Raw genomic sequence first — 281,075 nt, 5'->3', positions numbered from 1 at the left:
TCAGTCAGTGGGCAGCTGATAACTGTTATTGCTAAAGCTTCTGGTATAATTTCTTAAACATTTAAAATTCTATTAAAAAAAATAAAATCAATATTGATAGCATTTAGATAATTGGCCAGAGAGCTGAAACCATTCAATTGCGCACAAGTTCAAGATCATTTGTGGTTTATAGATTGCCCATGTGAAAGAGAGGTGTACATGCGTTTTCTGTGCGTTAATTCATTCTATGAATCACAGGTACGCACATTTGAGAGATGATCGTAAGTTCAAATTTAGTATGGTTTCTGCACAACATTTTATAAATGAGGCCCTACATGTCTCTGGGAACCACTTTTTGAGAGAAAACCACCGACATCCTGGATTCGGACGGCATTAAAATCACCAACTACCTGTAAATGGTGAAAATCACTTAGCCTACGGCCACCTGAGAAACAATTACCGTCCGAATAGGGCTTAAGACAAAACTGCACTTATTACACACTGTGAACTTGTGTTCTGTTATAGTAGGCTACAGCATATGTTAAGCATTTCAGTATCAGTGTTGGGAGTAACATTACAAAACAGTAACATATTACTTTTTGCTGTAATGCAGTAGTGTAAGGCATTACTAATCAATTTTCAGTAATATTTTACTCGGTACATGTTCAGTAAAGCTTGCGTTTCAACACACTTTTAGACCCCAATTAAAAAAAAAAAAAAATTAATTTAATTTAAAGTCGGGCTCCGACTTTTTTATGTCCCTAGGGCCGGGCTTCGGGCCAATATTCACGTCATAGTTCAGACGCGGGCCGGTCCTGTTTTAGGCTTCTCCTTATCTTTATATTTTAGACATCCATCAATTATTGATGAAAACAAATTGCCGCGCTGGTGGAAACAACATGAGTCCGTGCTGCCGCGACTGTCAAGAGCGGCTCGACGGTGTTTAGCAGCAGCGAGCCGTCAGCGCAGCTGAAGAGTTCTGCTTCAAATACACCAATAAAGCAAAAGCCCCAGCAAAAGTAATTACCATGAATGTGTCTGCGGGGAAATAGTAAGGATTCACCATCTCCTCCTTAGACGTGCCTTTAGAGAGAAGTGCATCTTCACGGATAACATTATATTAAATACTTTTTGTTTTTATTTATTTCGTTAAGTGGTAGCCTACTATTTGAAAGCTTTCTATAGATATATTTATCATGTCTGTGAGGCATGTATTCGCTAACTTTTGGTTCATTTTTGTGAAGCGCTCCTGTTCAAGATAAAAGCAGACGTTTTGTTGATATTGTGAGTGCACACAAATAAAAGTAGACCCTTTACAGTTACAAATGATGTAGCCTATTACTCTTACCTTTATGATCAAAAATTATGGCGTAAGTTGTTTCCATTGAAAAAAAAGTTGCAGCTAAATGCCCTGCGCTTTAGCTTTCACTCTCCGCACAAACTACTGGATGCAGCGCACATTTATCTAGGTTTAACGTTTAAACATTTTTATATGCTTGAACTGTTTTAGTATATCTATAGATTTTATTTTAGGCAAGTCATGATGATTTGAGAAGGCTAAATTGATCAAACATGGCTATGATCAGCCTGCCGGTCTGCCGCTGTTACTTTAAGAAAGAAAAAACGTAATGAACAAAAAATGCTCCAAACGTTTTTTCTAAATGAACTTAATAAAAAGCCGGAACGAAATATAAACACTTTGTCATTAGGGCAGGGCTCTAGTACATTTTGTCATTTTAGTATGTTAAGTTCTACTTCTGTAGATATTTTGGTGAAAGTAACTCAAAAGTAATACTGGAGTCATTACAATTCTGAGACAGTAATATTGTAAGGTAAAGAATTACTTTTAAATAACAGTAATAAGTAATCTGTAATGTATTACAGTTTGTAAGTAACTTGCACAACACTGTTCAGTATTATAATAATTGTAAAATAGTAGGCCTATTTCAATTTAAAATAGTTCTTTTAGTTTAGTTTTTGTTTTTTTTAAGAACAAATTGTAATGAAAGATATGGTGGATGTTCTGTTTAAATGAGAATAATAAAATGGAATTCAATGGAATTTTGGTTACCTGCTGTTACTAAACGGTACTAAAGTCAGGTGTAAAACTGAAGGTTACACACCTGGTATGGGGAGCTGATGAAATAACAAACATAATATGGCATGAATGAGAAAAAGCTGAGTCACAGCAACAAGTCTTTGTTGACTTACGTTTGCTGACAGACTGAGAGTTCATACTGGTACAATATGCTTTGTCATTGTCACCCTAATGATTTTTTTAGATGCATTTACCAGGTGGAACACAGTGATGACATCACTGTTACATGATATTGCAGCACTGTCTCGTGATATTTGCCACATCACACAGGCTGTCGCTGTAGTATGCAGGGTCACATGCATCCTTGGAAACCTGATATTTGGTAATAAAAATAAATAATTAAATAAAAAAATTGCTTGATTGTCCTGTAAAATGCTTGAACCTATAAAATTAAAATGTAATGTAAACTGTTTTAAAACTGCGCTGACAAGGTTTTTATTTTATTTTTTACAGGAATCATGGGACCATGCCAGAATTGTGATAAACCCTGTCAAATCACCCAATATTTGAAAGCTGAGTTTGCAAAGTCTTATCGGTTTGCAACTGCTGCCGACTGCATATTAGGCCCATGTCCTATGTGACATGAAAAGTGAGTATCATCATAAGAACTGATATCACACATATAATTACACAAAGACACTTCACCTCAATATTAAGTAAATGCACAGTTGGGTTTTATTGATTTGTTTTCTCTAAGCTGACTTATTAAACTCTTAGGCTATATATTAGCTTATATAACATACTTTAACAGTAACATTTCCATAGACATTCTAGTAATGAGAAACGAGTGAAAAACAAATAATTAGCTATTAATTGTTCAACATTTCATTAGTTTATATTTTTGATTGCTCCAGCAACCCAAATGACCCTTCATAGGACAAGCGATTTGCTAAATGGATCAGTATTTATTCATTCATTTATTTAACTCCCATGTGACCTTGATGAAATAATGTAAATGCACAAATAGTTAATTTTAGGTTAGATAATACATTGTTTAATATTTTAGATTTAGATACACTGCATGCTTTCTGTTAGAGCATGCGTGGTGTTATTTTAAGTAACCTGAAGGACCATGTAGCCTACCATGCAGCAGTTGTGAACAAGAAAAAAAATCTCATGAATCTTGATCCTTGTTTGCTATCTTAAAGAATGACACAGCAGTGTCTCGTCACTTAATTATTCAGCTCGTTCTTTGATTGGCTGGTTTCAGTTTCACTGACTCATCGTTCGCTTATCATAGCCTATATAAGATAAAAGCGCACCTTCTTTTCTCTCATAGATTCAGGAGGATCTGAAGAGGTTCTTGCTTCAACAGTGATTGAACGGAACTTCGAGCTCATCGAAATTTCCCGTTTTTGTTAGTAAAACGATAATACCCGCCGAAATGGAGACTTCTCAGATCCGCCAGAACTACGACCGCGACTGCGAGGCTGTGATCAACAAGATGATCAACTTGGAGCTTTACGCTGGGTACACCTACACCTCCATGGCAAGTGTTTCTTTTGTTCATCTCTCTTGATCGGGCACTTTGTGGGGCATCGGTGTTTATAGTCAGAGAATGTGCTAGTGCTTATTTTTGGTCATTTCTCAGTGCTGCATATCTGGATTTAAATACATCGTATAAATATTGTATAGGGGAGAGTGGGGACGGTTGCAACACTTTTTGCATTTCCTTTAGTTTTTCAGCGACCGCTTGCATTCGAGCAGAAATTTGCATTCAGAAAACCATAACTTTAATACAATAAAGCAACATCAGTCGGCCACTCACCCACATTGCTGTAACACGTGCACATGACTCATATACGCAATTTATACTTGAATAGACAAAAGTTCAATGTTGCAATTGATCCCACAACAGGGGACGGTTGCAACATTCATGTAATTAAAAGCATTAAGTATAATTTTGCAGTTTCTTTGTGCATACATGGTCTTTAAGTTAAATTAGCTGTATAAAAACAATAGTAAATGTAAACTCAAGTAGCAACCTTGTCTTGTCGTAAATATTACAACACATTTGAACTACAAAATATGAATTTAATCAGAATCAAGAGTTCTGTTAACATCCGTGAAAGGTTACTGAACTAAGGCCAGTTGCATGAACAGTCACTGTCTTAAGTACTAGTTTGACCAACTAGCAGTTAACCAAGTGTATCAATGTTGTGGTAAGGGACGGCATGTTGGGATGGTTGCAACTGTCCCTACGCTTGACAGCTGTGATAAAACTTGGTATAAAAGCTTGAGGCAGTCTTTGACACATGCTAGCTATGCCTATTAGAAGCTAAGAAAACACCAATATAAATCATGTTATTGCATCTCTTGACGCAAACAACTTGGATCGTATGACAAATCAAATTTTTATTTTTTTAAAATTAGAAACTTATTCTATTTTTTTTTTTTTTTTTTAACCATATCTATTTTTTGTAAGAGGAATGGTCACGTGCCTGACTTCATCCAGGAAGGATAGGGGGCTGATTTAGTATGAATCATGTGCAGTATGAATATCATCACTGCAGCGCATTCCTGACTGAAGAAATAAGCCATGTTCCAACTGTCCCCCGTTGCAACCATCCCCACTCTCCCCTACTTATGTTTAACCCTTTTCTAAACTTGATTTTGTTACCAACAGGCTCACTACTTCCAACGGGATGATGTTGCCCTTCCTGGTTTTGCCAAGTTCTTCAAGAAGAGCAGCGAGGAGGAGCGCGAGCATGCTGAGAAGTTCATGGAGTTCCAGAACAAGAGGGGGGGACGCATCGTCCTCCAGGACGTAAAGGTGTTTAGTGTTTTGGGCAAAGTGTCTTGTTAGGAAGTGACCTTATGTTTATGTAACTTGCTCATTAATCTGATTGTGTCTGTCTACAGAAACCTGATCGTGATGAGTGGGACAATGGACTGACCGCTATGCAGTGTGCTCTTCAGCTGGAGAAGAACGTCAACCAGGCTCTGCTGGATCTCCATAAGGTCGCCTCTCAAAAAGGAGACCCTCATGTGAGTTCTGATGATTTACTTTTGGACATGCAAAAGACCCATCTCTGAAAAACCAATAAAAAAAGTGCAAGTCAGTTACACTTTTGGGAAGTTGAATATTTTCATAAATCCTGTTCTGATGTCTTGTCCAACAGCTGTGTGACTTCCTGGAGACGCACTACTTGGATGAGCAGGTTGAGTCCATCAAGAAGATTGGTGACCACATCACCAACCTTACCAGGATGGATGCTGGCAACAACAGGATGGCGGAGTATCTGTTTGACAAGCACACCCTGGATGGAGACAGCAGCTAAATGTAGCCCTGAGATCATTTGCGTATTCCAAAGTGTCTCTGTAATTTTTAAATTGGGGTTTTAAGAACACTGTTTTCATCACACGGCTTATATGCAGAATTTGTTTTTGTTTTTTTTTTTTAAACTTTATTTACGCTAAAAGGTAAATAAAGTTAAAAGTTGAGGGGGTTGTTTTTTTTTTTTTTCCTTAAAGCGAAGTCATTGCTTTCCTGTTAAGTGTACACTAATTGGTCTTAACCTGGTGAATGATGAATAAATGTTTTGGACTGCATTGACTTGGCTGATTAATTGGTGCCCCCATCACGTGCACCATCGAGACCATTCTGACTAGCGGCATCACTGTGGTATGGTGCCTATAACGCGTCCTGACTTTTTACTAAAACCTATTCTGAGGTTTTTTTTTTTTTTTTTTTTTTTTTTGTTGCAGTTACCTTGCTCAAGTTTGGGCTACAAAATGCTATTCTTACCAAGAGCTGCCATGACATGTAAAGCAACAAACCCTTCTCACTTTTTCGTACAATGATGCAATACAGACTAGTATACTACAAAATTGTGTTTCAAACATAACTAATCCCAATCCTCTCAGAATCTGCTGCTCAACCACTATGGAAGCCAAACAGCTGTTCCAAAACCTAGTGGACTTCCTTGCTATGTAATGCCTCTACAGCAAGCAGTGTCCAATTAATCCCACTTAAATATACACAATTTATCTTGCTAGGTTAGACGTATGAGGCCACCATCCTGGATGTTTTATGTATAGCTTGTCGCAATGAATTATGGGTCTGCTTTCTGTGATGCCTTACAACTTGTTCAGAAGGATCCTTAGATCCTCACGTGCAAATTATTTTCATGGTTTAATTCATTTATAACTTATTCACAATCAATTTATTAGTCATTCATATGATTTGATTATATTTATCAACAAGTATTTGTTTACTCATTTGTTTCTACATTTCAGATTAAATTTTTCAAAACAAACAATTTGCTTAATTGCTGTGTTTGTACTCGTATTCCTCCGGATACAGCTCATTGTCTGGTATGTTCACTTCTTGCTGACACAGACTTAGGGTGCATGTTCTGGTACAAAAATGCTTTGTCATTGTTACCTGACTGAATGCATTCGTGTAAGCAAGGGCTAGTTGACATGGAGAAGTTTTGCTGTGATTGCCATCAAGCAATGCTTTCCTGTTGAATGTGCAATGACTGACCTGGTGAATTTAAATAAACATGAGCTGAATAACCTTTTTTTTTTTTTTTATTTAAAATTGAAGGATGCATTTATTTGGCTGTAATTATATTGGACTGTATCTGGATTTTTCTGCCTGCAGTGGTCACAATAGTGTAATTGTTTAATGTACAAAACTACTGTAACAGCGACAACAAACCTCATAGATAAAGTGAAAATAGACACTCCCTCATCTCCATCCTGAAGTTTCCATCCTGTAAGGATGGTCACTGACACAACTGCACATTAGTATTTCATAAAATTTGATGTACAACTTAATATTATATACAGAGACTAGTAAATACAAAATACCAACTTACACCCTTTTCGTGTTCTATTGAATGAATAAATCTATTCACATGAATTTCCAAGGCACTACAGTTGTAGTATTTCATTTTACCACACGGAGGTGCTATGTCTAATAATCGCACATTGATCATAAACACTGAAGGATCAAGGCCTGTTGTGGTTCATAAGATTTTTTTTTTTTTTCAACAGGTCTCAATAATCGTCAACTATAATTGGTGAAGCCTTGTCCTCATTTCATAACCAGAATAAAGTTTACAGCCCCCTTATGCTATATCAATCATGCCTATTAGCAGCAGTGAACCACCGACTATGATCCGATTCTGGAGGGTCACTGAACGAAAATTATATTAGAAATTAGAATCGGATAAACAGCATGCAGGAGATTATATGGGATACTAGCAAACTGATAGACGGTCGTACGAGATGGATGAAATAAGACTGCCCCAGAGCACATAACTGTGGACAGAAGGGAGAGCATGATTAATCCAAGTGAAAGAGGGTTTGGCGCTTCAAATGCGCTTTGAGGAGAGAGAGGGACAGATGATAGAGTGGATGATAAGAGTACATTAGAGCAGTGTGTGAGAGGGCTGCTGCGTAACTGTGCTCTATAAACAAAGCACAGATTTCTATCCATTTTAGAGAGTAGGATCTATAGAACATCATCAGGTAAGTTGATTAATGTTTGCTTTATTGGCTCCACTTATTCAAGGAAATATCATACTTTCTTGGAATTTATTGACATGTAAAGCAGTGTAATTTAAAATTATTTTAAACAGCATTTCTAGTTATTTTATGATTATTATATAATGTAGCCTGTGCCATTAAATAGTATCATACACTGTAAAAAAAAATCTGTAGTTTTTACAAAATAATTCTGGCAGCTGTGGTTGGGGTTAGAAAAACTGTAAACACATTTACAGAACAAAACTGTACAATTTACAGTATAAAACTGTTATTTACAAACAGGGAAATTTGAATGTAAACCACTGAATTCAACAACACACACTGCTGTTAAAATCTGTTTTGTACTTGTAACATACTGACAACCACCATAATAATGCAGGTGGTAAAAGAGAAATCCACATGAAGAATCAAAGCTCGTCACAGGTAGCTTCCCCACAAGCAGAAGTATTTATTAATATATAGAAGGTGCATTCATGCAAACACAAAACACCATCGTGGTAACACACATGATACTTAAATAATGCAATAAACTTTCATTAAACAACAGAAGATGTAACATAAAGCTCAAATGTACATAACTGATAACAAAAACTATTAAAAAAAACATGAGTTTTTGACTGTAAATTATACATTGATTTGTTATTTTTACTTCTAAAAACTGTACAATTAACAGCATTTTACTGTAAAATTGAATGAATGAAAAGTCTGGTTAGATCTTTTACAGTTTTTCCCTGTATATAGTACAGGAACTCACTGTTTCAGTAGCGTTTTTACAAAATTTTACAGTTAAAATTACACTTATTTTTTTACAGTGTATTAATTAAAATACTACATTAAAGTTGTAACTACTTGAGTGAACAACAAAATAATAAACTGTCACTAAATTCACGGAGACTATAATAGGCTACATCACAGTCCACAGACAATGCAAAATGAACAAAAACCATTCACATCAAATTTCATGTAATTATAAGTGAAAGGTACTTAGAATCAGCCTATATGAGTGCCCACAGTGACGTTAATAAAACACGATTCGTTTTGAATTTTTTGTTCGCTACATTTTGTAAAACAGTAAATCTTTTTTATAAGCTCTCGCAGAGTGGGTCAGATGAATTTTGCTCGAATTGATGCTTTTGTGCGTAAATGCTCTTCATTCTTGGACAACTGTGTGTAGTACTAATCTTTATATAAAAAATAAATAAATAAACTGGAAAAGGGTGGCTGGATGAGATTTAGGTAATCCGAAAATACAGCAGTTCTTCCCGCTGGTGGACAAAGTAGCGATGAAGGAAAAAAACAAGGCCGTGTGACGCACTGAGCGACAGGCCCTCTTTAGCCAGATTAGTGCAGTCGTGTCTGGAAATGACACAAATTATGCTTTCTGAGCTCTCAGATTACGCACTTTCAATGTAGCCTATATCTTCTCTCTATAGAAAAGATGAAAAAATAAGAAATCACTTCATTCTTTCAACCCTCTGTTGCACAAGTTATAAAATAAATGTTAGAAATGTTTAATTCCCCCCTTTCATTCAAAAACTAGTGTAGAAAAACTTTTAAATATGTTGGAAGCTGTGTATATATTTTGCAGATGTCAGAATACTAAATATGAAAAACGGCAAAAAACTGCTAGGCCTACATGAATTAAGTATAGACTCCTGCCCTATAGCTGTCATTTTACCTAAATTGAAATAAATAATTAAATAAGCATGTATCTAATTAAAATAAAAACAAATATTAAAAATGGATTCAAAATAAAATAAATATTTTCTATTTAATTTTGTATGCTATTTACAATATTGAGGTTGAGGCACAGGTGAGGTAAATAAATTCAGCTGTAGCAATGATGCTTCTAAACAACAAACACATTTAAACAATGATATACCCCTAATAATTATATATGCACAATGTATGACTTTACAAAAATATATATTATATTATAAAATATTTTTTAATGGATTTAAAAATCAATTATAAATATAAAACAATCTGAAAATATCTTAAGTCATTCTCAAAGTCATTTTTTAACTATTTTATTGGTTTGGTATATATATATATATATCATGTGCATACAAAGTGAAGAAAATGGGTCAATCATGAATTAATCATGATAACCCAGCAAGGTCAATAGAGAAAATGAAGAATTTCATCTTTTTAACTGTGACTAAGAAAAAGGTTTATATTCATTGTCTTTCATCACTGTGGTGCATGTGGCTGACGTAGAATCATCATAAAGTCCTGTCATAAATCCAGTTTTTCTGCTCAATATATTCTTATATACAATTAGGAGTAGAGGCTACCTTAAGTCTTTACATGACGGTCTGGTGACAAGATGCCGTTGGTTGCGTAGGCTCAAGTGTGAAAGTGTGGTGGCAAGGAGAGGGCTCTGTTCCTAATTTACTTAAACCCAAGGATTTTTGGATTAGCTTTGGCAGTTAATCTCATTACGCATCTGCTGAGAGTGACAAGAGGTCAGTTCAACAGAGTAGACCAGGTGGACATATAACCATTGTGTGCTAATGTGGATGACAAATATCAGAGTTTTTGAGCACATTCTAGTGTTTGAACACATGGGCATTACACGTGCATGGTTGTGTTTTGACATGTCACAATTCCAGGATTAATAACGGACATGCTGAGCTCAAGATTTAGTTTACTCCATCAAAAGTCATGCCAGACACAAACAGGACAGAGCTGGGGAGGGAAAGAGAGAGAGAGCGTGGGCTTGAGACCAATCTAGGCAATATATGTGATTTGGGGCATTTAGTTTGTGTTATGTAAGGACAGTAACTGTCTGTTTTATGTCTGTAGCTGATCAGCCATGCGATTAGTCAGCATGCAGCATCGTGTGCGGAGGGCAGCAGAATCAGAGGAGGAGTCCGAACCTGCTCCACCTCCTCCGCCTCCTCCCTCTCAACACTCCCACAACTTCATAAATATGAAGAACAAGTTTTTCAATGAGCTTAGCCATCTACCTAGTAAGTAATAATTCTATGTCAATACATCACACTCGACTAATCATACTCCAGCAGGCCACCATCATTGTAAGACATGAGTGTTCAGTTGAATGTAAGTTCTGACATCGGTGATGGTGTCAGGACAACATCTAATGCTAATGTCAGTGTGACGCAGAATAATAGCATTCATATTTGGACGATTTTAAGCCATGGTATCATCTCATGCTAACATCATATTGACGTCCAACACCGACCTTTAGTTGTGACGTATGATAGCCAAACCCAACATTTGTTAAATGTGATTATCTTAAAGGTAAAGTTCACCCAAAAAATGAAAATTCTGTCCATTTTCTCACCCTCATGTTGTTACAAACTTGTGTGACATCTTTTCTTCTGTTGAGAGGATATCTTAAAAAATATTTTGAAGAATATGGGCAAACAAACACTTGCTGGTCCACTTTGACTTCAATGGGGACCAGAGACAGTTTGGTTACCAACATTCTTCAAAATATCTTCTTTTGTGTTTAAGAGAAGAAAGAAACTCATGCAGGTTTGGAACAACTTGAAGGTGAGTAAATGAAGACAGAATTTTCATGTTTGGGTTAATTGTCCCTTTCACATCCACACAATGTTAAATGCATAGTGTCATTAGACATTGATATGTATTAAGTAACCAAAATGTAATGGCTCTCCAGTGTTGGCTTTTCACATCAATCCTTATTTTCATTTTTAGCCAAAATTTACATCTATCCAATGCCTGTCTGGTCCCAGCTGGGATCATTCATATTTAATCATATTATCGTAACAAAACACACATTCCCTTCAATCTCTATGCATGTGTGTGTGTTTGTGTATGTGTGATCAATTAATTCCTCCATTTCTTCCATTTCCATACATCATGTTTTATCTGCTCCATCAACAGACCCCAAGATCAGAAGTAAGTTCCAATTTTCCAGTCTTTTTCTGTCAGCCCTCCATCCACCTATACATCTACTTATTAATTTAGCAGAGAGTGTAATTGGTTGAAATTTTCTTTTTTTTAACTAACATTAAAAAAAAAAAAAAGCTGATCATTGCTTTTCTCTCTCTAACTTTATTTCTTTCTCCATTGCACAGTGCCCATGTGGGCTATTGGTGCCATAGTTGTGGTCGTGCTTGCCCTGGTTGGCTGTTTTGCTTTCTGTATCTATAAGAAGTGCTTGGGAGGGAAGAAAAAAGCTAAAAAAGTCAGAGAGAGGAAGGGAGGACGAAGGAGGATGAAAAAGGAAGGAGCGGAAGAAACAGGCGAGGTAGGAGAGCCTGAAAGTTTAAAGCATGTGAAGGGCATAGTGTTTCAGATCTTGATCTTTCAAATTATTCATTTTAATCTAATTATTGAAAAGAAAAGAGATAATGTTTGTCTTAAAGTTTGTATACTATTTTAAATGTATACTGCCCATACTTAGGAACAAACCAAAGAAGGAGAGGGCGAGGGAGAGAAAGAATATTATGGCAAGTTGGAGTACTCTCTGGACTATAACTTCACTGACAATCAGGTTGGTTGTAGTAGATGTATAATATGCATTCTGATTGTGAGTTGATATGATTCATTTTATACACAAATCAAGAAGTGCTATTCTAAAATATGTGTGACTAGCTGCTTGATTTTGAAAACCTGACCCACAACCTTTTCTTCAACAACCTTCAGCTCATTGTTGGTGTCTTGCAAGCTCAAGACCTTCCTGCCATGGATATTGGTGGAACATCTGACCCCTATGTCAAAGTTTATATGCTACCAGACAAGAAGAAAAAGTTTGAAACCAAGATCCAGCGCAAGAATCTGTGTCCTGTTTTCAACGAGACATTCATATTTAAGGTATTGCAATTATGTTTTAATAAACATGGATTTTTTTGGGATTGGCGTAAAGAAAATTGATCATACACTTAATTGCTTAATTTCACAGTAGAATAAGTGCAACATACCTTTTTTTGTTCAAACAGGTAACATGCAACATGATTTTGTTTTTTTTCTGTTTCTAGATCCCCTTTAATGATCTAGCAGGGCAGACTCTGGTCCTGCAGGTGTTTGACTTTGACCGCTTTGGTAAACATGATGTAATCGGAGAGATCAAAATCCCTATGAACAGCATTGACCTGGGCCAGCCCATACATGAATGGAAAGACCTGGTCGGAGGAGAGAAAGAGGAAGTAAGGCTTTCCATCAGGCTGTTTTAATTTTTTTTTCGTCAGCTGCCATAATCTGTTTTTTAATGTTTTTAAACTAAACACTCTCCTCTTCCTCCCCAACAGCAAGAAAAGTTAGGAGACATCTGTATCTCGCTGCGCTATGTGCCCACCTCCGGTAAACTGACCGTCTGTATCATGGAGGCCAAGAACCTGAAGAAGATGGACGTGGGTGGTTTATCAGGTTAGTTTGGTGGTGTTAGTTTGTTAAAGTTACATTTCCTCTCTGTTGTACTTGATATTAAAATGATATGATTCTCTACACATCAAATGTGACTTTATTTAAATATAATTAGATTTTTATACTTTGAATTATCCTGGCTTTTCTGTGGAAATGTGGTGCTAAGCTACATTTCTTGTCTTTATCCATATAAAAATGCCTCTTCCTTACATTTCTCTTTACTTTTCTGTCTTAGATCCTTTTGTGAAAGTGGCTTTGCAACACAATGGAAAGCGTATCAAGAAGAAGAAGACAACAGTTAAGCAGAACACACTGAACCCCTACTTCAATGAAAGCTTCAGCTTTGAAATCCCCTTCGCTCAAATTCAGGTAAACATGTTTGAAACACATTTCCATGACTACTTGCATATCTAATACATTTACAGATTTGTATTTGTGGTCCTTTAATGCAACGAAATGCAATCTTTTCACTGTATAGTATGTTTAAAATGTTAATGTTACTACACTGTAAAAAATTATTTTTCAAAGTTGTAAATAAAACAGATTATTGCAATATATTTCATTCTTTCTACTTCAGAATGTTATATTTAACTCATTGTTAGTTTCTGTTTCTTATTTATGAATTTTACTAGCAAAATCTTGAATTTTGACTGTTTCTGATATCTGTTTCAAAGTAAATCCAATTTTTTTCAGCCTACTAAAATCATCTGTGTTTTCAATTGGAAGGTTTGATGAGAAAGAAGAAAGTGGATTAAATGTACATTGACCTATTTTTCTCTGTTCCTCTGCCTTCTTGTAGAAGATCCAGGTGTTGATCACAGTCTATGACTATGATAAACTGGGAAGCAATGATGCAATTGGGAAGTGCTGGATTGGGTTTGGTGCTAGTGGGGTGGGTCTGCGCCACTGGTCAGATATGCTGGCCAATCCCAGACGACCTGTGGCCCAGTGGCACACCCTTCAGCCTGAGGAAGAAGTAGATGCTGCCCTTAAAGCACCTATCCGCTAAATACCCCTCAACTGGAAGTTTTCACACATCTGGCAAAACATCATTTAAATTTCATTCATCCTTTCACTGAGGGGTTTCTGTCTATTACGTTATCGATCATCATCCTGTACCCTTCTTTTATAAACGTTAAGATGTATATTATGTTAATCTGGATTATGTTTCTTATTTAAATGTGTCTGTATGATGTGGATAAGTGTGTGGGTTTTGTTTGAAAGTGTTGTATGTATTTATTTTTGTTCTTAACTGTATAAGAACTGTCCTGATTTGCCGCGTCTTTTTTCTGTGAACCATGACTATACACACAACTGGATACATCATCCCAGTTTTTAAGATGTGTTTTTATTTCTTATAGGCTACAAATGTGACCCTGGACCACAAAACCAGTCATAAGTCGCACAGGTCTATTTGTAGCAATAGCCGACAATACACTGGGGAAGTCATGGCCTAATGGTTAGAGATTCGGACGCGTAATCCAAAGGTTGCGGGTTTGAGTCTCGGGCCGGCAGGAATTGTAGGTGGGGGGAGTGAATGTCCAGCGCTGTCTCCACCCTCAATACCACGACTGAGGTGCCCTTGAGCAAGGCACCGAACCCCCAACTGCTCCCCGGGCGCCACAGCATAAATGGCTGCCCACTGCTCCGGGTGTGTGTGTAAACTGCAGTGTGTGTGCGCGTTGGATGGGTTAAATGCAGAGCACGAATTCCAAGTATGGGTCACCACACTTGGCAGTATGTCACTTCACTTTTCACTGTATGGGTCAAATGTATTGATTTTTCTTTTAGGTCAAAAATCATTAGGATATTATTAAGTAAAGATCATATTCATTGAAGATATTTTGTAAATTTCCTACCGTAAATATATTAAAACTTAATTTTTGATTAGTAATATGTATTGCTAAGGACTTCATTTGGACAACTTTAAAGGTGATTTACTCAATATTTAGATTTTTTTGCACCCTCAGATTCCAGATTTTCAAATAGCTGTATCTCGGCCAAATATTGTCCTATCTTAACAAACCATACATCGATGGAATGCTTATTTATTCAGCTTTCAGATACCTCTATACATCTCAATAAAAAAAATAAAAAATTGACCCTTATGACTGGTTTTGTGGTCCAGGGTCATAAATAGACATACAATAGTTGTAAAATCCTTGGGGGTAAAAACTAATCATTATTGTTGATAAATATCCTATTTCATCATAATAGAAAATGATTTATTAATAAGGCAGCCATTATTGAATGTAAGCGAACCAAAAGCAATTGTCTGGATGTGTTCAGCAGTATTTAGAGCTGTCCAGTTGTAAGTGGAATCCTGGATTAATCTAGCGCCGTTTTCGGCGGTGTTCCAAGTGCAGTGCTGGACTAAGCCATACATGTGAGCAGGGAATTAGAGCCGGTGAAGGGCGGGGGTGCGGAGAGGATGAAGGAGACCAGAAAGGACACAGACAAAGTCATACAAAGTGAAAGGGAGAGCTTGGGGAAGGTTGGACAGATAGAAAGACAGCACTTTAAAGGGATAGTTCACCCAAAAATTTAAATTCCGTCATCATTTACTTACCCTCAAGTAGTTCTAAACCTGTATGAATTTCTTTGTTCTGCCGAACACAAAGGAAGATATTTTGAAGAAAGTTTGTAACCAGGCTGTTTTGGGGCACCATAGACTTCCATAGTAGGAAAAAAAAAACTACTATGGAAGTCAATGGTTCCCCAGAACTGCTCTGTTTCCCACATTCTTCAGAATATCTTTGTGTTCAGCAGGTCAAAGACATTCATACAGGTTTGGAACTACTTGATGACAGAATTTTCATTTTTGGGTGAACTATCCCTTTAATGATGTTTTTGCTCCAAATTCATTTCATAACATCAGTCCAGTGTTTGAAATAACTTCCTTTTGTGATCTGACGTGGTTTCATATCACAGAATGAGGCAAAGTCATTTGATAATATTCTATACAGTCGATTATTGCATTATAAATATACATTTATGCATATAAAAAATACCAGAGATGGCTTGAAGAACAGAGATTTAGTCACAATCGTATGTTTATTGTCTTCATTCTTCATCAGTTACAGTAAAACGTCCTATCTGCGTTTTATTCAGCTACAGCAGCATTTCCTCCAAGGTGATTTTTTTGTGAGTATGTCATTTTATGATTTTTTCACTCAAGGTTTTACTGTATGAGAGCGCCCTCCGGCTCCCAGTATGAATGAAACAGCTGAAGCATCTCACTACATCTTATTTGGGGTAAAAATAGGGAAAATAATACTTCTATGTTGTTCTCCTCTCACTGGATGCAATTACTGTTAATGATTTTTAATTATAATCATGTTGACTATTCATCCAAATTAGGGTGAAAACCAAAATATTGATGTGTTTAAAATAACATTTATGTGTTCAAAAAATAAAGAAATGCTTATATTACTATACTGGCCAGCGGAACAAACCAACCCCATAACACGCAGTGGTAGCTACTGCAAGATGGTGGCGCCCTTGCTCTAAAAGCTATGACAAAACATAATTTGTTTCTTTAAAATGGTTTCATTAATCGTGTTTGTTATATATTTTTTAATTAAAGTGGAAATCACTTTACTAAATAATGCAAACTTGACTGGCTGCTTCATTTCCACTTTAAGGCTGGAATACACTACACGATTTTTCCCAGGTTTTCCACAGATTTACAGTCTGGAAAAGTTGATGCTAGTTGCCAAAGATCAGAACCAGTCTGCAGATTTGAGTTGACAGAATCCATAGAAAATCGATTAACTTAACTTAAAGTGACAACCATCAGTTAATATGTAAAGTCTGTAGAAGTATTTACATAGACGTTCAATGTGGAAGAGCTTAAAGAGAGCACACTGAGCTTAATTGAAGCAGCAACAATTTTTTTGTAAATTCCATGTAATATTTAATAAAATGCCAGGATTTGTGCTAAATAAATAGTATAGGTGATGTATTAAGTTCATACATATTTTAATATGAACAACTTAATATCTATGAAATTATATTTTTTCTTATTAAAGTCACACTGAAGCTGTGTGATTTTCATAGTAGCGTAACACTTAAGCTCACCTTACAATAATATCAAATCTTTAAAAATTACAGTACTGTAAAATGACAGACCGGCAATAAAGTGTAAATTGATAATATTATGGATGTAAAAGTACAAGCCAGTAATGCCTGTGAAGTAATATGTTAGCGTAGCACAATCTTATACAGCTAGTCAGCTAACTGTGTTCTGTAGCACCAGCGCTGTGTTGCTAAAACTATCTTTTGGATCTAATGTAATTATTTCCCACATCCAAGTTCCAGGTTCATAATATGCAAAAGTCTGAACGTTAATCTCTTAATTTTACAATAAGTAGTGAAATTTACCCAAAATAAAGGCTTAAACGTCTAAAAAAAACTGCACATCAAGTAGGACAATATATATATTTTTTTCTTTTTATAATCTGATCTCAAAAATGGAAGTGTGTTTAAGTGAGCTTAATGGTTACGTTTACCCTAACAATAATCAGAATTATTAGTCATATTGAAATATAATTATTTATTTATTTTTAATTGTGCAGATCTACAAATAGGCACACTTAGTGTTCTATATAATTTCTGGCAAATAAAGAAAAAGTTTATGTGAAAACATTTCCAGGTACAGTTCAGATTTTGGAATTGAAATCAAAGAATGATAGAGAGATTGAAGTGAAATTGTGGTAGAAATGGAATCCAAATGGTATCTTTATGAGCCAAAAAAAGGATGTTCTGACTGCTATACATAATATTTATTGCTGTAGTATTAGTATTTGTTCTATAAATGCAATGATGCCCCATCACAGACAGACTTGTCACATGAGGGAAAATTAATTGCAGACCTGGAGCCAAATCTGAAATTAGTGACTTCACCTTCATCATGACCTCACAGAGTACATATAATCAGTCAGTGCAGAACTCAACACTTTTTTATTTTGTTGATACTGTTTATTTTATTTAGCTTTATCTATTTACTTTAATTTTTCAAACTCACTTGCACTTTGCAATTTTTTTTTATATATTTTTACATATACATGTTGGATGCTGTTACACTTATTACACATTTTTAATTATTGAAATTGCCATTTTATGTGCTTTGTCTTTACTCGTCAAATTTCTATGACAATTCTTTTACACTATTAGGGCCTATTTTCATTATCTTGCCTAGGGCCCCACAACCCTACGGGCCAGCACTGATTAAAAACTACAAAACAGGCAGATTAACACAAACCGAGGTGCAAGTCAGTGCATTGTAAAAAATTATAGGAAATGACCATGACTGCATCTAACGTTTAAGATATTAACATTTAGTAATACTTTAGAATAAGTTTTGGTTTTAGATTAATACTCTCACGAAAAATATTCTCAAAGGCTCTTGAGGTAGCTATATATTAACATGCTTGTTCACACAGCAAGAACATTGTAAAGATTTAAGTCTCTACTTGCCAGCAGGAGGAGTAGTGTTAACAATTTTTTCTAGTCTACTCATTTATTATGAACAAACATGTGCTGACGGCCACCAAATAGTTAATTATGTCATTATGCAAGTAATTATATAATATATATATATATATATATATATATATATATATATATATATATATATATATATATATATATATATATATATATAACCCACCCACCTAACCACAAAACCTGTCGCTGACCTTAAAGGGCCCACGACCGATCTAAAGTATTCAGATAGAAATTTGTAACCCATTCTCAATGGGAAAGTGCCCAAGCAACATTGCTCAAAAGCTGCCCTGTGTGCCATCATCTTAATAACCTTTACCTTAACTCGCCTCAGTATAGCAGCAAAAATGTTTTGCAATAAAACATGTAGTACAATAAGTATATTGTATATAGTACAATATAAGTATATTGTACTATACCTAAAATGAAGGGCAGTGGCTATTTGCACTAAGTGTAAATAGCGATAGACGCTATTTACACTAAGTGTAAATAGCAATAGATGCTATTTACACTCGGTGTAAATAGCAATTAGATGCTATTTACACCAAGTGCAAATAGCATATTTTTTTGGCAGCGGCTATTTGCACTAAGTGTAAATAGCGATGGATTCTATTTACACTAAGTGCAAATAGCAATAGATGCTATTTACACTATGTTAAAATAGCAATATTTTCTGCTATTTATACTACTTATTGCAAATAGTGGCAATTATCTGCACCTCAGTATTGTAGTACATTATAAAACAGTACGCAATAATAACGTACTGAGTGTAAATTATAATTTTAATTCAAATTTATTAAATGGATGCCACCTTATTGGGACAATAAGGCCATTCCCTACACCTACCCTAACCCTATCCAATACTTTATTTTCAACTTTTTGATTATTTCCTTAATTTTTATTGAAAATAAATGATATGAGATTTGAAAAGGGAGAAAAAAATGTTTGGCAAAAGGTGGGATCGAACTCGGGTCGCTCGCATCAAAAAGCATGCGCCTTACCATCTACGCCACTGAAACTGATGTTAAATAAAAGTGGCTAAATCAAAGCCACTTCTGTCTGACACACAACTGTAGCATCTACTTATGATCCTTGATGGTCATTGTGGCTTTATGTCTTAAGCGACCCCTTTTAGCATTTGACATTGGCTAAATAATTCACAGACCTGGCCCCACATTCTACATTTATATGGGTGCTTAATTGCCAGTGGTTGTCCCCCCACTGTTAGATGCTAAGCAGAATTGACTATCTGTTCTCTCCATCGGACTTCAAACACATTCCAAGAGAACTAAATGACCCTCGGTACCAGGCCTGGCTGACCAGTGGAGTACAACACACACACATAGAGATATTTCCTTTACTTAGACCATAATTATTCAGTTACTAAGGTATCTGGTATAGGTATGTGTTGTTTGTGTTTCCTTATTATATTAGCCTAGTGACCACTCGTTATTTGTATTAGTAAGCTCTAAATACTCATATTCGGGTGTATGAATGTATCTCTGGTTTAATATCTGCTAGATGTCTCGTTCTTGATATCAAAACGATCTGCTCTTTATTTGTAAAACAATGATGTACACTGTGACCTCGTGAAATGCATCACTCTATTCTTATGGTACTGTGGGAAGAATTACACTGATCGAGCAGAACGGTCATAAAACATGCAAATGAGGTGTCAAGTGAGACAAAGAAACACTTTCCCGCTAAAACTATGTGCCTTGTTATTGGTCGAACTGACCAGAAATGGGTGTAACTGGGTCAGATAAAACTTCTCCCACACCCAAAAGACGCTCTCTTCTCTTCACCTTCGGCGCCCTGAACAGGCACATAACCGTGGAAACCTCGCGACTCCCCTTTCGGGGGGAGTCCGAGCTTCTGGCAGTTTTGAGTTCAGTAACTTTGGCGAGTTAACTTCAGACCCATCAACCCATTGCTGGAATAACGAAGCTTTCACTCCTAAAGGAATTCGTCAAGAATTAAGAAACGCATTATACTTGCAGCAGGACACTTTATTCAGCATCAACAAACCAGTGCAAGTAACCGCTTGTTAACTGTTTAGAGGCTTCGACCCCTTTTGATTAAGGTGATGTAATTCTTTGATGGTTCTAACAGGTTGTGTTTAGCTGATGTGCAAATCTTCCCTCTCTTGCGCACGCTCTCTCTCTCTCTCTCTCTCCATGCCTTCCTTCCGTTGGCATCTATGTTTAATGTGTGTGTGTTTGTGTTTAGTTCAATGTTACATGTACCCCTGTAGTGTAGTTTAATAAACATCCATATGTATTCACACTTGGTTGTCTGTGTCTGCAGCTCACAGAAACGGGGTCACTTTAACGTTCCGGTTTTGTTACATGCTAATGAGCGATGTATTAATGAGGAAATTATTTTTTTCGTGACTAGAGAAATAATTTTCCTTAGAGTCAATAGATGATTGAAACTGTCCGTACTGCGGACGAACAAATCATTTTATTGTACTATTAATGCAGTTAATTCCTGAAGATGAATAATTGATAACAACCCGTTATGATAAATTATGTTCATCTCACTTTGAGCTAATTTGCTACACAACTTAGTTTCATTTCCTCAACACACATTTCCCTTTAAGAGGGAATTAGATTCTGATGCATTAGCAGTCTGCTTCGCAAAGAATAAATGATTCAGATGCATTTTTTTATTTACATTTATATTTACATTTTATTTTTTACTTTTTTATTAACTTAGCAGACAATGAAAATAATACAGAAGTGATTCATCTAATCCAAGCACATCAGATCTTAGAGGAGTTTCGAATACATTCAGAAATATTATTATTTTGCAGAGGCTGTGAAATTGTCAGAAGAGTCAAAAGTAAAAGCATCCATGGTGTCTTTTCATTATTTTCCCAATTTCTTATTTCCAGCGACCTCCAACCTTTCCTTTACCATGGACTTTTTTGCTGTGATAAAGAGAGAGGTGAGACATGAGCATAACTGAGACAGATTTCTATGGATGTCAAATATTTTTTCACTCTTTTCATATTAAGAAATAAGGGTTGGTTCATCCAAAATTAAAACATTATGTCATCATTAACTCCAAAACCTACATGATTTCTTCTTCTGTGAAACACAAAAGATGATTATGTTGGTGACTAAACAGTTTCCGTTCCTACTGACTTCGAATGTACGCACAAACACAATGGAAGTTAATAGTCAATATTCTTCTTTTGTGTTCAGCAGAAGAAAAAAAATAAATGCATACAGGCTTACTGGACAAAATAAGGGTGAGTTACAGATGACGGAATATTCATTTTTGGGTAGACTATCCCTTTAAGTTTGAAACACACTACACAACTTTTGCCTAGCTTTTTGCACTGATTTGCAGTCTGGTGGAGTCAACACTAGTTGACAAAAAGCAGAGTCAGTCCACAGAATTTGAGCAGTCAGTTTTTACAGCTTTCAGATGTCAGTTTTATGCAAACTGTTTTTTTCCCCTTTCACTTTGCTTTTAAAATTGATCATTTTCAGCAAGAAAGGGAGAGGAAGGGAGGGCAAGGCCCTTGAATGCCCCACCTTGGCGCCAGCCCTGGTGTAGTCTGTGATGACTCAGATTTTTTTAACCTCACACTATGATTTCATCTAGTCTGAGAATATCAAACATATGAGCTCATTTTAAAAATCATATTGTTTTCATTTGACTTCTTGTAGTGAGGCGCATTTTTCTGTGTGAGTTGTGTTTGGACTTGAATGTCTCTATGTGTGTGTGTGTGTGTGTGTGTGTGTTCATCAGCCATTTAGTGTATGATTCCCAGTTTTCTTGTTAACCATTTACAAAGTTACTTGCCAACTTTGTAAATGGTTAACAAGAAAACTGGGAATCATACACTAAATGCATCCGAGTGTTGAAAAATCTAATTTAAAAAACAACAACAATCTGCTAAGTAACTTAATGTGACTTACAACTTTTGAGCGTGAGAAATCCTGTTCAGCAGAACAACAATCTGTTGAAAAGGAAGCAATGTTCAGATAAATACGCTTTTTGGCGTCTTTTCACAGAGTTTTTCTCTAATTCAACCGAGCAGAAATGAATATTCGCCAAAACAAACCCAGACAGAATTAATACTGTATAGTTCTTTCAAACCTCAATTCTCTCTCAATGATTCAAGTCACCACACCTCATACTTCTGTCTCTTCATATGATCCAACAGGTCAAACTTCTCTGACTCCAGCTGGTAAATCCAGTTCCACATCTCCTGAGCTCGTTGCCTGTTTTGTGGGAGTAAGGAACAGATATGATGCAAAACTGTCACCTATTCATGGAGCAAGGGGGAAAAAAACATGAGAGTCTAAATGTGAAATTAAACATCCTGTGCACATCTTGAATAACAGTAAACATATGACTGTATTAGGATGTGTATGTGGGTGGTTACCTCAACCCATCTTCTCGCAGATTGTCGATGCCAAGAGGAGAGCGCCTCTCTGAAAGAGTCTTTCTCTTGATCTCTCGTCCAGTAAGACGCTTCCCCCGTTTCTGCTCTGCCTACAACACAAAAATGCATATGTACTGTACAAACATGTATTAATTTACATATGGTAAGACACACATACACAACAGTAACTTACCTTGGCTAAGAAGCCACCAAAGTTTGCCCCCATATTGGACAAAACCTTCTTCTTCTTGGCCTCGTCTTCTGCTCTCTTCTTAGCCTCCTCATCCTCTTTCCTCTGACGCTCTTCCTGATGAGAGCATAGATAACACATTTCACATCGATTTTTATCTTACAAGTGTTCTGTATTCAATTCCACATACGACTTAGAGAGAATTTGAGTATTTTATTTACTAAGTTTTGCGTTTCATTTCTGATTTACCGCAATCCTTGTCTGTCGGTCTCTTTCTTTCTCTGCTCTAAACCGCTGCTGCTCTGCTCTTTCTGCCCGCCGCCGCTCCTGATGGACCGAATGGCTGACAATTAGTGCAAAGCAAAGAGAAAATTGAGTACAGAAAGTTTTTTGAAAAAAACTGAGATGATCAAGATCAGGAATTACAATTCTCTCTTTGAGACCGATCAGTTCTTCCTCCTCTTTCTTCCTCTGCTCAAAGTGGACATCAATTAAAGTCTGCAACTCCAGAAAGTCCTTCTCCATCCTTTTTCTGTGAATATCCTGAGAGAGGAAATTTTATAGATTTTCATAAAGTCTAAACAGCTTAAAACTCACAATGGTATGTTTTCATGTCTTCATTGAACACACCATATAAACATTTACCCTGCATGGTGGAAAAAAGGGAACCGTGCATATTCTCAGTTTGCAGTTCCTTTTAAACAGATGAACTGAACTGGATTGAAATACTGCAGTGGATTGGTACCTACATCGAAATCAACCCGATCACCCTCTGGAATCTTTGGAGGGGCAAGCTGTGGAACCATGGGCCTGTGTGAGAGAGGGGAATTAGCACGAGATTGAGGGGAATGAGTGCTTGACGACATTAGGAAATTGCACAGTGTGCTTGTGAAGAGTCTGAACACTTACTTGGGTCGGGGTCTTTCCTCCTCTGCAAAAGGGTGCAAAGAACAGGGAAAAAGAAACAAGAAGTTCTTGTCAAACGTAGTCATAAAGCCCTTCCTATTGGCACACAACTGTACAATAATCCACTAGTCTTGCTGACATTTGTGGGGCGTCATACTGAATTACACTGGTTATATGAAATATGCTTTTCTGCCTCCTTTTGACATTTTCCCATTTTAAAAAATATCTGGAAATTCTTTTAAATAAAGCTGGTCCCTCTAATGCAACACAAGACTAAAGGACACAGCTGTCACAGCGGTGATTTATTACAGTTAATATAACATTCTGTGTTTGGAAAAAAAAATGTCAGTCTGGTGAGAAACACAAAAGTTAAATTTCCTCAGATATTTAGAGCCTGTTCACACTAATCTATAAAAAAGAGTTAAAGTAAATATTTTCAACTAAAATCCCTCACCTTCTCCCTGAGTCTCCTCTGGTGAAAAAAAATACAGGAACATATTAACAATAGAAGAAAAATGGTCGATGTGGAAATAGCATGTTCAAACATAATGCAAATCTATGAAAACAAATAAACATGGAAACAAATCAAACATAATATCTTTAACAGATACAGAGAATCTTGGCATTCAGTCCTCAGTAGTCCTTATCTGTCCTTATTTGCCTTCCTCTTGTTCCGTTTCTGTCCTTCTTTTAAACAGGATAAAAACTGAATGTGAATTTGGACTTTTTCAATTTTATTAACATTATTACATTACTCAAAAATATTGTGGAACACATATATTGATTAACCAGCATATAACTCAGAACTACGGTGGCCGAGAGAGCTCAACGCCCTGCAAATATTACAGCTACTATTTTGGCTGGTGTCGCTCTTGGTCAGCGTTGCTTGAGTAAAATGATATCTCATAGTATTTATTTTTGTATGGCCTATTATTTTCTCATCAACCTTAAGGAGACTTTGTTTTGAAAAATAATGAGGTATTATTTTACCTGCTCCTGCATCCTCTGCAGCCTCCTCCTCCTCAGCTTCTAACCAATAAACAAACCACAATGACAAGATGAAGGAAAAGGAAAACATAAGTGAATATCAATTCTGTGCCCAAGAGAGCACGTGAGGACAATCAGGAAAGAATATGAGAATGTATATAAATAAGTGTGTGCAAAGGATTATGTAAGTGGACACCATTTGTTAGGGATGTATGCCAACAGCAACATGAGATCAGTCTGTAATAATAACCCTTCCAGAAAAAGGCATTGTGAAAAGCCTAAGCACCCAATCAGACTCATGCATAGCTCTGTGAAACCATCTGAAGCTCAGCAGGCCCTCGAGAGACATCTATAACGGGCCTCTGGGTACACATTATGCCAAGGATTTACTGATAATCACTAAAGATAAAGTTTTAGAGGGCAAAAAAAACATAGAACAATTCTACTCACCCTCTGCTTGTTCACTAAGAGGCCATTTAGGAAAATAAAATAAAAGGTATGAGTAAAAATCACAGTAAATGTAATGCTTTATTCGTCCCTTTAATCAGTAATGATAGAAAAAAAGAAATATTACTCACTCATATTCCTCCTCTACATCAGACATGGTGAAACTGGAGGAGAGGAGGAGGAAGAGAAAGCGAGCGTGAGACAGACAGCACAAGGAAAAATAGCAGATCCACATAACTTAACATTTTGTAGCTTTAGAAAGAGTACGAGACAGCAGGACAGAGTGACAGAGCCAAAGTAGCATCAAATCTAAATTGTTCCATTGTCCTAAAGTGCTGACATCTGATTGAATGCTTCATATGAATCCTGATGGGGTGAGAACAGCTGGGAATGCGCAGACAAAGACAGGGTCAGATACGATTTCTGACACTTTCTTCGTTTGGGTCTTCCATTATTACAGTTTCAGACATGTTCTTTTCTCGTTTTGCTCTCTGAGAACAAGAAGCACTTATTTCTGTTTTGCACAACTGTCAAGTCAGTGGACAAGGCAGCAAATTGCTGTGAACCTGGCCTTGCTTGTTTTCCCTAACTGGAACTTCTGGATTTGATTGCAGGAACTGCAGTTAATGACTGTCATACACTGTTTAATTGCAGTCATTAACATTCTGCTGTGAGATTCCTTTCCCTGTGCCTAATAATTCACATCAGTGTCATATCATAACTGCTATTTGAAACAATTTTATACAGTGTCATCGCCAGAGAGAATTTATGAGGCATGTAGCTGTCACCACCCCTTCTTGTACTTTACTGTCTCTGGACAAATGCTTGAAAGCACATGCAGTGCCCATCTAAAACCAGCATCCTTTCAACAGTTTGCCCTGCTGCTACTTTGCTAATGAGATTCTCAGCATCTAAAGGGCATGAGTCTGGCAAATTCTGCAAAGGGAAACGATCAAATTACAAAAGGAAGATGCCCTCGCTCTGGATCGACCCAAGTAGGGATAGACGCAAGAGACAACAGGATGAAAAAGTGGTAGACAGAGAGGGAGCGTTTGAGGGGCATGCAAGGTTATGGGAGGTCATAGCGGCATTAACCACAGAATTTTGACGGGTTAAATTTAGCCAAGGATGCAGGGGGAGATTATAAGAGTTACGACAAATCCTTATTGCTCTGAAAGTGAATTTTATTCAGTTTCGTAAATCCATTTGGTCTAGGAAAAAAATCAAACACTACACAAATCAGTGCAGACTACTACAGGCAAGTATGCCAGGAAGATGTTATGACCATCATTGGTGAACTACATACTGTTCTGCCTTTAGTTACTTAATTACATGAATTTTTGAGTCCTAAATAAGCACGTAAGTCTGGTAAAGGACACTAAAACACAATAATGGATAGCTAGCATTATTATATTGCAACTGCACACAAGAACTATACTGAAAATTTGACAACTTTTCTCCAGATGGAAAGAAATAACTGAAAATGCAATTGTTTGAGAAGTTACAAAAAAGACTTTTACCTTTTGGTGATGGTAGGATGGGTTCACAGTGGATGAAATACAGGCACACAAAGGATGAGAGGAGAGTCTCCGTGAATTATGAGAGTTTCGTAATGCGGGACAATGGCTCGTTTTTATATGAGGACAGGAACAGATGGAGGGTGTTAGCAGCTACGGCACAGGACCATGGATGGATTAGAAATGAACCCTGGGACAGAAAGATGACCACCACGAGGGATTAGAGGAGACATGGGGAATGACCTCACACAACAAACACAGGGATATAAAAAGAGATAGAAAAAATCAAAGGGACAGTTGGGAACAAAAATAGCACAGGAGATTTAGACATAATTCTTCCCAGAAGACATATTTTCTATTCGACACAATGTAAAACAAGGTAATGGCTAAGTCAACTTGGAGGTAACTTCTCTGAAACGCCTTTGGAAACGTCTTATGGTAGAGAAATTAACATTCAATTCACGGGCAACAGCTCTGGTGGACATAGATCTTTGAGTTCAGCTCATGAAAAATGGGGGCAAAAACAAAAGTGTTGCGTTTATAATTTTGTTCAGTGTATTTACATTGCATTGAACTTCAAAGCGCTAACTAAGTTCTTGATTAAGAAAAACCCCAAACACATAAATTGTACCCAGTGGGACTGCACAAAACATTGAGCCTTTCCACTCATCAGAGCACAGAACGTCCTTCAACAAACTCTTAACATCTTTCTTCTCTCTCTGCTGTTTAAAGAACACAGTTCTATAATAATCCCTCGCAGAAAGTAGAGTGCAACAAAAGAGACATTGTCAGAAATGTATCTCTAATAAAACATATATAATTTGTTATATAATATTCAACCTTTATATAATTAGTAACCGATTAAATCTTATTGAGCAACACACATAACACTTTCTGTATACAAAATGAAGTTTATTATGAAATAATAGCCTTGCAAAAGTTTTTATGAAGACACTACTGGCATGGACACTGTGAGCGTCTGAAAAGAAAATAGGAAAAGACTGTATGAGACATACTGCAAATCCACACCAGCACCAATATTATGGGTCAAAGAGTGGTCATTGTGTAGCATTTAAAAACAGACAATACAATAAGACTTGAAATGGGCAAAGTATGCTATCCTGACAAGAACTCAACTGCGTATTTGTGTTGAACTGGGCAACACTGTTTTCTTGGTCAATAAGCAGGGGAAAGAAAATATCCAAGTGGAAAAGAGAAGGTCGAGCAATCAGCACTAGTCTGTCTTCTCCCAAATCCAGAACAAGAGAGCGAGCAGATATCTAGTGAAGAAGCTGGCAAAGCCTAGAATCTCATACTTTGTGTTAACATGTAGTTGAACGTAGTCCAAAACCAGGCCTCCATTACTCACCACTCCAGGAAGCAGGATCTCAGCGATCAGATGCTCTGCATTTCCACTTGGAGGCTCCACTAATAAACTGAACTCTGGACTGGAGTTGATGAAGCACAATAAAGGCATAAATTATTAAGTTGCAGGTAAAGTTCTGCCTCACAATAACCAATTATATATTTCACACTGAGCATAAGAAAAGGGGCAAAAGTAAGTCTTTGTACTCACATCTGGGTTGTCAAACATAAGTGACAGCAAAACACAAAACAAGAAAGGGGCACACCAAACAATTCACAAATGCATTTAAAAAAACTCCAAATAAACTTACCGTTTGGTTGATGAAGGCAAGGAGTCAGATTCCCTGTCCACAGAGAACAAAGGGATTAGAGGAATTCCAGTTATAGCTACTCAGCATGTCAACAATCAGAATGGGATCAGGTGCAGAAAAAAGCAATGAGCCACAGATGGACCGCACACACTGACTCACTCACAAATCACATGACACATACACATAGTAACAGACAGGAAAAGTGTCACTGATAACTAGGAACAGATCCAGACAGAATGTGTCAATTATTTTTGAACAAATTTAGCAGCATTCTGTGAAAAACTATTTCACTTTAGTAAAAAGTGTTAAACAGCAAGTATAAAAATCTTATTGGTAGCTGAAAGCATAATTATTAGACAAAATATTAAAGAACCAAACACACAAGGGGCTTGCGATGTGAGAAAATGATTATCTATAATTGAATTTTTCAACGGCCGAACTGTAAATATACTACTTACGCACTAATAGACAATGATTTTCAATGAGTTTACAAGGTCAGATGACATTTTTCAATGGCTGATGTCTATACAGATATCTACAAAACAGAAAAACCAAAACATTTTACACAAATTATCTTAAAATTCATGCAGAAACCGAATTCACAAAATGTTTACTATCTATTGACAGCTGATTGCAGAATGTCACTATTTTGGCCAATTCAGTACTAATAAAATACACATCTTATCTAACCGAATTGATTATTTTTCTTATTAAGATTTTTCAATACATATCAATTCTCAAATACTCGTTTTCCGCAGTATTGATACACAGATTCCAGGTGTGCTTTCTCACTCTCTCTTAAATCGATGGAGTAGTGAACCCCGTTATTTCATGTGCTGTGAGTTTAACATGCATTTGAAGGGAACTGATTGTCTTGAGAAAAGTTTTTACTGTAGCATTTTCTTTGTCTCAATACAGTGATATTTCTAGGCGCAGCACTAGTTTGTATACGGGGTAACCGCTGTATTTCTGCTGTCCCATAAGTGGCAAGTGCTTTTTACAAAACCTTTTGTTAGTGTGAAAACTTTACCTGTTAACAGTAAAGTAGGCTTCTGTGATAATGAGTATTATTTGTATTTCTTCTCACAACCTTATTGAGCACCACCCCAATCATTCCAAAGAGACTCATAACTCACTCTGAGTCAATTTCCTGGATAACTGGTTTGCTCTTGGTACGAATATTTTGTTCTGCTATGGAGCCCATGAACTTCCTGTTCTTCAAAATTTTAATATCTGAAAAAAAAGGAAACGATAGGATCAATGGACATGGCATGGAAGAGGCATTTTCTGTACTATACACATGAAGAGTACAGTCAGAAATTAACGGTGGCTTGGGGCAAAAATGGCCGCAAAATGACAGATAAAGGGGGAAAAAAAATGTCCCTACACAGTTAAGATAGACTTATTATGGCTGACACAATGAAAGTGAAATGAATGAAAATGCACCATTAAATTTACAGATTTGCTCATGTTTCTTTAGATTTCTTTTTATGCATGTTTTGCAAAGTTGAGCATTATAACCAATCACCCATGTTTCTGTTGAGCTTATGAATGCAATGTCCAATCAGAAGTGTTTTTTCACCCGAGTCTTTCAGTGCACTGAATGCTGAATTCTCTCATCATCATAAGATGTAAGTATTTTGCGGTGTAGACAGCAAAAATGCATATCTAACTTTATTTAATTTATTCCCAGTTTTACTAACCATTTTGTTTTTCGTGCTACTGAAACAACCAATGTGACATTTTGATTTTCTAATCTGTAAAAGGAAATAAATTAATTTCAGTTCTTAGCTTGTTTTGTCTGTAGCCAGAATATGACATGCTATCCCTCCACACCCCCTCCAAAAAAAAACAACTTAATATTAATCAACATTTATTGCAATATTAAGAGCAATAAGCAACAATAATGACTTTGTCATGATATTGCAGCTTAAGCCTCCTGTTTTTTTAACGGCTATTTCCATTACAATTTTTGTGTAAATACACACATGAGCAGTCTGTGTAGATAAATGCCATGTCAAATGCAGCTTCTGTTCCAACTCTCAGTGTAAAAAATTTTTTTGTTGATCAATTTTTTGTTGGTAAATATAATGTAATTGGTAACAGTCTATAGTATTGTGATGATTGAAGTAATTGGTTAAATTTAAGTAACTGAAATAAAAAGAAACACACAGATACATTTATTGTAATTATAAAACTTGCCCTCACAAAAGTAAAACAAAAAAAACGCACTGGAAATGAATTCCAGGCAGCAAGTATTGTCCCTTAATGAAGAAGTTAATTTTTGACCAGAGTAATACGTCAGATATGCTGTATTTAATCTGACCTCTGCTCAACTCAAGGTTGTATTTGTTTTCCAGTCCCTCCAAAGAAACTGCAATAAGAAACTGCTGGAACAGGGAATCTTTCTGTTGGGGACAGACATATACAGTGATAGCCATGAATGCAGTCACATATTTCTGAGGTACTTTCAGTGCATACATTCACATACAAGACACACACCTGACATTTCTGGAAGAACTCATCATTGATCATGACATCATACACAGTACAGCCTTGTGAGCCTGGCAAAAATAATATCTTAAATGCACTTTAAGAATATTTTAATTTGATACTTCCTTATCATATATGACAGTCATTATATGGCTTGTGTCCTTATCATTATATTTATTGTGGTTGGTGTCAACCAGATTAGACTACGCTTTGCATTAAAACAACATATTTCAGTTTGGATGTTGGGACTGATAATAAAAGGAGAATGGAGTAAATTTGAAAATGTGAATACCTCTCACTGTTGTCCACTTCTGTATGCAACTCGCCAAGACTCATGGGCACTCTGTAACTTGTCGGGTCCTCTGACTCCAGTAGTTCCACAAGCGCTTCCTGGGACAGATGAGGAGGGGGCGGCACCGCCTGTGACTGACAGATATTCAGAAAGACCTTTTTGTCTGACATTGAGGAGGTCTTCACGCACATGCCTGGCATAAATTCAGACAGGATTAACCACTTAATAAACACAAACATCACCAATGTCTCATAAATATAATGGTCCTGAGAAATATTTGTCAAATATCAGACTAACCTGGTTGTGGTCGGATTACTTTGGAAGGGGGACTTTCGCTTTGCACTTTTCCCATGGTCTGTAAGGTTGGATAAAACAGTTGGGTTTAGAGACCATAGCACATGAAATTTAATTTATAGCTTCAGAGATAAACATTTGTATCTGTGCAGATGTTAGATGCCTTTATCCAAAGGTATTTATGAAACATACAGGGTGGGAAAATAAAGGAAAACAAAAAACAATTTGAACAAAAGGGAGGTAATGAGAAAAATCAATGAAAAATACTCAATAATGCATAAAGGTAAACAGTGGAGGCACTAAGTACAAACAAAATTACAAATAAGTATTTGACTCCTTCGCAAAACATGACTTAGTACTTGGTGGCAAAACCCTTGTTGGCAATCACAGAGGTCAGACGTTTCTTGTAGTTGACCAGCAGGTTTGCACACATCTCAGAAGGGGTTTTGTCCCACTCCTCTTTGCAGATCCTCTCCAAGTCATTAAGGTTTCGAGACTGACGTTTGGCAACTCTAACCTTCAGCTCCCACCACAGATTTTCTACGGGATTAAGGTCTGGAGACTGGCTAGGCCACTCCAGGACCTTAATGTGCTTCTTCTTGAGCCACTCCCTTGTTGCCTTGGCCATGTTATGGGTCATTGTCATGCTGGAATACCCATCCACGACCCATTTTCAGTGCCGTGACCCTGACGGTACATGGCCCGTCCATCGTCCCTTTGATGTGGTGCAGTTGTCCTGTCCCCTTAGCAGAAAAACACCCCCAAAGCATAATGTTTCCACCTCCGTGTTTGACGGTGGGGATGGTGTTCTTAGGATCATAGACAGCATTCCTCCTCCTCCAAACACAGCGAGTTGAGTTGATGCCAAAGAGCTGGATTTTGGTCTCATCTGACCACAACACTTTCACCCAGTTCTCCTCTGAATCATTGGCAAACTTCAGACGGGCCTGTACATGTGCTTTCTTGAGCAGGGGGACCTTGCAGGCGCTGCAGGGTTTCAGTCCTTCATGGAGTAGTGTGTTATCAATTGTTTTCTTGGTGACTATGGTCCCAGCTGCCTTGAGATCCTCCTGTGTAGTTCTGGGCTGATTCCTCACCGTTCTCATGATCGTTGAAACTCCACGAAGTGAGATCTTGCATGGAGCCCCAGACCGAGGGAGATTGACAGTTATAGGGCAGTCGTGGCCTAATGGATAGAGAGTTGGACTTGTAACCCGAAGGTCGTGGGTTCGAGTCGTGGGTCCGGCAGGGATTGTAGGTGGGGGAGTGAATAACCAACACTCTCTCCACCCTCAATACCACGATTGAGGTGAGACCCTTGAGCAAGGCACCGAACCCCCAACTGCTCCCCGGGCGCCGCAGCATTGGCTGCCCACTGCTCCGGGTGTATGTTCACTACTGTGTGTACACTTGGATGGGTTAAATGCAGAGCATAAATTCTGAGTATGGGTCACCATACTTGGCCACACACCACTTCCCATGAGATGGATTGCACTCAGGCACTCAGGCAATCCATCTCATGAACACTTGACACGGAACACACAACTATTATACATTATTTATCCACCACACTTACTTATTTTTATTTATTTTTCTCATTTCAAAATTCCACATCAGACCTGTACATACATAATTGTCTATATTATATATTGTGTTTGTCAGAATGCTACTACAACCACTGCTACTGGGAGTCTTAAGACTGCCGCCACCAGACGTTGGATGTCTAGATGTTATACAGCTAGACTGAGTTGTACGTGAACTTTTGCCGTAGGGCCCAGGAATGATTTGCATACAGCAAAGGCAATCATTAGGTCCAAGTGATTTTTTTTTGACAGCTGTCTCGTCACATGTGCTCATACCAAAGATACAAAATAAACGAAGATAAATCAACAAAATACACAAAATAAACTTGTACAAAACATAAAAATAAAATATGCTGAGTGCAGCAACACAAAACCTGAACACTAGCTTCGAGGTACAACCCGACATGGCCGTCTCACATCAGCCATCAACATAGCTTCAGTATTTGGCTTCACAAACAATAGCCTACGGCCGCCCGTGGCCTGACTTCCCCTTCACACAGGCACCCTCGCATGTATATTCAACCCTCCTGCCAAACATCAGCAGAACATACCATCATCAGGGGTCGCTTAACACCCATGACAGGAAATACACGTTTAGCACAACTTCAGTATTCCCATACACATACAACTGCTAATCATGATCACGAATATCACAGTTAATCAAACATAAACAATACACACTTAGAATGAGACAATTACCATATCAAAACATTCAAATGAATCCCGTGCCCATAAATGGTATAATCATTAATTAACAAAGGAATTCCGAATATCACGTCATCAGAACGCTCCTCTCACAAATTCAGGATCACACCAGCAATTCATATTACAAAATGTATTACACAATAAACATATGCACAACAAAAGAAATATGAAACCTTTAACATCTCTTGTCCCCTTTTTATACTCCACTACAAGACACAATTTGAACCCTAGACATTGGCTCCTTACACATTTCAAATCATAAACATAAACAACAAATCCATAAACACAATAACACTGTGAACTGATGTTCACGAGACAACCTTGTTCATCATCACAGTGTTTTTGCCGTTTTGTACATTGCCTATTTGGATATTATTCTTTATTATCTGTGTCCTGTCCTGTTGCTGTCTTTCTGTTGCACTTTAGAGGCTTCTGTCACTATAACAAATTCCTTGTATGTGTAAACATACTTGGCCAATAAAGCTCATTCTGATTCTGATTCTGATTATTTCGTGTTTCTTCCATTTGCAAATAATCGCACCAACTGTTGTCACCTTCTCACCAAGCTGCTTGGCGATGGTCTTGTAGCCCATTCCAGCCTTGTGTAGGTCTACAATCTTTTACCATTAAAATTATAGACTGATAATTTCTTTGTCATTGGACAAACGTACAAAACCAGCAGGGGACCAAATAATTTTTTTTCCCCCACTGTAGTTATATTGTCTGTATAATAATGCAAAAGTAGAATATTGTTTGTTTAGAATGGAAAAGTGAGCTTAAGGCTGGAATACACTACACAAATTTTGCTCGATTTACAGTGAGGAGAAGTTGATGCTAGTTGCAAAAATCAGAGCCAGTCTGCAGATTTAAGTTAGAAAATTGCGTAGCGTATGATGGTCACAGACTCCGTTTTTTTGTGAGTTTGTGATCAGATCTTCTTCAAAGTCTGGTAGAGTGTGATCCTCAGTCTTTTAGTGTGTGATGGCCAGTTTTTCCTCTGTGACTGTTTACAAAGTCTGCAAGTCTAGTTCAGATTTTAAAAGTTGTTTAGTTAGTGCATTAATCAGACAGCAGAGTCCATAACCATTCTGTCTGGGATAGTTCACCCAAAACTAAAACTTTTCCTTTTTACAATCAGAAAACCAAATATAGCCATATGGACTACTGTTTAATTTCTTGGTGAATATGGTTATTAGGCAGAAAGTCAGTGACTGGCATAATTTCCATACAAAAAAAATGAAAAAGTGAATGGTGACTGAGTCTGTCAGTTCCTAAACTCTAACCTCCTAAACCCCTAAACAACTTTTGTTTTGTAAAAGACAGTCAGCTATACAGGTATAGTGCTGTCAAATGATTAATCACATCCAAAATAAAGGTTTTTGTTTACATAATATACGTTTTGTTTACATAATGTGTAATAATTTACTGTGTATTTGTATTATGTATATGTAAATACAAACACATGTATGCATATATTTAAGAAAAATATGTTATGTTTATATATTAAATATACTAATATGATATAAAATATAAGCATATGAATATATAAATGTAAAAAAAAACATGGAAATGTAAAAAAAAAAACATATATATATATATACTTTATGTGTGTATTTACGTATTCATAATAAATATACACAATCTACACATATATTATGTAAACAAAAACTTTTATTTTGGATGCGATTAATCATTTGACAGCACTAAAATAAGGACGAGAAAATGATGACCCCTTTAAATGTGCATTTTTGTTGCACATAAAATGAAGTGTTTAGCCTAGCCTACTATTCTGTGACACTCGACTTTTAAAGTGTAAGGTATTATTACACTGCTTCGAAAATACAGTATACATTTCCTATATAATACTAACTATAATTTCCTATATAAAACTTACTTAATATATATAAATGTAGCTGAGTAGTGTCAAAGCGGTCACCTGCAGCAGAAGTTGTTGATACAGCTCTTCTTGCTGTTTCTGCTCCAGTTCAATGCCGAGAAGAGACGCGTCTGCTTCCATTACTACACACGAGGAGCTACAGGACAAATCAGCACATTTTATAATAACACTTAAATTTGGAGTGTGTAATCTGAACAGCTATCTATCCAAAGTGTCACGGAGTACACAGACACAGCTAACTGCTAACGTATGAAGATAAACTAAGCACTTATGAATGCAGAACACGCGGATATGAAGCCAAACAGCTTGTTTACAGAATGATATACTCACTCAGAGACTTAGACATGCAATAAAATATATGCAATAATCATTTCAGCATGTGCGGTTCAACATGACGTTAGTATATGGCAAGCCGCTTTGACTTTTATTCCTTCTCAGGATATGAATTCTTGATATCAACGATTCAATTTTTACTAGTTAAAATGCTAATTCTTGATATCAGGAATTACATTTCTACTAGTAACAATGGCTATTTTTGATATCAGCAATTACATTTCCACTAGTAACAATGTTAATTCTTGATATCAACAATTAAATATTCACTAGTTAAAATGCTAATTGTTGATATCAAGAATTAAATTGTTGATATCTGTAATTGTAGTTTCACTAGTTAAATGTCACCATAGGCTGCCATTCAAAATCAGTTGTTGATATCAAGAATTAATTTCTTACTAGTTGAAATTCCAATTTACATATCAGAAATACAATTCTGACTAGTAAAATGTCTATTCTTGATATCAACAATTATCAGAAATTAACATCGTCACTAGTGACAATTAAATTGTTGATATCAAGAATAGACATTTTACTAGTCAGAATTGTATTTCTGATATGTAAATTGGAATTTAAACTAGTAAGAAATGAATTCTTGATATCAACAACTGATTTTGAATGACAGCCTATGGTGACATTTAACTAGTGAAAATACAGTTACAGATATCAACAATTTAATTCTTGATATCAACCATGTCATTCTTGATATCAAGAATTAGCATTTTAACTAGTGAAAATGTAATTGTTGATATCAAGAATTAACATTGCTACTAGTGGAAATGCAATTGTTGATATCAAGAATTAACATTGCTACTAGTAGAAATATAATTCCTGATATCAAGAATGAACATTTTAACTAGTAAAAACTGAATTGTTGATATCAAGAATTCATATCCTGAGAAGGAATAAAAGTCAAAACGGCTTGCCATATTAGTAGGCTATATGAGCCTTTCTTGTAAGTGTCAAAATATAAGTACCTTGCTTAGACCGACGGCTTCACTCCTCGAAGTACGGAAGCATATGTGTGGCAAAATTCAATTTGAAATGTAATATGCAAAATGGCAATGCAATATGTATTTCTGTATTTAAATTTACATTTTCCCGTACATATGTGTAACATTTAGTGCATAATGAAAATTCGATATAATTTAAATTTGCCATTTTATACAGTAGTTTTAATATGCAAATTGATTAGATATGTTGATTAGATATGTATAACATGTCCAAGCAAAAACTGTAGCAAAATTATTATTTAAATGCTGTTTGTCCTAAATGCATAGGGGTAGGACACTTGGGATCAGTGGCGTGCACAGGTGTGTGTGGGGGGGGGGCAGTGTTTTATTTTCAGGTACAATAGATATATTTTGTAGAATTTTCTGTGTTGGTTTTTTTCAGCAGGGTTGCCTCGTTTTTATATAATGCATTTTTAGTCAATTTAAAGGCTGTTGCTGGCTTAGGTCTGTGTTTATAACCACAAAAAAATATATATACATTATCTTAATACTTCTTTAATTATGAATGTAGCCTACCTGAAAGTGGCGTGCGGGCTTCGTTTTCATCTTTTTTTCGCGGATGCGGGAATGGCACTTCACGTTTGTTTTTTTGTTTGTTTTTGAGCAACTGGGATGGTGCTCATGCGAAACTGCAAAAAAACAAATACTCCAAAAGTGTGAAGTGGCACTACGCAATGCATCTGCCAGCAGCGCTTGAAAGCAGAGCGGATCAGTCACACAGCGCTGAAGAACGTGCCGAATGTAAAACGATAAACGGCGCAAGTCGCTTGATCCATTCAGATGTTACACAAAATTGTTATACAGTCGTGTGATAAGAGAACATTAAAGGTTCTGTAGTGATGCTGAATGCTGATGCTGAAAACAGCCACAACTATGTAAACTGGCAAAAAACGCTGATTCATAATTACTTGTCAATTCAGCACCGTTTAACTTGCAGACATTAACACTGTACAAATAGTCTATTGTGTTTTAGCTGATGTTATTATATTAAATATTGGGGAATTGGAGAAGTTGTTTTTGTAGTTTCTACATTTTTTTCATTTTTTATTACAAATTCCATAGTTTGTTATTATTATTTATTTTAAAAACCATATGGTAATGAGGACCATGGTTTTACTTGTTGTGACCAACACAGAACGTTCCCCTAACGTTCTCGTGTGGTTCCCATTTGGTTATTTTTTTTGGGAACCAAATAAGAACGTTCTAGGAACGTTCCCTGTAGGTTATTATATCAAATTGTATAGCTGAAATAAAGCCGAGGTTAAGCGTAGTCTGAAAAGCATACCATAAAAACCGGGTTCCCTGATAGCACACGTACATCTCTGAGACGTCTATTTGATGTCTGCATTTACATGTGCAAGATGTATTTTTTAGGGTGTTTGCTCATCTGCAATACGTCTATAGGACATTTCCTTTTAGATGTCAAATAGACATCTATTAGATGTCTTTAAGATGTTTATGATTTAGAATGTATGTAAAACTGACATCTGAAAGACGTCTGTCAGACGTTTGTAGACAGCAGATGCTTTCCAGATCAAGAGATCTTTAACACACATCTTGCAGACGTACGTGTGCTATCTGGGTTTGTTTGTGTTTCTTTACAGTGCGCCTCTGATCTGTGCTTTTCTCCTGTGTTCCATATAAATCCGCGCACTCGCATAATTAAAAAAATTAATGGTCATTTTGTTTTACTTGTCACTACTTGATCCGTACCGGAAACACGATTTGTACTGCGCATGCGCGGAAATGCGTCTACTTCCTGTCACAGTCAACGTTTTTACGACAGTCTGGCGATATGGATTCTTTTGCGTTTTATAAACAGCTTCAAAAATTTATCTTAAAAGGAGAAATTCCTGACAATTCTGCAAATCGTCGGAAGGTATGATGGGCGTCGACAAATTTCATGATCAAAGGTAACTATTAGTACCGAAAGATTTTATAATGAAAAAGAGAATTGACTGTCTGTTACAACCTGGGCCATGTGCTTAATTAAAAAAATAATAATAATATATTTTTTAAATATCAAGCTACGTTCACTGTACTTGTTTAGCTCCCATATCTGGATATGTAATTTGATCTTTTTACATTGAATTGCTGCTTCTTCTGACTTTTTCTTTTTTCCTATTAAAATAGATGACAGACTCTTCTACGTCGGCCCCAGTAGGCAGTACATGAGGCTAGTTGTCCTGTCAGAGGAAGAAAAGAGGTCTGTTCTTACGGAGTGCCACAATAACCCTGGTACTGGAAAACACAGTGGCGTCAGAGGCACTCAAAACAGGGTTATTGCTGGATACTATTGGCCTACAATTATCCAGGATGTGGAAGAATGGGTAATGTACTACAGATGTGGTACTTTACTTTCTTCTTTTTTTTTACTTTTGCCAGTTTTTTTTTTTCTATGCAAGTATCTATACTTAAAAATGTGTCTATTTTTACCACTTCTGATTGTTAGATACCTCATTGATTTAGAAGTTATATTTATTGTCATCACCAACTTGTACCAAGTGGCTGTTTTTCTTGACAATTTGTTCAAAATAATTGTTGCTTTTTAGATCAAATCCTGTCACCGCTTCCAGTTGAATGACCCCATCAAGACTGTTGTGCCAGTCTTGCATTCTATTAAGGTACCGCTTACAAGGTTTTAGAAAACTGATGAGACTAACAAGCTAATCTCAACCTTGTGTCTCAACCAGTTTTACCAGCATTTGGTTGATGCAAATTTTTTGCCATGCAGGTAAAAGAACCTTGGGAGGTGCTTGGTTTGGATTTGATTGGGCCACTGCCAGAAACACCACACAACAACAAGTATGTCCATACCATGACTGACCTGTACACCAAGTGGGTGATTGCAGAACCTATGAAATCTAAGACAGCAGCTGAGGTGTCTGCAATAATAACCGCAAAGCTGTACTTGTTCGGCATGGTTAGGAAAATCATTACATTACAATAAATATTCGAGAGTAAATATTGTGATTTCAGAGAGATTTGAAGACTTTGCCACATTCTTCATTAATAATATTACAAACCTCACTGCACAATTCTCCACACCACAATCTATCAAACACATCTTACCAGCAAACATACACTCGTTCACATCCTTCTCTCCACTCTCTGAGGCAGAAGTCTCTAAACTCATCCTTTCCAGTCATCCTACTACCTGTCCGCTTGATCTTAACTTGATCCTATTCCATCGCTTCTCCTTCAAGCCATTTCTCCTGCAGTTGTACCTGCACTCACTCACATCGTTAGCACATCCCTTCACACTGGAATTTTTCCCTCAGCATTTAAACAGGCTTGTATAACTCCACTTCTTAAAAAAAACACTCTTAACCCAGCTCTTTTAGGGAACTATAGACCGGTTTTCCTTCTTCCTTTCATTGCAAAAACACTTGAACGAGTTGTGTTCAACCAAGTCTCTATCTTTCTCACACAGAACAACCTCCTGGACAGTAACCAATCTGGCTTCAGAAGTGGACAGTCGACCGAAACTGCCTTGCTTTCTGTTGTTGAAGCCCTAAGACTTGCAAGAGCGGCTTCCAAATCTTCATTACTTATCTTGCTAGATCTGTCTGCTGCTTTTGATACGGTCAACGATCAGATCCTCTTGTCAACCCTATTGAGAAAGGGCATCTCAGGAACCGCACTCCAGTGGTTTGAGTCTTACCTATCTCTCTTGGCTCTCTGCGAAGGCGGACGCTTTTTCTCTCCTCTGATTAGAAATGATATAGAATATGATTAGAAATGATATAGAAACTATGTAAGTCACACTACCCAGGCGGGATCACCTCTCATCTCGACCAATCACGTGAATGAACGCAAGCAGTGTCGGTCTACTTCATTGTGTGGTGCGCGAGAGCATGTCAGGGGAGGTGCACGAGTAGTAGAATAATTAATTATTGATTACTAGTTTGAATCAGTACTTTATAATGAAAATATCGTTATAAAGTACTGAGTACAAACAGCACCACTCCCTGTGTTCCTGTTTGGTATCGCAGCTTGACTTGTGCTAATTTGTATTGAAAACTTTTATTTAATTATTGATTGATTGATTGTGGCACTATACATACATTGTGAATTACTAAAAAGTATAAAAGTATAGGGGTCAGGTGAGTACCAACACTTCTTTTTTTCCACTTCAAGCACTGGTCTTATATAAATTAGGTGTTAACTTTTTACTAATGTTAAAGTTCTTAAAGGGATAGTTCACCCAAAAATTAAAATGGTCATCATTTACTCACCATCATGCCATTCAAAATTCAAGAAATTGCTTGATCTTTTTGTGTTCCACAGAAGAAAATCATACAGGTTTGGAACAGAATGAGAGTGAGGAAATGATTACAGAATTTAATAGCAGTAAATTTTATGCATTTTAGCTCAAAATCATTGCTTTTCTGTCAAGTTCCTTTCTATGTGACAAAAATGCATTATTAAGTTCATTATTAAGAATTCAGTAATATCTATCATTATTTGTTTCTGTCCTGTTTTATTTATTCATTTATTTATTCCAATTTAAGGCCCTATAACCCAGTAAATCATTCACAATGAACTCGTGGGCCAAATGGGCCAGATTTGTCTAGGGCTGAATTTTAACCCCAGTCCAGCCCTGGGTGGGACTTACAGAATCGGACGAATCATCATTTTGACAAGCGTGATGCACATATAGGAAGAGAGAAAACTAAGAAACAACCTGTAATTGACCATGAAAACAAGGGTTTAATATTTTTATAAAGTTACAGTGAAATAAGACATTTATAAGTATCGTTTAATAAATTACATCCATTTTGAAAATTACCAACTTCTCATTGGGTGGGCCAAAGATGAAAATCAGGCCCACCAGTAGACTGTTGGCAATGCACGATGGGTCAATCACCATTAACCAAACGCTTTTCACCTCTCTCACCGTTTACACTTGGATTGAAGCACATAAGCAAACAGACAGTGCTATTCTTATTTACCTATTTGCCATCTTACACAAAGACTACACGTCTGCGACATGACATCCATTGCCATTTTACATATTGCATTGCCATTTTGCATGTTACATTTCAAATTGAATTTACAAAGGAGAAAGAAAATGACGCAAGCAAATGTGTGTGCTGTGTGTCAGTGTGTGACAGGTGCCTGATTTAATTAAATAAAAGATAAAACACACACACACACACACAAATCAACACTAGTTATTTTACATAAGAATATGGATATAATACAGTAGGGAATACATAGTACCCATCTGTTTTTTGTTTTTTTAATGAGAACTTTTTAGTGCCATTTAATGAGGTCTAAGATACACATGATCATATTATTTCCTGTGGTTTGCAGCAAACAATTGTCAATTTTACATAAAAGCACAAAGATCAATAACATAAAATATACATGTTTCTGAGATACCCAGAAATATATTATGCATGTCCTCTCTAACACGCAAACATTGCAAAATATAAACATAGTAAGATATAAAATAAACAATATATAGAAACTCCTGAAAATAACAGGAAATCTTACTTTTTTTGCAGCGGTATTGGCTGTACATCCTTTTCATTCCCCTGTCTGTTACAACCATTCAGTAATTGAATGCTAAAGGGGACGGATTATTTCCTCAATTTCTGTACTAGTTATAATATTTGTGTGTAAAAAAAAAAAAAATATATATATATATATATATATAAAAATAATAATAATAATAATAATAAAATAAAATAAAAAGAGAACCAGGGATGGGTAAGTAGATCAAATAAAACAATGATAATAAATACCAAGATTAATAAAATAAAATGTTAAAGAGAGGGGGTTTCTTCTATTGTAAATTATGGTATATTTAAAGTATTTCTGTTGGCTGGACAGAGAGACTATTTAATTCCATATAATTCTGGGTCAGAAAACCATGAACAGGTGTACTTGATAGATGAAGGATAAAAGTTACAGAGGCACATTCAATGCAATCACAATTAGTAACTGTAAAATACACAAGCTGTGTGGACATTCTTGTGCAGACAGATTTAAAAACAGCACTGTGCCATGCATAGAGAGTGTGGATACAGTAACAGATGACTGGAGAATGATTATGTAGCTGGAGAAATACAACAACAGGTGACAGACTTGAACAAGAAAAAAGATATATTAGATGTATACAGAATATATACAGAAACTCTATGATCAAAAATTAGATGAGTGACAAAACAAAAATCAGCTTACTGAAGTGCTTAAATGATTCATCTACAGCAAGGAAAAAAGGGGAAAGAAGAATAATTTAAATACTTTAACATTCTTGTCATGTATACATGGCTGATTGTCCAAGACTTAGTAAAAGTTTCATATATATTCTGCTCATTTGAAGCCTTTTCCCAAATCTACAAAAAAGGTTGCTACCTAAATCAGATGTCTACCTTGTAACTCAAAGTGTCATCTCTTTGGATGTTTTTGACTGAAAAAAACAAAAACAAACTAAAACAAAGTGAAAACCATAACTTAGTGTAAGGCCTCATAAGAGACAACTTAACTGGTTTCATTAACAAAGGTTCAAAAATATTACATAAACTATAACATACTAATTCTTATAGTTAAAACTTAAAATCATGCCATAAAAGATTGTCATGTGAGCAAATTAAGGATTTAAATTTTAAAGAAATAAACTGTAATAAATAACAATCCAGAATTCATAATAACGCTTCCTCCTGTGAAAATGTCCATTCCGTGTTATCCTCCTTCATTAAAATTTGTTTAGAGCTGTTTTGGACTGTTTTAACTTTTAAACCGTGCTTGATCTGTGAATATTTCTCGTCTTACTCAGACAAAAGTACTTTTCATGGAGAAAGCAATATTATGGATAGATGACTCATATTTTAGCCAGAAGAATTGGTTTGAAATTAAACCACGCCCCCTTACCCAAATACAAAATAACACAAACCAAATTAATGCTTAGACAATTTTACCTTCCTGCGCAGGTGAAACACCATGAAGAGTAAAACAATATTCAGCAGAAATGACACAACCAGGAGTCCAGAACATGTTTTAATGGTAGCTTGGGGGGAAAAAAATTGCAGTTTTCATAGAGATTTGTAGGAAGAGAGCAGACTTGAAAGCAAAAATAATTGGTCAGAAAGACCCACAGATCTGACACTTACCCCACTTATTGTCATCTTTAACTGTAATAAAAATAAAAACCATACAAAAACATGAGATATAGCAGTCAGTGTCAACTTAAAAGATAATATAGTGGCATACATGGCATTGATAATAAAAAAAAGGCTTGTGATGATAAAAATTATGAAAGAAATCATATTAGATTTTTATTTTTAAAAAACTATTAATACTTATGCACAAAATGAGTAAAATTGGTCATTTGTGACAATGTACAAGCTGTGGTGACTTCATTAGGTGCAACTTGGTATATCTAATCAGTTAATCATCAGCAGGTCAGTACGTATGAGTTTGTATACCTGGACTTCAGAATGAAGAATAAATGTTGAGTTTAATTATTCAATGTTTGTTTGGATTAGTATTTCACAAACAGATGAGAATTGTGCAAATAGCAACAACAAAAAAAGGGAAAGGGCATGCTTTCTGTAAGGGTCTGCTGAACCTTTCTGAATGCACAATATGTCAGATGGCCACTGAAAGTGACTACTGAGTGTATGCTGAAGGTATTATGCTGCTCTCACAAGAGACAAACTTACTGATGGTTTCTGTGTGTGCCGATGGATCTGCTGTCAAATCTACAAAATATTGCATACTCATATAAAAAAAACAGTAAAAGTAGGCCATATAAATCTGATGTCCCCCATATAATCAAAAATTAAGCATATTTACAGTTAAATTTCTTTTGGCTTCTTTAACTAATCAGATTTGTACATTTTTTTTTAAACAAAACTAGGATTAAATGCTCAGTATGTACTTGATTCAAGAAGATTAATAGGATCCTTACTTATAGGAGCAGTGCTGTTTGGGCTGATCAATGTTGTTAAAGATGTTAAGCCTATGTGATTAGAAAACGTGGTTTGATGTCAAAAACTCTGATTAATGTGACAGATAAAGAATCTGTGCTGTAATCGGTGTTGATTTGAATATGACACACAATATTGAATTTGCTTACTTTCATGATCTGTGCTGATTAAACTGACCGTTGTTAAAAATGCTGTGCCTGATTAATTAGAAAACAGATTATATTACACTTAGCTTCAAAAGACCAATACAGCTATAATACCACGCATGTGCTCAGAAAGTAGATTTACAGTATGGGCAAAACTTTGAATGTGACAGTTTTCTTTTCCTTTGCATTACCTTCAGTTTCACATCTGCTTCAACAAATAAAAAACCCAGACATTCTTGTCAAAGAGAGATACTTTGTTTGTTGTCACTATTTAATAATTAGGTTTGTTTAATAGCGGATGTTTCATTCATGTACTTTCAAATAGTTAGATCTGACATGAAACTTTGATGTAAATCATTTTATAAATAGTTATATTTGAATGTACATGAACTAATGATCTGTTTTTAATGTAAATACTTGTGAATGGCAGTTAAACTATCTGTGTTTGAGATATGAAATAAGAAACTGAGTAAGCTTACTGAAATCAGGAGTTGGGTCGATTGTTGCTAAAGGTGTGCCTGTGTGATACAAAACATGATATATTACAAAAGGTTTCAACAGATTAATGCAACAACAATTTCTGTACTACAACACTCAGAGATTAATGTGTAATACTGTGTGTGAAACATCCAGACCAATTTCATTACCCAACATGTTAAAATAACAGTTTGTTTATGTGTGTGTGAAAAATAATCAGCTATTGCTCAAACAAAAAGGTATATCATGGATAATATACTGTAAGTGAGATAATGTCAAATAACTTACTCTTTGATGGACACTTCAGGTCTAAGTAGAAAAAAGAGAGAAAGTGAGCAAAATATGCATTTTCAAACATGTATTATTCATAACATTCTACATACCACTTCATGTAATTTAGCTTGTTTGTTTTATTAAATATTATGGCTAATTCAATGCCTTCAGCTACAAATAAGTGTTGCCTTGCCAGAGATTTATGGTGGCCATTGTTCATATGAATAAATTAAGGAAGGGCAAGACTAAAGAAAAAAGATAAATGATGAAAGGTTAAAAGGCTATACCTGATACTGATGAATCGCAAGATTTTCTATACATTTCTCCAAAAGTGGATGCGTCAATGCCGCGTACTGTGTAAGCATCCGTGCAGTTGACATTTACACAAAAGTCTTCAAATTTTTCATCTAGCTATAGAGAGAAATAGGGAAACCATGCAGTCAGAACTGAATCTTTTTGATATTTGAAACAGAATGAAGGAATATGGTAGAGTAAGCAGCATACTCACATTATACAGCATTATGCGAAAAGATTCTACAACTTTCAATCTATCCTTCCCCTTATTATTTGTCCAGTATGAACAGAGGGTATTTATTACTGACAGAAGCTCATGATCCTGGAAAAACAGTCAGGAACATAATGTAACCATAACATAACTATTATTAATTATTAAACTCAGTTATTTAAACTACAATGCATACCAGTATAGGCTGACAAAGAAATAAACTTTTGTGGCTAGAGTTAATAAACTGTTATATATATTGTGTATTTTTCTGTAAAATACATTTGGGATAACAAAAAACATTTCAACAAGCTAATACTGCTTATAGTAACACAATATACATCTACTACTAATAACAATGTTAAAAGTAAATAAAGGTAAATAAAGTTAATAAGTAAATAAAAGTCACCTTGTGTTCTTTGCTCTTACCTTCGTTTCAGGTGAGAACACCTTAATTTGAAACACATGCTCTTCCAACACCAGGTCATCCTATGTGGATTTAAGAGAAGATACAGTATGTACATATTTAGGGGATCATGTAAAGTCAATATAAATAATCAGTTATAAAGTAAACGGTAGCACTTTATTTTAAAGTCCTATTTAGTATGTACATACTATGTACTTGTAACAGTATAACTAGGTACTAACCCTAAGTTATTATTCAGCACTTTCTTATGTGAGTACACTTTAAGTGCAGGTAAGTCCACGTACTGTAAAATAAAGTGGAAATAAACTAAAAAAAAAATTAAAAAAAACCTGACAGGGTGATCAGAGTGTCATCTTATCATCTTAAATTGGTTTATTTTTACAATAATGATTGTAGATTATCCTCATTATTACAAGGCTACTTAACAAATACATAAAATACTGATTTGAGGGTAACACTTTACAATAAGGTCCTATTAGTTAACATTGGTTAATGCATGCATTGGTAAACTAACATTAACATATTAGCCCCTTTCACACAATAATACCAGTAAATTGCCGTAAAATTACCGGAACGACTTTACCGGAATATTAAAAAATGCGCTGTTCACACAGGCAACGACGTTCCGTCTTTTTTCCGGAAAAGCACCATTCACACATCCATTCCAAAATACTGGTAAATTCCGTGATATCATTAACCTCCAATAGCTGCGCTTGTATTTGTAAACATGGAGGGTATGCAGTCAGTCTTTTTGTTGATGGTTTCATTTTTGTTTCAAACTTTTGCATTCATGCAGCTGCTTTTGTCCCAGAGACATCGTAATAGATGACTACAAACCAGTGTTTAATTTGAACATTTCGAGGTCCCGGAACAAAGCGGGGTGATGGATACGGCATGTGATTAGAGGAGGGAGAGGTAACGGAGCATTCAGCCGATCACATTGGTGGCCAGCTTAAGTGATTAACAGCGTGCATCAGTTGCTTTTATTAAATTTTGAAAACAGCCATTTCCAGGCCTGGGGGAAACTGAAAAATAATGACATTTTATTTCTAATTTTAGTTATGATTAATCATGTCCAGAATTTCGTGGGGGATTGTGTGTATATTAGCTACATAGTTGTACTCATCCCCGCAGATGTCAAGTTTATAATGAGGGAAATTCCTGCAAACATTTATTCAAGATAGCAAGTGGGTTATACGAGTAAATAAATCCACACAAACTAGCAGATTAAATCAGTCATTTGAAAACAGTGTGAGTGATTCAGCTGGTCCGGGTCTTCTCTCTTTCTCTCTCTCAAAGCGGCTTCACATCAGCTGCACACCGATCCAAGACTTTCGCTCGCATTTCGGGACAGTTGACAAAATTGTCCCTTGTTTGATCGGGTCATTGTTGCATCGTCACAAAAATGTATAATTTGCACGTATTTTAAAGCCAATAGATCCGCGCTCTCCAGAGGCTGTTTCAAGGCTGAGCGCTCACAGTCACATCCAAAGCCGCCTAGCGAGTATCATATTGAGTTATTTTACGTAGATTATCTGTTGTACTTAAGTGGCGAAATACACACAAAATTTCGCAAAAATGGCTGTCCTGGCGAGTATCCAGGTTTTTTCTTCAGTAAATGTGAACAGTTAAAAAACAAACAAACAAAAAAACACTTATGTTACACAAAAGCAGAGGTCTGTGCGACGGACATGGGCGGATACATGGGGAAGTGTGGAGTGAATGCGTCATCTGTGTCAGTGTGTTATGATTGGCCCGGAGTAGAGTCTTACGTCAGCGCGCTCTGAACTTGTACGTGCTCATACCGGTAATTTTCCTTCTGCGTTCACACATAGCAGAATTCCGGCAATTTACTGGTAATGTTACAACTTCTCATACCGGTAAATTGCCAGAACGAGTTTACCGGTATTTTTGAAAAGGTCCTGTTCACACATGATCTCTTTACGGCAATTTACCGGTAATTTTCCGGAAAACTCTGTATGTGTGAAAGGGCTAACACATTGGTAACAGTATTTATTAATCTTTGTTAAAGCTAGTTAATAAAAATACAACTGTTCATTGTTAATTCATGTTAGCTCAGGTACATTAAATAATATTAACAAATACAACTTTTGATTTTAATAATGTATTAGTAAATGTTGAAATGAACATTAACCATGAGAGACATATTGAGAGACATAAATCAAGCACATTATAGGAAACTGGTTGTCAGGGACAACAATTTACACTTTAGTGGTCACTGCACCAGAACATTTGACCTGAACATTACGATTGACTAATTCGAATCAAATGTTTCATAAAGCAATGAAAAAAGTGTAGATAAGGGACAAAAGACTAATGTGATGCACAATACACTATGCACATATACTAGGCACTATATTGTCTAGAGTATTAATTGTCTAAGCATTTTTTTTTTTGCCCTTCTCCTTCCATAAGGAAAGTGGATAAAGTGTCCAACATTCCACACTTTTTTTAACGAAGTGCACTTTTTCTTTTTGGAATTCTGTGTAGAATTACTAACAGAACAGTAAAATAAAGTTTCCCACTGTCAAAAAAACAAACAAACACTTAGTTGTAAGAATGATAACACAGCTACATATTGTGAGATGTTAGCGGTTATGGACACATAGCATAACTTAAAATTATGGCTTTTTAGAAAACACTTAAAATTTGCACATTATTGCAGGATGCTTTCCCAAATTAAAAATTCAGAAATGTGTAGAAAGGCAAAAAGCCTCAGATTTAGTTGGGAGTAATATGGGCAGAAAATCGCAAAAACAATGAAGGATAGACTCACCAGATGTGTCTTAACGTCTTGCTGCATACACACGGACTGGACATGGTAAACATGGGTGATGAATGAAATTGCCTATGAAAGAAATGCCAAAAATCAAGTCCCACCTCTGGACAACTGTCATCTGAAATAATGAATCTTATGTTATGTATCTTATGGAAAAGCTGTGTGTAGATTAGTTCTCGTAAAACAGTTAACATGGGCTATCTTTAACAAGGTGCAATAAAAAATAAACTGCAGCCACACTACACCTCACTGAGAGGCTTCCAAGGACCTCCACTAATGTATTAGCAAAGACTGATTATAACTCACAGTGATCGATATCCAGACTTTCCCACTCATTACGGTGTTTTGTTAACCATCAGAGTTTAGCTCCATAAGCCACGACACTTTGCCTTGCTGGATGTATAACATAGGGAACACACAAGAGACCGAAAGAGAAAGTATTTAAGAAAAGACAACACCAGTGAGGGATCATATCATTATAACATCAACATTTCTCAAGTGCTGTCAGAAACAACATAATAATTGAGTATTAAACCAAATTTACTCAAAAATACATTAGTCTACATTGTTCCTTGATAAAATCAGCTCATTCTGTAATGGACTTTAAAAAAAAGTAAAATGGCAAATGGACTGTGTATCCAGGAAAATGGACTGTGTCTATTATGCCATCCTGGCTAATGCAGCCACTTAAAAAATGTGTAGCACACACACACACACACAAAACAGTGGCCTTCAGTAGATTTTCACTTCAAAGGGACAATTAATCCAAAAATTAAGATTTTGTCATTAATAACTCACCATCATGTCCTTCCAAACCCATAAGACCTTCGTTCATCTTCAGAACACAAATTAAGATATTTTTGCTAAAAATCCGAGAGCTTTCTGCCCCTGCATAGACAGCAAAGCAACTACCACGTTCAAGGCCCAGAGAGGTATTTAGGACATCGATATAATAGTCCACGTGACATCAGTGGTTGAACCGTAATTTTATGAAGCTACGAGAATACTATTTATGTGCAAAAAAAACTAAAATAATGACTTTATTCAACAATTTCTTCTCTTCCATGTCAGTCGATTCATGCTCACAAGAAACCACAACGCATGCGTGTGGTGCTGCTGAATAGGAGCCGGCGTTTTTGGGTGAACTATCCGTTTAAGCACACAGGGCATGTACAACAATAGCAATGAAAGTAAATGTTAATGGAATTAAGAATACTTACTTAACACACAAGAGGCTGGTGAAAAAAAACTGTTTATACCCAATAAGTCTTCTGAAGATACCAGTCAAGAATAAAAATAAGTACTTTTAATAAATACTATCAAAATACTTATAAAGAGAATTAAAATCTTTATGGACAAACATATGCGTATGTTTAGTTGTGTGAAACAAAATCCTATAAGCAGGATCAGTTACACCAATATTTCTAGAGTAAAAAAACTAGCTCATAACAGTACTTACACTAGAGCACAGATTAGTGTCAAACTGATCTGACAAAGGGTTCGACAATAAGGACTGCCCGATGGACGAGGGCCAGCATGAAAGACGTTTGCAACAGTTGATGGATTTGCCACTTGCCCAATAGTGCCACTGCTGCATACTCACGAAAATGTATCATTTGCAAGTATTTTTAAGCCTTGCCAATTTAAACAATTAAGCGATTTTGTATTGTATATGCATTGTCTCTTAAAGTGACCGCACCTAATTTACCAGCTTCACCCAAAACTTTAAATTCTGTCATTAGTACCTAAGGTGCAGCACATCCGGGTTCTACATCAGAACACCACTCCTGCATCAGCAGAAACACAAACATTCGTTGTGATATTCTCATGAATGGCAGCAGAGACTGACACGGAAGAGAAGAAAGTGTTGAATAAAGTTATCTTTGTTCAACAAAGATGTTATCTTTGAGGGAATAACACACACCTGGCCATGGAACAGCTGAGAAGCCAATTGTCCCATTACTAATTTTTAAAACATTTAAGCAAAACACTTTAGTCTTTGCTCCAAACAAATCAAGATTTCCAGCAGTATAAGTTTGAAATTTCATTTTCAGGTACATTTAACTACTGCATAAATATAATTTAATACTATAAAATCCCCAAAAAAAATTAATTAAAAAAACATTATTGGACTAAAACATAGTGCATTCATTTCACTGAAAAAAACCCAAACAGTTTTGACTGCGATGCAAGGAGTACCATGAGTTAGAAAAATGTGCCAACAAGAATAAACACATTAACAAGTGTACATTATTGTCAGGGCTACAACGAGTTTGAAAATTAGTGAGGTCTGATGTGGGGTGTCAAGAACTGTACTGTAATTATACCTACAATAAATGCAAGCGATTCTATAAACTACATATGTTACATGTGTTGTCTTGTGTAGGTTTTTTTATGTGATAGTGTTTCCTGTGTCTTTTGTAGTCAGTTTGTAGTTTGTATGTTTGTGAATTGGTTCCCCTTGATTAGTCTCCCAAGGTGTGTCTTGTTATCTTGTTTAGCCCCCCCCCCCCCCCCCCCCTTCTTTGGCAGTAGTTAGATGTAATGGTTCCCTGCATATATATATACACAGTGCATGCATAGTTATTAAGCACATTGACACACTGATTCTGGTGGTGCTGGAGACTAAATGGTTCCTGATGATTTTACACCGAATTCTTCACCTTAATTCTTTTGCAGTTAATGTATATTTTCTTCTCCACCTGTTTTTTCTGACCTCGCTGACCCATTGAGCATTTTGCTGTCCAGTGGTCAAGCCTTAACTTTGCAATTTCTGTATTGCATTAGTTTTGATTATCATTTTTGACTTTTCATTCTGAATTAAATCTCTTTTTTGGCTCAATTTATCTGTAAAAGAAATGTGCCTAATAATTCTGCACACCTGAATATAAGGAGTTTTTCCACTTCCAGCCTTCATAGACAATTATATATTACTTATAAATGATTAAATATAAAATAAATAGTAGCCATTAAGATTGGTGTGGTATATAATCACACTAATCTGTGCTCTCTCTCTCTCTCTCTATATATATATATATATATATTTATTGATGCCACACCCTGCATGTGTAGATTCAGGTCCCTGCCTGCTTGCTTTATCTTCCACACATTATACACTTAAACACAGCCAGGTAGCTGTTTGTGAAAGATGTTTTAATTAAGATAAAAGATACAATTATGACAATCTGCAGACAATGTACAAACTATTTGCTAATGTCGCTAGCCTATTACATTATAGCCTAGGTCTAATAGACTACATGACATTCTTTTAAATGTTTAATTGTATTAATACAAAAGTGCTCCTCACTGAAGAGAGACCCTGCTTGTTGTTCATACATATTTACACACGCCTAGCATTTTCTACAGACTTGTGCTTATGTTATCTGTCAGTGAAACTGTTGACTATTGGATGAAAAGCTGACTGCTGGACCCGCTGCTTCACTCAGAAATCTCTCAAGCCCCGTTCACACGGCACTAATCGACCTCATTCAATTTCTCTTCACGATCTTGACAGAATAAAACGAGCAGACACTCACCGTGGAAATTTACTCGGGTTATTTGTCATTCAGAAAACCAACTGAATATGAAAAACTGACATACATTTTGTTAAGTTGTATGCCATTTAAGCATGCAATATTTGAAAAACACATTTAGTAAAACAAATACATAAAAATTAAATCGCTTAACCGTGGCGTGTGATTGCAGAGATACTCTCCTTAAACGGAGAAGAAATGTCTACTGCCTAAACAGGACAAGATTAAAACCCCTGAATCGTGAAAAATTGGCGTTTGGGCTGCCAAACACGTCCTCCTGTCCTCGCACAGGGTAACCTATGTCACTGTGAATATTTTACATGTCCCAGATCGAGACACTAAAACCTCTCCACTTTAATACCGACACCACCATAGACTGTAAAATTTCGTAATAGTATTACAACAGATTAGCCTACACAAAATAGCTATTTATTAAATGTATATTTTGTATGAATATTTAAGAGCTAAATAAATAAAATACAGTTAAGTTCTTATGCTATTTTATAATAATAAAATCCCACTGGAGGGTTTGGTTTGAAAACCATCTCTCAGCACAGTCTCAAACCCACGTCTTACCTTTCAGCCGACTCGTCTAGGTCTGCAACATACTTTCGTTTTGCAGCTTCAAGATCCCCCTAAGAAACCAGACAGGAAGCAGGAGAAAGTGACCAAGTGGAATTTCACAGAGTGTATAGGCCTACACAGCAAACGATGCTCTCGTGTAAGCGTGGGCTCACCGAGCGAAGCGCAGCACTGTTTAGAGACCAACCGCAAGTTTATGTGCAGTCACTCATGAACAAGTGAAGAAAGTCCCCACCTTCTTTCACCGCTACACAGTTTGTTGTAGGTCACTCGGTGTAGGTTTGCTTTCGACATTGGTGGGGACACAACACCCCGGGTTATAATTCATATAGTTTAGAGTTTATTTTTTTATTTTTTTATAATATGTTTAACAGACAATAATTACACAATTTTTATTTTGTGAACCAACAACATCAGCATCAGAGTGCTGGGTGTCTTAATCACACATTTTAATATTAATCGTATTGGACCCAGGATGATTCTGAAATAATACTCTGATGTTGCTGTAGTAACGAAACTCGTGTGCATCTGATTGACAGATAAACTGCACGCTCTTATATCAGGGTTGTTTTTTATTTTGTGGATATTTCAGCTAATAGTTTGATTTATACATTCAGTTGAAAATCATTAATTTAAAGTTAAAGACTGTCCGCAGCGACTCAGGACTCATGTTCCAAATCCTGCTGTAGCTACCACAGAGTGCCACTTCCATATTTTACCAAAAAAAAGAATTCACATTATATTTGTCCCGAATTATTGTTGATGTTCATGACTTTATCCTAGGCTGAAAGATTGTGTATCTTTACACACAACATTTGTCTTTCTGTCTGCTTTATATAGGGAGCTAATTGTTTGCTCTGTTTTGTCAAACAAACACCATACTTCAAACTCATCGATGCAACTTTGTTCATTCCTGAAATGGGCTTTTATATTAACTGTTTTGGACTGCTTTCTTGAATTGGGTGCAAAACCTGTGAGTTGCTCTAAATGCTGCTGCGCTTCTCGTCCGGTGTGTGACTACATTCTGCACATGGATTAAATGCACGTCCTTGAAAGCATGCAGTTTTCTAACGCATTTACTTTAACTTGTTAGGTAATATCAATGATATGACATTTCAGATCCATGCGAAATGACAAAAACATATACATATATTTAATTGTTTGATCAAAATTATTGCTAGGGACAGTTTGGTAGTGGCTGGGTATATAGGGACACGTCCCTAGCGTCCCCCGCTAATTCTACGCCCCTGACTCTAGTCTGAGCCACTGAAGATTACAGCGATTAAAAGTTTTTTGCAGTATTCTAACCCTACGACACGTTGGTAGGCGGAGTTAGTAGAAGTAGCCTCTGCCTAAATGAAAACAAAATAATTATTAAAAAATAGCCTATAGGAGCGGTTTTTTTTTTCATGAGAAGGCATTCGAATGAGCCGTTTTTACTAGTTAAAATGTTAATTCTTGATATCAGGAATTATATTTATACTAGTAACAATGGCTATTTTAATATCAGCAATTACATTTCCACTAGTAAAAATGTAAATTTTTGATATCAACAATTCAATTTTCACTAGTTAAAATGCTAATTGTTGATATCAAGAATTAAATTGTTGATATCGAGAATTAAATTGTTGATATCTGTAATTGTATTTTCACTAGTTAAATGTCACCATAGGCTGCCATTCAAAATCAATTGTTGATATCAAGAATTCATTTCTTACTAGTTGAAATCCAATTTCACATATCAGAAATACAATTCTTACATTTACATTTAGTCATTTGGCAGACGCTTTTATCCAAAGCGACTTACAATTGGGGAATACAAAAAGCGATTCATCTTGAAGAGGCAATCAGACAGAGGAAGTGCTCGTAACACCAAGTCTCAGTCATTGTTCAAATAAGTACAAGCTAGTAAGAGGAGAGAAAGATAGAGGGAAAGAGTTTTTTTTTTTTTTTTTTGAGTTTAGGATGAAGTCAAGTACTGCCGAAAGAGATGAGTTTTCAGTTGTTGCTTGAAGATTGACAGGGATCCAGCATTCCGGATAGGGGTGGGAAGATTATTCCACCAGCCAGGAATGGTGAACGAGAATGTTCTGGAGAGTGATTTTGAGCCTCTCTGTGATGGTAGTTCTGTACGCAAGCATCAGTGTCTTGAACTTGATGCGAGCTGCCACTGGTAGCCAGTGCAAGGAGATGAAGAGAGGTGTAGCATGCGCTCTTTTGGGCTCATTGAAGATTAGTCGTGCCGCTGCATTCTGAATCATTTGTAGAGGTTTGATTGTGTTTGATGGCAGACCAGCCAGAAGAGCATTGCAGTAGTCCAGTCTAAAAACGAAAAGGGCCTGGACAAGAAGTTGCGCAGCATACTCTGTCAGAAAGGGCCTGATCTTTCTGATGTTGTGTAGTGCAAACCTGCAGGATCGAGCAGTCTTTGCAATGTGCTCTTTGAAGGTCAGCTGGTCATCAAAGATTACACCAAGATTTCTGACCGAAGTTGATGGGGTAATCATTGATGAGCCTAACTGAATCGTGAAGTCATGCTGTAGAGTCGGAGTGGCAGGGAAGACAAGAAGTTCCGTCTTTGCCAGGTTGAGCTGTAGGTGATGTTCTTTCATCCATGCCGAGATGTCCGCCAGGCAGACTGAGATCCGTGTAGCTACCGTTGGGTCATCTGGTTGAAAAGAGAGATAGAGCTGTGTGTCATCGGCGTAGCAGTGATAGGAGAAGCCATGTGCATGTATGATGGGACCCAGCGATGTAGTGTATGTGGAGAAGAGGAGGGGTCCAAGAACCGATCCCTGAGGAACTCCAGTGACCAGTTGATGTGGGTTGGATACCTCCCCTCCCCAGGCCACCCTGAAGGATCTACCGGTGAGATAGGATTCAAACCTGTGGAATCCCAGTGATGCCCAGTGATGAGAGGGTAGACAGGAGAATCTGATGATTGACAGTGTCAAAAGCAGCAGAAAGATCCAGCAGAATGAGGACTGATGATTTGGAATCAGCCTTTGCAGTTCGCAGGGCTTCAGTGACTGAGAGTAGCGCAGTCTCTGTTGAATGGCCACTCCTGAAACCTGACTGTTTAGCATCCAGTTTGTTGTACTAAGAAACCGTGAGAGCTGGTTGAAGACAACTCGTTCGAGTGTTTTCCCTATGAATGGAAGGAGAGAGACAGGTCTGTAGTTATCTAAAAGAGAAGTGTTTAATGTAGGTTTTTTTATCAGTGGGGTTACCTGAGCCTGCTTGAATGCTGTGGGGAAGATGCCTGTGAGGAGAGATGTGTTGATAATGTGTGTGAGTGCCGGTAAGAGTGTGGGAGAGATTGTTTGGAGAAGGTGTGAGGGGATTGGGTCGAGAGGACATGCTGTAGGATGGCTGGAGAGGAGAAGTTTGGATACTTCTGCCTCGGTGAGGGGACAATTGAGTTGGTTACCTGATTTGTGCGTGCTAGTAGTGGTGAGGCGTTTGAGATCAAATGAAGCTAGGAGTGACTGGAAGTCTGTAGCATAAGGCCTGTCTAGGTGAATGTTGAAATCGCCGAAGACTAAGAGTGGAGTGCCATCCTCCATGAAAGAGGACAGCAGTCCGTCCAGCTCATCTAGGAAGGTTGGTGGTATTTGGCCCGGGGGATGATAGATTACCACAATCTGGAGTCTTATAGGAGCTGCTACAGTAACGGCATGAGATTCAAATGAGTTGAGATTGCCTAGGGAGAGTGGGTAGAATATTTCCAATTGTTAGAAATGAGCAAACCAGTGCCCCCACCCCGGCCAACTTGCCTAGGGGTGTGAGAGAAAGAGAAATTGTGAGAGAGAGCAGCTGGGGTTGCCGTGTCTTCTGGACGAATCCAGGTCTCAGTCAAGCCCAGGATGCTGAGTGTGGAATGTAAGGAAAATGCAGAAATTAAGTCGGTTTTGTTGACAGCTGACTGGCAATTCTAAAGACCTACAGAGAAAGAAAGAGGTGCAGTGGAAGATGTAGAGATAGTGCGCAGGTTAGCAGGGTTACGTAACCTTCTGCGTGTGTTTTTAGAGCGAGGTTGAGAGAGAACCGGAATGGTTTGGAAACACATGATAGACGTGGAAGGATAGAGGATAGGAAAGTGTGAGGGAAGATAAAAACGATACTTAAGTTTGTGCTCGGTGTCGTTGCTCGGTCAAAGTCGCGCAGGAAAAAGTCGTCTGTCTTTACACTCGTTGGTCTTCACACGAGGAGGCTGAACGCGAAGCGTCAGCGCTCTGACATCAAATAAATACAGTCTAAGAAACTAGAGTGAAAACAGCTGTGGCCGGCTTCTGATCAGCCCAGCCAATAAGGTAGGACTGCTAATAGCTCAAGATGAAACTAACACTTTGCACAATCACACAGGCTCGTTCTCAGCTCAGGCGCAAATTATTCTAATTACCAGTAAGTGCAATCAAACAGAAAAACCAACGAAAATGCAAAGTAGAAATAGGTAGGAAACTAACTATTCCTTCCTAGTAGCAAGTAAATAATTTAAACAACAGAACTGCGACCAAGTTATTCAAAACACTTATGCGAGCTGCCGTCCGTCTCTTCTGGTGACTAATCGGCTTTCCCTAATTCTTACTAGTAAAAATGTCTATTCTTGATATCAACAATTAAATTGTCACTAGTGACAATGTTAATTTCTGATATCTGAAAATGTATTTCTGATATCAGCAATTGAAGGGTAATTTCTGATATCAACAATTTAATTCTTGATATCAGAAATTAACATTGTCACTAGTGACAATTAAATTGTTGATATCAAGAATAGACATTTTTACTAGTAAGAATTGTATTTCTGATATGTGAAATTGGAATTTAAACTAGTAAGAAATTCATTCTTGATATCAACAATTGATTTTGAATGGCAGCCTATGGTGACATTTAACTAGTGAAAATACAATTACAGATATCAACAATTTAATTCTTGATATCAAGAATTAGCATTTTAACTAGTGAAAATGTAATTGTTGACATCAAGAATTAACATTGTTACTAGTGGAAATACAATTGCTGATATCAAAAATAGCCATTGTTACTAGTAGAAATATAATTCCTGATATCAAGAATGAACATTTTAACTAGTAAAAACTGAATTGTTGATATCAAGAATTCATATCCTGAGAAGGAATAAAAGTTAAAACGGCTTGCCATACATTGTTACTAGTAGAAATCTAATTCCTGATATCAAGAATGAACATTTTAACTAGTAAAAATAGAACTGTTGATATCAAGAATTCATATCCTGAGAAGGAATAAAAGTCAAAACGGCTTGCCATACAGGGCTTGGCTTTTTCTGATCCATTGCGCCATTCCATCCTTTTCTCTTTTGCTTTCAGTACAACCAAACATGTCAGAGGGGTAATATATATATATACAGTGGTGTGAAAAAGTGTTGGCCCCTTCCTGATTTTTTATTTTTTGGCATGTTTGTCTCACTTTAATGTTTCAGATCATCAAACAAACTTAAATATTAATCAAAGATAACACAAGTAAACACAACATGCAGTTTTTGAATGACGTTTTTTATTATGAAGGGAAAACAAAATCCAAACCCACATGGCCCTGTGTGAAAAAGTACTTGCCCCCTAAACCTAATAACTGGTTGGGCCACCCTTAGCAGCAACAACTGCAATCAACCGTTTGCGATAACTTGCAATGAGTCTGTTACAGTGCTGTGGAGGAATTTTGGCCTACTCATCTTGGCAGAATTGTTGTAATTTAGCGACATTGGAGGGTTTTCGAGCATGAACCGCCTTTTTAAGGTCATGCCACAGCATCTCAATAGGATTCAGGTCAGGACTTTGACTAGGCCACTCCAAAGTCTTCATTTTGTTTTTCTTCAGCCATTCAGAGGTGGATTTGCTGGTTTGTTTTGGAGCATTGTCCTGCTGCAGAACCCAAGTTCGCTTCAGCTTGAGGCAGGGCTGGACTGGGACAAAAAAAAATCGGCCCTGGCATTTTGGCCCAGACCGGCCCACTACATACGATCAAAATACTACCCATCTTTGCACGCTCTTGAATATGTGTGTAGTGTAGTGTAGTGTTGTGTAGTGGTGTATAAAGTACCCAAAAGGCATACTCAAGTAAAAGTACAGGTATCTTACCAAAAAATTACTTTGGTAGAAGTTGAAGTCTTCATTTAGAATATTACTTCAGTAAAAGTCTTAAAATGTATGATATTTATTGTACTTAAGTAAAAGTATTTTTAAAAATCTTAAAAGTACTTAAGTATTGAAAGTAAAAGTACAAGTAAATGCAAAATGGAAAAGAAGCAAATAAATATATATATATATAAATATTCATACAGCTTTAGTAGCAAGATTGTGGTCAGTTTGAACTCTTTCTTCCATTTTGTATTTTTGGGTAAGAATAAGAAGTACTTCATCCGGTACTTAGTGTCTTTCATTCCAACATAAGAAAACATTTCTGGAATCTGCATCTGAAATAACATTAACATGTATTTATTTACACAGTTTAATGTATCTCAGAGGGGACATGGATGCATTTAAACTGCAGTTACAGATGCATAAATAGGCCTAATGTTGTGTTTTTAACATAAAACATAGAATACTTATATTTCAAATCATTTAAAACATGAAAACAATAGTCAAAATGTGAAATTAAAACCGCTAGTAGGTGACAGCAAAGACTTTGGTGACAGAAAGTGACCATTAATTAGTGAGTCATTGAGATTCAACCGATTCATTCAAACGGCTGATTCATTCAGGAACAGAGCATTTGACTGTGTTAATGAGTGAATCACTGAATCATTAATTCAACCGATTCGTTCAAAAAGAGATGCAAAAATTCGTTGCTCAGAGATGCAAAACAGTGCTGTGATCTTTGTTTGGAACTATTTTCGTTGGCAAAATTTAGCAAAAACAAGCAATAAGTCTAAAATGTAAGTCACTTATTGCTTACTGGACTTGTATGAAATGATTATTAAATGTGTTCATGCTGATATCTGCAGAAAAACGGTACTCTTTGTGTGATATAGTCCAGGTGATATGTGCAAAATTTAGAAGTTAACTATATTATATAAATATAAAAAGCATACAGAAGCATTTTTGCGTCTACAATTTAGAATGCCTGGAATTTTTAAATACATTAATAAATCAACGTATGTGCACTCTGTGTGTGATTTGATGATATAGCCTACTTGATAATGTCAGATCGCACATAATTACAACAACACTTACCCTATTATTGCAGAAGATATACTGTATATCACACACCCCAGACTCGACTTTGAGTGGAATATGTATCATCCGCGATTGTGCGCGCACTTGTTTGCACGGTTTGCAGATGAGCAAAGCTGTTCTAACTTGCAAACGCCAGACCACTGATTCTCAAACCTGCTTTCCTGCAGTCTGTGTTCTTCTGACTATTTTGTTGAAAGTAACGAATATGCTTCGGGGAAGCGATTTTTTTGGTAGACAGCTGAATTCATGGTTCCATTTATCACAGCAAGTCTTCCAGGTCCTGAAGCAGCAAAACAGCCCCAGACCATCACCATATTTTACTGTTGGTATGATGTTCTTTTTCTGAAATGTTGTGTTACTTTTACGCCAGATGTAATGGGACACACACCTTCCAAAAAGTTCAACTTTGTCTCGTCAGTCCACAGAGTATTTTCCCAAAGGTCTTGGGGATCATCGAGATGTTTTCTGGCAAAACTGAGACAAGCCTTTATGTTCTTTTTACTCAGCAGCGGTTTTCGTCTTGGAAATCTGCCATGCAGGCCATTTTTGCCCTGTCTCTTTCTTATGGTGGAGTCATGAACACTGACCTTAACTGAGGCAAGTGAGGCCTGCAGTTCTTTAGATGTTGTTGTGGGGTCTTTTGTGACCTCTTGTATGAGTCGTCGCTGCGCTCTTGGGGTAATTTTGGTCGGCCGGCCACTCCTGGGAAGGTTCACCGCTGTTCCATGTTTTCACCATTTGTAGATAATGGCTCTCACTGTGGTTCGCTGCAGTTCCAAAGCTTTAGAAATGGCTTTATAACCTTTTCCAGACTGATAGATCTCAATTACTTTCTTTCTCATTAGTTCCTGAAATTCTTTGGATCTCAACATGATGTGTTTTACCCACTGAGGAGCCAAGAACGAGTCCTCGGCAACCAGCGATGGTTCAAGATTGTGGCATGGGGACATAACGTCTCCGTTCCCTCCATCAGGGAACGAGGGTTACGTACGTAACCGAGACGTTCCCTATCTGTCGGTCACTACGAGTTATGTTGTGACGACATAGGGGTCATATGGAAAGCGCCACAACCTGAACCCCGTCACGACCTTGTGCATGCAGATGTTGACAAGCTGGTGCGTGACAGACAAATGCCATGCGAAGGTCGCAACCTTCCCATCGCCCCAGCGCAAATTCGCTAACCTTGGTGCCCGCAGGGACGACTGAGTACACTGCTGCTGGAGATAGCCAAGCCGCTGTTCCTTTCCCCAAGAAATCAGAAGGGATTTCGACCTTGTATGAAAGACCGCTTCAAGTCTTTCCTATTTGTTGTTACAGCTTGGCAGTAATGACAGGGAAGCGAGCCTTCCGGAGAAGGGCGCTACAGAGGCCACATCCTGCCCGAAGGGAGGTAACATGTGGAGACACTGATATGGACTGGCCCAGGCCTGGGGCAGTGCTACATACGACTGGACCCTGGGGCAGATCCTACCTAGGAGTAGGGAGGAGGGCTGCCAGCAGGGCCTGACAGCGCTCTGTCAAAGGGAAAACACGGGTTTACCGTGAGGGAAACCGTACCGTGGAGGAATACACGTGTGGGATTACCCGAAGGGAATCAGGCCATACGGACACCTAGCCGAGTACAGGGGCTGACCAGAGACCCGGGCGAGCTAGCACCAGTACTGGGCCTGGCGTCAGACTGCTCCGCCCAGTCTGACTGCCGGGGGTGCTGGAGGACTCCACCAGGGTTTGCCGTCTGGGGAACTGAACTGGAGGAGGAAAAAAGGCGCTCGTATCCCCGGGTGAGGGGGAATGGCGCAGCAAGCGTGACACCGGCCAACTCTTCCCGCCACTTACCTGTTACCCAACACACGGGAAGAGACTGGCTCAACGCGGAGACTGTAAAATCTCACGTAGGTGTTCGGTGACGCCCAGCCCGCAGCTCTACAGATGTCTGCCAAAGAGGTGCCGTGTGCCAACGCATATGAGGAGGCAGCACTCCGTGTGGAGTGAGCCCTCACCCCAAGGGGGCACAGCTCGCCTTGGGATAGGTACGCCCAGGCGATGGCATCCACTATCCAGTGGGCCAACCTCTGCTTGGAGACAAAGAGCTGCTCAGAGCTTCTGAAGCTCCGGGTGCGGTCCACGTATATGCGCAATGCTCTTACGGGACACAGCAACGCTAAGGCTGGATCTGCCTCCTCCGAAGGCAGTGCTTGCAGGTTCACCACCTGATCGCGGAAGGGCGTGGTGGGAACCTTGGGCACGTATCCAGGCCGGGGTCTCAAGACAACGTGAGAGTAGTCCGGCCCAAACATAAGGCACTCTTCGCTCACGAGAAATGCTTGGAGGTCCCCAAATCTCTTGATGGAAGTGAGCGCGGTCAGGAGCGCTGTCTTAGCCGACAGGAATTTCAGCTTGACTGAGTCCAGCGGCTCAAAGGGACCCCTCTGAAGTCCAACCAGGACGATAGAGAGGTCCCAGGAGGGCATTAGGGGTGACCTAGGGGGGTACAACCTCCTGGCACCCCTCAGAAACCTCACGATGAGATCATGCTTTCCCAGGGACCGGCCGTCCACTGCATCGTGATGGGCCGCGATAGCAGCCACATACACTTTCAAGGTGGAGGGTGACAGCCTACGCTCCAACCTTGCTTGCAGGAAAGAAAGCACTACTCCAATCGTGCATCTTCGGGGGTCTTCCCGGCGAGAAGAACACCAGTTCGCAAACAGACTCACATAGGTTTGCCTTGTTGAAGGAGCTCTAGCCTGAGTGATGGTGTCTACCACGGCCTGTGGTAGACCACTTAAGTCTGCCACGTCCCGTCCAGGAGCCACACATGAAGGTTCCACAGATCTGGACGCGGGTGCCATATGGTGCCGAGCCCCTGAGAAAGGAGTTCCTTCCTCAGAGGAATGCGCCAGGGAGGGGCTGTCGCGAGGAGAATGAGTTCGGGAAACCAGGTCCAGGTGGGCCAATACGGCGTGACCAACAGGACCTGCTCCTCGTCCTCCCTGACCTTGCACAGTGTCTGTGCGAGCAGGCTCACTGGGGGAAATGCATACTTGCGTAAAGCCCGAGGCCAGCTGTGTGCCAGTGCGTCCGTGCCGAGGGGCCCCTTGGTCAGGGAGAAATATAGCTGGCAGTGGGAGGACTCGCGGGAAGCAAACAGGTCTACCCGAGCTTCCCCGAATCGACTCCAGATCAGCCGGATCGTCTCGGGATGGAGTCGCCACTCTCCGGGGAAAATGAGCTGTCGTGAGAGCGCATCTGCCGCACGATTGTGCTCCCCCGGAATGTGGACAGCACGCAGCGATCTGAGCCGCGTGTGACTCCAGAGGAGGAGATGACGGGCGAGCTTTGACATGCGGCGTGATCGTACACCTCCCAGCCGGGTGATGTATGACACAGCCGCAGTGTTGTCCGTACGGACCAACACATGCTTGCCTAGCAGCAGTGGCCGAAACTGCCGCAAGGCCAGATGCACTGCCCACAGCTCCAGGCAATTGATGTGCCAAAGCAGTCGAGGCCCCGTCCAGAGCCCCGAGGCTGCCTGCCCGTTGCATGTAGCGCCCCAGCCTGTACTGGGGGCATCTGTTGTGACAACAACATGCCGGGACATTTGTTCTAAGGGCACCCCAGCCCGTAGAAAAGCAAGGTCCGTCCAGGGGCTGAAGGAGCGGCGACACTCCCGTGTGATTGTTACGACCAGCTCGTTTAAAAGCCGTAACAAAATAAGAAGGTCAAAGACCAAAAGATATTAATACCAATTGTTTTGTTTAATTAAAGTAAAACAACAGCAATCAGTAATAACATAAAGCATAAGTCTAGGGATAATAAAGAAATTAACAACAACAAAACATTAACTACAAGATATAAGAAATGCAAAAAGGAATATATGTAAGGAGTCAGAAAGAGACACTCTGGAGAAAACATCCCCACAGAGTGCCTGCCTCAAATAACAAAAACCACACTTATATATGCTACTAATTAACAATCAACACTGGGAACACCAATCAGAGCCTGCCACACTCTGCCCAATAGGATCCGGAGAAGACTCAGGGACGTCACAGTGATATACACACGAAGTGAACCGCGGCGCCATGCCCACCACGGGACTCGGGAGTGCAACCAGTGCTGAAGTGGTCTCATACGAAGCAATCCAAGCGGCGTGACTGCAGCTGCGGATGCCATATGCCCCAGGAGCCTCTGAAACTGTTTCAGTGGCACCACAGACCGGCCTCCGAAGGAACTCAGGCAGTTCAGCACTGATTGGGCGTGCTCGTACGTGAGGCGCGCCATCATACTCACGAGTCTAACTCCACACCGAGAAAAGAGATTCTCTGCACAGGGGAGAGCTTGCTCTTTTCCCAGTTGACCCGAAGCCCCAACTGGCTGAGGTGCCGTAACACCAGCTCCCTGTGATCGCACAACTGCTCTCGGGACTGGGCCAGAATGAGCCAGTTGTCGAGATAGTTGAGGATCCTGACGCCCACTTCCCGTAGCGGGGCAAGGGTGCCTTCTACGACCTTCGTGAAGACACGAGGAGACAGGGAGAGCCCGAAGGGGAGGACCTTGTACTGCCATGCCCGACCCTCGAACGCAAACCGTAGGAACGGTCTGTGTCACGGAAGGATCGAAACATGAAAGTAAGCATCCTTCAGGTCGATTGCTGCAAACCAATCCTGGGGCTGGATGCACCTGATCATGCGCCTGTGTGTCAACATCTTGAACGGGAGCCTGTGCAGGCCCCGGTTCAAGACTCGCAAATCCAGGATTGGTCGAAGACCACCGCCTTTCTTGGGTACGATGAAGTAAGGGCTGTAAAACCCCTGCCTCATTTCAGCTGGAGGGACCGGCTCGATTGCATCCTTTGCCAGGAGGACAGCAATCTCCTCGCGCAAGACAGGGGCGTTCCGAGCTACCACTGAGGTCTCGAGAACGCCGCTGTACTTGGGAGGTCGCCTGGCGAACTGAATCGCGTAGCCGAGTCGAATTGTGCGATCGAGTCACCGAGACGGGCAGGCTAACGCAAGCCACGCTTCCAGACGCCGTGCAAGGGGCTCCAACGGCACAATCGACGTACCTGCGGTGGTGCAGCACAGAGGAGTAGGGCTGGATGGTACAGAAGGCAGCGTGTTTTGAAGCATCCTTACCGAACTCCCTGGGTCCCAAAGGGGACTGGCTAGAGGTGCGTGGGGAGGCACTGCGTCCCTGAGCCGTACTTTCTTGGCTGCTGGCAAGATGGGTCACGGGCGAGAGTGAGGAGGCAGTGCGTCGCACACTGTCAACCCGCGAACCTGATAACCCGGAGGAAAAGGAAATTGCTCTTTCTGTGAAATTGTGGGTACCGGGCGGAACAGAAACAAAAGGGAACACAAGATTCTCCACCCGGCCCTCCTGCGGGGGAAGGAGCGGCGCTATCTGCGTCAGGGCTGCTTCGTCGATCTCCTGGACGACTTGGGGCCCGGCTGGGACTCGGGGGGCCCTCCTGCTCGAGGCTCGAGGCGCCGGCCCAGGTGTTGGTTCGGCACAGGGCGGAGCAGCTCTGGAGGACGCAGGGGGGCGCCCACGGCGACGAGCAGACAGAGGCCTGGACCCGGGGGCAACCGTTGCCGGTGCATCGCGCCGGGGCAGGATGTGCTGGATCGCCTCTGTCTGTCTCTGCACTGCCGAGAACTGCTGGGCAAATCCCTCGACAGTGTCGCCGAACAGCCCAACCGGGGAGATGGGAGCGTCGCGAAAGAGTACTTTGACGACATCCTCCATGTCCGCCAGGTTGAGCCAGAGATGGCACTCTTGGACAACTATGGTGATGCCTTCCCGAGGGACCGCGCCGTGACTTTCGTCGCTCGTAGAGCGAAGTCAGTCGCCGTGCGCAGCTCCTGCATCAACCCCGGGTCGGAACTACCCTCGTGCATATGTTTGAGTGCCTTGGCTTGGTGAACCTGCAGGATAGCCATGGCATGCAGGGCAGAGGCTGCCTGGCCCGCAGCACTATAAGCTTTGGCCGCAAGAGCAGCCGTCAGTTTACAGGCTTTGGACGGGAGACGTGGACAATTCCTCCAAGTGGCGGCGTTTCGCGGGCACAAGTGCACCGCGACCGCTCTCTCCACCTGGGGAATGCCCGCGTATCCCCTGGCAGCCCCGCCATCGAGGGTAGTGAGGATGGAGGAGACAGACGAGCGGCTTCTGGCCATGAAAGGGGCCATCCACGACTTCGTCAGCTCCTCATGCACCTCCGGGAAGAAAGGCACTGGAGTAGAACACGGTTGTGAGCCGCGCCCCGCTCCGAGAAACCAATCATCCAGCCGCGAGGGCTCGGAACTGGGCGGTCTGTTGACCTCCAGCCCGATGCTTGGCCTTCAACTCTGGGTCCGGTGCAGCCGTGGCGACCACACCCGAGGGGGGTAGCCCCGCTGCACCTTCATCCTCAGAGGATGTAAACCCATCCCCCAATGCTGCGATCAACATCCTATCCTCGGGAGGCGCACCGAATTAAATACTGGGCGTCCCGTGGCACGAACCAGTGAAATCACCCGGGAGCCGGACGGGACATTCGCTGCGTGAGGAGTAAGAGGTCCGTGGGGACGTACCCGGCGGAGAGGCTCTTACTGTAACCCTCAGATCCCCCAGAGCGCCAGCCGGCGGTCCTCTGCTCGAGTCAGAGAGACCGGGCAGGTGGCGGCAGAGGGTGCCAATCCTTTCAGAAAAGAAAGGCGAGATCGCAGGGATGTCATGCTCATACGCCCACAACAGGCGCATGAGTCATCTACGAACGCAGCTTCAGCATGCTGGAGACGCAGACACTGAAGACAACGATCGTGTCCGCCATCCGCGGACAGGAAACGACCGCAACCAAGAGGACACAGACTTGAAAAAGACGCGATCGTCTGTGATTTGCTCTTTTAGATTTGCTCTTTCAGTTGAAGTGCCCAGGGGAATCGCTGGTGAAAGGGACTCCGCTGTCTGCACCGTAACGCCAACCGGAACAAAACAAAGATGAGGCTTTGTGGAGAGCAGCACAGTCTTCATCCACTTGGCTCCGAAGCAAAAATCTGATGAGTGGATGCACCTGTCGCCCTTTTATACCCGTATGTACAGGGAGTGGCTCAGGTATGCAAAATCCACTAGCCAATTTTCATTGGGGTTTTCTCTTAAGTCAAAGATGTTTGGGGCTTCCAAGTAAATCCCCTATGTCGTCACGACATAACTCGTAGTGACCGACAGATAGGGAACTAAACTCAGGTGTGATAAACCACAGTTATGTGCAAACAAACACTTTTTGACACAGGGCCATGTGGGTTTGGATTTTGTTTTCCCTTCATAAAAAAAACCTTCATTTAAAAACTGCATGTTGTGTTTACTTGTGTTATCTTTGATTAATATTTAAATTTCTTTGATGATCTGAAACATTAAAGTGTGACTAACACGCAAAAAAAAATAAAAAATATCAGGAAGGGGGCCAACACTTTTTCACACCACTGTATATATACAGCTACAATATAACTACGCAAGTACTTGGACAGATGTAACAAGAATATATAATATTTCACCGCAATAACAAAGATTTTTATTTTATCTTGTTTACCTGCAAGTAAAAAGCAAATGTATGTCCTCTACAGAAGTGAAAGAAGCTCATACAGTGCTTTGAACATGTATTTGATGTTGCTATACAAGAGTCCATTTGAAAAGCAAATATAAATGATACAAATTACAGTATAATGGAATATAACACGAACATTTCAATATTGTTACTCCTTCTGTAAAATTATTTTAAGTATCAGAAACGGCACATTCATCTCATAATTTATTTATATTGCATTAAAAAGCAAAAGCCACATCACAGCATAATACATAAGCTGTCTAAGCAAGCAGATTCATCAATATTTAAACAACCTTGGCTTCAACAGAGTTCAACAGTCTTCATGACAAGTTAATCCATTTAACAAAGAGATTCACTGAGGATGTCATTCCTGAATGGGGGGATAGATTCATGACGGTACAAATACCATACCATGGTTAGCTTGGCCCCACACAATTTCAGGGGACCCTGTGTCAGCCAAGAAATGGAGATTGATATGAATGGGAATGTGAAAGGGTAGCTTTTTATTATCCATTTCTTAAACCATATTAAATCATGGAGGAGTGAAATTAATGAAATTCCTTTTAAAAAAAGGGTGAAACTCAACACACACATTAAAAACTACACTACCAGGGTCACCATACTTGGCTGAATGTCACTTCACTTCACTGGAAGGAAATCTGACAGCATTCTGTCATCAAAAAAGTTCTTCATTTTTGTTCCAAGGATAAAGAAGGTCTTACAGGTTTGGAACAACATGAGGGTGAGTAATTAATGACAGAATTTTCATTTTGGGATGAACTAACCCTTTAAATTTAAAATAGGGTTTAGAAAGAACAATAACCCAGAGTTATGGACAGTAAAACCCTTTTTTGTGACAGGCATCATTGTACCATGCCACTGGATATAAAAAAGCCTGCCGCGACTTCTTCAAGCTCAAAATGTCTCCCCATTTACTCTCTCCTTAAAAGGGTTAGTTCACCCATAAATTAAATTTCGGTCATTTATTACTCACCCTTGTGTCGTACACACCAGTCTTAAAGGATTAGTTCACTTTCAAATTAAAATGTTCTGATAATTTACTCACCCCCATGTCATCCAAGATGTTTATGTATTTCTTTCTTCAGTCGAAAAGAAATTAAGGTTTTTGATGAAAACATTCCAGAATTTTTCTCCATATAGTGTACTTCAATGGACTCCAAATGGTTGAAGGTCAAAATGACAGTTTCAGTGCAGCTTCAAAGGGCTATAAACGATGACGATGAATAAGGGTCTTATCTAGCGAAACTATCGGTCATTTAAAAATAAAAATATATATGCTTTATAAACACAATTGCTCGCCTTGCTCTGTTCTGCGATGCGTGTTCATGACTTCATGTAATACGTAATTATGTTGAAAAGGTCACGCTTGACGTAGGCGGAAGTACCGAGTCATTTGTCACTTTAAACTATGCAAAAACCTGCTGACGCCTTTGTGCTGTGCAAGCACAGTAGCCTACTTAAATCAAGCAACAGCAATGAAAGAGCACTTCGACCAATCATAGCGCTGGGTTCATTCCCCATCTAGCAAGTGGGATGATTGACAAATGCGTAGACCTATCATTAAAAAGAGACTACAAATAGACAGCAAAACAAAGTCCCGCTCGGTCTCGTACCTTTTTTACTCCCGCCGCCTGATTTCTTAAAAGAGGACAGTACACACGGTACTTACAACTAAGGTAAACGGGTTGGGAGGATGTGGAAAGTTAAAATATTGAGTTGAGTTAACTTAATCCTCTGGAGTCGACGTGATCGCATTGATATTCTAGACGAACTGTGAATAGAATAAAAGCACTCATTCATATTCAGTCAGATCTGCTGCGGTTTATTAGCTGCACTCACTGAACATCGTCCTAATATTAGGGCTTTTAGTCCAAAAAAGTGCACGTACTTGGATAAATACTGATATATTTGCACTAGAGCTTCGCCCGGACCTTTAAAAAAGTCTTACCTGAACATTCACATCTGCGTTCAGCTGCTGACAGAGCAGACAGTTACCATGTTTGGGTAACAGCTTCACAAACAGTCTTTTCAACTACACAGTATTATTTCTGTATTACAGTCATTCATGAGTTAATAGTTCAGATATAAACACTGATTTTTATGGTAGCGATCAAAATAGACCTTTTGAAAGTTAACTGGCGCTTCAAATAATGTTTGTATCGATTGCATTGTTTCGCCACTAGGTGCAGAAAAGTGACTTAAAAATGTATTTGTGATTGAATCAAGAGATTCGTTTAAAAACGCTGATTCATCCAGTAAAGAAACAAGTGAAGTATTTATGAGTGAGACATTAAATCATTCATTCAAACCACTTTCATAATTTTAATATGAACTAAATATATTATAAATACATATTAATTTAAATGTTTAATAATTCGTTCAAATTAAACACTTTTAAATAGACGGCAGCAATGGTATTTTGTCACACATTATTTTGTTTCGTGGGAGAATCGTGATCTCTGTTTGAGACAAAAAAAATTGTGATTCTCAATTTATCCAGAATCGTGCAGCTGTAGTATGGGTCAACCCCCCAAAGGTTGACAGGTCTGAGATTGTCACTAAATTGTCAATAAAAGTTGTGCTGTAAGTTGTACCCTCTTGATCCTGTTTTTTTTTTCTTGGGAAAATATTATACATTAAATATTGCAATACCAGTTTATTTGTACAAGTACATATATAGATATTAAAGTTAAATAATACGTAACTTAGAATAAAGTAATGAAACTGCAGGAGTACAAAGCTGGAAACGCTGCTGCCAGTATTTTACTGTTAAATTACAGAGAAGTTGTCATTTAGATTAAGGTAATGAAAATGTAAAATTACGATACACAGCTGGAAACCCTGCTGCCAGTATTTTACCGTTAATTTACAGAGAAGTTGTAATTTTGATTACGGTAATGGAAATGTAAAATTACGATACACAGCTGGAAACCCTGCTGCCAGTATTTTACCGTTAATTTACAGAGAAGTTGTAATTTTGATTACGGTAATGGAAATGTAAAAGTACGGTACACAGCTGGAAACCCTGCTGCCAGTATTTTACCGTTAATTTACAGGTACATTTTTTACAGTGTACAGATGTCAGCAAACAAGGACGCACACAATAGTTGACTGGCCTGACACCTTTTTGCTGTTCGCAGAGCTGTCTATCAGACAGACAGATGTAATTCAGGACACCTGTTTCAGTGATTTATGACAGGTATACAGCAAAACTGCTCCAGTAGCAATTAAATATAAAATGCAGAAATATGAACCCATCTTCAGACAAACGCGCAGCAGTATTTACGACTGTTTGTCAGGGTCAACTTTTGTGGATTTCTTGAAGCCTGGGTTGAGTAGAGTCATAAGATCCATCATGGCTTGACTGATTTGAGAGCCAAATTTATGAGAGTCCTATAAACAAGTAATATTAACTGCACTTTAGTTTAATAAGCTATATAAACATTATGAAACTCATCACTCATCTTTCAAAACAGGACACCAAGTGCATGTTAAATATAAGAATAATAAATAGTGAAGGTGAAATCTACTCTACAGCAACTGAACTCACATAGGAGAATTTGTTTCCTATATTTCCAATTCAAAATGTTGTAAAGAGAACCAAAACTAGCTGGCAATGTTAAATTGAAATTCACATTCTCATCAATTGTTTTAGCACATCATTATTTTGTCATGTAGTTAACAAAATCTGGGTCTATTATATAGCAAAACAAAAATGACAAATATGCTGCTGGAAGTTAAAAAATAAATAATGCACGGAACATAAAAGATGCTTAAAAAAAGCTATAGACATTTTTGATATAATAAGAAAATTATATGAACTATATTATTAAAGATTTATTACTCTCTTTCTTTAATTCACTATATTGTCTCTTATACTTTACTTCTGCTTTATATAAATTATCATATTGAGATGTTTTTCAACCTATATAGTACAGGAAGTCAAAACAACGCCATGATCTGAAATGCGCCCTATCAGTGTATTAAAAATGATCAGCTCCATAAAAAAGGCAAGTGAATGAATGAATGAATGAATGATGCATTTATATAGCGCTTTATTGTGTATTGCTGTACACCCAAAGCGCTTTACAATCATGTGGGGGGGGGTCTCTCCTCAACCACCACCAGTGTGCAGCATCCACTTGGATGATGCGACAGCAGCCACAGGACAACGGCGCCAGTGCGCTCACCACACACCAGCTACAGGTGCAGAGGAGAGAGAGTGATAGAGCCAATCAAGTGTATAGGGATTATTAGGAGGCCATGATAGACAAGGGCAAGTAGACAATTGTTCTTAATTGTTCAATATAAGAGCATGTAGTTGATGTAGGGTTATTTTACTCTTACAGTCTCTCTGCAGGAGTGCTTGCAAGACACATGAAAGTTGATAATTTCCATCATCAGCCACCTTACACAGAAACAAAACACAGACACCGTGAACTCATGAGTGCTTCTACCTGTTTATGTATTTTGATAAGTTACTCACCGGACCAAAGCCTCCTCCCAGCGAGATGAACTCAGGATGGTTGACCAAATCAAACAACTCCTTCTGTTGCACAGGGGTCTGAGAGGTGGAGAGGCCCCAGGGCTCTGACAACACCTGTAAGTCACATATGAACCAACAACTTCATGCACACACATCCATTTAGACAAGAATCCCCTCACACATTAACATTTTAAACAAAAATCAGCTACCAATATAATGTTTATGCACCAGTTTAGTTAGAGATTGATTCGTTTTATTCTTTAATGCTATTAAACAAAATCTTAGGAGTGTTTGATAACTCATTGGTGGTTTTGGAGTGGTCAAAGAAAAGATCTTTGAAGAAAAGCATGCAAGACATTTTTTGCTGCAGGCTGTTCCGAAAAACTGCCAAGAAGCATCAGAACCTCTACCACCTGGGCCCGGTTTTTCAAAAGTAATCCACTAGGATTTTGGATAACGGATTGGATCAAATCTTGAAAATGGGTTTTTCAAAAGAAAAAACGGATTACATAATCGGATTAGATCACGTAATCCAATCTTGGTTTTGATCCGGATCAAACCTTTAGTTTGGGTTTTTCAGAACTTTTTTGTAGGATTTGGATCACTTTGATCCAAAAAATCTGGATTAAACTGATCCCATCAGAAGGATGGATTCAGCGTGGATTTCATGCCCAAAATGTAATGAAAACTTTAAAAATGTATTTTATATTTGGATCATGCAGTATCTTACAAGATATCCTATTTATTCATAAGGTTTTAATTTTATTTGTTCATCCGTCAGGCTACAGTGATTAGGTAGGCTTTAACGTATTCAGCCTTTCAGTATAGGCCTACAGCAAAGTAGAAAGAGTTTGGCCTCATAAAATAATCCCCCAAACAGCTGTCAAAATTGACCAAAAACAATACATTTTATTCTGTCACTAATTGATATATATATTCATCACAATCGAAAATATTTTTGTTTTTAGAATATTTATTAGTGATGCATGCAATGATGACAGAATAACCAAAAAAATGCAAAGAATGGCAATCATTGATTTTTGAAATCCAAAACAAATCCAAATCAGAAATAGTGTCTAACTATTGCGTCCCTTGTTGCACGTCCTGTTTGCTCGTTCTGGCAGAATGCAGGAGGTTGGTTAGGGTCTCCAAGGGGCTCAGGTGCATCATTGTCAGTACAGAGAGGGACATTGCGCTTAGTAGCGATGTTGTGCAGGACAATACAGGCAAGGGTTATGTTGCATGCTTTCTGTGGTTCCGCTCTCAGGTAGTTAAGGCATGCAAAGCGCCTCTTAAGAACTCCATTTAAAGTTCTACATTGTGATTTCCTATCCTGTTTGAGCACTGGTTATCCAGATTTGGTGATCCTGACAAGTTCCTATCTGGATCAGATTGATCCAATCCGATGTTGCTTTGAAAAACTGGCTCAAAAGTAAGATGGATTACGTGATCACGGATCGCAAAAAAAAGGATTACTAAATCCTGAAAAACCGGGCCCAGGCCATGACTGGATCTGGCATTGACAGGCACCTCTTCTGCCTATATGTGGTCTCAAAATACCTGGGGGTAGAGTCTATCAAGCTATCAAGATGATCTCTCATCCATGACTGCACAAAATGAATCAGTCTCCCCAATACAGACAACACTAACCTCTTTAAAGTGCATATTGCAGGTTAAAAAAAAAATTTAAAATGAATATATAACCTTGTATGAAAATACCACATGAACCGTTAATGCAGGATTTGAAAATGTTTTAGAAGACGCGAGGGCACAAATTTAGATAAAATTAAGGCTTTCCTTGACAAGTTCTCAAAAACCTCTTTTTCAACATCGCGTCATATTACGTCATATAAGGGAGTCGTGTGCCGCACTCTGCTTTGAGCGCGCACGAGTCAGTGTGTTTTCGTTAGTTATTTTTATTTCAATTTATCGTTGTCACCGTAAATTATTGTGTTTGTGGAGGTTGCACAAACTCCAGCCTGTCAGGACATCGAGTCCACAGGTTTCCTAACAAGAAATAGGACGGTATCTTCCTGGCCTCGGTGCGTTAGTGCAGGTGAAGAGACTGGACTTCACTAATGCATCTGCTTCAAACACCGCGGTGGTGTGTAACTTAACAAATGTGATTGAGGCCAAGTGGAAAAGCATGGTCAGCAGTGAATGTGATCTAAACTTGTGTTTGCTTCTCCCAGCATATGCCGTCTGACAGAGGAATTCTGCAGGCCACCACAGGCTCCAGGAGAACACAGCACTGTCATGTCCACTACACCTGCTCCTCTCTCCAGATCCCTCCATTCATGTCCACTACACCTGCTCCTCTCTCCAGATCCCTCCAGTCATGTCCACTACACCTGCTCCTCTCTCCAGATCCCTCCAGTCATGTCCACTACACCTGCTCCTCTCTCCAGATCCCTCCAGTCATGTCCACTACACCTGCTCCTCTCTCCAGATCCCTCCAGTCATGTCCACTACACCTGCTCCTCTCTCCAGATCCCTCCAGTCATGTCCACTACACCTGCTCCTCTCTCCAGATCCCTCCAGTCATGTCCACTACACCTGCTCCTCTCTCCAGATCCCTCCAGTCATGTCCACTACACCTGCTCCTCTTTCCAGATCCCTCCAGTCATGTCCACTACACCTGCTCCTCTCTCCAGATCCCTCCAGTCATGTCCACTACACCTGCTCCTCTTTCCAAATCCCTCCAGTCATGTCCACTACACCTGCTCCTCTTTCCAGATCCCTCCAGTCATGTCCACTACACCTGCTCCTCTCTCCAGATCCCTCCAGTCATGTCCACTACACCTGCTCCTCTTTCCAAATCCCTCCAGTCATGTCCACTACACCTGCTCCTCTCTCCAGATCCCTCCAGTCATGTCCACTACACCTGCTCCTCTTTCCAGATCCCTCCAGTCATGTCCACTACACCTGCTCCTCTCTCCAGATCCCTCCAGTCATGTCCACTACACCTGCTCCTCTTTCCAGATCCCTCCAGTCATGTCCACTACACCTGCTCCTCTTTCCAGATCCCTCTAGTCATGTCCACTACACCTGCTCCTCTCTCCAGATCCCTCCAGTCATGTCCACTACACCTGCTCCTCTTTCCAGATCCCTCCAGTCATGTCCACTACACCTGCTCCTCTCTCCAGATCCCTCCAGTCATGTCCACTACACCTGCTCCTCTTTCCAGATCCCTCCAGTCATGTCCACTACACCTGCTCCTCTTTCCAGATCCCTCCAGAGGATCAACATGATGAGGCTGTTGGTGTATCTCTAGCACAGCCTTCACGATTTAACACACTTTAACAACACATTAGTGATACCCAGATTGAAAGATTGTTAAATGTTTTTAAATGGGTCAGATGGTATTTCTTTTGGTAGTATATGTTTGGTACATCTATATATATATATATATATTAACAGTTGAAATGTTGTGTTTTGAGTTGGGTATTAACAGTGCTATGAAATAATATTTATGATTTAGTGCTGTATAAATAAAACTGAATTGAATTAACCATAAATGCAGATCTGCTTGATTGTAATTTAATTTTTTACTGATTGTCTACAAAATGAGGCCATTCAAAACCTTTATAAAGTCCTCCTTCCTCTGTAAACTATCTTCTAATGGCTGACACAACACATGCACCATAGGCCCAGCGGACAACTTGTCTGTATGCTGTCATTATTGATTGTGTTATACCAATGACATCAAAAAGTGTTACTTATAGGTAGTCATGACCTAAATAGAGTTAACTTGTAATTGAGAATCAAAATTATTCAGACTGTTTTAATATTAAAATCTTTAACAATGTATTTATACATGTATACAAGTATTTAGTGTCTGCTGGCCTGGAGAGGTCTATGCTTTCCTCGCATTTCCCACACAAGCACCTATAAATCAAAAACATGTTTATCTCTCTCTCCTGCGGTGATAAGAAACCACTATCACGTAACGTTAGTGTCGGATATTAACGAGTGTGACACACCTGATCAACGCTTATTAGTTTCTATTACTGGTAGTATCAATACTAGCATTGCTATTGCCTGATTACATTAGCTAACGTGTGTATATCTGTAAGCTAACACTGATCTCTCACCAAATACCTACCCTGTTCTCCTCACATCAACTCAATTTGTCTTCTCTGACCCTTGTTCTGTCTAATCCTGGCCTGTCCTGCTCTCTTGGCTGCATAACAGGCTCGTAATTTTATCTGTGGTCCGTCATACGAGTGTAAATACACATTTAAAATTTCCTCAGCATCCGAACTGTCATTGCGATCCATTGTTTTCCTGTGGTTTAAATGGACCGCTCTCCCTTTTGATGCGTCACTTCCGGTTTTGGCGCGTTTCAGATGCGGAAGTAAAATTCTCTCACAAAAACGACTCCAGAAGTCTTAATAGCGTATTTTAAAGTATATTTTAAAGAAAATTTAGTTCCTACAGTATTTTTCTATACATCGACTCACTGGAGTCTCTAAATGAATGAATGAATGATGCATGCATGAATGAATGAATGAATGAATGAATGAATGAATGAATGAATGAATGAATGAATGAATGAATGAATGACATGGACTCACTGGAGTCTCTAACCTGCAATATGCCCTTTAAGGAAAGGAGACTCTACACCCAGGTATTTTGAGACCACATATGCAGAAGAGGTGCCTGTCAATGCCAGATCCAGTCATGGCCAGGCGGTAGAGGTTCTGATGCTTCTTGGCAGTCTTTCGGAACAGCCTGCGGTAATGTTCTCCGTCCTATGAAGAAAAATCAGACAAAATGAAATAACTACCATGCGAGAGGTTACACGACAGTGCAAAGTAATTATGTAGGGCTGTGGCACTTAAAAAAATAAAATTAAGAACTCAAATATCAATGGATTCAAATAAAAATAGAAACAAACAGACCATTTATTTTTTTAATTATTTAATAAAATAATAAATGTTTACAAATGTAATTTAATTATACAATAAATAATAAAAGAATAAATTATTTTTTGCATGCAAACTTTAAATAGCATTTTTATAAAGTATTTACAAATAACATTATCAATTTAAATTGCTTTTCTTTACTATTTTGGCAAATAATTTTCTTTATCAATTAGCCAATCAACTTATAAAACAGGTCTTTTTATTTGACCATTAGAAAAGTGATTTATTTATTTATTTATTTTTAATTCATTACATTTAACTACATTTTTAAAGGTGAAAAACAGTTTAAATGTCTATTTATTCAACAGTCATATTTTTATTGTTGAACTAACAAACGGATAAATGATTCCTTCATTTTATTTTTCGGTGGCATTCCTGACTTCCTGGGTGAACTGCTGTCAGTAACAGAGACGGAAAGAAAAGAATGTTTTGATACAGCAAGCTCCAGGCATTTTGATAAAAATCAATGTGAAATGTACACTGCTGATAGGGTTTCAATAGTTCCTTCTTCAAAAAGTCCCCAAAAGGTAGAAGGAATGATTTGAAAGAATTCAAAGTATTCAAACCTCTTCTGCTTCCAGTGCAAGGACAAATGCACAGCTTTCATTGGAACAGGATCGGACAGTCTCAGTGCGACCCTCGCGAAACAGACGAGTCATGGAGGCTTCGTACGTCAGGCAGAAAGTCCCTCTGTCCTAAAGATCAAAGAACAAATGATACAGTGAACTTCTTGTTATTTACATTATATTAATTGGAACTGCACTGCAAGCAGAATGACAGTATTAACGCAACACATGAGATAAATAAGAGAAAGTCCCTTCCCAGAGCTAAAAAATGGCCTATTAAGAATGTTGACCTTCAATATGTGGGACTTTTCTCATGCATACTTATCATCAACAATGCATTGACTTTGTCAGGATGATGAAGATGTGAAGTACCCTATAGTAGGCCAGCTGCAGTGCCAGCTGCACAAAGGAATCTGGGCTCATTTTCATTTTCTTGATGCGGCCTTTCCCAAATTCTCTGAAGGGAAACACATGACAGTCCACATCATCAGCCAGTGCTTGTGGAACAGCGAGAGACTCGGACACCTGCGTCTGAACCTACAGAAAGACAGCGGAGAGAGGAGATCGGTATGCCTGTGATTGGTTTTCATTCCTCTGGGTTCTCGGAGAACACTGCTGAATGTTGTATCAGTGATGAAATCAAAAACATAGCTGGCAACGTGTCATGCACCAGGATCATGGTTTAGCATGGAGGAAAAGATTGCCTGGCTGTAAATTATACAAAAAAAAGTTATGTAACTCGTACGTGCTGCACTGCATTAAACAAATATTTTTAAAAGCTTTATCACTCTATAGTGCACTAAGTGTACCATTTTAAAATAAAATTAAGAAACAAATTAAATGCATTAAGTCAAAAATAAAAAATTATGAAACTAATAACTAAACATTAAATTAATAAATACATTAATTACTAGTTAATAATAATAATTAATCAATTAATTAATTTTCAGACACAAAAAGTTACAAAGGCTTTATTAAAATGCTATTTAAATGTAGCATGTTAAAATCATTTAAATGAGTTCATGCAATATTTTCTTGTATTTAATTAAGATTTAAGCATAAATAAACAATCAATTTGTTTGTCAATTTATGTATATTATTATTTCATAATTAACACAACTGATATTTCATCATTTTTATTCCTTCCAGGATTTCTAAATTGCCTAAAGTATCCAGGTGTTGGCTTTATATATATACACACACACACACACACACAAAGTTTTACAATATATTTACAATTTTTAGCACACCAGGTTGACTACAATCATGAAATTTTATGTTTGCTCATAATAATTTCTAGGGGTTCCAATAGTTGTGGCCAACATGTATTAGAGATAAACTATTTCATAAAATGATCCCCTCCCCCACTTTGATTGTTTTACTTGCTGAAAGGTTAGATTTTTGTGATTTTTCTAAATGAAAGATCAAAAAGATAAACAATACAGATTTATTTTCACAGCCTTCTTTGATCATATTCACTAAGGGTGCCAATAATTCTGACCACAACTGTACTTACAATTACAATGCACCATAAGTGTCTCCATACACGTATCTACTATCTAACAAGATTTAGTAGGCAATTTTGCATGAACATTCTCAAATAATAGTCGCTTAAGGAAAAAAGCACTGCTTTTATGGTCCAAACAGAGCCTATGATTATTAAAACTGTACTGCATAAATTTACTGCCTGTTTTGCAGCGTCAGAAAATCAAACCTAGAACTGATAAGAATAAGGAACTACAGTTGTTATGTTCATGTTATCATCCTTAACCAGACACATGTTGCTGTTGAATAGCATCGAATCTGTCAATGAATCTTCAAAACTTCATGAAAGTTGAGGGAGGAGAAGGAAGAAGGAAGACAATGTTTTTTTGTGTGTGCTTGTGCAAACATGCATGGTTTGCAATCATCCTCAGATGTTTTGCAGATTGCACGAAGAACCTGATATGTGACATGATATCAGTAACATGCCAAGGTTTGATGAGGAACGCAGAAAGCGTGCACTGAGAAAAGAGAAAGCTTTTCATCTTGCCTCCAGTGGTATGTCCCAGCTCAAGCGTTGAGGATGCGGTAAAGAATGTTCAATCTCTCCCCTGCAGTTCCCATCCGCTGTGTAACCCAAATGAAATGCATCTGTGGCCAGAGTGAACTAGGAGAGGGAAATACACAATCTGAAAAACATTCAGCCCAAACAAGATTGTAAACACTCATTAAAGAACATCACACATTTGATGCACGTGTTTTGTATGTGTGGAGGTGTGAATGGAATGTCTTCTGCAGAAAGCTGCTGTGAAGGACATCAAAGTGGCCTTTGTCCAATCAGAACACCCACAGACACTTTAACTGCATATTCTAAAATCAGCATCGTAAATGTTTTAAAGAACACAGGCAGTGGGTTGTTGACTAATACTGAAACTTGAACCATGACATTTGATGTATGATGAACGCCAAGTTCATTAATGCTCCGAGACGCTCACACTTACCTCCCACAGGTGGGCCATAGGAGCATCAGCCCAAGAATGTTCTGCATTTAGCGCATTCTTTCCATTCTTATACACCACGACAGAAAACCAAACCAACTGAGGGAAGGAGGACAGAAGTGAAGCAATGTCCTGGACACGCAAAGTTTCTCAATACAAACACGTTATGCTGCTCTCCCACCTGTCATAGCATTTTCCCAGAAGGAGGGATTTGTTCACAGAGGGATTTTCCCCCATCATGCCTTCTTCCTGATCATCTAGCGTTACAAAGAATGCTGCTTTTTCAATGCAGTCTAGTGAGCGCTTGTTCACTCCAGAGCTGAAGAACTGCTTCCTAACCTGAGCCCAAGGCTTCCTGACAGGACAGAGACAAAGAAAATCAGTTAAAGACCCACACAAAACAAACGTCTCATTAAAGCATTTTTCTTGAACCATCGCAGATAACACGCACTTATAACTGATAAGGAAAAACTTCCTTGTAGATATCTTAGTGAGATCTTAATTTTGAGAATGTTAGTAAAGTTATATTTGGCTTTGAATCAGGAAGAACATGCATTTTCTCATGCTACTAATCTATTGTTAATATACTGTAAAGGTCATAAAAATGATGTTTTATTAATAAGTTTCGGGAGGAGCACGATCAGATAATCAACTAATTTGGCGCAGGTGCAACTAGTTTAGCTAACCATCGTAATAGCACAATACGTATATACAGTATATGCAGCCTGCCTACCTCTGTCCAGTGACAGTTTTCCGGCATCCCTCCTCCACCCCAACTCCTCACCTCTAATCTATTTTTATCCCATATTAGGGATAGGGGGAGTTCTCTGGGTTTGAGCCGTATTCTGGGCTCGAAGCCCTCCCCCAGGACACCAAAATATGCTTACTATTTGCTATCAGATTAGATGTAAGGGTGAACTCGTGAATATGTATTTAAAAATGTTTTAACTAACAGGATTTTCCTGACTCTTAAAACTAGTTTACAGCCAGATGAAATAGCGCTGACAAACAGGAGAAACAATGTGTGCAACATTACAGGCTTTTCAATCTACAATCGGCATCATTTAACATGGATTTACTTTAGTAACACTAAATGCACCATGGTATTTTGGCAGAAATGTGGGATAATCATAAGAAATATATTAAAGGTGTAAGGGAATATAATTACAGTGTTTTTGTGAGTAAGCAATAGCATTTGTGCAGTTATACTAAATGTATTTAGACTACTGTTTTTCATAAAAATACCTAGAAACAGATACATTTTTACCATGGTATTGAGATGCTATAACTGTGGTTATCATTATCTAAATACATGCTACTATGGAAGATCAGTGGTTAATTTTATTAAAACTTAAACAGAATCATTATATTTCACCATATAAAAACGAGGTAATAAAGATTAGAAATTTATCGTGATAATTATCTATATCAACTGATATGAAAATTTCTATCATGATCATTTTTTTGTCCATATTGCCCAGCTCTATACCACCATATTATCAAGCTTATTATATTTTTATATAAAAATATTATCAAGAAAACATTTAGTTCAACCAGTTGAGCTCCAGGAACAAAAGTTTGTTTAAAAAAGAAAGAAAGAAGAAAAAAAGTAATGTAAAGTAAATTTATTTATTTAATGTTTTTCTCTGTATTTATTTATTTACATATCTTCATCATGAAATTTGTCAGATTCCTACTTGTCATGCTTCCTACATAATATGTTCAATTAGATGTAGACCACTGACAAATATGTAATGTATATAGACATACAGTATGTAAGGGATGGAGCTTAACAGTCAACTTAATTAGTGTGAGTGTCAGTTTGCAAACAAATGCCATCACAGCTGTAGAATGACTCACATTTCATCTAGGTCACAATTCAGCAAGGAATTAGTAATGTATTAAAGTAATAATTACATGCTTAAACAGCCCCAATGAAGAGTCTTTCAACTGAATAACAGATGAAAGTGAAGAAAAAGAAGAAAGTGACGTGACATGGCATACGGCCAAGTTGGTGACCCATACTCGGAATTTGTGCTCTGCATTTAACCCATCCAAAGTGCGCACACACAGCAGTGAACACACACAATCTACAATCGGATATTCCCCCAGATAGCATGCCTTTTCTAATAAAATGAAAGACATACAGTATGCAAGGGATGGATCTTAACAGTCAACACACAGACAAGCACTGCTTTATGTTTGCATTATTTATCTCTAGGCTGAGGTTCATAGAGGTGATGTTAATGGCTGCTCTCCATTAAACTCCAAAAATATATACTGTATATAGCAGTTACAGACTAGCTTCAGAGCATGAGATAAAATACAGAGACCATAAAATTGCTTCAGTTGCAAGTATCAGTTCTTGCATTCAAGCAAAGGTAATTTCATCTATAATGCACAACATCTTCGCATTTCCTGTCTGAGCGTGATGCAAAGTTGCTTGCCCAGGCTATTGTTATCTCATTACTTTCCAACACGCATAGACTTTTAAAGAAAAAAAAAGCAGTGGCATTAAACGGAACTAAGTGGGTGCTAATCATATCATCTGGCTTGCTGTCGGGTTCAAGCCACTGATAATCTGCATCCCGCACCCTCCGACCTAGAGTCTTTGTAGTCTGTATCTCTGAATAGCACAATTTAGAGACTCTGTGAAACAGGGTTTTGTGTTATCATCACAAAACCTCCTTTGATGATAGTTTGAGCTTTCATGAGCAGATGAATTACATTAAAAAAATTACATGAAATATATAAATAGCAGTGCAGCTGTTTGTTACATTTTTGAGAAGCCCAAGCAGTGTCTGTGATTTCAGCAGAAAACTTCAGAGGTTATTACATTTTTATTACATTTAGAAGCGGTTATTACCAGTGTTGGGAAGGTTACTTTGTAAATCTAATAGGTTACAGATTACAAGTTACCCTACTTAAAATGTAATAAGTAGTGTAACTTTTCAATTACTTTATTAAAGTAATGTAACTGATTACTTTTCTAAATTCCTAATGTTTTCAACTGTTAATCACTTTCAAGCATGTAAAGCAGACAGGGTTAACCTTACAGTCAACACTCAACACTGATTACTGTCAGACTTTTGAAATCCTTCATCACTTGAATTAAGATTATAATATTTAAATTTTAAAGGAGACATTGGAGGCCAAATATCTTCATTTGCATATAAATGTGTCTTGGCAGTGTGTGGACACAACCACCCTACAATAATACAAATTTTAAAATGATTAAAAAAAACTTTTTTTAATCCCCCAAAAACCTAAACAGTTTCAATTATCAAGCCATTTTGATTTTGGAGTGAATAACCAGCACTCTCTTCCACCCTCAATACCATGACTGAGGTGAAACCCTTGAGCAAGGCACCGAACCCCCAACTGCTCCCCAGGTGCCGCAGCAATATGGCTGCCCACAGTGTGTGTGCACTTGGACGGGTTAAATGCAGAGCATAAATTCCGAGTATGGGTCACCATACTTGGCCACACGTCACTTCACTTTCACTAAATTCGTTTATGTCTGGCTGCACAAATCATTTGGCTCCAGACTGTTTTCTTAATGAGGGACAATTCAAGGCAGGTTTTGTTAAAAAGTTAAAACTCAAGGATGGAGTAGTACCCATTGGTCATGATCCAGCTGCACCTCCAGAAGTAGTAAGTCTCACACTTTATATTTTTTATGATTATTTGTGAATCGCCTTTGCTCTTCCACAGAAGAGAGGGGCGGGGTGAGCAGAGCTCATTAGCATGTAAAGAGATATGCAGCGAAACAAGTTGCTGTGAACAGTTGTTTTTGACAAGGTAAAAGGTGTTGTTTTTCACGACCACTGAAACCATTTTGAGAAGACCCTAAAGAATCATACCAACTTGTGGAAAATGGGCATCCGATGTCCCCTTTGAAGCACAGCCACCACAAAATCAGACTTACTTTAAACTCATTCTGAGGTTAAATACAGATTTAAAATCAGAAGATATAGTTTAATAGCTATGATACTGTTTTTTAAATCAAATCTTTTCATATGACAGGAAACACTGGGATCTAACGATGCCTTAGAAAAAAAAAACTGTTAATCTTTAAAAAAATAAAGCAAATACAAGAGTTATCGGATAAGCATTTTACAGCATAAACTTCTGAAACATTGGAGTTAAATATTTTAGAGCAGTCACTGCAGAAATCAATTAAATCTGTATGTGGGAGTAACCCCCTTTGTAATCTTTAACATTTTCATAAGAAACTGTAATTTAATTACACATTTTTTCTTAGTAACTGTAACTAATTACAATTGCTTTTATTTTCCATTACATGTAAGTAGTTACTCCCCAACACTGGTTATTACAAAGGTCCTATTGGGACATCAATGTTTGTCCTGGAGAACATTCAGTCTGGAATTATTAACAGTTTTTAGACAAACTCCAGGGTCGTGTAGAAATAATATTTTCCATCTGAATCGCTATTCAGAATTATCAACGAGGGATTGATGCAAACTTTTTTCTCCAAGTTATACTATAGAAACATGTGAACTGGGGCAACATTGAGATGAACAAATAAAACAACTACTTTACTTTTACTTACTTTACTTTTGTCATTTAGCAGACGCTTTTGTCCAAAGCGACTTACAAATAAGAAAAAGGAACTAAAACTAAAAAGTTACAACTCTATAAATACTATCTACCCACATATTTAAGAAAATAAAGAAATTAAATAAAATTAACACATGCATATAACAACAACATTTCAATAATAAACATATCAATGAAAAAATTAAATAAAAAGCTACTACTATCCCTTGCCGGTGTCCCTGCCCGGTGGAGTCGCACGGTAGAGTCGATGGTCTTTACACTCTTTGGTCTTCACACTAAGAGGGCTTCACACGACGACTGCCGCGGTATAATAACCTTTATTATACCAATCTAACAAATGATCATTTCAATTCAGCTGGACCCACTTTCCTGTTTATCAACTACAAATGGCCAAGCAAGTGCACACACTGACAAGATACACGATACAGTGCGAGACCAAACGCGATTTCAGCAACTCTCATCCATCACTATATCACACAAAGCTGTAAAATGACTTCAGAATAATTTAAAATGTAAGGCATAAGTTACATGGACTACTGTTAGGATACATTCAGGTGTTTTATGGAGCTTAACAGCCCCTAACCTGGTCACTTTATGGATTAGATTTTTTGGAAAAGAGCAGTGTGAATATTTTGTATCATACTGGTTTTAAGTGATAAAAGTAAGCGAGAGAATAATTACATATTTTGTAAGTGCAAACGCCATGAAATGTTTTATAATTGTCCTCAGCTTCCTCCCACATTTGTCAGGAAGCTGAACTCCCACCCGTCCTTGCCCCCCCCCCCCTTTTTTTTTTACTTTTACCCCATGCAACACTGAACACTGATAATCAAAGATAACACAAGTAAACACAACATGCAGTTTTTGAATGACGTTTTTTATTATGAAGGGAAAACAAAATCCAAACCCACATGGCCCTGTGTGAAAAAGTGCTTGCCCCCTAAACCTAATAACTGGTTGGGCCACCCTTAGCAGCAACAACTGCAATCAACCGTTTGCGATAACTTGCAATGAGTCTGTTACAGCACTGTGGAGGAATTTTGGCCCACTCATCATGGCAGAATTGTTGTAATTCAGCCACATTGGAGGGTTTTCGAGCATGAACCGCCTTTTTAAGGTCATGCCACAGCATCTCAATAGGATTCAGGTCAGGACTTTGACTAGGCCACTCCAAAGTCTTCATTTTGTTTTTCTTCAGCCATTCAGAGGTGGATTTGCTGGTGTGTTTTGGATCATTGTCCTGCTGCAGAACCCAAGTTCGCTTCAGCTTGAGGTCACGAACAGATGGCCGGACATTGTCCTTCAGGATTTTTTGGTAGACAGCTGAATTCATGGTTCCATTTATCACAGCAAGTCTTCCAGGTCCTGAAGCAGCAAAACAGCCCCAGACTATCACACTACCACCACCATATTTTACTGTTGGTATGATGTTCTTTTTCTGAAATGCTGTGTTACTTTTACGCCAGATGTAATGGGACTCACACCTTCCAAAAAGTTCAACTTTTGTCTCGTTAGTCCACAGAGTATTTTCCCAAAAGTCTTGGGGATCATCAAGATGTTTTCTGGCAAAACTGAGACAAGCCTTTATGTTCTTTTTGCTCAGCAGTGGTTTTCGTCTTGGAACTCTGCCATGCAGGCCATTTTTGCCCCGTCTCTTTCTTATGGTGGAGTCATGAACACTGACCTTAACTGAGGCAAGTGAGGCCTGCAGTTCTTTAGATGTTGTTGTGGAGTCTTGTGACCTCTTGGATGAGTCGTTGCTGCGCTCTTGGGGTAATTTTGGTCGGCCGGCCACTCCTGGGAAGGTTCACCACCGTTCCATGTTTTCGCCATTTGTGGATAATGGCTCTCACTGTGGTTCGCTGGAGTCCCAAAGCTTTAGAAATGGCTTTATAACCTTTTCCAGACTGATAGATCTCAATTACTTTCTTTCTCATTTGTTCCAGAATTTCTTTGGATCTCAACATGATGTGTAGCTTTTGAGGATCTAAGGGGCAAACACTTTTTCACACAGGGCCATGTGGGTTTGGATTTTGTTTTCCCTTCATAAAAAAACCTTCATTTAAAAACTGCATGTTGTGTTTACTTGTGTTATCTTTGATTAATATTTAAATTAGTTTGATGATCTGAAACATTAAAGTGTGACAAACATGCAATAAAATAAAAAATCAGGAAGGGGGCCAACACTTTTTCACACCACTGTATATACACACTCTATACATATTGTGGCGGGCTGAAGAATCACACGACAGGGTCAAGTGCAACAAAGACCCCGGAGGGTGTATTTATTGAACAAAAAATGGATAATAAAAGTGGAAGTGCCAACGTGTCTGGTGTCCAGGTCCCGTGCTCAGTGATCCGCTTTTTCCTCCCGTCTTCAGTGCTGCGTGCTCCGTGCGCGGTGCTTGAAGTGGCGGGCTGGTCGGTCATGCACTGCTGTCTGAACAAGAAAGAACACGGTTAGTATGCTTCCTAGTGGAGACGTTTCTCACCCTTGTCTGTGGCGAAGCGGCTTTTGTAGTCCTCTCCCGAGTGGCTTCAGCTGTGCCCGACCAGCCCGCGCTGATTGTGCGCAGGTGTTTCTCCTTCGTTGCCAGGGCGACGCTGATAGGTGCTCGGGACACTTGTCACAATATACACATATATCTGCACAGTTTTGTTTTATTTAACTGGTTTGCACTCTATCTGCCATGTGCCTTAAGCCATTTTATCTATGTCACGGTTCACTAATTCATTGCTTCCTTCTCGTCCCGTGTTATTGTCATGTGCGTGTGTGTGGGCGTGACCAAGCCATCACAGCTGATCACGCTCAGCTGTGCCTCGTTTGCAGTGCCAGCTGCAGCTCATTCACGCACCTTTAAATATTCACCAGTTTCTCTGTCCTTTGCCAGATCGTTGTTTGATGTCTTCCTGTGTGGTCACCAGTTTCCCTTTCCTGTCAGCGTTCTGTGTTCCGGATTACTCTGCACCCACGGATTTCTCTCATCACTTCCATTCATCCGTGTTGTCCATCAAGGTTCCTGCGTCACTCACCATCATCCTGTGTTTCATCTGTGTCAAACTGTCTGGCTTGAAATAAAGCTCTCGTTATCACTCGCTACTGCTTCCTCACTCATTGTATCATGACAATCTATCTCTTTATTTTTCTACAATGTCCTCATTTGTATATCTGTATAGTTGTATGTACATATGTTTAAACTGTATTTATTTGTATTTGAACATCTACTGTCAGTGTTTTAAATATTAACTGTATGCACCAAGGGTCTGAGAGTAACGCAATTTCAATTCTCCGTATGTATGTGCCGGACATGTGGAAGAATTGACAATAAAGCAGACTTGAATTGACTGAGAATTTTCTGAGAGAAAAGACAAAAGTCTGGTGGCAGTTCACAGTGTTTACAGAAATTCCTTCGGTTAATGGATTAACTGATGAATTCACTTTTTCTTCACCGTTTACTCAAACTAAAAATAACTTTCATAAATCTGTAAAAATATTTTTTTTGTTCTGTTAAATTTATGTACAGTAGTCACAGCTTATATTTTTACAGAATTTAATAACTTTTGTAAATGTTAGTTAATAAAATACAAATCTTCATTGTTTGTTCATGTTAGTTCATTAACTAAAATTAATGTTGCCTATATCGTCCAAATATTTGTCATTTTGTAAAGGCTTTTTTTTTCTGTTCATATATCGAAATATATTTTTGTGCTTATTTGTCTGCCTATATATTGAAAGCGAAGCCTGAGCACATAGAGCTCCTGTTCTACATATTCATTAAGTTTACTGTCTTTACTTGTATATTCATTGTGTGCTGTATGTAAAATTAGCACTAAGTCTTTATTTGAAAAAATATGATTCCCGCTCTGGAGGCCCCTCAGGACAGACACGGACTGGAACACAGGGAGGGGACCTCCAGAGTGGAACAGACAGACGGAGGCCAAGGCAGAGCTGGGAGCTCTGGAGGCCATGGCAGATGGTCTTCGGGGCCTTGGCCTCGGACCCCTCGGCCCGGCCCCTACAGCCGGATACCTTTTACACCCCCAAAAAAATTTCCCTGGGGAAGTTAGGGGGTATCAGGAGCCCTCCGGGGCTAGACACACTGAACAGTACAGGACAGGAACAGGACTGGGACAGGACAACCCACAGGAACAGGAAGTCCTCCTGGGCTAGCTCGGAAGCTGAGGCTTCTCCTGGGCATGACAAGGAGTCAGGGGCCCTCACAGGGTCCCTCAGCAACCGCCTCCACTTCCACGACAAGGGGGCAGGCGGCTGGAAATGGCCTCTGCGGCCACTACAAGAAGAGCCGCCTGCCCCAGTCGAGTCTCCATGGACAAGACCGACTGACATGATGATTAAAATGTTCCTGTGGGCATGACACAACAAAACCGGCACTCCTGGCCGGAACAAAGAAACAGTGGCGGCCGGCGGGCTAGAGTCAGCGGCGATTCGGCGGGCTTGACTCAGCGGCGATCCGGTGGGCTGGGGTGAGCCGCCGATGGTGGGCTGGCTTTCCCCACGGACGGCGGACTTGGGTGAGCCGCGGACGGTGGCGTGATATCTCCCGCGATCGGCGGGCTGGAGGGCTCGCAACCAGCGGACTCGCGGCACTCGTGGTGATCCCGCCGAACTCCCACGCCGACTTGCAGTGGCGAATTCCTTGCCGCGGGACAAACAAACAGGAACAAAATAAAAACTAGAAAAAAACGAGGTGAAGTAGCGTCGCTTACTGTAAAGTGTCTGGTCTTCTGTCACGGTGCACACAGCAGGGAGGAACAAGGAACACGGAGACGAGGATGTAACTCAAATAATACCAGTCTTTAATGAAGACATCAAGGCAAGGCAGGGCAAGACAAGGCAGGGCTGACACAGACAGGAACACCGAGGAGTAACGAGTAGACCAGACCAAATCAAACTGAACAGACAGGACTAATATACAAGGGATAATCATAGACAATTAGACAAACACGGCTGGACAAGAATTAACTAATGATTACATTTAGGACAGGAAACAAACCAAATATGGACACAAGAGGCGGGAACACGATACACACGACAGAGGACTGACAATAATAGAATAACAGAATTTGCAATATAAATAAATCTCTTTATTTTCACAGATTAATATTTTATCAAGTTATTTTTTTCCATAAGTATTCATTTTCAAATTATATAATTGAGTAAATATTATGTAAAATAAATAGAAATTTAATTTCAACAATTGTTATGTATCTGTTTTTTCTGTCTTTAAATTCAGTAGTGGGATATCATATATCGGCCATCGGCAGGCATGGACTGGGAGTAAAAAACGAACCTGGATTTTCTCCCAAATAGGCCCACCACAACTACAAACAGCTGCTAATATCTCACAATATTAAAGCAATCAATGTATCGCTATCGCATTTATGGCAAATAACATTACAAAACCAATAGCGACCCTGCTGAAAAAAACTATAGAAACCATCACAGAAATTATAATGGTTTCCACTACAAATACCATTACAAACTATCAAATTTTAACCATTAAAACCATAAAATAATGGTTTCCTATGGTGTCTTTTGGGACATGTTCCAATAGGATTTAGTGATTTTAACAAAAGCCACCAATAATTAGTGACAAATTACCAGTAGAGACCAACAGGGTCCATTACAGTTTCCATTACAAAACCAATACAATTTCCATTATAACCAGTAAAACCATTACAAATTCTATTGATGGTTTCTATTGTTTTTTTCAACAGTGGATTGAAATAAATATATTATTGTATGAACTAAAATACTTGAAATATGCATAAAAAGAGCAGAACGCAAAAATATGGCAATAATAAACATAAACCTAGAATCTAGAAACCTGAAACAACAGAATTCTTCAATTTAAGTATTCAAATGTCTCTCTTTCTCTCTCTCTCTGTGTGTGTGTGTGTGTGTGTGTGTGTGTGTGTGTGTCATGTTAATCGGAGCAATCACCTTATAGGCTACTTCATTTACTCTATTGACTTAATAGCTCTCAAATGTAACCTGTTGTAGAATTGCTGCTGTCTCATAATAAATGAATGGAATATTCACATAAGACAATGCAGAGTAATAAATAGCAGTGGACGTTCTGACTAAGGGTGTACTGGGATTATAATACTATAGTAATACTATAGTAATAAACTATAGTGCTCATAGACTACATGCTCTGTGAGAGATGCGGGCAAAGGTAACCTGGTGTAACTTTTTTTTTTTCTTTTCGCTTCTCTCAACCACCTTTATCTTCATGTTGCCATCAGGAGCTGACTCAGTTTCTGTTTATGATAAGCAAAAATAGATTGCATTAGCGCCCCCTTTTGTCGGCCGTCAATGTCACTCAATCTTACACTTTTTCTTTAATGATGAACCAGCCAGATTTTCTCCAGTAAATCCAGATGGCCAGTCAGCCCCTGGCTATACAATACTCTCTAAGATATCGGCATTGGCCACCAGTTTTCACTATCAAAAAAAAAAAAAAGCAAAAATACCTCCACGAAAATCCTCTGAATGTCAATGGAGTATAACCCATTTGAGCATGATTAAATTTAACGCAATTCTTTCACAATCCACGCAAAAAATGTGCACATTCAGTGTCTTTAAAAGTTATTGTTGATAACAGCATGAAAATATATGATATCATATGCCAGCCATGTGTTAAAGATCCACGGATGCTCAAATGCTCTCTCAGTTTTGTTGTCTAATAGGCAATCAGGAATAAATGGATGTGAAAATATATGTAAATATATTCTGTTGTTACCTGTGCTTGACATAAAATCCCATAACACCCTCTGCTGGACAGCAAACACAGACACATTTTCTGAGAATCTGACCTGTTTCCTGCTGTCAGTGCTCCTAGTTTGTCCTCTCCTGGAGAGGGAGGTAACGGGTCATCCAGGATCCTTTGAATCTGGTACTGGATCTCTCTGGGTGACAGCAGGCGTGCTGCTCGGTAAACCCATAACCTGAAGTACCGGCCCCTGTGGTACACGGTGACAAACTCACTGTCCTGCCAAAGCTGCAGCACATCTGAGAGATCAAGAGACTATGTCAAGGACATAAGATCACTTTTTGATATATATTTGTGTCTGTATGAGTTGTGTGTGTGTGTGTGTGTGTGTGTGTGTGTGTGTGTGTGTGTGTGTGTGTGTTTGTGTGTGTGTGTGTGTGTGTGCTCGTTTTTGTGACAAATGAGGACATAAATTTGTATAATGACAGGTATGACATAGGTATTACAAGGTGAAGGTGATTTATAAAACGCTTATAAATCATACAGAGTGAGGTTTTTTTTGGGGGGGGGGGTAGAAATGCACAGTCTCCTGTGAGGGCTAAGTTTAGGTGTAGGGCAACAGCACATACAGTTTGAACAGTATAAAAACCATTACGCCTATGGGATGTCCCCACTTTTCACAAAAACAAATGTGTGTGTGTGTGTGTGTGCGCGCGTGTGAGCATGTGTACCAGTCTCCTCTCCTGGCATGCGTGTGGTGTTGAACATACGTTCACACTGAGCTGCACACAGCGGCATGACTGTACCAGGAATATGACTCTAGTTGAACCAGAGAACAGGATCTCAAAGACTATTCTCAGTTAAACCATACAGCAGCAAGACAGTGGTTGCTGTGTTAACAGTTGATTTATAATTCATATTTTGTATACATTTAGGTAGTTGACATAAGTGTCCGATTAGCCATGGATGTCACAAAAAAAAAATCATGACAAAAACAATGTAATTTAAAAACTATATTTTGACACATACAGGATTGAGCTCCTCTCTATTGACTTTGCGCCGATACAGAAACAGGGCTGTAATAGTATTCCCAGCTCGAGCTGCCTGATTAGCCGTGGGTGATACATACAGGAAATCCTGTGGATAAATAATAGACCATTAGCAAATGTTGAAGGATTGAATGTATGCACCTAGGATGAGATCTTCCTTTTTTTGTTTATATACCGTCAGGTTATTGAAAGAGTGATAAGTAACAATGAGTAATGGTGTAGGCTTGCATACCATGCCGTAATATGTTGACCATGATGGGACTCCGGCTCCGCAGATAAATATACTCTTCCCACCAGTCACTAACCTGGATGATTAAATAAATGTATTGACATTTTGACTCAAATAAGACATTAAATTACCCTAATCAAATGCCTATAATAAAACAAAATAACTTTATTACAAATTAAAGATCTCCAAAGTTTCATAATATTGCTGTGTTGATCTGTCACGAACAGGCTAGGAGACACGGAGGAGTAAAGTCAATACAAGGGCTTTATTGAACAGGCGCAAGTGAGAGTATTGAGTGGAGGAGCAGGGGCAGGATCCAGGAAGGGAAGTCGGCGGTGCGCACTGCCGCGGGGATGATCAGGGCTAGGGAGTTCCAGGAGCGGTGGAGAACAGGAGCGGTGGAGACTTGGAGCGGTGGAGATCAGGAGTTCTGTAGGTAGGCAACACAAGGTTAGTAGTCTGGCTAGGTTCGGGTAGTGAACGGTAGACCGGACGAGGAAGGAGTGCTGGCGGTGAGTGGATATAGTGCTGGTAATTAGCAGGTGACAGGTGCGGGGAATCAGTACACAGGTGACTGAGATCTGGGTAACGAGGGTACAGGTGACTGTGATTCGCTGACACTGATACATACACACAGAAATTAACATGATCATACAATTGGCTATGAGAGTATTAGAACATTGCTTTAAAAAAAATGCTTGAAAACTGCTATTGAAGGGGTTGTTATTTAATAGAAGTCAGGAGCATACATTTGCAACTAATTTAAAATGTCAAGTCAATTTAAAATGAGCTCTTCGGGTCACATTAGAAAACTATTGGCAATCAGATAAAGCTGTTTTCAAGTGGTTTAACCAAAAATAAAAATTTGTGGAAAAAGGGAGACATTTAACGATACATCACTTATTCACCAGTGGATCCTCTGCAGTGAATGAGTGCCATTAGAATGGAAGTCCAAACAACTGATAAAAACATCACAATAATCCACTTGTAATAACAGCTGATAAAAAAAAACATTACAATAATTGACAAGTAATCCACACAACATTCTATTAATTAACATCTTATGAAGTGAATACAAACAGTGAATACAAACACAGAGATGTGTGGATTACTTGTCAATTATTGTAATGTTTTTATCAGCTGTTTGGGCTCTCATTCTGACTTCACCCATTCACTGCAGAAGATACATTGGTGAGCAAATGATGTAATACTAAGTTTCTCCAAATCTGTTCTGATGGAGAAACAAACTCATCTACATCTTGGATGGCCTGGAGGTAAAGAGAAAATTTTCATTTTTGAGTCAGTGAACCTGTATCTAAGATTCAATACCAATACATTTTTATTAATGATCAATTATGAGTTGTCACGTATACATTATTTTAATCAGCTATAATATTGTATGTAATCATATGCTCATGATAAGTAAGACTGATGATAGTTACGACATTGACAAGAAAATATTTGCTCAGAATTGTTCGGCACGTACATAGTTTGTGGCCCACAGCACTTTAACTATTTAACTATTTGAACTATTACCGTCTGGTCGACGTTACAGAGCTCTGAGCACCAGAAGGACCAGACACAGGAACAGTTTCTTCCCTCAGGCAATACATCTCATGAACACTCAACAATAAACGTGGAACACACAACTATAATACATTATCCATTCACCACACTCACTTATTTTATTTTTATTTTATCATTTCTAATTTGCACATACTTGACCTGTACATACATAGTTGTCTATTATATTTTGTGTTTTTGCTGCTTTGTACATTGCCTATTTGGATATTTGTATATTATTCTTTTATTATCTGTGTCCTGTCCTGTTGCTGTCTTTCTGTTGCACTGTGGAGCTTCTGTCACTATAACAAATTCCTTGTATGTGCCAATAAAGCTTATTCTGATTCTGATTTAAGTTTGAGGTATTTTTGTAGGCGGTTACCCAGACTTTTCTCAAACTCTCAAACTCAGCAGCCAGTCTTGTCATTCGCTGAAAACCAGCCATATCTAGCAGTGGCTTCACTGACTCAAGATACTGAAACGGAAAGAACAGTTGAGATAGCATTCACTGGTAACTTATAAAGCCCAAACATTCGAGAACCCTGACCATTTTTATTAGTCAACGCTTCCCAGCAAACACGGATCTATATGCACATTACCCTCACACAATTTAATTTACGTTGTATTGACTCACTCTTTCCAAAGTGTCTTTAATGGGAGGTACGGGCAGGTGCGGTAAAGACGTCTGATAGCTGTACAGTAATGGCTTTCCATATAATGTTACATTTTAAATGTTAAATCTAAACATTGAGCTAAACATTTAGAGAACATCCAAATTAATATAAACACAGTCCCTGCATTAAACAACACACTAGATCACTGAAATACAGAAAGCAGTGGGATCTGGTTTTGATATCATATGTGTCCCTGGAGCATAAGTAGCACAGGTATATTTATAGCATTAGCCAAAAATACATTGTATGGGTAAAAATTATTGATTTTTATTTTATAACAAAAATCATTAGGATATTAAGTAAAGATCATGTTCCATGAAGATATTTTGTGAATTTCCTATACCAGAAATATATCAAAACTTAATTTTTGATTAGTAATATGCATTGCAATGAACTTAATTTGGACAACTTTCTTGAAACGACTTTCTTGTTCCTTCAACTCTCTGGACAATGATTTTCTCAATATTTTTATTTATTTTGCACCCTCAGATTCCAAATTTTCAAATAGTTGTATCTCAGCCAAATATTATCCTATCCTAACAAACCATACATCAATGCAAAGCTTATTTATTCTCTCAGATGATGTATAAATCTCAATTTATGACTGGTTTTGTGGTTCATGGTCACATGCTGTATATGCAAATAAATATTATTTCCACAAAATTTGGTTCTGTTTTATAGTAACTGTTCCAAAACTAATGTTGCAAACCCAAGATGGACTAAATTAACTCTGGACAATATTGGTGTCGTGATCATATCAATATCAGGAAGATCACAGAAGGAAACTGCTTTCAATATACCAGTCACATCTTGTAAACATGTAAAACTGCTAGTTGTGGCAATGCGAGGGCAAACTTCATGAAGTCTACAACGAAGACATCAATGCCCCCTAGTGTTACATTTATATATAAGAACCCTTCACATTTGTGGTACAGCTATTTACAGCATAAATACTATCATCCTGAAAGTCTTTTGATCATGTGTGTCTATGTATATAAATCCGAGAAATCCTGACATAATATTAAAGAACAACAACAAAAGAGAATCATGGTGAACCTGATCAACAGGACCGAGCTGAACATGCAACTCAGTTTAACATGAAAATGGTGTGGTTACACCGAGCTGGAGTGAACAGGTTATACAAAGTGTGCAGTTAAGCTGTGTGTAAATAAAAGTTTGTTGCATTGTGCTCTGTAAACTCATCATTTACAACTGATGCAGAAAAACACAGCGTTTGCATCCAAAAGAGAGCATATTACTAATCAAACATTAAGTTTTGATATTTTTCTGGTAGGAAATATACAAAATATCTTCATGGAACATGAGCTTCCTTAATATTCTAATGATTTTTGGCATAAAAGAAAAATCTATAATTTTGATCCATACAATGTATTGTTGGCTATTGCTACAAATATACCCGTGCTACTTATGGTTTTGTGCTCCAGAGTCCCACTTGAACTTACCTGGAGGAGTTTCATTGTTATACACTTAACAAATTTGTCATCCCCAAAAAAAAACACAAAAAAAAAATCGTATGCATTTAATTGCCAGCTGTGAAAGAGACTTTTTTTATGCAGTTAAAACATTAATTGCATGTCCTCCTTAGAGACAGTTTCACAAACAAATGTAAGAGTGTAAAAGTGTTTTAAAGGAGTTTCATTCTAAAAGTCAGCAGGGCCAAAAGTCAACATAGTTGAAAAGCAGACATACTGAGCTCTGAGACAAGAGGGGGAGATCTGCTGCGCTCCAAAAACACGAGACCACTCGGGGTTGCCGCCAGTGACGTCCTGTTTGGGTGGGTGAACCTGAAATGTCCCGACGAATAATGGTTTCGCTCAAACGAGCTTATTGTACTAGTCGACGAGTTTTTATTTATTTTGCATATACAACAGCTCAAGAAAAAGTAGGCTATTAATAAGAAAAAAAGTTTCCTACGTTTTGTCAGTTTAGGCTATTATATTAGGCGTATTACCAAATGAAGAGGCTACACTTTAAATTTCGTAAAACAACGTTTTAACTGACTTTATTAAACAAGCAAACAAACAGCACCCAGTAAACTTCCTGAACGCTGTAGTCACTAGTGACAAGACGCAACATGCGTAGCCTAATAATTAGCCTACAGGTTTAAAAAAAAAAAAAAATGTCTTGAAACAAAGACAGATTTGTGTTTTCTGATATAAGCAGAATATGTCATGATGTCTGAAAAATCATAGCTGTAATTTTGAATGGTAGTTCGGGAACAAGTAGGCTAAGAATGAATACAGTTTTTGACAGATAGCCTAAACTTTCAGATGTTCTCCACCCTTTCACTTCATCAACACATACCTGAAGTAATCCGTGTTCACACACTGTCTTTCTCATTTACATACGTGATGACATCACGCGGCACGTATGAAGAATTTATGACTGTATAATTTTCCTCTGCCAGCAAGGACTTTTAACTCTGCCATCAAAGCTTTGTCTCTATGCACTTATTTAAAGCACACATTTGTTTTAATAAGAGAACAACAATTAGGTCTACCTTTCTTGCATGGAGTTTGGCTTCTTGATAAAAAAATATATATATAAAAAATAAATTGCTGCATAGTATTTCACTTCATACATTCACTAAATGTAAATATTACTGCAATATTTACTATTACTCATTTATTTTATCAGTCCAGTCAGACACATTCCCTTTGGAATGTGTCTGAATGCCTACATTTCACTGCTGGTTATACTCTGTATAATTGTGTATGTGACAAATAAAACTCTTGAAGAACTGATCTATCTCCTTTCATAAAATGCGATTTAAACTTTTTTGCTTATATTTTGGCAGCAGCCTTTTTAATCTCTTTTTGTTTGACTGTGACAACGTCTCCAAGATGCTTCAAGAGACCTACCTGCAAAGCAACAGTACCTTTAAAAACAGTTTTAGGCACTTGCTGTAAAATGAGGATGCTGTCAAAAATAATGTCATAAATAGATTTTCTTTATCAATTAACTTCTATTAACTAAATCAATTCAACATTTAGTGTGACCATCCTTTGTGTTTAAAGCAGCCTTTGCTCTCGGTGCACTTGTGCATATATTCTCAGGCAGCTTTGTAGGTAGGTTTCTTGGACACGTTGCCACATTTCTTCTGGATTTAGTCTGTCTCAGTTTGTTCTGTTATATATATTAGAACAACAGAAATATTGTTCTGTTAACAGAAATGAAATGAGGAGCAAAACAAGGTAAAAAGGAAACATAATGGCACCGATTTTTTTTTGTATTGTTTATTGTTCTTTATCACAGGCAATAATAATAGTGCACTTTCATTTTTTAATTATAACACAGACATTTATTTTGTCATTATTTTTTTCCCTCCAATTTAATGACTTGCATTTCTTACGAAAAAAGTTCCTACTGTGCGCGATGGGGAAGAAAGAGTACAGCTTTACAATCTTAAGAGGAGTTATCAGTAATGATGACAAAGATAATCAATAATCATCAGGTGAATATAGAATGGATAAAGAATGAAGATATGAGTAATATTTTCTGTTTACAATGAACAGAGACAGGGGGAGGGGTGAGCATACATTGGGGGCAGGCAGGGCGTATGTATATAATGAGAGAAGAGGGAAGAGGGTGGTCTAAAGTATAATTCTATGATTGGGAGGCAGGAGCAGGACGAGGTATATAATGTATGGTAAATAAGTGAAGACTAACGATACATATGAAATGTGATATGTATACTGTATGTGTGAGGCGAGTAACAAAAACAGAATATCATTCAGTGCATAATGTGAAAGGGAGGAGGAGGAGGAGAGGACGGACATGTAGAGCAGGAGAGTGTCATGAACACAGAGAAAGTATGTGGAGTGTATTTCACATTCACTCAGAGCTGGTGTCCAGACAGTCTGTATTTGCACACTCCTAGACTTACCCTGCCTGAGAACTAACAGAATTGAACATAGAACATCTTCAGGGTTTTGCTCTAGCGTTTCCTCTGCCTCTGAGAGTGACCGGGCATGTTTGAGAGCGCACATGCTGACTGTTTTGTATATGTGGATTTAAGGCATTTGGAGTGTACTAAAATAAGAACGTACCCCATATTATATCTAACGAACGATGCACCTAAACATTCAACAGTAGTTAAATATATTCAATGTGCTATGGAAAATCAATCCAGGATGACGCAGGAGCTGCTCGATGACTGAACTGTCCGAAGCTTTGTCTTCCACTATGCTATTTTTGGGCAGGAGTGTATGTAATGGCTGCGGGATGGTGGCAGAGGGAGGACCAGAGCAAAACCTTGCTTTGCATTTAGTGCTCCTTGCATCAGGAAAAGAGTGGACTGGAGGGAGGGATGGAGAGAGAGAGAGAGAGAGAGGAGCATTATGGTCAGATTCTGGGCTTCAGGGCAGAGGCTCATTGGAGAAAGAGCTTTTAAGTGGATATTCAGGATCAGGTTTCCCCCATTCACAAATGTAATGAGCTAAAAAGCCCCACTGATCCTGAGTCTGCACTTAAGAGAGCACTTCACCGATTCCCGTGGGTGGGCGAGGAAAGGGACAACTATTTGTTTGAATACAATTCTCTTTTTAGGACAGTGCATTCCAGATTCAAAGTCCAGTTATCATTCATTTTGTTTCATATTGTCAGTTTTGAGAAGGAGAGTCTTCTTGTGTATGTGCATGTGTGAAAAAAGAATACTGCTCGCGTTTCGTACAAAGGGCTGGCCTGGTACGCACGAGTCCGAAACTTTGGGCTCTTGTCTGGTAACATTCTCAAAGATGAAGAGTGAACACAGCGAGCCTTCTTCTCATTCCCTCTGTGTTGTTCCTCTGCTTCCATAATGTTCACTTCAGTCTTTACGTCGTACATCCTGGAGGGTTTTGAAGTCTCTTCCCCATGGGAGATGTCCAAGGCATGGAGTCATTGCTTGGATAATTTTTCAAAGTTGTTCTCAAGCTTTCTCCTTTGTGAGTTTGCTTCTTTTGTATTGAAAATGAAATGAAAATGAGATGGGTAAACTTAGGCTACTGAAATGGTTTTTAAAAGGACATTTGCAGCATTGTTATAAAATATTTGGGAACAGATACAAATAGGAAGTTTTCTGCCATTTTCTAAATTGGGTTCTAAATTTTTCCACCCTTGTCATTTTGACTTCACCAGCCTCAACTCTAATCCAATAAATAAATAAATGCATAAATATGTAATAAATAAATATTCACTGAAATAAATATATCTAAATAAATCAATTAAAATGTAAAATATTTCTATTTTTGTTTTTTGACATTCATTTTGTTAATGGAAATATTTCACATCTCAGCTCAAAAATAAAATATAAATATTGAAATGGAAAGCAAAAAATACTTTTTTTGGACTTCATGATGGAAGTTCTACCAGGAATCACATGAGAAAATGGTGGAGGCTTTCGCATTTTTTCTCACGCTATCTCTTTGTATGACACAAGGGAGTCACTGGCTATTTTATTCCTCTTGTTCGGTCTCTGTGTGAACATGTCATAGGAAATCTAGATGTCTGCTCATCCCTCTGTGCCCTGCTTAGTGAGTGGGGTGGATCTGAGATACTTTCAGAACTGCGAAGACTTTAAACTGGCCAAATTTGCCAACTGTAGCTTCCAGTGGGCAGCTCTCCACTGCATATCTGACTGATTTTGGATCTACAACATATCACAGAGTTCAGGATCTACAACGCAAGCTTGAACAATCAGTGTTTAACATAGCCTATATCTTCAACACATAACATCTCACTAAAGGCATAATCCATCCTCACTTCATGAAGGTATAGTCACATAGGACTTGTGTTGCAAAATTTAGATCGCCATTCTAAAAATCCCTATTCGTTTCTCTACATAGTGTTCTAGAAATCCTTTTTTGTGCTCCAAGTGGTGTTAAGAATGAAGAACTTCCCACTTTTTGCCACAATGTTTGCTTTTCTCTACCTCAAACAGCTCATTGTGATTTTTCTGATAGATCATTGCTTATGATTATGATAATGATGATGATGATGATGAGGATGATGATAAGTTTTGGAGACATTCATTCCTGTCCCACTTGGTGTTTGTTCTTCCTTGTATAGTTTGTTGCCATTAGATCACTGGATGTCCACCGGATGTCAGTCTCCTTGTTTGTAGTGTATGAAATAATTTATAGCTGGGGTTTATATTAAGCGATACATCTTGCTTCCATTTTTCAAAGTGATCGTAATGTTTTAAGTCTGATGATTATGTGCATGTAAGAACACTTCCATGTGAATAGACTCCTGACTCTCCTATTGTCGCAGTTGGATCCCAGGGTTTCCGCTAGTGATGTGAAAATCAAGGCTGAGTATATCTGTTGTTGTGTACTGTGCAGATGGACTATGAGGGACTCGTGTCTGGGGGGAATCAAGAGCGGGGTTTGTTCCCACCCGCTTGACAGCTTGTCTGATTAGTTCATTTAGGGTTGAGACTGGGTCCCATTTGAGGACAGGAGGCGAGTTTTATCCTTGCCAGACCCCTTTCTTTGTAGTACACCCGCACTACCACCAATACTGCTTCCTTCTCCTCGATCGCTACGCTCTGTTCGCTCACTGCGATCACTTCCGCCCTCCGAGCGACGAGAGTTCTGCCGGGTCGGTGTGCTGGGTGGGCGAGATGAAAGCCCGTTTTTCTCATCTGGGAGAAGAAAAACGGAAAACATGAGGGTGGGGAATGAAAACATTTTTGTTAATTGAAATAAAGATAAAGCACACTAAAATCAAAAATAGAAATTAATTTTAAGTTCAGATTTTGATACATGGTATATAATAAAATGCAAAACCTTCATATTTTGCCTGCATTATGCATGAAAATGCCACTGGATATTTATTTAACGATTAAGTTTAACAATGTTTTTTTAATTTTTAAGTACACCAGTTACCACAGTAAACTTTGGCTGCCCTAAAATACGAAAACTAAAATTAAAAAAATTACTAAGCTGAAACTTGCTAGAGTTTGATAGAGTAAAAATACATGTACACAAATAATCAAGTTTTTCAGCCTGGTTCTCATAAGAGCACAGGGACATTTGGTTTGGTCCTCACAGTGCACAGAGTGTGACCCATTAAATATAACTATGTATTAAAAATAGTGATTATAATATAATTGCACTTTATTTATTTAGTTTTTTAAAACAAAATAATAATGCTATTATATTTTCAAATAAAAAGAAAATATTAAATAACATTGAAATACAATTGATTTATAGTAAGTTTAAAAATAAAAATGCAAATTTTAACTTTTTTATATATGAATTTTCAGCATTTTCTAACTTAATATCAGCAAGCTTTTATTTTGGCGGGGTGCCGGCAAGTAAGCATATTCGCTGCCGGGTCAAACGCTGCCGATTGAAGAGCATCAGTGAATGAAATGTCACAGTTTTGCATTGTGCTTTGAAAACGGCAGCAGATAGTCTAGATTTCTGCTTTCAGTTTAAATAGAAATTTTTAAAAGTATTACAGTTTGTCGATCTAAAATGGCAATTGTGCATTAACAGCTGTCAACCATGCTATGCAAATGAGTGGTCTGAACTTATTTACACAGTGCATTTTTCATTTTGGTCATGCATGCGCATATATGCACCACTTATGTGCAACCCAGTAAATAATACAAAAAATATATAATAAGATGGAAGTGTAGCGTGTCACATTCACCTGAAAGCGCCTGCACAGAGGGCTGGTCATGTGTACTGAGAAGCTGAGCTTGAATGGTCTCTACCACTCTTTTAAACCTGCGACTAGGACCTGAAAAACAATATCATCACATCTGTAGAAATGACAGCATGTACAGACTCAAGACACTGGCTCTCTCCTCTTTTTAAATACCTGATAATAGGGTAAAGGTGACACTGTAGATGCCAGTCTCCCTCCTTCCCTCCCTTTCTCTCTCTTTCTCCCTCTCTCGTTCTCTCTCTCCCTCAGAGAAGGCGATGTCAACCTGAAATTTGACAGGTTTCTGGAAGACAGACGGACCTCCGGAGGACTTGTACTCTGCTCGGAAACTTGTCTGAGAGATGACACTGTGACTCAGGGAGGGAATCTAGAGGAGAGCAGAGATGTACAAAAGAGAATGAACAAAGCTTATTTGAAGTGAAGAAGAAGAGGAAGAGGAAAGGAAACACCTAAGATATTAAAATTATACTAACTGATAGAAAGGCATGGACAATATCAGCCTTGATTGAGCTTAGTGGTTTGTCTCTGATCACCACAAAAATTTGCTCTTCCCTCTCCAGACTAATGAAATTTCCAAACCACGACTTCTTTGCCAGCCTATAGAAAAAGATGAAAATATATGCAGATAAATACACAAAATATATAGTACACATTATTGTTACTGTTTCATGGCTCTCATTCTACACAGAATACACATTAGGGACTTTTTAACATCATGAATGGATTGTTTGGTTATATAAGAATGTTATCTTTGAAAATACAGAGTCTTCTCATCTGCCTTCATTCCTCGAACTGTACACATTCAGGGAAAAGTAGCCAGATATGCTGAAAAAGCTTCAGAACAAACACTAAATCATAGGAGCAGGTTTTTGCTGTTGCAACATTGAACGTATGACACATAGCATACGTAAAATGCACCAATGTTAAAATGCATTAACTGTTTTCTTGTTATGGCTGATAACCAATAAATGACTAATATTAAAATGATACTTTGTGTAAATGAATGTAAAATTAAACACTAAAAATTTAAACTAGTGGTTTTTAATTCACTTCGAATGTCACTTCACTAAATGCTCCAAGTGAATTTAAGTATCACATTATAATGTACAATGTAATTTCAGTATTATAGTATATAATACTACACATAGTATATTTTCATTTAAGTTTTTTTCATCTAATATATATTTGTAATTTTATTTCACCTTTATTTTTTTATTTATATTACACTAAATAACTGTTTGTTTTAAAGGTTGACATGAAGATAATGGTGAAGGTAATCCAAAGGTAAAAATTATATTATTTTACCTTTGGATTACCTTCACCATTATCTTCATGTCAACCTTTAAAACAAACAGTTATTTAGATACATAGATATATGGTAACACTTTATTTCGACATTCTACTAACAGTAAGTAACTTTGCAACAAAATGCCAGACATAGGTATCACAAGGAGAATGTGACTTATGAGGACATTGCCCCATGTCCCCATTTTTCAAAACGCTTATAAATCATACAGAGTGAGGTTTTTTTTTTTTGAGAAAGTAAAAATGCACTGTTTCTTGTGAGGGCTAAGTCTAGGTGTAGGGTTGGTGTAGGAAATAGCACATAGAGTTTGTACAGTATAAAAACCATTACACCTATGGGATGTCCACACTTTTCACAAAAACAAGCATGTGTGTGTGTGTGTATACAGTCATGGCCAGAAATATCGGCACCCTTGGTAAATATGATCAAAGAAGGCTGTGAAAATTATATTATATGTTACATTATATGTTCTCCTATAATGCCTGATGAGGTTAGAGAACACCTGACAAGATATCAGAGACCATTCCTTCATCCAGAATCTCTCCAGATCCTTTAGATTCACAGCTCCATGTTGGTGCTTCTTCTCTTCAGTTCACCCCACTATTTTCTACAGGGTTCAGGTCAGAGGACTGGAATGGCCATAGCAGAAGCTTGGTTTTGTGCTCAGTGACCCACTTTTGTGTTGTTTTTGAGGTTTGTGTTTGGATTATTGTATGGTTGGATGATCCAAATATGGCCCATTATAAGATTTCTAACAGTCAGTCACTTATTGATTTTTTATCTGTTGGTATTTGATAGAATCCATGATGCCATGTATCTAAACAAGATAAATAAAATAAATAAAATAAATGTCCAGGACCTCCAGCAGAAATATAGGCCCACAACATTAAACATACAGCAGTTTATTTCATTGTACACATGGGGTACTTTTTATCCCTGTGTTCACCAAACCCATCTTGAGTGTTGGCTGCTAAAAAGCTCATTTTTTAGTTTCATCTGACCATAGAAGCCAGTCCCATTTGAAGTTCCAGTCGTGTCTGATAACTGAATATGCTGGAGTTTGTTTTTGGATGAGCTAGGAGAATTTTTCTTCAAACCCTCCCAAACAACATGTGGTGATGTAGATGCTGTTTGACAATTGTTTTAAGGTTTTCTGACCCCGAGACTCAACTATTTTCTGCAATTCTCCAGCTGTGGTCCTTTGAGAGTCTTTAGCCAATCAAACTCTCCTTCTCACCATGCATTAGGACAATATAGACACACGTCCTCTTCCAGGCAGTTTCGTAACATTGTGGATATGTTGATGGGAAATTCTTAATTATTGCCCTAATGGTGGAAATGGGAATTTTCACTGCTCTAGCTCTTTTCTTAAAGCCACTTCACTCATTTGTGAAGGTCAATTATCTGTTGCTGCACATCAGAAATATATTCTTTGGTTTTTATCATTGTGATGGATGATTAAGGGAATTTGGGCTTTGTTTTCCCTCCTATTTATATTTCTGTGAAACAGGAAGCCATGGCTGGATAATTTCATGTTCATAATCACCCTGGCGTGCTCAAATTTGTGATTATGAATGGGAATATACTTCAGAGATATTTTACTCATAAGAATTTCTAGGGGTGCCAATAATTGTGTCCAACGTGTATTTGAGAAAAACATTTATTTAATAATGATATTTTCCCCCATTTTAAATTCTTATTATCCAATGAAAGGTTAGATTTTTGTGATTTATTTAAATAAAAGATCAAAAGAATTAGCAATGCAGATTAATTTTCACAGCCTTCTTCGATCATATTTACCAAGGGTGCAGATATTTTTGGCCATGACTGTACATGCATATACACACACACACACATACACACCTATATACTACTGTGCAAAAGTCTTAGGCCATAAGTATTTTCACCAACAAAAATGGTTTTAAGCCAATAATTTCTATTTTTGCTGTAATGTGTCAGAAGGAAATATCAGTTTATATTCCTTTTGCCGTTACTTGTAATAATCCAGTAAGATTTTTGTCTGACAACAGCCAATTCTCCAACAGCCAAATGTAAACTGATTTCCTACTGACACACTACAGCAAAAGATAGAATTAACAGGTTTAAAATATTGTTTTCTTGGTGAACATACTAATGGCTTAAGACTTTTGCTCAGTAACATATATATACATATATATGTATATATATTAAAAAAATACTGATTTATTTTTCTAAAATACTTACTCTGGGCTGGACTCTGGAGTTAAACTGGACATATCTTCAGACGTAGGAACTATTGAAACAAATTTTTAAAAAGTTACAATGACATTTAGCTCAGTGACTGCAATATGAAGGCGATGCTCCTCTCACCCTGTAGCCTTCGGCGGTGGAAGCGTGGTGAACCCAGCAGGTTGTTCTTGAAGGAGTTGAGGCGAGTCCTCCAGTGGCCTGAACTACTGGAAGCCATTCCACCACTTCCCCCAGGACTGGAGGGTGGGGTTAGGGACATGGAGCCACCACCCACACCACCACCTCCTTCAGCTCGTGAGGAGGAAGAAGAGGAGGAGGAGGAGGGCGGGGTGGGAGGGGGGTGCTGGGGATGGTGCACAGGGGTCCCCAGAGGGGTGGGGAGTGGGGAGCCCTGTGGGGTGACCTGCGACACATGGGCAGAGTTAGGATAGATGGTTTTAGTGACAGACTTCAGGACAGAAGGAGCAGGGAAGAAGAAGCGAGGGATGGGGGAAAGGAGTGGAGAGGGGGAAGGCGAAGGAGACGGAGGAGTCTGCAGGGGGAGGGACTTCATAGACTGCAGGTGGGGGCGGTCAGAGGCTGCTTTTGAGGGTAGGGTCTGAGTTTTTTGGTCAGGCACGCGTTGGGACGCCCGGGGTGTGGTGGAACTTCCTGCTTTGGGGTCTTTGGACTGGGTGGTGGAAGCAGAGGTGACTTCAGTTTGGCTGAAAGTGAAAACTGGGCTCTGACAGGCAGGAAGAGAAAGGACAGAAGGATGGAGAGGGAAAGAGGAATGGAGAGATGGACACAGCAATGGTCATGAGCGTTAATGAAAGATATGGTATATGATTATTAATATTAGAATTAAACTGAGAAGAGTTAGGAAAATGAAGCAAAGCTCTTTCAAGAAGCATGTGATATCTAGTACAATTAGTAAAAGATTGTTAGGACGTTAATTAAGGTGCAAAATGCAAGTTAAAACAAGCTTAACATTTGTGTGTGTGTGTTTGGTGTGGATAATGACTCCAGTATGAGGACAGTATGAGACAGATGAATATAAAAAGAGCAACTGAATCCAGTTCAGCTTTGCTATTCATAGCACAATATCAAAAACAAACACAATACCGTTCACCATTGAAAAATTAGCTCTACATAGTAGCATTTTACTTCTAATCCAATATCAGTTAAAGGTGTGGAGTCACTTACTCGAGGGCTGCTGAGGGGACTGGATGAGAGGCCGGTTGAAGCTCCGCTAACTGACCGAGACCTAGCAGAACACCAGGACATATCAGTCAAACATCCCACTATGTTCATGGATATGTTCATTTTCTTAGATACACACACCTCTAGTGTGAGTAAAAGTCTTAAATTCACTAGGAATGAATTGCACCATTTATAGTGCTGTCTATCTGCATGCTCTACACTGTGGTTCTGGATATATTTTTGATCATGTGGTCATCATTTCATGAATTAGGAATATTTTACATGGTATGCAGCAACCGCAAGTTCATTTTGAATATGAGAGACAGGGCCAGCATCGACTTGCGTTCACAAGAGTCCAGGTGCTTTGTCGTACTAGCTAGCAGCGCACACTGTGGAAGATTAAAACGTCTTTTTGGTGTCACTGACCAATCAAAATTCAACTTAATCACAAACGTCATTTAGCTTTTACGTGGTCAAAAAAAAACATGGAAGAAGATAAGATAATGCTCGCTGTTGCTGATTTTCCTGAGCTCTATGACGCCTCAGCGTAAAAAAAAAAACTAAACTAAACTATACATTTGATTTCAATTTCTTTAAATTTGTTTTACTAGCTTTCACTTAGATACAGAACAAAATGCAATATTTAAACAGTAATTGCCTCAGATGAAGAATGTTAACACTTGCTAGTACAAGGGCTTCCTGTTTGTACATATAATAAAAACCTGCGTACCATGTAAAATTTCTTTTCACTGCTGCCAATGATAAATGATCAATAGAACATGCATACAAACATTTCTTTTCAGTTAAATTATGAGTTTTTTTGTGAATAAGCTGCATCTATAATGAGTCTAGCTTACATAGAAAAAATAAATAAATGCACAAGAGCGCATGGTTAAATGTGCAATATTTATTGGTAAAAACATTTTTGTGCTAAAATAGGCCAATCACACCAAAGTTGTGCAACTCATCAGTGAATTTACCCTCTTTTTTATCAGCATATTTTGAAAGGCACTTGAAGTTGAACAGAGGACATGTGTGGTACATCAAGCTTGACTTTCAGGTGAAGGTTAATACAAAGTTATCAAACAGTTGGCATGTACCTCTGGCTATGTGCAGAGGTATCCAATGCTCTGCGGGGAGGTGTTGGAGAGCCCTGCTCTGTCACACTCAGTACCTCCAGACTCTTTCTCTCCGGCCGACAGCGCCCATGACGGGTCAACATGGGCGAGTCCACCCGTTTACGGGGAGGATCTGATCACACAACCACAACAACACACATACACCCACTGTAACACAAACATCTACTGTGTGCTCTTCATTAACAAGTCACATTACAAACCTTACTATATCCATGATGGAATCTAAGGTTTGTTTTATATATATAATTATATATAAAATATTCAACTGCAATGCAGCAGAGATTATCTGTATTACAGTGTTAGAAGGGAAATTAGCATAGAAGCTGAAAAAGAAGTCCTTTTCAATGTCTTGATGAGAGACAGAAAGCTTCTAAGCAACAGGGTAAATTGTACCTGGATACAACATGTGCTGTATGAGAGACAAATCATGGCATGACAGTGAAATGATGGACTAACATATTAGGGTTGCACATTTTAGTCAAAAAATCTGATTGCAATTACTTTCTCACATTTTGGCAATATTCTGTCAGATGTGCACTGTGATACAATAAACATTTAAAATCTTACAGTTTGTTGCAGCTTAGATTTTGAGGCAAAGTGACTAAAAATTATATTGAAATAAAGTGTGCAAAAACTACAAATTATAAGCTTTTCTCAAAATTGTCCCACACTCATCTAAAGAGCCATCAAAATTAACTCAGAACTATATCAGTGATACTGAGTGAAAAAAAATAAAACAACAATTCAATTCTCTTCATTTTCACGTTGTACCTGAAACTTAAATGGGACTCAAATCTCTTTAGTCAACTTCAGTTGATACTGTCTCAGTCCACATTACATTTATACTGTTGTTGTTTTTTTATCTGATCAATGTGAATAATAATAATAATTGTTATTATTATTATTGTTACTAGCTTATTTTCAAAAACAATAATAATTATTTCATTGTATTACATTGGTAATATATTTCCATCCTAATTTATTTACTTTCACGTTAAACCCTCAAGCTTTTATTTTCATGGAAAACTGCTTGTAATATTTACATTTACATGAATATATAAAAGTGTTGCTCTTTTCAATGCACATTATAAGCGACTTTTTACTTTTTTTAAAAAAGTGAATTTATTTTGATTATTTCAATTTTTATTTCAATTAATTGTGAATCCCTATCAGGGAGAGGCATACCTTACAAATAATAAGCCTCTTAATAAACAAAATATATGCAAGCAAATGGAATATGTCAAAAATCATGTAAGCATCGATGCCAGATTGACAACTTTTGATTCAATTGTTCTGTATACATGAGGAAGTCCCTTTCTGAGATAACCTGCAGCCCCTGCTCTCACACTCGCTACGCTGCCCTAACAACCACATGCTACGACTTCCCTGTCAACCTCCTAATGATGATGATTCTCCCCCTTGAAGTCTCTTTTTAGTCCTGGTCTGGTCTTGATCTGTTTATTTTGGGGAACAAGCCCTCAATATGTTACATTTACAAATCACTGACGCTTGCCTTTGAGTCCTTAAATAAAACTGGCTTACTTTCAGGCCTAAAGCACCAGCGTGCTATCTAGGTTACCAGCTATTCTCATGGTGTTCAGTGACTAGCTTTGAACATGACAGCAACACACACAGGCCTGAACAGCAAAAGCTCACTCACCAATATCATTTCTGGGTGGAAGATGTTCATCTTCATAACTAGGGTAGCGCTCCTTTCTGTCCAACAGAAGATAGTAGATCAACTTCTCCTGGTTTTCTCTGGAAAAGGAGAGATGCAAGTCAGAAGACCAAACTGACTTTCATTGTATTGACAGAAGCATTCTTCAAAATATCTTCTTTTGGGTTTCACAGAAGAAAGTAAGTCATGCATGAGTGGAATGAGTAAAATCATTTTTTGAGTGAACCATCCTTTTATGGTCAGTTGTGTCTTGTTTGAAGTACAAATCCTGAGTTTGTGCACTATTCTTTTCTGAATTACAGGTTTAGATGTCTTGAGCACACAGACAGAAGTTCAGACTCACTCTTCACACTGCAGGTCTCTGGTGAGCTTGACACGGTCTCTGAAGCAGCCCAGGGAGTGCATGCTCTCCAGAACATCAGGGTCCAAATCTGTAAGAGACAGAATCCTCTTCACACACACGCGCCTCGGGGGTGGCTGCTCTGGACGTGGCTCGTTCCTGCCCCCTCTGAGACACAGACACACAAGCAAGTCAATGTGGAGTGCACATTGTGGGCATTACATGCAACAACAAAATAAAAAACACTTTTAATGGAATAGTTCTGTGTAAGAAAGAATTTGAATTTTGCACTGCACAGTGACCATATCTGTCAAGTTCCAAAAAGACAAAGAAAAGACCATAAAAGTGGTTCTTATGATGCACAGGCTATATTCCAGATCTTCAGGTGACATATGATAGCTTTGTGTTAAGAACAGACCCAAGTTTAAGTTATTTATGATCGGACATATGACACAAGCCATCAATGACGTTTGATCATGAGACGTTTGAGAACCCATGACGTTTGATGATGTTGATGATGATATTTGGCTGAACCTTGGGATTGGATGGCAAAATTTTCTTTTAAAAGCAACATTCAGTCCGATTGTTTTACAAAACAAGCTTGACAAGCTTTTTGGAGCTTGACAGACATACTATAAACTGATTATGTATGAAAAAGTGCCTCTCAAATATTTTTCAAATTCTCCTTTTGTGTTCCATGGAAAAAAATAACAGCATACAGGTTTGATATGGCATGATAGTCAGTAAACAATTTTCTTTTTTTAAACTATTCAAGGTACCTCACAAAATACTTACTGATACCAGGGGTGCTTTTGTATTTCTTCCAACTGAGAAAAGAAAAAAACAAGAATTATCATAACCATTCCTTGGCAATACACTAAGTTAATAATTTTATTCAGCAAGGATGCATTAAATTGATTAAAAGTGACAGTAAAAATATTTATATTGTTTATGATGTATACTTTTTTATTAAATTATGTTCTTTTGAATCCTGACAAAAATGTATCACTGTTTCCACAAAAATATTAAGCAGCACAACTGTAACTATTTTTAACATAATAAGAATGATTCTTTAAAATCTAATTCTGAAGGACCATGTGACACTGAAGACTGGAGTAATGATATTTTAATAAATTACATTACAAAATATATTCAAATACAAAACAATTACTTGAAATTGTAATATTATTTCACAAAATAGCTGTTTTCACTGTATTATTGATCAAATAAATGCAGCCTCTTAACAACCCCAACACTTTGAATGGTAGTGTACATGCGATTTCTATATAAAAAGAGGTGCATTGTGTGCATGTTGCATACCGTGAGGCGTTTCTCAGGGTTGACCTCAATCATGCCACGGAGGAGAGCCTGGCAGTCTGGAGGAATGAAGTGAGGCATGTGAAATACTCCACTCTTCACCTTCTCCAACAGCTGACGCAGGTTATCATGGTCAAAGGGCAACGCTCCCTGTGAGGTGAGATGTTACAATTCACACACATTTCTGAGTGCAACTGAGAGCATCAAGTCTGCAATATTCCCACAGTCAATGGCAAATTTAAGACATAAAAATATTTTCCAGCAATTTTATTTTTAATAAGGCATGCAAGGAAAGTTTTAAAAGTGGGGAATATGTTCGAAATGACAAATATAAGATGCAGCAGGCTTCTTACCACCAACAGAGCAAAGAGAATAACCCCACAGCTCCACACATCTGCCCGACGTCCATCGTATTTCTCTCCCTGTGAATAAAAAAAACACTAAGTACAGATAAGCACCGGCTGTTTTGTACAATATGAATCTATGTGACTTATACGTTAAAACATATGGTGCTTTTGCTCTAAGAGCTCTGTCCTTACCCTGATGACCTCAGGGCATGCATAATGGGGTGATCTGCAGATACATAATACAGAGCATTAATACTTCATCTTCATTAATACAGTATTAAAAGCACACAAACACAAACTACTGACCCACAGCTGGTCTCCAGCAGACTGTCCCCAACCTGTAGGGAGGCCATGCCAAAGTCAGCAATCCTGATATTATTCTTCTCATCCAGCAGGAGGTTTTCAGGCTTAAGATCTCTGTGGCTGAAAAGAAAATGTAATGACAACATTGTGATATATTTTTGTATATTGTAATATTTTTCCATAAGTAAATGAAAAAATAATTATTTTACAGTGTGAGAATAACTTTTTGTGTTGCATACCCTGCAGAACATACAAAACATGTAACAAGAATAAATCACAAGTTTTGTAACACATCTACACATGCTTTACTTTTGTTTTGTTTGAGGGTTTTTTTCAAATCTATCACTACCATTCAAAAGTGTAAGATTTGTTAAATGCTTTTGAAAGAAGTCTCTGAACATGCCCACCATGGCTGAATTTATTTGATCAAAAATATAGTAGAAACAGTAATATTGAGAAATATTATGACAAATTAAATTGTTATCCTCCTATTTTAATCTACTCTAAAATGCAATTTATTCCTATGATGGCAAAGCTGAATTTTCAGCATCATTAAGCCAGTCTTCAGTGTCACAGGATCCTTCAGAAATCATTCTAATAAAATGATTTGGTGAGTAAGAAACATTTCTTATCAATGTTGAAAACAGTTGTGTTTTTGTGTAAACCATTATATATTTTTCCGGATTCTTTGATGAACAGAAAGTTCAAAAGAACAGCATTTATCTGAAGTAGACCCACTGTATAAGATTATAAATGTCTTTTGATCAATTTAATGCACCCTTGCTGAATAAAAGTATTAATTTCCTATAAAAAAAAATTACTGACCCCAAATTTGTGAAGGGTAGAGTACCTGTACATATAGAGTGACCCATACATGGAAATAATGCAAGTCAGCTTGGGCTTCATAACTTCATAACTCACATCCACATACTCTTAAAGTCACAATACTTGCTACAAGAATGCTGATTATGCAAAAATGTTATGAGAAAATATGCCTGTAAAAGAATCTGTGTGTGTAGCAAATTAAATAAAAAAGTAAAAAGAGACATCTACCATATAGAGTGACTGTGACAGAAGTCCAGAGCAGATATGATTTGTCTGAAGAACTTTCGAGCCTCTTTAGGGGTCAATCTGCCTTTCTTTACCAGGTAGTCAAACAGCTCCCCACCAGATACATGTTCCAACACTAGATACCTGAGAGAATGAGAAAGACATTTATGAAACAATTGCACGGAGATAGATGCACACGAAACGTTACACGCAAGCACACCTCCAGAGAATGCAGGATGTAATAAGTCTAGACAAGACAAGACAAGGCCAGACATGCTTCAGATGTGTGGAGAAACAGAGCAGTACTTACAGATATTTGTTATTCTCGTACACATCATACAGTTTTAGGACATGAGGGTGCTCTATTAGTTTAAGAATAGCTATCTCTCTCTCCACCTGCAGAAACGGGGAGAGCGAGGAACATTGAATGAGAGTTGAATAGGAAAAAGGAACAACTTTGATGTTATATAATCTAATATAGTCAAGAGTCTGACAATCAACAGTAGACACGGACAAAAATGGCTTAGCTATTTCTTTAGCACAGAACATTAGGGCAGATTCAGCATATACTGTGGTTAATAAAGCAGTTGGAGTTATGCAGCTGCTGTGTTATTGAAGAGTTACTGTAAATAAGAAAATGCTGCGTAAGCAGGAGGTGACTGAGAACTTTTAGACATTTCCGTTATAAATTCATTGTATGCAAAACTTACTTTCATAAGAACAGACTCTGATAGCTTTTCTCTGTTAACTATCTTTATGGCCACCTTCTGTCCTGTGATACAATGAACTCCTAACTTCACCAGACCTGCAGGAGGAACACAAATGGTCATTCCTCATAGAAGCATCTTAAAAGTGGACAACATTAAAATTCAGATAAGATGTGCTTGTAAAAACTGAAAAGTAGACAACATATGTCTGCGACATTCAGACAGCACAATTTTAGGTAATCAATTCCCATTTACAAACCATTACATCTGAAAAGAGCAGCACTACCAAAAACACTACTGACTTATGCACACTCCAAAAAATAACATAAAAACACCAGTAAATACTGCTCATATAGACAGTCACATAAATTATTAATGGACACCCTCTTTCACTTGCCAAAAAACAGTCTACTGCTTAATGTATGTGGATTTATATGATTCTTGTGAACATCCTATTTACAATGTACTGACAAACAAGTGGCATTTAGAACAGATTGGTGGCAAGCCATTAGATTAACTAGGTTTACATGACTAGTGCATTTGTTAATTACTAGCAATCTAATAGTGATAGGAATTATTTTAAATTTGACTTTTTACACTAGTATACTACAGATACTCATTTCTTTAGTTGCTTTACCTGTTTCATTGCTACTGTTAACAAACTGCAATTTGTTGCAAATTCATCTTAAGTTACTAGTATCAAGTCAAGTTTTCCTAGTACTTAATGATTAGACACTAGTACCTCGAATGTATTTAAGTTGTTGCTTGTTTAATTGAACTGAAATAGCTGACTATGTTACTTACAACACCTACAAAAAAAAGTAATTGTATCTAGTGAAAAAAGAAATGTTACAACAGTTTGGGTAGTTACTAGTTTTCCATAAATATGCACTAATATCAAAACTGCGAGAATAGATATAACTTTTGGAAAAGTAACTGGTAAGAACCTATTGAACAGTTAAAACGCTAATAAGGTTCCAATGGAATGTGAAAGGTTGAACCACAGATTCCTTTAGAATTCAAAGACAAAAATGTGCAATGTGTTACAAGTAACAATGATCTGTCTCTAATGGGATAGCAAAAGAGTAAGCACCATTAACTAGCAACCTTAAATAATTAAACAGATGTGCCTAGCAAAAGTACTAACATCTAATGAACGTTAGTAATGAAACTGACAGTCACAATTGGATAACACATACAAGTAGGCTACTAGTAGCATAAATATAAAGAAATAAATGAAAACAAAACAGCTTGCGATCACATTCAAGCTTTGAAACAACGGGAATGAATCACTGCCACACATGACTCAAAAATAAAACGCCAGAAAGATGAAATAATCTAACACTGCCCTTACTGTCACTTGCCTGCGTGCCTCATTACATTTAATCAGCTGAAGCACACACATTAACCGCTTTGCTTATTGCCGAATCAACCTTTCAATAGATTAATTCTTTAATGAGACGCGCGAAGTAGAGCAGAATTTATTCCAATGCATTAACCAAAGAGGAAATGCTCTTACCTGTCTGGCCCTTCCCCAGCGTCTTCTCCAGTCGGTAGGGCCCGACGTACTGAGCTGCCTGACTCCCCGACAACTCCTTACTTGACATTTCGTTCGACCGCGATTTTGTGTCACAATATAAAGGAGGTAAATCAGTGTATTCTCACAATGTATCCACTGGCGTCTGTCCTGCTCACGCAATAGCTCCGCCGTACAGACATCACAGACGGCGAGCGATGACACAGGGATGCTGAGGCGTGAAGTCAGTGCCGGGGCCCACTCCCAACATCTGCCGCGTCTCCTTAAACTTCGTGGAAACGGATCGGTAACATCTTCTGCTCGAAAATATCAAAAGTGAACAGAGAAGTGCGTGGCCAGCCGAGCCTATACGCCAAACTGTAGCTGTTATTGCGCTTTACACGGCCTGTGGTTGCAGCTGCTGGAAGAATGATTAAATCTGTCAGTATATGGGCCGATACTATATGACTAGATCAGATAATAGCTGCGAACGACAGTAGGCTACAATGATTATGAATATTGAAGTCAGATAAAGATAACGGGAGCATTAGGTAGCCTGGTTCAGTCATAATTTTATCTTATCTTTAAAATAAATATTCATGTAGCCTCCCTTTATTGTCAAACTCCATGTGACCTATTTATTAATTAAAAACTTGGCCACATTTATTCCGCGAAAGAACCGCACATCCGGTTTGTGACACCTTACGCGTGTTATTCAAAGTGTCTCTTTCTTTTGTCACTGGCTCTTCAAAGTGTTTCGCTTTGTTTTCATAAATGTTTGGACGTGAGGGATGAGCGTCCCATGCCTGATATAAACTACGGTATCTTCCAGGCCTCACATCCGGAAATATGGGAGACTTGCACGGGAGAAAACAGCCTCGGCGTCTTCCGTCACATCAATCCGTCAATCAATTAATCCAAGTGTGCATTGCGCTACTGCAAGCTATAAGTGTTTGCGCAGAAATCCCTGGCTTTATTCACGCGGAACATATTCCTGGTCAAAAAGCAAGCATCTTTAACTAGCGTAGGTGCCTCCTCTCCCCTCCCTCGCGCTGGCTATGTGCAGCACATCACAGCATCTCCTCGCGCTCTCCTCCCGTCGCCTCGGGTACCGCGCGCGGAGTCATCCTCTCGAGCCACCTGGCTTTAATCCGTTCGCTTCCCTTGCCTTGTGGCCAAGAGGATAGCAGTCCCTCTGTCAGTGGGGCCTTTCTCAGTTTTTTAGCTCTCACTCTCCCTGTATTGCTTCTCCCCATCCGACACGAGCAGCATCAGCATCCGGGTTCTGCACCGCTTGCGTCCCCTCCCTCACGCGATTCCCACTAAACATGCTCGTCATAGCCCCCCACCCCACTTCCGCCCCTCACATTATTATTGAAATCAGTTCGCGCATTATTGTCATTGGGCAGCATCAGTCAATTTTTGATAAATACTGTACATATTTTCAGATCATTTGTTATCATAATATTTATGGACTTGCTGTCCCATTTAGGCTACATTGTCGATTTTAGAAAAAAAAAAAAAAAAACAGTCACAGGCTTGCAGAAATATACATTTTGATGGGCACATTTGGGTTTTTTGCATAGTAGTCTTTTTACATTTCCATGTGTGCATTTAGCAGACTTTTACAGGGGTTTTTTTTTCAAAACTTTGTTTTTTTTTTTTTTGTTTTTTTTTTACTTTACACACAAATCCAAGAGCTGCACACACCAAATGCAGAATGCCTCACATCTCTTGCAAAATGAAGCACTGCATTCAAAATATTACAAACCCTTGCACAAACATTTGCAAACACCTTTGCCATTATATTACAGTTTTTTCAACTACTTACACACAAAATCTTTACTTGTCACACAGTTTCTGAAACCTGACACTCAAACACCAGAAGCACCCACCAAATCTGCAAAACCATTACAGATTTACATAAAATTGTGAGTTGTGTTTTGCAAAAAGTGCTGTATGAAATTGAAAACTGAGTCAAAGGTATGGTTTTGCAGATTTGGTGTGTGATTCTGGTGTTTGAGTGTCAGGTTTCAGAAATTGTGTGACATAAAGATTTTGTGTGCAAGCAGTTGAAAAAACTGTAACCAATGCGACTTACAGGAACAGAAATCATCAGAGATCCAACCATTTTCAATGGCAGGTTCATTAGAAAGTTAGATTAGGTGACAAGCTAGAGCAGAAAAGAAAAAAGAAACTAAAATGTAAAGAAATGCACTTTTTGCCTACTTTCTATTGCTAAAATTATAAAGCACTATCCCTGCGGTTTAATGTTTTAACACAAGGTGGCAGTAGAAACAAAGACATAGGGCGTGTTCTGCAGGCAAGTTATTGAAAAATCTCCCAACAATATAATGGTGGGGTTTTTATTTTTTAATCTCACCCAAGAACATTAGGCATAGAGAAATGTTGTGAGTATTTTTAGTCCAATCTGTTTCAGGCAGTTTTAGTCCAGACAGCAGGGGCATTGCTCTAGCTCGTTAAGCTCTTAGCCTATACAAGTGAGGCACTAACTGTTCATGTATTACCTTAATGTACCTATATTATGTTCATTGAGTCATTACAAGATTACACGTCTGTTGACAAAATTCACGGTTTCTAACTGTGTGTTTTCTGACAGAGATCAGCAGACAGAAGCGATTCCTGCAGATTCACCTGGATATTCAACTTTCATCGTCCCTCACGTGATGCTTTTCAAGTTCAAATATATTCAGTGACCTTCCTACATGCCTTTTGTAAAGTTATCCTTATTCCTACCTGTCTGGCAGGGCTCCAAGAAAGAGCACACTCTATTGTCTTTATTTTCTTGGAGTCTAATGACAACCGAAATCTCTCCTCAGCATGGAGGAGGCAGAAGGATGTTGGCTGGAAATGTGGTAAAGCCGGGTGTAAGTATAAGCATAAATGTAACAAGTCACACATTTAGGTCGTAAAAATAAGATAATCAGTTTTATTAATTTTTCAGATTTCACATTTTACACTTTTAATCATTTTAATTTGTATTAGGCTACTCATTGTATGCATGAAAACAACGAAGACATCTCGCATAGCAAACCATGAAAGGTGAGTGATTATAGTAAACAACGCTTCAACATTACTGAAATAAGTAAACCCATTGATAACCATTCACAACAGGCTTTTTGCCATGTTTCACACTGATGTCACAATTCGGGTATGGTCTTGATTAGGGATTCCCAACCTATTTTCACCAGATAAATATTTACTTTAAGAGTCCCCTGAGCTTTTCAGTTAATATTTCAATAATTTAGTCATGTTCATGGTTCTGATAAGCAAAAAAAAAAGGCTGATTCTAAGTAGCTATTCTAAAATATTCTTTATTTTATTCTAAAACATTATAATTTTTTTTTTAATTAATGACTTTATCAACTCATGAACCCCCAGTGGTTTACCAACCTCAGTTTGGAAAATCCTTTTCCAATATTTCCCACCCCACTGCTCTGATACTGGTTTAAAAATAGTTGGATAATGAGAGCGTTGCATGACAATCTGATCACATTTGAGCAGTGATTCATGGAGACATCACCCAAAATTTCCACTGCTTATGCAAGCGGTAAAATTGGTGTGACAAGACTTTTGCATTGCTAATTAGCTTGAATTTCTTGTTTTGTACCGTTTAAATTACACCAAACCAGCATGTGTGAGCATAGTCCAAACCCTGAGGATTTTTATTCTTGATTATAGAACAAGTCTTCACACTTCTAGCTTTGCTAATAGATCAGCTCATGAAAGAGCCTAAGATCTGATTGATTGACTGATGAGATAAGTGCATTTGGAGATTTGAGTGGGTTTGTGTGCCTCTTAATGAGTCAAAGTGAGGAGTTTAGAGTATTAGTGACACTGGAAGGCTTAATCTCCTACTTTAGTTCACCTAAACCCATTACAGTAGCCTATATAATCCTTGCCTACAGTCCACTTCACTGCATCCACCTTAAAGTTTTGGACTTGTATATCAATAAAACCACAGGGACTCATTAGAAGTGACTTTTGGCAAGACGGGATCTGCTAAGCAAGTTAATGAAAGCTGTTTTTAAGGAGTTTACCTAAAAACTAAAACAAACATGGTCAAACAAATTCAGTTACAAATATCGAACTATTTTTAAAATCTTTATTCCATTTTGAAAGCATCTGAGACACATCATTTACATCAACTCTCAAACTGTCTACAGATCAGATCAATACAATCAGCCACAAAAGGGGAGGGGAGGTTGGTGGTTGGAGGAATCCATTTAAGCTTCACATGGGGGTAGAGAAGGGATGAGACACAAATATGGTCTCTGCTGCCAAACCCCATCATTTAGTCCAGTGCCAAGAGCTGCAGGGAATGCTGGGAAGGTGGAGGACTCAGTGCAGTAAAACTCTAAAAGCAATCATAAATTTCAAATGATAATGAAAAATCATGAAGGCAATCAGAGCAGAACAAATGTGCTAAAGTTTAAACAGTTAAATTAACAGCTTATCAACGGATATTATTATATTAAATAAATATTTTTCTAGTTGACATGGTTTCACTTGATACAACAACAAACATTTTTTAAGTGAATTAATTAATTACTTTGACTTTTTTTAAAAGGTTGACTACACTCTAAAATGTATTTAATCTAAAATTTAGTCTAAAATAATTCTCAGGTTAACATACATTTTAAGGCAGTGAAGTAACTAAATAAACTTGACTCATTTTTTACAGTGAAATTTAAACAAGACTGTATTTTTTAAAAATATTTTGTTTTTTAAATTCAATTTAAAATGATAGTCTATGTTGGATATTTATTCTTGCATGCTCATTTCCCCCATTACATTTAGATTAAATTTGCCTTTAAACAGTACTCATTCGCTTATCTTTAACAACATTAATAATTTCATAAAAACTGTTTATTCTTCAGCAAATCCCAAATTAATATCCATTTTCATGTTGATTATTATAATGTTTCATTGTCTAAATTCACTTGATAAATTCAAAACAATTTATTAAAATATTCAGTAATTTTGTAAAAAAAAAACAAAATAGTGCATGAGTGTAATAAATGCCAGCCGATTATCGGTTATTCATTCTAAATTATTAGACCATTCCCAACTAATTTGAAATACTGATCAGTCAGCCATATTTCAAATATTTAGAAAAGAAAACATAGTAAATAATGCATCTGCTGATCTGACATAAATAAAAAACTTGTATGACCAAGTAAAGGGGAATGAAGCAAGTGAATGTGCATTACTTTTCCTGCATGTTGAGCTCCTCATGACGCCTCAGCATTGCTCTTCACACAGGCAGCAAACGCCTCCATTAGCTCCTTACACGCTTCCTCACCATTCTCCTTTACACTGTAGCACACAGAAGACACACACATGCTGATTCACATCAAAATATCACATATACAACACAAAAATGCAGATTTGTCCCTCTGAAGCACACAAGACTTCATGATCAAGTATAAAGGTTCTGTACCACACACTGTAAAGAAATTACATAACTTTGGTTGTGTCTTCAGTTTCTGCCAAGTCATATAAAATGTGCACTCATGAGAGGCTGGATTCTGCTGGGACCTAATGAGACAGTATGTATGCATTTGTACGAGTGAGATTATTTGAGCCTCTCCACACCAAACAACGGCAGACACTGACACACTGCATTAGAGTGATGGAGTGAAAACAAGGGTTGGAATGACCGCACAAAGGGGGGGAAAGAGATGCAAAGCGAGGGAGGCAGATAATCCAGCCGAACGAGTGAAAGATAGAGCCCTAGAATCACATGACAAAGCAAGCAGGTAATGGAAAAGAGACATGCCCCCTTATGAGGAAAAGAGCCCCTCCCCCAGAGAAAAAATGATTTTAGTCTCTCCCTCCCCCACAGATCATCTGCTGCATCTCGCATGGTGACATAAGCATGCTCTTCCTCGCTTTCTCTCATTTCTGAGAGAGCGGTGATGTAACACACAGCTGGTCAATTTAAATATAAAGCGCCTTATGTAGACCGGTTCTGATGAGCCACGTGATGTAGGTGTAATCATGTATGGGGGGATTTCACTAGCCAAGGGCATTTCCTCTTCATAGGCAGTCATTTTAAAACTAATACTAGATTCAGAGAGAAGACATGCAAAGGGAGAATGGGCCATTGTGTAGCACAAGACTACTTGAAAAAAAACAATTAGAGTCAGATTATGTGTTTATCCTCAACAACCAAGAATTAGAAATCACAAAACCATTTCAAGTCAACTGGAAAACCACTCATGTTTTGGGCTCGAAGAATGGTCCATTTAAAAGCTAGTTTGATTTCAAAATGTGTTGAATTTCTGGAAAACTGTGTCAAATGAACCAGAATATGGGTGTGTTTAAAGACCTTTTGATTTGGGAGACAAATGTTGAAACACACTATATCTGTGGTATAAAATTGGTGGCAAAAGCAAAGTCATTTTAAATGCTAGTGTCATGATAGTTCATCATTTACTCACTCGCACCTTGTTCCCAAATTGTATGACTTTCTTTCTTCTGTGGAATATAAAAGAAAATGTTTTGAGAAAGGGCTTTCGTTTTTTGTCCATAAAATGGAAGTCAGAACTGTTTGGTTACCAACATTCTTCCCTATATTATCATTTGTGTTCTGCAGAAGAAATGGTTTGAAATTACAGAAGTGTGTGAGTAAATGATGACAGAATTTTCGTTTTTGGCTTGAACTATAGATAAATTGATCTTAAAATGTGCTACAAATGTGCATTAAATGAACCAAATCATGATTATTTGCCAGTCAAATATTGAAATCAGTCAGTCTGGGAGTTGTAAAATTTGAATGATACCAAAAAGCATCAGACAAAGGGGAAGGGGATGATCACCTTCCCTAAATTAAGACTGAATAATTCACACGATGGCCAGTCCTCCACATATATAATGCAAAAGGAAAAAGGGCACGGCTCAGGAGTGCTCTGATCTTAAACACAACAAATAGGAAATAATTTGACTTGACCCAAAGAATAATTCAATTGGAATCTTATAAATACTGAATCCATACGGAATTGATGTATTTCCACATGGGGCTCCTATAAGAAAGCTATCCTATCTTGATAAAGCAGATGCTTTTTTTATTGGTAGATTACGTAACACTGTTTACCCTGAGGGGGGGGCTTCTACAAAACTAGAAAAATGCATTCCAACCGCTACAAGAGCAGGCATGCTAACACAAATGAGAGGAAAAGATCTGCTTAAAGTGTAAAAGATTAACTTGTGATTAGCATTAACATTTTTGAAAGGACACTCTAAAGCAGGCGGATGTTTAGTCGCAGACTTTGAGACCATACAAAATTGAGAACATCTCAAGGTCATAAGGTCACAAATTCACAAATTTACACAGTTGCACAACAAGCAACAAAATGCATTCTCCCAGTGAATAACTGCTAGCTTCTGGGGTTAAACCTGTAACATTAATCCTCTTCTGGGTTTAAAGCCCATGATGAATCCCCTTTGTGGACTAGCATGACAAAAAACAGACAAGATGGCCACTGTGACATGCTTAGACCAGGTGTAAAGTGATCCAGTGAATAGTACATGTCACACTGTATAATGGATCACAGACACACACACATCTATGCATTACCATGTACGAGGGCACTATAAATACCAGAGTGGTGTACATTACTTGAAGAATGCCTTCTGTAAGGTTAAACATTCAGCTAGTCAGCATCACATGCAAGTTGCTGGTCATAATGATCACAGAAAGGTCAATGACAAACTGACCTGCTAATAGTGTTTTAACTGTTAACAGTTCTGCCATTCTCCCAACAGTTTTAACCTGTCCCTGCAGCGTACCAGCCTCGCTTTGTCATTTTAAGCGGTGACTGCTCATGTGACTGTTACAGATGCTCCTTTTCTCCATTTTTCACTGCCCTCCCACAAATCCATTTTGGATTACAGTGGATTTTGTTGGTTTTATATCCGTTAAAGCAGTGTCCCACCTACCAGAATGTTTTAGATGTCTCTCTAATTAAAACAGCGGATTCATCTCATCAGCTTTTCGGTGTGTTGAATAGGGAGACATCTGAAATATCCTGGGAGGTGGGTTTCAAAGACTGGAGTTGAGAAGCACTTCTCTACGTGTTTCAGATGAAACAGTGAAACATTATTCAACTAAATTCTTACCCCCACACCCTTACCCTATCTGGTCCTTGCACACCAAAGGTCAGTGTATGTGCAACCTTATCTGCTTTTTCATGCTGCCCAGGCCTGTCGACACTACAAACACCAAAAGCAGCCATTCTACATTTTTTTTTTGGGTGGGTGTGGGGATTAGGGTCAAAATACAATACATGGTAAAGAGATAAGGAACATAATGAAACCCTACATACAGTAGGAGGGAAGACAGCGCATTGAATGAATGTTCATCACTGGCCACTGATCACAATGAATCTTCTTCATTTGCAGGATATAAAACCAGCAAAACCCATTAGTGGGAGGGCAGGGAAAACCGGAGAAAAGGTTCACCCGCAAACATCAGTGATTCCCTCTCATTTAAGTGGTCAAAACTCAGGTATGACAATGCTAAGCCAGGGAGACTGCAGGGACAGAAATGGCGAAGATTGAGAGAGGAAATCAGGGATGGGAGGACGAGCGAGAGGAAAAGCATGACGTAGACACATTCCCAGCAGCCAATCAGCCGTGAGGAAGAACTGAAGTTGAAGAAAAACCCCAGAATGCTCTTAATGAGCGGCCCCACTGCTGCTGCCAACTCAGATTAAACTGACACCAATCAAACCATTTAAAAAACTCACTAAACTTAATTAAGTTACATCTTATTAAAAAATACCGGATCCCTCTGCGCGAAACTTCCACCTCATATTCGGCGCAAGGTCCTTTCTTCCCTCCATTTTGGATCGCCATCACGATGCAGTATTTATACTGTGTATCATAATTCTATTGAATATCACCAATCTTAACTAATTGACAACTACAGCAAATCTATGTGGAAATAAATCCACATTTTGGAACATGAGAATTCCGGTCCATACAGAGTTCCAACGGACCGGTATTATGGACAATACATGACTGCGACTCCAGTCACTTACCATTTGTCTAGATCTGCCTTGATGGCCACACAGGGTGCTGGGACAGGGGTCTCAGCAGGAGCTGCAGTCTCTGAGTCCGACATGGTTCTGTGGCGTTGGTGTGATCCGTGTGCTCCTGTGGTTGCATGTGCAAGAGAAAAAGAGAGAATGGAGAGTTAGAGTTGCCAAGAGGGAGGGGGAGTGTACATAGTACACAGGGGAGGAAGGAGGGGGGAACGTGAGAGGGCACATGTACATGAGCAAGAGATCAAACAGTGATCTGGTTCAACCTTACTCAGCATAAAGCAAATAAAAAAAATAAACATTTTGAAAGTATGGTGCTTCATAAGCAAAAAGCAAATAATTGTGCTTCTTTCTGCATCTATAGCAACAGTGTGCTGAGACAATGGAAAGTATGCAGAGAAACTTAACTTGCATTCAGATACACAAAAGCTGCACTACGTCTTGTGTTATATCACGGACTGTGCATGGACGCCCCCTAATGGCAGCATGTTTTCATGACGTGCACCACTTCAAACTTTTTTTTCCTGTTAATCATATTCAACTTCATCTAAAAGCAGTCTCATCTAAATTACATCCAATTACATTATTTCATTTTTATTGTTTTCTTAAAGATATAAAAGAATACAGCCAGGATGTAGCCTATACTAGGATATATACAAAATAAAATCTAAATAAATAAATAAACATTAACGGTTCAATGAAAACATTAAAATTAACACATTTTGCAACTTTCTTGTTTTCAGCCTTGTTTTAGGTATTGTTGAAAACAAAGGCTTACTTCCCCCATATTTACATGTATGTATACTAAATAGAACAAGCAGATTAATGAATTAAAAAATGAATAACATTTCATGAATGAACATTTTAAACAGTTCAAAGCCTCACCACCAGCCACTTTAGAACTTATCACATTGTAGCAAATAAGAATGTAGAGTTGTGCTCTACATTCACTAAAACCAAATGGATGTCGGTATTTAAAATACAATTAACTATTTCAATATGAATATATTTTCAATTTGAATTAATATTCCATCCCTCGGCAAGTTTAGCTGGTCAACTAGCTGGTCTAAGCTAAATCAAGCAAACCAATTTGAGTTTTGCTGCCAAAAAGATTAACAAAGACATTGAGGGGGTCACATATGAACCAGTATTCACAATAGTGGTCACTTAATTTAGGCTTTAATATAGTAACCTATTTACATTGAAGTTATCGAGAGAAAACTTTTAAAATATATATAAAAGTAAAAAAAGATAAGATTCATTAATTAATTGCTCAGCCTCTTCGCAAAGTCAAATTATGTATAACAATAAATTGAAATTCCGCGGAACAAAATATGTAAAGTATGTACAAGTTTTACAGAAATATTTATTAGAATCATTTGTAACCTCTATTACTGCAGTGTAGTGTGGGTTTGTTATTTTTTATTACACTTTTTCCTCGTTTTTTTTTTTTTTAGTTATTGTTGCATTATGTTCTCTAAATAAACAAACTAAATTATCACTAAGGCTAAAATGCCTGTATCACTAATGTCAAATTCGTGAACTTTACCTATTCGATTGTGTCCGTGAGCATGTGGACACGTTTAACTGCAACAAAAGCATAGTTGTTACTCTCTTTCTAAAGATCTGAAACTTTTGCGAATCTCTGCATCAACACACCTCCTCAACTCAATGGTTAGTTAAAAAGTTAAGCTTGGCTATAAGCCTGTCTGTCTGTCTAAATCAAGATGTTTCGCGATTAAACCTGTAGGAAGAAATGACTGAAAGCAGCGCGCGCATCTGAAAATGACGGAGGTACTTCAGACAAGAACGACGTGTTCTCTAAACAATCAACGCACATCCATATGAATTCACACTGCTGCCAACGAGCTAAAGCGCAGTTAATTAAATTAGCATAAGATGTCAACCAATTACTTTACCTGGGTCTGCAGTCCGGAAGGATCTGGCGAGATTTACCTGGAAAACAAAATGAATGTTTTTGAACTGGAAGTAGCTACTGGATCCACGCCTCCTTCTCCAGAAACACCCCAATGCAGCGGACACATGGGAATACAAGGTAATGAGATTATAAGGTTGTTTTTTGGGATAAATCGTCCTTATGACATAGTTCTTTTGACAGAGTTTTTAGGAGTTCAAATGAAATTATAAAAAGTATAGGTTCTCTGAAATAGGCTATATGTGAAATTTTAAAGTCTCTTCCCCCCCCCCCAAAAAAATATATATATAGGCTATATATATATAAATAAAAACATGAGAAATTTTAGAAAGACCGAAGCCAATTTGGGGTCACAGAATGAATCCTTACAAAAAATAACTACTGGTTTTACTACAAAACCAAACATGTTAATCCATGGCAACCAAAAAAAAAAAAAAAAAGGTTTTGCTGTACTAACCATAGTTTTAACCATGGTAGGCTATTTGTAGTGAGACTGTGGTAAAAAAAAAAAAAAAAAAGTAATCAATAGCCCTATACACCAAAACCATGGTTATAACACTTTTACTACAAAAAACAAAAAAACTTTAATTTTCATGAGGGAATGCATGAATGATAACACCATTACACAAAAAAGGCCTGTTATTTTAAGGTCCTGTAAGGTCATACACTGTAACTAACTATTAAGTCGGAAAACATAACGGGAACAGGAAATTCATAAGAATTGGACTCAACCAGCACATTCAGACATAAATAAACAAGAAAAGAATCAAAAAGGGTTAAAACGCTCTCAGTTCACAGCAGGTCATGACAAATGAGTGTTTCCTCATTGCTGGGAGAAGGGTCTCACATGTAGACTTTCTTTAAATGGCATGTGGTTGTAAGAGTGTAGAATGGGTACACAATCGTCATAGTGAGGAAAAGAGCTGGGAAAATCAGCCTGGACCCCTCAAATCTGGCCCACTTTCTCTTTGAACTGCCGCTATAGAGCAAAAACAGCCAGTTTATTCCCAAAAAAGCCATTTTATTAGCAAAAATTACATGTATGTCTGCACTATGTCTGGACTTTTTTTCTGCACTGGAAGATCCTGTCACTAAGACAAATGTCTTGTGTGTGTAATCATACTTGGCAATAAAGCTCTTTCTGATTCTGATAGTGGTGCAGTCTATTTAGAATCAACTTGTTTTTCCATTCAGACACCCTAAAATAATTGCATTACACACAAAAAAAGAAAAAAATGAGAAAAAACAAATCATCAAACGTCACAAATATCGTATTTAAAAGTAAAAAAAGAGAAGAAAGAATGTTCTACATTTATTTAACTGGTATATCACCTGACCATCTGATCATTGTCTGATCATCTGATTTTTGCCCTCGTGTCCTGTATCTACTCAAACAGCTTCTAAATATTGATCAGCCAAACCCTCACATCAATGTTTTTCATTAGTTTCAGGATTTAACTAATACACCTGGAGTGTGAGACTCATTATGCAAATAAGAGGACCAAGAAGAGCAGACCTATATAATGGGAAGAAAATGACAGAGAGCTCAAGAGAGGAAATCAGACTGCAAAGATTCAACCGAGAACAGTTAAAAACCAGTTAAAATGACTAGCTCTAGACTGTACTTTGCAGGTAAGCAAACCTTATGTCTTTCTCAGACTAACCTTTCCCTGCCACATTTTACACTTTACTTCTCCTCCCTCCTTCTTTACATCGCCTTTTCCATTTTCTGTATACTTACTGGACTTCAGATGACCCTAATGTTATTTTTGAACGGTTTCTTTGTCTTTTTGCTCGTCAGTGGCTGTTCTGATGTGTGCATTTGTCTCCATCAATGGTGTCGGTCTGAATGATTTACTGGAGCGAGCCTCTCAACTTTCTGACAAACTTCACTCTCTCAGCACCTCTCTCACCAATGACCTGGTCAGTATCAAACACCCGGGTAAACGTGTGTTTATGTGGTGTTATATGCCCACTCACTGGGTTATTTGTAATATGTGACTTCAGATTTATCCAAACAGGTATGTATTTCATTGACTTGATGTTGATCGTTTAATATTATCCTTGCTTTCATCCACAGGATTCTCACTTTCCTCCTGTTGGAAGGGTGATGATGCCCCGTCCGTCGATGTGCCACACATCCTCCCTTCAGATTCCCAATGACAAAGACCAAGCCCTGAAAGTCCCGGTAAGAGCACACTTTAATGCATCCATCTTCATCTCTATCAAAGCTAAAAAACTTTCTCCTGAACTCTCAGAAAAAAGGTATGACAGCTGACACTTGGGTGATACCTTTTCAAAAGGTACACTTTCTTATCTCTACTACACTTTTGTATATCTGTATTATGTACACTCTATGTACTAATATGTACCTTTAAGGTACCAATATGGACCCTTTAGGTTCAAAGGTTTACCTTTTGAAACGGTATCGCCACAGTGACAGTGACAACTGTTTTCCAGCTTTTTTTAAATTTATTTTATTATTTGATTTGATTTAATTTTTATAATTACAAATATTATATATATGTATATATATATGTGTGTGTGTGTGTGTGTGTGTGTGTATAATTTAAATACAAATAATATAAAGATGCATTTATTGTATAAAATATATTATTAAATTGTAGTAACTGTAATACTTTATATAAAACAAAATATACAAAATACATAATAAAAAATGTGTAATATATGATGTACATTCTGAGTGTCTCAATCCAATGTATTTTCAGCATATTTCACCCAAAAATAAAAATTCCTGTCTTTTTATCAAACCCATAAGACTTTCATCAAAAAATAAGATTTTTAATGAAACAGGAGAGATTTCTGTTCCTCTATTGAACGTCCATACTACCAAAACTTTGACACTTCAGAGAATTTATAAAGACATTGAAAAATAAATCTATAGGAATCAAGCTGTTTAAGAGACGTCATCAATTTACATGATGAATAGATTTAATTTAGGTTTTTATTCACATATGAACATTAATCAAAACACATACATAGAGCACATTAATATGATACATGTGAAATCAACTATACTTACCTCTCTGACTCACTGGTACTTGCAGAATCACAAACATGCTTTCATGAAACCCTCATTGGTTCGAAAGCCTCATGGACATTTTTTGGGGTGAACTAACCCTTTAATGTGCAGTGTTAACTATGAGTAAGCATCTCCCACTTGTGGTCACAATTGTAGTTACAGGAAAAACAAACAAGTAGTGAATGAAGTTTTATATGATTGCTTATGTAGGAGGATGAGTTGCTGTCTCTGGCTCGGTCTCTGCTGCTGGCGTGGTCTGATCCCCTCGCCCTTCTCTCCTCTGAGGCATCCAGCCTGGCACATCCAGAACGCAACACCATTAATGGCAAAACTAAAGAGCTGCAGGACAACATCAACAGCCTGGAAGCAGGTCTGGAGCACGTCTTTAACAAGGTGATTGCACTTGAAAGAACAGCTAGGAGGGCAGTATGAAGTCAAAATGAATTGTTATCCAATGATGTTCGGATAAAAACATTGAAAGAAATCTTTTTAAGCAGGGTTGGTTTATACATTGTCCCTGTCCATGTTTTCTTCTCTACAGATGGGATCAACTTCAGACAACCTGTCCTCTCTCCCTTTTGACATCAACAGCCTTGGCCAGGATAAAACCTCTCGACTTGTCAATTTCCATTTCCTGCTGTCCTGTTTCCGAAGGGACTCACACAAAATTGACAGTTTCCTCAAAGTTCTCCGCTGCCGGGCAGCCAAGAAGAGACCTGAGATGTGTTAGAATGGAAATGCTGTGTTCTGCTTCTCTTAGTGTTAATGTTAAGTTAAAGTGGCAGAGCAGTGAGTGATTTGAAAAATCACTTCTTTATAATATCATAACAAAACATGCCCTTTATTTTTTGTCTCTAAGGTGTAGATTTTTTGACTCACTTTCTTATATACCTAAATAAATTGAATTGGACCAATACAAAGATAAAATACATTAAACAAAAAGGCATTTAAATTGAATAAATTAAACATTTGTATGAAGAACACATGCACAAAATGTATTTGAATGTTTGTATATTAGGTAACCTAATTTTATTTATTAAGAAAATTATGTTGTATCTATAACCAGCTTTAACATACTTTTCTGTAATGCAATATTTAAAGCCCTGCAGCAATATCAATACATTTCTATCATGCAGATTTATATTGACTCTGACACTGAATACTTTATTTACACATGTGGATAAGACTTGCAAATCATTGTTTCACATTGAATCACAGAAAGTGCTTGAACCATATTGCTCTAAACTTGGGAGCCTCCTAGGTATACTAGGTGACACTTTAATAAGGCCATTTACATTGCAGTTCATAAATCTGCAACTTTAAGGACTAAAATCTGACTCTGAAATTTGGCACGTCTAAACATTGTCAAACTTCTTTTAACTAGTAGACCTATATCTTCTGAATGCAAAATCCAAACTTGACAATAGTACATGTAGATACACACAGACCAGAGGACATTCTGAGGATGCATGACAGGTCATATCAGATTCTGCCCATACGCAGTGCTACAACTTGCAAGAATAGCATGTATTTCTGTAAACTGGTTTATCAAACCTTTTATTATCAGTGGAGATTCGGTACTTTTGCATTTGCAGTAAACCATTTTATATTTAAAGATACAGGGCAATTGAATCACCGAATCATGCACATAAGCCATTGGTGCTTGGACCTCAATGGCTGTCGTTTGCGGCTCAATTTTTTGTTGTTGTTGTTTTACAAACTAGTTTTCGTTACATTTATTGTAGCAGATGGTTGCAGATCATAATGAGATCAATATTTTCTTTCATACTGAGAAACAAGAAACTTGATGTGGCACAACAACATAAAGTATTTCCGCTATATCATAAAAACCTGTGAAATATAAAACACAAAACAAAGACCTGCTGAATCTATTGAGTTCCAGTGGATGGGGCTCTTGATAAACCTGTGCAGAGTCTGTGACAATTACAGATGGAGGTGGAGCATCTACTCAGACTATAAATGTGTTGCTCAGTCATCAAACTTATAGCAGAAACAACAGAGCACAGAGACTAAAAGGTACTGTAATATTTTTATAGAAAGACATTTGAATAATGTAAAGATAAATTACTTTTTACTTAAAGTATACTTTGTTCAGCAACAGGCTACATATTAATTTTGACATGCAATTGTATTTGTTCTTTTTCTTTGTCAACGAAAGGCTAAAATGGAAAAGCTGACAGATGTTCTGTTGGGAAAGCAAGGAGCAGGGAAGAGTGCATCAGGAAACACTCTTCTGGGTATACATCCATTTCACATAGCGCCCAGCTCAGAAAGAGTTACTCAAGCTTGTTCAATGAGCATGTCCACTGTGGACGAGCAAAAAATCACAGTGATTGACACTCCTGGATGGTGTGATTCTTCTCGGTTTCAGACTGAAATGAAGCTGAATATTATCGATTTCGTCATCAGGTGCAAGCCACATGTGTTTCTCTTAGTGCTGCCTATTGGCAGATTTACCAATGAAGAGATAAAAACAGTCATGAATATCCTGAAGATGTTTGGAGATGAAGTCATCAAATACATGACTGTGCTGTTCACCAAAGGTGATGAGCTGGAGGAGATGCCTATTGAAGACTACCTGAAAGAACTTCACTCAGATCTGAAGAAAATCATTCAGATATATGGAAGAAGAAATCATGTCTTCAACAACAGAAGCAAAGATTGCCATGCAAATCTCTTCACTTCTAAAAAAAAGATACTCACAAATCAGGCAACCAACTGGACCTTATTTACGTTACACACGACACTGCCAAATGTCCATAGACAGAACTGTGAATGTGCATGTGTCCTATGTACAGATGAATGTTTGATGAGTTATTTACAGATGTACAGTACTGAGGTGTGTTATGTGTTGTTCAGGTGGGATATAGCCTGGGGAAAAAGCTGTTCTCGTGTCTGGCTGTTTTGGTGCTCAGTGATCTGTAGCACCGGCCAGAGGGTTCAAAGAGAGAGTGAGCTGTGTGAGGGGTTGGGTAGAGGGGCACCAATAATCCTCTCAGCAGTCCTGACTGTCCGTTGTAGTCTTCTGATGTCTGCTTTGGTAGCTGAGCCAAACCAAACAGTTATAGATGAACACAAGACAGACTCGATGATGGCAGAGTAGAACTGTTTCAGCTGCTCCTGTGGCAGGTTGAACTTCCTAAGCTGGCGGAGAAAATACAGCCTCTGCTGGGCCTTTTTCACAATAGAGTCAATGTGATTGTCCCACTTCAGGTCCTGAGAGATGCTGGTGCCCAGGAACCTGAATGACTCTACTGCAGTCAAATTGATGAAGATGTTTTATTGATTTGCTGGTGCTTTTTCTATTTGCATGTGTTTTCTGAAGTTGCAGCGTGTTGAGCTCTCTCGGCCACCATACCTTTGTAATATTTTAACCAAATTATCCCTAAACAGAAAACATTTCAAAAATCAAAAAGTGTCTTTAGTTTTCACAAAACGTAAGTGTCATCTAATAACATTAATTGCAGCAACTGCCCTTCACAATGCTATTGCTATAAAACTTTTCGTCTATCATTTACAGTTTTTCTCAATCGATTTGACACATTTTATCCAAACTCAGATCACTGTTTTAAAAACAGTTAACACAGTGATCTCAATACTTTATAATTGTCCTAAACAGATTGTACATTTTCATTCATTTCATACAAATTACAAATCATGCTAATCATTTTCCCAAATGAATGTGCACAAAACTGTCAAATGTTTTCACAATAGTTAATCGTGAAATTGTTAATTCAACAAATACTTTAAAATATCTGAAAAAAAGGTTTTACACGAATCACAAAACTTTATGTAGCCTACCATTTGTACAAACACAGCAAACAAAACTCTGTGATTTGTCATTTTATCAAATGAACATGGTATATTTTCAACTATTCGGTTAATCATACACTCAACACAGGAAATGCAGTTTTCTTCATTCTTTACACATTTATCACAATTGCTTTAGAGTAATAATTAAAGGGGAAGCAAACAAAGAGCAAGAACGAATATGCATAATACAGTTTTCTTCATAAACAGAACCTTCATGTAATTTTTCAAAACTGTAGACACAGAATTCACATCCAGTGATCAAAATGCACATTTTTCAAAACAAAAATTTTTTTTCCAAATGCTTGGATACAATACACATGAACCAAGTATATTTTGTTTATTGAAATAAAATCACTGTTTCAAAATAACAAAACTTAACATCAAAGTATTACTATTTCAAAATTCAACTCACACATTTAATCTGAACTGAGTGTCTATTCATTTCATTACAAATATCTAACTATCAATTGATACAACTGCTCAAAATGCTAAGTAACTGTTGCATTACTCTTGAAGCATAGTTTTAAATGACAATTATGTACAATACTACATGTTTAGATTATGAAAGTGAAGCAACTGAGGACTGAGTATGTTGATCAGTTTCAAGATGCCTGTTGTTGGGAGAAAAAAAAAATCCCAAAAATTTGATGTCACTGTTATCTGTATTTGTTTTGCCTACAATTCGAAGCGGGTGACAATACTGTAAGTGTCTTTTTAGAGAGTGATAGAGTTGGAAGCTGATAAAAAAACATTCATATTTTTGGATGAGGCAGGCTTTACCCTTGCCAAGACATGGAGGAAAGGTTGAGAGCGGCCCAGAACAATGTTCTCTGGGGGGCCCGACCACCCCCCACTGATTGTGTTTTTGAGGGGCCTCATTGCAAAATCAGTGCAATGGGCCCAGAATTCCTAGCGACGGCACTGAGAGCAATCATGGTTTCAGGCCCATCCACAGTTTATCACCTTGTACTTACCCCCATTCACCCCTTTCCTTACTGTAACCCGACTGAGGAGTTTTTCTCCACATGGAGGTGGAAGGTTCACAATAGGCTCCTCACAAACAAGTCCCTCTTCTCCAGGCCATGGATGATGCGTGCAATGACATCACAGGAAACCAATGTCAGGCCTGGATTTGCCATACCAAAACATTTTTTCCAAGATGTTTAGCTAATGAAAACATCAATTATGACGTGGATGAGAACCTGTGGCCAAATCCACAAGACAAAAACATAGAAGTGCAGTGAGGAACACTCAGTTGACATTTTACTGTAGCCCTGCTGTAGTTTGTGTAGTTTTGAACAACTATATTTAATGATTGTACTAACAACTACACATTGAAACTATGAGTAACTTGTGTGTGGGTGATCTAAAGAAATGTTCCTATGATATTTCATAATAATTTATTTATTTTTTTTACCAAAACTTCTGCAAATGCAATGATTCTTTAAAGATATGACTGCAATATGCAAAGTTTTAAACACTGGACAGCCTGTTACAAACAGAGGCGCCATGCCCATTCAAAGTGAGGGGGCACGTGCCCCCTCACGTGAAGTGGATTTTGAATCCAGCTTTCAAAAGACAAAAAATAGCCTAATTATATTTTCTATATTTTATACAGTCACACCGGTGTGATTAGAACGTGCATCATATCATCAGCTGCTAAATTCAAACCTGCGTTCGGTTTTTACAGTACTGCGCACTATAACCAATCACACACGATGCTGTTGAGCTTATGAATGCAATGCCCAATCAGAGGTGTTCAGATGAGTTATAGCTGAAACGCCTGTGTTTTCTTTACTCGCTCACTGACTGAATACCTCTTTCTGGCTAATTCTCTTGTTAGAAACAACAACGTGCAGATGTGTGTACTGAAGGAGTGGATTGCAGATCTACAATGGCCCTCATAATAATGTTAATTATAATATTTCTTTAAAATGATGATTTATTTCACAGTGTAAACAGCTTCAGTGATTTTAATGGGAGCGAGCTTTGAGAGTGCTTGAACTCTACACTATCAGTGAAAATGTGCTTTGCTCTCTTTCTATACAATGAAAGTGTTATGATTAGTAGCCTAACTTACAATGTTTTTATTCACATTAAATTTCAGTGTTATATTCACATTAAATATAAAGTCAGTCGTATTAAAAATATGTTATGGCACCCATATCTGTTACTTAAGTAAACAGACAGGTTTTTATGCATAGGCCTAGTTAATAGACTATATTATTATGCTACTTTGACCATAGATCAACTGTAGACCATAGATTTGACTATAGATCAACTAACATAATCTATAAAGGTGAGAATCGATACATTTCATAATATAGTTAATGCGTTTGGGAATGTTTTGAATAAAAAGGGAAAAAATAAAACAAGTGCTATTGTGGCTGATGTGTGTGTCACATTTTTGGTCCCTGTGAGAAAAACAGCTTATAAATCATTCAAAATAAAGTTTTAAAAAAATATACAGCTGCAGAAAGTTTTGTGTGAGGAGTATGGGTCGGGTTACGGTAAGGGGACAGAAAATAAAGTTTGTACAGTGTGTGCGCATGTGAAAGAGAGAGAGAAAGCAGAATAGAGTACAAGAAAGATGAAACAATCAATGACGATGTCCTGTGTGAGAGAAACACAGGCAAAGAATGCCAAATTACTGTAACTCACCCTTTCATCTGAAAAGGTCAAATACAATATAAAAAGTCATATCGTAAAGTGAAAATCTTTACTGTATTGACAAACTCTTCTAGCCGAGTTGAACCTTCATCACACCTTTGTCTGGATTCAAGAATCAGTAGTATTACAAGAATTAGAAGTTTCACTAAGGCTTTTCTTATATTACTTGCAAACAGACCCAGAAACATAAACAGAAAATTAAAGTGATTTAAGGAAAGCTTATTTCATACTAAATTTGTATATTGCACTGGCGGTTTCTAAACATTGTGATTTTGGAAGTTCCAATGTTATGTGAAGCTCTCCCAAAACATGAAAAAAAATATACATATGCTACTGAAACCATTAATACTACTACTAATAAACTTATGAAAGATATAACATAACAGTTGGATATACTATTTTACTTTATGCAATGTGTGTAAAATGGCCATGAATTGGTATTCCCATATAATGTATCTACACGTTGCAACTAATTTGCATATGCGTTCTTGGGGTAACATGAATGGAATTGTAACATATGGCAACAATGTCATTGGAATATCTTATATTTTGTAAGAATATTAATATAAAATTTGCGTCTCCCCAAATATGACTGATTAAAATGCTGTATGTCCTTGTGTCCTCTACAGAAGACATAAAAACAAAGACCCGAGTCATGTTCGGATTTGATACCCCATAAGGTTTTCCCCAAGATATTTACAACAAAGTTGAAAATTTAAATGTTTAACTACAAAATATGTATTTCCATAAGAGTGCTAAATTTGATCTGCATGTAAATTTGCCCTGAATGTGCACTATATAGGATGTTCAGACTTAACTGACACATGATCTCAGTGAAATTCCCAAAAATATAACATTCTCTACAGAGGACAAATGTCAATGTCTGGGTCTCAAGAGGAAATATAAATCACCCAGTTTTATCCTTTATGTCAACATTTAAAAACTACTAAAAAAAAAAAAAAAGGCATGCAGTAGCTGGTTAGGCTACTGAGAAGTCCGTTTGCATTTTTGGTAATTGAAAACAAACCGCACAGATTCAATTTACACCTTTTATTTCAAAAAAACAAAAAGGAAAAAAACAAAACAAAAACTTACTAGTGGACAAATGCCAGCCTGGTAATAATCCAAACCATTGCTAGACACAAAGCATGTGAACTTGCACCCTTGAGAAAAACACTGTAGTACACAGCTACACAGTGAGAGAAGATCACAATATGGAACAAATGGGAAGTTACTCAAACACAGGATAAGCATCACCTTCAATAAAAGCACTCAAATGGAAAATTTAGCCTGAAGGTTTTCCTCCATGGAATTAAATTGTAGATCTGGGTCTGAGAAACTTAGTTTTAAGTGCTTATAGTGCAAAAGAGCAGCAGATAAGCTTAAACTAAACGGTCAGTCACCGGATGAAGATTCCTTCTATATGACATTAAAAAGATCAACGGATCTAAAAAAATAGTGCTCATTAACACTACCTATGAGTTGCACGAGATCACTATGCTGTCTCATCCATAACACGATAATATCCTCCGATTAGGTCATTGTAACAAGTTTAAAAAAAAAAAACAAACAAAAAAAAACCCGACGTGAATGACGTTGTCATAGACACAGACAAACAGGCAAAAGAGAGCAGTTGCACATGTGTACATGCATGAACCCAGGGGATTTAATCCAAGATGGTGCACCTAAAATTTGGAAAAAGCAAGGCCAAAATATTTTTTTGCCATGTTCAGTCCCATTGGGCACATTTTAAAGAAAAAGAGAATAAATTTGTCAGACAATATTCTGTAAAACAGAATCTCTAAAAATGTCTGTCATGCACAGTTTGGAATAATGTACATGGTTTCACACACACACACAAAAGCGTGCACTGCTCTCAAGAGTTGCCTCACACACACTGATGCTAAAGGAATCTAGCGCATCCTGTACTCTGACGTCTTGGACACCTCACAAAGCTGACCCTTGAAGTCGATGTCAACGGTAAAGTCCAGGTCTCTCTGGAAAACAGGGGGAAAATTATATTAATATTCAATTATGAAATATCCTCTTAATGGTCAGGAATGTGATCCATGTATAGATCTGTAGAACAATACCAACATTCAACTTATGACATACAACAGGCTTAATTTTAAAAGACTAAAGCTTTACCAGATGAATAAATTTTTAAATTTCAAAATATAAAAAGGTTTAATTAATTTCAAAATAGCACTGTACTTGCTGAAAGAAACTTCTCTAAATGGAAGAAAATCCTAAAGAATTTTAACAGTAGTGTATGCATATTTTTAGAACTTACATTATTGTAATATAATGCAGTATTATATAATATAAAATTCTCTTTACCCTTTCATGTAAGAATCTATTCTAAAAGTGATTTCTTTTTTGGAATATTAAGTGCAGGTGGGGCTTACATTATTCTTGACGTTGGGTTTCATGCTGATGGTGCCAAAGATCTCCTCTCCGGTCTTCACCGTCAGATAGTCATCAAGGTAGAACACAGTCTGCTTCCAGTGAGTGTAAGGAGACTCTGGGCCTAAAAGACAAATGCACTGTGTTTTCCAAGGGTTCATTTATAACTTAAATTCATGGTGAAAAAATTGTGGTAGAGAGAGGGGAAAACAAAACCAGCACTCACTAGTAGAGAAGCCTGTCCTCTTGTGGCAGCGAGTGAACTCAATGTTGAAGTAGGTTACCAGCGCATGAATGTAGTCATTCCTTTTCACCTGCAGGCAGAAAGGTGACGTGAAAGACAGGTCCTCAATCTTCACTGTGTAGATGTCCACCTCCTAATGAACCGAGAGAATTGATAAGGTTAAATAAGCAAGCAGGTGTGCGTGTATAAAATAATATATATAAAAAAACAACACTAATTTGAAAACATACTTTTGTGGAGTAAACTAACCTTAATAAGGCAGGCAGTACTAACGAGCTGTTTGGGGTCAACAACATCCACTAGTGGTTCCTTAATGGCCACTTCCTTGATACAGGACATATCAAAGCCATAAACATTCTCCCACCCTAAAAATGCAAGACAAAAAAATAAAAATGAAATTGTGTCCTATTTCAGACACAGCAGAAAAGGCCTCAAACGCATTCAGAGATTGACACATACAGTGAATTTTGTAGTCCTTGTACTGCCGGTCCTCAATAGCAGTAACATAGAGCGTGGCTCTGTCAGGGAAAATCAGGCCATCCGGTTTCTGAAAAAGAAAACATGAGCATTAATAAAATTACGGTCAAAATGCACAATCTTTATAGTGACTAGCTTCAACGCTGCAACGCTTTAAAAAGGACATTAGCATACACCCACCAGCCATTTGTCTCTTGCATAAATGACGGTGTTAAGCATGGACTCATAGAAGAGACAGTAGCCCATCCACTCAGAGATGATTGTGTCTACTTTTTCCACAGGAAGCTCAACCTCTTCTACTTTGCCCTTAATGATGGTAACGACTGGACAAGGATTAAGAGGTTAAGGATTTGAGGTACATAACTCATAATACAGTAAGTTCAGTTCAAAAGAATCACAAATGTGCTGTGCAAATGAGGTCTGCAAACAATAAGGAAGTCAAGAGCTATGAGAAGTTCTTACTGTGATCCAGCTTGTTGGCCTTCACAATCTTCACAGCATAGTCCGATATACTGCTGCACTCAATCTGAGGAACGAATGACAAAAGAATGTAAATTCTGACAAATCACAGCATGAGCACCTTGACAGGATGGGCAAGAACTTCCTTTAACTAAACTAGCCAGTATCCATAAAAACACTACTGTTGAAAAAAAATAAGAGAACATTTACATAAACAGGTAGGATTTATACTCACCCCAATTACTTTTTTGGCCCCAGCTTTGGCTGCAAACATACAAAGGATTCCAGTTCCACTTCCCACGTCCAGCACCACCTTATCCTTGAAGAGATGCTTGTTGTGGAACATGGAGTTTCTGTACGTCAGAGTACGAACTTCATCCTTTAGCATCTCCTGTGGACACCGAAGGGGTCGACATTAGTCAGATAAGACGACGTTTAATTGCACCACTCTTCATGAAACATGGACCAATAAGACTGTAACGTTACCTCATGAATGCCAAAGTGTGCGTAGGAATCAAAGTAGTAGTCTTTGGAGGTCATGTCTTCTGCTGCAGGTTTTGCTGAGCTCTCTCCCTGAGACACCTATTAAAAAGTAATCAAATGATACACCAAGAAAGAAAAAAAAGCATGAGCTGGGGCTTTGCTGTAACGTTAGATTTGGCAGTGTCTTTTGTATGTTACATGCAGTTTTGAAAAGTTGTCATGAGACCAAAAACCCAGCTAGCGAAAAATCTGTTTTGGAGCTATTTTGTTTAATGTTTCAACATCGATTGGCATATACAAATTTGAACAAAGGACAAAATTGTGTCTGTCACGCATGACTCGTTTTAATGAATCGGATAAAAGATTCAGTAGCGCGAGCCACAGAAGAACCGCTCGTCACCTCCTGCACCAAAAGGATGTAGTTAAAAACGCACGGTACGAACAAAGAACAAATATTATTAGTAAATGGATTCAAGAGATTCAAACCACTGGGACCAATCAAAAGCCGCCACTATTACAATTAACAGAGCTCGTGCAAATTCAAGGCCACCATTGCCTCTTTAAAGACAATTCAAGTAGGTTAAAACAGTGATAAACATTTTTCCCCACACAACATTATATTAGAGAAGAAAAGTCTCGGTTATACCAATTCGCCTTTTAAACGAGAAGAATCGTTTTCATAGCGTCGGAAGACCTTTGAAACTTTTGATTTAAACATGTGGGCAACAACGTGGTTGAGAAAATGAGACTTTAATTAATTGATCACACCGCAAATATTTAGCAATCAGCTCACTAATAACTAATTAATCGTGGTTTGGTGAACAAAGCTGTAAAGATGAGCAAGCACATCCCATGCGGTGCTCCGTCCCATGCGGTCTTCAGCCAACAATAAGACATTGAAGCGCGCCGCCAGCGTGCTCTACGACCCTCGCGGAAACTGAACGAGCAGCTAGCTAACATCACTCATATATAACTAGATCTAATTCCATTACACATCAAATCAAACATTTAAACATCTGAACTAACTCGGTTTAGCCTATTAGCTATAGCAGACACGTGATGCTAAATGAATGAATTATCCGTGGCTGGCTAAAATGGATGCTCAAGATGCGTGTGCGCACATTTCTCGCCACCTGATAACGACATACGCAGCACACAAATCCGTTCAACGACTAAAGAATCAGAGCTAGCGCGTAACAAATAAAGCCGGCGTGTTGAGTCTAACTATCGTAAATAGCTATTCGGCCTCGGATGTGTGCCAGGCTATATGGCCTTGAGTAGCTCCAGCTTACCTCCATTCCGTCCGCTATCTCCGCCATTTCGGTAAACTGGATAGTACCACGACTGCAGAGCACTCCTCATGTAAAACACACTTGTTTTGGTCCCGCCCCTTCGTCTTTACTGAACGATTTGATTGGACAACAATCACGGGATGTACTGTAGGCCCCGCCCACTTTCTTGCGGCTCTCCGTCATAGGCTCAACTTCTCTGCGTTTTTCCGCTCTTTTGAAGCGTGGCTTTCATTGGGCCAAACGGTAGTGCGATTACGGATTTATTCTTTCATTTAAATTTTACATATTACAAGTTATTTGAGAATTATGATTTCATGTTTTCATCTAGGCTAGTTATGAGAGTTGGACTGATGTCAGTGACCATATACATTTACAAAAACGTTTTAGCAAACTGTAATATTTGTATCTATCTCGGTAGATAGATAACATCAATACCCTTTGTTCAAACCCAAACACCCTGAGTCTTCACAGGAAATAAAGTTGCTGTTGAATCTTAATACATACAGAACTCTTGGACATTCCAAGACAATTTACAGTATTGTATTTGTACGAATTAGAGCTGGGTAGTAACTGATTACATGTAATCTGGATTACGTAATCAGATTCCAAAAATGAAGTACTTGTAATCAGAGTAAATTACATTTTAAAATACTCGTAATCAGACTACAGTTACTTTTTATGGATTACATGATTACATATTATTCACACAATAGCAATAAATTATTCATAAATCATTGATTCCCCCTAATTTCTCTTTTTCATCTTTTAAATTTTCCTTTCTAAAATAGCCTACTGATTATATACTTATTATATATGTATAAATAGTCCAGTCTTGCGGACATTCACACAGAGATCAGTCATTAGTCAGGTGGCAACAACATTTGACCACTGGATTTACAAAAATCATTTCAGGTTTAAGAAGGGTTTCAACATTGCATCAACTACTGATGAACACATTCATTTTTATTTGAATTATTACTCTGTAGGTTTTTTAACCATGTATTATTAATTATAACTAATTAAAATGCACATATTCACGTTATTTCTTAGATACATGTAATGCAGGCATTCCAAAACTTTTTGTCATCTAAACCTTATTCACCTAATATATTTGCCCTTAAGTACCCCTGAGATTTTAAAATAAATATTTCAATAATTAAATATCACATTTGGATGTTCACGGTTTCTTTGATTAATGATCACATGGCATGCAGGTAAATAAAAATATTTAATCTTTTTTAGTAAGTGTTTTATTTAAAACAAAGACTATAGAAACACAAAGACTGTTCACTCCTATACTTATGAATGGAAGAAACTGCAACACGCAATATGGAGGAATAGTGCCACCTTCGAAATGAAAGAGCCAAATTTCCCATAGAAACCTGACTAGACCTGCCAATGCATATGCACAGTATAAGCAGGTTATGATTCTGCATGCGCATTGCCTGGTCTAGCCTGAAACAGAAGCTTTTTAAATGCTATTTTAGCATAAGAAACAACATTCATGGGGCAATTAATTTCAGATTTTTGTTGCTGATTTGACATAATGTGAGTTCAGCGAGCAGTTTTTGAGATTTCAGGATTCCCGTTCATTAAGATTGTTTTGTATGAGCTGCCTGGAGGCGTTGCAAATATGGCCAACAAGTGAAGAGACTTTCCTCAAAAGGGAGTTCAAATAAAAAAAAATAATTAAATAAAAAAAGGGAGTTTGTTTTAAAATGATTTATTTTAATTTAATTTTTTTATGATTTAATTAATTGTCAGCTTTTCATTAAACTCACAACCCCCCTGCAGTTCCTTTACGAACCCTAGTTTGGGAAACTGTAATATAATGTTTAATGCACTTCATGTTGTAAATTACAATGAATGGAACAAGTTTTCTTACTCTTTGCATTTTTTACATCATTATGATACAAGATAATGCTATTTAAATCAATGTGATAAACGAGTAATCAAAAGTAATCTAAAAGTAATCTCAAAGTAATCTGATTATATTACCTAAAATGTGTAATGTAACAGATTACGTTACTGACTACAATGTTTGTCATGTAATCTGGAATCAGTAATGGATTACAATTTGTAAGTAATCTACCCAGCTCTGGTACGAATAAACCTGGGTAATACAACTGTTATGGAGCAGTAGTGGAGAATGGTCCCCTAGATGCCCTGGATCAAAATTCATTTCTTCTGTTTTCTTAGTATTTACAATGAGATGATGGTCCTCACACCATTGAACAAACTTTTTAACCTCCAAGGTATAACTAGAAATGTCCATATCCATATCTATAATGTGGGGAAGTCGTGGCCTAATGGTTAGAGAGTCGGACTCGTAATCCAAAGGTTGCGGGTTCGAGTCCCCGGCCGGCAGGGATTGTAGGTGGGGGGAGTGAATGTACAGCGCTCTCTCCACCCTCAATACCACGACTGAGGTGCCCTTGAGCAAGGCACCGAACCCCCAATTGCTCCCCGGGCGCCGCAGCATGGCTGCCCACTGCTCCGGGTGTGTGTTCACGGTGTGTGTGTGTGTGTGTGCATTTGTTCACTACTCACTGCTGTGTGTGTGCACTTGGATGGGTTAAACGCAGAGCACCAATTTCGAGTATGGGTCACCATACTTGACAATACGTCACGACTTTACTTTACTTTATAAGTCCCAATATGGCAGTGTCATCAGAAAACTTAACAATAAAAGGGAGAACTACTTATATAATTTGTGTATAATGTAAATAAAATGGGAGAACTCACGCATCCTTGCGGAACACCTGTGTTCACAACTTTAGAGATTATGCCTGATTCACTCTGACCTGTTGGATCCTATTGGTCAAAAAAGAGTGATACCACTTAATGATGTATGGATTCACAGACATCTGCCTAAGTTGTGTGGCTGCACCGTGTTAAAGGCAGAGCTGAAGTCCACAAACAACAGTCTAGCTTAGGCCTTGGGGTTTTCAAGATGTTGCAAAATAAAGTGTGTTATAGTTAATAAAGCATCATCCGTTCCCCAATTGTCTATATAGGCAAACTGGTACAGATCTAGCTGTCCCTTTATGTCTGACTTCAACTTCCCCACCATTAGCTTTTCCAGACATTTCATTATAATAGAAGTCAGGGCTACTGGTCTATAATCATGTTTTTCCTGAGGAACATATTTTTTTGGAAGAGGAATAATTATTGCTTAAAGGGTTACTCCACCCCAAAATGAAAATTTTGTCATTAATCACTTACCCCCATGTCATTCCAAACCCGTAAAAGTTTCATTCCTCTTGGGAACACAAGTTAAGATATTTTAGATGAAAACCGGGTGGCTTGTTACTGTCCCATTGACTGCCAAAGAATTAATACTGTCAAGGCACAGAAAATTATGAAAAGCATCATCAAAATAGTCCAAGCTGTTCTGTGTCAGCAGCACCACACGGACACGTCTTCTACATTTGTTTCCGTTTTGATTTGAATGAAAACAGCGTATCGTTGTGGTGCGGCTGACACAGAAGAGCGTACGCAGTTTGCGTCCCGCGGATACTCTCCAGAATAGCGCTACGCTGACGCAGAGGAGGCGAATTGTTGAATAAAGTAATAAAGTCGTCTTTTTTTTGTTCTCGTAGCTTCATAATGTTACAATTGAACCACTGATGGCAGATGGACTATCCTGATGATGCTTTTCATACTTTTCTGTGCCTTGATAGTGTTAATTGTTTGGCAGTCAATGGGACAATCACAAGCCTCCCGGTTTTCATCTAAAATATCTTAAATTGTGTTCCGAAGACGAACAAAGCTTTTAAGGGTTTGGAACGACATGAGGGTAAGTGATTAATGACAAAATTTTCATTTTGGGGTGGAGTAACCCTTCAATTATTTATAATTAAATAATTGTTATCAAATACACTTGATTTCATCTTTAATAAATTATTTGAAAGAGCTGCTGTGATGGGCAGGGCATCCATACAGGGGTTTTCCCATATAAGCTCCAGCTTCTCTGTGACCCTAGGGAAGTGTTTTGAAAAATGGATGGATGGAAAAAAAGGTGTCATGTAAAAAATACAAAATTACATATTCTATATTCATTCATGCATAGAGCAGCATGTGTAGAATTGGATTATTTGGATTATTTTATGAACTCTTTTCAAATGAGCTCACCCCACCATTCAAAATACATTTTTGACATATTCAGACAATAATGTGATTTTGATTCAAACAGACTCTTATACCATGTTACCAATGAACGAACAGATAGAAACACAGAACGATAGAACGATAGATAGAACGATAGATAGATAGAACGATAGAACGATAGATAGATAGATAGATAGATAGATAGATAGATAGATAGATAGATAGATAGATAGATAGATAGATAGATAGATAGATAGATGATAGATAGATAGATAGATAGATAGATAGATAGATAGATAGATAGATAGATAGATAGATAGATAGATAGATAGAATGATACAACGATAGATAGATAGATAGATAGATAGATAGATAGATAGATAGATAGATAGATAGATAGATAGATAGATAGATAGATAGATAGATAGATAGATAGAACGATAGATAGATAGAGAAGTATCGTATGATTATATTAATATTTGTTTATCCCCTTCACACAAACAATAATGCTATTTCAAATATCAGCTTTAAACAGGAAAACCAATCGTCAGATTTAATTAGTGTAATTTACAACTTCTCTTTTAGCAACTTATCAGCATTCCCACATACTTCAACTTGCACTTTGATACTTTCAACAGTGTCGATCTTGTTTTCGAGCCAATTAAAATGGACATAAATTGTAACTGACGTATGAACGGACAAATAGTGTACTGACTGACAGTAAACTAGCCAATCAGAGCAGGAGAAGCGGGCTGAGGGCGGGACATATGGGGAGGAAGCTCTGGAGCGAGCTCAGCGTCAGCGCCCGTTCTGACTGTCACGAGCTCCGTCGGGTAACGTACAGCGTCCGAGCGAAAAGTCTCGTACATTATTGACGATTAAATACAGCCCAGAGCTATCTTTTTCTCGAGAAACAGGTCTGTCAGATCAGCTCGTCAGCAAGCAGGATTCCCCGTTGTCCTATCGCGGTCATTTGGGTGATGTATTCTAACATTTGATAGAGCTAGCCAGCTCGCTAGCTGTTTGGCTAGCTTGCCGTGCGTGACTCAAAGTCAGAGAGGTATCAATTGTTATTTCAACACCATCCATCGACATATAGGCGCGTAATCATAAATTAAAAACAACACGTTGGCTTGTTTTTTAACTAGTCGGTGCCGCGACGTAAGCGTACGCCTTGCATCGTTTTCCCATTGACGAGAGTTCACGGGATTGAATGAATTAACGTTAGCCAACGGAAACAGCAGTCTCGCTGACTCCACAGCTTCTCTCTTTCCCACTGCATTTACCTCTTTTCTTCATAAACACTCGCTTCTGCGTTATTTGTGTGCTTTACGAGCGCTTACCGTTTAATTCAGGACTAAATTAGCAGCTCTAGTGTTAGCCCGCTAGCTCGGTGCATTTGAACCCAAACCGCCGCCTGTTAAACCTGCACCTCTGAACATCTGAAAGTCATCTGTTTCGCGTTGAAGCCGGCTTGTAGAAAAAACGAGCAAACATGCCGGCTGTGTCGAAGGGAGACGGTATGCGAGGATTAGCTGTGTTCATCTCGGACATCAGAAACTGTAAGTTGTTCCTGTCACACTCAAACACCATTAACGTTAGTCATTTTCTTATGTGAACAACTGTGCTGAACTCTTCCTATTAGTTATACGCCCTAAACTGAATCAAAGGACTTATGCTTTGCTCCGTGATGCTTTTTTAGCCAGAATTAAAGGTTAAATCGTGCTAGTCCGTTGATTGGCTCTTGGCGAGAGAGGTCCGGTCACCCAGGCCCGTTAGCTTTAGCTCCGGTGTTGGAGTGATGCTTTATCGCTAGGCCGCCGCCGAAAACCGTGTGTTTCACTGCAGATGGTTTATCCAGCATGGCTTGTGTCTGCTGGTCTTGTCACCTTGACTGACTGGATAGCGGTTGATATCGCTGCTCGCCAAGAGGACTCTGTTCAGATGTGTTTTTCACGATAATCCAGTTATCAAGCTGCCGCCTTGAGCTAAGCGTTAAAGGAGAGTCATCTGGTTGAGATGTGTCTGTAGTCTTCTGGCTCTGCCTCTTTTGTGCCTCCTGATTTTACCTCTTGAATCTTAAAAGGCTTTCTTTGTGGTAGGAGTTTGAGTTCCCAGTAATTTTGTGGAGTTTTGAAGAATGGCAGCAAATAATATTGATATTCGTGAACTTTTTTTCGTCCTCATTTTCTGTTGAACGTCTGAGAGTGTTAAAACATGCATAATTCCAATTCCAGAGTTTTTGGGGATCAATTTTGTGATATTAGTGATAAATGAGTGAACTGTTGTGCACATATATTGACTGGGAGTCTGTGTATTGTAGTATGTATAATATTTTGGCACCACATACACAAGAAGTTCCAGGTAACCTGTGTGTGAGTGCTGCTTTTCTGGCTTTTTCTGGACATGATCTCCTCATTGTCCACATTTTATTTTAGGGCCAGTTGCATAAAAATGCGTGGCTTCTATACTAAAGTGGGTAGGGCATGTTTTTAGGAAGATGTTGTGCTCTCTAGGGTTGTTTTATCATGATACAATCTGACATGAATTCCCTCTTAGCAATGTAATGCTTGCCAATACCTCAAAACATGCTGTGGTATGATTTGATTAAATTCAGGCACCTGTGATCAATATATCGATATTACAATGTTATGTGGCTATTTTACATAACCTGTTACATTTGTTTAATTCACAAATGCAAACAAAATATAACATGGACATTTAATTGTACTCTGGAAATAGAAAATCGTGTATTCCAGTTGGGACATCCACCAAAAAATGATATAGCCTAGATAAAACATATGAGTCACACATTAGGTTATCAATTATCTAATGTCAGCTCTGCATTGGCTCAGTCAAGGCTTTGTTCTCTGCAAAATGTCCAAAAGTAGTATTAGGACATAGACAATAAAATTAAGTGTTTAAACTGTTGGGGGAAATAAGTTTTGTACAGAAAAAAAGAAATTTATGAAAACTTATGAAATATTTGATGACACCTCAATGGCAAGTTGACATAACTATCAAATAATATATAAGTTTAAAAACTTGTCACTGTCTGACACTATTTAAAAAAGCTCTTTTCAGATACATTGCAGCATCACTTTGAGCTGGAGAACAACACAAATGGTAAATAAAGGATATGTGAATGCAATGTATGTGCTGACATTCTGGCAGATATTTGATTTTGAGGTCATGGTAGTGAGTTAATCATAACAAACCATAAGATTTGGCTCACTGATGCCTGAGGTCAGTCCGTTTTTGGTAAAGGTTGTGCATCATTTTGCATGCCACCTGGAAAATTTTTGTGGGTGTGTTTATTACTACACAGTCTGAGACACCTTTATGATGCTTTTACCATGCTAGTGATCTTTTCTTTATCATCTATATGCAGAAAAGATTGTTGCTGTGTTTATTCTGTTGCTTTGTCTGAGAGTTAGCGCTGACTGACGTTACCCATAGTTGAAATCAGATTGCATGTTACTGCAAGCTTTCACACAGAGAAGCCAGCCATTACACAGCTTGAACCTTAAGTTGATTAACATCTACAGTTACATAAACTGTAGAAATAATGTTGACCCATGCTGTCTGCAGTTATGTCAGGTTACTTTGGTGGAATGAGAGTATATTCTGCGAATAAAAGCTAATTCAGTCCTTCATTGCTGCCATAATTGCAACATTGGTGCATCAATTGCAAATCATATATAACCGGTGGTCACTTAAATTTTACATTTTGATGCATTCATCAAAAAGTGCGTTTCTAAGCATAGTTTAATTCATTTGTGTCCCACTGGAATCATTAAAACTTCGTCACCAATAAAAGCATGTGTGCATGGTCAAAGTTAGTTTTACTTGTGCATAGGAAATTTATTTTTGTGAGAACCATGGTATTGAGTCAGGACGCTCATAGAACTATATTGCACCTAAATAGCACTTATATGCAAAGTAGAGATCTTCATGGAGGACCCAGGACCTGATCCGGGACCTGTTCGGGTCTATATTTTAAATGGTCAGCAGGGTCCGGCCCCAATCTATTACTTCGGGTCCCGGGTCTTTTTAACTTTGTGTGTAATACCCGAGTCGTTCGGAGAACACCGCACCCCCCAGATATCAGCGTCAGTCAGCATGCGTGTGGTGTGTGTAACTTACAGTTTGTAAAATTAGGATGAGAAAAGTGTGAGCGGAAATAAGGTGGAAGAAAAAAAACATGCGTTACCTCAGCTGCCAGAAGCAGTTAATGTTAGTACTGCAAGCGGACGGTGATCATGGATTCCTTCATGAGTGATGTGGAAAAAAAAAGCTGAAACAAAACTGAAGAGACGCACCTGTTATTGAACACGCACGCAGTAAAGTGTAGAGAACTTCTACTTCTGTGCGTTTTTGCTAAAAAAAAGTCTTCATTACAACCAACAAAAAGTATCATTATTGTAGTTCAAAAGGGTAAACGCAACAGTTGAAGTTGCCTTAGTCATCTGTCTCTGTGACAGCAAGTTGACTTTTTTTGAAGCTGGAATAATGAGTGGATTAAGAAGGCTCTTTCAGACGGCAAGAGAGAGGAACAGCCTAACATGGATGAAAAATGTATTGGCAAGGAGGATTGTGTGCATCGCAGTCAGGGAGAGGGCTACTAACAGTATTTAAGGCAAACAGGTTTTGTTTTTTGTTTATTGACTTAATAGCATTTGCTGTGCAATATATGCCGATCGGGATGGGTGCAGTCGGGTCTGTGTCTTCACAGCCGGGTTCGGGTCCAACTTTTGAATAATGGTCGGGTCCGCGTTGGGTCCGGGTAATACATTTAAGGCATTTCTCGGGTCTGCACGGGTTCGGGTCCCACTTTCAAATAAAATACGGGTCCGGGTCGGTTCCGTGCAACAAATTTACGGGTCTCTTGGGGTTCGGGTATTTTTGGACCTGTGAAGACCTCTAATGCAAAGCTGTTCAACATAAGCAGGACAAGGTTTTTTTGTTTTTTTTACATTTAGCAAAAGGATTTATTTTGCTTCTACATTATCTCATGTCTCAGCAGTCACTAGAATGTCATCAGATCCTTTCTTGAAAAGTGCTTATACAAAGCAGAGTGAATGTTCATCCGTTGTGCATGAGTAACATCGGAGCAAATAAGAAATCTGATGGTTTACCCAAGGGTGATTGATGGAGCGAGCACAAGAAATGGTTTAACCCGTATGCTGGTGGTGTAGTGACGGTGGATGAGAGAGAACTAGGGCTGCCACTAACGACTAGTTTTATTTCGATTAATCTATCAACTAATTTATCGATTAATCTAAACGATTAATTTCCCGCAAAAAAACAACAATTTTACTTAAGAATATTTTATTAAACCAAATGAAATCCAAATGTCTATGAAATACTTTTTTTTTTTAAAGCAAAAGTAAAGTGCAACAGAGTGCAAGAAGAAATGTTAATCTCATAGTCCAAATCACTGAAATCAAAGTTCAGTATTATAGTGTGAGAATGACATCATATCCACGTGTTCTAGTCTACTACTAATAAAATTATCATCAAAAAACACTTTTTAAAGGACTATTTACCAGAATTTATTTGAAAAATGTAAATGTGCAAAAAAAAAAACAATTTATTAAATATATTTTTTTTGTTTGTTGCACATTTACATTTTTCAAATAAATTCAAACAAACAAATTTATTTATATATAAATTTGTATATATTTGTATATAAAAAATATATAAATTTGTTTGTTTGTTTGAGATGGAATCCAGAAAATAATGGAAAACAGAATTTGGTAAAGATAAAACTAAAACTCAATTAATTAGACAGGCTTTTTGATTAAATTTAATTTAATCATTAAAACAGACAAATAATAAACAAATAAAAAATTTAAATGGAAAAAAATGAAATTGGAAATAAAATGGATCTCATAGGGTCCTATAATTATAATAAATGTTTTTGTGGTAATAAAAATAGATGCAAGTGAACAATAGCTTTTAAAATGACTTAAAATACATATATAATAGCAATAATAATTAGTTCAAATAAAATATAAAAATCAAGAAATCGTATGGTTTTATTGAACAAAACTGTTAAAATACATAATGTATTATAAACAATAGAAATAATGTAGATTACGCATTACAACAAAGGCCTGTTTTTACACATTACTGTGTGATCTAATCCTTGTTTAATATTGACCAAGCACCATTTAATTAAAATGTCCACTTAATCTTTCATATTTGTCCATTTCTTTAGGACAAAAATGCTATAGTCGCTGTAATTAAATGAATATGTGGACATCAAACCGTGTAAACTCAGAGTGAGTCTTTGAGCTTTTATTTTGAAATCGCGATGTATTCTCCTGTGTTTGTGTAGATTTATAAATGAAATGGCGCATGTCCAGATGAAGGTTATAATAAACCCAAACTTACAACAGCATGCAGAGATGAGTTTGAGACGCTCCACATGTAAATGATAACAGTTTCTGTGGAGCTACTGTGAACGGAGCCGCTGTGAGACGCACGAACTTAACCTACACGCATGGAAATAATTAAAGAGCATATACTGTGTGAACTGCATCGCATATAATTATTTAATTAAATCATAGCGTTTGTGAATATACAATTATGCTTAATTATGATTTTTAAATGGGTTTAATATATTATGCAGCCTTGGAAAATAGTCTAATAATGTGTTTTATGGATTCTCGTCCGTAGGTGTTTTGCTGGTTACTCGACGTGAGCAAAAAGTCGATGATTTTTAAAAATCGACTTGTCGACTAAAATCGATTAATCGCGACAGCCCTAGAGAAAACATTGAATAAATCATGAGCTGTACAAAATTTTGGTGGATTTTGGATATATAGTTGCAAGAACATGAATTTTATCATGCATGGATGCAAAGAAGTGAGGTGTAATGTTTGTATTGTGTGGTTTGGTATTGCTAGACCTTTGTGGAAACTTTTTTTTAAACACATTGGTACTTTATCTTTATCCTGTTCAACCCCATACCCCTGAAAAATGTGTTGTTATTTCCTGTCGTCTTTCCTGGTTTCCTGTCCTCTTCATTTATCAGCATCTGCTCCTTTGGCCCTCCTTTTATTTCATTCTCAACGCACCAACTTTCATAATAGTGACAATAACATGCCATAACTTAATGTGTAAATTGGTATTAAGTTTTTTTTTATATATATATATATATATATATATATATATGTATATATATATATATATATATATATATATATATGTATATATATATATATATGTATATATATATATATATATATATATATACACATAAGACTGTTTTTTTTGTTTTTGTATTTAAGATTCCTGATTTGGAAGATATTATGAAAATCCTTAACTCATTTATAGATTGTTAAAGATGCATTAAGAATTTTGATTTATAACTTTTTAAATATAGTTTTATACAAGAGTAATTCAGTGTGAAAAAGGCAGGGAAATATGGATGTTTTTTCATTCCTAAAGAGCTCAGTGTAGTTATAGGGATGCAACGATTATAGATTTTGCTGGTACGATTATTGTCTGATGAATAATCACGGTTTTACGATTATGACGATTATTAGGCATTTATTCATTTCCTAACATTAATAATGTATAAAATCACATGAACACTCTTTAGATGTTAAAGTGTTATTTATTGCTGGCTTTTGAAACAGAAATAACACAGTAACCAACAATACAGCACAAAATAATAATAAACAAACAAAAGTCCATCTCTTCCATTAGAATTAAAAAAGGTGACCGCTGCTCTGTAAACATCCATGACAGTATTTCTCTTTTGAAAATAATGAACGAAAGAACAATAGGTAGGTCCCATTTGTTAACATTAGTTAAAGCAGGTTAACATTAACTAAAAATGTACAATAGCTAATTGTTGCAGTAGTTAATATTCTTTGTTAATGTTGATTAATAAAAAATACAACTATAGTTAATGTTAGCTCCATTGAATTATATTAAGACAACTTTTGATTTTATAATGTATTATTAAAAGTTGAAATTAAGATAAATGCAGTCATTGTTTTTTTCATGTTAACTAATGGAACTTGTGTTACTGAACAATAATAACGAATCAGTCGTTGATATATAGATAGGCCCACTGCTCTCTATTATAGATCAGTGGATGGGCCATGTTTTAGGTTAGAAAAAATGTTTGAAAATAAATAGCTCATTAAGTCTTTAAGTAAGAGTTATTTGATGCTATTGTGAAGACTAAAGTGAATATAAATATCTAAATGACTGCGAGTGTGAAACATTATTTACAGTTTTAGGAAAGTAGAGCAGCTGATTTGTTTACTGGGTTACCGGGGTAACGGCAGCGCCCTCTAGTGGCGAATGTGCGTCATTCAGCGCGTCTTCACTTTAACTCGCTCCGCTTTTCTTCTCATCTGTGCTCATTTAAATTAAAACGTTGCCTTTTTAAAGTTCTAAAGTAATCATATGAGGCTGCATCGCAATTTTTCCATAAATAAGCAGAATAAATTAATAGTTTGTTATAGGCTACTGTATAAGTTAGGCTGTTTTGTATTTTGTTTTGTATTCGCACTTGTGCTCCTAAATACATTTTCCAGTTCGCACACATCTATTTTTAGTCGCAAATACGAGTGAAATGCTCGCACTGTGGAGCCCTGCACACTACTATCGACAGGCATTTCTTTGGTGGAAATAAAGCTTCGCTGTTTAGTCCCTCTGTCACTAATCTAATGCGTGTAGTAGCCTCAGTGTCTCTGATAAGCACGTAATTTTAAGCTGGTGCACCACTAGTGTGACTTTGTTTTCATTTTGCACAAGCTGCAACAGTTCAGTTGCGTGCAACATAAACACTCGGTTTTGCGAAACCTTTACGATTAATTAACCGTGACGTTTTAAAGCGCGGTTAATCGCGGAACCGGTTAATCGCTGCATCCCTATGTAGTTATACTGTCTAAGCTGTACTGTGGTAAATGCAAATTGTTATCTCCATTTGAGGCAAGATATCAACAGCAGCCGGGCATTTTGTCAGCTTGTGTTGTCTCCTGATTCAGGTTCAGATCACCCAGTGATAACCAATTGCTCTGCAGTGTCAGTTGAAATCCTTTTTTTTTTATTTCTCTCCTCAGGTAAGAGTAAGGAGGCCGAGATCAAGCGCATAAATAAAGAGTTGGCCAACATCCGCTCAAAATTTAAAGGAGACAAGGCTTTGGATGGATACAGCAAGAAGAAGTATGTGTGCAAGCTGCTCTTCATCTTCCTTTTGGGCCATGATATTGACTTCGGCCACATGGAGGCTGTCAACCTGCTCAGCTCCAACAAGTACACTGAGAAACAGATTGTGAGTGGAACCAAAATATCTCAATCTCAAAATATCTCTTTATGTGGATGTGTATATTAAATTCTTGAATGAGTTTTTTGTGTGTAATTTTAACTAGTGGTCGACAGATATATCGCCAAGGCCGATATTTGGTAATTTTCAAATAAAGGCATCGGCCGATAAGTTTTTCTGTTTGGCCGATGGGTTTGAAGCAGGACTTTTATTTTGATGGCACGCTGTCTAATACGTATAGAAGGCTGTCTAAGGCCCTGTTTACACTAGTGCGTTTTCATTTTAGAATGAAAATGATGCTTGTCTACACTGGCGTTTCCGCTGCGTTTCAGAAACGATCTCCGTTTACACTACACAACCGAAGACGCATGTCACGTGACCATTTATGCAGGTACAACCATAGATATGTGTAGGTAGATTCCCTATTATTTAGATGGCGGACACGTCTGTGTGCTTGGAGCGGTCGAATAGGGAATCTCCCCATACATATCTATGGGTACAACGAGCATGATGTTATTGTTTACACGATAGTCAAGGATATGCAGAGCGAATGTGGGCAGCCACACCATCATTTTCAAAAGTCTCCGTTTTGGTCCGTTTACACTGAATCGCAACCCCAGAGTTTTCAAACTAAAACGGGGTCTGCAGCGTTTTCAAAAGTCTCAGTTTTCGACCTCGAAAACACCGGAGTAGTGTAAATGATAGGCGTAACTGTAGCAAAAGTTAAGCGTTTTAAAACGAAAACGCACTAGTGTAAACGGGGCCTAATAATCAGATAAAACTGTTAAACAAAGGAATTAAATGTAAACAAAGTATTATAACAATTGCTTTTATATTATTAGTAACAGAAAGGCAAACATTAATACTGACTCGTTTGCCCTCAGCATTCAGCAAATACGCATTTATATCATTTAAAAAAATCTTTGAATGACTAATGGACATTTAATTTCACAAATCTTGCAAACTTAGTTGGATCCAGTTGTGAGATCTTGTGGATTGTGCATTTGTATCCTGTATGATTGAGGAAATGCTAAATCGACAAACTTTAAACTTGTGGTTTCAAGTTATGCTGCGCTTTATGCATTTGCCCACTGTCATATGTCATTTTCACTGTGTGCTGTATGTAAAATGACTGTTACCTTGGCTTTATATGAACAATATGATTCCCAATCTACACAAACTAGAAAACCAAAATACAGATTGCCCTGTTAGTTAGTGTTTACTTCCTTTTTAATTATATTTGTATTAAATATTTATTAATACTTTATCATCTAAAGTATAAGTATGTTTATTTTACAGATTTATTTTGTCATACATTTTCAAATAATTTCAAATTTCTTAAATATTAATTAACATTAAATAAAGTTATATCGGCCACCCTGCTTTCCAAGATATCAGCATCAGCTGTCAAAAAACCCCAATATCGGTCGACCACTAATTTTAACACTGTTGACTTTGTGTAAGCATGTATTTGTGTGGTACGTTATTGCACACTTTACCGCCGCTCACAGTCAGATTATTACAGTTTTGGCCAGTGAAGTGGCCAAATGTATAAAGAAAAGATACAAAATATGACAACTGTACAGGAAATAGTAGCTTATGGGGATTGTAAGATACACTGTGCAGTAGTGTCTGAATGAATCCATTTATTAATCCTGGCATTCATATGGCATTCACAATGCATTGACTGGTTAATAAGCAACGTGCAGTTTCAAGCAATGCATATACATGCCTTTTACACCCTTATGTTATCTGACACTCCTTATGACTGAGTTTAACGCCATGACAAGATATCATGAATGAACCTCAGCAGAGGCTAAATGTTTTCAGTTTTCTCTTCTTTTTTTCAATGAGAAATACTCCCTTATATCTATCTGTATAGAGACATGGAAGTAATTATTGGGCAAATTATATGCAGGATATTGACTATACTGTTGAAACCAACAGAGATCCAGTGTGCAGTGTCAACAGCCTCTGTGGTGTAACTGTCAATATAAACTGCACTTCAAAGTTTGGGGATTTAAAAAAAAAAAAAATGTAGAGTTTAGCATTAAATTAGGATGCATTAAATTAATCAAAAGTGTCAGGAAATGTATTTATAATGTTATAAAAGATTTCTGTTATGTAAATGCTGTTCTATAGAACTATCTATTTATCCAAAAATATTTCCACACAAATATTAAGCTGTTTTCAGCATTGATAATAATTAGAAATGTTTATTGAGCAGCAAATTAGAATGATTTCTGAAGGATCATGTGACGCTGAAGACTGGAGTAATGGCTGCAGAAAATTCAGCTTTGATCACAGGAATGAATTGCATTTTTTTAAACTTTATATTTCACAATATTACTGCATTTTTGATCAAATAAATGCAGCCTAGTTGAGAATAAAGAGACATCTTTCAAAAGCATTTTTAAAAATCTTACTGACCCCAAACTTTTGAACATTAGTGTAGCAAATGTATCTGAAGTTTACTCTGCAGTTTTACCCTTGTGAAAGTTGTCTTTTCTAGATGTGAACATCTAATGAGAACGAGTGAGAGTCAGTAACAGATGTGTTTTTAGCTTGTCAAAGCTTAGTGGCACTCCATGCCATGTAGACCTACCATGAGGTCTAATTATCTCCTGCTGATCAAACACCCAGTCTAGCAGCCACACTCCCATCAGCCACACAGCTCTCCACAGGGTAACACTGACAGAAGCCGGGCAGAATCTGGGCAATCTGAGCATGTTTCGGTACAAAAAGGACAACAAACTGAGGGCCATTTTGAGTCAGCTTATCATTTTCCTTGAAAAGGAAAAGCATTAAAATAAAATTTACAATGCAAACTAGACAACAACATGTGTTGTCACTACACTCCACATGGCCTTAGCATTTGCTCTTGGATAATGCTGTACATGGCAAAATGAAGGAGATTTGCATAGTGCTAATGAAATGTGGAAGGGTTGTACTCAAATAAACACCAGTTTCCTTATATAGAACTCTAAACAGTTTCACTACAGTGTCTTACAGTTTCCTGTGATTCTTTAAATTTGACTTATAAGCACATTAAAATGCATTCCAAACCTGATTTAGGTCACCGAGCGGCCTGCTGTGTGGTAAGATTTGGTCTCTCAAACTAAACAATGAGTCACAGCCTACAGCTAACTGTTTCAACGCATCCTTTAGCTGGAAAATTCCACTGCTCTTCTGATACATGATATGCTATGTCTTGGATGCTGAATTTTTGTTCTGTTTTTATTTTTTTATATAATAAATATACAATAACACCAACAAACAACTGTGTATGTATGTATGTATATATATATATATATACACACATATACATACACACAGCAAAAGGCACTATAATTTATAATATAGGTACTGATATATGACAGAGAAAGAAAAATGAACAAAAAGCAAAAGTCATCTGGAAACGGGCAATTAGAGTTTTTGTAAAAATCTAAGCAAAGGCTTTCAGAGTGAAGATTGTATTCTTGATAAATTCAGTGAACTGTAATAATGGAGTTGCGATACACTGAATGGAGCAAATGATTGAATTTTGCTAGCTGATTATAGTAGAATTCAGATGATTCTGATCATCTTGCAAGACACATTCCTCCAAACCTCCAGACTTTAAAAGCATGTACAACATCACAATGCAGTGAGAGTGGAAAAGAAGCAATTCAAGAGAGCTTCAAGCCTTGCAGCAGTGAGGGAGACACATTAGCTCAGCGAGGGGTAAAATCTCTCTCTCGTGGTTTAGAGCTTATCCACAGACCTCGCAGGGCTGCCACTCTGAGCCTGTTTGAAGATGACCGTTCTTCAGTGACGCTGTCTTCATTTCAGATTTACCATACACTCATTTGGCCCTAGTCTGTGTGCGCAAAACAGATATCATAATCATCAGCTTTCTTTTCTTCCTTCCTCTTTTTCTGTGCTCCAGGGATATCTGTTCATCTCTGTGCTGGTGAACAGTAACAGTGAACTGATCAGGCTGATTAACAATGCCATCAAGAATGACCTGTCCAGCCGAAACCCCACCTTCATGTGTCTGGCTCTGCACTGCATCGCCAACGTGGGCAGCAGAGAGATGGCCGAGGCCTTCGCCGGAGAGATTCCTCGCATCCTTGTGGCTGGGTGAGCAACTTTGGGCTGGAAGGATTGAGTGAGAGTGCAAAAGTTGGGGATTCAGGTTGAGGGATTTAGACTGAAGGACCTTGTGTGAGGAGAAGAAGAGGATTAAAAAAGGAAAAAAAGAAGGGTGTATTTGTGGTCTGTCACATGTAAGAAAAGTGAAATTATGCTTTCTTGTGTTTAGTATCAGAGAATATGATTTGGGTTTTTAGTGCCAGTTATAGCCTATACTTTATATATATTATATATAAACTTACTTTACTCTAGCAAGTCACTATAGGCAAAACCTATAGTTTTTGCTATAGATGGCTGATGTAGTTCCTATTCTAATGACAGGGACACAATGGACAGTGTAAAGCAGTCAGCTGCTCTCTGTTTGCTCCGTCTGTATAAGACCTCCCCAGACCTGGTGCTCATGGGAGAATGGACCTCTAGAGTGGTGCACCTGCTCAATGACCAGCACATGGTGAGTCTGGCACATAGAAACCACAACCTCATGGTGTTAATACACATATCAGTTGATGTATGTAAGATATACACATTTATATATCAACATGGTTTTTGTGATTGTTGCATTTTAAAAGGGCTCTTACTGATTTCTGAATCTGTTCTTTTCTCAGGGTGTGGTCACTGCTGCAATCTCCCTGATCACCTGTCTCAGCCAGAAGAACCCTGATGAGTTCAAGACCTGTGTGTCGCTTGCTGTGTCACGACTCAGCAGGGTGTGTGTGTGTGTGTGTGTGTGTGTGTGTGTGCTTGCACATACGTGTTTATATGAGCCTATAGACCAGAGATTCCTGAATGGGTTGCAGTCCTTTGGGGGTTTGAGAGTTTGGTGGGAATGCAAATGCTTTTTATGAATACATGCATGCATGCTTTTATTCAGCAAGGGCATGATAAATAGGTTAAAACAATTTAGAAATAAATGCTGTTCTTTTAAACTTAATATATAAATGTATAAATTATACATTTATTTTAAATGGTAATAATATTTCACAATATTACTGTTTTACTACAGTTTTGATCAAATGAATGGATCCTTGATGTATATTTAACTTAAATATAAAATGTTCATTCAGTGTAAAAAGAATAGCAATATAAATATTTCATAGATTAACATTTAAAATGGGTTGGGTTAACATTTTTTCATAATGCATTACTTGTGTTAAAAAAGTGCTCTTTTTTTTTTTGTACTCGCAGCTAAAGTCTGTTGTTGGTTCATTTTGCCAGCTTTTCATAGTTGTGTAGCAGGTTGTTTATTTGGAATGTTTTGCCACTCAAAAAATTCACTTGACAGCAGTTTTATGAAATGTTCAGCTCTTTGCAGCCCCAGATTCATGTTCTTATATTTGATTCGTTCTTGTTTTTTTTTTTCCATTCTCAGATTGTGTCTTCAGCCTCCACTGACCTGCAGGACTACACCTACTACTTCGTTCCTGCTCCATGGTTGTCCTGCAAGCTGCTGCGACTTCTGCAGTGCTACCCACCACCTGAGGACGGTGCCGTGAAGGGACGGCTGGTGGAATGTCTGGAAACTATCCTCAACAAAGCCCAAGAGCCACCTAAATCCAAGAAGGTTCAGCACTCCAATGCCAAGAATGCCATTTTATTTGAAGCCATTTCTCTCATCATTCACTATGACAGGTGAAAATTGCATCCATTTCTTTTTTTTACCCCCCTTAAAAACACACAGATAATTTTAGGAACAATTTTCATACATCTGGATTCATAAGTGATTTTATAAAAAAAAAATAAAAAATTTGTTCTTGTGTATTTCTTAAACAATTGCTTTGTTTAAAATTATCTGATAGGGTGTTTCAATGATTTTATCTGCATTAAGCATTTATCTGTTGTCTTCAAACGCTCTTCATGGCCTGTTTCTCAACAGCGAGCCGAACCTTCTTGTACGGGCATGTAACCAGCTGGGGCAGTTCTTACAGCATAGAGAGACCAACCTTCGCTACCTGGCCCTGGAAAGCATGTGCACCCTTGCCAGCTCCGAGTTTTCCCACGAGGCCGTTAAAACGCACATAGAGACAGTCATCAATGCCCTGAAGGTAAGTGGATAGATTCTGCATTCTTACAAAACAAGATCTCTATTTTTTGCAGCAATAAAAAGGCTTTTTAATGGCAGATTCATCCTTTTATTATTCATGGACACTGTTTATAACCATTGAATTCTATTTATTCTGCTGGCAGACCGAGAGGGATGTCAGTGTGCGTCAGAGAGCTGCTGACCTCCTCTACGCCATGTGTGACCGCAGCAATGCCAAGCAGATTGTCGCCGAGATGCTGAGTTACCTGGAGACAGCCGACTACTCCATCAGAGAGGAAATGGTGTGCATCTCTCTTCATCTCTTCCATGTCTCTTCAGTCACTGGTCGCTGTTTTAATGTATGACTGCTGTGTCTGTAGGTACTGAAGGTGGCCATCCTGGCAGAGAAATATGCAGTAGATTACTCCTGGTATGTGGATACCATTCTGAACCTAATCCGCATTGCTGGGGATTACGTCAGTGAGGAAGTGTGGTACCGCGTCATCCAGATCGTCATCAACCGTGATGATGTGCAGGGATATGCAGCCAAGACGGTCTTCGAGGTAAATGACACCAGATGTTCAAATTGGCACTTCTTAGACACATTCAGAAAATTGATTTCCACATTCATTATGACACTTCATGCCTGTGTTTGTTTTTCAATTTCCACAGGCTTTGCAGGCTCCAGCTTGTCATGAGAACATGGTAAAGGTTGGAGGCTACATCCTGGGAGAGTTTGGTAACCTTATTGCTGGTGATCCTCGTTCCAGGTGAGTTCTTATATCAGCGTTTTCTGACTTAACACTTTGGATGTTTTTTTAATCTTGTTGCTGTACTAATGCTGTCCTCATTTTCTTTTTTTACTTTCTTTTTCTTTCATCTTTCCTGTAATCTGAAATTCATCAAATTGTTCCCTCTCATCCCACCTCTGTTCTTCTATCTCACTAGTCCTTTGGTTCAGTTTAACCTGCTCCACTCTAAGTTTCACCTGTGTTCAGTCCCCACTCGCGCCCTGCTGCTTTCCGCCTATATTAAGTTCATTAATCTGTTCCCGGAGACAAAGAGCACAATTCAGGAAGTGCTGCGCTCCGACAGCCAGATCAGGAACAGTGATGTTGAGCTGCAGCAGAGAGCTGTGGAGTATCTCAAACTGTCCTCCATCGCCAGCACTGATGTCCTGGTTAGATCACAGTCTTTTGCACGCACTTTGTTAATTTTGTGTCTCACCATTTATTTGCATAATCATCTGTGTCACTGTGTGTAACTGTAGGCCACAGTGCTTGAGGAGATGCCTCCATTCCCAGAGAGAGAGTCGTCCATCCTGGCCAAGCTGAAAAAGAAGAAGGGACCAGGAGCCGTGTCTGTGAACGAGTTAGAGGAGGGAAAGAGAGAGGGAGGAGAACTCAATGGAGGGGGAGAGAGAGGAGGGGACAGCTCTGCCATTGCTGCATCTAATGCTGTGAGAAACAAACATGTATAAAACTGCTTGAAATTGTTATATATGCATGACGGGGGTCAGTATAATTTATTTTTTTATGGCAAGGATTGATTAAATTGATCAAAATTGACTATTATAGTTTTACAAAAGATTTATTTTTCAAATGTGAACCTTCTATTCATTGAAGAATCCTGAAAAAGTGAGCAGCAAATCAGTATATTAGAATGATTTCTGAAGGTTCATGTGACACTGAAGACTGGAGTATTTGGATTTTCCATCACAGGGATGAGATTCATTTTAAAATATATCAAAATAGAAAAATATTTTTTAAATTGTAATATTTCACCATAATAGTTGTAATAGTAATGTGTTCACACTAATAGTATTTATAATTAATTAATCTTGGTGAGCATAACAGACTTCTTACAAAAACATTAAAAATATATTTTTTGGCTATAGTCATTGGGTCTGGTCCACTTTGCAGCTTACGCTGGTCAAGAACCATCCACTTAAGACCAGAAAGGCCTGTCTGACTGATATTAAAGGGATAGTTCACCTAAAAATGAAATTTGTCATTTACTCACCCTTGAGTTTTTCCAAACCTGTATGAATTACTTGCTTCTGCTGAACACAAAAGAAGATATTTTAAAGAAAGTTGGTAACCAAACAGTTGCTACTAGCAAAAAATGATGACAGAATTTTAAAATTCTGGGTGAACTATCCCTTCAAAAGTGATTGATCACATTTAGTTTTGTTTTTCCATGCTTTTTAGGCTCAAGTTTACCTGTGATAGCTGATAGCACAATAATAGACTGGCATGATCAAAATTTCTGCCCACCTAAACGGAATAAGCACAGACATTACTCAAAAAAAACAAAGCATAACCCAGAGCTTTAAAACTGAGTATTTTTCCACTAATATGGCAACATTGCCAAATAAAAAATTTTCCTCTATAGTACTCATTTTATCAAACCAGTACCTTGTAGATATGACTATTTCCCGTCCGACTGGCTCATCAGATTGGAGAACAGGCATCTCTTATCATTTTTGTGGGCAATATGCATCAGATGGTCAGTCCATGTACTGTGGGCAGTCTGTGGGCTGAGGCTGAGTTTAGTACGTGGCAGACTTCAGCCGTTGGAGCCATGCACACTTTTGCATTGTACAGGGAAGTGAGTCAGCAAGTACAGAACAATCCCTAACAAAACACCCACCCACTGAACACATCCTGATTCAAATTCTTTCTAATTAGACATTCAGCTCTTCAGCATGTCTTTATCAAACCAAAATCCAATGTAATGAATGCTCTCTTCCTTTTAGTCCACTCCGTCCCCGTCTGCCGATCTGCTGGGGCTCCGCACGGGTCCCCCTGTTACCGCCGCCGCTCCCAGCGCAGGCAGCTTATTGGTCGATGTTTTCTCAGAGGCTGGCATCAATGATGATGGCTTCCTGAGGTAAATAAGGATCTGGTTCATTAGCATCCTGTTTTCAGTCCGTTGTGCATTTATTGCTTTAATTAACTGAAGTGAAGTGCACTAATATTTTAACATGTTCAGAGCTCGTATATACGTCCTTCAGTCTTGCTGCTCTTCTGTCGTTTCTCTTTCTACCGCTTGTTCTTATTGTCTTCCCCTCTGTGTTGTGTAATCTTGTGTCCTTTATCTTGCTGTGTATGTGACTGTCTTTCTCTTTTCTTGCCTCTTTTTTTCTCTTTCTCTGGTGTGTGTGTGCGCACATGTTTGTGTGTATGCGTGAACGTATGTGCGTCTCACGTCCTTGCTTTTCATTGGACGATGGCAGAGATCTGGAACCCCCCACTGAAAGCTCTGACTCCCTATTGGCTGAGGGTCCTGGTGACTCTGAGTAAGGGGCCAGTGGTAGACTACGGTGTCAATGTGTTACAGCAAAACTTATTGACAGTCAATAGTCATATATAAACACTTTTTGGTTATTTATAGATGTTGTTGTGTTAATGTGTTCTTTTCTGTTTGTGTCTGTGGAGTATTTTCTATTTGTGTGCTGTGGTGGTATTATTATTTGCTAACATTTTATTGACCGTGGATGTAATGCCGGTACTAACATCTGCCTTTGTCTCTTTCTCGCTACCTACTTTGGCTTCACTCTACACTTCTTCTTTTTTTTTTTTACTGGCTCACCACTTTCAAACATCTTTAATCTGTTTAAACCATCTGTGCCTTTGCACACTTAACACTTCTCACCCCTCTCTTCATCTCCTGGGGCTGCTCTCCTCTCTCTGCATCCTTCGCTTTTGGTCTCTCAGCTCTGCTCCCCCCTCTGTGGTCTCTGAAGATCCTGCTCCTCCTCTGCCTGAGTCAAACGAACTGCTCAACAAGTAAGAGCTCACTCTTCCACTTCACTCCCTCCATTCAGTCAAACAACCATCACCCACAGCCTTTCTCATATTATTTCTTCTCTTGTATTGGAAGACAGAATGCAAAATGTAGTTAAAAATAACCACAGACAAATGTGCTTTTATTTTTTTTATACTACTGTTTATCTTAAGCATGTAGTGTGGGAACTGATAATCAGTAATTATTTTTTTTTGTATACTCAAAGTCTGGGTGGATCAGTAAGATTTTTTTTTTTTTTAAGAAATACTTTTAATATAGTAATCGAAAGTGATTGAAAGATATTTTTAGTGTTAGAAAAGATTTCTACTTAAAATGCTGTTCTTTTATGTATCTTCTATTCATCAAAGAATGTTTTCATCAGTGATAATCAGAAATGTTTCTTGAGTATCAAATCAGCGTGTTTGAATGATTTCTGAAGGATCATGTGACACTGAAGACTGGAATAATAACTGCTGAAAATGGTCAAAGGTTTAAACTACTTTTTAAAACATAAATGCAACTGTTATTTTAAATTGTAATGTTTGACTGTATTTTGATCAAATAAATGCAGCATCGGTGAGCAAATGAGACTTCTTTCTGAAACATTAAAAAAAATTGTATAAGACCCCAAACTTGTGAATGACTATATGCAGAGAAAATTAATTATTTATTTAATGCTGGAAAATGCTGTTTTATATTATGTTATTCTGACAGCTCAGATTTGTAATCTCTATTATGACTATTAATTATGGGGACCAAATTAAACATTTAAATAAAAAAATAAAAAAAGATCAAATCAAAGTCATTAGTAAGTCTGCACTCACTCAAAATCTGTCAATGAAACCAATAGCATACGTCTGCTTGCACATTGTGGATGCTACTGTTAGATGTCCCATATAAGCTTCATGGCTATATTTGCGCTAATCACTAGTTCACAGCTCCACTACTTATTTTTAATATTTTATGAGATGAGACCATGGTATACAGCAGTCGGGAGCATTGAGGTCTTTTTTTGCTTAGGCTTCAGATTACAGTCTCTGTTGACACCATCTCAGCACCCACCCTCCTCTCAGTGTCTTATGCTGCATTCACGTGCTCCTCGGATGGTTTCCTTAAAGCAAAGTCATTGTTCCAGCGTTGATTTGCATGGCTTTACTTGCCTATTAGAGTGAATACATGCTACGTTTTTTTTTTTATATATATAACTGAGTCCCTTGGCATGGACAGAAACTAATATCATTTACTAACACCGTTGGTAATTACCCATTTTACTAATGGTCACAAACTCCCATTATAGATCAAATCAAAAATTGGATGTGTGTTTTCCAGGTGAATTTGCCCGGTGGGCAGCTCATGTGTTTGATTTTTCTGACAAAACATGAATGCACCATTACAAAACCAGTACCATTTCTGGCTGTCCCCCGCATGTTTGTCTGCCTCACACACACTCTTATCTCTTGCCCTCAGGTTTGTTTGCAAGAACAATGGAGTTCTGTTTGAGAATCAGCTGCTACAGATCGGCATAAAATCTGAATATCGCCAGAACCTGGGTGAGTCATAACATCTGCAAAATTGCAATTGCATCACCTAGAGGTCCATGTCAGCAGACTTCTGGACTATGTCTTTAAGTTTATTGTATTTTAACCTGTGTTTACGAGTTTCAGCGTACGCATTTTAATAGTTCTTGTTCATTTTTATCCTGTTGTTTTAGCATTATAAAAACCTGAAAGGGATGTTACACTGTTAATATTTGACTTGATATTCAAAATGCCTTTGGTTTAAAGATGAGATGTCTTATTTTAGTGCCTACATAACATTTTATTTACAAAAGTTACTTTATATAAATAACCTATTAAATCCAAAAAGTGTTTACTTTAATGTTTGAAATAACTTTTGTGAAAATAAAATGTCAAAATATGGGTGAAATAATATTCCATCATCATTCAGCGTGACATATTTATGTAAAAATTAAACGGCATAGTTATTCTTACCTGTGCTTATTAAAATATATAAAATATATTTATTATATTTTAAATGATTAAAATCTTGCTGGCAAATGGGTAAAACCTAGTGATTTATAGGATAATGTCATAGATTGGTAAAGATTTTTGAATTAATTAGTTTTTGGGGGCTGCACTGTGATCCTTATTTAATGTCATCTAATGATTCATGCCTTGGTGTATAAACTATTGTTACACTGAATGTCATTTTAGTGGGTTTCTTCTGTTAATCACAGTAAAAATGTATGATAGTCTTAATTTAAAGCTGTATTAAACCTTGGATGCTTAAACACCTTTTCATCTTTGACCTGTGTCTGTTGTCTTTCCTCACAGGGCGGATTTATCTGTTCTATGGCAATAAGACGTCAGTGCAGTTTGTAACTTTCACGACCACAGTCACCTGCCCAGGAGAGCTACAGTCTCATATCCTTCACATCCACACATGAAAACTCATGTTCATTCTTGCTTACACATATTGTGATTTTTGTCGTGTACATTATCAGAGTGTGTTGGTTGTTTATTTTTCTCCTTAACTGGTCCCACAGCTCAATGTTCAGGCTAAACCAGTGGAGCCTCTCATAGAAGGAGGTGCTCAGGTACAGCAGGTCATCAACATTGAGTGTCTGACTGACTTCAGTGATGCACCACTGCTAAACATCAAGTTCAGGTAACAGATGCATGCATTTAAACAGTTTATGACAGACAGCATACACGGATTTCCTTAGCTGTTGTGCTGTTTCAGGTATGGCGGAGCTCTCCAGAATCTCACACTCAAGCTGCCCGTTACCACAAACAAGTTCTTCCAGCCCACAGAGATGGCATCACACGACTTCTTTCAGCGCTGGAAACAACTCAGCCAGTGAGTGTTTGTGTACACAGGAGACGAGTTACTGTATACATGCCTCACAAACTGTTCTCTAAATGAGAAACATGCTAAAATCCCTCCTCACAGGCCTCAGCAAGAAGCACAGAAGATCTTCAAGGCCAACCATGCCATGGACATCGAAGTGCTCAAAGCAAAGGTGGGTTTACACAACTTCATACTGACTTTGTAATGCCATACTAGCCTGCTGTGTACTGTACACTATACTGTACACTGGTTTCTGTTTAATTTTAATAGCAAGTAAAACAGTAAGCATTTTCAAACAGTAATATGCAAAATTGTCACGTGACATGATCACATTTATTCAAAATTCTAAATGTTTAATTCAGTGTCCTTCAATGTTATCAGTTGTCTCAAAAATAAAACATTTTGCATCTTTAAATCTATGTTTGTATGAAAATGTGTTAACTTAAGATCAATAGAATTGTGAGTCAAGAATAGATGATGGCTATTAATTTAGGTTCGTTCTTCATAGGAAAATGGATGATCAAGTCGCATGCATTGAATTGTGGGATACAGTTCCCAGTATATTTTGCAATAAATGCTACACGTTTTGGAATATGTTGAAGATTATCTGTTTTTTTTTTTTCTCTTTTTGACCAATAAATCAAAATATGAGTGTAGGGGTGGCAAAGGAAGAAATAAATGAACTATAACTGAACAAATCCTTACTAGAAGAACTCTTCCTGCAGACTGGCATGTCTAATTTTACAGAATCAAAAAACAAAAGTAAAAAGTAAATTGTCTCTTTTGTCTGTCATCTCTGACATGATTTTGTGACAGAAGTAGCTACGTGCTGCATCGTTGTCTTTTCCATCTGTTTTACAATAGGTGGCAACCAATCCTAAGGTGCAATATTAACATGATATTTCATTCTTTAAATATATATTGGTAATTGCTGATGCCAGTGTATTGCAACATCCCTATGCTAGAATTGTAAGATTAGCATGGCAGAACGTTACTTTAGTTATAGTCATTCAATTTAGAGGGGTGATGTCATTCCTGTAGAATTTATGTACAGATGAGTCCACTTAATTTGATTCTCGTCTTGTCTTTCTTTATCATCTTTTCCATTCACCCATCTGTCTCATAGTTACTGGGATTGGGCATGGCTCTCTTGGAGAATGTAGATCCGAACCCAGAGAACTTTGTGTGTGCCGGAGTGATCCAAACCAAGGCCCAGCAAGTGGGTTCTCTGCTAAGACTCGAGCCCAACGCACAAGCTCAGGTATGAACAGACATTTGTTTTAAGCAAACATGTATCCATATTACACAATCAAAAGCAAAAAAGAAATGCCACAAGCATCAAAAGTCCCTCCCTGCTGCTACGGAGCACAGACTTCTCATCAAGTCAGTTTTATTGCATCTTACTGTTGTCTGTGTGTCTCTGTGCCTGCTGATGCAACTCAAGTCTGGGGAGCAGGTAACGCATTCATCCTGCCACCCCTTTCAACTCAAACCACCTCCCATCCTCCCTCCCTCCCGCTCTTGTGATTCACTCCATGTCTGGTAGTAAAACCCAGTTGATTTGGCGTGACCGCAGTCTTTGTATATGTGCAGTTTCCTTTGTCCGTTGTGCAAGTTTACATTTAGTCTCTCTGTATAGGCAGTAAGGATCAGACACGCATTCGGACAGCAGAATGAGCGTCTATCTGCACAATTGATGTGTCTCTGTTGTTTGTGTTTCCGTTTACATTTGTAACGCTCTTTTTTTTCTCTCTTTCTCTCTCTCTCAGATGTACCGGTTAACCGTGCGCAGCAGTAAGGACACTGTCTCCAAGCGTCTTTGTGAGCTGCTGGCAGAACAGTTCTAGAAAGTGATCTAGAACCGACACCCAGACCAGCGTTCCTGAGAGACCCCAGAATAAAGAATCTACAAAACGCATTCATGCATAAGGGAAAAAGTAGCTGTCAGCCTTTGGCAGCCATATTACTGTCCTTCTGATAATGATTATTATTATTACTGTTGTTATCAGCGCTGACCTTTCTTGTTTTTATTGGTGTTTACCTGTGTGTGAGCAATGGAGCGAAAGGAAGCGTGCATATGTTTTTTTTTTCATACATGTGTGAAAGAGTCATGGTGATAGTTCTGTTCTCCGTCCTGCCTGTTCAACGATCAACTCCTGTGCTTGTGTTGACAGCTTGTGTGTGTGTGTGTGTGTTGTGGTTTGAGGGGGGAGGGAGAAAAGTAAAGCAAAAAGATTGAAGTGGAGCAAGTCTTCCCTCTCTCCCGTATTATCTGCAAAGTTTCAACCGCAAAAACTGCACATTAGCTGTTTCTTTGGAACATTCCCTATAAGACTATTAGCAGGACAAGAAAACAATTTCAATACACTAACGCAACGGCACTTCCCTAAAAGAGGCCAGAATCACTAACCCCATTGCTTTCTTCCTCCTCAAGTGAAATCGGTCACACCCAGAGCCATTGGTGTACATAGAAAATTGGAAAAAAATAAAAAAAGAGATTCCACATGCATTTCCAGTTTATCCCACCATACGTACGTTCCTTCCGACGTAGAAATGGCCAGTGCACTTTACGAGGCTTTGAGAGGAAAGGCTTTTATAGTCCCACCCCCTTTTTCCTGTTCTTGTCCTATGTATTAAGTACTCGTCCTGCCCCCATATCTGACAATGTTTATTGAAAAAAATAAATCTCTATATATAAATATATATATATAAACCATGTAAATGATTACCCTTCATGGATGCATTTGTATGTCTCTTTCTTGTTTTTGATAGTGGTATATTGTCAGTGTGTTTCTATGCTTTCTTAAATGGTCTAATGTTTTTGCTCTTGTTTTGGACATTCCTTTCTGTACTACAAGTGAATGGGCATAACGTTTCAGGTTAGTTGTGCAGTGTTAAACGAACTGGGGAGGAACTAGAATCAGAAAGAGGAAATGAAGCAGAGGGAGGGTCATGTCCGCCAGTGTGAGTTTCTGCATATGAAGAGTGCAACTGTTGTGGACCTTCATGTAAATGTCTTTTTTTTTTTTTTGTAATATATCGTTTAAAAAAAAAAAAAAAACATGTGGAGGACATCATCTTCCAGCACAGTTATTGACTGAAATAAATAGTAGATAGTGGTTACCTCATTACTAAATCCTTACACAACACGCACACTATTAACTTTGAGTGGTGAGTGGCCACAGCTGGAGACCCATATTTTCTTTTGCAGCGATAAAACCTGGGAAAGCACTTAGTTTGTGAAAAGTCGTCACAGGCATGCAGTTGTACACACATTCTTAGGCTTAGAGGACGGGGGTTTAAGGGGAGCACTGGACCAAAGCAGCTGCCAACTGTCAATCACGTACAGGGATCATAACGATTTTGATCAGCATTGTTTGGTGAGCGAGTATGTGGTGTTATTCTGTGTGATCCATGTGAAAAATATAATGGAATTTATGCGACATTGTCATATTAGTTCAGCTGAGGGTCATGCTTCCCTCGATGCAGTGATGCAGTACTGGGGACATTGTCATTGTAGTTGATTAGAGTCACATGGTGTGTGTGTTTCTGTGTGTGCGTGTCTATGCAGTATCCGCTAGCTAATGCAGCCCCGGTGTATCGCTGTTCAACCTGTCAGATACCTGTGTTAGATTAAATTTACTCTGTACTGATTAATGTGAAAGTAAAATTATGCCATATACTCAAACCAGATGTTTTATTTTTGTGTGTGTGTGTGTAGTAGGGATGGGCACAGAGATCAGGTGGGCTGACAGCTGAATCTCACACATGCACAAAATAGGTCATTGTCTCTCAGCACAACAAGGTATAGGCCCTACTCCATCTCTAAGATGTAAAGTGGGCCATGACATGGGTTTAAAAATGTAACACAACGGTACATTTTTTTAAAATGTTTACCAACCTTGACTATTTAATTCTGATTAGATATTAGTCAGCCATTAGTTTTTTTGTTTGTTTAGGATTTATACAGCTAACAGTACTGTAATGGTGGGTTGAAAAAAAATGCTGTCAATTTTAATAGAAAATAAATTTACATGTTCTACATCTGTTATTTTTTTCACAGTATAACTCATATTTCTGGACACCCTAAATATGATGATTTATACTGTGAAAAATACAGATTAATATTAAATTCATGAGTAGGTGGGCCTAATCTATCCAGGAAGCCAATATGGGTCCCTAGACCAGTCAGAAGGGTCCTTGAGATTTATACATCTGAAAGCTGAATAAATAAGCTTTCAATTTTTGTATGGTTTGTTAAGATAGGACAATATTCGGCTGAGATAAAACTATTTGAAAATCTGGAATCTGCGGGTGCAAAATAAAAATCAAAATATTGAGAAAATTGCCTTTAAAGTTGTCCAAAATCAGTGCTTAGCAATGAATATAACAAATCAAAAAATAAGTTTTCATATATTTATGGTAGGCAATTTACAAAATACCTTAAATGCAACATGATCTTTACTTAAAATCCTAAAGACTTTTGGCATGAAAGAAAAATTTGTCATTTTGACCCATACAATGCATTGTTGGCTATTGCTACAAATATACCCGTGCTACTTAATAATTGGTTTTGTGGTCCAGGGTCACATTATGCAGGACTTTAAAGATAATATCTTAGGAATTTCTTTCTCAATTTAATTCCATCAGAGTAAATAGCAGTTTTATTCCTTAATTTGTTAAACAGAAAATGCAAAACACCATTTGTGTAACCCAGGGTGGTATGGCAATAAAACAGCTTATTAAATTCTTATTAAATTAACATAAATCTAATTTGAAGTCTGTTGCAATTGAGTTTGTGTTTTGTTGCCGTTGAAGCAAGATAAAAAATAAAAAAACATATTTTTTTATACAGTCTGATAAAAACACATGACATCATTGAAACAGAAATATATTGTAATGTACGGTTGTTTAATATAGTATAAACATGATATCAATAGGTAAATGTGGACCAGTGAACTAAGCGTTCTGAATAATATATATTGTTTACAAGAGAAGCACTGGGAGCTGGCTTACATAAACCTCTGCAAGGACAGAAGAGTCTCGTTTGACGGATTACACACTCGATTTGCAAACGAAAGCGGCGTGTTCCTGTCTGAAAGGCTACAGAGTAAAACACGATTCATCACAATAAAAATGCCGAGGTCTTCAGGGCAAACTGATGATGGCGAACAAACCCTGCGCGCTGATTGGCTGGAAATGACATCACACAGAATGGCACTATTCTTAGCTTCTGGAAAGTGGATGACCTCATCTTTTTCCTCCCTCGCGCAGGTATAGACATACAACAACAAATAATGTTAGAGGCGCAGACAGAAGAGAAGAGAAGAAGAGAGAGGAGCACAGCTACACATCAACAGACTGTTTACATTAAAACAGAGTCTTCACGCGGTTGTTTGTTACAACCTTCACCCAGCAGCTTCGTTGGACTTTTTCAACCTTTTTTTTTATTTTCTACGCACTCTGCAGATCCATAACTGACTGAACTGGTGAGTACCAGCTTTTAGTTTGTTGTGAGGAAGCCTAACTTGTATATTGTTAAATGCATTTCGTGAAAACTTTAGGGATACAATTTGGCCTGATTTTAGGACTCTATGTGTGTGTGTGTGTGTGTGTGTGTGTGTTCATGCGTCAGAATTGTCAGTGTATTTTTTTATCCTCCATAGGTTTTCGGATTATATAAACATTTAGAAGAACTATTTGTTTATAAAATCAAGAGATGGTCTACTACAGGGACAGTCAGTCCGAGAGGCCACCGTTGTCTCGTATTCTGCCGCATCTCTACCTTGGTGCAGAGACTGACGTAACGCAGGTATATTTACAATTATCTAACGATTCCTCGTGTTAAAGTGTGCATAATCCTCCCTAAACCATAATAAAACTACATTTGCTACGTAAGTTAGTTTATTTGCATATAAATAATAGTTTGTTCTCGTCAGTGTTTTGCAGAACATTTAAGTTGTTTTCTCACCTCTCACGCGCTATTCGTACCCACAGGATGGTTTGTCCGACCGAGGCATCTCATACGTACTAAGTGTGAGCCGATGCTGCCCACAGCCTTCATTTCTGCCCCAGTCCCAGTACCTCCGGATCCCAATAGACGACTCCCTGCGGGATGACCTGCTTCCCTGGATCCCTCAGGCGTTGCACTTCATTGGTGAGGGATCCGGAATCCCACCGCTTACATCAGCCTGCATTTGCATCCCAAATGCATTACATCATTAATACATCAAGCTGTGACTATGGAAATAAATTTGTTTTGTGTGTGCAAAAAACATGAGGCTAATTATTTGTATGCACTTGGTAGAAAATTTTGGGTTATAGATGTCATCGCATGTATAATTTTTTTAATAAAAACAAATGAACTGTTTCAGATGGGGCCATGTCATGTGGCTGCTCAGTCCTGGTCCACTGTGCTGCAGGAATCTCTCGGTCTCCAGCACTTGCTGTAGCTTACGTCATGTATAGCCTGAAAATGGATCTGGACCATGCATACAGGTAATGTGCATATGTTGTTTTGTTTTACTTCTACTGCCATTTTCTGTGTAAAAAAAAAATAATTTTGCATTAAAAAAAGTCAGATATGAAATTGGGGATAAAAGTGAGAATTATTTGTTTCATTGTTTTTGTTTTGTTTTTCTTTTTATCATGAATGCAGATGATTCAGATAAGTTAATTATCATGATTTAATCATTCCTTTAGGTTTGTGAAAGAACGCAGACCCACAATTTCACCGAACTTTAACTTCTTGGGGCAGCTGCAGCTCTTCCAGGGAACGCTTTCTTTGAAGAATAATAACACAATCCTTCACTCTCAGCAGTCAGTCAAATCTTTGGATAACTGCCTACAGCCTACCAGTGAAAAAAACGACAGCAGTTCCACAGTGGCACTGTTAACTAACCTGAACCTTCAGAACAGCACGGACAACAACTGTATTATTAATGGATGCACTGAGGATTCCAAAGCAAATGTGCACTGTGAGAACAAGAACAACCAAATGGAAAATATTCAGAGCCGAGGACAGCGCTGTGAGGTGATGAAGCCAGAGTTTACCTTATCTCTTTCAGACAAGCTCGGAGCGCTCACTCTCTGCACCAATCCCGTAGAGGTACAAAGATCAGTCAACGTCACATCACAGACACAGCAGGATGCACCAAAGTCCAACCTACCTAAGCCTACTTACCTTCAGATTCCGTCTCTAGCGGAGAAACGCAAAAGCCTTACTCTTTCCCTAACGCCAGTGAGTGCAGTTCCTCAGACTCACCAGAAGGAGTCATTAGTGAACAGCTCTGGCCTGAAGCAGAGCAGTTCCGCCGTTGACCAGACGGGGGCGTTAGATGACCTGGCCAGAGTCAATATGGAGCCATCAGCATCAGAAACCAGAACAGAAACAAAAGAGGCAAACGGGTTTATCAGTCAGGAGGCTTCAGCTAAACTCAGCTGTTCAAAATCACAACGAAGAAAGAGTAAACTAAACAGCAGTAACCCCAGATCAAATATGGAGCAACAAAAAAACAAACAAGTGAGCCATTCAAGCACAAGATCACAGAGGCAGACCCAGGGACCACGTGGTATAGTAACCTCTCCGCAGGAGCTTTTCGTAAAGGAGGTTACTGGTGGTGTTGATGCAGTTGAGGGTATGGTTGGAGACCAGAGCCCCTTGTCTCCAGTCAGTCTTACAGTCAACAAAATACTGGACTGGGGTGAACGCATGCTGCTTGGGGTCCTACTTGGCCCACGTATTAAAGCGGGACAGGCTGCTTTGCCGTACAGATGTTGAAGAGAGATGTAAGGACTGCGCTATTTAAAGATACAGGTGTAAACAAGGACTGTACACTGTATCTCCCTAATGATCCGAAGGAGCTAAAATGAAGACAACGATACTATGGCTGAAAAAGCATATGTATGAGTGTGTGAATTCACTTATTTATTTAATGAAATTGCATGTTCCTCCAAGACTATTTGACAGACTCACGTCATCTGATGGACTGGTGATATGTGAATAAATGACTGAACGTCTGCAAGAACAAGTGCGATTTGTTCTATTATAATGCACAGCCTACCTGTGACTTTATTTATTGAAATACACTGATAATGGTTATTTATAAAGGGGTATTTTGCAGGTGGAATTTTAACACTATAGCTTGTATTGAAAACAGTGTTCATTAAAGATAATTATTTTATTCTGTCTCATTGTCTCTTTCATTTTAGCGTTACTTTAGCAACTATTTGGTGAACTGTAATAAAATGTTATTAAAAGACAAAATTTTGCTGTGAATTTGAATGCCAGTTGATCAATAAGGCAATGATCCTATTCCCTCTTAAAGGAATAGCTCATACAAAAAATTTAATTTGCTGATAATTTACTCACCCTCTAGCCATCCTGGATGTAGATGAGTTTGTTACTACATTGGCAAATTAGCATTACATCACTTGCTCACCAATGGATCCTCTGCAGTGAAAGGGTCCACAAGACTCCAGTGAATCATTTAACGTCTTGTGAAGTGAAAACCTGCGTTTTTGTAATAGGTGCTTCATCTGTGCATATTGTTCTCCTCATCATGGTTAGCAGTCTCTTATTTTAGCCAGAGCAGCAGTTGCAATTTATTGCAAACTCGCACCTTTTCACCTCAGACATTCACTGACGGACTGGAGTGGTGTAGATTTCTTGTGGATTATTGTGAGGTTTTTATCAGCTGTATGGACTCTCATTCTGACGGCACCCATTCACTGCAAAGGATCCACTTGTGAGCAAGTTATGTAATGTTAAGTTTCTCCAAATCTGTTTTGATTAAGAAACTAACTCATCTACTGTACATCTTGGATGGCCTGAGAGTCAGTACATTTTCAGCTAATTTTCATTTTTGGGTGAACTATTTTTTTAAGAAAACCATTAGTAATAAATATACATACAATGATACATTAATTTTTTTTTTTTTTAAACCGTTTTACATTTACTCCCCTTGGTTTAGTCACAATAAAGAGGAGTAACTTTTCCTCGGAAATGGTGGAAAGGCAGACAACTGGTGGGTGGGTGTCTCTAAAAACATTTTTTCTACACATGCAGTTAGTCACATCCTGGGAGGTTTTCGTTTAATGCAAGCAAAGTGATCCAGCATCCACATCGATTATCTATTCAAAACATTACGTTTTATAATTGTTATCACTGCTATTAAATTGCTATTATAATTAATATTAACAGTATTTTATTATTATTGCCGAAGTATCACCATAGTATCACAAAAGAACATACAGGAATAACTTATGCAAATGTTAAAGTACTAGGAAGGAAAAGCACCAATTACTTAAAAGATACAAAATATTACATCTGGACAAACATCTAATTTCATACGTCGCATTTTTTTTATCACAAATTATTTTATTACATATCATGTTATTATTTTTGTTTTGCCCTTTTTTAATATTATTTATAAACTCAATATAATCACAAGCTGAATAAAAAAATGACCAATGAATGCTGAATTAACGCTCAATGTAAACATCTACTGTAACGCAGACAAACCAGGCCCTTGGCCAAACATGGGAAAGACTACGCTCGTATTACACATTTAACATATAGCCTTCCTTTTATTGCGGAAATGTGAGCGTAGTAACAGCAGAATCGCTCATCGAATCCTGCGCATCAGCCAATCAGAACTCGCCGTGGCTCACCGATTATGACATCATGCGTTCGATGAGAACAACAACGCCTAAAGCCCCGCCCACTTCAGGCGTACGTATGAGATACACTCAGAGACGAAAGAAGTTGCCCCTGGTCATAAAAAAAAGCTATCGGAAGCAAGAGAGAGCCCAGAAGTCACCAAGAAAAATCCAGAGGGCGGACATTCCTTTAAACCTGGAATTCGCTTTTTATCTCCCTAAGCAAGATGGTTGTATCGCTTGTACAAAAGGAGAATTTGTAGGTTAAATCTGGCGGATATAGTCTATTAAAGTTGTCAGAGTTTCGCGGGTTTGCAGTGGACTAAGTTGTCTGACTTCAGAGTCGCTAATTTACTCAAGGCGGCTGCGGAAGAAAGGTAATCGGCGATCATTGCCCAGACCAGCACGGTATTTGTTTTATTTCCTCTCTAGCGTTATCTGGAAATGTTATTGTTTCGTACATATTGAACCATGGAGATTGGACTATGATACATACTCGCCCAAAATCTGTAACATTGTACTGCCTGCTGTAGAGGTTTATCAGCGATGCCAGGCCTTGTACGGTCTTAAATCTTTATGCTCGATGGAGCAAAGTTATTCCCTTTAAAACAGTTTTAGACGAATAAGAAGACAGGATTCGTGTTTTTATAACCTAATGTTTCATGTTTGCAGGAGTACGACCATGTCAACTGAAGAAAGATATAAGTTGGTGGTCGTGGGCGGTGGAGGTGTGGGGAAAAGCGCCCTCACTATTCAGTTCATTCAGGTAAGTGTATTTTTCAGGACTTTTTTGTTGGAAATAAAGATGTATTTATGGTTTAATATTGGGCAAATGCGCTGTGGGTGTGTTGTAAGAGTTGTGTGAAGTTCACAGTGCAGTGGGCTTTTCTCTGCATGTTCCTTCATGTTAAAGCACTTGTGGAGTTGGTGAACAACCAAAATGTTTTCTTTGTTTTCTTTCAGTCATACTTTGTGTCGGACTATGACCCAACCATTGAAGACTCATACACTAAAATCTGCACCGTGGATGGAAAGGAGACACGATTAGACAGTATGTTGTGGAATTAATGTGTTCTTTAGGAAGGAATGAGTGTTAGCTCCACAGGTTCCCTCAGAAGGGAGATTTTGGTCAGAGTTGCATCAGTATGATTCATTGCTGACTACGGGTTCCTGCCCAGGTTTTTGTTTTAACTTGCTGTCAGAACAACATCATGCCAGCTGTGCTTAAAGCAAACTTTGTGTGTCAGTCAGTTATGAATACCATTTGGGCACCACAAAATGTTGTTTGTGTAGATGAGCTCATCTTTCATATTCCCCTTTATTCATTTGTGTTATTGTGTCGTTCGCCTGTTCATTAGTCCTCGACACAGCAGGACAAGAAGAGTTTGGAGCGATGAGAGAGCAGTACATGCGCTCCGGAGAGGGTTTCTTACTGGTGTTTGCTCTTAACGACAGTGGCAGGTAGGTGTTTTCCAGAGTATGTTTGTGTCTGTGTGTGTGCGAGGAAGGGGAATAGATAGTTACTAACCTTTCTGTGTGACAAGAACAGAGAGTGTGTATGTGGTTGTGTGTGTTTTAAATAAGAAAACCACAGAATGTGTTTATGAGAATAAGACTGCTATGAGTGCTCATGTAATCAGGTGAACCTCAACAGCTGAACTGAACCTATTTGTATGGCGAGTATAAATTTAGAAGTTTCTTACAGATGTGACTTGGACTATGTTTTCCAGATTTTCTATGTAAATATTTGTACCGTTGTAAACTGCAATCAATTATTCAGCTTCCAGAGTTAAGAAGATTTTTAATATATACTTTTTCTAAAGTGAAATTCTTTATTTTCAGTTTAGTTTTAGTTAGTTTTCCGTTTCATTGTTTGAATTTATTTTTTTATTTTTTGTATTTTAACATAATTTAACATAATGTGCTAACTGGTATAATTGTAAAAATATTAAATGCTGTTAAAATTCTTAGCGCAGTCTTTTGTTATTGATGTTTAGTGACATTTTTATGTTTAACGAGACATTTTTAGAATATAACATGTTATCAAATTTAAAACTAGAACTAAATTGTTTACAATTAATTTGTTTTAGTCTTTGAGTCTTCAGTTTTTACTAGTTGTTTTTAATTATCTAGTTATTTTTATTTCAGTTCAGGAAAATATTTCATGTAATGTTTTTCATTTTTGTTAGCAGTAATAGCACTCATAAAAGAGTTCAATTATTACTATCCAAGATGAGTTCAATTATGATGACATTATATGATCTCTGTATTATTTTATGTTATTTTTGTGTTCGTAGAACAAAATCTTGAACACTTTCTCTCTGTTTCAGTTATGATGAAATTCAGAAATTTCACACTCAGATATTGCGGGTGAAGGATCGAGATGACTTTCCTATGGTCCTTGTTGGCAACAAATCAGATCTTGACCAGCAGAGAGTGGTAAAATTTCCATGTTACACAAATGACTTAATTTTTTAATAAAAAACCCTAAATAGGCTGCCAATTCACATGTATGTGTTTTTCAACTAGATCTCAAGAGATGAAACCATGTCGTTTGCCCGAGAAAACAGGATCCACTATATGGAATCGTCAGCTAAGAACCGCCACAATGTGGATGAAGCCTTCATGGAGGTTGTGCGAGCAATAAGGTATTTGGAATAGAAAATAGCTCTTATGAGACTGACAATGTAGTGCATTGTGATAAACTTGCATTACCGTCTGTCTTCAGGAAGTTTCAGGAGACAGAGAGTCCACCGCTCCCCGCTAATCACGCGAGGAAGCAGAAGAGTGGTGGCTGTCCCTGCACCCTGCTCTGACTGCCCCTCTGCACTGTTGCCTAGGAGACTGAAGCCCTCACTCTCACGCCTGGTGCCTTATATGTCTACACAGAGATTGTGTGTGTGTGTGGGGGGGGCACTGTATGCATCAGTGTTTTAGTGGCTTTTACAGTATGTATGTATGAATTGGTTTCCAAGAAGAAACTAGGCAATATCAAATGAGAGCGAACCATGAATCTGTTGGAAAGAGGGAGTTCTTATTTCATCCACATGTTTTGTGTAGTGCCTTGTAAAATCATGCTCTTGCAGATTTTTTTATAGCACAGTATTTGTTTATATCCACCACAGTATGAGATCGCAGACTGATTGTGTCCCACAAAAGAGATTAAAAAAAAAAAAAAAAAAAATCACCACTGAGGTGGTGAACAGTAGCAACAAGGTATTTAAACAACCACATAAGCAATCGCTGACAAAGCTTTTTGATGGTTCTTATGTCATCTGTATATTGGGTTACTGACTCAAAAAGATAAGTCAGACAGTATTTTATTGGCCCAGAGCTCTGTTCAGCCGGTCTTCTCTCGGGAGATTCATTTAGTCAGTAAGACTGCACTGAAATGGCTGCTCAAGTCTACACCTTGCTTCCCATCAGTGGCAAGAATATATACAGCCAGCTTGTTTTCATTAATCTCTTTCTGATAAAGCAATGTGGAATGACTAAGACATGATGTGGTTTTAATAATTGAGTATTTTTAGTAGTGTCGAAGCAATGGGTCCAGTATCTGCAATGCTAGTATTCATACAAACCAAAGGCTATAATGTACATGTTTGCACACTTAGCTTTGTCATCGTGAATAGTTATCTAATGTAGTTTAACACTAAAATGGACAAATCGTGTGGTTTTATTTTGGGATTATTTGGATCTGTTTCTTTTGTTTTAGTTTCGATTTGATGTCTTTTTTTTGAAGGTACTTCTATTTGTGCATATGCAGAATAAGGCAGTCTGTTTCCAGGTTCACATGCTATTGTATATGACATGCTTGTGATTTTTGCACCTTCGTTTGTAGACAGTGATGAAAAAGTGATACAGTGGAATTGCCAAATGAATTTACTAACAAAGCATGATATTAATCAGTGTTGTAAGGGAACGAGTCACTCAGTAAATAGGTAGAACGACCTAGTTTGGGGTGAGGAAAAATAAGACTAGGTGCTTTTCCTTAGTCACACTATAGCAGTTCTTATGGTATACTCGTCTCTAGAGGGAGTTGCTACACACTTTACAGCCTTCAATCAAGGGACATAGCTGGTTTTCAAACTGTGACAAATTCTGTTGTAGATCAGGTTTGTCAGCTGCAAATAAGAACAAAGCACTATTTAATTTGAAATGTTAAACAGAATTACACAATGTGGTAACAGGATGATTCTCATTCATATTTCAATATAATTTCATGTCTTAAGTCTGATTATTTCATTTTTTTTATTTAAGCTGTGTTTTTGTTGGCTCTGGAGAAATATCAGACACCATTTATCTTCCAAGTTTGTATCTAAATCTAACAATATTGTTTTGTACACAATTAAAATATGTCTTTAAACAATTTCATGTGAGCCTTTATGGGTGATTGATTCATTGGTGTGTGTGATTCATTTTAAAAGTATTCATAACAGTTTTTGACACGTAACGTTTTCGGTTTTGGCCTCAGATACTTTAAGCTGAGGAATAAGGAAGTAATTGTTAAAGTAATACAATCTTATTTTAAACGTTATTCATTATGAATTACATATAAATGAATGACTGTTTTGTATTATTTACTACTGACAATTTAGCTGCATATAAATTTTATTAATCTCTATTTGTAATTAACTCTATTCTTATTGGCCCATAACAACCAGATAAGAGAACAACCCTGCGCATATTGTTGCTAAATTATTCCCACATGTGAGGTGGGGAACATTTTCAAGGGAGGGAATCAACAGCACGGCGAAATTATGAATTTTCTTGTGAAATATTAGCATGGCGTCGTTTTCTCACAAAATGTGAGTGTGGTAACGTTGTGAACGCACTGACAGATTCCTCACGTTTAACGCGATAATATAAGACTAATATCACGTCTATAGGACTGACTTTCGTTACTCAATTAAAAGCTATTGTCAAGTCGGCTCTTGCTAACCATTCATAACTATCTTTGAAAAGGAAGGTTGATCCAATCCAGGCGCAGTTGAAACCGGAAGCTGTTGAAGGTTCACTGGGGAGTGTTGTTTGTTTGCTTTTTAAATGACAGATGATGATAGGCTATATATATATAATGTATGTTAAATGTACCAAATAGTAGACTATTTTCCATTGATTTAAAGATGTTTTATGAATCTTTAACTTCAGTACACAACAATCGTAAAGCTGTTAAGACATATCAGCTACTAAAAAGGATACTTGATGTAATAGATTGATCTTTGATGAAAAAAAAAAGCTTTTTGGAAATTGTACTGATTTACAGACTCATGTATTTTTATACTGTTGTCGTATTGTACTTATGACTCTATTCCGCTGCTGTTATTGCAAAAAAAAAAAAAAAAAAAAGATAGTAATATATACAGGACTTATATGCAGTACTTAGATACAGCACTAAAACTTGCTGGTTTTTCTTAATGGGTGGATGGATTAAAGCACCTTTGCTTATTGTGGTGTTCAGGGAATTCACCGAAACTCTGTCACATCCCACTGCCACTCCTACAAATGCTCACGGCTGTAAACTATGTTGTCAAACTGGTATGTCTCGAACCTGATGAGTTAAGATGTCGGTGTGAATGTGAACACAGGTGAATGTGGAAGAATTTCGATTAAAAACATCGAACATGTGAATTCCGTGCATTCGAACTCTTTATCTACTGCCATAATTTACATATCCTAGGAGAGGAAATCTCTGGAGAATTCTGAAAGTATTTTTCTTTTAAAGTTTCCTTCTACGGAGCACAAAAGTGTGTCAAGGTAAGCGGGCGGTGACCCATGTCGTTTTTCTTTAGACGCAGTTTTGCTTTCTTTTCTACTTTCTGTCGTGCGTTTCGTGGTGGGCTACAGCTTGTTTTCTAAATGAATGGGTAGATATGCACTATTTACTTTACTTAAAAATACAAAAATATTCAGTCATTCCCTCGTGTTGCCACAATTTGGTCAGAGTGTGGTTCATTTAAGTTGCAGTGTTGAAACTAAGATATTAAACGGATATATTATGTATATGTAGGCTTTATATATTTTTTCCTAGTATAAAATAAATCATATTTGCTTTTGAGTAAGTGAAATGACCGATAGAGGACGACATTGTAAAAGCCTTTTCCGGAATATTCAATATTTTGTTGACGAATTTTTGGGGTTGTGTATATTTCCTGTATATGGATTTATCAAAACATAGCCTGTTAATCTTTGTAATATTATTTTGAACAGGTACAATGCTGGGGTTTCCAGCGATATGTTTCAGCTTGATATCCCTGCTGCATCTTGTTTGGGGCAGAGTGATCTATAATGGAAATGATGGTAAATAATAAACTTTAAAAAAAAAACTTTTTAATAGCCAGTGTTTGAAATTCTTTGGGTTTATCATTTATTGTTGCTGATTATTTGGTATTATGGAGTGTTTTTTGGTTAGTTTACCTCCCTATGCACTCATTGAAATCAACGACTTAGACCTCTTAGATCTCATTTACATTAGACTTTAGATGTATTGCAAACATTGGTAGGCTTCATACTCTTAATACAACATAATTATTTATTTTATTTGGTTATTTTAATGCTTTGTATTTCTAATTATGTCTTCATGGTTAACTGTCATTTCATTACAATTCCTGCATATTGTACTGTACCTTGTGTCTGTAAAAAGTATGTTTGTAGTGTGTAGCTGATTGTCATTATGATTCATATTCTCCTGTGTTCCTCAGTGTTCCTAGAAGAGAAGTCAGCAGGTTTGTTTCTCTCCCGTAAACTGTTGTATAACAGTTGGGATTTTGAGGTAGTGGTGCCTGACGATCTACAGAGAGAATGCATAGAGGAAATATGCTCATACGAAGAGGCCAGGGAGGTGTTTGAAGATGACATACAGACAGTAAGAAAAAGAGTGTATACAAGAGAAAGTGAACACAATGGAAGCATGCTATAGCCACTATGTGATGAGATGAAAATAAAAAGATGGTATAAGCACAGTTACTTGATGCTATTTATTTTGTTTTCCAACAGGCCAAATTCTGGGAAAGCTATGTCAATAGTCATGGTAAGGTTTTTTTTTATTTTTATTTTTAAATGAATGTATTTTCCATTTTATAGATATAGGTAAAGATGTGAAGTGAAGTGACTTACTGCCAAGTATGGTGACCCATACTCGGAATTCGTGCTCTGCATTTAACCCACCCAACGTGCACACACACAGCAGTGAACACACACACACCGTGAACACACACCCGGAGCAGTGGGCAGCCATTTATGCTGCGGCGCCCGGGGAGCAGTTGGGGGTTCGGTGCCTTGCTCAAGGGCACCTCAGTCGTGGTATTGAGGGTGGAGAAAGCGCTGGACATTCACTCTCCCCACCTACAATCCCTGCCGGCCCGAGACTCGAACCCGCAACCTATGGATTACGAGTCCGACTCTCTAACCATTAGGCCACGACTTCCCCCATATAAAGATATGGACATTGAACATTTGGAATACATTTTCAAATAAAAATGACAACTTAGTCTCATTGCACAGCAAGCAGCCTTCACTCTTAAAATGGTGGTTTTATGGCACTGCTTTTGGAACCTTTATTTTTAAGATTCATGTCTAGCTAGCTGTCATCATAGCGTAAGCAAATGCAAACTACAAATATTATCAGTTATTTATGTTATTTTCAGACGCTAGACCTGGGTTTTAACACCGTATTTTCAATATTTTATCCAAAAAGAACGGGATCACTTAATAAACAATTAAAATTGGTTGAGAATGATGACCTGATTGTTTTTTTTTCTACAGAGTCTTCACTCCCAGTGGATGTGTCTGGTTTGGTAGCTGGCATTGTGGCTATTGTAATAACAGCGATTATAGCCACTGTGTTGGGCATATATTGCTACAAGAACAGAGGCAAGAATTCAAGAGGGGGCAGGTAAGTGCATGCTATCATTACCACAGCAATATATGCCCTTTATGCAGCAATATCACACTGTTTTCTGCATCTTCACAGTGTACCTGTGCGTATGGGTGTGGATGGGCAGCCAATACCTGAATCTGTGCCCTTGGCTAACAGGGCTCCAGGTCTCCCCTCGTACAATGAGGCTCTGGGCCACAGCGGCCAGCATGATGCACCTCCACCGCCGTACTCTGGGTGAGAGCACTGGACGGCTTGTTTATACATCGTAAACAAAAGCGATGCAGTGCCTGCTATAAAATTGTTTTGCGCTGCATGTTCAAAATGTGTTTTAAAATATGCATCTTTGCTCTTTACAGGGGAAATCCATCCGAGCCACCACAAACTCAAGAAGAGGAATGACAAAGACATGATGTTTTTTTAAATGGGGGAGGGGAGAGGGGCGATACAGGGTTTTACTGGTGAAAAAGTACAGCTTCAGTCAGTAGATAATTTATTATACTTTTGCTACATGTTCAGCAGTTAACCCTATTTTATTCTTTAGAATTATTGTTACTATCATCATGGACCACAATTTCAGTGTGAATGTTGTCAATATTTTCATGAATAAGGTTTGTTAATTTTTTTAAAAGTGTTTTATCAAATGGAATTACATTTTCATTATTAATAAAATAAATAAAATGTAGACAAGCTTGTATTTGATTGCTACTTCGACTGCGTGAAGCAACAGCGCGCGTGACGCTTAAATCGATGCCAGTATTTAGTCGCTGTTGTCACTCATCTTTCACAGACCATACTAGAGAGAGCGTCCCATACTCAGTAGTGCCTGTGTGCTGTAACAAGGCGGCAGTACGCACGAGACTTCCAGACAGACTGCGTATGTGTGAGAGTGTGACAAGCGAGTCGGCAGAGGGGGGCGTGTGTGGATATGTTTATGCGTGTGAGCCTGTTAGTCCACTCTTAAAAATGGCGTCGTCTTGGCTAATACCTGAAAATAGCGATTAGAATCCCGTGCGTTGTTGGTAACATTTATGCGAGGCACTGAATCATGACACTGGTCCCTTGCATATTTCTTAGAAACTTCACGGATTTTATTTAATGAACCTAACAAGCCACTTTGTTTCTGACGAGGAGGTAGCCTACCGTCCCGTGTATATTTATCCATGATGTAAATATTTGGGACGCAACAGCTGAATAAAAAAGAAAACGCGCGCTCGGTTGACTGCTATTTATAGAGACCTAGTATCTCACCTTTTTGTGGCAATGCAGTGCGCGAACAACTAAATAGGCTACAATCAAGCACGTGTTGTGGGTGTAATAAGCAATGGCATCAGAATTAGACATGCAGTGCATCAGCCGCGTTACTGTTTCTGCTGCGAAGGACAATAGGCATCGAGATATATAAGAGGGCAAAAGAGGGGAGGGGAGGCAGAAACCGGATTTTTTGTGGTGGCGGTGGTTGGTATAATACTTCGGCCCCCTCCTCCCCGCTGTATCCTCCATCTCCCCTCCTCCTCCTCCTCCTCCTCATTCTCCCTCCATTCCTCTCCCCCTCTGAGCTGGTCCTATTCTTGAGGACTTGCTTGTGAAACGAGAGAGATAAACAGACATTGAGCGCTCAGGAAAGGACACGGGGAGTGATAGTGTGTTAGAATTTAGGAAATACCTCCCTCCCCTTCCCCCTATCTATCGCTCCATCTTCATCCCTAGTCTCTTCTTTAATGGATAGAAATTATCCTGGCACAGGATTCGGTGATCTGGGCGCTGGAACGGGATGGAGTTACGAGAGATCGGCGAAGGCAAGGTAAGGCGCCTGTGCAAGTGCACTTCTCCCATGCACTGGATGCATAAATATGCTTAGCTGGCTGTAACAATGCCCATGCCGACGGACGCAATGCAATGCATGTTCCCACTCTTGCTCCCAGTGCTGTGTTCATTCACCACTTCCATGCGTTATATTGTCGCTAGCTCCACGTACAGCCATCAGTATTGTCATTTCTGAGGGAGGAGGGGGTGTCTTGAAAATGCAAGGAATGCGATTGAGAGTTAATGCATGATACGGAAGGTAGACTGAGACAGAAAAGGGGGAGAGGGGCGAAAAGAGGGGGGATGGGATGATGTTGCTTGCTAGCTTGCTAGCGTATTATCAAAAATGAAAAATCAAACCTTCTGCCTTGGAGGCGCACCAAACCTGACATTGCATGCCGTACTTAAATACACGCTAATTCGGCGTAACGTTAGCGAGTAATGCGTGGCACAAAACGCACGTTGACAACGTTATTTTGGAGGCAACCAATTAGAAGCAATCACATAACGTATATATTTTTGGGGATGAAATGGTCGCTAGCTACTGTATTCAGCTCGTCTCTGTAGCTAACGCGTATTAGTCTGTTAAATCGAAAAGGGTTTATTTTGGACATGCACATTTTGAGTTAAATCAGATTTATTTTTTTAGATTTACTTGAACGTTAAATGACAAAATGCAGAGGTGAAGTTCCTTACAGACAGCATGTATAATTCAGCTACACATGTCACAACACTGGCTGTATATTATACGCTTACTTATATGAACAACCTCTGCTACTAATTCGTAGTATTAAAAAAAAAAGCACTTTGCATAGCCTATCGGAGAAATACCTTATCTGTTGTTGAGGATACTGTCGTTTTACTAGTCTCTTGGCAATGTACCAAATAGTGTGTAGTGTTCCTCAGTGAAATTACAGCGTGACCGAGACGTGCACACTGTAAACATAAACGTAAGACGCACTGCTAACGTATTTGCAGCCCACCAGCAGAAAAGACTATCAATAAATACTTGCTGTATAATGTTTTTTTTCTTCTAAATATCCACTGAGATTTGAAAGAACTAATAAAATGACCTGACAAACCTTAGTTTTACATTGCCTAGCCATTAAATCAATGCGGGAAAAATTAGGCTTGCTCAAAAGGGTTGATGCTTTCAGGAAGTGTTGCATTGCAATATTTAAATAGAGATGAAATATTCTGTTGCTAACGTTACCTGAAAACGGGAATGTTACGGTGTCGTGCTCTACGTTGGGTACGCGTTTCACTATTTTCGCGGCCTACTTACAGTTCAAAGGCGCACCTCTATATACTTTATCAGTCGCCGTGACAACCAAATCAATCTTAGCAGCTTACAGAGCGCGCGTGCAATCATTCCTGGTGGCGTTAGTGTCTCGCGTTGCATGTATGGAGTCAGTCGTACAGTTGGGTGCACACCTACAGCATAGTTTGCACTATTGTTATATGGGCACGGGAAGTGAAATAATAAGAAATTTGAATTATTTATGATTATTTAGGTGTAATATGCGTTACGGTGGAATGCTACTATTTGTCTTTGCAGAATTCTTTCTATTTAAAAAAAACAAAAAATATTTTATTCTAGGTTGTATTTAATATTATTATTATTATTTACACAGATGCAAATAAGTTCTGGTGCCTGTTTGTTGTCTGTGAGATTGTGTAAAGAGGTCTTTTCATTTGTGCATTGCAACACATTTGGAGTGGCTCCTTTCTTTCTTGCATGACAGGACAACAATAGGGCTATTCTTTTGAGCGATCATTCCTAGATGTGTGGAAACCCCTATGTGTATGTATGAGGAATTCCAATCACACTCCTAAAAAAGGATCACAAATGCTGTGTGTGGTCAGAGTTTTTCTAACACGTAACATTCCCCTGATATTCTGCGAGCCTGCATCCCAGTATCTCTAGCTGACTCTTAGCAAGTCTGAAGAGGAATTGTTCTATTTTCTGTCGGAATCTTTAATATTGTGTTTCTGATTTGAGAGCATCTCTGTAGACTCATAGGCAGATTGATAGAATCCAGAATCTTAATGAGGAATTCAGGCTTATGATGATGGACAAGCTTCAGTGCTGCTGCTGCAGAGGCTGAAAAGCATTCGCCGAATAAAATGAAATGAAAAGCTTTTGTATTGAACCTTCTCTCTTGTAGTTTTCCGAAAATTGCTTCTGCTTTTGAATGAATATTAGACAGTGAGACTGCTGCTTTGAGTCATTGGAAGCATAGCTATTATGCAATGATGAAACACTGAGAAGTGGCAAATTAGCATAAAATAAAACAAAATGACACTGGGGTCTGTGTAAGACACCACATTTGGCAATATTGGATCTTATATTAAGAAATGTTGTTGCATGTGTTATTAAACGAGAATAAACATAAAATGATAGCACTGTTGCTTAGCAAGACTTCTGCGCACTGAATCTTGGTTATGAAGATGACAAAGGCATACTCCATGATGGCAAGGTTCACCAGGCTCTCTATCCTTCTTAGGGTAGCGTGCATCCAGCACACACCTCTGCACGGTTCTAATGGAGATTAATGGCCATGACTGAGTTCCCCATCAGGCTGTAAACATTTTGCACCTGTTGGGGGGGCAGTGTTGAATTACTGCCTGTGTAATTAGGAGCAGTCTTGTACAGTGGATTCAATCAAGCTTTCTAATTTAGCCCTTCCCTTTGTTTTTTTGTTTTTTTTCCCCTTCCATTGTTTATTTATTTTTCACGTTTCACCTTTTCCCTATTATTCTTTTTCCCTCCATTGTCAAATTATGCTTAATCAGCTCAAGAACATGCACAATGGCAGGAGGTGAGAGGTTTAACAGGATGAACTGATTGACTGAAGGTGTAAGACAGCATGATGAAAAAAGTGAGAAAGGAGAGACTGAGAGGAAGAAACTACTGGATGTAAAATAGTTGTAGTGTGATCCCAATGTATAAATATAAAATAGTAAATATATAAATGTTTTTAAAATATGAAATTGAATTGAGTCCCTCTATTTTTAATAAGTTCAAGTTTAATTTATTTACATAGCACATTTAAAAACAGCGAGCACGGCTGACCAAAGTGCTGAACAAACAAATACATAGAACACAGGACAACCCACAGTTTCATACCATAAACTCACAGTGAATTAAAAGCCAAAGAAAAGAAATGGGTTTTAAGAGATGATTTAAAAACAGTTAAAGACTGTGCCAGTCTGATATAGGCTGGAAGGCTGTTCCACAGCCTAGGGTCAGCAACCGCAAAGGCTCTATCCCCTCTATGCTTTAAACGTGATCTGGGGACAGAGCGAAGTCTTTGATCACCAGACCTCAGATTTTGAGTAGGATTGTATGGATAAAGTTGATCAGATAGATAGCTCAGTGCCAGATTATTTATAGATTTAAAAACAAAAAGAAGAATTTTGAACTCAATTCTAAGATGCACAGGTAACCAATGTAACGATTTCAGAATTGGAGTAACGTGATCAAATTTACGTTGTCCTTTGAGGAATTTAGCAGCGACGTTTTGTACTAATTGGAGACGAGCGATGGAAGATTTAGAAATGCCACGATAGAGAGAGTTGCAGTAATAGAGAGAGTTGCAGTAATCCAAGCGAGTTGTAATGAGCGCATGGATAGCAATCTCTAAAGTTTTCACAGAGAGAAGAGATTTAGTTTTGGAGAGAAGGCGTAGCTGAAAAAAACAGGAACTAATAACCTCATTTATTTGTTTATCAAATATAAGACTCTGATCCCAGAAAACATCTAGGTTCTTAATACAGGAAGAAGTAAAAGGAGCAAGGTAGTCCAGATCGATACTTTTGCTCCCTGAATTTTCACTAGGGCCAAAGACTATAAACTCGGTTTTTGATTCATTCAGAAAATTTGAGAGAACCAGGTTTTCACTTCATCCAGGCATGCAAAAAGAGATTCCAGAGCAGCATGCTTATTTCATTTCAGGGGTAGATACATTTGTGTATCATTTGCATAGCTGTGAAATGATACACCATGCTTTCTGAAAATAGAGCCCAAAGGAAGTAAATACAATGGAAAAAAGAATGGGTGCGAGAATAGAACCATGTGGCACTCCACAGGAAAGTTTAGCAGGCAATGAAGAAAAATTACCCAATCTGACAGAGAAACTTCTATTTGTTAAATATGATTTGAACCAGCTAAGAACAGTTCCCTGGATGCCCACAAAATATTCTAGTCGAGATAAAAGAGTTTTATGATCAACTGTATCAAAAGCCGAGGTTAAGTCTAACAGAATTAGGATAACAGAGTCACCAGAGTCAGTCACCAACAAAGTATCATAATTTTATAATAATTATTTTTATTTTATTATCTATTGTATTTTTTATTGTATTATCTTATCTATTTTTATTGTAGTTTCAATTAAATATTCTAATATTAAAACAAATAAAATGTATTTGTAGGTCGCTAATTAAATTTAAAAAGCAAAAATCAATAAGCAAAACTTTAGTTCAGCCCTGCTGTTGTTAAATTCCGAAACCATGAAACCAAAACCATTTTCTCTTTCCTATTGTAACATTCATATCCTTGTGAAATGGCTTATCGAATGAGGAAAAAATGTTGGACGGGACTTGTTTTTGGTAATTGATTGGATTGTTGATCATTGTTGTTTTGCTAATTGCTGCAATCTCATATGAGTGACAAGTTGCTGGAGGGAGGAACTATTGTCCAGCCCTCACGCCGGTGCACACAGGATCAGAGAAGATATGCTTTTGTGAGGGGGAGGGGAAGGAAAAGTTAATGTTTATGATTAAAAATTTAGTGCATATGAATTTAAGGATGTGCATGGGTAAATAATTTCTAATAAACAAAGCAATATTTCATAAAACATATTAGCAAATATGAAATTCTGCATGTAACTTCTCACTCATTGTTATGCTGATGATATAATTTGTAATAAAATAATATTTAATTAAAAGCAAAATAGACTCACAAAGTTGTCTCATACTTTTTAACCCCACTGTTTGTACGATATCCTTCATTTTACCTTATTCTTGTGAAGTTCATCATCTATTCCCTGATCGTCTCTGCGCTGCCTCTTTGGGATTAAGAGCCAATTACGGTCTAATTCTTATCAAACCTCCTATCAAACATTACCTAGAAGTGAAACTGCTTCCTTTGGTTGCACAGAATAATTATTTCATGTACATGGTTCTCACATTTGAAGAGAGAGTACTGATGCTATGATGCATGACTTATTTATGATGAAAAGACATTCAGTTGCAGGAGAAACATCTGCTTGTCAGGGTTCGTCATATTTATTTTATTTTATTTTTTATTTAAAATGATCATTCATATCCATCTCATAACTTGATGGTCCTTTTTTTAATGCTATGTGTCCCTTTTGCATGGTACTATGACTCTTAACAGTTTTTAAAGCAGTGACTCAGCTTATCTACAATGCTTGCCTTGTTCTGCATAACCTGAGACGATCCCACAAAAGAATCGGTATCAAACCGAAGCAGCAGTGTAGCAAAACATCATAAGGGTACTTTTGTCATGGCACTGTATATTGTGTATTATGCCAGAGGTACAATTAGTGAAGCAGTTGGCAGCCGGGATGTGCGCTCTCACTCATGCATTTAAATGTTTAACCCAGTTCATTAGAGCCTTTATCCAGTTAATTACGTGAGTCTTGTGCCTCCAAGATGAGGGTGTTTTTTAAAAGAGATGGACATGCTCCCAGATGGAACCCCCTCAGGATGGACATCAGTTGTCTTTGTCACATTTATTAGGGTCTTTTGAGAGACATGTATTCCGGTGACTATATTGAGCCCAGGAGTCTATTTAATGGAGAATGACAATATAAATCTAGTCTTGCGTCCTGTCGGGACTGAATTGGGAAGTAGGCCTATGTAATGAGCGGCTGTGCTTATAGGTTGTACAGATTTATTTAGGTAATTCTTCGAATACTACACTCAAAGATGAAGGTTTGATTAAGGTCTTTCTTTAATAGGTTTTAAAATAGATTTTCTGGTTCACTCCACCGCTTCTGTTGAATGACACCCACCCCCTCACCACACGCTCACTCAGTATGTGGTGTCTGTGGCTTCCCACTCTGGTCTCAGAGTGAGAGGGATCTAGACTAACTGAGCTGTACTCACACTAAGAGCCTTTTGAGGATGGAGGGGAGGGGGTTACCAAGGCAATTCAGTCAGTGGAGAGCTTTTATCAATGAGCGCTCTGTGTCTTACCTCAGCAACATCCTAACCGCCATTGTCAACTGAACTGGCCACTTTCTATGAAAGCGAACAACAGAGACAGTCTGCAAAGACTGCAAAAGACAGTTGATTGGCTGGCAACAGGCAGAGTGGCCAATCAGAATGCTGAGCTACACTTGGTATCATTGCAGATCGTGAAGTGTAGCGGTGGTAACTGTGAGACAAGGTCCAAAAAAATGAATTATAATGTCTTGTTTTGTCATTCATAAGTTGTATATCGAGTCAGCATATTTGCTTAATTTATAGATAGAGGAGGCAATATTGAGAATGCTGATAATATGTTGTTTGTGTGATGATTGTTGTAGATAGTGTGTCAAAATCAGATCCTGCTGGCTTTTTGGAAGGAAGATCTGGAAGTGAGTAGGCTGATTAAAAGAGCTAATCTTTGTGTGTGGCTATGGTGTGAGAGGGAAAATGCCAAGCTGGGTCAACTGATACTCTATACAGGGATTTAGTATGAGTATAGAGCCCAACAGACTTTTTCACTCTCTGAACTGAGGGGGGAACAATGAAATCCATCCCAATGTCACATGATTTATGATTCGATACACTGAGTTATTGTTTGATTTAGTCCTCCAAAATTACTTTTAAATGAAGAAAACACAAGTGGTTGATGTTTGAGCAAGTAAAAAGAAACACACATACACACAAAAAACAAAGCCATAATTAGATTGTATACAAATTTGGCTGATTGGAAAATTAAATAGAGATTATTTAATTAGATAATTAGTGGAATTTAATACTTGCACCCTTTATTTTTAAATTGATCAAAGATACATAACAAAACACCTACTAAAAGAGCAACAAACAGTGACCAAAAACAATGGTATAATCAAAATTAATTCCCAGTAATTTCTCTGCATCTTTCTCTGCATTGTTATATGCATATGTTAACTAAACATATAGCTAAATATTATTGGGAGTTATGGTGGGTGCTTAATAATATATAGTTAGTGCAAATTAACAGTAATATATACTGTATAGTGTGTATATATATAAATATATATATATATATATATATATATATATATATATAAATAAATACATAGTGTATATAAAATATTTTATAGTATATATAATATTAGTATGTATAAAATAATATATAGTTACTACAAATTATCAGTAATATTACTACTGTTCATTTGTAATAACTATATATTATTAAGCACACACCATAACTTATTATTATGCTAAATGATGAATATTAATAATGTTTGTATAATTTAACTTTAGAAATGTCCTTTTATTTAAAAATTTAAAATAGATTTTATTCAATTTGATTGCCTTATTCAAAATTCTGGCCATATGAGTGTTATATTATTTTATATATATGCTTTATAATGTGTGTGTGTTACATTGTAATGTTTTTCTTTAAAAAAAATGTAGGGCCCGGTTTCACAGACAGGTCTTAGACTTAGGAAAATAACATTATTGGTGTGCATCTTGAGACAAAACAAAGGCACTGATATATTTTAAGATCAGTCAGTGCGAGTTTCTTTCAGTTGAATCAGAAGATTTACATTTTAGTCTAGGATTAGGCTTAAGCCTTCTCTGTGAAACTGGGGGTAGATGTTTAAGCAGTATTTGACCATTTACTTCGTAAACATTTACTTCTCTTATGTATCTATTATGCACTGGCCAATTAGGACAGGGAGGTTGTGTCAGATGCCCAAATTTCAAATAATGCATAAGAATGTAAACAATTACTTTTGTTTTTGTGTCTGTTTCTATAACGTTTCCTCTGTCAGTTACCTCTTTTTGAATCCTCTGTTTTTCAGTTTGGTTTATGGGAGCTCCAGATCCTCCCATCCAGACTCAGAACTCCTCCACCGTCAAACTTATGCCACACCACACCCCCTGCAAGGATATACAACAAATCATCATCCAGGCGCCTCTGGACAAGGCGGAGCATGGGGCACAGGAAGGAGCTTAGGTAAAGTCGACAAAATTAATTAGTTAATTACTGGGAAGCCTCTGTTGTTTAATCCAGCTTGTTTGAGTATAATGGTGACAGCGCATAAAAATTTGATTGAACACTGTACTGTTAGACTTTGCTTTAATAATCATCTTTCACAGGGCTCTCTGGCTTGTTTGATACTGGACTACATCATGCCAGTCCCTCAGGACCAGATGCTTCAGTTATGAACTTGATCTCTGCTTTGGAATCCCGAGGTGCTCAGCCACCCCACTCAGCATCTTCCCTTCTCTCCCAATTTCGCACCCCCTCTTGGCAAACTGGTTAGTGTTGTGAATTATTGAATAGACAATTATCTAATTATAAACACAGAAATATATCATGAAATAAATATATAGAATCACCCTATTAACTGCTGAATCATTTTCTTTTCCCTTTTCTCTCTGTTGCTGTAGCAATGCACACTCCAGCCCCTGCAGAGCTATTCATTTCTGGTGCACTACCTGGCTCTGGCTCATTTCCCTCTTCCTCTGCTCTGTCGGCATATCAGCACCCTGCATCCTTCTCAGGGCGCTCCTTCCCTGGAGTGACCCCATCACTATCTCTGCAGGACACGCCTACCTTCAGTCCTACTTCCAACGGTCTCCTGTCACCACATGATCCTTTGCTACACATTAAAACATCCTCCCAGTCAAGTCTTGGATTTGACCGTCTTCTGTCTTCACAGAGTGGGACTCCTTCATATAGAGGGCCACAAGAGCCCACTAGTGCTCCTCCACCACAAGCACCTGCATCCTCCTCGACACGACATTTACCGCCTCAGTTTAACCTGCTGTCCTCACAGCTGCAGGATCAGTCCTCTCAACTCTACAATTCCTCTGTGTTTTCTTCTGCACCTCCTCAACCGCCACAGTCCCAGGAAAGAGCCATCCCCAGGCAAGACAGTGTGATCAAGCACTACCAGAGACCTTCTCCCGGACAGTCTCAACTTTCCTCTTCCACACCTCATCCCCTACAACACTATCTTAGTTGTGGTGCATCAGGATACCAGCAGATATCACATCATCGGCATGGTTCCTCCATAAACTGTAGCCCACTGGGTGAGCAGAGCCCATCATCTGAACCCAAACCCTCTCCTCGATCAGAGCAGGTATATCGTCCTATTATCCAGCCCCAGTACACCTCCTCAGTCTCCTCCTCAGCTGGCTCGGGTGGTGGTATTGGGAAAACAGGAAAGAGTTCCAGTTCAAGTAGTGGCTACTCTTCCTCTGGCTCTTCCTCATCTCGAACCCCTCACACTCCTCCTTCAGCTTCTTCCACCTCCTCTTCTTCCTCCTCTGCCTCTAATCCTAATGTCTCATCCAGTACCTCCTCTGCACCCTCAAGGCAGCAACCACCACCCCAGTCAGCACCACAACCCCCTCCACCTCCACCTCCAACAGTGTCATCCTCTGCTACGCAGCAGCAGCCACCCAAACCTTGCCTGTCTACATATGGCTCTCCAGTTGCTCCTGTCAAGCCAACTGCTGGCCTTCCTGGTCAAACCCCACCACAGCAACAGTCATATTCACCAAGCCAGCCACCCTCCTCTCACTTGCCCCAGCCATATGGAGGATTCAGTTCTCCACAGGCTCAGGATCTTGGTTCCAGCCTTGGGGGGTCAGGAAAAGCTTATGGAAATCTTGGAGCTACGGGACGTTCATTTTCAGCTGAGGTGGTCTATGGCTCTGATTCAGGATATGGTTCTTTGCCACCATCTCTCGGAGGGGCAGGGAGTCCCTCAATGGGCTACGGCGGTGCAGGACATTCACCTGCACTAATGGTGTCTGGAGGTGGTACCGGTACAACAAGCAGTACCACTGGATCTGGAGCAGGTAGTTCAGGAAGTGTGGGGGGTGGTTCAGGTGGTGGTAGTGCTAGTATAGCAAGTGGTGGAGGATCATACCACCTCCCGGATTCCAGCCCTTCACCGTCAAGTAATTCTGGAATAATCCGCCCAGGTCTGCACTCTCCTGCTCCAACTCGCCCTGCACAATCACCTGGAGGAAATGGAGGCAACAAGTACCTATCCTCAGTTCTTTCCCCAGCATTCCTGGCTTCTCCACAAGGATACTCAGACACAAGGGTGCCACCCCAGCAAACACAGTCTTATCACACAACGCCGCCGAAATCTAAGTCTGATTCTGATATGCTTGGGGTAGAAAGATCTCAAGATGAGGATGAAGAAGATGAGGATGACTTTTTGATTCAGCACTTATTGGACTCCCAGAGTCCAGCACCCAATCCCTCCCAGCATCATTCTCAACAAGCTCAGCAGGTAGCCTCACAAGAACCACAGTCCCAGTCCATTTCCCAGAGTAGAGATGGAGGGAAGTCTCTCTCTGCATATGAACTAAACAAAGCATCTGAAGAACGTTATCATCTACAGAGTGTCATTCGGACCAATAATACCACCAACACTGTGGCTTCAGTTGCTGCTGGCTCTTGTGGTCCAGGCACAGGTTTAGAGAACCAGTTAGAGATGTCTCTGAAAAAGCAGCAGCAGACTAAGTCTGATAGAGTGCTTGCTGGAGCTGGTACAACTGGAGGTCGAGGTGCAGTTGATTCTTTGTCTCATACTCATTCCCATGGTCAACATGACTCCCTAGGTTCAGTGGTCCACTATGGCAGAGGAGACCCTTACACTCATCAAACACATCAACATCACCCTCCTCACCCATCGCACTCGCAACACCCTCAGCATTCACAGCACTCTCACCCGCATTCAATGGCCCACTCACATATAGATCTTAAGAAAGCTCAGGATCCTTCAGAATTACCCTACCTACGAAAGACTCCAGACTTGCAGCAGCGACAGACCCAGTCCTCCCTTGGACTAATGGATTCACCACCCGACCCATCTCAGCAAAGCTCCCAGGCTCACCTTCTCCAGTCTGTCCTTTCGCATACCACTCGAAACAAGATGGACAACCAACAGACTCCCTCACAGCAACAACAACACCCAATGAGTCAACAAGCCATGATTGGACCAAATGGGGAATTAGGTACTGGTGGATCTGGAGGAGTAGATACTCAGTCACAGGCCTCTCAACTTCAACTCCAGCTCCAGTCCCAAACTATGGAGGTCCACTATGGACGTGAGGCTCAACGAAACCAAAGCCAGTCAAGTCAAAATTCTGTTTCACCACTAGACATGCTAGAGAGATCTCTCTCCAGGGCAAACAGTCGGGAAGGGCCAGTCCCCACTGATAGAGTTGGTGCAGGAGATGGGAGCACCGCTGATCACAGACAACAGCAACAACATAGGATGTCCTCACACCATCAATCCCACCACTCTCAACAACCAGCAGCAGAGCTTCATGATTTCTTGTCCGAGTCTGATTTGAGCATGTCTACCCCCTCTCATTTGCATCATATGGCCTCACACCATCCACCCCCTCATTCCCACCATCAGCCACAGGCACACTCTCACCATCAACATCCTCACCAGCACCCTCACCACATGCAACCAGCTTCTGGACCTCCACAGCCCCAATCCCAGCCCAGGGAACAAGAGCCACAGCTGGATCAGCTCAAAGAGCATCAATATGACACTGGTAACCCTGTGGGAAAAACAGCTCAGAACCAGGGTCAGAGCCAAGAACAACAACAACGGTTCATGCCACTGACATCTATTTGTTTCCCAGATTCTCTTCTTCAAGATGAGGATCGATCCTTTTTTCCAGGAATGGAGGATATGTTCTGCTCTGAGGACTACAAGGCAAGTTGTGCTGGAGGAGGTGGAAGTGCAGGACAAGGGGGTCAGGATGGTGTGCCAGAGGCACGTGGAACAGTACAAGAAGGAATGGATGCAGTTAAAGCTACAGGTGGTGGAGGAGGTGCATATGACATGATGGGTCATCATGGAGATCAGGGTTATGGGCAGTATTGTCACAGTTTATCTGAATCTGGCAATGGTACTATGCACTTAGATCTGGACCCCTTGAAATCCCATGAACTCCCATCCACTGTAAACACAGAACAACTAGGCTTAATTCAGTCTCAGGGCCCAAGCCTTGGGATGGGCAACACAGGACATGTAGTGGACGGAACTGGAAACAAAATGATGGGCTCTGCAGGTGTAGGTAGTGGTCCTGGCACAGCAGGGCTTACCTCACCAATCTTTTGTTCCTCTAGACCTAAAAAACTTTTGAAAACAAGCTCATTTCACCTCCTTAAACAACGGAAAGACCCTAATGCCCAATCACAGGCTAAAAAGAACTATGCTCAAGAATATGAATTTGAGGATGACGAGGATAAAGCAGATGTTCCAGCTGACATCCGCTTAAACAGCAGACGTTTGCCAGACTTGCTTCCTGATCTCGTTTCCAGTTGCAGAAAGTCTGGAAGTGGTTCAGGAGTTGGCAGTTTGAGCCCTTTGATGGGTGATTTAGATTTCTGCCACCCCTCAGGGTACCCATCCCTTGGACCTCCTCCACAGCTGCTCCCACATGATGGCCCAAAGAAAAGGGGGAGGAAACCCACCAAACCTAAACGTGAAGGTCCACCAAGACCCAGGGGTAGGCCACGTATTCGGCCTCTCCCCGAGCCTCCGTATTGCAGGAACATGATGGGACCTGGTGGAGAGAGTAAAAGGGGCCGTGGGCGAGGAAGAGGGCGTGGAAGGAAAGATGATCAAATGCTAGAAATGCACAGAGACATGAACAAGGGGCAGAACTACCAACAACAAGCACCTCACCTCCATCATCAACCACAGTTACAACAGCACATGCACCACCATCTACAGCCACAACAGCAGCACCAACCACAACATATGCACCAACAGCAGCACCTACATGTACAACAAATTCATCAACACCATCAACAGCAACACCATCAACAACTTGCACAGCATCAGCCTCAGCAACAATACCAGGAACCCATCAAACCAATCAAAGTATGTTAAAGGTTATGATTTGCACCAGTGGGAAGAATTATGTTTGTGGCAATGATGGGTCAATGTAACATCCCAATGTAACAAATGTAAAAGCATGTGTTGATTCAAAAAATAAGTAATTACTTAATTGTTTTCCTACCAGATTAAGCTCCCTATTCCTTCAATGCACTCATCTGACTCCCTACTGAGGACAGACTCCCTGTCTAGTACGGATCCAGTTTTGTCTGATGGTTCGGTAGGATCTGCACCATCTCTTGGTTTGAGCCCAGGGCCCACTACCAGTGTGGACATGAACAGAATTGACATGAACAGAAATGATATGAGCTGCGGTCAGGAAAAGATGAAGCAGAAACCCCAAGAGGTGAGTCTCAGCTTGCAAAAAAATTTAGTGAATCTTGAAATCTAACAGAAAATATCAGAAGGTATAACTCCAGATCAGAAAATAACTCCAGATGTTCTATGTAAAATGTAAAGCAAATGGCAATTCTGTGGTTTTGCATTTTATTTGTTGTAATATTTGTATCCAAAAACATAACAGAAAATGTGCTTGTTCATATTGGGTCTTTTTGATGTCCTCAAATGACCTGCAGATTTAGAGCAAAGTTTAGTGGAGGAAGTGCGTTTAGAGGAGGTCAAATATTTTGTGGAAGACCTGCCAGGCCTAGTTGGCAGCTGTGATTAATTTTATCAAAGAAAAATTATTTGCTGAATTTGTTCTTTTTAGTTAAAACTGTTCTTTTCTTAAAAAGAGTTTTTAGGAGGCCTTTTAAATTGATTTATCAAGCATATTTATAGTCATTTTTGTTAGCCGTGCACAGCAAGGTTCAACAATATTATTCAGTAGTAGAAGGGATTGGTGGGAAGCAGCATGTGAAATCAGTTATGATTTATGCAAATGGAAAAGTAATGTCACTTACTTAGCAGTGACCAAGTTCACTATGAGTAGATGATCAGCAACCTGAGTAGGATCTTTCCAAATACAGAATAATCTAGATGATGATGAAATCGACATAATTTGACATAATTAAAAAAATATAGGCCTACATGTCAAAGTCACAAATGCTTTGTCCTAAATGGGGAAAGTAAACATCTGCTGTAACATTATGAAATGTTGTCAGACCAAAACCATGTTTCAAAGCATGAAGATTCAATAACTCAACCAACATTTTACAGCCTTAATCAAATGATGCCCTCCTCCATATGTTTAAACTGCACATATGAAATGTCCTCTGTTGCCTCAGCAACAAGTAGCCTCAGGAAAGAGCCAGTCTAGGGTGTTATGTGTAGATATGTGCAATTTTTTTATGTATGTGTGTGAAATGTTTGATTTATGTATCAGCAGATATCCTGGGAGGGAGACATGGATGACCAAATGACCGCAGAGGCCTGGGCTACCATGCAGAAGCTTTCTGGCTCAGTAAGACTACAATTCTTATTCTATATACATTTTCCAGATGTAATTCTGATAGAAAACAATAACCCACTCATATTTTGACCAAAAGACACATTACTAAATTATACATGAAATGCATTTGGATTTCTTTCACATTCAATTATTTTACATAGGAAGCATTGTTCTCAGTGTATACACTTTGCCACTAGAGGGAGCAGAGTACATAGACTAAATGATTGGCAGGCCACCCTGATGACTGAGTTCTTAAAAAATGCAATAAAAGAAAGGGAGAGCGCTGTTGCTAAGGTGGCTGTTGCTAAGGTTACTGATTCATAGTAACCGTCATCAACCACCCTGCTGTTCAGTAAGGTGTTTTACCTCCTCCTAGACACACCTAACGTAAGAGAGTGGGACTACAGTGATTATATAATCTAAAGATGTTAAGAAAAAAAGGAAAGGAAATTTTCTTACAATTTGTCATTTAATAATAAGCTGTTTTCTGGTTGTTCTTTATTTTTCTTTCCCTTTTTTTACTATATTTGCCTTCTGCATAAACATTTCAATGCTATTTGTCTCTTATTGCTTGTATTTTGCCATCTTTCATTGCTCTGCACTTCTTGCTCACAGACTGAGGAGAAATCTTCAGAGCTGAAGTCAGGTTTTATAACTTCCTTTCTGGATTTCTTGAAAACTGGGAAGAAGCAGTCGGGCACTGAAGCTCTACCTGTGGATGGGTGCACTTCCACAAATTCCTCTTCAGTAAAGGGAGGCATTCGTCCATTATCCCCACAACCATCTCCTCCTCCACCTCCCCCCTTTGGAGAGAACGAGGGTGATGGAAGCCTGGGTCTCAGTAACTGTCCCTCGCCCTGTAAAAGACTTGATGAGGAGCTCAAGAGGAACCTGGAGACTCTGCCATCGTTCTCCTCAGACGAGGAAGACTCGGTCAGTAAGAACCAGGATCTGCAAAAGAGCATCTCATCTGCCATTTCTGCCCTTTATGACACGCCCCACAGTCTCGCTGCCATTCCACCACCTCCTACGCCACCGCCGCCCACTCCGCAGACGGTGTCTCTTAACACACCCCCACAACCTGAGTCTGTCCTGCTCACTGAACCTGAGATGGAGATAAACACGTCACAGGAGCTGGATTCACACTCACGGCCCAACCTGCAGGAGGAGGCTCATGTTCCAGGCAAGGGTGAGGAACAGGAAGAATCTGGGCAGGAGGTACATGAAGAAATACAGCAGAAAGAAGACAGACAGACTGAATGTGAGGAGGAAGGAGAGGAGTTGGAAGTAGACAGAAGTGAGAAGGAGGAAACTGATCAGATAAGGACAGAGGAGAGCAAGCCAGAAGAAGAAGAAGAGCCTGAGTATGGAATGCTGGGTGCTCCCAAGGTTGATGGTGGGTATATTAACATGTCTACAGTCAAATATTACAATCAATGAAATACTAATTATTTCCTTCTTTCCTCAACCGTATCCCGTTTTAGGATCCGAACTTCCCCCTGCACCCCCTTCTCCTCCATCTCTTTCTCCTTCTCCCCCAACCTCCTCCTCTCCATCCCCTCTGCCTCCTCCTCCTCTGTCTCTGCCCTCCCCTCTCCCATCTCAAGAAGAGGAGGAGAATCTACAACAGCAGCAGCAACAGCCACCACTGCATAATTCCCTGCCTCCCAGCCCTTCTCCACCTGCTCTCCCCTCTCCCTCCCTGCCTCCGCCCACGTTGCCCCCCTCTGCTACACCCCCACCGTCCCCTTCCCCGCCTCCTCCCGAAGAGCTGCCCCAGCCTTCCCCGGTCTCACCCCCTACCCCCGAAGATGCCCCGACACCTCAGATCACTTCACTGCACCTAGCTAAGAAACAGTCAAACGCGGCCATCGCTGGAGAGAGTGAGGATGATGACAGTGAGAGTGGGGGGGAGGGGATCTTCAGAGAGAGGGATGAATTTGTTGTGCGCACTGAAGATATTGGTACTCTTAAGGTAAAAATCCCCCTTTTTTTGTTTTAGTAGTATTCTGTGTTGAGAATTAATATTTAGATTTTTGCAGGGATAGTTCACCCCAAAATGATAATTTTGTCATTGCTCACCTTCATGTCATTGTAGTCCTATATGACTCGATTTCTTCTGTGGAAAATGCAAGAAGATAAATTCTAATGGAAGTCAATGGGAACCAACTCTTTGGTTACCAATATTTTTTAAATTGTCTTCTTTTTGTGTTACACTTAAGAAAGAATGTCATACATGTAACGACATGAAGGTGAGTAATGGATGACAGAATTATAATTATAATTCTTTTAATAATTGAAGTCGCAATTAAACGGAAATAGCAACAGATCTTTTCTTCCATAGTGCAACGTACATACAAGTGAAACAGATTGTCAGAAAAGAAAAAAATTATGGTGGGGACTCGATTCTGTCTATGTCAAGGGTCTCCAACCCTGCTTCGGGAGAGCTACTGTCCAGCAGAGTTCTGCTCCAACTAGGGGTGTGCAATATATATAATCTGTGATAATATCGTAATTGTTGTTTTAACGATGTGCGATTTGACATTATCGAGTATTTTGCAAAAAACATTCAAAACACTCTTACAAAGCACATGCATACATTACGTGAAGTCTAGACTAATGTGCGTGCGCATTTAGAGTGTGCATCACAATCACGGCATGATTCAGTCTAATAAAATGCATTTAGAATGATCACAAAATTAAACATATGGGTACAGAAAATGTATATATTTATATCATTTCATATAGTTAAAGGGGGTCGTATGATGCTATTTTAAAGATCATTATTTTGTGTATTTGGTGTAACAGAATATGTTGATATGCTTTAATGTTCAAAAAACACATTATTTTTCAAATACTGTACATTATTGTAGGTCCTCTATGACCCGCCTCTCTCAAACGTGTTTTCTACAAAGCCCCTCCTTCCAACAAGTGCAGTCTGCTCTGATTGGCCAACTGACCCAGTGCATTGTGATTGGCCGAACACCACACGCACGCGTCGGAAATGTAACGCCCCTTACCATAATCGCAAGCTTCAGCTTTCAAGTTAGTTTTATCAGTTTAAGCCTGAGAGGAACAGAGTTGCGTGACAGACACCGTGATGATGCTCGTATGTATTTGCACACAAGCCGCAGTAAAGACGATTTCTGACGGGCTGTACTCTCCACATTTGAACAGTCAATAGCAAATACTTGAACTAATAACAATACATAATTACAGCCCCTGATTAAGAAGCGCCAGATTGTCATAGCAAAGTCAGAATTGACCTTTTTTTTTTTTTTTAGAAATAGCCTTTGTGCACAGCCAGCCTTGTACTGTACTAGGTTCACGAAACTGTCGTCCATAAAATGCGTTGCACAAATTCAAACATTTGGGTTGTGCTGTTTTGTTGTATACAAATCTTAATCAATGATTCCTAATTGCTTTCGGAAGGCCAAATAAAGAGCTTTTGCTTTCGCAAATAAACACAGTGTCTCCCTGACATGGTTGCATCAACACTACAGCGGTTACTGAAACCTAGTGATGTTACGTTCGTGAACGAATCGTTCTTTTTGAACGAATCTTTTAGGTGAACGAATCATTCTCGTTCACGTAATCCATTGACTGAGACTCATATTTCTCGTTCACTGAAATTCCTCCCTCCACCGCAGCGCGCCGCTATTGCGCGCATGCGTAGCTCTGGACCGTTTCATCTGTCAAAGAATGACTAAACCTCGAGCCAATAGCCTTCGAGTATGATACGAGGACGGAGCATGTGATTTGTTGAATCTAGTGAACGAATACGCCCTTCATTGAGTTGCTTTGAGTTTGAAAGAGTCAAATGAACTGTTACATACATACATCTCGTCTCATTATTACGTTCGTCGTTCGAACAACTGGTTCTTTGTTTTATTTTTTTATATTATTGTTTTATTTTTTTTATTATTTTTTGATTTATCATTTTGTTTTATTTATTTATATTATTGTTGTTTTATGTTTGAACAGTTACATACTTTTAAATAAAAAAATATTTAATTATGTTAGTCATGTCATGCACTTTTGTTTGTTTAAAAACTGTGAAACATAAAAAAAATGGCAGTATTGATTATTTGCGTCACGTCATCCCATCTCATTTGCGTCACGTGACTCACGTCAGCAAATAGCATTTCAGCTCGGGTTTAGAAGGGGCATGTAATTGGTTGGATCGAACGAACGAACGAATATAATAGCATCATTGACCGAGATGGCTCTGTTTTGAGTCTGAACGAGAGAGAGATCTCCCGTTCGTGAATGAATTGAACGAACTGGTAGCTATACCCAGTTCGTTGACCGGGTAGGTCGGCCATTCTGTCAATCTAGTTCATCAATCAGCAGAAAGCGGATGCAAAGCACAGGTATCCGTACTGTGCACGCTTGTTTATATTCATATTTTACATACAGAATAACTCCTCGTTTAACATAATCTCAGATTTGAACGTGTAAATCTCTGCCTAAACAATTAAATGTTAACTAGCCTAGTATGCAAACAAATAAAAAAACACTTGTGCATTGGTCATCCGAAAAGAGTGTAATTTAAAAGATAAAAAGAGTAATGACTTTGATTACTTATTTAGACTTATTTTATTCATTTAATGAGAAGGGCACACTTTTTAATGAAGCCAAATCGGTTTTTATTTTGTAACAAGTAAATACGTTAGTTGAACGGCACATGCTGACGTATTTGTGTAATATGGAAAAATGGTCACTGAACGAATTAGTGAACGAATCTGAACGAATCATTTTGGTGAACGAACGAAAAATGAACGAGTCTCTGGAAAGAACGAAAATTTCCACCACTACTGAAACCACACCTTCTTTCTTTGCGTGAACATTTGGGCGGCATTACAAAAATATTTCCACATCATGACGTGGACATTTGGGGGCGTGTTTGAATGAGCTGTTTTAAGGGGGCGTGGACGAGTCTTATCTTTTATAAAGAATATCTCTGGGTTTGAGACTTTAGTCTTTGCAACTTTGTGCATAGATGAGATCCTTAAACAGCTTGTAACACTCCAAAGAGAAAGGACAACTTGAAATTGCATCATATGACCCCTTTAATCAATATCACACAAAGGGTGTCGTTTCTTTCTCCAAAAATTACCATGATTACAAATGTAAAATAGATTTTTTTTTACAACAGTTCAAAAAAACAAGACGTTAATTAAGAGACTTACGTTTTATACACCACATGACCTGTTTTTGGCCAATTTTGACTACAAAAATAATTCAAAACACAGCCACACAATAGATACCAGCACAATAACACACTCAGCAAAACACTGATTATCGTTATCGATTAAATCCCAGAAAATATTGATATATAATTTTTTTTTATCAATATCACACACCCCTATCTCCAACCCCAATCAAATACACCCGAACCTGCTAATCAAAGTGTTCAGGATAACTTGAAAATTACAGACAGGCGTGCTCAAACATGGTTGAAGCTGAGGTCTTCAGAACGGTAGCTCTCCAGGAGCAGGGTTGGAGATCAATGGTCTGTCGCTTGTTTGAATTTTGAGATGTAGGCGTTACAGTAAAAAATTCATGCTTAGAGTTAGGACTGGGTTTAAGCAGAATAAATGATTTGAAAAATGTTGTTTCTGTGGAAGGTCCAGTTATGTCAAAAGATTAAGCATGTGCATGGATGAATCATTCACAATAAAATCTACAACATACATTTACAAAATATATGAAGAATGAATTTTTATTTAATGCCAATTTAACTACATGCTCAGTTTTCATGGCTTTTCTCAGCTGGCGCTGCAGACCGGACGAGAGCCTCCTCCAATCTGGAGGGTCCAGAAAGCTCTGCTGCAGAAGTTTGCTCCTGAAATCAAAGATGGACAGCGGCAGTTTTGTGCTACCAGTAATGTGAGTGTGTTTTTGTATTTAATAAGAATTAATAGCATGCATTGGATGGCTTGCATGAAAATGTAACACTACACCACCTCCTTAAACTCATGCTATCTGTCCTCTGTCACTCTTTGGCAGTATTTGGGCTACTTTGGAGATGCAAAGATGCGTTATCAGCGTTTATATGTCAAATTCTTGGAGAATGTGAATAAAAAGGATTATGTCCGAGTGTGCTCGCGGAAACCCTGGCATCGACCCAGTCTCACACTGAGGTAATTTCACTCTAAATGCACTCCTGCAGCTACTGTGGTCCTGTGCTATATTGCAGTTAATGCAGTAGTTACTGTCAATCACAGAGTTCTGTGATCACCCTCATGCTTTTAAAACCTAAATGCTGTTGCTTTTTCAGTGGAGCGCAGAATTTTTGAATAATCTTCAAACAGCTTGTTTCATAAAACAGTTCACAGTGGCCTATGTGTGTCAAAAATTAAAATAACAAAACAAAACACTAAAAAGCACCAGAAATGTACAACCCGAATTCCGGAAATGTTGGGACATTTTTTAAATGTGAATAAAATGAAAATTAAAAGAATTTCAAAACACATGAGCCAATATTTTATTTACAATAGAAAATAGATAATATTACAAATGTTTGAACTGAGAAATTTTACAATTTTATGCACAAAATGAGCTCATTTCAAATTTGATGCCTGCTACAGGTCTCAAAATAGTTGGGACGGGGCATGTTTACCATGGTGTAGCATTTCCTGTTCTTTTCAAAACAGTTTGAAGACGTCTGGGCATCGAGGTTATGAGTTTTCGGAGTTTTGGTGTTGGAATTTGGTCCCATTCTTGCCTAATATAGGTTTCCAGCTGCTGAAGAGTTCGTGGTCATCTTTGACGTATTTTTCATTTTATGATGCGCCAAATGTTCTCTATAGGTGACAGATCTGGACTGCAGGCAGGACAATTCAGCACCGGACTCTTCTACTACAAAGCCATGCTGTTGTAATAGCGGCAGTATGTGGTTTTGCATTGTCCTGCTGAAATAGACGTTGTCTAGAGCGGAGCATATGTTGCTCTAAAACCTTTATGTACTTTCAGCATTCATAGTGCCTTCCAAAACATGCAAGCTGCCCATACCTTATGCACTTATGCACCCCATACCATCAGAGATGCTGGCCTTTGAACTGAATGCTGATAACACACTGGAAAGTCTCCCTCCACTTTTGCCCGGAGGACACGGGTCCGTGATTTCCAACAAGAATGTCAAATTTGGACTCGTCTGACCATAGAACACTTTTCCACTTTGAAACAGTCCGTTTTAAATGAGACTTGGCCCTCAGGACACAACGGCGCTTCTGATGATAGAGCTTTAGTTGGCATCTGCAGATGGCACGGCGGATTGTGTTTACTGACAGTGGTTTCTGGAAGTATTCCTGAGCCCATTTAGTAATGTCAATGACAGAATCATGCCGATGAGTGATGCAGTGTCGTCTGAGGGCCCGAAGACCAGGGGCATTCAACAAAGGTGTTCGGCCTAGTCCCTTTACGCACGGAGTCTCTGAATCTTTTGATGATGTTATGCACTGTAGATGATGAGATTTGCAAAGCCTTTGCAATTTGACCTTGAGGAATGTAGTTTTTAAAGTATTCCACATCTTTTTACGCACTCTTTCACAGATTGGAGAGCCTCTGCTCATCTTTACTTCTGAGAGACTCTGCCTCTCTAAGACATCCCTTTTAAAGCTAATCATGTTACAAGCCTGATGTCAATTAACTTAATTTGTTGCTAGATGTTCTCCCAGCTGAATCTTTTCAAAATTTCTTACTTTTTCAGCCCTTTGTTGCCCCCGTGCCAACTTTTTTGAGACCTGTAGCAGGCATCAAATTTGAAATAGACTCATTTACTGGATAAAAGTGTAAAATTTCTCCGTTTAAATTTTATGTTCTCTATGTTCTATTGTGAATAAAATATTGGCTCATGTGATTTTGAAAGTCTTTTAGTTTTCATTTTATTCAAATTTAATAAACGTCCCAACATTTCTGGAATTCGGGTTGTAGTCCATCTGACTCATAATTTCACAAGGCTGAGTAAATAATGACAGAATTTTAATTTCAGTTGAACTGTCAATTTTATCAGTATATTGTCATTGCTAAGATGAATGTCTTTCCTTTCTACCAGACGCCAGTCACTTCCTAAGCCACAACCTGTGCGTAGCTTGACTCCACCTCGCATGGAACGAGAAGATAGAGAGAAAGAAAGAGAGAGACAACGGGAGAAAGAGCAACGGGACCAAAGGGAAAAGGAGAAGGAGAGAGAAAAGGAAAGGGAGCGAGAACGAGAGAGGGAACAGATTGAGAAATCTAGGAGAGAAAAGGAGAAACAAAAAGAAAGGGAAAAAGAGAAACAAAAAGAAAGGGAACGAGAGAAGGAAAGGGAAAAACAAAGAGAGAAAGAAAGGGAAAAGGAAAAACAAAAGGAGAGAGAGAGGGAAAGAGAAAGGCAAAGAGAAAGGGAGAAAGAGAAGGAAAGGGAAAAACAACGAGAGAAGGAGAGGGAGAAAGAGAAAGAGCGAGAGAAGGAAAAGAAGCTCCATGAGCGACAAACTCAAGAGAAGCTGGAGAGGAGAACGGCCATTGTGGAGCGCGGGAGGGTCAAAGAGGAGAAGAGAGTTGTAGAGAAGAGGGTTGACAGGACGAGGAGCAGACCTGTGAAAGTAAAGGCAGAACCTCCACCTAAAAAGAGGAAGAAGTGGCTTAAAGAAATGCCCTCTTCATCTGATTCAGACTCCTCCCCTGACCCACCCAGTGAGGATGAAGGTGTGTATGGCTTGGCTACGTATGTGCAATATACTGTGTGTGTGTGTGGTTTTAAACTTCAGTTTGGGGTAGCAAGATTTAAAAATTTTTTAAAGAAGTTTCTTATCCATTTATTTGATCACAAATACAGTAAAAATGTTAATAATATATATATATATATATATATGTATATATATATATATATATATATATATATATATATATATATATATATATGTATATATATATATATATGTAATTGTTGCATTAAAAAAAAAAATCTAATTATATATATATCTATACTGTATATATAATTATTCATTTGATGGCAAAGCTGAATTTTCAGCAGCCTAACATTATTCCAGTCTTTAGTGTCACATGATCCTTCAAAAAGATTGTTGGTGCTCAAAAGACATTTCTTGATATTTTGGAAATCATGCTAATTTTTTTCAGGATTTTTTTTATGAATAGAAGGTAAAACAAAGTACACCGTCACATTTGAAAATGTATTACATCCTCGCTGAATAAAAGAATTCTGTTCTTTCAAAAAATAAAATAAAATCTTACTGACCACAAACTTTTGAATGGTGGTACCATGGTTTGAAGTAAAAACCATGATATGTAAATATTGCAATCTTTCCGTATATATCATAATACCATGGTGTTACTTTTTAATACCATTCAGTATTTTACAGTGGTTCCAACACAGTATTTCTACATAAGGTTTGTCATGGCACTCAAAACTCAAAAGACTCAAACCAGCATACTAGTAACGGCAAACTACTGTTCAATTTTAAATATGGTAACAATTGTATTGCTATAACCCAGGTGTCACCAGACGCGGTCCTGGAGGGCCGGTGTCCTGCAGAGTTTAGCTCCAACTTGCCTCAACACACCTGCATGGAAGTTTCTAGTATACCTAGTAAGAGCTTGATTAGCTGCTTCAGTTGTGTTTAATTAGGGTTGGAGCTAAACTCTGCAGGACACCGGCCCTCCAGGACCGAGTTTGGACAGCCCTGTACTAGGTATACTTGAAACTTCCAGGGAGGTGTGTTGAGGCAAGTTGGAGCTAAGCTCTGCAGGACACCAGCCCTTCAGGACCGAGTTTGTAGACCCCTGCTATAATCTGTCTATAAACCAGCACACTGTATGAGATGATGGACACTGAATTTAGTTCTTTTAGCATGTCCTTGCAAGCTGTCAAAGTGTGTGTGTGAAAGTATTTTCTGGTGTGTGCCTTCTGGTTTTTAATGTGTTTTGCATCTGTTTTATCTTCAGTATCCACACGGAGTGGGATAAACAGTCGGGCCATGAGAGAGATGTTCCGCAGTTATGTAGAGATGCTGGTCAGCACTGCTCTGGACCCGGACATGATCCAAGCTCTTGAGGACACCAACGGTGAGCACACAGCTTTAACTTAAATACAAAGTGCATGTGCAGAGGATTGGGTGGAGTGATTAAGGGAGAGAAGGATGGAGAGAATAATGAAAGAGGAGTTTAATAAAGCAAAGGAGGCAGAGAGAGGGGACAATGAAGTGAGGCTGGAAGAATACTGACAAGCAAAAGATGCTTAGAAAAGAGGAGTGGAAAGTTACAGTGACTAATGAAGGCTGTTAATATAAGTTTCATTAAATTATGTTTTTAGGCCAAAGATGTCATCAGGCCTAAACGCAAAGATATCTGAAAAAGTAACATATTGTAGCAGTGATTAAACCTGTGCCTATAGATAAAGTTGCAAAAATCATCTAACAATATTTTAAACAGCAGTTTGCTAATTCTTTTGCTAGTTAAATCTGTTCAAGAGTTACCCTTTTTTTGAGAAATGTATACTTTTATTCAGCAAGAATGCAGCCAATTGATCAAAAGTGTCTGTTATATAGTTAATTTTTTTTTTACTTTTCAAATAAATGCATTTTTTTAAACTTACTTTAAATTCATAAAATAATTCTAAAATGAAAAAAGCTATAATTTTCCAGAATAAAAATATTTGGGGTTTCAGTGCTTTTCTTTCAAAAACAAAACAAAACAAAAAAATGACAAAACCCAACCCCAAACCTTTGAACAGAAATAAAATATTTATAGTTACGTTATTTATCACATTGCAGGACCATTTAAAATGAACTAGAGAAAAACTTAAGGTGCAAATATCCTATAATCATATAAATGTGAATCTTAAGTAATGCTATTTTTCAGTTTAGTAACTAAATACCAATGCATTACCACTGGCTCCTCCCCTTTTGTCCTCAGATGAGCTTTATCTCCCACCCATGAGAAAGATTGACAGTATCCTCAACGAACAGAAACGAAGGCTGTTAAGAAGGGTCAACATGAGTGTCCAGCATCAGGTGACACTGGCTTTCAGTGATACACAAATGCATTCCTCTTGAGTACTCTAGACGTCTTGATTTGTGTTTTCTGAGGAACATGTCTGGCGGTCTCTCACTCTGCCTCTTTTCCATTCTGTAGGAGGCACTGCACATGTTCCCTCAAATGACAGCAGACCCCCTAGACTCTGGAGCGGTTAAAGTGCACCTGGGTGGAGAGAGTTACAACCGCAAAACCCTTAACAGAGTCAAAAGGAGCCTTCCCAAACAGCAGGCATGTTGTATACACAATTGTTTCTCACATAATTAAGCCATTTAGTAAGAAACTGCAAGAAGTGTTTGGGCACTTTAGCCATACCTAAAAATATATATCTAGCTATATCAATCATAGGCCCCTAAATCTAATTATTAATCAAATTGTAACTGTATCGCAGCATGTTTTAGGTATCGGCAAATATTGTATTGCTCGGTAAGAATTTATTTCAGATTGTATCATGATGAAACTTTTAAATTTACTACCTCTATTGCATTATATGACAAAATAAAAAACAAAACAACAGGCATTGATTTTAAAGAAAGACAGTACAAATTAATTTTTTTTTTTTAATCATGGTTTTTAAATGTTAGTTGATTAAATGTTGTTGTTTTGATGAATTAAGCCTGTGATTTCTGGACCATTTGATTTAAGTATCATAGCAAAAATGGCTAAAAAGCACCATTTGTTTGCAGATGCCAATGATTTGATGTTTTGTTATATAATGCAATGAAGATATTTTGAAAAATGAGAATAGATTTTGAAGAATGTTTTAAATATTTTTGTCCCTATAATAAAAGTGGACATTGGACCCCTTTGACTTTCATTTTCATTTTTCAGAATATGTTCTTTTGCTTTCCAAACATGAAAGAAAGTCACACAGGTTATTTGGTGAATTGTCCCTTTAAGTGTCCAAAAGCTTTTTGTGGTCATTGAATTCCAATAATACATCTGTCTTGAAATCTCTGAGCTCTTTTTCTTCACTTGTAACCCCATCTCTCTCTGCTTGCCAGGACCTGAAGCTGTCAACAGAGACTTGTCGAATATACAGTCTCTATCACTCTCTCCATCACTACAAATATCATACATTTCTGCACTGTAAAAAAGAGGTATGAGGATATATGAGCTTATTTAAGAAATGCAACACCGTATCCGTATATTAGCCTGTAAAAGCCCTCGCCTCTCTTTCTCCCTCCTCAGACGGACAGCATAGAACAGGCAGCTGAGGAGGATCCAGGCCAGGAGGAGGTGGTTCAGCAGTGCATGGCCAACCAGGGCTGGCTAGAGACTCTGTTCAATTCCTTCATTGAACTGCTGACGCTCAGCACCAAGGCTTAAGATCCAGCTGTCGACGTTCCAAGCACGTCCTATTTGGAGAAGGGATAAACTCCTCTCAAACAAAACCGGTGCACCTCCAGGTTGAAGGAAAATTAGATTTTCCTTTGCAGAATGTGTAAGAGCCACTGGCGGTTTAAGCTGTTGCATTTTAACATAAAAATGTTTTTGTAAAGCTTTCATTCCTCTCTCTTTCATTATGTGTCAGCTCCCTGCGACGGGAGCCACAGGGAGACGGTATGAAAACTACACATTTTCGCTTTTTTTTTTGTTAAGACGGTTGTCTGTACAGAGACGAATAAAGATAGTGCCAAAGGGAACAGGGTTGAAAACCTCACTGGTCAGCAGTGTTTTGGCAGAGGTGAGCTTTGAATGCTATGTTCCATGCACACACTTATATATAAATATGTATTATGAACAATTATGATTTGTATTATTTATACATGGACATTTATACATGGTTACCTCCCAAAGCTGGGGTGGTTTGCTGTTATTATTTTGAATAATAATGCTCATGTTTTATGAGGGTGTACATGAAATGGGCCACTCGTTACCCCCTATTCTTCCTGTCCCCTAAGCTGAAGGACAAGGCGGATAGGATGCCGACAAAAGAGCGGTGTCAAAGCAGTGTGTAGTTCCTTTTTTTTGTCAAAAAATAGAGCAAAAGAAAAATGTATTTAAAATAACAACAAAAAAACTTTCTGTTTGTTCTTTAAAAGAAAATACGGAAAAAGAGGTGTATTTGTTCGTTTTCTTAAAGAAAACACGACTGCGCAGAGGGATGTAATAGTTTTAAAGTGCAAAATGTCTGTGTTTACTGTTTGTTTTTTTATCTGTTGGTTGTTTACTACGATTATTATTATTATTTTGGAGGTTTGCTTTTTTCTCTCTTCTGTAAATATTGTACAGTTGCTTCAGTCTCTCTCTACCTGTCCCTCATCTGTACATGAATCCTCCTGTATTTGACAAACGCAAATAAAAGAAAAGAAAAATGAGTTTATGAAAATGATGCATTTTCACACAAGACTGCCTTGGATTTATTTATTGTATTTGTTCTAGATATACTTGCTGGTATTATACGGGTAGGAATGATATCGTGGAGGGAAATACATTGGAAATCAAGCAGTACAGTCAAAAAAGAACCTACTCTAAATATTGTACTTGGGTTCGAAGTTTACTAATCATTTTGTAAATGAAAACATTTCTCTGAGGATGTGTTTTTATTCAGCGTTAGACTGATCCTCAGCAGTTCTCTTCAAGGTAAATATTCCACTCCTGCCAGAGCGCGAGAAAAAAAAGAATCTGTAGAACTGCATTTCCTGTTGTTACCATAGTAACATAACCATGGCAACACCAGCAGCATTTTCCAGGAGTGTCTGTCTGTCTTTGGAGTGATGGCTGTCTCTCTTTGTCTCTTTCTTTCTCCTTTGCTTCTTAGTAGCTTTCTATTTTACGGTTTCTAGCTCATCGTGACTCACAAGAGTTTTTACAAAGAAATGACATTCTCCGCTATTTTGTGCACATTATAAATGATTATTTCTTGCCTCCCTTATTTTTTTCTTCACATATCATACAGAGCTTCGTTTATTCTGTTTTCTGTCTCGATAGCATTTATTTTTACATCCACCAACTGATTAAATGAAACAAATTATTTCCTTATAAGTTACATGATTTTTAGTTGCGCTATTATTATTGTTCAGGCATTCGTATAAAATATCTTGCACCTGTCTTTCATTAATCATCATTATCATCTTGTCATCACTACTGCTCTGTTTCACTCTCATCTTCCTCCTCCTCCTCCTCCTCCTCCTCCTCCTGTACAGCGCTGTGCCTCGTCTGGCCACAAAGCGGCGCCAGTTCGCCGTCTGTTGTCACTCCCATTGGCTGAATGATTTTGTTCCTGAGTGGGTGTGGTGGAAGGATAATAATGATGAAACAATAGTAATATTAATAAAGGCTGCTGTATATCATAAGGGGATCAACTGTTCACTACACATACGTTTTGAACAGAAAATCAGTGATGATTTCTGGTGGATTCTCTCTGACACACATACCGTGAGAGCCTGTTGAACATATTTATGAGTCTGAGCGCCTCGGCCTCTTTCTCTTCTTCAGTCATTCCTTCCATTGGATCAGGCTGTTCCTCCTCCACCCGTCCCGTCACAGGGTTAATCCTGTCCTTGGCCTGTCTGTACTCCTCCGTGTCTGAGTCAGAGTCACTGGAGTACTGCGGTTGAGGAGAGGGGCCGCGGCCGTTTAAAAGACCCCGTGCCGCCAGCAGCCCCGCTGCATTACCGTAACCAGTGTACTTCACAAACCTGCTCACTGGGAGAGAAAGAGTTCATGAATACCATTCTGTTTTAAATGTCACAGAAAGGCGTATTATGAATAGAGTGCTGCACAGATGACATTTTTGTAGGCCGAAACCAGAAAATGAATTAGCATTTTAGCACTTCTGGTTCCATTGCCCTGAAGGCAATGGGCTTTTTGAATGGGTCTTTGGTTAAATGCCTGAAATAAGTTTTATGCTTAAGATGAGCTCAAGATATTTTCATGTTTTAATGATATATAATACATCAGTAATACCCCTTGTGATTTTTAAAAAGCAGTTGCTAACATGAGGTTAAATGGAACAACTGAGGTTGTCAGGGACATTGAACATCATCACACCAAACAAGAAGGTTCATCCACTCACTAGTCTGCTTTTACAGCCTTACTGTATTTATAATAGCAATCTTGCAAACTATTTTGTCTCAAAATTTAAAGAAAAATGTTTTGAACAAAGATTGAAAGAGTTTTCCAAAACAGTGGTGGTGACATTAATGTCATGCAACCGTGGTGGAGTTTGTTTATAGTCTACATTCAGCATTTACTTCTGGCGATTGTATTTAGGCTTTAAAATTCATAAAAGCTGTGTTCATTTGTGACGATTAACATGATGAACAAAACATGTAAGAATCATGTTTGATTTTTGTCAAGGGATGCAGGGTGATGTTAACTTCTGGGTTGGCCTACAAAAATACTTTTTCCCTGCATGTTCAATTATAACATGTTCATACCATGAGACATGAATATGATAATCATTTGCAATCATGGTATATGTAAAGTATGAATGTCAGTGCACTTTACATGGTGCAGTAGATGCATATATGTACCATTTTCTTTACAGAGCACAAAGAGAAGCTCAGCTGCACAGTGTTTGATATCAGTGTCGACATGGGTCATTAGTCGCACTAGTTTGCTCCTCAGTGTGCTCCCCTGTTCAGGCCTCATCTCAACGTTTCTCAGTGGAGGCAGGATCTGTTCAAAAATAGCACAGGATCAGGCTCAAGGTGCACAACCACGAGAATAACAAGTATATGTTGTGTCAAACTTAAGGTTTCAAGTTGTGCTCCAAAAGTAACACCTATACTCACACCAAGGATGAAAACTATGAGGATAACAATAACTATACAGTTTTTAGTATTACAGTTTTGAGTCCATACCACAGCTATAACGATAACGGCAAAGAGGAAAAATATAATTAAAATAATTTTCAGAATGAATTTTCCAGCTGATAAATAGTAAAAACACTGACAGCCAAACAGACAACATAACTGCAGCATGCTCTTATAATAAGTTGAACGCTAATGTAATTGTTGCTGTAGTTATCTTCATAGTTATCGTTCTTGGTTTGAACAGTTTGAAACACACTGAAATTGTCAAAATTTTGAGGTGAGAATCGTACCTGCTGTCTGAGATAGTGCCTAGTTTCCCTGTGTGCTTTGCTGCTCTCAGTCAACAGGTTTAACACTGGAGCCAACTTTTCCTTCATCGTATGGCCCTGTATAATTTACATTTAAAGACATAACATTCTATAATGAAATAAATTGTACAAATGCAAACTATTTAGGCCTATAAGTTTATATATATATAAACCCCATCTAATAAGAAGACAAACCTCTGGCCTGTTACAGGCATAGTTAATTTAAAAATGTAAATTCTGTCTTCAATTGTTGTTCCAAACCTGTGGACATCCTTTCTTCTGTGGAACACAAAAGAGAATATTTTGAAGAGTGTTGGTAACAAACAGTTTTGGTTAACATTGACGTCCAGTGTATGGACCAAAACATTTCTCAAAATATCTTATATGTTCCAATGAAGAAAAAGTTTGATTTAAACAAAATGAAGGTGAGTAAATGATGACAGAATTTATATTTTTGGATGAACTAACTGTTTAACATGCATGTCATGGAAACTGAACCCCAGTCTATAAAGTCCCTGGAAATCGAACCCTTAACTTTGGCCTTACAAGTGCCATGTTCTTGTGCTACAGGAACACTAGACAGTTCAGAGCGCTCACTCTGTCCAGTCTCTTCTCCATGAAGAGTAGCAGAGTGTGAACGCAGTCCATGTTGACTCCGCCGGACTCCTTCGAACCTTCAGACAGGCGAACAGACAGCAGAACATCCAGGCACTGCAGAGGGAGCGCTGAGAGCACATTCACTGTGTGTCTGTGGATATTCAGCACAGAAGAGTTACAGAGATCAATAGGACGAGACCTCTCAAGACCATGGTTTTATTCTTACTCTCACCCTTGCAGCTCCTCTTTTCTATCCTCTCCCTCACAGGGCACGAGCAGACAGTGACGCAGGACTGCAGCTAGGTGACGATACAAAGCTCCAGCCTCCTGTGGCAGAAGGAGAACCAAAGCATTGACAGTAAAATTAAATTCTTACCCTGTCTTAACCTTAACCTGTTATGGTGGATAGGATAGATTTTTATATATATAAATATGTGTGTGTGTGTGTGTGTGTGTGTGTGTGAGTGAGTGTGTGTGAGAGTGTGTGTGTGTGTGTGTGTGTGTGTAATCAAATTAAGAATTCTTTTCCATGACTTATTCATTCATTCATTCATTAAATCTTTCCTCATGTCAGGTCACATTGTACAAATTCATTCCCAGTGTTGGGGAGTAACTAGTTACATTTAACAGAATTATGTAATTTAATTACAAAATAAGGTTACACTTTATTAAGGTGTCCTTGTTACAGTGTAATTATACATTTAAGTACTGAGTAATATTAATTAACTACATGTACTTACTATATAGTTTAGGTTAGAAATAGGATTTGGCTTAGGGTTACTTGCATGTAATTATGCATACTTAATTGTTATTATAATAGTAAGTATATGTAAAATGTGTAACAAGAACACCTTAAAATAAAGTGATACCCAAAATAAATGTAATTGTAATCTGTTACAAGTTACTGAGAAAAAAATGTGTAATTAAATTACAGTTACTTATGAAAGATTACAAAGGGGGTTACATCTGAATATTTTCACACACATACAGTTTTGATTTCTTTCTTTCCCAAAATGCATTGACTGCTCTAATATACGAGACACCAATGTTTTAGGATTATGGAACACAGAAGAGGACACACGTTTATTTGATAACTGCTTTATTTCCTATTTGGGCTTGTGTATATGCTTTATTTTTTTTTCCCCAAGGCATTGTTAGATGCCAGATTATTTTCTACGCAAAGATTTGATTTCAAAAACAGTCTCATAGCTATTATTTAGTTATGATTTTAAATCTGTATTTAACCTCAGAATGATATCAAAGTAAAAAGAGGTGCTAAAGTCTGATTTTGTGGTGGCTTTGCTTTAAAATTAAATTATTATAATCTTAATTCAAGGTATGGCGGATTTTGAAAGTGTGACCGTAAACAGTGTTGAGTACTACTGTAAGGTTAACCCTGTCTGCTTTACATGTTTGAAAATGATTAACTGTTTAGAAAAATTTTGATTTTGTTTTTAAATTAGAATTTTGAAAAAGCAATCTAAAAGTAATCAAATGTAATCAGTTACATTAATAAAGTAATTGAAATACTTATAACATTTTAAATAGGGTAACTTGTCATCTGTAATCTATTACATTTCCAAAGTAACCTTCCCAACACTCGTTTTAGTTTAGTTAAATTGTAGTTATGAATTAAGAATATCTTTGTTTTTATCTCCCTACATGCCCTGTACAGGGCTCTGTGCTTTTCATGTTTAACTAACAGTTTTTTTTATTATTGACATCATCCCCCAGAAAGGTTTTGGGGTTGGAACACAGCATCAGTTAGTATTAGCATTGGATTGATATGTGATGATATACAAAGTTTTGTGCTGTTTGGTTTGTGCAGTTCCATCCTATTCATAATAAATTACAATTATCTTTATGTTTGATCATCTATAATATAGAAATGTCAGAAAAAGGTAAAAAAAAATATATCAAAATAAGCAATGGCTTAGCTCCTTAGCTCTTTATGTCTATTTTGTTAATGATGGAATGACCCAGCTGTGGTCATTAGGGGTTAAAGAAATTACCTCATCTACTTCCTGTCTGTGCACACTGTAGGTAATGTTGAACAGGGTCTTGAGAATCTCAAGGGCACGCTGAGTCACCTCCTTACACACAGGGGGTGCTGTAAGGTCAGTCAGCACCTCGTGTGTTTCACCCCAGCGCACTTCCAAAATCTGTTCCAGAGCAGCAGTCAGCATGGACACGCCGCGCTCCTGACAGGAAGAGCACATTGAATGATTCTCTGAAATGCCCATAGAAATGGAACAGGCAGTTTTGTGCTCGCCTAACACTTTCCTTTTTGTGGCCTTGATGACTAGGTGGTCTACACCCTGCAGTATCAAAAATTGTTTTATAAAATTTGCATTAAACAAAAATAGAAGTAAACAGAATTCAAACAGAATTAAAGTAAAAAAATAAAGTTCAGCTAAATGTTCCATCGTCCCCCTGTTTAGTAAAAATTATAAAATGACTCTGTACATCAATAATGATCGTTTAAATGACTTTATACACATAAAATATGCAAATACATTAATGGTATGGTAGTATTCACATGTTTTATAGCCCATATTTAAATTGCAGCACTTAATTTTTGAAAAACTTTAATGGGGAGTCCTGGCTCCATCTTTCTGTCCACCAAGCGGTCATTACCCTGAAAAAAGTGTACTCCAACAATCCAATAAACTTTGAAAGAATAATTTTTACAGTGCATGTATGATTGTTACCTGGCGGAGCTCTATCCTAAGCTCAGGCCGTAAAGCAGTCAACAGAAAGAGAAGTCGTAGTTCATAAAACTGACCGCTTGGAGGTGATGAGGAATGTATACCATCTTTAAGTCTCTCTGACAGGCCGTGGAGCAACCTGCTGAAGAAAAGAAAGTGCAAGAGAATGAAACGGAGAGAGTGAGTTTTCTATAATGATATTGAAATATTTATTGACACCGTACTTGGCCAATGCTTCACACGTAAAAATTTGAGCCACACCTCAGGATGCTGGCTCTCTCTTGTGCTTTTGGGCTGTTGTAGATGATATTGCACAGGGCCTTCATCGCCTCTTTCCTCCAGACCTCTCCATCATCATACCCCTCCTCCCCCTCCTCATCCTTCTCTCCTCTAGCATCCCTCTTTCCTCTTGTCAACAGCCCACAGACCCCATCTTTCCTCACGTTTTCTTCATGGTGGTCGTTTTGTGTTTCTCTCCCAATGTTACAGTTAGATGTCACATTCACAAGGTTGAACTGCAAGCCTCCTTCACTGACCAAAGGTTGAGCACAGGCTGCAGAGACACAGACTGAATCATCTCCCTCCCTGTAGCATGTTAGGTGTTGTGTATTGCTGCCATTACTATCCAGATGTGTCTCTGTCTCATTCTCCGGAGTGATGTCACTGTGGGAGGAGCCCCACTCAGCCTCCTCTTCTTCAGGCCAGGTAGGCAGGGCGGAGATGCCCCCCAGTTGAGCAAGAGTTAGAATGGCATAGTCCGTGATCAATGGTGCTAAGGCCTTTCGATCACGCGAGATAATTCGCAGAGTTCGCAGACACACCCTCAAAACTCCTGGCTGCAGCCGCATGCGAATGAACCAGATCAGAGCTGCAGCAAGCCTCTGGAAGAGACAGAGAGGAAAAAGATGGAAAGGTTTGAATTTTTAGTATTGTATTTGATGGGAATATATAATTAAATTCAACATGGCCAAACATATGTGGTGGACAAGCCTTCTAATTTTAGTTACGGTTTCAATGTAAGGAAGATAGAGTAAGATAGATAGATAGATAGATAGATAGATAGATAGATAGATAGATAGATAGATAGATAGATAGATAGATAGATAGATAGATAGATAGATAGATAGATAGATAGATAGATAGATAGATAGATAGATAGATAGATAGATAGAAGTTGTGAAAAAAGTTTGGGAAAGAAGTTTGACTCACCCTCCGCAGAACAAGATCTGGATCCTCATTCTCATCAGAGTCCAAATCTGAGTCAGCGTCTGGAACATACTCTCTCACTTTATTCCTGCGGAACTGAGTGGACAAGAACAAACAAATTCACAAGAGACAAGAGAAAGAGAGGTAAACAAGCAAACAAAAAAAAAAAAAAAAAAAAAAAAGCTTTTGCAATAATAAGAGGTGATATGGAAAGGAATGAAGACTGAAGATTCAGATTTAAACCATGGTCTGGATCTTTACATATAAACAACAGAACATTGAAGTTCATTGAAGACTATTAAAGGCTTTGGGTACATTCCTTCAACACAGAAGAGAGATTATAAAAGCTTTTCATTTATAAAAGCTTTATTTTGGGAGCCCGGGCATCATGAAGCGTATAACAGTGTAAATGGCTCTTGTGAATGCATGAGAACCAATAAATTATCTTTTTGACACACGGCACAATAATTGGTGCTTAATAACAACAAAATAATGAGCTCAAAAGAGTTTACAGGCGCATCCGACACAGACGCTCTGGGTGTCGGTATGTACAGGTGCCCCAGGGTAAGATAGACGGCGAGTAAATTAGTTTCAGATTACCCACCCCTCTCGTTTTTCTTCCCCACTCACTCCCTTCTTTATTTATCTACAGCAAATACCTGCTCTTTTTCTGTAGGTCATGTGAAAGATTTACCTCTTCCAGCTCTCTTTGCTGTTCTCAGTTCAGCCGAGATTAATGAGCATATGACAAAAAAGAGGGAAATTATGATTAAAAACATGCTTGTGAGTATTATATACACCGAATGAATGAGATGAGGGTGAAGTGAGGGATAAAGATAAGTGAAGGTGGATGAGTGAGATTTACATTATTAGCTGAGTTAATCCAAGCCATGTGTGCCCTCGGATTGAGGGCAGACAGATAAACACACAAACATTAGCATAGTCTTTAGAATTTACCTTTCTTCTCTCTCTTTCTTCCACATCAAAAAAGAAACATTGTGAGTTCTGTGAACACCAAAGGGAGAATTAAAAGGAGAAATATATGAGAGACGGCAGGATTTGAAGGCTCTGGGAATGCTAGACACATTAAAACTTCACCACACTGCAGAAACTGTAAAATGACTGGAGAAGTAATGAGAAACACCCTTCAGGTTTACTCCAGTTCTGTTGTCATGGAAACTGCTAATATCTGAGTCTTCTAGAAGTAGTAGAAGATTCTAACAGTTTTTTTTCTGTCTGGCACAGTGATCATATTAAGCACAGAATTAATCTTATAATATTTAATTAAAACTCAGCATTGCGCTTGAAATTGTATTTACCTCAGTGTTGTAATCATCCAGATGTGTTTGAACATTGTCCTGGTCGCCTTGTTTGATAAACTGAATAATCTTCTCCACGTCCACAGGCATTCTTAATAATTAATAATCAACCAAAGTATTTATAAAAAAATATATATACTGATATAACCTTATACAATACTACATAAAGATTCATATTCCTGCACTTACCCTCTTTTGGTTTTTCTTTGAGATTCCTTGCAAATGACACGTGTTTAGTGCGTCTCTGTCTTCATATGTTCCTCTTTGTAATCTGACAGGCCTCAGATTTAGCTGTGAGTAATCCCACCCATCCTCTCTCACTCATTCACACACTGCTCATAAAACTCCATGATTGTGCATTTGGTTTTGTCTATGGGCACATGTTTGCTCTATTATATTTTCTTTCTTAATAATGTAAAAATAATACTACTCACTGCAAGAGTTATCCTCAGAACAGGAGCGCTAATTAGTGAGAAAGCCAATAGGGCCAGACAATAGGAACCAAAAAAAGCTTGAGTAGCTATGCTGGCATTCAGACAGTGAGAAAAAGACAGGGTTGGAGAGAGAGATGAAAGGGGGTAATTAAACAAAGTGGGGGTCAGGAAGAGAAAGGCTGGGATGACTGGGGTGAGCTGATAATTATTTGTACTGATTGAAGGTGATTACTTGAGGCTAGTTGTTCAGCTCACTGATGGACCCTCATAAAATGCAGAGTCCATTGCAACAGAGAGACACACACACCGAGAGAGAAAGAGACAATAACCCCAGCACTACTGGGCTGGACGACACTTTCACTCTTGACGGGGCACAATCAAAATGACCAGACAGGAAAGAATTGCTATTTTGTGTTTCTTGATTTGTTAAGTTTTCTCATAAACAGAATGCAGAGATTTGGATTGCTCCTGCTGTCGCTGTGTGCCGGCTCTCTGGTGACCCATAGCGGCGCTTTTAGGAATCGAAGGCTGTGCGGCATTCATCCAAGAGGTGGAAGCGCTGCTGCTCGTCTGTGGTGAAAACGGCCTCTTCTACCAGCCTGGCAGGCGTGTCAGAGAGCACACTTTCCGTGAGTCTGGTTACACATGCATTTCTGTGCGATGCATTCCGTCAACTTTACAGTAAGAGATAGTCTCTCCATGTTTTTGTCGAAATTGTTTTGCGTAATAAGCATTAAGATAACCCAATCGATGCAAACTTAAGCTATTGGGTAAAAAAATATTTTATATCTATCTATGTGTGTTTGTAAGAGGTTAATAGGCTATATAATTCAAGACAGAAGAAAAATAAATGATAAAATCGAACTAAAATCACAATTTTTACATATAAGCATACCATATTTATTTAATCATCTACAGTGGGGTGGGGAAAACATTATTTGATCCCCTGCTGATTTTGTACCACTGATAAAGAAATTATCAGTCTATAATTTTAATGGTAGGTTTATTTGAACAGTGAGAGACAGAATAACAACAACAAAAAACGCATTTCAAAAAAGTGATAAATTGATTTGCATTTTAATGAGTCAAATAAGTTCAAGTTCAAATTACTTTATTTGTCCCCAGTGGGGAGTAGTGTAGTACAAATCACACACAAACACACACACAATACTAAAATTGCCTACCTTACAGGCATGGCTAAAAACAATAAACAATCAATAATAATAAGTCAATAAGTTATCTATGATTCTTTATATAATTTAGAAGCAGAATTGCAGCAGGTATGAAAGAGTGTTTATATCTATTAGTTCTAAATTTTGGGAGTTTAAAGCGTAATCCCGATGGCAACATCTGAAATTCAGCCTGTAAGGGATGAGAACTGACAGGATAGATTCAACCCTTCTTAACATCTGCTTCTGATAAAGTTCCTCCAGACCTTTCTGCTTAGAACCTGTGATGCAGCTACTCACCTTAATTAATCTTGAAAGGGAGTTTTTTTGTTTTACAGTAATGGACCCATACCAGCAGATTAAGGAGAAGGTAACAACCGACTCAACAAATACCTATAGAAAAGGGTCAACAGAGTCTTGTCCACATTAAACTTTGCCAGCTTCCTCAGGCAATACAGGCGCTGCTGGCCTCTCTTGCAAAGCAAACTGGTATTAGACTCGAAACACAATTTATCATCAATAATAGATCCTAAGTACTTATACTCTGTAACAACCTCTATTTCCTGACCATTTATACTAGATTTTTCAATGTTAGTGCACTTTGCGCCAAAAATCAATACACATGTCCTTGGTCTTAGAGGCATTCAGCTCAAGAAAGTCATCCTGACACCATGTTACAAAATGATCAATGACCGGACCATGTGAAGTTTCTTCATTGTTCAATAAGCTGACAATAACCGTATCATCAGCAAACTTCACAGTGTCGGTTTTCAGTCACAGAGCAACAATCATTAGTGTACATAGAGGAGGGGGGAAAGAACACAAACAGTAGTCTGGCATGGTTTCTGTTGCCCTCAAGGTGATTAAGAATGAGGTTGAGTACTGTTACAGTTGCATCCTGGACCCCTCTGTTGAGTCTATATGCAAACTGTAATGGGTCGAGGAGGCAGTTCGTCCTAGATGTCAATTCTCTCTTGATCAGCTTTTCTTCATAGGACTTCATAACAAGTGACGTAAGGGCCTGTAGTCATTTAAAGTCTTAGGGTGGCTATTCTTAGCAACAGGGACTATAATGGACTGTTTCCATAAGTCAGGGACCTTCTGTTGGCACATAGATTGATTAAAAATATAATTAAAAATAGGGCCTAGCTGTTCCGCACAACAAGAAAGAACACGGCTGCCAATATTGTCTGGGCCCGGACTTGTTTTGGCTTTGCAATATTTAAAGGTGTTCACAACACTTTGTGCAGAGAAACATACAGCTGATTGGGGCTGGGACAGTAAAGACTGTTTTTGGCCAACAATTTCGCTGCTAAAATCATATTTGTCAAATCTTGAATAAAATTGATTTAGTTCTTGGGCCAGAAATACGTCTGAGGTGAAGTCTTCCAATGCCACCTTTTTCTTTATTTTGTCATTTAGACCCACCATTGTTTTAATACTGTCCCATGCTGAGCCTAGGAGATTATTACTCAGTTTGTATTCCACTTTAAATTTATAATCCCATTTAGCCCTTTTAATTTCACGTTTAATCTCCTTTTGAATACTGTGTAATTCCTGAAGGTTATTTTGTCTGAATGCTATCTTTTTCTTTTTCAACAAGTCTTTAAGTTGTTTTCTCACCCACGGCTTGTTATTGGGGTATATTTTGACATCTTTTTTAGGAATTACAGTGTCCTCACAATATGCAACCCATGAGCTGACCACTTCAGTCAGTTCATCTATGTCCTTTGAAGATTGAACAAACTCCTCCCACAAGGTACAGTCCAAGCAGCCTTGCAGGGCCAGCGAAGCCTCTTCAGACCAGACCTTCACTTGCCTTGTATCACCCTCTGAAGGCAAGTGCGATACGCTGGTATAAGATGCACACAGTTGTGATCGGCAGAACCCAGGGGAGGGAGAGGGACAGATTTATAGGCACCTTTAATGGAGCCATAACACTGATCAAGAATCTTCCCATTTCTGGTTGGGCAGGACACATATTTATAAAAACATATTTTAAAATTTTGTTAAAATATTAAAATAAAATTTTGTCCAATGAGTTTTGTCCAAGTATTTGATCCCCTATCAATCAGCAAGATTTCTGGCTCCCAGGTGTCTTTTATACAGGTAAGGAGCTGAGATTAGGAGCACTCTCTTAAAGGGAGTGCTCCTAATCTCAGTTTGTTACCTGTACAAAAGACAACCTGTCCACAGAAGCAATCAATCAGATTCCAGACTCTCCACCATGGCCAAGACCAAAGAGCTGTCCAAGGTTGTCAGGGATAAGATTGTAGACCTACACAAGACTGGAATGGGCTACAAGACCATCACCAAGCAGCTTGATGAGAAGGTGACAACAGTTGGAAGAAACACAAAATAACTGTCAGTCTCCCTCGGTCTGGGGCTCCATGCAAGATCTCACCTCGTGGAATTTCAATGATCATGAGAACGGTGAGGAATCATCCCAGAACTACACAGGAGGATCTTGTCAATGATCTCAAGGCAGCTGGGACCATAGTCACCAAGAAAACAACTGGTGAAATCCTGCAGCACCCGCAAGGTCCCCCTGCTCAAGAAAGCACATGTGCAGGCCCGTCTGAAGTTTGCCAATGAACATCTGAATGATTCAGAGGAGAATTGGGTGAAAGTGTTGTGGTCAGATGAGACCAAAATCCAGCTTTTTGGCATCAACTCAACTCTCTGTGTTTGGAGGAGGAGGAATGCTGTCTATTATCCCAAGAACACCATCCCCACCGTCAAACAGGGAGGTGGAAACATTATGCTTTGGGGGTGTTTTTCTGCTAAGGGGACAGGACAACTGCACCACATCAAAGGGACGATGGACGGGCCATGTACTGTCAGGGCCAGGGCATTGAAGTCAGCCGGGGCATTGAAAATGGGTCATGGATGGGTATTCCAGCATGACAATGACCCAAAACACACGGCAACAAAGGAGTGGCTCAAAAAGAAGCACATTAAGGTCCTGGAGTGGCCTAGCCAGTCTCCAGACCTTAATCCCATAGAAAATCTGTGGTGGGAGCTGAAGGTTCGAGTTGCCAAACGTCAGTCTCGAAACCTTAATGACTTGGAGAGGATCTGCAAAGAGGAGTGGGACAAAATCCCTCCTGAGATGTGTGCAAACCTGCTGGTCAACTACAAGAAACGTCTGACCTTGTGATTTGCCAACAAGGGTTTTGCCACCAAGTACTAAGTCATGCTTTGCCAAGGGGTCAAATATTTATTTGACTCATTAAAATGCAAATCAATTTATATCTTTTTTGAAATGCGTTTTTCTGGATTTTTTTTGTTGCTACTATTGTATCACTGTATAACCCCCCTCCCCCATACACCAAAAAATTTCATTAAATTTGATCATTATTTACTTACTGTTATATCAAACCTATATAACTTTCTTACTTCTGTGCAACACAAAAGAAAAATATAGCGAAAAATGTTGTCAACTACACAGTTTTGATGCCCAATCTGTGCATTTCTTCTATTCTTTTATTGTTATTTAAATTAGACATTTCTCAAAACATGTTATTTATGTTCAGTAGAAGACAGAAAGTCGTACTGGCTTGGAATGACAAGAGGTTGAGTACATTAAGACAATGTTTGTGGTTGAACTAGGCCTATCCCTTTTTAGTCCGAAATGAATAGGATAGATTTATGATATTATTAAGCCATTAGACTACTCTTTAAAAAACAAAACAAAAAGATTTTTATATCAAAAGGGTAGCCTTTCAGGTGTAACATTTTTGTGACAGTCTCCAATTAATCCCCTGCAGCCAACCATCCCGAGATGGTCCACACTGCAGAACACAAGATCTGATATAAATTGGTTGGATCTAGATCCAACTCCTCCCACCTTACATTTACCGAAACCTACCCGTCTCCACCCCCTGATCCCTAAACCACCCATCCCCACCCCTAAACCTACCAATCTCCACCCCCTAGATGTAGATCCAACCCCGCCCCCTGGATCTTTGTTCTGCAGTGAGGGGCTACTGACCATCCCTGGTCTCCTCATCTCTTTATGCGTGTAACAGAGTAGCCTGTGATATTTATTGGAAGTTCATTCAGGTCTTTCCGTCTGTATGGGTTGTGTAGAATATGGAAAACTGTTTGATTAATTAAATTAATGAATTTTATACTAGTGTGCATGCTACACCTGTGTAGACTACTTTTGAATCTTTCAACAGGCGTCATGATGAGGAACAGCACCCCCTTCCTGCGGCAGACTGGACCGGCTGCTCAGAGAGGAGAAGAGGCACTGTCAGAAACACTAGCAAAGAGAGGCATTGTAGAGCAGAGCTGTCATTTCTACTGTGACTATTACGACCTGGAGAATTACTGTAACACATAGACAGTCTGCTGCATGCACTTCACCTGAGTAATAACTTGCATTATTTAAGTACTGCAGGTCTGGGATATGGTAGGCCTCTTTGGATGATATTAATTATGAACAGCAGTGAATGAAGGATCGCTCAAAATGTTACACAATGGGCATGTTTATGATTAAAACGTTTGCATATGTTGAAAAAATGAAATCTGACTGTTTTTGTATGTTTTTGTATGTGTTGCACTATACAAAGGGTAGGATGTTAGGATATTGTAGGCATATTTAATTATTATTATATTCCTGTGGGTCAAACAGCGAAAGCATGGCACACCAAAGAGATGGGCTTGATTCCCTGGTAATGCATGAACTGATAAAAATGTGTAGGCCTACCTGACTAATAAAAAATAAAAGTGCATAAAAAATGAGAGCATCATTGAAAAGTATTATAGAAAACAATGCAAATCTTTATGACAAAAAAAAGATACAAAGCGAAATGTTTTCAAGCGTGAACGTTTAAGACTTTTGTATGAGAAATTAACCATAATTTAAAGACCAATTTTAAAATCAAATACTGTAATATTAAACTAATAATAGTTCTAAATAGCACTATTTCAAAATCACTTGTGTATCAGGCTTAAACAATCACCATATTAGACCATCAATAATCGACTACAGGACATTTATTAATGAATACAAATGTTAATGTAATGTGCTCATTTAACCCTAAATTATTTTCTAGATTTTCTACTTTCTGGTATATATATATAACAAAGAAATTTCCATTCGCCTCTGATTTGCATCGTCGCCACAGAAGTAGCCTTTGATGAAAAACATCATTTCCCATAAGCCCATGCTGGCAGTTTCACAGAAGGGGAAGCAAAATGGCGGAATCGGATGGGATGGGCCTCTTATTGTGCTCCATAAAGAAAAATGTTTCTTGCCTCTGCATGTCGTTTTAAAGTTAACAAAAACACTGTGGCGGGTTTTAGCAGCTCATCAGCTTTGGGATTCATCAGCCGGCTCATCTCTGCACTATAAAGGTAAACGGCTCTCATAGCTTGTCTAACTTAGCTAGCCAGCTAGCCCCTGTGGACGGCAAATTGTAGGCTAAAAATTATTGCTGCTAGCGCAAGAAGGTTGCTCAAAACGAAGCACAGATGAGAAAGTCAGCTAGTGATACTCAGTGCATTCAGAATGAGACGTATAGTATTGGTGGCTATTAAATGACAGTTAACAAGTGAGTACATGGGCAAACACTGCAGTGGAGCACAAGATAGCATCGTCTCTAGCATCAACTTACATCAGTCTCATTCACTGCACACGATCAGAGCTGTCACAGGGTCTGGACTCGAAGACACAGCGTTGAATGTCAATACAGATCAAGCTTTCTCATCAGTTTACTCGAGTAATCAAGTTCCTCTGAGCGCTCTTCAAGTTAAAGACAGAGATTCAATGCAGAAGTAGTTTTCTCCCATCTCTCAGCTCAGGTATGGCTATCATTACGGGTGAACCTTTATGATGGCTCAGATATGATGTTTCAGATCTAGGGTATTTATTAACCACAGTGGTGTCTGCTGTGTGTAGATGGGAACAGATGGACAGGCTGAAAAGGACAAAGGAGAAATTGTGCCAGGCAAGGTAAGTGTCATATCATCTTGTTAGTGTAGGAGCAGGTTGGATAGTCACTGTGACCATGTATATATACTGTTGACAATGAGATTAAGATTCAGCATGCCCAGCACTCTCTGCTGAATATGCTTAATGTCTTCTGTCTTGTCTTCTTGTAGTCACAATCTGAACAGTGTCCTGATGAAGAGGAGGAAGTGGAGTCTAAAGTAGACAGAAGGACAGTTGGCTTAAGATGTTTCCAAGGAAACAGAGAGACCTCCGAGGATGAGCCTAGTGAACTGGTAAAATTATTTAGGCAATTTGCATAATTGTAAGTTATTAAGTTCAGTCCTGTTACATGCTTTGTCTGGCTGTAATTTATCCTGTTTGAAATCAGTGACCTGCGTTGACCCTTGAATCATTTAATTTTTGTTACATTCTTGCAGGGGGCTGCTGTTGTTACTTCCTCTGAGCCTGTGTTTCTTGTGCCTCAGCTCAGCTCACAACCTCAGTACCTGGACTGGTAAGAGCTTAATTCAGCATATACAGTTCAAAATTGAGCATGATAGCACCAAAATTTTACTTGGTTATTTACTTTGAGGGATGTGAGTGTTTTGTCTCAGTGATGTACTTGTTGATTGGTTGTTGAAGCGGTGTTTAATTGTCTTTGAAAGGTGCTGGCCTATAAAGGAAAAGTGTAGTACACATTTTATCAAAAGTTTGTTAGACTGTCAATTCAAGTCAAGTCACCTTTATTTATATAGCACTTTATTCATGGGTTTCAGTCACGTGACTTCTTTGTTGCGGCCGCCATCTTTAGGACCTTGCGTACTAATGCGTAGTCTCTCATTGGTGATCATAAACCAAAATAACACTTCGACAACGAAAAACAATGTGTTTTTTATAGATACTTTGGGATTAGATCCTTATTCACTGTCAAGCGAACTGCTGACTCTACTAAAGTCTAGTGAAAACTTACGAATTTGATGTTTGTTGATATTTACATCTACCTCATACACAATCCCTCTCCGTACACTTGGGTCAATTACAGTTAAATTTTCACCTGCCAGAGACTTACCCATCTGCCAGACTTAGCCCAGTTTCATTTCTATATCTACTGTACTGTTCATTAATATTTCATTTAAATTTGATAACGTTACCTAGCCTAAACATTTACTTTATTTGTAATTATATAGATTATAATACATAAATAATTTGACTTAACATAGACATCTCATTATTATGAAAGCAATTTTAACGTCCATTAAAGAACTGGCTTGATCAAGCTGGCATGAGGTAAATTTATTTACACAATAATTTATTTACAAAACCAATTACAGCAAAAAACAGCAGTTATACAAGTGTAGATACACTATTTAACTTATTGCAAAATTACCCATGCATTTACTTGAATGAATGAGGTATTTATATATACACTTGGACTGTAACATTTAATAAATAAAGGTTAAAACATTAAAGATTTAAAAGGTGTTTTGAAAAACACATTGGTGAATGGCAGAGGTTTGGAATTAAACATTTTGTAATTGACAAAATAATTACCTAACTGTTACAGTGAATCATTTTTAAAGGTAATCAGTGAATACTGTTCTTGGTTGTTGGTCATTTTCCAAATCTTTTTCCAAAACTTTTTGTCAGGAGTTGTGGACATTGTGCAGCATGTCTTTCCACCTCTTAATCCAGTGAGTTCTTTGCTTGGAAGCTTTCATTTCTGCACCTGTAAAGAGCAAATAATGCACAAGTATCTACTACTAAAGGTCTAACTGAATGCACCAAACTGAATGAAAGCACATTCATTCATTCATGTATTTAAGCACATGTTGTTTGACAGGCTATTTACTTATTATTATTTACCCATTTAATTATAGCACATTAAGTGGCTGTTTCCATTATGATTGAAATTTAAAGTGTGTCTCATCCTAATTAAATAGTTTACCCAAAAATGAAAATCATTTACTCCCTTTATGTCGTCTACATGTGACAAACCTGTTGGTTTTGATTACTTGGTTTGAGCATCTTATTTTGAGTTCTGCAGAAAAACAAAAGTCAGGGGTTTGAAAAAAAAATGTGTGGGATTTGATGTAATAATGTAAATGATGACAGAATTCGGGGTTTACTATACTTTTAAGTAAATTAGTAGAAACACTTTTCAGTAGTCATCACTGTGCAGAAAAATAACAGTGAATGCCAGAATAAAATTCTTGAAAAATACACATTCGATAGATCCATAGCTTCCTGTTGGTCAGTTTGTCTCTTCAGTTAAGATTCCCCCCAATTGTTGCAGAAAACATTATATTGCATGGTATTATCATGGTCAGTGCAGACATTTACATGAACTTGCTTTCTCATCGACTCAAACTGCTCCTTGGTAGTCCATTTAGAGAAGTATAATGAAGATGATGTGGACTGTCTTGGACTCCAAGCACTGCTCGGTGTGCACAGGTGTCTGAGGAACATCTGCCATTTCTTCTTCGATGATATTTCACTTGGTTACTACAAAACATAGGTTAAAAGAAATTTGTGGCACATTTAAGAGAAATATTCAGTTATTCCTGTATGTCTCTACATGCTAAGTGAAGAAGCAACTAAAGTGGCCACAAAACTGTGATTCTGTGTTTTGTTATAGTCAGTTACATGGGTTTTGGTTGGTGAGCACCTGTACATATAAGTCTGCTTACATAGCAACTGTAAAAGCAGGACAGAGCTAATACAGGTGATCTCAGACATATTGATGCATATTTATTCGATTGCAGTACATTGTCATCATAAAAATCACTGCAACTAGCTTATATATTTAGTTAACTGAGATTATTTGAAAAGAACGTTCTTCTATAGAATTATAATACCAATAGTACAAACAAATCATCTTCACTCTAACATTCTTGATATAATTACATTCAGTTACATTCATAAAAATAAGAATGTGGAAACTAAAAGTACAACCCTTTCTCCTTGTATGCGCTGGACCGTCATCATCCTCCTCTTTATTGAGAGTGAAAAATTACATCAAATCAAACAAAATTCAGTCAAAAAACCTTTCGTTGTTGTCATACTTCATGGTGTATTTCATTGGTGCAAATTCTGTTTGTATGGGAGAATATACAAATTCTGTTTGTATGGGAGCAGTTGGGGGTTCGGTGCCTTGCTCAAGGGCACCTCAGTCGTGGTATTGAGGGTGGAGAGAGCGCTGGACATTCACTCCCCCACCTACAATCCCTGCCGGCCCGAGACTCGAACCCGCAACCTTTGGATTACGAGCCCAACTCTCTAACCATTAGGCCAACAGTGTTACTGATAAACTTTAAACTCATATTTTTCTTCTCCTTTAGTGACTTTGATGTTGAGCTAACAGCAGAAGTGAAAGTAGAGAATGGCGCATCTCTCGCTTTGTTGACATCTGTTACCCCAAATCTTGGTTACCAGAAACCAGGTAGATTCAAGTCCATAGCTTGCCTAAGATAATGTAAATAGTACTGTGTGAACAAACTAATACCTTTTTTTTCATTGTCTTTCGTAGGATCCTTCTTAAATGTAAATTTTCACTTTCCACCATCTTTAAGGAAAAAGAGAGTTTCTATAGACAGTTTTTTGCCTTCAGGCTCTTTTCCTGGATGTTACTCAAATGTAATTCAAGCCTTGGGACAGATGCAACCGGCCACTTTGCTCAAAAACTCTGATGGGGTCATACAGATGGCCAAAAGCCCTCTCCCCTCGTCACCCTCCAACTCACCATCATCTCCTTCGTCTGCTCCCTCTTCCCCCTCCTCCTCCCCCTCGTCGTCATCTCCTGGTGGAATGGGTACAAACTACCATGAGGATGAGGACAGAGGCCATGCTGGAGACAGCAGGGTCAGCAAAGGAACTGGAGACTTTGTGTCATCCACTTCGTCATCTTTGGTGCCATCATCGATGCCTATGCCACCTTCTAATCCCTTACTCCATCCATCTTCATCATTCACACATCCATGCAATGATGGACAGAGGGAGAGTTTAGAGAATGACATGTACGACCCATTTCACCCAACAGAAGGCGAAGGGGAGAGAGATCGGGCGTCCTCTGAGGACGAGGAGGAAGAGGTTGATAAGTATGATCCGTTTGAACCGACTGGTTCTCCAGCCTCTGAAACAGAGGAGGAGAAAAGATGTATGGATGAGGAGAATGAAGGAGGAAGCAGCATTAATAGTGAAGGGAATGTTGTGAAAGCTGATAGAGCATTGGAAACGGGGACACCTGCTGGAACAGAGAGGGGTCCTCCAGATTCAACAGAAATTGATGCTCCATCTTCGATGTTCAATAATGTACCTTTAGAACTCAACAGCAAGCGATCTCTCAAAGATAGAATAAGGGAACAGGGAAAAAATCAAAGAGAACGGGGAACAGACTCCGAGCACTCTGAGATAGAAGAAGGAGAGATAGTTGGCGCCAGTGAAAGAGGAAGGGAACGAGTGATTGAGAGAAGGAGGGAAGTGTTGCTTCCATCTTCAAGCAGTCCCTCTTATCTTCAAGCTGGTGTCCCAAAACCTGAGAGGATCTTACGGGTGTTAGAGGGTGACGGGTTTGTATCTGTCCGTGCTGATGAAGAATGGGAGAGGGAACCAGTGGCTTCTGTGGGTGTCGGAGATTTAAGACGAAAACTGACAAGTAGGAGGAAAGAGAGGTTCAGATCATGCCCTTCTTCTGCATCCATATCACCGCCACCTGTCCCTGTTTTGCCCTCAGCTTCCTTTCCCAATTCTCCATCTTTATCCACTGATAAAGGGAGGAGCCACAAATCCTCCAAGAGTTCAAAGGACAGGGATAGACGCAAGCAGAAAGAGGGAAGAGGAGATAAGGAAAAGAGGAAAAAAAGGAAAGAAGAAAAGGAGTCAGGTGAAGGTAAAAGAGAAAGCAAAGAGAGGGACTGTGAAAAAAGCAGTGTAAAAGAGAACAAAGACAAGGATAGGGATAGGGGGAGAAGTAGTCGAAGTGATAGTCACAAAAGGAAAAAGAGACGCAGGAGCACTCCAGAACGTTCCTCCCACTCCCAGAACGCATCACGACACACACACAGTCAGAGATCCTGGTCCAGCCACTCTGAGGATCGCCACAAAGATAGAGACCAAGATAAAGAGAGGGAGAGAGAGCGAGAAAGGAACCATGAAAGAGACAGGGATGGGGACCGGTGGCAAGATGACAGGGATAGAGAGAGAGACAGAGACTCCAGAAGAAGAGATGAACGAAGGAGAGATAGGGATGAAGATATCAGAAGGTCAAGCAGCCGAGAGAGAGGCAGCACAAAGAGGAGCAGAGGAAGCAGTGACAGGAGAGACAGAGAGAAAGAGATGGTTAGAGAAAGAGATCGAGACAGGGACAGGAGAAGAGATATTAGACCTGTCGTACCCCCGTCCATTCAGGATCTCAATGGCTCTGATCTTTTTGCAATCAAACGTACCATCACTGTTACCACCACTACAACGACCACAACATTACCAGGTTCACCACGGCGCTCCCGCAGCCGATCCCAGAGCTCAGACAAACAACATAAGAGGAAGAAGAAGCGAAGGAGACGATCAGATGATGAGGAAAGAAAGGACGAGGAGCACAGGAGCAGATCTCGACCCACTTCCCTTACACCTCCTCGTTATCATGGATATGAATCGGACCGTCTCTCAGATCGTCCTGAGATAGACATGCTCTCCTTAGATGGGGAAGCACTAGATTCGGACTACCCTTCACTAGAGGACTCACCACTACTTCCTCCTCCTCCTGGGCCCCCTCTACCCAGTCCTAAAATTAAATCTGGAGCACCCAAAATTAGCCGACATCATCTAAAGAAGAAATCCAGATCTAGCAAGACAGTTGGTCAGTCTGAATCCACCTCTTCCTCTTCTTCTCATAGACCAAAAGCCAAAAGTAAAAACCTTCTGTCATCTCTCTCACCACCTCTTTCTGCATCCTCAGGAAACACCACCTCCCTTCAGCCCACAGCGTCTTCATCCAATACTAAACGAGGACGGAAAACTGGTAAGGAAAAAATAGGGAAGAAGGATGCCGGGCGTTCTGGCAGGTCCAAGAAGCTCAGTGGTGGTACCAGAAAGGGTAAGCTCCAATCTAAAGTCTCTGTTCTAGTGCGTGAAGGTGTTAGTAGCACAACTGGGAACTCTGGGAAGATGGGCCTTGATCTTCTGGGACCTGGTGGTGTTGTAAGTGGAGCTTCAGGGCCCTCAGTTGTTGGTGGGTCTATTGCTGTGGTTTTCCGCCGAGACAATGAGAGCCGATCACCGTTTCTTAAGCCCTGCTCAGAGACATTGGCCCTTCCAGGGAGAGGCAAAGACCCAAGCAAAACTGGGAAACAACGCAACATACTCGGGCCTCCGTCATCAACAAATCCGAGTGGACTTAAGTCGAAGAAGGCCAAGCCAAGCTCTGCTACATCCACGTCTTCATCTGCCTCTTCCCCTACTTCCTCACTGACAGCAAAGCGTAGGAGGAGGCCTGGAAAGAAGCCCAGAGAGAAAGGGATAAGTGTGGATGGAAGTGATTCTAAAGGTGTTAATAGTAATTGTAGCACAGTTGGTGGTGGTTGGCCTGGAGTAGCAACAGAAATGCAACCTTTGGTGGGAGTTGGATCCAAGCCATCCAGTCCTCCTTCAGCTCTTCCTGGTCCCACTCCCTCCTCTTCTTCATCATCCTCCACTTCCTCGTCAGCAAGTATTCTTCCTCCATCCTCTTCACCACCACACACATCCCCATTGTCTTTGCCTCCATCTCGAGATACTAGAGAGTCATCCCCAGACTCTCAAACTGTTGATAGTAGCTGCAAGACACCAGAGCTTTCATTCCTTTCGGAGGAGGGCCCTGGTCAGTCCAAAGCCTTGTCTCTCACACCCTCAAAGTCCCCTGCCAGCCCTCCCGGTCTGCTGTCATCGCAGATCAGGGGCGATACCATCTCTCAGTCCACTTCCAGTGCTAAACTTCTCCCACCAGATGATCAGAAGGGCTCACCACCATGCTCTACTTCAACAGCTTCGGTGTCGGCCTCCATCTCTCATTCAAGTGCTCCTCTGGCAAATGACCCTTCTTTATCCTCCTCTTCTTCAGTGTCCTCATCTTCAGTTAACAAGCCACCCCCACCTCCACCTCCCCCCCCATCGGCTTCGCCATTACCCTGGAGTCTACAAACCGGAGTGGACTGCACTGCTGGAGGTGTTTTAGCATGTAAGTGTTTAATGCATGACTTTTTAAGTAATTCCCTTTTGATATGCATTTTGAATGTATAGTGGGATCAGAAGTCATAATGTTCTTCTGTTAAATCCCTTTAGTGACAGCTCTCCTTTTCAAAATGGAGGAGGCCAATATAGCCAACAGAGCCAAAGCACAAGAGTTCATCCAGGCCACAAGTCAGGTAAAATCTGTGATATTATTTAAGGGTGGTCACATTACACTTTTCGTTACATTGACTTCCAATCATGTTAATGCAAGTTCAGGAGACCGGAAATGGAAGTTCATCTGAAGAACTTTCCAAAATTCAAGTTTTGTGAATTCTGACCATCAAATTCGTACCATGTGAAGACGTGGCTAATAGAAGATCGTTACATCATTAAAAGAAAGCAAGCAAACTTTAAAAATCCAGGTTTGCAGTGTTACATAAGTAGAGTAATTATGCATTTTTTTTATATGAGTGTGTGACGTCATCTCGTTCTTTGCAGTGTCTGAAAACAATTTGCATGCTTTAAAGTCTGTAGTGTGACTGCCCATTTATTATTTTATGTAATGTTGTTTTGTCACATTACATAAAATGATTCCAGAATAATTCTGTATCCTGTTTTAAAACCACTCTACCAAAGGCCTTAAAGGGTTACTCCACCCCAAAATGAAAATGTTGTCATTGATCTAGTCACGAGCCTCCGGGTTTTCATCTAAAATATCTTAAATTGTGTTCCGAAGACGAACAAAGCATTTACGGGTTTGGAAGGACATGGGGGTAAGTGATTAATGACAAAATTTTCATTTTGGGGTGGAGTAACCCTTTAAATCTAGCTGATTTACTTACTTTTAAAGTGGTCATCGGGTGCCCATTTTACACAAGTTGATATGATTGTTTAGGGTCTTAATGAAAGTTCTGTAACATACTATGGTTAAAATTTCTCAATGGTAGTGTAAAAAACACCTTTTTAAATCTGGCAAAATCAGCTATCTTCAGCACGCTGATCTAGTCCAGTGAGCTCTGCTGACCCCGCCCCTCTCTTCAGTGGAGTGACGAGCAGATCATAGATATGTGTAGATTCCCTATTCGACCGCTCCAGATACGTTGACTCGTCAGCCATCTCGCATTTAACAATCAATGAATATAGATATACAGTGGTGTGAAAAAGTGTTGGCCCCCTTCCTGATTTTTTATTTTACTGCATGTTTATCACACTTTAATGTTTCAGATCATCAAACAAATTTAAATATTAATCAAAGAGAACACAGGTAAACACAACATGCAGTTTTTGAAAGGAAAACAAAATCCAAATCCACATGGCCCTGTGTGAAAAAGTGTTTGCCCTCCTGTGCATACCTGTGGTTTATCACACCTGAGTTCAGTTTCTCTAGCCACACCCAGGCCTGATTACTGCCACACCTGTTCGCAATCAAGAAATCGCTTAAATAGGATCTTCCTGACAAAGTGAAGTAGACCAAAAGATCCTCAAAAGCTACATATCATGTTGAGATCCAAAGAAATTCAGGAACAAATGAGAGAAGTTAATTGAGATCTATCAGTCTGGAAAAGGTTATAAAGCCATTTCTAAAGCTTTGGGACTCCAGCGAACCACAGTGAGAGCCATTATCCACAAATGGCGAAAACATGGAACAGTGGTGAACCTTCCCAGGAGTGGCCGGCCGACCAAAATTACCCCAAGAGCACAGCAACGACTCATCCAAGAGGTCACAAAAGATCCCACAACAACATCTAAAGAACTGCAGGCCTCACTTGCCTCAGTTAAGGTCAGTGTTCATGACTCCTCCATAAGAAAGAGACTGGGCTAAATGGCCTGCATGGCAGATTTCCAAGACGAAAACCACTGCTGAGCAAAAAGAACATAAAGGCTCGTCTCAGTTTTGCCAGAAAACATCTTGATGATCCTTTTTGAATTTGATTACTTTTACGCCAGATGTAATGGGAACTTTTTGAAAGGTGTGTGTCCCATTACATCTGGCGTAAAAGTAACACAGCATTTCAGAAAAAGAACCTCTGAATGGCTGAAGAAAAACTAAATGAAGACTTTGGAGTGGCCTAGTCAAAGTCCTGACCTGAATCCTATTGAGATGCTGTGGCATGACCTTAAAAAGGCGGTTCATGCTCGAAAACCCTCCAATGTGGCTGAATTACAACAATTCTGCCAAGATGAGTGGGCCAAAATTCCTCCACAGCGCTGTAACGGACTCATTGCAAGTTATCGCAAACGCTTGATTGCAGTTGTTGCTGCTAAGGGTGGCCCAACCAGTTATTAGGTTTAGGGGGCAAGCACTTTTTCACACAGGGCCATGTGGGTTTGGATTTTGTTTTCCCTTCATAATAAAAAACTTCATTCAAAAACTGCATGTTATCATTCAAAACTTGTTATCTTTGATTATTTTTTTAATTAGTTTGATGATCTGAAACATTAAAGTGTGACAAACATGCAAAAAAAAAAAAAAAATCAGGAAGGGGGCCAACACTTTTTCACACCACTGTACAAGCGTATAACTTGCTGTTGTAGACGCACACAGTCAATGTGCTCAAATATTCGCAGACCGTTCCAAAAATGGCAGATGACTTGCGTATCACAGCCCATCAGTCGGCAATGAGGCATCTTGGTGTATATATATCTATGGAGCATACTAAACTTCAGCTGAGAAACTGGTTAACTAGCACATTATTAGGAAAGGTGATTTGCAAAGATTCATAAAAACCCTTCTACTCACTTCTTCTGTACATAAAGCTGGATCACGAATGATTCAGGCGAACATAGATGCATTTATGTAGATCAGGGATCGGCGCATTCACTTCAAAGCGAAAGTAATGTTAATCTTCTGGTATTCAGCGGCTCAGATGTTGGGAGTAACTGACGACTGCTATATTCATTATTAAATCCAACAACTAAACACTTCAATCGCTTAATCGGAGACATCTTGTTTCCCCTGCACCGGAGGCAGACAGCTCTCAGCTCACTCAGGGTGGGTCTAAGAGTAAGACAACCTTGTCAATCAACTCTCGTGGGAACGGTCTGTACAGAATTACTTCATTCTGACAGGACTCTCAGAACAGCCTGATTTGAGAGAGGGGATTTTAAAATAGGCATTTAAAAAAAAACACTGGGTGGATTTTTATCATTATAGGATGGATGTGTACACACTTCCAACACATTTTGGTTCAAACAACTTGTAAAGTGAATTTTGCATCCGATGACCCCTTTAAGTAAGTAACTTACTTAAAAGTGTAATAAAATTGTAAGATTCTCCCCTTTCATTTTACACAGATTCTCTCTCAGGCCAATCAGAACCAGTCACAGCCACACCCTTCATCATCATCCTCATCTGTCTCATCACAAGTTCCTCCACCTCCATCACATGCTCCACCCCCAGGACCCACTCCTGCCCAGTTTATTCTCCACAGCTCTGTCCCATTGGTTGGCTGCACCAAAACTCCTCCTTCACACTTACACCCTGGACTCTCAATGGGTGGAGGCTATGCTCAAACACCACCGCCTCCATTGCCAATGGGAATGACAGGGCCAACAGGGGGCAGTGAAACGGGTTGGGATAACGAAAGTAAAGACCCTGACAAGGTATCAGCACTTCATTTAACATGTTTCTCTTTGTTCCAGCCCACAGACAGGTCTTGTAGACAAGCATAGAATTATTTTTAGTCTATATATTTCTATATTTCTGTAATTTAAATCTGCAAAAAGAAAAAAGCGGTACAGCTTAGTGCAGAAGTAAATCGATTTAACAATTTAAGGTGCTTTAAATTTCACTTTAAAGTTCAGTTGCAATGTGAATGCAAAGTTTATGGTTTTTAATTCTAAGTTCAGTTCTATTGGCAGCATTTAAGAACAAAAGATCTTGCTTGATGATTAATATTTTTCTTGCTTTCAGTGTTACAGTATAACAAATTAATAGTTGTCTACAAATTAGTAGTTTGGGGGGGGGTTGCAACCCTATCTATAACGAACTAAATCGTAATCAATTACTTTTGGTTAGAATCTGAACTAAATCTTAATCAATTACTTTTGGTTAGAATCTGAACTAAATCGTAATCAATTACTTTTGGTTAGAATCTGAACTAAATCTTAATCAATTACTTTTGGTTAGTATCTGAAGAAGCTCCACACCCAGGAGAGGGCAGTAGAGGAAGTCAAATTGGCCATCAAGCCATACTACCAGCGTAAAGACATCAACAAAGACGAATACAAGGATATCTTAAGGAAAGCTGTGCACAAGGTAAATAAATTTAACTTCAAGATAGTCTTGATTTGCAGCACACAACACAGTGCTATTAATAAATATTTAGACAGATCATGACTAAATCTGTCTTTACCTCACAGATTTGTCACAGCCGAACAGGTGAGATAAACCCAGTTAAAGTGAGTAACCTGGTCAAGCTCTATGTCCAGAGGTACAAGTATTTCAGAAAGCACGGCCGCAAGATGGATGAGGAGGAAAAAGAGGACAGAGAGTCTGCCTAAATGCATTCCTCAACATGATTGGACATGATTTCTCTCCATCTGGTCGAGCAAGTTTGCAAACTCTCCTCCCCTGCACGTGTTTGGGCCCACCATGGCTATTGAGTGACAGTCATTTGTTATATTGCTCTGTTCCCCCTATGTGTTGATATCATGTAAACTTGAGTACTCCACCCTCCTTCCTGTCTCTCTTTCTTGTCTTGCTATAAATATGTATGAATATAGAAATGTGGTATGATATAAGGTATACTGAAGGCACTCTGAAATATACACTCGAGAGGGAGAGATAAAGATGGCACACACTTTCTTACACATTATGTTCAACATGTATATACTTTTAAGTACACTACATAGGTGTTCTTTCTTCCTCTCTCCCTTTCAGAGAAGGGTGCACATTTTAAATAGTCAGCTAGATTACACATTTATTACTATTGGGGTTTTGAGTGTGACAGAATGAATGAAAGAACTGAGAACAGAGATTTAACGTTCCCCGTCATATTTTCTTTAAAACTAGGATTACAAGTGCAACCTGATTCTTGTCACTGTGTCAGAGAGCATTCATTTGTAGAAGTGCAACTCAGACATGTGACACTCTTTCAGATTTTGAGATACCTATGGAATGGAGGATATTTATCGGTTCCATCTCATAGGACAGTGAATGTGTATATACATGGAACAGACTTGTTTGATGACGTTTGTTTTGTTTTTACTTTAATTATAAACAGCCGAATTTATCTGACAAAATGTCATCACTTAGCTAGAGAATTTGTTTTACTCCATCAAATCTTCACATAATATAACTGAGTTGGCTGAAGACAGTCAATGGAAGAGGTACTACAGTGTGTATATGAATGGTTGAGAAAAATGCATGCGTTTTGGATTTTATTTGTTCTGAAAAAAACTGTAGTGATTTCGAAGGTCACATGAGAGATAAACTTTCAAATTTTCCCTTCCAAATAAAGACGTTTGCCTCTTTTCTTAATCAAACCATCAGTTTTCAGCTTAAAGCTCCATGAGCAGAGTTCAACATTATTTGTGATTTATTTCTCCCAGTTTTAGGTGTACATACGATTTATCTAAAAGCTTTCCCTATTATTGCCCTTGATTACTGTGAGTTATAAACTAAAACCTTATGTTGTACAGATGTTACAGTTTCCCTCCTTACTATTATAAGTTATGTAGTAGATGGTGACTTTACATAAATGCAAACGGACAAATGTGAATATTTAACACAAATCAAATTTGCAGTGTAACTACCTCAAGCATCATACACTGTAAAAAAAAATACAGATAATGTCCTGGCAAGAAATTATCAGTACATTTTGAGTTTAACTACAAAACCTAATGCAATGTGTAATTCAAAATACGGTTAAGTCTTTCTAAAAACGGAAAATTGCTTCATATTAACACCATGCATTGGGCCATATTTTTACAGACTTTTTTCTTAGTGTACAATATTTCAAGTGTAGCTAGTGAGACAGTTCTTCATAATAGAGAGATTAGGGAGACTAAACATCAATGACAGTCAATTGTTAGCAATGTAAAAATATGTATAGCTTGAGGGTGAAAGCTTCCTTGAAATTAGCTGAGGACAAAACAAGGACTGTCTAAAGGTAGTATTGAAAGGTTTAATACTTCAATTGTCGATACAGATCATGAAAGATTTTTTTTCCAAGTGATTCTTCTGCATAATGTACGCCATTAATTTTAGATTGCAGTTTACATTTAAAAAAAAAAAACCTGTTAGATACATTACTCTTTTACCATTAATCGTGTCTTATTTTGGATGCATAAAATCTTAAAGTTGTTCTTACTGGAATTAAAGTACACCAATTTAACACTTATTTGAAGAGGTGAGGGCTGTTGTAAGGATGATCTGTTCATTTGTAGATGAGTAAATTTTAATCCTATAAATAATGCATTGTTTTGAATGAATGAATGAGAGATTTATATAGCACTTTTATTGTGTAGTACTGTACACCCAAAGCAATTTACAATCATATGAGGGGTCTCTCCTCAACCACCACCAATGTGCAGCATCCGCCTGGAGAGGAAAGAGAGTGATAGAGCCAATTCAGTGGATGGGGATTATTAGGAGTCCATAAGCGCCAGAGGAGGGAATTTGGCCAGGACACCGGGAATACACCCCTACTCTTTATGAGAAGTGCCATGAGATTTTTTAGTGACCACAGAAAGAGTTAGGACCCCAGTTTTCCCAAGTCAAACACACCTCTTTTCCCAGGGGACATCCCATCCAGGTACTGACCAAACTCCACATAGATATGTGGCTGTGGCTGATTAAGAACTGTTAAACATTAATGCAGTTAAAGCCTGTTAAATATTATACAACATAATTATTATTGCATTGCCTAATATTAAAATCCAGTTCTGAGAGTAGTGGAAATACGGTATTTAGTAACTAATTCACCTTTTCCTTTGTGTCTCTAAAGGGTTGCATATAGCCTACATGGTAGCAATAAAGTGGACAAACAGATTTGTGGACACTGCAGCTGATGTCCACCATCGTGATGACCTGTATTAACTGTATTAACCATTAAGAGAAATAGGTAGGCTACTATGATCTAGACCTCATCAGTGCAAAAGAAACCCCTGCACTTATAACGTAGTGAGTCCTTTTTCAGAGTTTTCCATATTGTTTCATTATATCCTTCATTATATGGTGGAGGAAGCAAAATGTTTATGGTTTATTGCAAAGTGTGAACATTCACGCCTCTTCATCACATGTCAAATTAGTGCATTTCATTTCGACATGTACCAATAACACTGAATCTGATTTCACACTAAATTTAAAAATTAATCAGGGCTTTCCTGTTATTCAGAACATGTTTATATTCCCATTATATGGGTTTATAGATTGGACAAAATACTTTGAAGATTTAAAACATATTCTTTTTTTCACAACATTACAGGTAGGCTATTTATAAAATGTTCACTCCGTCTTGTGCATCCTATTTTTAAGTCTTTATTTCTTTACTTTTAATTTCTTTCTAAATGTCATTCTTCTTTCTAGAGACAGAGAGTACCCTTATATATTTGGGAGAATGAATAAATATTTGAATCTCACAGGTGAGAGCTTAAGACCCATCCAATGATTTACTTCCTGGAGCTCAAACTAACTTCAGTCAAACCAGCATAACTGGCCACGCCGAAATGACATCTTAAGGTCAATAGTACTTCAAAAAGACACGCCTGTAGGGACGTGAAAAAGTGGAAACCTCTTCTGATAACCAGAAGCGTGCGGTTTTTCAGTCTTCATAACGAGATAATATAGCGGGAGTATATCATCACAACAAACGGTAAATTTACCCATGTCTTTGGTTACAAATCACAGTTTATCTGCAAATGTGCGGTTTAAAACAATGTGGTAAACTCTCTCTTATCATATACATCTGCTACTGCTCTTATCAAGACCGCATATTTGTTTTCCCTGCCCACAGCTGTTTGTTTTGTTGGTTAAATTCAACAGCGCAGAGCATCTCGAGCTCGTGCTGGAATGCGTCCAGAGGAGTCCGTGTGGGCGGGGCTTTCAGATTCACAGCTTCAGAAAAACTTTCATGAAAATCTCGGGAATCCGGTTGATGGCAAACTAGAGCATAATTGCATCTAGACTCCCCATGGATCTCATCTGAAGGATAATTGATCCCTAATAAGACGGAAAGATGATCAAAATGAAGAAAATCGAGAACGAGAATGGAGGAGAGAGAAAATCCGAAAAAGATCAGGTGTGTTTGATACATTATTAATGTAATAAATAGTGTTATTTGTGAAAAGTCATTACAGTTTGTCTCAGTACGGAAGCAGGATGGCCGTTTTTATTGTTCTTGCTTTGTCAAGTTAATTTTTAGCCTGGTAATATTTATTTTGCCACTGCATTATAAGGTAATAAACGTTTGAAACGAGGTGGCTTTCCATACTACACGTACAAAGAGCTAACTTAGTTAGTTGTAAAATGACAAATGACTGATAATAGTCCTGTATAGACACTGCAAAAAAAAAAACAGACGTCCGGAGTCAGTGCAGGCCCTATATGTAGGCTACCTGTAAGAAGTTGAATGACAAATCTTATTTTTCTCAAGTTTCCATACCATACTTTGATATTTTCTTGCACCGCTGCGTATTTGTTCAGTATCCAGTGGACTGAGAACAATAAAAGCAGAAGCAATTAATCAAAGGCAGAGTCCTCCTGCTGCCACTGCTAATGAATTTCAATAAGCCTCCATTTTAATAGGCTAGCCTATGTAAAATGTATTGTACCTTAATATGCAGCAAATGTAAACGACATGCAAATGTAATAACTGTTTAATGGCCTTTCCAATCAAATTTGGATTGTATATTATATTATAGGAGAGTGAAATGAAAAAAAAAATCAAGATGAAGATGGATGATAGCATGTTAAAAGTAAAAACATTGTCAAATTACAGAGCTATAGTATATTTTGTCTTATGCAGAATTATCATCCATTATAAAGTAGCCTACATTACAGCTCTTATGTTGGATAAACAAGCATGCTGTTTGTAGTGTTCATTTAATTTTAGCAACCTAAGAAGATAAGAAGTATTTCTCTTTATATTTTGTTTTAAATGCTCCAAAAGGTTTTATTATTATCTAAGCTCAGCATCTGTTTTAATAATCCAAAGTTTTGAGACTTTCCTAATACAATTATCTAATATGCAGTGTCTTCACCCAGACTAAAGGTTTTTATTTTATTATAAAATTATAGTTAAAACTACGGACCCCCTAAAGGGACATTGGCAAAAAATAAAAAATGAAGACTTTCACGTGCGCACGAGAAACGTTTCGCGTGCTCACGAGAAACTATTGCATGTTCACACGTGCTCACGAGAAACTATTGCATGCGCACAGGTGCTCACGAGAAACTATGCGTGCGCACGAGAAACTATTGCGTGCTCACGAGAAACGTTTAGCGTGTGCACGAGAAACTATTGTGTGCTCACGAGAAACTGTTGCATGCGCACGTGCTCAGGAGAAACATTTAGCGTGTGCACGAGAAACTATTGCGTGCTCACGAGAAACGTTTAGCGTGTGCATGAGAAACTATTGTGTGCTCACGAGAAACTGTTGCATGCGCACACGTGCTCACGAGAAACTATGCGTGCGCACAAGAAACTATTGCGTGCTCACGAGAAACTATTGTGTGCTCATGAGAAACGTTTAGCGTGAGCAGGAGGAGAAACTTTCGCGTGTGCACGAGAAACTATTGCATGTTCACACGTGCTCACGAGAAACTATTGCATGCGCACAGGTGCTCACGAGAAACTATGCGTGCGCACGAGAAACTATTGCGTGCTCACGAGAAACGTTTAGCGTGTGCACGAGAAACTATTGTGTGCTCACAAGAAACTATTGTGTGCTCACGAGAAACTGTTGCATGCGCACGTGCTCAGGAGAAACATTTAGCGTGTGCACGAGAAACTATTGCGTGCTCACGAGAAACGTTTAGCGTGTGCATGAGAAACTATTGTGTGCTCATGAGAAACGTTTAGCGTGAGCAGGAGGAGAAACTTTCGCGTGTGCACGAGAAACTATATTGCGTGCTCACGAGAAACTATTTCATGCGCACACGTGCTCACGAGAAACTGTGTGCGCACGAGAAACTATGCGTGCTCACGAGAAACGTTTAACGTGTGCAAGAGAAACTATTGCGTGCTCACGAGAAACTATTGCGTGCTCACGAGAAACTATTGCATGTGCACACGTGCTCACGAGAAACTATGCGTGCTCACGAGAAACTATGCTCACGAGAAACTATTGCATGTGCACACGTGCTCACGAGAAACGTTTAGCGTGTGCACGAGAAACTATTGCGTGCTCACGAGAAACTATTGCATGCGCACACACGCGCTCACGAGAAACTATGCGTGCTCACGAGAAACTATTGCTTGTGCTCACGAGAAACTATGCGTGCTCATGAGAAACGTTTAGCGTGTGCACACGTGCTCACGAGAAACTATGCGTGCTCACGAGAAATGTTTAGCCTGTGCACAAGACTATTGCGTGCTCACGAGAAACTATTGCATGCGCACACGTGCTCACGAGAAACTATGCATGTGCACGAGAAACTATGCGTACTCACGAGAAACTATTGCATGTGCACACATGCTCACGAGAAACTATACGTGCTCACGAGAAACTATTGCATGCGCACACGTGCTCACGAGAAACTATGCGTGCTCACGAGAAACTATTGCATGCGCACACGTGCTCACGAGACACTATTGCGTGCTCACAAGAAACTATTGTGTGCTCATGAGAAACGTTTAGCGTGAGCTAAAAAATGTGAGGTTTTCACAAAAATGAGTTCATTAAACCCTCTTCTAGCTATCCCAATGCTCCAAATAGTAATTAAACATCTAACATGATCTTTATTTGTACGTTTTCTGAGAGGAGTACCTTTCATATGCTCGCTTCTGAACGACTGCTGCTTCTCACCATGTTGTAGGTCTATTTATCTATTGATTAAACTACCGTTTATTTGCATCTTTGTTCTTATTTTTAATAACCAAGATAAAAAGAAGAAGCTTTATTGTGATTAACAATATAGTCATTATTATTAAGAAAAGAATTAGAGGAAAATATGCAACGTTGCTTGGTGATTCTGCTTTGTAATCTTTAACACGATTTTTCTCGAAATCAGATCTGCTGCCTGCCTCTATTGCCTTTAAACGGCTGTAGCTCAGTCATTTTTTGTCCAATTCCAACAAGTCGTATATCATTTTTGAAGGTATTTTAATGGAGAATGTGAAACTAAAAATAACTACTTTTTGAAAATTTGCCATTCCGACTCATTTTGCCAGCACGGGTCACTTTTTATTTTTTTTATAATTATTACTTTATTTTAGTTAGGATTTCAATAACTGTTTCATTTTAATTTTTCATTTATTTAGAAATTTCTTTCTTTCTCTATTTGCCTGCATGCCTTTATTTTCGTTAAATACAGTTCTTAATACAACATATTTTACTGTTTAAACATGAATACAATATTTGTTGCATTTAAACTGGTTTAACAAGTATTTTAGAAGTATTGTCACACATAAAACTTTGAAAGCCAATTAAATATGTATATAATCGAAAGTGATTATTTTTTGATAATTATTACTTTACTTCAGTTTGGTTTTCAGTAACTGCTGTTAGTTTCGTTTCATTTTCGTTTTTTTATTTCATATATATATATCAAAATGCGCATGCGAAAGTTTCTCGTGAGCATGCAATAGTTTCTCATTCTCAAGCGAAAGTTTCTCGTGTGCACGCGAAAGTCTTCCAATTTTTTATTTTTTTGCCAATGTCCCTTTAGGGGCTCCGTATAAAACAGTTATAGGCAAAGTAAAATGATTTTGAGTACTATAATTCTCATGTTTTGTTGTTCAGTGTGTGAGGCGATATTTGGTTTCGAAATAGTTAGGCAGCAAGTAGGCAGAAGTCACAAATAAGCTGTTAGTTTCAGTGATTTAGAATAGCATTTCACACATTACAACATTTCTATAAGTTTCTCAATAAGTGTCTCAATATAAGTGTCTCAATATAAGTGTCTCAATCTCACAGTTTGTTCTCCTCAGTCACTGACTGTGAAAGGAAACCGGACCTGCATGTGAAAGTGTTTCTGACTCATGCTTTACTGTGTAATGTCTGTGTTGTAGAGCTGGATCCCAAAGATGATTAAAAAGAGAGTGTGCACCACCTTTGTGGAGGACTCATCCAGGTACAACAGCCTTTTCCCTTTTCTCTTGCATTCAGATTTACTAGTGTATGCAGAAACTATTCAGTCTTTTCATACTCTCTTATTTAAAATACACATTGATCTTCTGGTAATATGATCTGAGCCGTTAAGTAACTGATTTGGTAATGTAGGGTGGGTCAACAAACATGCCGTTTTTTCTTGAATGAAGGTGAACTCCTAGCCATTTGTCAACACTGTCCATTTTCCATTTACTAGCTATTGTTATGTAATGATTCACAATAGGGTTTGTGCAGGTACTGTTTTCATTTCATTTATTAATTTTAGTGATGATGTGTACATTACGTGACATACTGTTTAATTTCAGCTATTAATGTCTTCATTCGATGAATTAATTGTAACATGAATGACATGCACACACACAAAGGAGATTGATTTCTTTTTTTCTCTTTAAGTCTCTTCCTCTGAAATGATGGCTTGAATAGTAAATATATGAGAAATCTGAACCCACTGAAACCTGTTTTAAGAGTTCTCTCTTTCTCTCGCTCTCTCTCTCAAATTCAAATGAGCTTTATTGGCATGACTTGCACAGCATTGCCAAAGCATTGTCCATTACATGAATAAGGAACAAACGATTATATAATACATAAAACAGAATAGATCTGTAAAATAATTAAGTAAATAAGTACATGCATTCTTTTTTTTCCACAAAAAAAAAACAAAATTCAGACATTGCTTAAAAAAAATTGACAAAAATACACCTTTGTACAACATGCAAGAAATGATCTTGCTTCAGTTTTGTCCACTAGCTGACAGTCTTATTTTGTGGTAGGCTGATACATATCTTGCTGCTGTTGTGATCATTTTGGAATTTTCTCCTTCATTTTTCTGCATTTGGTAATGCTATACAATTTGTTTTAATTTGGTGAAATATGCAGATCTAATGTTGTGATAGTAATCACAGTGCAGCAAGAAATGTTCCTCTGTTTTCAGCTCTTTCTGCGAGCACAGTGAACACAGTCTCTGTTCTCGTGGCTGCCATCTTTGTCTGTGCTGTCCTCTCTCTATAGCCAGACAGTGATCACTCAGTCTGTACTAGGTGCTGAGTAATTCTAAGCTGGTTTGTAGTCTCTTTTCAGGTGTAAATACAGCTCCATCTTTTGTATTGTAGTGGCATCTTTCCAATAGGCGATGTAGTTTTGTTTTTGTAACTGTGTGATTTGATTGAGCCTGATTGTGCTGTGCTGGTTTGGGTGTAGTTTGAGTACCGGCTGTAAAAGTGCACTCTTCTGCAGGTTCTGCTTCAGCCTGGTAAGAGCTCGGATCACTGTATTTCAGGTGCTGGTGAAATTTCATTTTCTCTCTCTCTCTCTCTCTCTCTCTCACTCAGTAATGGGGCTTTGTGCCAGTGTGGTGGAGCACAGGACATTCATGCATCCATAACAGCAGGTGATCATGTGATCAGCAAATGGGACAGTGAGCAACACACCTCTGAATACCCCACTGATGCCTTTGGACAGCTGGAGTTTGCTGGAGCCGGACGCAGAAACAGTCCAGTGGGTCTCACTTTCTTTTACACCTGCTCAAGCACGCACAATCACAGTTACTGTCATTTAGAATATGAACTCCATATGACAATACAACTATGATAAATTGGTAATACTTTACAGTGAGGATCTATTCTTTGAAGAAATTACTAAAAAAACTCACTGCACCCGAAAAAGTCCAAAAATGCAAATGCGGTGATAAAAACCGCAGCTTTACTGAGGAACATTTGGTCAAATACCATGACCTTCTTCAGTAACTAGTTACATAATTACAAAATGATATATAGTGAAGGAAAATATATGTAGTTTCTCATGTGCAGGCCTTTTATGCAACTTTTCACCTGTCGGGTTCTAGTCATTAACATTAGCATTAAATGCAGTTGATGTCAGTGACTTAAGATGCTGTCACATTAGCAAATTGTAAGCAAACTTCAATGAACAACAAAAAAAACAAAACATTGTCTATTGTCAAAAGTATAGCCATGTATTAGGCAGAGCTCACACAGAAGTCGTTTTCTGTTGCTTAATGCAGTGAATTCGCATGACCAACTAAATCCATTGCAAAATCTGTTTATGGAAATTATGTGTTTGTCTTCACTAGAAATTCGCGATCACCTGGATTCCATTTGAAATTATTGGATCTTGCCTGTGAAAATTAGTGGTAACAGCGGTAGATGAGATCTAAACAATGAACAACAGTTTTACAGTGTTTATGATTTATATCAGTTTCTACATAGCAAGAAGTCTATTAATAAAGAAACAGTAACTTAAGTTAAAATGTTTTTCATTGTTAGTTTGTGGTGTCTAAAGCATTAACTATTGTTTACAAATTGTAAAGTGTTACCAATTAATTTTCTTGAGAACGCAATTTTTTTTTAGCAAATTCAATAAATAGTAGTGCCACCTTTACGCATGGTATTTCAGTGCAAAAGCCTCTTATTTACTAATTAAATGTATTGAAATTGTATTTAATTTAGGTTCTAGACCTTAGTCTATATTACATTTTACCTGTATGAAAATGAGGATTTGAGGAAATGCGCCACAGTTAACGTTAAAGTTTTAGGAAAAAATATAAAATGAAATTACAATAAAGGTTTTGGAAAGATGTTTCCTCAGCTGAACAATTTACCTGTTGTTAAACCGCATTGCAATCCATTGAAATCACAGTGTTTCGTTTCCTCACAGCCTCGTTTTCACTCCTGTCAAAAATTAAATATGGCACTATGCTGACTATGGTCTATTGTCGTTTCCTTTAAAAGTATGCCTGACTGCTGGGCAATTACAGAACTACTATGAAACATGTAATCCATAGCAATTATAAACTTCCCTTTAACCAACCCCACAGAGCCTGAGGTCATACGCACTTCTCGTAACCACATTAAAGCCAATTAAATTTAGACAGCAACAAAAGAAAACCTCTCTGAAATGTTTTTTTTTTTTGTGAGACTGTGTTTCGTCAGGCCGATCCATTGTTCAGTCTCTCTCTTCTCACACAAGTCCCTTCCTACATTCAGCAGTTTTTGAGTGACAACATAAATAGTCTGCATATTTGTGCATGTAACGAACATGTTTGAATGTCACGCCTGTCTGAATGCCTGTGTATCTTAGTTTATGAATAATATCACACATACAAACATTCAGGACCGTTTTTCCGCTGTGCATTCATGTGTCAATCATCTTATGTCCCCAAGTTTCTGCGCCTGGCACATGATACACCTCCGGACAATGTGTACTCGCTGATGACATCACAATGGGGCCTGCCGATACCCAATCTGGTGGTGTCTGTGGTGGGGGGAGAGGGGAAAGAGAAGGTGAAACCCTGGGTGCGAGAAGTGATCAGACAGGGTTTAGTCCGGGCCGCGCAGAGCACAGGTAACCTCTCCTGCTCGTGTATCTGTGTATGTCTATGTGTATATTACACATTGTCATCTGTATAAGTCTGTAAGTATGTATAGTAATGTTTATATGTAAATTGTTTCTGCACTGTCTGGAGCACGCTCTCAAGAATTTCACTCACCAAGGCACGTGTGCAGTGGTGATGTGACAATAAAAGTGATTTGATTTGATCTTTAGCTCAGTTATGAGTGCTTGAAACCTTTACTCACTTATCTAATAAATCACATGTGGACTGTTAACCCTACCTTCACCTTCCACCGGAGTTAATATTATACACTAAAACTAAGATAATGTCATGGTGGTGTTGCAGGGAGAACGCAGGAGACAAGGAGTAAACTAAATAGTCTTAAATAAATGAAAACACAAGGGATAATCCAACATGAAAGCTTGAACATAAACCAAAGAAACACAGGGAACATAACGAGTAATTAATAAAACACAGCTGAAGACTAATGAACTAATAATCACACTAAACAAGGACAGGAACAGGAAAACCTAAATAAGGACATCCAAATAAGGGAGAAACTAGGGCAATGAAGGCACATGGGGAGCAAAACAAAAACACAAGACAGGACACAAGTCTAAAGACTGTTATTTAATTATTTTTACTCATTTTACATTATCTTCAACTAAAAAAAGTAAAAAAAAAAAAAATATATATATATACAGGTACATCTAAAAAAATTTGAATATCATGAAAGAAGAAATATTTTTTGTCACTCATTTCAGAAAGTGAAACCCATATATTATATAGATTCATTACACATAGACTGAAATATTTCAAGCCTTTATTTCTTGAAATTTTGATGATTATGGCTTACAGATAATGAAAACCCAAAATTATGTAAATTTTAATATTACATAAGATCAATAAAAAAGAGGATATTTTAAACAGAAATGTCAGGCTTCTGAAAAGTATGTTCATTTCTATGCACTCAATACTTGGTTGGGCCTCCTTTTGCATGAATTACTGCATCAATGCGGCGTGGCATGGAGGCAATCAGCCTGTGGCACTGCTCAGGTGTAATGGAAGCCCAGGTTGCTTTGATAGCGGCGTTCAGGTCATCTGCATTGTTGGGTCTGGTGTCTCTCATCTTCCTCTTGACAATACTCCATAGATTCTCTATAGGGTTCAGGTCAGGCTAGTTTGCTGGCCAATCAAGCACAGTAACACCATGGTCATTGAACCAGCTTTTCGTACCTTTGGCAGTGAGGGCAGGTGCCAAGTCCTGCTGGAAAATGAAATCAGCATCTCCATAAAGCTTGTCAGTAGAAGGAAGCATGAAGTGCTCTAAAATTTCCTGGTAGATGGCTGCGTTGACTGTGGACTTCAGAAAACACAGTGGACCAACACCAGCAGATGACATGGGAGCCCAAATCATCACTGACTGTGGAAACTTCACACTGGACTTCAAGCAACATGGATTCTGTGCCTCTCCACTCTTCCTCCAGACTCTGGGACCTTGGTTTCCAAATGAAATGCAAAATTTACTTTCATCTGAAACTTTGGACCACTGGGCAACAGTCCAGTTCTTTTTCTCCACAGCCCAGGTAAGATGCTTCTGATGTTGTCTCTGGTTCAGAAGTGGCTTGGTAGCCCTTTTCCTGAAGACATCTGAGCGTGGTGACTCTTGATGAACTGACTCCAACTTCAGTCCACTCCTTGTGAAGCTCTCCCAAGTGTTTGAATCAGCTTTGCTTGACAGCATTCTCAAGCTTGCAGTCATCCCTGTTGCTTGTGCACCTTTTCCTACCCAAATTCTTCCTTCCAGTCAACTTTGCATTTAATATGCTTTGATACAGCACTCTGTAAACAGCCACACCTTTGTAATGGCCCTCTGTGACTTACCCTCTTTTGTGGAGGGCGTCAATGTTCGTCTTCTGGATCATCGCCAAGTCAGCAGTCTTCTCCATTATTGTGTTTTCAAAGAACAAGAGATACCCTGAATTTATACTGTATGGATGGTCATTAATTGAAACTCAAATGTAAATATTCTAATATTTTGAGATGCTGATTTTTGACTTTCATGAGCTGTAAGATCTAATAATCGAAATTAAAACAAAAAAGTTTTGAAATGTTTTACTTTACATGTAATGAATCTAAAATATGAGTTTCACTTTTTGAAATAAGTTACAAGAAAAAATGAACTTTTTCATGATATTCAAATTTTTTGAGATGTACCTGTATAGATAGATAGATAGATAGATAGATAAATAAATTATATATATATACATATATATATATATATATATATATATATATATATATATATATATATATATATATATATATAAGTAATAACTGAAATAAAATAATGAATCAAAAAATTGAATGGCAGAATAAATGTGTGATTAACGTTTTTACATTGTTTTTCTGACATCCATCAGCATGTCCACACATGCCTTTAAATACACTCGCGACAAACTACCAGGTCATATCAGATTGTGAAACTGGAAACCACAAATGACTTTTTTTTTACAGTGAAGACAGGGGATAAAGTGGCAGACTTGTTCACTGAGGCCTTCCATAAGCTGTGTGTGACTACAGTGGCCATATCATTTTATCATATATCACTGCATATATACATCCAGAGACCAAGTATGTGTTCTGAACATTTAACTCTGATGTGGATGTGGTTCTGAGTTAATGTTTTGGGCCACCTCTGGCTCACAGAGTAGATCAGGTAGGACAGGTAGCGTTACTGAAATGTGTTCAGTAATTAGTGACTAGTCTCATGGTCAGTGACAGGCCAAACTAGTATTACTCAACAGTGGCATTCCTCCTGTGTGTGTGTGTTTCTGTTGATAAGGTTTATTATGTATATGGTAAGAATGCAAATGGCTTTAATCTAGAAGTGTTGCATTATGGTAAAAACCTTTATTAGTGATGGTGTTTGTGACTTTTACGTATTTCCATGCAATTTAATTAAGCTGCTGAGTAATTTAGGTAACACTACTTTTCATTTTCTATTTCCAGGGGCTTGGATCATGACTTCAGGTCTGAGGGAGGGTGTTGGCCGTTGTGTAGGCGAGGCAGTAAGGGATCATTGTGCAACAGCTTCATCTCTTTCCCAGGCCAAAGTTATAGCTGTTGGTGTTGCACCCTGGGGATTGGTTTACCAACGTCAGCAACTCGTAAACCCACAGGTACTACCATATGAGTCCATTCTGCTTCAGTATCAACAGTTCACATGAAAGGTACATTTAAAATGTATGAATGTCAAATTATTTTTGCAAATAACACAGACAGTCCCTTAGCTGATCTGACTGATATTTCTACAGATCTTTACAGTTCACAATTACATTCACAAATAAATTAAATTAACAATAATATTATTCATTATTTATTATTATTCCTATTAATATTATTAATTTGTATCATATATTATTATTGTCATTATTATTTTTAAATATTTATTATAAATATTCAAAAATATTATAAATATTTATTATAATATAAAAATTGTTTTTGCATATTGGTCATTGGACACAAATAATCAATGTATTAGCCATAAAACATGCATGTGATTAACTTCACCTGTGGTTCACATCTGAGTGAACTTCAGGCTAACTAACTTTGGGAAAAATGTATATAATGTAATTGCAAAGTTAGGTGAAGTCTAGCATAATAGCATAATATGTGAGCTGAAGTCTAGCATAGTATGTTTGCAGGGGCCATTTATTTTTTTATTGTGAAATACCACATGAAACCAAAACATTTTAAGTGTAGTTCAATGTCCAGATACGTGTACAGTACGAGTGTACAGTAGCATTTCACTAAATGTCATATAGGCCTGGATAGTGTTTTGAACTGCTGTAGGACTTTGGCTAGGCTGCTCTGTAAAAACTTATGGTTGGTTACTCTTTACAAGGGTAGTTTCCCAGCGCGGTACTATGTGCACAACATGCCCCATGAATGCAGCTGCCTGGACAACAACCACCAGGCCTTCCTCTTGGTGGATGATGGAAGTGTTGGACACCGAGGTAGTGAAACAATGTTCAGAGCCAACCTGGAGGATTTCATCTCCCATCAGCGCACTGGCATCTGGGGTGAGAGAAAAATAACTGAAAAATAAAACATTTTTAAAGTCTTCTTGAGCACAAAGCATAACAGCAAATTCTCAAATTGTTTATCTAGCACCTCCATCAGGGACTGCGACGGGAAGCACAAGCACATCCCTGAGGAACTATGCACTTCCTTTTATTCAATAAAATAAATAACAGAGAAGTAAACAAAATGAGAGGAAGGAAGAGGGAAGTTAAACACTGGTGTGCTATATGAAAAACAGTAGTGTTTTGGTAGTGACGTAAATGGCCTCAGAATTATTTCATTTATTAGTAGTAATAGTGTTTATTGTTCCTAGGGAAGTTGTTTTTACAGCATTACATAAAATTTAATCCACAATCACAAAGACACCATTATATAAAATTATATATATATATATATATATATATATATATATACATATATGTGTGTGTGTGTATATATATATATATATATATATATATATATATATATAACTTATGGTTGGTTAGTCTTTACAAGGGTAGTTTCCCAGCGCAGTACTATATATATATATATATATATATATATATATATATATATATATATATATATATATATATATATATATATATATATATATATATATATATATATATATATATATATATATATATATAGAGCATGTAATATGAGATTACACTGCCCTCTGGTGGATCGGAATGAGAATGCAGTTCTCAGACAGATGTTAACTAAACACTAGTGCCTTAGGTTCTTTGTTTTTACTCAATTTATTTTGAGTAATGCTATACTTCTCTTATATTAACAAATCTGTCTTCCTCCTGTCCTTAACAGGTAGTGGAAGCATTGAGATTCCTGTTTTGTGTGTGCTGATCGCAGGAGATGCTGCAATGCTAGAGGTCATTACACAAGATTATTTTAATCATTTTAATATTAATATATTATATATATATGTATTTTAGAGAATATAATTAGTTTTATTTTATTTTTTATTAATATTAATTTTTGTTTTGTTTTATGTACCTATTTAATGAAGTTTGGGTCATCTCCAAAAGCATGAACAAAGCGCAAATTAAAAGATTACTTTATGTCGTTTTGTTAATACTTTTCTTGATGCCTATAGCCTGTAACACAACTGTGCATGTGCTATTTGCATTTAGCACTGTTTTTGGAATGAGGCCCACCAGTGATTTATTACACACCTTATGTGTCATAAATGCTCATAAAAAGTGTCTAGGGATCTAAAATTTAATTAATAGTTTAAAATGACAGTTTTATCATTTAAATCTGTTTTAAGCATATTTGAAATTAATGATATCTTTCTTATTGCAGAGAGTGGATTTATCTCTGAAAAACACCACTCCATGGTTGGTGCTGGCAGGCTCGGGTCCAGCGGCAGACCTGATAGTGGCAATACTGAAGCATCTCAACATACCTCTGAGTCCACCAGTGAGTCCCACTTTGCCGACCGCTGCCGAGGAAAGCAGAAAAAGTGCCAGTGTTGAGCTTAGGGACCAAGTGAGAGAGAAAATTAAGAAACATTTCCCTTCTGAGACTGAACTGGAGAGGCTTGTGGATCAGGTGAGTGTACTGCAAGAAATTGGATAGAGAGTGCATGGAGGCTGAAGGTATTTCTTTAGTTTTTATTTACTTTTCTCTTTTTCACACAGGCACTTAGTATATATCACAACCGAGATCTGATCACTGTGTTTCATGGAGACCAGGAAGGGCAAGACGACTTTGACAGAATCATCCTTAGAGCTCTCGTAAGAGGTGAGATTAAATCACCTGCTTTGAGAATTCAACACATTTACAGTATATACTTATGGGTTTATGTGTGCATGTGTGTGTTCAGCTGCTAAACGGGATGCTAATGATCCTAGCGAGTACACTGAAGAGTTGAAGCTGGCAGTGGCCTGGGACAGAGTGGATATCGCCAGGAGTGAACTCTTTAATGGTGGCATCCAGTGGAGGGTAGGATTAATAGCAAAATGAATTAAACCAAATCCAGCACAAAACTGTAAAAGTGTGTTTTAACATTACAGCTTCTATTGATTTAATCTTTCTCTTAGTATGAAGACATGGAGGAATCAATGACTGATGCGCTGGTGAACGACAAGCCCCATTTTGTGCGTCTGTTCGTGGAAAACGGATTGAACATTCTGGACTATCTGACGTATCATCGTTTAGAGAGTCTTTACAGCTCACTGTCGGACTGCAATCTGGTGTCCTCATTCCTCCAGAGGAGGCTGCAGGAGCGAGTGGGCTTAGTTGGCTCTCAGACCCACTTAGCTTTACCTGATGAGAATTATTCTTTCAAGAGCCATGCCACCACCCTCACGACCCCGTTTGCTGCTCGAGACCTCACCCTTTATGAGGTAAAAGGACAGATGATGAAACCAATCTTATATACAGTGCCCTCCAAAAGTATTGGAACTGTAAAGACAAAATTGCTCTGTTGGCTGTGGACTCAAGACATTTACCAATATGATTAAAAGATGAATATGAGACAAAACTACAGAATGTCACATTTTATTATTGGGTGATTCAACACATAGATGTTTTATCAGCTAAGAAGTTCAGCACTTTTAGAGTTTCATCCCTCTATCTGATGTGAGCATAAGTATTGGAACAGTTGCCTCACAGGTCTTTCTAAGTGATCAGCTGTGTCCTGTTGCATTAATTCTTCAGATATTAAATGCATGGAATGTGTCATATCAGTTATATCCATTACTTCTGTATTCTGAATCTTGCTTTCGATGATGACACACACAAACCAGGATGAAGATGACGGAGCTGACTTTGAGTGAAAAGCAAGCAATTTGGATGCTAAAAGAAAAGAGGAAGTCAATTATAGCTAGCAAAAACAAAGGGCATGGAGAAATCAAGAGTTTGGAAACTACCAGCGACACCAGCAACCAAAAACGACCTGGTCAGCTGAGAAAACAACAGTAGTTGATGACAGGCAAATCATAAAAGCTGTGAAAATGAACCCTAAAAGACATGTCTGTAAAATCACCAACAACTTCCAGAAAGCTGGGGTGATGCTCTGACAATCTACTGTCCTCAGGAGACTTTGACACAGAATTACAGATGCTACACAGCAAGATGCAAACCTCTGACCAGCACCAAAAATAGAAAGGCAAGATTAGAGTTTGCAAAAAAGCACAAAGGTGAGCCAGAAGAGTTTTGGAACTGTGTTTATGGACCGATGAGACAAAGATGAACCTTTATCTAAGTGATGGGAAAGCAAAAATGTGGAGAAAAAAAAGGGAACTGCAAATGATCCCAAGCATACAGCCTCATCTGTAAAGCATGGTGGAGGTGGTGTCGTGGCATGGGAATGCATGGCTGCCTCTGGAACAGGCCCTCTCAACTTTACTGATGACTTAATGTATGATGACAGAAGCAGAATGAATTTGGAAGGGTACAAACCCATCTTGCCTACTAATATTCAAGAAAATGCCACCAGATTCATTGGGAAGCGCTTCATATTGCATCAGGACAATGACCCAAAACATCCTGCCAGTTCAGTCAAGGAATTTATAAGGGCAAAGAAATGGAAAGTCTTAAATTGCCCAAGTCAATCTCCAGATTTAAATCCGATTGAACATGAATTTCACCAGCTGAAGAGGAGAGTAAAGACAGAAACTCCCCAAAACAAGCAACAATTGGAATTGGCTGCATTAAAGTATTTCAAAGCATGAGACCAAGAGTCTGGTGATGTCTACGGGTCACAGACTCACTGCTGTGATTGTGTGCAAGGGATCTGCAACTAAATAATAGCTTTTAATCGTTTATATCTGCCTTATGTTCAACTGTCCCAATACTTATGCTCACATCAATGAGTGGGATGAACTCTAAAAGGGCTGTTCTTTTTATTTGGTAAAACATGTATGTGTTGAAACGGCTAATAATAAAATGTGACATTCTGTAGTTTTGTCTCATATTCATCTTTTAATCATATCTGCAAATGTCTTGACTCCACAGTCAACAGAGCAATTTTGTCTTTACTGCTCCAATACTTATGGAGGGCACTGTATATAATGTTTAAGTCTCATAATTTATCTATCTATCTATCTATCTATCTATCTATCTATCTATCTATCTATCTATCTATCTATCTATCTATCTATCTATCTATCTATCTATCTATCTATCTATCTGTCTATATATATATATATAGATATATATATATGTATATATATGTATATATATACATACAGTATAAGCTTGACGGTTCAGTACATACCTTGGTTTCAGTTCAGCAGGGGGAAAAAACTAAGCATAAATTTGTTTGTTTTTTTATTAAACAGTTGTTTACTGAACAAATTGCTCTTTATTAAAATAAATAAAATTGTAATTAGCTATTTTTAGGGATAAAAATTTACCTCAGCTTCTGCTCTAAACTATAGTGAGCCCTTTTATATTACTATAAGATTAACAACAGAGCCCAAACTTGAATTCAATTATTATTTATTTTTAAATATAATAATCAACACTCGCTTAAAACAATTGTATGCAAACATGTAAATTGCACATAATACCATTTTTAAATAAACTTATATAGCTTGTTTCATAACAGATTTATTTAAACATACATTAAAAAAATAAGACATCACTAACAGGCAAAATAAAATTTATGTATAGTATATAGTCTATATATAGAGTATATAGTCTAATATTTTGTAAAATGCTCCCCTCTAGACGTTATTTCTCTAGCAAATAACGAACTGTGGACACTGATGACTTGCCTGAGGTAAATTAAATTGATATACGTGACATTTTGTTTACAAGCTTGCTTTATTTCTGCAGCTGAAACACTAATTGAGAGATTACATGAGGCATGAGATGTTCATTCACGTTTATTTCACGTTAAAAATAGTAGTAAAGAGGAAGGGATGATCCCTCTAAATTACCGTTTTTATCAAGTTTGGAGAAGGTTGTGTTTAATCAGCTTTTTTTTAATTTCGATAAATATCAGTCTGGTTTCAGACCACAGCACAGTACAGAATCTGCATTTCTTAAAGTATTAAATTATTTATTGTTGACTGTCGATTCCGACAATTGTGCTGTTTTAATTTTGCTGGATCTCAGCGCAGCATTTGACACCCTCGATCATGGCATTCTTTTAAAAATTCTCGACTTGTGGGAAGTCGTGGCCTAATGGTTAGAGAGTCGGACTCGTAATCCAAAGGTTGCGGGTTTGATTCTCGGGCCGGCAGGGATTGTAGGTGGGGGGAGTGAATGTCCAACGCTCTCTCCACCCTCAATACCACGACTGAGGTGCCCTTGAGCAAGGCACCGAACCCCAAACTGCTCCCTGGGCGCTGCAGCATAAAATGGCTGCCCACTGCTCCGGGTGTGTGTGTGTGTGTGTGTGTGTGTGTGTGTTCACTGCTGTGTGTGTGTGTGTGTGTGCACGTTGGATGGGTTAAATGCAGAGCACGAATTCCGAGTATGGGTCACCATACTTGGCTGAATGTCACTTCACGAAATAGTTTACAGCAAATTGGAATTCAAGGTCGTGTTTAAATTGGTTTGTCTCCTATTTAAAGGATCTAACCTTTTCTGTAGAGACTGGCAATTACTTATCTTGTGCACAAATTTTGGATGGGGTTCCACAGGGCTCAATTTTGGGACCTGTTTTATTTTCTTTATATATGCTTCCTTTGTATGCTATTTTTAAGAATCACAATGTCTCATACCACTGTTACACAGATGATACTCCGTGTTATGTTCCCTTGAATCTAAATTAAGTCGAAAATTAAGTCATTCTTAACATTAAGAGACATGGAGTCTATAATACATGCTTTTATTTCAGCCAGATTAGATTATTGTTATGTATTGTACTTGGGTGTCTCAAAGTCTCTATTGTCACGCCTTAAACTTGTTCAAAATGCTGCCGCTAGATTGTTAACTGGAACAAGGAAGAGGGAACATATTTCACCAGTGTTGATCTCTCTCCACTGGCTTCTAGTTAAATATTGCATCCATTTGTTTGTTTATGAGGTTTTACATGGATTGGCTCCTTCATATATTTCTGATCTCCTTTCGTTCTACCAGAATGCCTCCAGGGAACTTCCATCAACTAGTGGTCTTCAGTTGACTGTTCCAAGGACACACTTAAAATTGAAAGGAGTCCGTGCCTTTTCAGTGGCTGCTCCACAGCTTTGGATCAATTTGCCATCCTATATAAAAACTGCACCAACATACGCTAATTTTAAGTCTCTTCTTAAAGCTTATTTATGTACTGTTGCATATGGTCATAAGTAGCTGCAGTGGTATGTAGTGTACTGTTTGTCGGTGTGTTCTATGTTTACTTTTTGTCATTTTTGGTATTTGCTGAAAAATTGTACAGCACTTTGGCCAACAGCTGTTGTTTTTAAATGTGCTTTATAAATAAATATGACTGACTGACTGAAATTTTCAGTTTGATTTTCAATTGTTCAAGCAAGTTGCCAAATAACTTGCACCTTCACCATATTTCGTCTATACCAAAAATGTATGAAGATACGTTTTTAGTGGGCTTTCACAATTTCCTTTGCTTGAGAAAACAAGAAAATATATAATTACAATTCAATTTAATTTGATTTAGTTGAGTTAGATGTGCGTCAAATATGCTGAGTTAGTTATTATTGTGTGGCTTCCCACTTTCCACAGCATTTCTTACACATGAAATAAAAAACCATGCACTCCATCAAAATGTTTTTCATCTCTCAGGTTTCACAGGTGTTATCAGAAATCATGGAAGATGTCTGTCAGCCATTTTACTACACTCCTCTTGGTGTAGAACAGGGATGGGCCTCAAAGAAAGCAATGAAGGTACCAGTCAGGTTTTTTCAGAGGTATAGGGACTGGTGAAATTATTTGACTTGCGGCACTTATATTAATACATTATAGATAACAATGTTGTGACTGTCTCGTCTTTTCAGCATGTGAATATGTTGCTGCTAACTGAGAGTGTGTACCGGAAACAACGCTGTATGTCTCCCTGGATCGCTCTGTTCATTTGGGCTGTTCTTCAGAATCGGAGAGAAATGTCTATCTACTTCTGGGAAATGGTATTGTTTTTTTTGTTTTTTTTTTAAAGTCATAGTTGAAACCCATATCATGTTCTCTGCAAATTCTTTCTTATCTCGTATGATGTTTGAACAGATATATACATTTGCAAATGTGTAGAGTAAAGTTGCATATGACAGTAATGCTGGACTCTATACTGACACCTAGTGGTGAGGTTCAGTATCACACTAAAGGATTCAGCTGTTGATGCCACTGTAGAAATATGGAATGCCAATCCTGCCATAATTAGAAATCAATAAATGCACAAAGAAAAAAAAAAAAAAGAAAAAATAAATAAATATACAAAGAAAAGTAAAAAAGCAAAAATAAATAATTATTTATCATTTTATTTCCTTATGTATTTTTTTCATCTTTGTCCACATTAAGTACAAGAATTATAGCCTACATGACGTGCCTGTTGATAGTGTGGAATGAATGACTTAGATGGGTAATATGGCCTTATATCACAGGTTATTATTTTAGTTTCACGTGGGGGGTGGGGTGGGTTTCGGCTGGGAAGCATGCAATCTATGATCGCGTGCATTTGCTGAAGCTCGCGAAAGTGTGCAATCGCTTTCTTATGCGCACTGTTTTTTTAGGTTTCACTTTCAGCACATACAACACATGTTTCCAAGATTCGGAATAGAAGGAGGCATAAGTTACTGTAGAAGATTTGTCGCCTCGTGCCATTTCCCGTGTGTACAGTCACCGCATCAGCTGATTATAATGGGTTCTCTTTGTGTAGACACGACTTTAGATAGGCTACGGATTATCATGTCTTAGGCTGGATATATCCAGAATTAGGTCAAACAAAAGGTGTCCATGGGAACGGAGCTAGTGAAACACACACGCCATGCATTGAACATACAAGCATCATGCTCATCCAAACAGCGCCTGTCGTGTGCCCTCAGCTTTTTGACCTAACTGCATTTTTTTAATGTATCTTCCAAAAACAACATTGACAGTATCAGAAGCAAACCCGTAAACTGATGTCCAGCTGCAGTTTTTTAAAAACTGTTTTAAATGTAAGCATTATGAATATGGAATGTCATGTTCTTAATTCCAATCGATAAATTCAGTTAAGATAATAAAGGGCTGTTACTAGTAAAAATCCAATTAGTGTCAACAAAAGCTATCAGAGCCATCATTACTGAATGCATTTACACTGCAATTAGCCTACAAATGCATAAAATGTTATGAAATTAATGTTTAAAATTTTGAAGGCAGAAAAAACCTATGTCAATATGTCAATCAATTAAATCATACATTTAATATGAAACTAAAACAGACACTAGGTGGCGGCAAGTCACTGTCTTAACGAGTGAGTTCAATCCATTCAACTGATTTCTTCAAATAGGTTACGCTAATTACATAAACACCACTACTTGTTGCCGAGGTTCAGCTGTGGATTTGTTTCTGTGATAATTATATGTAGGCCTAATGTCTTATTTAAAAAAAAAATATATATATTTTCATGACAAAATGATCAAAAAGATGGCAGGTAGGGGACATGTTTGGGGGAGCATGACTTCTTATGTTGAGAGAACGATATTTATTTTTTCGTGGTCATGCGTTTAATGCACGAACCTGTGTGACCATAGCAACCTTGGATATTCAGAAATGGATATTATGAATACATTAACCTAATAAAATATACCCTACAGACAAAGAAATTTATAAATAAATAAATGTGGAAGTAAATAAATATGTAAATAAATACATAAATGTGAAAATAAATAAAAGTGGAAATAAATAAATGTATAAATAAAAAAGAATTATTAAATAAATGTGAAAAAAAGAAAACATACATAAATGATAATTATAAATCATTATTTATTTTAGCTTTTTTACTTTTATTTGTATATTTATTTATTTTTGCTTTTTTACATTTCTTTGTACATTTCTTTATTTATTTCTAATTATGGCAGGATTGGCATTCCATTTATAAATGCCATATTAATTTATTCAGCAAGTAAAAGTGTCCAATAACAGGATGGTTGTATGCAGAATACCACAGATGTGTTATTTATTATGACTGGAGTCATTGATCATGATAATTTCCATGGTTGGTGTATAAAATATTTTAATATTTTGCTTTGTTTTGCTCCTTTCCCCCTCTCTCTTTGAATGGTAGGCGGGAGAGTCGGTGCTAAGTGCTCTTGCGGGGTGTAAGATATTAAGAGAGCTCTCCAAGTTGGAGACAGAGAATGAGACCAAGCTCTCCATGAAAGAACTTGCTCAAACCTTCGAGAATCTGGCACATGGTGGGTGTGAATCAAGTTAAAGAGATGGCAGATGGGAATGATTTTCAGTTTTTCAGTGGGGCCTAAAAGTATGAGACAGCTAGTGAAAATGCTTATATTTTATATTTATTTCATAGATTAAGTATAAGAATTAAAATAAATAAATACATTATATTACATTATATTTTATAAATGTGTGTGTGTATATATATATATATATATATATATATATATATGTATATATGTATATAATATTTAAACAGAAAGCAGTTTAGCACTCCACTGTGCGGTTTCCAGAATTGTTCTATGCAAGTCTGCGCTAGACAGATTTTCACATGACACACCATTCTAAAAACTAAAAAAAAAAAAAAAAAAATCTTATTCTGCATCTTCCAATTTGAATGGTCCCTAATACTGCATGATTTATAATATATCAGTATTTAGTTTATTTCAAGGTTCTCAGATATCAGATTTTAAATGTGATCTCAGATGACTGTTTAGTTAAAGCAAAAATCACTTTTATAAGGTGTTTGAACAGTTGTGTGGCCACAGTGTGTGAAAACAACCAGCCTATAATGGTAAAAATCCACCCACTAATTTTATTTATCATCAAAAAAAATCATAAACAGTGTCTTAGAACGAGCAGTTTCAGATTCTCCCTCTGTTCACGTCACCGAGGGGAAAAAGTCCTGCCCATTTGTGACGCTGCCCTATAAGCATAGACACAGCCCTGAGTGAGAAGCTGTGGTCCGCCTCTGCCATTACTGATCACTTGCTGTAGCTGCTGGAGATATACATGTCAGCGCCAAAGAGGCATTTCAAGTGTTGTGTTTTGGGATGCACTAATGAACATAGGATTCTCCATAGACTCCCTCCATATGAGCCGCTGAGGACACTGTGGTTAAGTTTCATTGTCTAAGGAAATGTCCCAGAAAAAAATCGGTAAAGCCCCCAATACGCGTAGGGATCAATACCAACGCTTCGTGCGCGAACATCAGCTCCAGACAAACTAAGTATCACGCGTTTGTTTTCCAAATTGCCTTTCTGAAAGAGCTTCTTGGCACTCTGTAAGGCTAATGATGCTAAAGCTACCATTGTCTCTGTCTGTTTTCACTGGTGTTGTCTTCATGAATGATTGTGAATAGGAATCTGGTGGTTAAAAGTTGCATATGAAAGCAATGTGAGTCGATCGCTTGAGTTTGTTGAGCTCATAATCACGAGTGGGTCTTATAAAGTTTGTGATGGCATGCCATGCACCATGAGACCAGCTATGTTGTTATTTTGCTCCCCGGCTGTACAATTGATAGACACGAATTTATTATGCACAATATAATCAGATGACTGACTTTGAAACCGAGTATGTTTTCTGTAAAGATAACAGGCTTGTACTAATTGTGGAATGTTTATTTGCAAAGGCTAGCACTGCTAATGCCGGAGCTGGAGCTCTTGATGCTCCGCCCTCTTCTGCGGGAGCACCGGCTTATTTGCATTAAAGCAACATACTCAAATACAGAGCGTTTTGGCTCATACCCTAAAAGTGGCAATTTTAACAAGCTATAAAAAATGATCTGTGGGATATTTTGAGCTAAAACTTCACACACACACTCTGGGGATATCAGAGACTTATTTGACATCTTGTAAAAAGGAGCATAATAGGTCCCCTTTTAGTTAAGGTCAGTTTAAAGTTAATAGGTCAGTAAGATCTTTTTGTTATTTTGCAAGAAATTAATACTTTTATTTAGCAAGGATGCGTTAAATTAAATGCAGCGTTAAGAAATCTTAGATTACATACATTATGTATTTTCTCATGACTTTCTTCATAGATGTGTTCAGTGAGTGTTACCAGAGCAATGAGAGCCACTCTTTCAAGCTTCTCATCAGACAGTCACCCGTATGGGGTAGCGCCACCTGTCTGCAGATGGCCACCGTGGCTGACGCCCGCCTCTTCTTCAGCCATGATGGAGTGCAGGTAAGCAGTGGTCATGTCTACCTGTTGGAGTGTCAATATTTCTTAGTTACATTGGTGTCATGGTTTTTCATCCCATCCATGGCTAGACTTTACTGTCAGAGATTTGGTGGGGAGACATGGACAGCAATACAGAAGTGTGGAAACTGGTCCTCTCGTTTTTCCTGCCTCCCTTGATCTACACCAACCTCATCAGTTTCAAGTCAGTACCCAAGACAGTATTCAAGTCAGTATCGGCCACGATTAGTTTTCTTTCTGGTACCGTCGTCAAAGTTTTAATGCCCTTCAATTTCTTAGGGAGGAGGAGAAGGATGAAAAGCCAGAGGAATTTCATCAGGGTAAAGAATTAGACAGCGTTGATGCACCCGAGTCATTGGCTGATGTTATAAACACGTAATTCATGGTTTCTCAGCACCATAAATATTTTTACTAAGTTAAAGATTTCACATAAAATAAAGACAGTCATGCATGTTCTTCACAGGGAGGACGACGTGGAGGAATGCAATGCTTTAAGAGGAAAACCGGAAGGTGTGTCTAAATGGCATGATCACAAATCCTGTTAAACTTTGACTTGCTGTAAGGAGCTTACATCTTTATTTTTTTATATTACAGCAAAGGCTATCACTCCAAAACGGCCTTTTTTATTGCACCGATGGCGGCAGTTCTGGTTTGCACCGGTCACTTCGTTTCTAGGCAACGTGTTGATGTACTTCCTCTTCCTTTTCCTGTTTGCTTACATCCTATTGGTTGACTTCAAGCCCCCGCCTCCGGACGGACCCGCCCCTTCAGAGCTTGTGTTGTATTTCTGGGTTTTTACTCTGGTCTGTGAGGAGATTCGACAGGTATGAACAATCTCCATTGTGTTTACACACATTTCGATGCACTTGTTCAGTCTGCTGAATCTTGATCTCCCTCTCAGACGTTTTTTGTAGGATCTACCACTGTAATTCAAAGGATGAAGTTTTACATCCAAGACATCTGGAACAAATGTGACATCACGGCCCTCGCACTCTTCATTCTTGGGCTTATCTGCAGGTGAATTTAGTGAAATGTGTCCTGTGTATGTTCCTGCATGTGATTGTATTGGTTAGAGCATGTGCGTTTTTGTTACAGGATGTTTCCTTGGTCGTATAATTTTGGTCGTTCAGTACTGTGTGTTGACTATGTGGTCTTCACACTCAGACTCATTCATATATTTGCGGTGCACAAACAACTTGGTCCCAAAATAATCATAGTTGGGAAAATGGTGAGAAGTCGTCTTTCATTTTCAACTTGCCCTAAAAAGTGCATATAATCCTGCTAAAGAATGATCATATACTCCACAGGTGAAAGATGTGTTTTTCTTCCTCTTCTTCCTGGGGGTGTGGCTAATGGCATATGGAGTAGCCAATCAGGCGCTGCTGTACTCCTATGACTCTCGTCCTGGTTGGGTAATTCGGCGGGTGTTCTACAGGCCATACATGCACATATATGGGCAGATACCACTGGATGAAATTGATGGTGTGTCTTTGTGTCTCTGTTGTGTTATTTTTGCTATACAGTTCCATCACAGTATACTTTTCAAAACTTTTGGGTCTGTCTATTTAAAATTCTGTTTTCTATTGAAAGTCTATTTTTGTAACAATGTAAAAAGTCTTTACTTTTACTTTTGATTAGCTTAATGCATCCTTGCTGAATAAGAGTAATACTTACTGACCCCAAACTTTTGAACTTTCAGCTGATTTTATTGATTGTGTTGTAATAAGTTTTGTTCTTTGACTCTAGCTGACAAGCGACAGGAGAGAGAGTGTACAGACAATGTCACGCTCATCCATCAGGGGGCGGAGCCATGCCCACAGTCTGATGCTAACTGGCTGGTTCTTATTCTGCTGTCAATCTACTTGTTGGTCACCAATATTCTGTTGGTGAACTTGCTCATTGCAATGTTCAGGTAAAAATCTACACCATCAACACACATCACATGCCTGTTTGTAATTAAAGTGTCCCTTTTATGAGTTATGAAAGGTTCATATTTTGGTTTTGGGAGTCCTCAGCGACAGGTTGACATGCATGCGAGATCAAAAAACACTTACATCTTCTTGTAATATGCATTTATTTTTACCTTATTTGCTTAACAACTCCCAAACGATTCGCTCAACGTATCATTTTTCCAAACCCCTCCTTTGCATGATGCTAATCTGCGATGATTGGTCGATTTCATTTAAACAATGTTTGTGAGCTCAGTGCTGCTTTGTGTACAGCCGTTACCGGGGAAACACCTTTTTTTAATGCTCCAAAAGCAGCACCTAGTGGCAAAGAATGAATTTGCATTTTCATTCAGACCAACGCGGATAGAGGGGGGGGGGGGGCTTGGGATTCATTAGAGTCGACTCTTTCTTTTGAGAGACAATAACTTTATACACGGTGCACTTTCAGATTTAAAACTTTGCAGGATGTTTTCATTCACTTAGAGCTGTGTTACATACGGCATGAAAGGTCATTTTCAAAAAAACATAATAGGGGCACATTATGACAATGATTTAATATGGAGTTTAAAATGAATTACAGTAGCTGCTACTGTGAACTGATGTTACAAATGTTACATGTCTGTATATAAGTGCAAGATATTAAATTGCTAGATTTCTCCAAAAGTTAGTTCCGTGGGCACTTGAGCACAAGCAGGTGGAGTATTTATTCATTTATAAATATCTTGAAATGGCTTAGTTAAATAACAAGTAATTATCATCTGTGTAGTATCCAGTTTATGAAAGCAATAAGTATTTGTTATTAGCTGATATTACAAATGTTCAGGTATCATAATTTCCACAAAAATATTCACAACAGTTGTTTTCAGCATTGAAAACAAGAAATGTTTCTTGAGCATCAAATCAGCATATCAGAATGATTTCTGAAGGATCACGTGACTGGAGTAATACCTAAAAATTCAGATTTGTCATCACTGGAATAAATTACATTTTCAAATTCATATAGAAAACGGTTATTTTAAATTTAAATAATATTTATAATATTATTAAATATATTACTGGTATTTTACAGTTTTTACCCGATATTACTGTTTTAACTGTATTTTTGGTAAATTACATTTTTATCAACCTTTGGTTGATTGGTGAGCATAAGAGACTTATTTTAAAAACAAAAACAAATTGTACAAACCCCCACATTTTGAACAGCACTGTATGTTGATTGGATATATATATATAAGCTGATACTGGATTTTCAATTATTCATGCTCATTTCCCATACTTTTACATTTAAATAACTTTTGCCGTCATCTAATTCTCACATAAAGTTAATCTGTAAAGACATGAATAATGGAACAAAACAGATAAAGTATCTTTAGAAAATCTTAAAATGCATATCCATGATTCATATTGTACATTATTGTGCCTAGTGTAGCATGTAATACAGTTAATTTTATTTTATTTATTTTATTTTATTTGTTTTATTTTACTTATAGTGTCTTTTATTTTTTTTTATTTTTATACAAAATGATATAATAGTATTTAGTATAATAGGAAAATAGGTTTATTAAAATAATCAGTTTTGGTATCAGACAGAATTGTATTACTGGTGTATCCCTAGCAATGAAACACTAGTGGCAGAAGAGGTTCTTTTGCTGCTACAATACTCTATCAACTATATCAACCGCATGACCTCTCTAACCGTATTGCTTGGTTTGATTGTGTGTTCATATTATTTGTCTGCAGTTACACATTCAATAAAGTCCAGGAGCACAGTGATGTACACTGGAAGTTCCAGCGCTACAACCTGATCGTGGAGTACCACTCGCGCCCCTGCCTCTCCCCGCCCTTCATCATCATCTCCCACCTCCATATCTTCTTCAAAAGAGTCATTCAGAGATTGCCCTCCAATAAGAGCCAACACTTTAGTACGTTCTGACATATGATGCTACATTACATACAGTCTCATTTGCTAATTTTGTCTTTAAAGGGATAGTTTACCTCATGTCGTTCCAATCCTTCTTCTGTGGAACTTTAAAGAAGATATTTTAAAAAATGCTGTTTTCACTGGTTTTTTGTCCACAAAATGGAAGTCAGTGACTGTTTGGTTACCATCTACCTTCAGAAAAGAAAGAAAGTCATAAAGGTCTGGTCAGACATTAAAGGGTTACTCCACCCCAAAATGAAAATATTGTCATTAATCACTTACCCCCATGTCGTTCCAAACCCTTAAAAGCTTCGTTCATCTTCAGAAGACAATTTAAGATATTTTAGATCTGTGTGGTGTGGCTGACACAGAACAGCGTATGCAGTTTGCGTCCAGCGGATATTCTCCAAAATGGTGCTTTGGAGGAAACGAATTGTTGAATGAAGTCGTAGTTTTTATTTTCTTTGCGTACAGAAAGTATTCTTGTCACTTCATAACATTCAGATTGAACCACTGATGGCAGATGGACTATTTTGACGATATCTTTCATACTTTTCTGGGCCTTGACTGTTATTTAGTTGGCACTAAATGGAACAGTCACAAGCTTCCCAGTTTTCATCCAAAATATCTTAAATTGTGTTCCGAAGACAAACAAAGCTTTTACGGGTTTGGAATGACATGGGGGTAAGTGATTAATGACAAAATTGTCATCTTGGGGTGGAGTAACCCTTTAAGGTGAGTAAATAATGACAGGGTTTTAATTTTTTGGAGGAACTATCCCTTTAACCCAGAGGTGTGTCTTTTTCCAAAGTGTTGGACCTGAAGAGCAAAGAGGCCAGTTTGCTAAACACATGGGAGTCGATGCTGAAGGAGAACCTTCTTTCCACACAAGGAAAGAAACAACGAGAAAGCGACACGGAGCGGCTCAAACGCACCTCCACAAAGTCAGTCAACCCTGTTACTGTTCTTTCATACTCTTTTAGATCAACAATTACCAACTTATTTCACATACTTCACATGTGAGTTCAAAAAAGATGAGTGAGTGGAGAACATATCCATCACTGACAAGTAGATCTGTATGTAATACACACCCGGGGGCATTTAGTGACCTCGCAGTGGCGGCTCTCGTTTCGCATTTATGTGCGTGTGAAGAGGAGAGAGACTGTCAACTCCTGCTGAATCAGGCACTGGCGTCTTGAATGACAGAATGTGTGTATTTGTGTCCATATGTCTGTGTAGGGTGGACAGCGTCCTGAAGCAGATGTCGGAGATTCGCGATCACGATCGCAGGTTGAGAAAACTGGAGTCGGAGGTTCGTGATGACTATGCACACCTGTCTACCTATGGTTATCAAACACATTGGCACCTGTTTTTAAATCCCAGCAGCGCCCCACAGAGTGCACGCATGTGTCTGTGGGTGCAAGACTATGGGTCTTGTCTTATTTTAGCTGCAGCTGTTATGTTTGCTTGCTCAGCACAGACCAAGGCCCATCCGTCACTCTCCCTATCACTATACGAGCCTTTAGAATGTAGATCCACTTTGAGAATGTGACAAGCTGTCAGCCGATCGATGTAATTAATGAACCTGTGCTTTAAAGGGGACCTCAGTTTTTTGACCAATACTCTGTGTATTTTTCTGTTTGCTTGTTGCTTGTTAGGTGGAGTACTGCTCTACTGCCCTCTCTTGGATAGTGGAGGCACTGTCTCAGAGTGATCTTGTAAAGCAGACACGTCCACCTCCTCTTCCTTCCAAAGGTGTGGTGTTCACTCTCCTCTCCCTTTCCCCCTCTTTGCAGCGTCAAAGTGTAGCTTATGTTTCTCAGGTTCCATATTAGTAACAGTGTTTACAGTGTTGGTTTGGCTGTAACATTTTAATGATACTTATTTACATATAAATATACAATTACAGTACTTTCTTACTGATGGAGACATAACATCATCACAGAATATATATATATATATATATATATATATATATATATATATATATATATATATATATATATATATCAAGGGTGCAAAACTCTGGAGGGCCACTAGATAGATAGATAGATAGATAGATAGATAGATAGATAGATAGATAGATAGATAGATAGATAGATAGATAGATAGATAGATAGATAGATAGAAAATGTGTGTATAAATGTTAGTGTTTTAAATTGTTTAAATACTTCTAAACACTTTCAATACTATGTTAACTGTCATGTTTCTTCTGGCTTTGTTTCAGGTATTGCTTCTAAACGGCCCACTTTTTCCAGATCTCAATTATGCTGATAATGCAGATACCTAAACGTGTGCATTTTATGAACTTTTTTTTTTGTATGATTCTTTGTGCCATTTCAGCTTGACGTTAAATGTCAAGAAGACATTGTTTTTATCAGATTTCTTACATTGTATCAGAAATAATTATATGATTTGTTCTAAAGTTTTGAAATATCATATTTTGATTAATTATTTGAGTTGACAAACAGCACCTAGGGGCATGGAGAAAAGATAGAGAAGAAAATTAAAATAATAAAAAAATAATGTATTTATGATCAAATACTGATATAATTTTGTATAAATATACATGAAGACTTCAGATGCAAACCCCTTTTTCTTTTAAATTAGCATTTGTTTTTTTATCAGGCTCCTATTTCACTTTAATAAAAGGTTATTAGTCAGTTATTGAATGCATTTTTTCAAAAATGTTTAATGATATTTTCATAGGAGCCTGATAAAAAACCTCATTTGACAAAAAAATCTCAGACGAATTTATAGTCCAAGTTTCAAAATAGAGCTAGCTAATCTTTAATTGCATGTTATGTTTTTTTTTTTTTTCTTGTTTGTTTTAATTGGTTTTTCTAATTAGATAAATCTCTTAATCATTGGTCATATCTTTTCTACTGATATTTATGCTTTGTCTTGTAGTACTAAATAATTTATAAGTGAATTTCAGTGAAGATCAATGCAATCATCCACAATTACACTGTGATAACTTTCTTATTATGTCCGTTACTGACTATTGGAAATCAGTACATTTTCTGTGATCGTAATTTATCACGTTTATTACAAACCTGTATTTTTATGGTTTTTTAAAACTGTTTTCAAATTGCTTTAGTGTACAAATTAAACTTAAATTTGCTTTTACATTCTCTTCTTTGCTTTCTATTCTCAGTCTTCACCAGTGGCCATCTGTAATGACCCTGTCCCCTTTTGAGTAGCATTTGATTCATAGGTTGGCATGGTCTTAGTCTCCTACAAGCCTTACATGGCAAGAGCTGCGGTCGATGAGGATCAGGTTGTCATCTTCAGTAACTGTGGACTGAGAGTAGGGGCGGACTTGACTCTTCTAAGGATCTCTGCTTAAATCCAACTGGAGCTAACTCAGCACATCATCTTAGTTTAGCTACTCGCTCGGTGTGAACATGGAAGCGCTGCTGTTTTCAGAACAGAATCTGTGTACAAGCAGCTTTACTTGCATTAACATGCATGTGGAATTTTAACATTTAGCATATCAACTAATTTAATTTGCTATGTTGTCCATTACTACACTACATTACAAATTAAGGTTCTTTATTGGAATCTATGGTTTCTTGAAGACACTTTAACATATATCCATGGAATCTTTCCCTTCCACAAAATGTTCTTTATAGTGAAAAGGGGTTCTTTAGATTTTTTAAATGTATAAAAAAAAAAAAAAATTGTGACCCTTATTTTTAATAGTGTTGTGTTTCACATTTAGCAGACTTAACCTTTAAAGCTTGAAAAGGTTATGTGTCATCATGTACTTAGACATAGACATCAATAATGGGGCATAAAATCTCTCTTTTTTTTTTTAAATGTACTCACTAAGAAGTGATATATTTACAAAGAACTATCATATACACAAAATAAAATTGCCCCAAGCAACTGAAGATGCTTTTTGAAATATGCAGACTGAACAGAGAAGTGACCAGGTGTAGCGCAGGCTGAGAGATTTGATTTATGATTGAGGAGGATGTGATTTTAACAACTTCTGGTCTGAGTGCTATCATGAAAAAAAGTGTGTCAGATCAAGATACCAGGCCATACACATTCAGCTGCTCTCCTCAGAGTGGAAAGAGCAGGATAAAGAAAACGAGTAAGAGTGAAGATGATCAAGGACCAAGGCATGTCTGCATACATATCCACTTTCAACCACATTGCAATTTAACATCTTGCGAAACCCCCCCTCGATCACACCACCTCCCCTCGCCCAGTACCCTCACTGTTCATTTTTTAGTGCATAGTGAAAAGATCAGTTTAAAGGAGTTGGATTCCCAGAGGAAAATTTCATTATTCATTCATAGCTCAGGAAGTACTCACTAATGTTTATTATCAGCTTTGTCTCAGAAGAGAAATATGAAGCGGAAACAAATGAGACAATTGTTGCATGCATTATAAAAGTATAATGCTAGATAATAATCCAAGAAGAATTAGATGGAAAATTTTCAAATATTTACACGTTTTGATGGCGGACTCATATTTTGACAAATATGACTGTAATTTGATACTTTGTTCATTTAAATGGGGAGTCATCTCAATTATCACCAGTAAAGTATGGAGTACCACAAGGATCTGTCCTAGGTCCTCTGCTATTTTCAATTTACATGTTGCCCCTTGGAAATATTATTAGAAAACACGGGATAAGTTTTCATTGCTATGCTGATGATACTCAATTATATATCTCAACAAGACCAGATGAAACTTCTCAACTATCTAAGCTAATAGATTGTGTAAAAAGTGTAAAAGATTGGATGACCAATAATTTCCTCCTACTAAATTCAGATAAGACAGAGATATTACTTATTGGACCTAAAAACAGTACACAGAATCTCGTGGATTATAATTTGCAACTAGACGGATGCACTGTTACGTCCTCTAAAGTAAAAAATCTGGGTGTTATTTTAGACAGCAACTTGTCCTTTGAAAATCATATTTCCCATGTTACAAAAACAGCATTCTTCCATCTCAGGAACATTGCTAAGCTTAGAAGCATGCTACCTGTTTCTGATGCAGAAAAGCTAGTTCATGCATTCATGACCTCTAGACTGGACTATTGTAATGCACTGCTAGATGGTTGTCCTGCATCTTCAATAAACAAGCTACAGATCCAAAATGCAGCGGCTAGAGTTCTTACCAGATCAAGAAAATATGATCATATTACTCCAATTTTACAGTCTCTGCACTGGCTACCTATTAAGTTCCGTATCATTTACAAATTATTATTACTTGCCTATAAGGCCCTAAATGGTTTAGCTCCTGCGTACCTAACTCGTCTTCTACCACGCTACAATCCAACCCGCTCTCTAAGGTCGCAAAACTCTGGACTTTTGGTAGTACCTAGGATAGCAAAGTCCACTAAAGGAGGTAGAGCTTTTTCACATTTCGCTCCCAAACTCTGGAATAGCCTTCCTGATAACATTCGGGGTTCAGATACACTCTCTCTGTTTAAATCTAGATTAAAGACACATCCACATCTCTTTAGCCAAGCATTCACATAATGCATCTTATAATCTTGTACTGCAGTTATATCTGATCAGACGTACATTATTATTATTGCTTAGCTTGGGTTGAACAATTTATTTTTGCTTAGATGGAACAGCAGCTACGCTAATCATGTCTCTGCTTGTCTCTTCGTTTCTGCCACGGGATTAACATCCCGTGGTAGCTAGGAATTACAGAACTTCAGTCTGGATCCAACCATTACATGAACACATGAGATGGAGGATCAGCGCCGGGAGATGACGTATGTGTCCCTGATCGTAGGCAGAGGCCAGACACCTGGATGAACGCCAGAGACAGATCCCCATTGAGGACCCCGCCACTTAGACAGCCATCGGAAAAGACCACTGGAACCAGCTGAGCCCATTCAATCTGACTTGCTGCAGTTTGGACTGAACTGCTGGTTTGTTGGCCAGAGGAGAATTGGCCCCCCGACTGAGCCTGGTTTCTCCCAAGGTTTTTTCTTCACTGATGGAGTTTTGGTTCCTTGCCGCTGTTGCCTCTGGCTTGCTTAGTTGGGGACGCTTCATTTCCAGCGATATCGTCGACCTGATTGCAAGACACTATTTAAACTTATTGACACATTATTTTCCTTTTTTGATATTGTGCAGTGCTTTGACACAATTTGCATTGTAAAAAGCGCTATATAAAAAAAAAAAATAAAGGTGACTTGACATTGCTGAGATTATGAAACTCATATGTGACATAACTGGGAACTCGAAACATAAACATCTGAAAAGCAGGAGACTCCATTAGCCCACCATTTCATCTCATTAATATCTAAGAGAAACATTTGAGAAATGTTTTACAATGTGGTTTAAGAGACTGAATCATTGTTTTTTTTACAGCGAGTACTAATCTACCTAATGTTTTTTTCATAAATAGTAATATTGCTTATTGTTAATTTGACTAACAATGTTCATATGGATTATTATAATTATAATTTATATTTATTTTTATTCAACTTTATTATTTTTAGTAGTTTTCATAAAGATGTAAAATTTTATTAATATCTGTAGAAACCCAAGTTATTAAAAGCCATAAAAGTACTGATTATTAATGATAGCATGACAGTATCCTGTGGCCTGAATTAACTGTTGTTAACAAATTGAACCTTTAGATATTAGAGATTTCAACTATGATTTATTTTTCATTCCTCTGGTGCCACACAATCAACCAAATAGCTGCAAGTATAACCCGAATTCCGGAAATGTTGGGAGGTTTTTTTTTTTTATTTGACTAAAGTGAAAACTAAAAGAATTTCAGATCACATGAGACAATATTTTATTCACAATAGAAAATAGATAATATATAATATATGTTT

The 281,075-nt window shown here is 38.2% G+C and overlaps 15 protein-coding genes, 1 long non-coding RNA gene and 1 pseudogene across 30 annotated transcripts; 10 read left to right on the top strand and 7 right to left on the bottom strand.

The window, feature by feature from the left end:
* The first annotated feature begins 3,093 nt into the window (after nucleotides 1-3,093).
* LOC306869030 (ferritin, middle subunit-like) lies at nucleotides 3,094-5,629 on the top strand. Its single transcript, XM_079415582.1, has 4 exons — nucleotides 3,094-3,566; nucleotides 4,704-4,850; nucleotides 4,940-5,065; nucleotides 5,200-5,629. Exons 1-4 carry the CDS (start codon nucleotides 3,462-3,464, stop codon nucleotides 5,356-5,358), a joined length of 537 nt encoding a protein of 178 aa, XP_079271708.1. The 5' UTR covers nucleotides 3,094-3,461; the 3' UTR covers nucleotides 5,359-5,629.
* A 1,641-nt stretch (nucleotides 5,630-7,270) lies between these two features.
* LOC306864752 (synaptotagmin-A-like) lies at nucleotides 7,271-16,545 on the top strand. Of its 3 annotated transcripts, none has more exons than XM_079408962.1 (9): nucleotides 7,271-7,558; nucleotides 10,385-10,555; nucleotides 11,647-11,819; nucleotides 11,976-12,065; nucleotides 12,218-12,385; nucleotides 12,550-12,717; nucleotides 12,820-12,937; nucleotides 13,170-13,303; nucleotides 13,734-16,536. In XM_079408962.1, exons 2-9 carry the CDS (start codon nucleotides 10,531-10,533, stop codon nucleotides 13,941-13,943), a joined length of 1,086 nt encoding a protein of 361 aa, XP_079265088.1. In that variant the 5' UTR covers nucleotides 7,271-7,558; nucleotides 10,385-10,530; the 3' UTR covers nucleotides 13,944-16,536. The 3 variants fall into 3 exon arrangements, with proteins under 3 accessions (XP_079265088.1, XP_079265089.1, XP_079265087.1); XM_079408963.1 differs by having other exon boundaries at nucleotides 7,435-7,558; nucleotides 10,385-11,467; nucleotides 13,734-16,365; XM_079408961.1 differs by having other exon boundaries at nucleotides 7,452-7,558; nucleotides 10,385-10,551; nucleotides 13,734-16,545.
* Nucleotides 16,546-21,094: 4,549 nt separating this feature from the next.
* LOC306869099 (troponin T, slow skeletal muscle-like) lies at nucleotides 21,095-27,078 on the bottom strand. Of its 3 annotated transcripts, none has more exons than XM_079415708.1 (13): nucleotides 26,892-27,067; nucleotides 25,499-25,535; nucleotides 24,928-24,966; nucleotides 24,392-24,409; nucleotides 23,941-23,962; nucleotides 23,781-23,841; nucleotides 23,458-23,574; nucleotides 23,281-23,358; nucleotides 23,035-23,148; nucleotides 22,842-22,951; nucleotides 22,587-22,677; nucleotides 22,372-22,412; nucleotides 21,095-21,371 (listed from the first exon to the last, which is right to left on the bottom strand). In XM_079415708.1, the coding sequence occupies exons 6-13, from the start codon at nucleotides 23,835-23,837 to the stop codon at nucleotides 21,326-21,328; spliced, it is 654 nt and encodes a 217-aa protein (XP_079271834.1). In that variant the 5' UTR covers nucleotides 23,838-23,841; nucleotides 23,941-23,962; nucleotides 24,392-24,409; nucleotides 24,928-24,966; nucleotides 25,499-25,535; nucleotides 26,892-27,067; the 3' UTR covers nucleotides 21,095-21,325. The 3 variants fall into 3 exon arrangements, with proteins under 3 accessions (XP_079271834.1, XP_079271832.1, XP_079271833.1); XM_079415707.1 differs by having other exon boundaries at nucleotides 21,151-21,371; nucleotides 24,392-24,624; nucleotides 26,892-27,078; XM_079415706.1 differs by lacking the exons at nucleotides 25,499-25,535; nucleotides 26,892-27,067 and having other exon boundaries at nucleotides 24,928-25,080.
* A 753-nt stretch (nucleotides 27,079-27,831) lies between these two features.
* Nucleotides 27,832-35,948, bottom strand: LOC306868403 (PIH1 domain-containing protein 1-like; the record flags this gene model as incomplete). The annotated part of the gene is made up of 10 exons (XM_079414531.1): nucleotides 27,832-27,867; nucleotides 27,986-28,168; nucleotides 28,258-28,336; nucleotides 28,565-28,597; nucleotides 29,701-29,797; nucleotides 30,891-30,972; nucleotides 31,067-31,128; nucleotides 31,357-31,542; nucleotides 31,647-31,704; nucleotides 35,868-35,948. 10 exons carry the CDS (start codon nucleotides 35,946-35,948, stop codon nucleotides 27,832-27,834), a joined length of 897 nt encoding a protein of 298 aa, XP_079270657.1.
* A 36,005-nt stretch (nucleotides 35,949-71,953) lies between these two features.
* Nucleotides 71,954-97,442, bottom strand: LOC306868394 (carnitine O-palmitoyltransferase 1, liver isoform-like; annotated as a pseudogene). Its single transcript has 17 exons — nucleotides 97,428-97,442; nucleotides 95,925-95,996; nucleotides 95,646-95,765; nucleotides 95,214-95,239; nucleotides 93,731-93,803; nucleotides 93,479-93,586; nucleotides 93,181-93,268; nucleotides 92,553-92,748; nucleotides 81,297-81,486; nucleotides 81,135-81,230; nucleotides 80,684-80,800; nucleotides 79,024-79,188; nucleotides 78,652-78,780; nucleotides 77,748-77,911; nucleotides 73,129-73,261; nucleotides 73,019-73,079; nucleotides 71,954-72,064 (listed from the first exon to the last, which is right to left on the bottom strand). The product of its transcript is annotated as a carnitine O-palmitoyltransferase 1, liver isoform-like (transcript).
* Nucleotides 97,443-102,392: 4,950 nt separating this feature from the next.
* On the bottom strand, nucleotides 102,393-116,889 carry LOC306869096 (serine/threonine-protein kinase BRSK1-like; the record flags this gene model as incomplete). Of its 2 annotated transcripts, none has more annotated exons than XM_079415701.1 (19): nucleotides 116,762-116,889; nucleotides 115,246-115,340; nucleotides 114,846-114,931; nucleotides 114,539-114,679; nucleotides 113,489-113,605; nucleotides 113,375-113,408; nucleotides 113,189-113,257; nucleotides 112,839-112,985; nucleotides 112,314-112,345; nucleotides 111,522-111,686; nucleotides 111,161-111,258; nucleotides 109,462-109,612; nucleotides 108,365-108,425; nucleotides 107,300-107,582; nucleotides 107,174-107,222; nucleotides 104,118-104,241; nucleotides 103,798-104,011; nucleotides 103,621-103,716; nucleotides 102,393-102,610 (listed from the first exon to the last, which is right to left on the bottom strand). In XM_079415701.1, exons 1-19 carry the CDS (start codon nucleotides 116,847-116,849, stop codon nucleotides 102,393-102,395), a joined length of 2,268 nt encoding a protein of 755 aa, XP_079271827.1. In that variant the 5' UTR covers nucleotides 116,850-116,889. The 2 variants fall into 2 exon arrangements, with proteins under 2 accessions (XP_079271827.1, XP_079271828.1); XM_079415702.1 differs by having other exon boundaries at nucleotides 103,627-103,716.
* A 2,793-nt stretch (nucleotides 116,890-119,682) lies between these two features.
* Nucleotides 119,683-125,966, bottom strand: LOC306869103. The gene is made up of 3 exons (XR_013784148.1): nucleotides 125,827-125,966; nucleotides 121,993-122,098; nucleotides 119,683-121,136 (listed from the first exon to the last, which is right to left on the bottom strand). It is a non-coding gene; the product is annotated as an uncharacterized lncRNA (long non-coding RNA).
* Nucleotides 125,967-129,369: 3,403 nt separating this feature from the next.
* On the top strand, nucleotides 129,370-131,538 carry LOC306868388 (prolactin-like; the record flags this gene model as incomplete). The annotated part of the gene is made up of 5 exons (XM_079414513.1): nucleotides 129,370-129,397; nucleotides 129,567-129,688; nucleotides 129,846-129,953; nucleotides 131,019-131,201; nucleotides 131,350-131,538. 5 exons carry the CDS (start codon nucleotides 129,370-129,372, stop codon nucleotides 131,536-131,538), a joined length of 630 nt encoding a protein of 209 aa, XP_079270639.1.
* Nucleotides 131,539-137,348: 5,810 nt separating this feature from the next.
* LOC306869098 (protein arginine N-methyltransferase 1) lies at nucleotides 137,349-142,896 on the bottom strand. The gene is made up of 10 exons (XM_079415705.1): nucleotides 142,674-142,896; nucleotides 141,385-141,480; nucleotides 141,134-141,289; nucleotides 140,902-140,965; nucleotides 140,620-140,762; nucleotides 140,422-140,509; nucleotides 140,212-140,327; nucleotides 139,945-140,095; nucleotides 139,721-139,842; nucleotides 137,349-139,309 (listed from the first exon to the last, which is right to left on the bottom strand). The coding sequence occupies exons 1-10, from the start codon at nucleotides 142,698-142,700 to the stop codon at nucleotides 139,226-139,228; spliced, it is 1,047 nt and encodes a 348-aa protein (XP_079271831.1). The 5' UTR covers nucleotides 142,701-142,896; the 3' UTR covers nucleotides 137,349-139,225.
* A 4,690-nt stretch (nucleotides 142,897-147,586) lies between these two features.
* Nucleotides 147,587-172,547, top strand: LOC306869094 (AP-2 complex subunit alpha-2-like). Of its 2 annotated transcripts, XM_079415697.1 has the most exons (21): nucleotides 147,587-148,345; nucleotides 155,873-156,084; nucleotides 160,004-160,197; nucleotides 160,531-160,660; nucleotides 160,815-160,916; nucleotides 161,579-161,838; nucleotides 162,083-162,251; nucleotides 162,394-162,531; nucleotides 162,610-162,792; nucleotides 162,902-162,999; nucleotides 163,178-163,409; nucleotides 163,500-163,688; nucleotides 164,988-165,121; nucleotides 165,949-166,020; nucleotides 167,486-167,568; nucleotides 168,352-168,442; nucleotides 168,563-168,685; nucleotides 168,761-168,877; nucleotides 168,971-169,040; nucleotides 169,995-170,129; nucleotides 170,638-172,547. In XM_079415697.1, the coding sequence occupies exons 1-21, from the start codon at nucleotides 148,279-148,281 to the stop codon at nucleotides 170,713-170,715; spliced, it is 2,877 nt and encodes a 958-aa protein (XP_079271823.1). In that variant the 5' UTR covers nucleotides 147,587-148,278; the 3' UTR covers nucleotides 170,716-172,547. The 2 variants fall into 2 exon arrangements, with proteins under 2 accessions (XP_079271823.1, XP_079271824.1); XM_079415698.1 differs by lacking the exon at nucleotides 165,949-166,020.
* Nucleotides 172,548-174,077: 1,530 nt separating this feature from the next.
* LOC306869097 (uncharacterized protein) lies at nucleotides 174,078-177,045 on the top strand. 2 transcript variants are annotated; one of them, XM_079415703.1, is made up of 5 exons: nucleotides 174,078-174,357; nucleotides 174,535-174,680; nucleotides 174,866-175,025; nucleotides 175,243-175,366; nucleotides 175,571-177,045. In XM_079415703.1, exons 2-5 carry the CDS (start codon nucleotides 174,588-174,590, stop codon nucleotides 176,646-176,648), a joined length of 1,455 nt encoding a protein of 484 aa, XP_079271829.1. In that variant the 5' UTR covers nucleotides 174,078-174,357; nucleotides 174,535-174,587; the 3' UTR covers nucleotides 176,649-177,045. The 2 variants fall into 2 exon arrangements, with proteins under 2 accessions (XP_079271829.1, XP_079271830.1); XM_079415704.1 differs by having other exon boundaries at nucleotides 174,177-174,357; nucleotides 174,504-174,680.
* A 1,547-nt stretch (nucleotides 177,046-178,592) lies between these two features.
* On the top strand, nucleotides 178,593-182,901 carry LOC306869102 (ras-related protein R-Ras-like). Of its 2 annotated transcripts, none has more exons than XM_079415712.1 (7): nucleotides 178,593-178,905; nucleotides 179,201-179,294; nucleotides 179,492-179,579; nucleotides 179,887-179,989; nucleotides 180,859-180,967; nucleotides 181,058-181,176; nucleotides 181,257-182,901. In XM_079415712.1, exons 2-7 carry the CDS (start codon nucleotides 179,211-179,213, stop codon nucleotides 181,342-181,344), a joined length of 591 nt encoding a protein of 196 aa, XP_079271838.1. In that variant the 5' UTR covers nucleotides 178,593-178,905; nucleotides 179,201-179,210; the 3' UTR covers nucleotides 181,345-182,901. The 2 variants fall into 2 exon arrangements, with proteins under 2 accessions (XP_079271838.1, XP_079271839.1); XM_079415713.1 differs by having other exon boundaries at nucleotides 178,621-178,936.
* Nucleotides 182,902-184,039: 1,138 nt separating this feature from the next.
* On the top strand, nucleotides 184,040-187,099 carry LOC306869101 (transmembrane gamma-carboxyglutamic acid protein 2-like). 2 transcript variants are annotated; one of them, XM_079415711.1, is made up of 8 exons: nucleotides 184,071-184,116; nucleotides 184,209-184,285; nucleotides 184,739-184,828; nucleotides 185,230-185,393; nucleotides 185,525-185,558; nucleotides 186,293-186,422; nucleotides 186,501-186,641; nucleotides 186,764-187,098. In XM_079415711.1, the coding sequence occupies exons 3-8, from the start codon at nucleotides 184,744-184,746 to the stop codon at nucleotides 186,804-186,806; spliced, it is 597 nt and encodes a 198-aa protein (XP_079271837.1). In that variant the 5' UTR covers nucleotides 184,071-184,116; nucleotides 184,209-184,285; nucleotides 184,739-184,743; the 3' UTR covers nucleotides 186,807-187,098. The 2 variants fall into 2 exon arrangements, with proteins under 2 accessions (XP_079271836.1, XP_079271837.1); XM_079415710.1 differs by having other exon boundaries at nucleotides 184,040-184,285; nucleotides 186,764-187,099.
* A 998-nt stretch (nucleotides 187,100-188,097) lies between these two features.
* On the top strand, nucleotides 188,098-216,109 carry LOC306869093 (proline-rich protein 12-like). Its single transcript, XM_079415696.1, has 16 exons — nucleotides 188,098-188,208; nucleotides 196,241-196,395; nucleotides 196,539-196,700; nucleotides 196,833-201,313; nucleotides 201,456-201,674; nucleotides 202,653-202,730; nucleotides 203,334-204,114; nucleotides 204,203-204,693; nucleotides 208,494-208,610; nucleotides 208,731-208,864; nucleotides 210,778-211,415; nucleotides 212,673-212,792; nucleotides 213,642-213,739; nucleotides 213,861-213,992; nucleotides 214,766-214,861; nucleotides 214,953-216,109. The coding sequence occupies exons 1-16, from the start codon at nucleotides 188,126-188,128 to the stop codon at nucleotides 215,088-215,090; spliced, it is 7,923 nt and encodes a 2,640-aa protein (XP_079271822.1). The 5' UTR covers nucleotides 188,098-188,125; the 3' UTR covers nucleotides 215,091-216,109.
* LOC306869095 (chaperone Ric-8A-like) lies at nucleotides 215,177-225,203 on the bottom strand. 2 transcript variants are annotated; one of them, XM_079415699.1, is made up of 14 exons: nucleotides 224,852-225,203; nucleotides 224,663-224,753; nucleotides 224,301-224,348; nucleotides 224,038-224,055; nucleotides 223,347-223,439; nucleotides 222,399-223,018; nucleotides 222,141-222,279; nucleotides 221,442-221,630; nucleotides 219,662-219,756; nucleotides 219,430-219,580; nucleotides 218,815-218,910; nucleotides 218,243-218,387; nucleotides 217,142-217,412; nucleotides 215,177-216,987 (listed from the first exon to the last, which is right to left on the bottom strand). In XM_079415699.1, exons 2-14 carry the CDS (start codon nucleotides 224,750-224,752, stop codon nucleotides 216,849-216,851), a joined length of 2,094 nt encoding a protein of 697 aa, XP_079271825.1. In that variant the 5' UTR covers nucleotide 224,753; nucleotides 224,852-225,203; the 3' UTR covers nucleotides 215,177-216,848. The 2 variants fall into 2 exon arrangements, with proteins under 2 accessions (XP_079271825.1, XP_079271826.1); XM_079415700.1 differs by having other exon boundaries at nucleotides 222,141-222,276; nucleotides 224,852-224,935.
* A 6,238-nt stretch (nucleotides 225,204-231,441) lies between these two features.
* Nucleotides 231,442-244,890, top strand: LOC306868883 (uncharacterized protein). 4 transcript variants are annotated; one of them, XM_079415335.1, is made up of 11 exons: nucleotides 231,442-231,629; nucleotides 232,174-232,227; nucleotides 232,377-232,499; nucleotides 232,644-232,720; nucleotides 235,545-235,645; nucleotides 235,733-238,057; nucleotides 238,157-239,413; nucleotides 239,518-239,600; nucleotides 242,701-243,009; nucleotides 243,536-243,664; nucleotides 243,769-244,890. In XM_079415335.1, the coding sequence occupies exons 2-11, from the start codon at nucleotides 232,174-232,176 to the stop codon at nucleotides 243,907-243,909; spliced, it is 4,599 nt and encodes a 1,532-aa protein (XP_079271461.1). In that variant the 5' UTR covers nucleotides 231,442-231,629; the 3' UTR covers nucleotides 243,910-244,890. The 4 variants fall into 4 exon arrangements, with proteins under 4 accessions (XP_079271461.1, XP_079271459.1, XP_079271460.1 ...); XM_079415333.1 differs by having other exon boundaries at nucleotides 235,733-239,413; XM_079415334.1 differs by having other exon boundaries at nucleotides 231,448-232,076; nucleotides 235,733-239,413.
* Nucleotides 244,891-247,364: 2,474 nt separating this feature from the next.
* LOC306866290 (transient receptor potential cation channel subfamily M member 5-like) lies at nucleotides 247,365-277,380 on the top strand. Its single transcript, XM_079411383.1, has 28 exons — nucleotides 247,365-247,649; nucleotides 251,583-251,644; nucleotides 253,011-253,176; nucleotides 254,859-255,039; nucleotides 258,041-258,210; nucleotides 258,936-259,113; nucleotides 259,922-259,986; nucleotides 260,420-260,668; nucleotides 260,758-260,860; nucleotides 260,943-261,061; nucleotides 261,160-261,465; nucleotides 265,811-265,912; nucleotides 266,023-266,151; nucleotides 268,284-268,413; nucleotides 270,216-270,361; nucleotides 270,448-270,560; nucleotides 270,656-270,751; nucleotides 270,840-270,886; nucleotides 270,971-271,200; nucleotides 271,278-271,393; nucleotides 271,472-271,604; nucleotides 271,684-271,858; nucleotides 272,123-272,288; nucleotides 274,066-274,247; nucleotides 275,058-275,190; nucleotides 275,486-275,558; nucleotides 275,905-276,001; nucleotides 276,474-277,380. Exons 1-28 carry the CDS (start codon nucleotides 247,587-247,589, stop codon nucleotides 276,518-276,520), a joined length of 3,777 nt encoding a protein of 1,258 aa, XP_079267509.1. The 5' UTR covers nucleotides 247,365-247,586; the 3' UTR covers nucleotides 276,521-277,380.
* The last annotated feature ends 3,695 nt before the right edge of the window (nucleotides 277,381-281,075 follow it).

This window comes from Barbus barbus (assembly GCF_936440315.1).
Source record: "Barbus barbus genome assembly, chromosome: 4".
NCBI classification, from domain to species: Eukaryota; Metazoa; Chordata; class Actinopteri; order Cypriniformes; family Cyprinidae; genus Barbus; species Barbus barbus.
Note: the sequence above shows the minus strand (reverse complement) of the source record. Positions and strands in the feature narration are given on the sequence as shown.

What these genes read in the sequence shown, in the direction of transcription:
- LOC306869094 (XM_079415697.1), top strand. Translation starts at nt 148,279, where the DNA reads ATGCCGGCTGTGTCGAAGGGAGACGGTATGCGAGGATTAGCTGTGTTC. An exon ending in GCTGGTGATCCTCGTTCCAG is followed by an intron (nt 163,000 to 163,177) that starts GTGAGTTCTTAT and finishes CTATCTCACTAG; the next exon opens with TCCTTTGGTTCAGTTTAACC. An exon ending in TCGCCAGCACTGATGTCCTG is followed by an intron (nt 163,410 to 163,499) that starts GTTAGATCACAG and finishes GTGTAACTGTAG; the next exon opens with GCCACAGTGCTTGAGGAGAT.
- LOC306869099 (XM_079415706.1), bottom strand. Translation starts at nt 25,015, where the DNA reads ATGTTTTCCTTTTCCTTCATCTTGTCATTGTGGTTTGTTTATTGGTTA. An exon ending in TCGGTCTCAAAGAGAGAATT is followed by an intron (nt 23,359 to 23,457) that starts GTAATTCCTGAT and finishes TCGGTCCATCAG; the next exon opens with GAGCGGCGGCGGGCAGAAAG. An exon ending in CTGCGAGAAGATGGGTTGAG is followed by an intron (nt 22,678 to 22,841) that starts GTAACCACCCAC and finishes CCCACAAAACAG; the next exon opens with GCAACGAGCTCAGGAGATGT.
- LOC306869097 (XM_079415703.1), top strand. Translation starts at nt 174,588, where the DNA reads ATGGTCTACTACAGGGACAGTCAGTCCGAGAGGCCACCGTTGTCTCGT. An exon ending in CAGAGACTGACGTAACGCAG is followed by an intron (nt 174,681 to 174,865) that starts GTATATTTACAA and finishes TCGTACCCACAG; the next exon opens with GATGGTTTGTCCGACCGAGG. An exon ending in GATCTGGACCATGCATACAG is followed by an intron (nt 175,367 to 175,570) that starts GTAATGTGCATA and finishes TCATTCCTTTAG; the next exon opens with GTTTGTGAAAGAACGCAGAC.
- LOC306869093 (XM_079415696.1), top strand. Translation starts at nt 188,126, where the DNA reads ATGGATAGAAATTATCCTGGCACAGGATTCGGTGATCTGGGCGCTGGA. An exon ending in TGCAGAAGCTTTCTGGCTCA is followed by an intron (nt 202,731 to 203,333) that starts GTAAGACTACAA and finishes TCTTGCTCACAG; the next exon opens with ACTGAGGAGAAATCTTCAGA. An exon ending in CGACCCAGTCTCACACTGAG is followed by an intron (nt 208,865 to 210,777) that starts GTAATTTCACTC and finishes CCTTTCTACCAG; the next exon opens with ACGCCAGTCACTTCCTAAGC.
- LOC306869098 (XM_079415705.1), bottom strand. Translation starts at nt 142,700, where the DNA reads ATGGCGGAGATAGCGGACGGAATGGAG. An exon ending in GGGCCAAAAAAGTAATTGGG is followed by an intron (nt 140,966 to 141,133) that starts GTGAGTATAAAT and finishes TTCGTTCCTCAG; the next exon opens with ATTGAGTGCAGCAGTATATC. An exon ending in CAAGGACTACAAAATTCACT is followed by an intron (nt 140,328 to 140,421) that starts GTATGTGTCAAT and finishes TTGCATTTTTAG; the next exon opens with GGTGGGAGAATGTTTATGGC.
- LOC306868883 (XM_079415333.1), top strand. Translation starts at nt 232,174, where the DNA reads ATGGGAACAGATGGACAGGCTGAAAAGGACAAAGGAGAAATTGTGCCA. An exon ending in AGGATGAGCCTAGTGAACTG is followed by an intron (nt 232,500 to 232,643) that starts GTAAAATTATTT and finishes ACATTCTTGCAG; the next exon opens with GGGGCTGCTGTTGTTACTTC. An exon ending in CAACCTCAGTACCTGGACTG is followed by an intron (nt 232,721 to 235,544) that starts GTAAGAGCTTAA and finishes CTTCTCCTTTAG; the next exon opens with TGACTTTGATGTTGAGCTAA.
- LOC306869101 (XM_079415710.1), top strand. Translation starts at nt 184,744, where the DNA reads ATGCTGGGGTTTCCAGCGATATGTTTCAGCTTGATATCCCTGCTGCAT. An exon ending in GATCTATAATGGAAATGATG is followed by an intron (nt 184,829 to 185,229) that starts GTAAATAATAAA and finishes TGTGTTCCTCAG; the next exon opens with TGTTCCTAGAAGAGAAGTCA. An exon ending in AAGCTATGTCAATAGTCATG is followed by an intron (nt 185,559 to 186,292) that starts GTAAGGTTTTTT and finishes TTTTTTCTACAG; the next exon opens with AGTCTTCACTCCCAGTGGAT.
- LOC306869030 (XM_079415582.1), top strand. Translation starts at nt 3,462, where the DNA reads ATGGAGACTTCTCAGATCCGCCAGAACTACGACCGCGACTGCGAGGCT. An exon ending in GGTACACCTACACCTCCATG is followed by an intron (nt 3,567 to 4,703) that starts GCAAGTGTTTCT and finishes TGTTACCAACAG; the next exon opens with GCTCACTACTTCCAACGGGA. An exon ending in CTCAAAAAGGAGACCCTCAT is followed by an intron (nt 5,066 to 5,199) that starts GTGAGTTCTGAT and finishes CTTGTCCAACAG; the next exon opens with CTGTGTGACTTCCTGGAGAC.
- LOC306864752 (XM_079408961.1), top strand. Translation starts at nt 10,395, where the DNA reads ATGCGATTAGTCAGCATGCAGCATCGTGTGCGGAGGGCAGCAGAATCA. An exon ending in ACGAGACATTCATATTTAAG is followed by an intron (nt 12,386 to 12,549) that starts GTATTGCAATTA and finishes TTCTGTTTCTAG; the next exon opens with ATCCCCTTTAATGATCTAGC. An exon ending in GGACGTGGGTGGTTTATCAG is followed by an intron (nt 12,938 to 13,169) that starts GTTAGTTTGGTG and finishes TTTCTGTCTTAG; the next exon opens with ATCCTTTTGTGAAAGTGGCT.
- LOC306866290 (XM_079411383.1), top strand. Translation starts at nt 247,587, where the DNA reads ATGATCAAAATGAAGAAAATCGAGAACGAGAATGGAGGAGAGAGAAAA. An exon ending in TTTAAGAGGAAAACCGGAAG is followed by an intron (nt 270,887 to 270,970) that starts GTGTGTCTAAAT and finishes TTTATATTACAG; the next exon opens with CAAAGGCTATCACTCCAAAA. An exon ending in CTCAAACGCACCTCCACAAA is followed by an intron (nt 275,191 to 275,485) that starts GTCAGTCAACCC and finishes ATGTCTGTGTAG; the next exon opens with GGTGGACAGCGTCCTGAAGC.
- LOC306869095 (XM_079415699.1), bottom strand. Translation starts at nt 224,752, where the DNA reads ATGCCTGTGGACGTGGAGAAGATTATTCAGTTTATCAAACAAGGCGAC. An exon ending in TGGATGATTACAACACTGAG is followed by an intron (nt 224,349 to 224,662) that starts GTAAATACAATT and finishes TGGTGTTCACAG; the next exon opens with AACTCACAATGTTTCTTTTT. An exon ending in TTAGGATAGAGCTCCGCCAG is followed by an intron (nt 221,631 to 222,140) that starts GTAACAATCATA and finishes TCTTCCTGTCAG; the next exon opens with GAGCGCGGCGTGTCCATGCT.
- LOC306869102 (XM_079415712.1), top strand. Translation starts at nt 179,211, where the DNA reads ATGTCAACTGAAGAAAGATATAAGTTGGTGGTCGTGGGCGGTGGAGGT. An exon ending in AAAGGAGACACGATTAGACA is followed by an intron (nt 179,580 to 179,886) that starts GTATGTTGTGGA and finishes CCTGTTCATTAG; the next exon opens with TCCTCGACACAGCAGGACAA. An exon ending in GCTCTTAACGACAGTGGCAG is followed by an intron (nt 179,990 to 180,858) that starts GTAGGTGTTTTC and finishes TCTCTGTTTCAG; the next exon opens with TTATGATGAAATTCAGAAAT.